This window comes from Tachypleus tridentatus, chromosome 13, assembly GCF_004210375.1.
Source record: "Tachypleus tridentatus isolate NWPU-2018 chromosome 13, ASM421037v1, whole genome shotgun sequence".
In the NCBI taxonomy this organism is placed as follows: Eukaryota; Metazoa; Arthropoda; class Merostomata; order Xiphosura; family Limulidae; genus Tachypleus; species Tachypleus tridentatus.
The window spans coordinates 240,256,537-240,544,894 of NC_134837.1; the positions used below are offsets into that span (position 1 = coordinate 240,256,537).

A 288,358-nucleotide genomic window follows, 5' to 3' on the forward strand; every position below is an offset into this window, starting at 1 on the left:
GATTTTCTTTACAAGAAATAATAAAAATTTGCTAAATTATGTTGCGTGACCTCTTTAGAATTTTTGATGGCCAAAAAGTTCGTAACTAGTATTAAAATATCTCTCGCAACCCCAAGTGAACTCTATTATTTCATATGTATACTTTGCAGTCTCAACATTAATACTACAGAGTTACTGATAAAACCAGTTTTACGCGAATGTTCTGGTACTAAAATTAAATCTTAGCTATTATTATTTTGAAGCATACAGTTTCATTTGGTTATTTCACGAAGAACCTCCCTTTAATAAAAAAATGATTTTGAAAAACAAAACGAAACTATACAAATATATTTTATAAGTAGTAACTTTAAGCATGAGTCTACTTCACCTGTTGTAATTTAAAATGCGTTTTTTGTATTTATTTTAATTCCTTTTAATCACAAAATCATCTCTATCGCACCGAACATGCTCGCCCTTTCAGCCATGAGGGCTTATAATGTGACGGTTAATCCCACTATTCGTTGGTAAAAGAGTAGCTCAAGAGTTGGCGGTGGATGGTGATGACTAGCTGCCTTTTCTCTAGTCTTACACTGCTAAATTAGGGACGGCTAGAGCAGATAGCCCTCGTGTAGCTTTGCGATAAATTAAAAAAAACAAAGAAACACAAAATCAACTAAAACTTTAATTAAGTAATAATTCCTTAGTAGTTTTCAGACAGTTAATAAATATTTTTATACAGGTTAAAAATAAAATCACAACTAATAATAAAAACATATATGAAAAGGTGTGAAATATATAAATAAAAGCGATAAATATGTTAATTAATTATGATACATGTACAGTTACAATGACTCATATATCATTATAAAATATCAAGATTAGATATCCCAAAGTTGAGACATAATCTTTCCTAATTTAGAGTTGTTTACTGAAGAGAAGATAACACATATGTAGTACTTGTCGTCTATATGACAATTATTTACTGAATGGAGAAAATTACTGTAAATTTTACAATGTACTTACTTCTAAAACTGAAGGGAAAGAGATTCAATGTATATTACTGATATTATGGACCAAGCATGGATCACTGTTTAAAGCTCTAGGCTATGTATGGAATGTCCATATATGAATTTCTAGAGATCGTTAAGGATGTGAGTTCAGAAGTAAACTGTGATATAATTTTAAAGCTTTAACATTTTATACATATAGTTATCAGAAATTTCATTTTGCACGAAGTAAACATAAACCACAGTATACTAACAAATTCTTATGCCTTTCCGATACACACGAAACCTATCAGGGTTTCATGTATACATATATCATTACCTGTTAGTTAATACTTAGTAGTTACAACATTTTGCGGAATAACATAAAGTAAAATATATTTAACGAACTAGAAATGACTCAATCAACAGCACAACACAATAAATATTGCGATAAATCCGTTAAACAAGAGGTATTGCATACATATAACAAGCAAATAAAACAAGGTAAAATTTAACGTTCACGCATTAAAATGTGTTATGATTAGCATATACCAGTGAAAACTGGATTTCTCTTTTATTAAAAGAAATAATGTGCCCACATTCGTCTTCATTCAATTTAAATGTACAACACCGAAGCGTAGAACACTCGTACATGAACCTAGGTTTAATTCTATCCCATATTCCAGTATTGAGGAAAGACGTAAAATCACAGCTGTCTCAATTATACTTTTATAGAAACCCTTTTCTTGAAGATGAATTTCACTGTTCAGCACTTGTGGTTCACGCCATATTAACTTATTTCTGTATAAATATACGCATAGATACATACATTCATACATTCAAATATTGATTTTTATTTGTGTCGAGTCGTTGGCTTACATTAAGATAAGCATTTATTCACTACAAACACACACACACTCACTATAAACAATGTCATCTTGAAATTATTCCTAATGTTAATTTCAACATTAATAATTATTGACAAAGAAAATTTACTTTGTAATTAAGCACAAAGCTATAAAATGAGCTATCTGTGCTCTGTCCACCACAAGTATCGAAACCCAGGTTCTAATGGTGTGAGTCCGCAGACATTCCGCTGTGACACTGGAGTAGGCGGCAACAAAGACATTGTAGGTTTTATTTTCGTACAGGAAGGTGACTATTATTACGGCTAGCTGTGTTAAGTTGTTTCGTGCTAATAACGAGTTACATTTTTAATTCAGTTTTTCTGGTGGGTTTAATCCTGTAATAAAGTTATGGATTCCAGAGCGAGTGTCACAAAATATGCAATGTATTTTAAGCTCTAGGTGTATTAAAAGTGTGACAATCAAAACTAACCATGAATGGTGGGTGGTAAGGTACTTCTGACTGACTCTCTTCCCTCTGTTCAGTAAATCATAATAGGGGATTGCTGCACAATATAAAACACAAGTATCATTTCCTTTAATATTTCCATCGGTTGAACAAACAAAAACACCTTATTTTGAAATTTGAATACTTAAACATAAACAACAGAATTTAAAGATAATTTTTTGCATAACAAGAACTTACTTTATTTTTGTGTCAGTCGTTTAGTAAATAATCTGAAAAAGAGATTTCAACATGCGCAAGTGAGTTGAATATCCAGATCCAATACTCCTAGCGCTCAGGCAAAAATATTCCTAATTTTAAACTACTGACCGGAAATAAAACAGCCAGAGAGGGATTTATTCAATTTCATCTATAGTCTGTCCAACGTGGGTTATCGAACACCAGGTTTTAGTGTAGTAAGTCCGTAAATGTATCACTGATCTGTTGGGGATTTGCGAGAAAGAAATACAGTTACGAATAGTAACTTATATTTTTCGCTGGCTCTGAATTTTTGCTTGTTGTTGTTGTCTTTGTTTTAAGTACAAGTTGACCGATTTCAAATACAATTGCAATTTTGGAATGAGGATATAAACCCTTTCCTCTGATGTATTTGACCACGCCCAAGGTCTTATAGATTAATTTACTTAAATCCTTCCTAAAAGAATTTCAAGTATTGTTCTTGAAAGAAAATATTGATAATATTTAGAAATATGTGATATAAAATAACAAGAACGAGCTGACGTTTAGCACACACACATGTGTCATTTATATAAAGTTTAACTTAAAAATTAGATGCTTTAGTGCATATTTATCTATTTCTGTAGTTAATAAGTTTTAGCAATTGACAGGAATATGTTTATAATGAATTGCCAGACTTTCAGGTTGAAGTTACTTTCGTAAAAATAGCATTAGAGTATTGGATTAAGGTAAAATACATTTTCAGTGCTATTTGTTATTATTCTTATGCTCTAATGCTATTTTTTACGAAATTAACTTCAAACTCAAAGCCTGGCAATTCATTATTGACTTACTCCTATCGGCCCGGCATGACCAAGCGTGTTTAGGCGTGCGACTCGTAATCTGAGGGTCGCGGGTTCGCATCCCCGTCCCGCCAAACATGCTCGCCCTTTCAGCCGTGGGGGCGTCATAAAGTTATGGTCAATCCCACTATTCGTTGGTAAAAGAGTAGCCCAAGAGTTGGCGGTGGGTGGTGATGACTAGCTGCCTTCCCTCTAGTCTTACACTCTAAATTAGGGACAGCTAGCACAGATAGCCCTCGAGTAGCTTTGTGCGAAATTCAAAAAACAAACAAACAAAACAAACTTACTCCTATCACGTTGAACGCTAATATATGCATAGAAAGGCAGTAAGTGAAAGTCTTTGATTCGCTAGTCATGGTTACTTAGTAGTTTCCTTTTTTTTTTTCCTTTTTACGTTTCCTTTAATGTTTAAGATACACTAAGGAAAATGAAATCAGAAAGATAAGCATTTTTTATCAAAGAAAGCCTTACCGTTATGTGCCGCGATGAAAGTCTAGTATAGATATTTCAGCCAGTATTTACTCCAACTTATCAGTTTTTGTTCGTATTCTCCAGTTATGTTACCTTTCTTTAAAAGTAGGTTTACTCGCAGTTTCGCTTTTCATGCAATAATATATCACAAAAATATTAAAAGATGTTTGAAACATTACTACTAATACGTAAGATAGACAAAAAACAAAAAGAAAAAGAAAAAAAATATCCCTAATAATCGTTTGTATGATAAACATTTAATTCGCTTCTCTCAGAACTCAGAATCATAATTAATTTCTGCATGATCGTGTAATATATATGTTTGCGTAAAATATAAATTCAAATCGTTTGAAATATGTTAATAGGTTAAAAAATATTTTATTCGTTAAGTGGATATGAAACTGTAAAATTGAGTAGTGTGCTCGCCTCGTAATCTAAAGTTGCGGGTTCGAATCCCTATCACACCAAACTTTATAGCCCCTTCAACCATGTGACGGTCAATCCAACTAATCGCTGGTGAAAGAGTAGCCCAACAGTTGGCGGTGGGTGGTGATGTCTAGCTGCCTTCCCTTTAGTCTTACACTGGTAAATTCGGGACGGTTAGCGCAGATAGCCTTCGTGGAGCTTTTTATATAACTTGGTTGTTTTTTTTCCTTTTATATCTCATCTTTCTTTATAAAATGTATCCCTTTATTATATCTTGGCTGATTTTGTAGGTAAAAATGTTTTCATCAAAAACATGTACCTAAATAAGTTCGGTGTATTATATTTTTATTATCTCAAAGAAAAATTAAAAAATGCATCTATGCTCGTGATGCTTTAAATAAAAATATACGCATAAGATGGGTTCGGTTTAGCGCAAAGCTACACAATAAATTGTCGGCACTCTATATTTCTTGGTTGTTTTTACAGAGCTTAAACCACATTAAGTTATCTGCTGTCTCTATAGTCTGGACAGTGGATTTTAGCATTGTAAGTTTGTAATCTTACCACTGGTCCATCGGGGAATGGTGCTCTGTCCAAAACGTGGAATCAAACTACCATTATAGGATAGTGTGATATAAGTAAGGGTGCAAAGTCTGTTCTGAGACGATCAGTTTTGTAACGGAAAATCTATGTACATACATTAGAATCACAAATAACACTTTTTTTTTAAATTTCTAGTGTGATCAGACTACGGATGAATACAAGTTAATTATTCTGGCGAATAAAAGACTCACAAGGCCTTTGCTTAAGCCTCTGTTTCTTATGGTATAATTTGGTGAGAGGATTAATATAATCTCACGTGCTTGAGTACCTATTTGTTACAGGTTACCCCTCACAGCCACCTGCTTGTATTCATTTTATAGGTAGATAGACTAAACCAAATTGAGTAAATATATGTCAGAATGAAGTATCCTTCACGGATTAGCAGTTATGTATGAGTGCTGATAACAATAACGTTGGTTTTACAGTATTGAAATATTCTTTCAACTGAATTAATCATTTTGCTATATTAACATGATTTAAAGTTATTGAACATAATCTGCGTTATATTAGTGTCATCATAATTCAAATATGTTGTTATTTAAAATATTTTCGTAGTTAAAACTCATAGAAAGAAAAACGAAAGGCATGGTAAATGTCAAAATGCTTTGAAAAATAAACAAAGATTACAATAACAATACTGTTCAGTTATAAACTATGATTCCGACTCTTTGATCATACCAACAAGTTCCAAAAGCACATAGAAAAGAGAATTGTATTAGTATTACAAAATCACTTTATGGTATACAAATAGGCATTTCATGTCTCTAGGGTAACACTTATTTCACGAAACACTAACACCCAGTTTTCAATAGAATTTACCTGATTTAAAAATACCATTTTAATCTCTCATAGGGACAATAGACAAAAATAAAATGAAGTAAATAGAAGATGTATAGACTATAAGATTTATATGTATATCGTATATTGCTTAGTTTGAGTGCAGTAACGAGAGTTATAGTTCTAATGTCTTACAAAAGTTAATAGGAAAATTTTCATGACTTTTTCTACTCACATACATAAATGGTAGCTATAAGATGGACAACATTACATAACTTGTTTTTCACAACCGATTTGACGATATTATTCTTTGCTTGTTTCGGAAATATGGTACAACTATTCAACTGAAGGTTGTCCGTGCTAGCTGTCCCTAATTTGTAACTGATAGACGAAATAAATAAACGAACCACTATTTTGATCATTCAACTTAGTATATTAATTAGTAGTAGTTCTTGTTTAATATTAGTTCTAGCAAGGATTTTAAATTGCCTCATGTTTAAATGTTCTTTACATTCATACATAACTTGTTTTTAATTTTCATTTTTAATATTCTATCTTACAAAAGATGCAAAAACGGTAAATGTTTTTCTGCCTAAATATAAACTCGAGAACTCATATTGGTATCAGATTAAATATTAATAAATTAAATATTTAATTAAGAAGCGTAGAAACTTAATGTTTTTAATTGTTTGTTCGTATATTTAAAAATATAAACATCGAAAACCTGTGCCAAAGTCAGTGTCAGTTGGACATCTTGCATTTAAAAACAAAAATTGTGAACGTTTCGAGTAAATACGATAATGAAGATAAAGGTAATTTTCCTCTCTTCCACACACATTCTTTCATTTTCTGTTAAATCATGTTGAGGTTGTATTGGTTGATTAAAAATGTAAACTCCGTTTTTATGTTACTTTGCACAAAGAACTATAAAATAATACATAAAATTGGAATGTATATGTACGTTATCTGAGAATATTTCATATTTAGTGAATACCAATGTAAGAGGCCTTCGGCTTAAAATATACCATTGTTTTGTTGTTAATATATTTATGTAAAATTCAAAATAAAAATAGTTTCCTTGGAATAGCAAAAGAAATCAAATTCAAATGAATACAAAGTTATGCGTGTGCTTCTCTTGTGTAAAACTGTAGAACAAAGACTTAGAAAAGGAAACTTTTATATTGATATTATCAATATTTTATAATACAAGTGACTAATAGAATGAATAAAATGTCATTGTCATATCATGCACCCATTTCAATAATAAATCATGATTTAACTTAATACCTATTTAACTTTAACACATTGCAACACGTTAAATTATACATGCCGTTTTCCATGACAGTGTTCCACTGAATATTCCTTAACAGATATTCAACACTGTTGATTCTGTAGAAAAAATAACTCATACTGCTTAATTAATTCTTCAAACAATTAAATAGCAGATAGTATACTTTATATGATACAAAACGAAATAAATTTGAATAAACGTACATACAGAAACATATTTATATAAGATAAATACATGCATAACAAAGACATTTAGTTGATAGAACACGTTTTCTGGAGTTAATGTGTTTAACACTACAGATACTTAATTGTCTATTTGTTTTGAATTTCGCGGAAAGATAAAAAAGGGCTATCTGCGCTAGCTGTCCCTAATTTAGCAATGACAAACTAATGAAAAAACAACTAGTCATCACCATCTACCGCTATCTATTGGGCTACTATTTTACCAAAGGAGTAGTGGGGTTGACCGTCATATTATAACGTCCTCACCTCACGGATGAAAGGGCAAGTATGTTTGGTGTGACGGAGATTCGAACCAGCAGCCCTCGGATTGGGAGCCAAACACCATAACCGGCTAGCTATGCCGGGCCACTTAACTGTCTTGTTGCATAGGAAAATGTACTACATTTTTAAGCTTCTATTATTTCATTGTTTGTCTTATATCATGAAGCTGACGATATAATAATTAATATATTATTTTCAATACCAGATCACTACTCGTGAAATTGCAACTAAGGATTAGCTTTATGGACTTACAACGTTAACATTTAGGGCTCAATTACCTGCGGTGAACAGAGCACAGACAACCCATTGTGTAGCTTTACACTAAGAAAGCATCTACCCAACCAAAGGACAACAGGTAGCTACCCACACTTTTACCTGCCTATGAGATAATGTCAAACTAAATATTGTGATTCCTTAACTGGATCTTAATTTGGAGAACATATTTTAATCAAAGTATATTAAATATGTCGTTCAAAGCTTTCAATCCTTGTTAGCTATAATTACCTTTATCATATGGAAATCACATAATAAATGCATTGCGAATAATTTAGATAATTATAAAGAAGCATCGGTTTATATCACATAAAAAAGCAATTCTTCATTAAAAATTCAAAATAGTCTTAGTTAATTTCTTTAAACTTCACACTTAAGTAAACATATAAACTGTAAACTTTGGGATATGAAATGTAAAAATCAATGATTTCGGTCGGTTTTCGTCTCTTTCTCTCAACTCTTACACACATTATAGTGATTAAAACACAATATTTCAAACTTGTATGAGCGAAAAAAACAACAACAACAAAGCTGATGTACAGATAATAAAAGAAATATTTCGTTTAAATTAGCGGAAGGTGCAAACATTATAGACAGATAAATAGGTGTGAGCCGATAGGAACATTACTACAGTAATGCAGGCTAAATAAATGTGCGAAAGGAGTGTCATTTTAGCATATTTAAAATAAACTTGAAACGAATTCAATATCATACAATTCATTTCCTATCACTAAACCATTACTTGACTTACTAAATCTCTGCTACTTTAGACATTAATTGTTCCTGGTTTATATTCTTTCCAAAACTTTCTAGTAATCAAACCTTATGTCAATGAAAAAAAAGTACTCACCAATGATGACTTTCTCTTGTATTCATACTTCACGTTAGGTCACGAGCTACGACTCTTGAGAGACTTTTCTTATCTTTTGGTCAGATTATTTTAATGGTTTGTTTGTTTGTCTTGGAATTTCGCGCAAAGCTACACGAGAGCTATATGCGCCAGCCGTCCCTAATCTAGCAGTGTAAGACTAGACGGAAGGCAGTCATCACCACCCACCGCGTACTCTTGGGCTAATATTTTACGAATGAGTAGTGAGATTGACCGTCACATTATACGCTCCCACGGTTGAAAGGGCGAGCTTGTTTGGTGCGACTGGGATTCAAACTCGCGACCCTAAGATTATTAGTCGAACGCCTTAATCTATCTGGCTTGTTTTAATAGATACATCACGGGTTACTTATGTTTTGTGTTTGTTTGTTTTCAATGTGGTTAAATACAGAAAACGTCGTGCTTAAAAATTTATTTGTTGGAGCTATTTGAAAAACATTACATGAACAGCTACATAGATCTCTTATGACATATTTATTAACAATTTCTAATCTATACAATTCACAATCGACGTTAAAAAATCATAAATCGATGTCTTTACTTAAGAACTCGAATTATTCTCTAAAGAAAAATAGATTAACAGTGCCTCTAGACGAAGTTGAGAAAAAAGAAAAAAATGTTCAGTTATGGAAATAGAACAGTAAATAACTCATATGTTTGTTGTATAAACACACGACAGATTCTAATGGTTCTGCGATCTTGTTACGTAGTTATGTTGCGTAAGCATCTCATACGATTCACAAGAACGTTGATTGTTCTCAGAACATGCACGCGTATGTTTAATACTTTACAAACCAAACCTTGTAGCGAGACTGCCGAAAGAGCATGAGATTTACGTGTTAATAAAACTGCTCTTATATTAAACCTTTTACTTAAAAATAAAGATATGCACTACTTTTGGGTGAATGTGTATTAGAAGTTCCTGTAATACAGTTTTAGTTATAAAAAAAGTTATTTTCAATTCCCCTGGCGCATATTTTATGCATGCAAAATCGATGGATGAGAATAATTCTCTGATTAAATACACCAACCTTTCGGTATTTGAGTGAGTATCAAATACTTTGGAATTATGTAAAGTGGGCTTTATTAATTATTGGGAGATAATCTTCCAATGGTTACGTAAGTCACCATGATTTGTTATTGTGAATAAATTTATGTTAAACCTCACTTTACTACATTCCAGCTTTTTTAATGTAAGCTATTTAATATATTTCTTTTATCTGAAAGAATTACATGTTAGAAGCGAAAATCTAAAGGTAAATTAAATAATTATTAATTCCTGCTTCATGAGTGGTTCTGTCACATGTATACATTGCTGAACAGTTAAACGTCACTCACATGTTTCATGTAATTTGATTACGATACATGTGAAACCGGACGTATAATTCGATATCAACAAATATTTAGTATGTTAACATGATGGTTGAGCTTTTTAGAAAGTAATATGTTGTATTAAACAATTAAAATAAAACAATGTAATAGATCTCAGTCTGCAATAAATTGGAGAAATATGGTAGACAATTAAATTTATATTAATAATCACTATTGTTCTGACTTAGTAAACTTCCACGTTTATAAATGCAGTAAATATTAAAAAATAAATTGTTTTAAATCTTACAATCAAGAAAATAAGTCCAAAATACGTCAATACACATTAAGAAACGTGCATCACAAGAACAACAACACAACCAAAAGTGCGAGTAGCACAGTAAATTTTACAGCTCTCCTTTTCTGTAATAAGTTGTGTTCTGTTGTTTAGCAACTGCATATGTTAAAGAAATACTTTATAAACAACTGACTGATATTCTATGAAATAAAATTTAATAGTTGCAGCAAATATATTTAACTATCATAAACATAGTTACACTTTGACATTTTAATAGATAAAGCTTGGAGTTTCGAAACATCTACAACAACGATGAAAAACGTTGGATGTTCGATTTTCTTTATAAGTTAACCGTTAAATACAACAGTAATTTTCCATAAAAAAAACATAAATTGTAAGAAAATTACTGAATACAATAAAATCGCGAATTGCAGTGTATCGTGGTTTTCGAAAATCACAATTAGAAAGGTTTATTGCTGCAGTTAGTATATTGAAATTCCTGTGATTTTCAATTTTAGTAAGTAACAGATATTTATATACGTGTCTACTAACCCACGAAATCCTACCCAGTTTCATGGTAATACTTTCTCAAACACATTCGTTATTACTGTGATTAGGTACATTTTGAAAGTGCTGGGGTAAAAGGTGCATTTTATAGTATTTATTATATATATATATATATACTTAATGAAATATCATTTGTGCTCTACATATCAGGGGTTCAGAAACTGAGGGCTCAGAAGACTTGTAAGGGGCTGTAGCAAATACATAATACTGTTATGGTACTGAGTATTAGTAAATTTACTGGATGGGGGCTCAGTCAGGATGTTGAATGTACTAAGAAAATTCCTCTTAATAAAGTTTAGAATAGTTTCTTTATTTCAAAGCCACAAGTGATGTAAGCAAAGAGTTAAATGTTGAAATTCATGGAAGGAAAAGGTAATGTCTGTTCTTTCTAATGTCAAATTCGAAAAAAAGATTAAAAGTTGTTTTTTTCATTATTGCACTAATATATTGAAATCGATGAGAAGTTATATTAAGAGCATTTTGTAGTATATTTATAGGTGTTTTATACGCGCCAGGTTTGAGATAATATCGAAAATACGTCAAGGAAGAAAAATAAATTAATTATCATATGTGTGGTAACTTTTATTAACAACATTTTAGATTTTAATATGTGAGCAGATGTTAATTTGAGATTGAAAGTCGCCGATTACAAAGTTCCCCCAGTGGCACAGCGGTAAGTCTGTGAGCTTCTACAGCTATAAATCAGGTTTCGATACCCACGCTGGGCAGAGCATAGATAGTCCACTGTATTGCTTTCTGCTTAACTACAAACAAACATGTCCATTTTCAAGATCTTATTGTTCAAGCTACTAGTAAACGAAAATTTTTGTAAACTATGCACTAGTTGAAATTATTTTGTAAAAACAAGAAAACATGGAACTAATTTAAGTATTACATTTTTATGGAGTAAGTTCATTTGCAAATATATTTTGAATCTTAAAAAATTTGTCCATGACTTTCATTATACGTCACATTTAATTATTTCTAGTTAATGATTTTAGAAGAACTCTTTATATGTAAAATTTTTATCTCAAATTGCACAAAGATTTAAATTTTTATTTGATACGGAATGAAACAGTTTCTTTTAATGTGCCATATGCATTGATAGTTTGTTTTTACCATATACATGTTTAAATAAACCTGCTCTAATGTTAACAATAGTATATTCATAATAGTTTATGCGTATAGTTACCAGTATTTTACCATAACATTTACAGTTAAATATTTTAGAGTGCAGTTATATTTATTCTATACAAATTATAATTTCTGAGCTACATTAGTTACAACTGTTATCCACTCTCACAGGCACAATCCTCGTTTAACATAAACAAATGTGAAGAAAATGATGCTATTCTCGCATGAGACTGAAGGCTGGTGTAATTTTTAAAACTGATAGAACAAAACGGACATATGACTTCAAATGAAATAAAATAAATTAGGCATTTCAATATATGTTTCTCCAAAACACTCAAGAACATCTGAACTTTACTTTTCTATTTACTAAAATCAATAAATGCTTTCAGAATCATATACATAACAAATCTATATTTAAGGGTTCTTAAGGATCTTGAGTGCTTCAACCCACTCAGTGATGTTATGTCAAATGATTTTGAGCAGGCAAAGTGCAATATATAATGCTCCACTCAACAGATTAGTTTGAATGCTTATGAAACAAGAATAATTTAAGCGTGATTAGAAAAAAGTAACCAAGTAAAATTAAACAAAGCTAGAAAATTAGAAACGTTAAAACTCTCTTGTTGAAGAATAAAGGTTATCTAATGTATATCATCAGTTAATGTACAACACACGAAAAAAGTAGGTACTCAAGATAAAAAGTTGCTAACAGTAAATTAATAACTGTAGAATTTTCAATATATTTTTATCTGTTTTAAGACACTCGCTAAATTTTTATTCTTGTTGAGTTTACATTACTGAATTTTACAATCGATTTGATTGAAATTGATAAATAATTATAATTACGTTTATGTATTTTTCTTTATTTTTCGGCAGGAATGTATAAACAATTTATTTTAGTTCATAATCTAATAGAATACGAGATATTGGCATATAAATTGGAAAATTAATTGACTCTTCATAGTTATGAAGTTGTTTTACACATTGTATGACTTAACTGCAAAGTTATTTCAAATGGATTAACTAATAGTTGTTAAATGGAAATATTCCGTGCTTTAAGATATTTTTATATTCATAATAATGGTTATTATTGATTATTAGCTATGTATACAAAAGCCTTACAAACTTACAAACAATATCTTGTCTTCTATCTGACTCGGAACTTCCTTGGTGTTCTATCGAGGGTTCACGATGAGTGAATTAATTTCAGGTTGATACCAGTACATTTCACTTAACGGGGAACTAGCTGGCCATTCGCTGATCAGAAGTAAATTTTACATTGCTGAAGTTATATAGTGTCTTCGTAATATTAATGTCCGATGTTAATCAGCTGAAGTTAAAGGGTTTGTAATGTTAAAAAAATCTATAAATATTTGTGGTCAAATATCTAAAGCTTCTAATTAATAAGCGTTAATGATAATTATAGATTCTGAGTTTTCTAGTATACCAACAGAAGAAAACCAACAATATTTACTGTCTCTTGGCACGTCGCATTGGTTTATAAACGTGAGGCGAATTTCTAGAAATATCAACCTTTGCAACAATGTTAACGATACGCTAATGCATTCGTACACAAAATATTGTCGATTCTTACACTCTTTACTTTTCTACAATTTTAGTGATAGGAGGGAATTTCACAATATATATTTAACTATATAAGTTACAGACATTTATAAATATAAATTTAACTTACATATTAAAATATGTAAGATATATGTAAAATATGTCGATATTAAAATAAATATATAACAGTAAATCAGTCACACATACTACCAAGTATTGATACATTTTTTTTTTACCATTAGCTAATTGTGAGATTGTGGCCTGGCATGGCCAAGCGCGTAAGGCGTGCGACTTGTAATCCGAGGGTCGCGGGTTCGTGCCCGCGTCGCGCCAAACATGCTCGCCCTCCCAGCCGTGGGGGCGTTATAATGTGACAGTCAATCCCACTTTTCGTTGGTAAAAGAGTAGCCCAAGAGTTGGCGGTGGGTGGTGATGACTACTGCCTTCCATCTACTCTTACACTGCTAAATTAGGGACGGCTCGGTGCAGTGGGCTAACAACCTACTCACTTAAATACCTGTTGAAGTATTCGCAAGCGATTGCTGTCCTATATTTCTTGATGCAATCTAATGGTGAATGATGATGATGATGATGAGGTTACATTATGTGAAATATCTGGCTTTTCCAATGCAATTATCAATTCTTGAAATAGGATAGAATCTGTCTTTGTTAGAGTATTTACTTTGTGAAAGTCTATACAGAAACTAATCAAAACATCAGATTTGGGAACCAGTACACAACGTGAAGACCATTCACTTTTACTGGGCTTTAAAATACTGTTTTACAGCCCATAAAATATTTCTTTACGCCTTTACGCATTTTATAGGCCTTGATTTTACTCACATGATAGGGATGTTGGGTCACACGACAAGCACCACCTGTATCTATATCGTGGGCAGTGATGTTAGTTTGATTAGGAACGTCCAAAAATATACAGTCGTGATCAAACAATAAACTAGCAAGATTATTTTTTCTTCAGGAGACAAATTATTGAGTTTTGAATCAAGATTGCCAGAATGTGAAATTACTCTGTTTGGTGTCGCATCAATCTCCGTTACTTTCAAATTTACGGGTGCCTGAGTCAAAATGACTGTCAACAGTATCAGAAGAACGCTCAATTGCCAAAATATTTTCGGATGTATCTCAGATATGATAAGACTTCAACACATTGATATGACATAGCAGGGTATCCTTTCAATGATCAGGTGTTTTAACAACACAGTTAATATCATCATCTTTCCGAATAATCTCATAGGGATCATGAAATTTACATATGAGCTGATGTCCCATAGTGGGTAACAATTCTCTGACCATGTCATCAGGACAGAACTTACGCACTTCAGTCTTGAAGTCATGAGATAACTTTAAGTTTTCTTGAGTCAAATCACAAGTATATAAAACTCTAAACCGAAACCTGGAAACATAATCGAATAAGTACATTTCTTTCAGGTAACCTTCTATCCATTATTTCTTCAGCAACTTCAATAAACCACACACTGAATGGCTAAACATCAACAGAAACGGGCTAATCCCTAACTACTCTTGAACCAACTCATGAACAGCAATAATAATAAATTAGCTTCATCATTCAAATCCTTTTCGTCATCAAGACAGAAAGTACACATTATATTTTTCAAAATAGAATGGAATGTTTCAAGAGTTCCTCGTGATTGTGCTTGTTATGCACTACATTTGATCAATTTAGTACTGAGCTAATAAACAACTCATAGAAACAACCCAATATGAAATTTGATTCCTGAATTTCCTTGAGAAAGCAAACGAAAGTAAATAAATTAATCAAAGACTTAGTGTTTGTTCAGTCTGAAATGTTTCTTAAAAGAACCGCTTCAAGGAATCGAGTGGATGTGTGCATGGTAGTCAACAAGAACTGATTAACTGATAAAGTTTTTGGAAAACGACCAAAACAATCAACAGTCACACGATTGAATGATTCTTAAAAAACTGGGTTGGGTTTCAATGGAGCAACAGGAATTTTATAATTAGGTTTTCCAACCAATTGCCCTGTAGGACAAGTTTTACTAAACTGAGAAATGTCTTATCTAATTTTTGGCCATAATAAATGTATCATAATTTTGGCATATGTCTTATTGACATCTAAATGACCTCCTATGTGGAGTTCATAGGCAACTCTCAATATTTCATAGCAATATGTTTTGGGAACAGTAATTTCATGAATTATAGCTTAGTCCTATGAAGATGGCACATATGATGGTCTCCATTTCTTCATACGCAAACCATTTTTGAAAAGTAACCATTTGGAGCTTTCTCTAGTTCAATTTTTGTGGATGCACATTTAAATAGTGATGATATCAGATCATTTTCTTACTAGGTGATAAGATTACATCTAGCAAATGGAATTTCAACAGATTAATCAGATCTCTCACTTCCATCATCGTCCCTCACCAAAGAATCGTCAGTAGAGCAGTTAGCCACAATATCACCTTTGAATCTAAAAATATCTGAGACAAATTTACAATATCATCAACTGAATGCATGCCTATCATTTGTTTTTGGGTTAAATACTTTGGCTGAGCTCGATCCACTGCACACAAGAAAAATAAAACGGGATTCTCCCCAACAACAACATCATCCTTAGATGAAACAGAGATCAGCTCGCTAATCATTTTGGGTTCAGCAACAACCCTTCCTTAGCCAATGTTCTCCAAACAATAATGATACACCCTTAGTTGACAGAAAAGACCTCACTTCAACCAAAATTGGACCTGAAACTAGATTAGATGTTAAATAAAAGTTAGAAAGAACAACATTAATAAAGTGACCCTCAATACCTAGAAGACGCACCATAATTTTAGAAAAATAATTCGAAAAAAAAATATTTTGACTCAGTAACCATCACCTTGATGCAGCCTTGACTTTTTCAACCTACTGAGTAAATACAGTCAAATATATCATATTCTTCACAGTATATCGACCATATTACTTAAATTGAATGTTTCATGCTATTGAAAATACTTGTAATTGGTAAGTAATGAGATTACGATCTGTATGAGAGACCATTTTAGTAAAGTCTAAGCTAATATCTTGTCTTAACCCATCGCTTTTGTCTTCGAAGACGCATGGGGATTTTTCAAGGTATTTTTAAAGAAAAAGTGCGTCTTACAAGGTGTAAAATATGGTACCTTATATCAACAATAACTGAGTAGCTCCAATATCACGTAAAATACATATGGGATTGACAGTGTAATTTGTCAACGGCACAGAACCAACAGACATAAAAGGTCTGAATTCCTCCCTAACTACATCGTTCACTATATCAGTGGCCAAATCAACACAATTGGATGATGTAGTGAAAGTACGTCTCTATGTGGACGCGAAAGCACTGGGTGTGGCCTCCTTTTCTGTTTCAAACACCAACATCCAGACACAATATGACCAGGAAAAGAATCCTCAACTTTAATGGACTGGACGGATACAAACTTTTTCTGAGATGGCAGGAGTTTCTTTTTAAGAAAACTCTTTTTATGTGTTAAAGTGTAATCATAGGAAAAGCTGATGCTTCCTGTAGTGTTTGAATTTTTTTTTTTCCAAATACGTTTTGAGATCGTCACTTGTACAGCATTTAATGTCGTCAATTACACATAACTCACTTAGTTTGTAGAAACTGTTGTCAATATGCATAGAATTACATCTTCGATCAAAATAAACCTCTTTTACGTTGGTGAATTCTATAGTTTGGCTATTTTGTTTGTGAAAACCTCAAACTTTTGGCAATAAGCCTCCGTTTCTGACTTCTATGATATGAGAATATGTTTTAACTTTATTATACAATATTCTCGAGTAAGAAATAGGCATAAGCTCCTTGTGCTTTACCAGTTTAAACACTTTGTAATAATAACAACCATATTTGGTAATCTATTTCATCGTTTGGGAAACTTTTCTGAAAATGTTGAATATACTTATCAACTTTATTTTCATTAAATGCTGCTATTTCAACATATCCATAAAGTTTAAAGTTTTCGTTTTGCCTTGGTCGATAAGTAATCTAGGTTATATTTCTTTGTGTCTGATATTTTTTGGCTTCAATGCGATCTTGTTCAGTCACAAGACGCTTATTTGTCCCTTTTAGATCCTATAGGAGTTTGTTCTTTCTCGATTTCAATACGAGTTTGCTCATGCTAGATTTGTCTGAGTTTTAGCTAGATCTCTAACTTATCTTTATCATTCAACCCCTAATGCTTCCTCAGAGAACAAACCATCGTCGATTAGTATCTCAATAATATGTCCTTAGTTCAATTTTTCCCTTTCGCTTCTGAAGTTCTAGTTCTAAAACTTTGGCAGTTTCAAGTAATTTACTTTTGTTATATATTTCTAGTTGTTTGAAGGAGAGCGATTTAAGAAAATGTTGACAATAAGAACCGATCAAATATTGTGGTCATTGATAAATATAAATTTAATTTTGATTGAATTCTGATTTACATCTAATTTATTATGTTACGTATTACAATTTCAAATAAAAGAAACTCTGTTAAATTAGAATATAGATTTAGAAGTTAAATAAATGTTATAATGTATCCAATTTATGATATTTGCCAACAAGGTTGATATACATACTTTTCTTTTCAATACAAATATATTTTAATATACAAACAATAATACAATCTATAATAACGATTATTACAAATAACGATCTATATACAAAAGTTTTACAAACTTACGGACAATATTGAGGCTTCTTTCTATTTTGATATCTTATCTAGGTTCACGATAAGTGAATTACCTTTGAATTGATTTAAAAACAATTGACTTAACAGGAAGCTAACTAGTTTTGTATACGTTTTATTTGCTGGCCACCATTAAATTTTTATATTTTTTGTAGAAATATTAATGTCCTATGTCAATCTGATGAAGTTTGCTGGTCTGCAATGTTCGAAATTTATAAATATTCGTGGTCAACTATCTGTAATTCCCGGTTAATAAGAGTTAGTCAGAGCTATAGCTTCCGAGGTTTATAGTATAACTGTAGCAAACTAATAATATATACTGTTTCCTGTCATGCCGCATTTGTTACATTTATAGACATGAGGAGAGCTTCTAGAAATTTCAGCCTCCACACCAGTATAGATGATACACTAATGTTTACGTACACACATATATTGTTGATTCTCGCACTCGAGAATCTTCGACAACATTAATGAATAGGCAGGAATTTTCACAATACACTGTAAGTTATCTACGTTTCTAAATATAAACGTAACTTAAACAGACATCGATTTAAAATTGGTATATGATAGTAAATTATCTCGATGTGTATATGCTTCAAATGTGCTATATACTGTGCAGTGGTCAGGATGACTGTATTAAGAGGTATCATTCAAAGTAGTGGCAGTAGGAGATGATTTCTCTTACCCTCTTTTAATACCCCACTCCTAATGTCTTTCCACAGTGTTTCACATGATTAAGTAAAAGACGGTCAGTGTTCGGTTCGAAGATGAAAGATCAGGATTCAAAGTAGGAAGTGGGTATAACTCAAGAAATAGCTCTTGTATTAGCTTTATGGTTTGGTATTGCAGTAGAAACTTCAGGTGAGCTTATGTATTGTTAGTAGCGGCCTCTTTTATCTATTCTCTGAGATTTATAAAAAGTTTGTGCGCTCTCATTTCACACTTCGAGCACGCTGTGTTATAAAAAATTCTTAACAATTCTTGTGTGGGAACGTTACGCCATCTATGAATATAGTTAATGTAAACTTATATAAAATATAATACACGTTCAATAACAGTAACATATTTCTCATTCTAAACTATCATTCCACAAAGTGCTATTGAAACTGGACAAACAAAGAGACACAGATATTTTTGTGCGTTATATATAACTGGACTAGCGTGTAGCCTCACAAATGGCGGAGAAAGCTCTACCGCTCCCATCCTATAGTATGCCTTACACTTACATTTCATACCTACCTAAAATAAATAAATTTTGTGTAATTAAGCTTGAACAGCAACGAGACAGAAAAGTGCTGTCAAGGTAGTGAAACATCGATAAATTCTTTTGTAAACCAATCATAATATTAAAATCATTCATGAAATGATCTCATGGCTTATTCATAAAATGATTAGTGGTAAAAATTAAGTTATATCAATACCTTTAATATATAGTAAAGCCAAATATTTTGGCTAATACCATGTTCCAACCAAGGCGTTTATGTAATGTCACTTAGTAATAAAAGAATAATATAATATTCTTATTAGTTTTATACTTTTAAAAATGAAATGTTTAGACAGCAAAGCGTAAAATATTTGTTTAGTTCTTAACTTAGTTTCCTTTGCTTAAAGAAGTTGTATTTTATTACAAATGTTGGTGATACAACGAACAACAGCTTAATTCAAAAACAATTTAAGTTTATAACTGAATCGATATTTATGCTTTCGTGATAGATTTCATGCATTAAGCACTACATTAGGTGTTCCCATACTACGTTTTTTCTTTGGGCTTGTAATACCAACACTCACCATACTTATAAGATTTCACAGCTCTCTTTCCTCACAGCCCCCCTTGCAATCCCTTCACTAAAATCGTAATGGGCAGACAGTAATTGAACTATTCTATCTGGAAAAATGAATCTTATCTTTCATGACTCCTCCTATTTTAAGAAATGAAGCGTGGCGTGTTACATAGTAGCTTTTATATAGATTAGATAGCTTCTGTTTCTTTATTTTGGGTTAAATTGCATCGTCTACTACTTTATTATGTGAATACTACTACCTGAAGAGTGTATGTTAGAGACAAGGTTATAGAGTTAATTAAAATCTTTATTTCATTGTTCAATCGACTACATCATGAAAGAAATAGCTGCAAGATTTTTATCGGTTGCAAAGGGACTAGCTGTAATATTCTTTGTTATTTTGCTTTGTTCGCTTATTCTTGACATACACTTGTATGCAGACGTATTATAATTTTCTTCTTTTGATTTTATTATTTTTGGAATACATAGTTCTTTAACTACACTTTGACATCAAATATCAACGGAATTATAAATGTCAACTTTTAATCTAGAAATTCGAAATTTCAACCAATATTTAAATCAAATTATTTTCTTTCATTAAACGTAAAGTTGAATAAAGAAAAGACCATGCATGTATAGACCCAATTTATTCATTTTTTGACAGCCTCGCTTCATTAGAGTTGTTTTGCCAAATTCACGGCTCATGAGTGTTGCTTGGAGGAAAGAAGCAAACAGATAAAATAAGGTTCATACAGTGGTGGTTAATTAATTGTAATAACATGTTACATGCTATTCAAACACTTGAAGTATTTTAGATTGTTAGTAGTACCATATACCAAAGCCCAACAAAACGTTTATGTTGCACCACAATGTGACTTCTCTATTTATTTGCTTCTGCCCTGAAAGCAACACTGATGAACCGCAATTTGCCGAAACTCGTCCGTTACAGTGGGAGTTACAGTGCGAATAAAAAAAAAAAACCATTGTGTCTCTATATAATTGTTTCTATATTACAAAAGTAATAAAATATTACCAGTTAATCCACTGAATAATAATGGATAATTGTGAAGGTATTTCACATCTTATCCAAATATCCAAAGAATATTACGTTATTAGTGGTGAGTGGATTACTTTAAATCTAAACAAAACGTATAAAGAATGGTAAATTGTTTGTTTGTTGAGAATTAAGCACAAAGCTACGGAGTAGGATATCTGTGCTCTATCCACCACGGGTATCGAAACTCAGTTTCTAGCAGGACCTGCATGGCCAGGTGTGTTAAGGCGTTCAACTAGTAATCCGAGCGTCGCGGGTTCAACTCCCCGTCGCGCTAAACATGCTTGCCCTTTCAGCCGTTGGGACATTATAATGTTACAGTCAATCCCGTTGTTCGTTGGTAAAAGGGTAGCTCAAAAGTTAGCAGCGCATGGTGATGACTAGACTAGCTGCCTTTCCTCCAGTTTTACATTGCAAAATTAGGGACAGCTAGCGAAGATAACCATCGTGTAGCTTTGCGCGAATTTCAAAAATAGTTTCTAGCTGTATGAGTCCGCAGACATACTACTCTGCCACCTGGTGCACAAAAATAATGATAAAACTAAATGTCTTTACAGGACAGATGTTTTTTTTTAAAAAAACAAAGGTTGACAAGTTTATATGAAACAGATCATAATGATAATAAAATAATATTTACTTAAATTAAAAATGATACTGATGTTTTTCTTAGATATACCACTTGTTATTCTAAGCAGTGATACTAATAGATAAATTTCAGCGACTTTCGAAATAAATAAATGTGTGGTGTGATAGAAATTTACAAGAGTTCACATTTCTTAAGCTGAAATATAATGAGTGCAGATGCTTTGTATAGAAACAAATATGAGTTTGCACAAAGTTAAATAACTCAGTAAGATAAGAAAAAAAGAATTAATTATTAACTCGCAATTTTGGAGAAGTAACTCAAAGCATTGCAACAGGCCTTCAAACTTTTTTCTAGACATTACAAAGTTAATATGTAATAGCATTTTTAACGAAATATTGCGGTTAAATAAAAACATTTTTCATCCATGTTAAATTAAGTTATATATTTCTAAACGAAAAACTTTATTAAAATTATTCTCTGTCACATATGCTTAATAAAGTAAAAAATAAATATGGAAATTATTCTTAAAAGTCAGAATCTGATTTATTTGTCCCGAAAATTTAGACGTAGAACTTTAACACCTATTATTATTAAAATGTTGTAAAAAAGTACAAAATTTATTTGTTTACTATTAAATATAAAGCTGCATATAAGGGCTATTTGTGCTATGCCTAGTGTAAATGTCGATATCTTATTTCTAGCGTTATATGTTCCCAGACTTATAGCTGAGCCTCAGTGAAGATTAATATATAAAGAGGAAAATGTAAATATTTGTGTTTGTATTACTGATTAATTCTCAGTTTTTCTACTTAGGCTTGACCCTGACATGACTTAAGTATATTTTTGCATTAGTGAATTTTTCAGTTCATATACCATCACTGAAATTTATATTATAATTTCCAATGTATATTAATTTTTGTATTGTTGTTTAAAACGGATAAATAGTCCAATCCACTAACGTCTGTCTTCCGCTGGGACAGCGATAAGTCTTCAAATTTACAACGCTAAAATCAAGAGCTCAATTCCCCTCGGTGAACACAGCAGATAGCCCGATGTGGCTTTGCTATAAGAATTTAAAAAAACACACACACTGACATCTGTTGCAAGAAGAAAAGAGAAAGATAAAGGAAAATGAAGAAACAAAATTGTTATCGTAGGGTTAGGTTCACGATTTTCTTCAGGAAATTGACAAAAGAAAAAACATCCATAAGAGACAATAGTATATCTCTATAAGGTCTTGATTGTATAACCTCTCGACATTATCAATTCTAAAATACTTTTGAGCATTTTCTGTAGGATAATAACTGTATTTCGGTATGCATTTTTAACATAATGTCTAAATTATGAAGTCAAAACTCAGAACACGTGTAAATTACTTACTTACATGTTTTCTTAAGCCACTTGCCCCATGTGAAGTATGAGCTATCGAAGAATCTTCAGCAGCTAACTCGACTATAGACTGTCCTTCCTACATCTCTTCAGTTGTATTCCTCATTCTTTAATTCTACCTCTATGGCTCTTCGTCAGATGTTCTTTGATCTGCTTCACTTTTGTTTACCTTATGAATTCACTGTCAAAGATTAGTTTTAAATATTGGATGCGGTTTTCTTTGTATTTGTCCTACACGATCCTACTTTCTGAGGTGTATATTTCATTTAATAGTCTCTTGGTGAGTCCTATCCCATAAGTCTTCATTCCATACCTTTATAATGCTATCGGGTATTTAGAAGCTTAAGCAGACAAGTGTCCACAAATCTTTTCATTTTGAGGGCCATTGATTTTGTCATCCTCCATGTTTTTGATCCATACAAGAGCACAGATCCAACAGAGGAATTGAAAATCCTCATTTTGTGGTAGTTTTTATTTCGTTGAATTCGGGTAGGCTAAGGTCGCTTTGCTTATTCTGACCTTCATTTATATTTCTATGCCATCTATTCTGTTGATGACACTGCCTTTCTAAAGGTGCTGATTTTCTCCAAATGCTCCCTTCTCATGATGATCTTATCGCTGTTGGTAGTGCCGTTTTATACCAGCATGTTTTTGCCTTTGTTGATAAGCAGGGTTATTTCACAGGGCTAGTTTGTAGAACAGTGATTTGATCCTGCAATTGGCTATGTGAGAGAAGTGTCAGGCAATCAGCAAACTGTATCCAATTTCTTTTCCCTTCTGTTTTTATCTTCATGATCAAGTATACTCATCTCGAACTAACGCCAGGTTTTTTCTTCATGTACAACTTAGCACCCTGATACGTATCTTTTATCATAAATATATATATCTTGGTCCTAGTAGTTTCCAAAGAGTCTCTCGATATATATCATCGTATTCCTTTTCGTAGTTAATTAAGTTGACATCAACGTTATTTGATGGACTGCTGTACTATGAAACACGAAGCAACAATATTACTCGTGCATGCTCTATAATGACGAAAAAACTGGTTATTCAGCTCAAAGCTTATTATTGAGCGCTTCTTTCAAACACATATTCTATACATATTTATATCACCGGAAAGCGAGAGAAACATCAATACACACAATGACTGAGACAGCAAAACATAAATACATATGAAAATTGTTTTTATATACTGCAAGAACAGTTGTACAGCCCTTAAATATATAAGAAAAATACTTGTGGGTATAAATATCTTCATTCCAAGTAATTAGAAGTATAAGAGCTATTTACCTGACCAACAATAACTCTTAAATGCTTCGGAGATGTAAGCTATTCATTAAAAAAAAATAATGCTACGAAATGTACAAAGAACAATAACAAACTAACCCGACAAACCAAATAAATTGAAAAATGAATGGATAAATGTGACGGTAGTTGACAAACAGTTAAAGTATATTAGGTTATTGATGGTGAGCGAATGACCAGAGGGTAGGTACTCCAACTGTTATAATTTATAAATTTATTGTTTTGATGTAATAAACATTAAAATACAATTATAGATATTATGTAGAGAGGTAAAAATAAGGGAAGTTTAATTAATTTAAGTACCACAGAGGGCGCTTTGATGGTTTCTACTGTAACAATGTGTACAGATAAGAGAATCATAGCAGAATATCTTCCGATGGCTGAATTTCTGACAGTTAGAACGTATGTGTATGCTTATATATTTCAATGAAATTATCACCTGTTTTATGTTTCTTAACTATTAGGGGAGATGTATAAAGTATCTCTAAACTCGTTTATATAAAGTAAGGTTGCTTTTGTCAAGAATTAAATTTACTTAAAATAAACGTGTGTTTTCTTATAGCAAAGCCACATCGGGCTAAGTACTGTGTCCACCGAGGGGAATCGAATTCCTGCTTTTAGCGTTATAAATCCGAAGACTTACGGCTGTCCTAGCGGGGAACATTGAAATACGTAATTTATAATAATAATATATAAATAGTCTCATTAACATTTATAATAATAATATATAAATAGTCTCATTAGCATTCTACGAACTATTTCAAATACTGGTTGATGTCTCTAAGTTCTGCCTTTCTTGCTGTTGTTGTTTATTGGTTTATTTGAAGTCTCTTCTGAATTAATATGGAAATACCTTTATTTATTTTAATTAAAGAATAACCAACCCTAGAATAACATTACCCAAACTTATCCCTTTGTACAACTTCTTCCCGAACTGTCTTCCACAGGTGGAATAATAAATTTACATAAATCTTAAGAAATAGGTATTTGTTTGTCTTTATTAGTAATTACGTCAGTTAATAGCCATTAAATCAAATTAACGAGAAAAAGTTGTCAAACAACTAAATAAAACAAAATAAATATCGCTTCTGGCAGACACTCTATGTAGGAATAAACTATTTGATATAACTGTCGAAGAATATTAGCTAATATAGATTTATTGGATTAAGTTTATTTATTTATATTTCCGTTTACCATATTTTGAGCATTCAATACAAAAGAAACCAAATAAATGCTGTATTTAAGTAAATAATAACTGGTATTGCATATATTCTGTGAAAACTTTATGAATGTACAGTTTAATTTACGAGTAACGAAAAAAAATATAATGATACTTTAATTAACTTACATACGTATTTCTAGTAAAAGTAGCTTTCGAACAAAAACTCTGAACTTAAGAATATATTTGTATTTTTGAATTAAGTTTGAAAATAAAAAAAATGTAAAATTCTGTATGGCTGGTATATTAATCATATCATCTAAAGATTGTACATTCATTGAGTATTCATTCGTTTTCTTAAGAAGATTATTAACATTTGGTTTACGATTTATTCAATGACAGAATATATTTTTGTTCCCTGTTAGTAAAAAATCGTTAACAAGAAGTCATTTCAAATGAAAGTAGACTTACTCTGGAGATTTCTGATATGAATGTAACAAGGCATCAGGATTATTTCTGGTCCAGCATGGCATTCGATTAGCAATCTGAAAGTCGCAAGTTCTAATCTCCGTCGCAAAAACATGCTCCCCTGTCAGCCGTGGGGGTGTGGGGTGTACAATGTCACTGTTAATCCCACTAATCGTTAATAACAGAGTAGCCCAAGAGTTGGCGGCAGGTAATGATGATTAACTGCCTTACCTCTAGTTTTACACTGCTAAATTAGGGTCAGTTAGAACAGAGCCATTTTGCTCATACAGTTAAGCAAAAAAAACAAACAAACTAAACACCAACAATAGTGAAGTAACAGTCGGTCTTAAACGGCCACTTAACGACTAGTACAGAAAAATAGTATACATGCTTCGATATATATATCTGTTTATAGTGTTATGAAAAAAACAAGATATATTTTTTCTAGGTTTGAAAATGTAATAATAGAATAGGACACTGACACATTGTGGGGTTAGACCTCAATGAACCTGGAAATAGTTTCTAACATGCGTCTGAGTATTATGTAAGTGCATAAAATATCTTTAGCTCTCTATCTATGAAACTGCCTTTGGCTTGTAGTAGTAAAAACACAGAGCAGAATTCTGGAAGAATTTCATGAAAATTATGAACCGCACAGTACATTACGTGCATATGTGCACTAGTTCAGCAACACGAATCAATACTATACACACACACTACATACAGTTACTGCGTAACTATGTATTACACAAATACACACAAGCTGCGTTTACAGAATATCATACAAGATGATCTATTATGTGTGAGTGTTGGCATCCACCACTTACCGTAAAGATTTGTCCGGTAATTGGAAACTGTCCTATGGTATACAGAAGCATTTTATTTTTGAATAAAACATATTCCCACTTTTTATAGGTTTTTCGCTTTTATTTTTTCCCACAGTTAGCTAGTTCGATTTCAGTACTCGTATTTCCATTGATAACTGGAAACTGTCCGATGGCGTATTTAGGCTATTTTATTTTTGGGTTTTTACCCGAAGAAGGGGATAAAACCATCTTGAATTGGAACACATTTTCACTTTTTCATAGACGTTGAGCTTTAAATGTACATTATCAGTTAAATGGATCAAGTATTACTCTGTAACAATCTAGGTATTAAACTAGTATCTAAAGAGGTGATGAGGGATTTAATAGCAAAAGAAATATGATAGAGGAACATTATTTAAACTGTCCTTAAATTTTTACTTAATAAACGGCTATCGTCATCTAGTAAAAATCAACCGCAAAAAGAAAACAATGTTGAAATATGGTATATAATAAAGTAGATTTCACACATATGTTGAAACGAACAATACTTTGATTGTTATTATATCTGTGCTCCAACTTACGTTGAACATCCATGAACTCCTAGCACAGTTAAAACGTATCATGTTTGTGTTCAAAGAGGATTTCATAAATTTTTCTTTAAAAGTTTGGATTTTTATTTAATAACAGACTGGTAATGATAATTATATACCGTCTATCATATAGATGGTTACTTCGGTGTAGCTATAAAAGCATAATATATTTGTAACTGTATAAAACTTATTTGAGTTTAATAACACGAAATCATGTCGATTTAAATATATGAACAATTCTTCAGCATAAGTGTACAGAAATGCTTCGATATCCTGCATAAGTATCATTTTGGTGTAAAAATATGAATATTACCTTGATGTAACCACATGGCTGTAATCTGGATACAACTAATTAAATGTTGCATGATGATTATTTAGGTGTATAACGTAAGCACGTATTCCTTTTATCTGTCTTGGTATAGCTATATTAATACAGGGTGTTCGAAAAGTCACTATGCAGTTTTGTAATCAGCATTCATTCAGTCTATTTCAAGCCAGCAACTGATAGCGGTGTTTATAAACAAAATAAGAAGGATCCAACCCTGTATTGATGCCAACGGGGGTCACTTTCAACATTGTTTATAATTGTCATTTATATTTACCTCCTGTATTCTATATTGAAACATGTCTGTTAATAAATGTATAAGTGCACAGTGACTTTTGGAACATCCTGTATAATCTGTATGTAGCTATTATAAACCAGTATAACATCAAAATAAGTAATACAGCTACATCACAATTAGCTGTAACATACAGTACGATCAATACCATTTCTCTTCGGCCATAATAAGTCGATGTATAAATATTCAGAAAACATACTGGAATATTCTCAAATTTCATTCTCAGCAAGTTAGTTTTAACTGAGAGCAAGTGAGCTTATAAAGAAGCAGTATATTCAAAGTTGAATAAATATATTGTCACAATTTTTACCTTTAAACTTATAAGTCTTCACAAAGAGCAGGCCAGACATGACTAGACGTTAAGAGCACTCGACTTTCAATCTGAGGGTCGCTTTTTCAGCCGTGGCGGCTTTGCAAGTGCTGCCAATCTCCCTATTGGTTGGTACAAGAGTAGCCCAAAAGTAGATGATGATGATTAGCTGCCTCTCCTCTAGTCTTACACTGCTAAATTAACAACTGCTAGCGCAGATAGCCCTCGTGCAGCTTTGCACTAAATTCAAAACAAACAGACAAAGAGCAGTTACGATTTTGATCTAATGACTTTTTTTATTGGTATATTCGGGCAAAGTTTTACAAGCTCTATCTGCTATCACCTACATTAATTTTGACCTGATAGACTAGAAGGAAGGCAGTTAATCAACACAACCCAACACAAACTCTTGGGTTACTCTAAACAACTGGTGAGGATTTGACCGTCACATTCATGACGCACGTATAGCCCGAAATGCAGAACGCGATTCTTTTTTTAACAGCTGAATGTAAACTATGAGTCTCTTGAGCCAAGTAAATATGACTGCTGCAAATCCGCTCTCGGATACTAAAACGAATCATATATTATTTTGTTTTACCTGAAAACATACAACAGTGTGAATTTACATACATCAATAAAAATGTATACGGTAATACTATCTTAATATCGATCAGCCTGGATGTTTATTTTTTATTTTAATGTTATATCTAATTAACTGTTTCACAGTTATGTATGTTAACAGTATCTTGTTTATATGAGTACTATTCTTATACATGATAATAATACCATGTTACTTCGAGTCTTAGTGTTATGTAACGACCAGGAGGTTTGGGCGCTCGACTCGCAATCTGAGAATCGCCCTTTCAACCAGGTGACGTTATAAAGTAACAGTCAATTCCACTATTCGAGTCCAGTGCCTTAAACACTTGGCCATGCCGGGTCGGGGGTGATGATGACTAGCTTCCTTCCCTCTAGTCTTTCATTGCTAAGTTAAGGACAGTTAGCTTTGCGCAAAATAAAAAAAAAACAACAACAAATTTTAATGTAATAATACATTTTGGCCCGGCATGGCCAGGTGGTTAAGGCACTCGACTCGTAATATAAGGGTCGCGGGTTCGAATGTCCGTCGCACCAAACATGCTCGCCATTTCAGCTGTGGGGGCCTTATAGTGTGACGGTCAATCTCACTATTAGTTGGTAAAAGAGTAGCTCAAGAGTTGGCGGTGGGTAGTGATGACTAGCTGCCTTGTCTGTAGTCTTACACTGCTATAATAGGGACGGCTAGCGCAGATAGCCTCCGAGTAGCTTTGCATGAAATTAAAAACAAATCAATCCAATAACACATTTATTAACAATTTTCGTTTTACAAAATGATAGTCTTTTCATATCAATCAAAATATATAATTAAATAGTCAAATTGGAGTGTTTGTTATGTAATACTTTTTTTTTCTACTTCTGTTTATTATCTGTGACAAACTTTGGAAGCATGCTGTATATGTCTATGGGTTGTACGTTTAAACTATGCAGAAAAATGTATGTTACGACGTCAAACAGTTATAAAACATTTTACAAAATGCCACTAAATCTCAGAAAGAGTCCAAAGAAAACAAAAAACACGATAACGTTGAAGTTTGTTCGGTCTACTGATTAAATAAACGAGATGTTCCAGATTGTAGATTAAGTCTAACATATTGCTTCTGGTTATATATGGTTTTGTGTGATTCATCACAGAAATGGACTAATATAAAGTTATGAAAGTGAACTAGTTTGTATATGCTTGCTATTATTTGTATGATTCCTTTAGGTAAAATATGTAATTAAGCCAAATACGTATATATATATGGATATAAAATGTCAGTTATCCTAGATAACTTACAGTAATATGTATTATATTATATAATATATAATATAAATTAGTGTAAGGTAATTAGGATAATTCATATTTTACACCAAACAGGTACACAAGTTAACTAAAACAATCCTTATTCGCCTCGCATTATTCTTACTTTATTTATATTATATCTTAAAGTTGACCACAATATTCATAATGTTTTCTTATTTAGCCCCCCGCTAGTACAGCGGTAAGTCTACGGATATGCAACGCTAAATCAGAGGTTCCATTCCCCTCGGTGAGCTCAGCAGATAGCCCGATGTGGCTTTGCTAAAATCAAACACAAACACTTTCTTATTTATCTGTATAGCACAGTACGTTTATCCATGTTCAATATAAATTAATATATATGTTTACTTTGTGAGCCTATATTTCATATTTATGCATTTTCACAATGAAACAGTTATTTAAATCACTGAATATGGATGTACCCAAAATACATACATACCCACTCATACCTTAAATATTTTTTTGTATTTAATAAACTCATATTCCGCAGGAACTTTATGTTAGGTTTCAGTTTTCAATCTTCGTCGTCATCCGTTAACAAAAGTTATCTGCGCTAGCCTTCCCTAATTTGGCAATGTAAGACTAGAGAGAAGACAACAAGTCATCACCACTCACCGCTAACTCTTGGGATACTCTTATACCAACAAATAGTGGGACTGATCATCACATTATAACGTCCCCACAGCTGAAAGAGCGAGCATGTTTAGTGTGTTGGGGGGTTATTATTTTTGATCACGATAAATACGCAAATGTAATTTCCAACAGAGAAGGGAGTTATTATTTGGAATTCTATTATGTAGTATAAGTAGGAGAAACTTGGAAAAAATACTTTACACTGAAACAGTGCGTAATAAAAATAATTTGTTTAACATAATATTTATATCAATTCACGATCTAAGTCTAGATATGACATTTTATATACAGAACACTTTCTATCATTTGGCGACACATATATTTTGAATAATAAGGATATTAGCAGTCACTCGTGATGAGGTAAATCATATCAAACAAAACATCTAAACTTTTGGTTTATGTTCTCAAATAACAACAGTAAAATATGTTCTTGATATACGACTTTCGAATATCTCCTGGGTCCAGTTATACTTTGCGCCATAAGGTTATTTGAAACTCTTAAGTTTATTTTTCAAGAAATATAAATTTCTCAATGTATTAAATATTTTAATAATTTGATAATGTTTTAGTCCTATAGTAACAAAAAAAAACACTCTAAAGTGAACCTTTGATTTTATAGTGTGACGACTTGAATTTCCATGTTTACACAGTTTAGACACAATAAATGTAGTTGAATGTCTCGAAATAGAAAGGGCATCTTATAAATTAAAAATAATTCATTCAACTTAGCCCAAACTATGGAGTTTATTCTTTTGAAGAATGCTGTATAATGATTCTATTTTCCTTATCACCGATTTTCAAAATGCTACAGTGTCTGCTTGAAGACAGCTACGTTATGGAATATGGAAAATACAGAAGTATTACCAGCTTTTAAGCATATATGTTGTCGACAGAAGAAAAACGTAGCATAATATAATCAAGTTATTTCCAAGCACAAAGAACAACACAGGTGTCATTACAGAGATATCGGACAGAACAACTTAAATTAAATGACATATGGCAGCGCTTTGGTTAAACTTGGATCAAATTATGGTAAGTTCTGTAAGTGCTATTTCTTTTCTTTTTTGTATGTTGTATAGTTACTTTTACGTAGATATCTGTTTCAACGTGAATGCGTTACTGCTTTAGAGACATCTGGCTAATTTAAATATAAGATTTTCAATGACATGCATGAACAAGTTACTACAGAAACGTATACGTTCTGACTGCAAAGCAAACATAAATAATAGATATTAAATTCATAACGAAGAATAGAACACAGCGAATGGTGAGTGAATCTTTAGGTAAAAGTTTGTAACTGAAAGTAACGTAAGTGGATACATGTATGTAAACGTTATAATGTTAAAAACACAGTATTATTTTTAATATTAAAGTATTTTGAACCCTAATGGGGTAAATTTTATAAAACTATCCATTTCTAGAAACTTTCAATGTTTTAAAAGAAGGGAACTTTCTTATTTGTCTTCATAATATTAACGAGTACTTTAGTTTCGCTCTCCTAACACTACTTTGAAACTACTCGGTAGAGAAATGTGAAAAATATCGTTGATACTGTTCATTTCATTTCATACAATTCTTAGTAATAAATATTTACTGTGTAATTAATACATTTGTTCTCGTGTGTCACCAGAAAAGAGTATTCGAAATGAATATAAGAGCTGCTGGAAAAAAATAAAGTAGGTCTAAGTCTACTAATTCTTGTGTGCATTTGAACTTCAAACGGTATTAATTGTTAGCTTATAATCTGTAAAGCTATATATGGTGTAATGTTGCTGTGTAACACATATACAATATAATTTCGTCCGAAACAGACAGCCCATTGGACAGCTTTGCGCTTAACTACAAACAAAGTAACCTAAATTATCATAGCGTCGACCACTAGTCTAAATAATTGTATAATTGCATTATTATAATAATATTGCCAAGCATAAAGTACTATATTATCCTTCAGAAAAGATTTATGTTTAGCAATATTACACAAAGCCCTCTTTCGTACATAATAATTGTATAGGTTAATACCATAACATAATAATTATGTATGATGGCACTTGTTGTGTTGACAAGCCATGTTGAATACATCATCTGTAAATGTTAATTATAGTAACTAACATGTATCTTTTCATTTATTAAAGCAAACGTGATTGTATTCTTATAGTACAACACGACCTTCATTAATAATGCTATTTACATACATCCAAAACAGTATTAATAAATAAATCGAAAATATATTTGATAAAGCTTCGGGTTTATGGAAAAATGTCGGCAAACTATTATGATGTCAGAATAGAAGCATTTGATAAAGCTTAGTTTTCTGTCAGAAACTGTAAAACGTTTAAAATATTAGAATAGTGTGATCAAAACAGTGGAAACATTTTACTTGTAAGATTACAGTATCTTTCAATATATGTGACTCAATAACACTATTAGGAGAAGATAGGTTACATATTTGAAATTAGACATCAGAGCTTTTATCATGAATATTGATACGTACAGAATCTTTAGTAAAAGCAATATCCAATTCTTGTTAATAACTAATAAAAGTAAGATTATTATTATATTTTATTTCAAGTTTCTCTGAATAAATAGACAGAATATGTTATACGAGTTCAGTATTGTTAAAACAAACCATGGTAATATCAAAATTTGTAATTATATCATCCAGGTTGGTATATCCAGAGACATATAATTTATTAGTGGAAATGAAATAGATCATATTTTCTTACAATAAAGTAGAGTCGTAAATATAATGAAATAACTTCAAGTACACGTATATTCAGCCTTTCGCCTCTTGCAAGCTCAGCAAGGCTCTGCCTACTGAGTTGAGGTGCTAACCCTATGAACCACTTCTTTAACAACTCAACCATAAAGAGTCCAGGCGTCACAAGACACTTCTTCGATTCGCTTGTGACCAAGTCGAATAAAGAGAAATGCGCGCTTTATGCCAGTTCTTGAAGGTAGTATCTGGCCATGAGCCAGAGGGCGTTAGAATTAGTCAAGAGCCTACCAGGCCAATGAAGTATACTGGTAATGCTCCTAAACTGTAGTTTGTGACCAAGAGCATGGTGATACATGGTGGTATATGTCATCATCACGGTGACAAGGATGGTGGCGAGACTGTAACTATACTCCAAAGACGTTTCATTCTTCATAATGTGAAGTCTTTAGTGGCTAAGAACACTATAAGGGGTAATAACAAATTGCTGAACGTCTTGTTGTGCTTTTGCGACAGAGAATGCTACTGAGCACTAAGTTATCCCAGTATGGTCGTAGCTCACAGATACCTCATTTGAAATGATGATTATTCAGACTTTCAAATTCAAGAACATTTATTTAAGTCAAGAATACTGTGAGATGTCATGATAGTGTTTTACCACGTTGTATCGCTACAATGGCATGCCCTGTCGTGTGCCTAGTTATCCAACTGTGATCTTATCACAGGGATCTTGTTCACAAAGAATTATACAATCTCCAAACCGAACGTGTTTGTTTATGAATTTCTCGCAAAGCCACACGAAACCTATCTTCACTAGCCGTCTCTAATTTAGCAGTTGTAAGACCAGAGGGAAGGTAGCTAATCAGCACCACCCACCACCAACTCTTGGGCTACTATTTTACTAACAAATAGTGCAATTGATTGTAACATTATAACGCCCCCACCGCAGAAAGGGCAGCCATGTTTGATGCGACAGGGATTTGAACCAGTGACCTGCAAATTATGAATCGAGCGCCCTAACCACCTGGCCATGCCAGGCCCCAAATCGAACGTAGTCAGCATTATAGTAGCTTACAGAAGGTGCGTGTTCACGCAATTATTTAATTATAATGGTGTTATGAAAGAGATAATTACGTCAGCGTTTAAAGGGATTGTAAAGAACAGGTAAAACGAACGCAGTTGAAGCAATTACTTGATTACCAAACCATTGACTGAAAGAAAGTGACATTCCTTGCTTATCAAACAGTTAAATGGTGTTACACGATAAGATGTCTTATGATCAACATTTGTTGTTTTACACTTAGGATAATTAGTTGGTTGAAAATCCGATAACTATCAGGGTGATGTAACTCTCACTGCTCAAGATATCGAACGATACTAATTAGCTAGACTTTGTTAAGTACTTTGTTATAACAGCTGGAATGATTTTTTCAGACATTTTGCGCAGAAAGCTTCACGAAACTCACTATAAATGTAGCTGGGATAGTTAGAATAAAATTCCTAAGGAGAGTCATACTTGGAATCAACTACTAATTAGGATCATGGAATCTAAGAAATAACCTGAAATAACTATAGAATATTTGCTTTCTGGTGAATGTTTGTGGTCGTTTGTTGATAGATTTTAGATCCTATGCGTAAGTTGGCGTAACTCTGTTCGATGTTTCCATGCTATATTGGATCTAATAATTCGGTTGGTATACTGTATGCTTCCTGCAGTGTATTAAGGGACTTATACTGTAAGGCAATATGAGAGATTAATTTGGATTATGCAAATCACGTGAAATGAATATCGTTTTGGTAAATTTTAGTCTGTATGATTCCTATCTGATTCAACAGGTTATACGCGATACATAAATAAAAATACGGCAGTACAACTGGAAAATGCACAGATAGCCTGAATGCTTTGCGCCAAACAACGCCAAACCAACCAACAACTCGAAAACTCGTGATGACTTTGGCGAGCTAAAAGCGTGACTTAGGTGACATTGGTTGCCCTGAAAACCAGTTTAGCTGCTGAATGATATGCGCTGATTAATTAACTAATATATTATGATAGATTGATAATAAACAATACAACAGATATGTTTTCGTTACATTTTTTATTTTTAACCACTTTTGACTTTTATATTAAAAAAAGCGATATAGTTATTATATTAAGGTTGTTATAAATAATAGTATATGATTGGTGCTAAAATATTACGATAACAATTAAAACTAATTTAATTATTGTTTGTATCAGAGTAATAGTTAGAAATTAAACTATGTTCTAAATGAAACAACTGTGGATCACTTTCTCCGCAAGAGCATGTGATGGTACAATAAAAAAAATGTGAAGCAAAATATTACAACCCTAGAACGATATATCATAGTTTCCTTTGAAAATAATAACTAATATTTAGCCTAAGAAACTGCATAAAAGTTTGCATAGTATTTATTGAGATGAAGTGTATTGCCATATTAAGTTCTGGTAGTTTGCTTTAAAATCTAGATTGTCGACAAAATCGCCGTATTTCGTGTACAAAATATATTTATAAAGCTAGACGGTCAGTCGACAGAAAATTGTAGTAATTTGTACTTTACAGTAAATCAACTACAAATATGGTGTTTTATCGTTTTACTGTAATGTAGACTTACCTTTCTATCACATCTAAATATCTATATTTCAGAATAATTTGCTAGATGTTAGAAAAAGACATCCTAACATTTTTTTTTCATTTTTTGTTAATTAAATAAACGGAAATAATATAAATAAAAGGAAATTTATAAATAATTAACACACTATAATTTTTGTTTGATTGTTTAATTATGGACGATGTGTGATAACTTCACACGAGTATCAAAACGCGACTTTTGCTGAGGTTAGTCTGAATTTTATTACTGAAGCAGTCTTATGCGTGGGACTAACATTATTATTTGTTTTGTGAATTAATATGATAAAACTATTGGTCAAATATAAAAACATGAAATAATGTTGTCAATAAACACTTTATTTGAAGGAAACCGAAACTAATGTACAAAAGCATTCACTAGTAAGATCAATAAATACAAAAACTTGTAATTATAGAAAAACTTCTAGTTGTTTCTTAAGCAATGTTTGATTAACAAATGAATTGAAATGCCATTCTGTATGAAGTTGTTGTTTTGTTACACAGGTATTACGTTTATGTCAATTTGAATAAGCTTTTATAATAAGAGAACGTGAATATTGAACTATTAAGCTTTTCTCTCTCTCTGTTTATAACATCTTATTGTGATTTTGTTGTTGTTGTTCTAAAACCAAAAGTTACAGAATCGGCTATCTCTGATGATTCCACAATGAGAACTGAAATTATTCTTAGCAGTTTGAGCCCTCAGACTTATCGTTGAACTACTAACGTAATACTAGTCGAGTGAAAAAACGAATACAAATACGAATTTCAAAAATAAATATAATTAACATATTTATTCGATCTCGAAAGCTTTATTTTAAGCAATTTCAATTAAATTGACAGGAGATGAATTGAGAGTGCATAAGGCCAATTACTTGAAATCTGCTTGTTTATTACAAATAGATGGAAGAATATAATTACCGTATGTATCTTTAAAAGAAACTAGCTTCGTATTCTGTAGAAATTTGTGTTCATACTATGTATTTGATGAGTGAAATTTGAAATATTTTGTTGTTGTTTTTTTACAAAATAAATTTGATGACTAAGACTTTATTGTATAACATGACCTTTACATTTATAGGTTGTGTGATAACATTCTTTCGACACCAACTTTCAATGCAGAAATATATATTACAAAGCATTTTCGTCAAGCAAAATTTGTCTTTAAAATAGGTCAACATCTATATTCTCCTTGCTGTTTGAACTAGCAAGGATGAGAAAAATTTTCTTACGAAATGTCACTTGTTTTTGGTTTTTTTTAAAGTATGGTATTACGCATTTTGGACACCGAGTGTTTCTCCTTTAGATTGTAAAAACTTATTGATATTTATATTCAGCACCATCAAGAATATTGAATATTTCCAGATTCTTTATGAGAATACCACAAAACAGGTTTTTGTACTCCTTCTGCACTTCGCCTTATAAAGTGTTAGAAATAAGAAAAGTATTTATATTTGAATACAGGCCCTTTGGAAACTTTGATATAGGGAAAGTATTTGTGATATAAAAAATAACACAAAAAGTATTTATACGTCTTTTATTTTTGACCTTTCATAAAGATCGAAATAAAGAAAAAAATATATATACTTGTAATTGACTTATTTGAAAACATTTATGTTTAAAGTTTAATAATGATGCATCGAAATATGGAAGTTACAATCATGGAATATTTGCAAGTTTGTTTTTCCTTTTTATGTTTCAACCTTATTTAGGTTGTACTTATTTCTATATGCCATTAATTCGTTCTAATGTAAGCATAACAGACTGTTAATTGCTGATAAACAACAGCATGTAATTTGCTGTTGTTTTCTTTCTTCTTCCACTTTTCTCGGTTTACTCTTTCTCTCTCTGAATCTTCTCTGTTCTCTTCTCTATTTAATTCCCGTCTTTTATATTCCTTACCAAATCCCACGTCTTACTTGTCTCTTTCTTTTTTATTTACACATGTTTTCCATTTATTAGACTAGCAGAACATTTTCTTTTATTTTTTTTTTCTGGGAAGTACTGCATGTGAAAAATGTTCGGATTGTACCCATTAGTCGAAACTCATTAAATCGAAATGGTTCAATTCACAAAGCATTACTAAATGTTTTACTGATATAAAGTGTAATATATTATATGTACTGAAAGTGGCACCATTTAAAGAAAATATATATATCATTTTTTCAAATAACTATTTTCTCAGTGCTGCAATTACAAATTATATCAATGAAAATATAATCAAACCCTCACGTACACTACTTGTTGTGAGAAGATTTTCTTTATTTAAAATTATGTTCTGTTATAAAGACTTGGTTGTTGATACACATTTCACAGTTACTTTTCTAATTGTCTGAACCTTGAATATGCAGTGTGAATTTTCTATTGTGGTGTCATTCAATAGATGGCGCAGAAATTCTGATTACATACATAGATAATGAGATACACGCTACGTCCATTATAGTTAGGTTATAGCGTTTCATAATCATAAGTGGTCTAGTAGTTTCTGTGTTGTTTGAACATAAATAGGCGACTGCAAGTTTGTTCATTCCAATAATTTTCTGACGATGTAAACCATTCCAATTTCTTACTTCCTTAGAAATTGACCTCAGGCTGGTGGTCACTTTCTTACCTCTGTGAACTTCAGCTGATGTTCCTTTAAAAAATCGAAAGCTTTTGTATAGTTTATTTGCTACAAATTTATTAAATGTATGAAAAAAAAACATAATATTATGCCCTACTATTTTACCTTTAAAAGTGTTTGAGAACACAAGAGATACTTATATTTGAAATCATCTCTATTAAAAGCATTGTTACACAAATTTAGATTGCGATATGTCGGCCCGGCATGACCAAACGTGTTAAGGCGTGCGACTCGTAATCTGAGGGTCGTGGGTTCGCATCCCCGTCGCGCCAAACATGTTCGCCCTTTCTGCCGTGGGGGCGTTATAAAGTGACGACCAATCCCACTATTCGTTGATAAAATATTAGCCCAAGAGTTGGCGATGGGTGGTGATGACTACTTGCCTTCCCTCTAGTCTTACACTGTTAATTAGGGATGGCTAGCACAGATAGCCTTCGAGTAGCTTTGTGCGAAATTCAAAAACAAACAAACAAACAGATTGTGATATATTCGAAAGTACCTCAAAATGCATTTTTGCAGTCACTATATTTGGCTATTTAGTGGAGTCAAAATAAAAAAAAATGTTATTTATAACTGAAATTAACGTGTTCAAAAGCAATTTCGCTTATAGCTTAAGTAGATTAGTCGGGGTATGAAATAATTCTTTGAATGACATTAATGCTAGAAATTGAAACATTGAATCCTTTTTACAATAGTTTGTTTTAAGTTAAGCAATTCTACTTAATGAGATATCTGTACTCTGCTAATTACAAGTATCGAAACCCGGTTTCTAATTTGGGAAGTCCGCAGACATATCACTGTGTCAAGGGGAAGGAGGTGCGCTTGAAAATAGAATATTTCAAGTGTGTTATGCTACTTTGCTTTTCATAGCGCAAGACTTCATTCTATTAGGTTGAGGAATAATTCGTGAGCGTTTTTAAATAATTTCATTTAAGCATTACATGCAAGACTATACATTACTTCAATGCATGAACACATTACACCCAAAACATTTATTATGATACTTTATTTCATGTAATACCTAGGTATATAGTATGCATTGTTTTAAACAAAATTGCAAGAAATTAAATGCGAAAAGCAGATGGTGTCGAAAATGCTCGATTTTTTCCACTTGACATTCCATTTAATGAGCTGAACATGAAAGCAAAAATTAAAGACATATGAAAATCAAACACACCATCTATTAGAGCAAAAAATTATCTACAAAATGACATGAAATATTTTGCGAAAGCGTTTCATTTATGAATATATTTTTTTAACTAGAAAAAACGCTCACGAATTATTCCTCAACCCAATAAATCACGTACATGCAGAAAGAGATAACCATCTGTAAATTGGAAACCTCTTACGTGTTTTGTATTTACCTACATATTATCTTGAGTTAAGTAAGAAAAACCGTAGTTACCTGGAAGAATTTTTGTTTTGTTTGTTTTGAATTTTGCACAAAGCTACTCGAGGGCTATTTGTGCTAGCTATCCATAATTTATCAGTGTAAGACTAGAGGGAAGGCATCTAGTCATCACCACCCACCGCCAACTCTTGGGCTACTCTTTTACCAACGAATAGTGGGATTAACCGTAATATTATAACGCCCCCACGGCTGAAAGGGCGAGCATGTTTGGTGCGAAGGGGATACAAACCCGCGACCCTCAGATTACGAGTCGCACGCCTTAGCACGCTTGGCCATGTCGGGCCTACCTGGAAGAAATCTATAAAGTTTTCGCAAAAAATGAATTTAACTTCACGTTATATGAATATTTTCTGAACATAAAATGCTACAAATCATCTGTCATTAACAAAATTATATAATATTTCAATAAAACCTAAGATATATTTCTTTGTCCATCATAAAAACTGTCAAATTATATAGATATTGAAAAATCGAGTTTTATGCCATATTTGTTTGTGTTTGATTTACGCATGTCTTACCATCGACTTCCAAGTGATAATAATATTTATAATAGAAAATTTGGTTTTGCTAAAAATAACTGACTGATGCTACTATTAAGTACATTAAAACATAAATTAAATAAAAAACGTAACAATACCACCTAAAAGTATGGGAACTTATGTTTGCGCGCACACATTGTTTCTAGGATGCTAGTTATAACAGAGTGAAACGTCTAATTAATTAAACTGACGTCTGTATTATTACAGTTAATATAGGTATTGTGTGAATTAACCAATATAAGCTATTACTCCACCCAACCTTAACACCACTGACTGGGTTTCTCTTATGGGAAGATAGTAATATTCTTTGTTCATGGCGTATTATCTATAGCTCGAATCATTACTTCTGATGACGAGAAACTCACTTGAAGTAGAAACGTATCTCAAAACGTCTCGTATGGGTATTAACACTTACTAATAAAGCAGAGAACAACGTTTTGACCTTTTTAGGTCACATGAAGAAGGTCGTGCAGTACACGAATAATTACTTAGTGGTATATCAGTTGTTTAAGTTCTCGTTCCAATACTTGGGTTTGTATTGTTATTTTTATGTTTATTAATCGTATGTTACGTTATACTAGGAATAACCTATTAATGACTGGAATCTTACGACATATGATTTTAACTTAGAAATATTTGCTGAGATTAAATTAATGCACAAAGTTTTACAACTGCTCATTGTAGTGATACGAGGAAGACGGAATAGTGCATTCATAAAAATCAGTTCCACACTGTAAACATAAGTTTATAGTGTTTTTATTGTACGAAGTGTATTAATGTCTTCGCCTTTTACATTTAACTTATTAATATAAATGAACAAAATAATATAATCCTGATTACCTCAAGCAGATGTAGTGGTTAAACTTGACCATTAGAATTGAGAGTTTCTAATATATTTTTATATGTGATATTTTAGGACAGTCTAACAGTGTAATCGTGTATACATACTACTGCTGTAATATAATGAAATATTAATTAGGCTTAAAGCATAGTTACACTATAATCAGTAATTGTGCTTCATTCTGTAAAAATAAAGTGACAACAGTCTCCAATATTATATTATATCTTATTTCTTTTAGCAGTATAAAACAACTTCGAAAAGCTTTCTGACAATCATACATTATGACCGATATGATTACAATTGTATTACGAACCAGAAAAAAACAACATATATATTTAAAAATACCTCTCATATATACGTTTTAAATTTAAAAAAGAAGTTTTATTTGCTTCCTCTAGAATGAACAGATTTACAAATTCCTACATATATTTAAATTAACACCTGCGGGTTCAAATCACCGTCACATCAAACATGCTTGCCCTTTCAGCCGTGGGGTCGTTGTAATGTGACGGTCAACCCCACTATTCGATGGTAAAAGAGTTGGCGGTGGATGGTGATGACTATCTGCCTTTCCTCTAGTATTAAACTACAAAATTAGAGAAGGATAGCGCAGACAGTCCTCGTGTAGCTTTGCGCGGAATTCAAAACAAACCAAACCAATTAATGCATATAAATATAAATGCAATTTATTGGAACACCACATGCTGCATGTAAATCAAGTGTATAGTTAAACCATTCAAAGATGTAATATGTTGATTTTCATTTGAGTTGATTATAATTAGAATGTATTTGGATTACAGAATTAAACATTTGCGTGTGTGTGAAAATCTTAAAGAGTAGTACTTAATAGGCTATCCTAGAGTTTACTTAGGTTTCGCTTGAAAACTGATGCACAGGGTTCTTTACTTTTTATTTCTTACCTTTTATTTAACGTTTTGTAGTATTTTTTTGAAAAAGAGAACTGTTGTGAACATGTGTGTGAAATAAAAGAAGGTGTTGTTTAATTATTGTCTTTAGTTTTTTCCCAACTGATTAATGAAAAGCTCTCCACATTTGTTTGGTAGGTAATTCGACATGCAAACCACACTCGGAGAATTTCTTTAAATAACTAGTTCTATCTCCTTTTGTAACTCAGTGTTTATCTTTCTTCATAAAATTACGCGTTTCTTCAGAAATTAAATACTGTTTTTAGCCCGCTGATGCCATGGGGAGCTATGATGTTTTGTTCACAGCTTTCACAAATTCTAGTCGTGGCGTCAGTAAACGTGGCTCTATATATTAATTGCGGTGATAATTCTAAGTGTCACGTGAAATTATACGGCTTCTTACAAATTTTGAAATATGCTATTGTTTATATTAACCGTCCATTTCATATTCGTGAAACGGATGATGCCAAAGTGAATGCTGACAATTTTATTACAATGAGAATTATGAAGATATGTTGAACTTTTGGAGAGTGTGCATTCTAACATGTCTTTAGCTAAGAAAAGTAAAATTAACGTCAAATGATGTTCTAATTTTAAGAAATGATGATGGTGGGTTTGACGTACTGTTAATATCTGATTTGGAATGAAGTGGCAGCGGACCAACAAAATGGTGTTAATACCGTGTTTCTCCGATAATAAGTCCTAGTGTGATTTTTGGGGATAGTTTTAATATAAGCCCTACCCTTAAAATAAGCCCTAGTTAAGAGTGGCAGGAAGAGGAAAGAAATAGAAAAAAAATTAATTTATTAATTAGTTTAATAGTTAGTTAATTAGTTTGTTTAAGTATTAATCAGTTAGTTTAATTGTTTAATAATAGTTTATTTTAAATGATTAGTTTAATAGTTTTACTTTATAACTTCATTTTTTTAATATATCAAAATAAGACATCCCCCGAAAACAAGCCCTAGTGTCATATTTTGGAGTGAAAATTAATATAAGCCCTGTCTTATTTTCGGAGAAACACGGTAGCAGTAAACCTTTAAACAATGCTAAAACTATCTGTAGAGATGAATATAATAACCTTAGGTTTAATATCTATGATAAAAATACTTCACTCATCAAACTCGATGTCTATTCATACTCAATTCCCAGTGAGACAGTTGACGAATTTTTAATTTGAAGAAAAGAAAAAATTTGAAATCTCGAAAATACATATAATTTTTGTTGTATGTTCTTTATTCTGGGATTGTCTATTTCAGTTGTTTGTTTTGAATTTCGCGCAAAGCTACTCGAGGGCTATCTGCTCTAGTCGTCCCTAATTTTGCAGTATAAGACTAGAGAAACGGCAGCTAGTCATCACCACCCACCGCCAACTCTCGGACTACTCTTTTACCAACGAATAGTGGGATTGACCGTCACATTATAAGGCCCCTCTCGGCTGAAAGGGCGAGCATGTTTGGTGCGACCGGGATTCGAATCCACGACCTTCAGATTACGAGTCGAACGCCTTAACCCATCTAGCCATTCCGGGCCGTTTGTTTCAGTTAAGAGAAGGTGGAGTTCTGTCATAGCAAATTTCTATATTAAAACGAATTCTAATTTTAGTTCAATTCCGAGTAGACGCTTGTCGTTGGTTATCTTAGGGGGTATGTGCTTAAAACATTAAAATACTATTTCAAACTGTTAATTTTAAAAGGGGAATATTGATCTGCAAAAGCATACAGAAACAAGAAAATTGTCTTAAAACGAAAATGCAATTACCAAAAAATAAGCATCTCAATGGGATTAAGATCTGAACTTTGACTCGGCCATTCCAGGACTCTCCATTTCAAGATTTCAGCCAGTCCTTGGTAGATTTATTGGTATGTTTTGGGTCATTGTCGTGTTGCATGGTCCAGTAACGCTTCAGCTTTAATTTTCGTACAGATGGTCTCACATGATCCTCAAGCACCCTCTGATACATAGTAGAATTCATGGTGGATTCTATGACTGTGAGCCGTCCAGGTCCTGCTGCAGCAAAGCAGCCCCAAACCACGACACTTCCACCTTCATGCTTCACAGTTGGTATGGAGTTCTTTTCCTGGAATGCTGTATTTGGTTTACGCCAAACATGTTCTCTGTTCTGGTGTCCAAATAATTTAATGTTGGACTCATCTGTCCAAAGAACATTATTCCAGAAGTCCTGGTTTTTTCTACATTCTCTCTGGCAAATTTCAGTCTGGCCTTGATGTTTCTTTTAGAGAGCAAAGGTTTCCTGCTTGCACACCTCCCATGCAAGTTAACCTTCTGCAGTCTCTTTCTGATTGTAGAGGTATGCACTTTCACATCAACAGTAGCCAGAGCCTGCTGTAGGACCCGTGATGATATGTTAGGATGTTTGGAGACCTCATTTAGCATCTTGAGGTCTGCTCTCGGGGTGAACTTGCTTGGACGACCAGACCAGTTGTTTTGTAAGTTCTCCACTTGTTGACTATTTTCCGGACAGTGGAATGGCTGATTTCAAAATCTTTTGGGATCTTTTTAAATCCCTTAGCAGACTCATAAGCTGCTACAATTTTCATTCTGAAGGCCTCAGACAGCTCTTTTGTTCTCACCATGGTGCTCACTCTCACTTCAACAGTCAGGAGTACACCAAACTAAATGTCTGCGGTATAAATAGGGCAAGCCTCATTTAAAATGCTGAGTAACGATCTTCTAATATGTGCACCTCGTGTGATACACCTGTGTGTGAGTTGAGCTATTTTAAGTGGGAATAAATGTGGGGGTGTCCTAGCTTTTTCCTCAGTTAGAATATGCATTTTTGTAGAATTACATTTACATAAGATCTTGAAAAGTCTTTTCTTCAGTTTTAATTGTTTCGTTATATTCCTATAATCTCACAGTGTTGTTAAAATTGAGATTTAATATCCAAAAATGTTACAAAAATACACAGGCTTTCACAGGGTGTCCTAACCTTTTTACATGACTGTATATCCTTGTACAATATATGTAACTACTATATTATTCCTTGTAGCTATACGGGAAGTCTGTTTTCACTGGATTGGAGGAACTATTGCACTATATAGGAATGAACTTCATAGACTGGATTTTGTAAGCTCATGTACATGCACGTGTAATGCATGTATGATGGTATCTATATATATAGACCCCAGTGGTACAGCGGTATGTCTGCGGTCTCAAACCGCTAAAAAACCCGTGGTGAGTAGAACACAGATAGTCCATTGTAAAACTTTGTGCTTAATTCTAAACAAACAAACATATCTATATGTGTGTATATAGATACCATATATATATATATATATATATATATATATACACACACACATATTGCGCTCTTCTAATTTTTATTTATTTAATTATTCTTCATTTGAGACTGTTGAACGAAGGTCAAGACTGATAGACGATGTATCCCCTTCTCAATGTAGCACCTCCAGAACCTGAAGTACATTTTATATAAAACATTACAGCTTTGATTGATGAAGCGTTTCTAACTTTTGTTTGGGCTTGTTTATAACAAATTTTACATATACATGTAAACCTTTCAGTTATAAATCCATATATGCAGATAACTATAAGAATATTTCAAGCTAAAAACACATATGCATATATATTCAATACAATTATACAACAATGAGTCATATTATAATAGAATATATATAAAAATAAGTGTTTTAAAATATTTATTATAGTTGTTATGTTTCCCACTTTCTCTTACATCTCTCTATTGGCCATAGTAATGCTGGTCACTGTTCTGGTGCACTCTCTACAAGGTTAAAAACGTATTAATTAACAATAATGAATTGATTATAATATCCCACCATCCATTTCTGAGGAGTTTGAATCGTGACTTCTCTACGACTTGTCACACCGTGATGACTCTAAACTCTGGGGTTGACCTCCATTACTGCATACTTTATTTGAAAATAAATATTTTTAAATAAAAATATAATTACAAAATTATGATCCACTTTCACTAAGTATTGCCATCTCCTGCACGCACGATGTTTGGCAATGCTTATAGTGAGCTTCAAATATGGCTACTTTATCTGCATTACCTATAAATTTCGCAACACGCACTGTTGGCTTTGACTAGATATTTAACATCAGCCATCACCGTAGGTGGCGACTCGAAGCTCAAACGTGAGCTTGGTGCTATATTTTAAATTACTGTCTAAAGATTCCTGTTGTAGAAGGAAGTCTAGACGTTTGTATAACGTTTCAGATGTTCGAGTAACATGGCCGATATCGATCGTGCAGTGTGCGTCGTATCCGACAGGGAAGAAACACGATACATAAAACAATGATACACGACATCAATGCAGTTTCAACCATAAGTTAATAACTGCTATGGTAAGTATGTTAGGTCTGTTATATGAATATTAAACCGTATCCACGGTTTGCTTGCACCTATATGCGTATGAAGTAGTTCATTATGAAGTGTAATGTAAACCACAGATTGCAATAAAATGATTGTGTAGTCAACGGTTAAACAGTCGCTATTATTTGCTGGATAGTCAAATAAAGTAAAAATCTACACTACACAATGCACGATGGTTGCCAAGGTATTATTGTAACACTTACAGCTATTTTTTTATGTAGGCTGGCAAGTAGCCCGGCATGGCCGAGTGTGTTAAGGCATTCGCCTCGTAATCCGAGGGGCGCGAGTATGAATCCCCATCGCACCAAACATGATAGTCCTTTCAGCCTTAGCGGCGTTATAATGTGACGGTCAACCCACTATTCGTTGGTAAAAGAGTAGTCCAACAGTTGGCGATGGTTGGTAATGACTAGCTGCCTTCCCTCTAGTCTTACACTGCTAAATTAGGAACGGCTAGCGCAGTTAGCCTTCGAGTAGCTTTGCGCGAAATTAAAAAAAAATAACCAAAACGAAAATAAACATAGGCTGGCAGAATTATATCTAATTATAATAAGAAAAAACAAAAGGATTATCTCTATTATAAACCATTACTGTAGTTCGTGATATACAGCTAAGATATAACGATCAACATGAAATTTTAGTTTTGAAATTTGTAACGCAGTACAAGGTTCATGGTACACATGATTATTAGTAGTTTCTGTTCTCTCTTTACATTATTTCTGTAAAATAGTTTAATGTGCAGATATGCACCATATATATCGTGTTATAGAGGCTTACGGTTTGTTATCGGTGATTTCTTTTAAAAAAATTAACTCAGAGGCTGGTACTTCGAGGCACGCGTGCCATCCTATAGCGCTCGACTAGATTTTGTTTGTCAATTAAATTGAAATATAGGTCAAATCAACATTATATTAATTTTTTTTATAATATATAACATTTTTAATTTACGATTATAATTTTATTACAGTGTTTATATACTATATTTCCGTACTATTAGTAATTAGTAACTGCGTAGTCGTACTACGAGCTTCATAAAATTATAATATTGCAGCCTAATATATATATATATATATAAACAATGGCGATATGCGTGTTTACTTTGTTGTAGAAAACTGACCTTCAGAATTGGCAATATAAGTTCGAATATGCGTAATGTCGCACAATATGAATGATGGATGATATGCTACTGCTGTTTTATTCTTTGTCTATAATTTATCTTTAGGAGCAAATACATAAATAAAAATACGAATTCTTTTAGGTGACAATCCCTTTACAACAGTGCAAATATTTTACACTTGAATGTTCATTTCTGTTATTCTAAGTTATGTCATTCGCCCTCATTGTACATTGTGATCTGATTTTATACATTGTATCTCTGTTGTAACATTTTGTCACTGCTGAACCTTGAATCACCAAAAGAAAACTAACAATTGTTTGTTTGTTTGTTTTCTTGAATTTCGCGCAAAGCTACATGAGGGCTATCTGCGCTAGCCGTCCATAATTTAGCAATGTAAGACTAAAGAGAAGGTAGCTAGTCATCACCACCCACCGCCAACTCTTGGGCTACTCTCTTACCAACGAATAATGGGATTGCTCGTCGCACTATAAAGCCCCATGGCTGAAAGGACAAGCATATTTGGTGTGACGGGGATTTGATCCTGCGACCCTCAGATTGCGAGTCGAGGTCCCCAACCATCTGACCATGCTGGACCAAGCTAACAATTGACACAGGGTTTTGGATACAACACACATTCTCTTCACGCTGTGACACTCTTTGAATGCTCAACACTGAATCACATGAGAAAGCTATCGTCAATCTTTTCTTCTTTCAAAGAAGGAGAAAACATTTTATGTATTAATTTAAACATATATCATTCTTATGTCTTTCTCAACCACCGTAGCTATGCTCGTGCCTTATGAAACATAAAATGTCTCATGCAAAAACAGTATTGATACCTCTCTGTTTCGTTATTATTCTTGTTGAAACTGACAATTTATACACAATGGAATATGTACACACACTCCAGTATTACGGTCATTATCGATGCTCATTTAATTCAAGTTCTTGAATACCTTTATTTAAAGCATTAGTTTTACATCACTTGTGAAGTGTCTTTGTCATTAGTCAAATACATCTAGTCCCTTGTGTTTTACGTCATCCAACCAATATTTTATCCGTCTTTTTCGCTCACTTCACACTGTAATACCACTAGATCCTTGATTCTCAAGTGATACTGGTACGTCTTGTTTTACACATAGCTATATGACTCTCTGTAGCTTGTATTCATCAAGAGGATAGAATATTGCAAAGAGGAACAAAACAGATAATGTATAATGCATTAAGTGGACGCTTGTCATTTCATCCTGTTACTTACAGTAAAATAAACGAAATCTCGACTTTTTTCGTCAAAGACCAATATTTAATTATTTTGTTTTCTTTAGAACAATTCATCCGTACATGGTAACGAAGAAAAGGCACTTCCCACGATAGCTGCATTACGAACAACCAGAGATATTATGACACAGCATGTTTTTATCTTCAAACCAGATGTGGTGAAGTATCCTATGAAATAAAATTATGTTCTGTTAACGAAGACACCTGTCACTAATGAGAGCTTAATAAACTCTGACAGTGATGAACAAGCGAATTAAAGTTTCATATGATAATTACTGACATGTAAAATACTTTCATAAGAATAATACCTTTTTACTCTAATTCCTACCACCTAGAAGCATACTGACAATCAAAACTGCCACAAATTCGATTAAATGCGTCCACAGTGTGAAAAGTAGTTTATGTTTTTAAAAGTTGTTCTCCGACCTGTATTCGTATGCGAAGAAATAATAACTTTAAACTGTAACAGATTAATCTTATGTAGTTAAATTAGTCATTTTCTAAAACATAAAAAAAATGTTTATGCATATAATAATTATGATTTAGAAGAAAACGAACTAACAAGTAAAGACAACATAAAATTGTATAAAGAGGAGTAGTAAGTAGCCGTCAAAGTAAAGTAAATGAAAACTAATCAGTTCATTCAAATCTATTTTTAAGTTCATTAATTATAGCTTTTGTCTATATAGTAATCAATGGCATTCAACAAATAATTTTAATCAAATAAATTTATTCTATCTGAAAGCAAATTGAAACTAAAAACTCATTTTGTGATAATATTTAAAGTGATTAATAGCATTCGAAAAATAGTTTACGTTGAGATGCCTTTAAACTATATATTACCATCATATGTATTTGAATTTGTATCAATTTCAAAATGGTAAAACAAACGTGTTTAGTTGTAAAAAAATGCAGTTTTATGGAGAAATATCACTCATGTCACAATAGCAAAAAAAAACTTTTAAAAACGTCAAAAAGAACATAAACACGTATGCAGCATTTCAAAAAACACAACTGAGTTTATATTACACGCCCAAATATAGATATAGAACACACGACAGTTCACATACTATCTTATTAAAGGCTCGGCATAACCAAGTGGTTCGGGCGCTCATTTCGTAATCTGAGAGTCACAGGTTCGAATCCAAGGCACACCAAACGTGCTCGCTCTTTCAGCCGTGGGTGCATTATAAAGTAACAGTCAATCCCACTATTCTTTGGCAAAAGAGTAGATCAAGAGTTGGCAATGTAATGTGATGACTAGCTGTCTTTCCGTAAGTCTTATACTGCTAAATTAGGGACAGCTAGTGCAGATAGCCATCGTATATCTGTAAAGATAAAAATTCAAAAACAAACACTTGTCTTATTAAAAGAGCGAGTACTTTTATATTTTTTCTCATTGATCCTCACTTTTTAAGCATGGTCAATGTTTATTGTTATAAGAGAGATAAACATCACTGACAATAACATACTCCTACACTTGCCGTTGACATACTCGTTTTTTTTCCACAGCAGGACTGACTGGTAAACTAAACTGCACAGATAAAGGTCAACAGAAGACTTGTAATTTTCGCCTAACATTTCTCGACACGTTTTACTGTGATCTCATAATTTCCTTTTAACGTGTACACTAGGGCACAAAAAAGTGTGAAAATGCAAAATTGTCTCATTAGCTTTCGTCCTTCTTCATATAATGTAAATTTTGTTATAAGAGGAACAGTTTGGTCCAGAACATTCTAAACATTATTAGTGATGAGCTAATTTCATAAGGAGCTATAGAAATAACAAGATTGTATCTTATCAACATTTAAGAGCTGTTACAGCGAGCTTCTTATTATTTTACAAAATACAACTTGTAAGTAGTAATTTGTTTTTGTTCTTTAAGTAGTAAGATGAATTAAAATAAAGTTGTAGAATTTCACTCATTTAAGAAACAAAAGAAGAGAAAGCAAAACTCTTTTTATATTCAAAGTTTTATTTTTGTTACTATAGTATGTAAGTGTTTAACGTCAGCTACATTACGTCCACTCACGTCCGAGATATTAAAAATTCATATAATCTTACTCGTTATTTATATCAGCACAGTGTATATGCCATTATTTGAATATGTCTTCTTAATAACCGGCACCTTGTTAAACATGTTCCGTATATTGTTATTATAGCTGAATTCCTTTATTAGTTAGTAAAAGAATAGTCCAACAGGTAGCAGTAGATGCTTCAGGTCATTTTTCCCTCTCTGATCGACAATTTAAAATTATGGACAGCAATAACCTCAATAGTCAGGTCTACTATAAACGAAGTAAGAAAACAAACGTATTCATGATTTTCAAATTAGTGGATTATAATATTTTTAGAGGCCCATTGTCGATAAAGAGTGCACACCAAATGACAGTTAGAAGAGAATATTTTATTTTTATCAAATATTTACTATTTTTCGTCGCAATTTCAGGTATATTAGTTTTAGATAACAAACTATAAATATTAAACATACTGCCATACATTTTGTACTTGACAAGGACCCAAATCAAAAATAGTTTCGGTCTTTGTATTTTAAAACACTCAGAGCTAACCTGAGAAGACGTCATCTTTCATTAGAACATCTCGTGATTGTTATTGGCCACCGCTGGTACAGCCGTATGTCTTCGGATTTATAATACTAAAATCAGCTTTTCGATTCCCCCTCGGTGGGCTCAGCAGATAGCCCGATGTGGCTGTGCTCTAAGAAAATACACATACACAAGTGATTGTTATTATTTTCATATGAATATCGGATGTATCTATTGAGTGTATAAATTTTACCCATATTATTGTTTTATTACTTTTTTGGTATTGTTTTCATTTTTATACAAACTGTGACTTTTTATACGTTTCTCATCATTCTTTTACTGCTTATTATGACTTCAAGAAAGTGTAATTAAGACAAACCTTTTTCTGTCGTGTCATAAATCCCAACTGTAGCTACATTATATTATAGTTAACTGGTCCAACGCAAGGTATTATCATTGGTTTACTTTTATTGACAGTATAGTTTACGCCATGAAATTTTATTGATGTTGGATGGCATTGTCTGGTAGTTAAAGCGCTCTAATTGAAATCTGAAAGTCGCGGGTACAACCGTAAGTGGTTGTAATGTCACGATCAATCCAACTATTTGTTAGTAAGAGAGTAACTCAAGAGTTCGCGGTGGGTGGAGTTGGCTAGCTGCCTCTAGTCTAACACTACTAGATTAGGCCCCCCTTCTTTGTGGCACAGCGGTATATCTACAGTTTACAACGATAGAAACCGAGAGTCTATGATATAGTTTTGTTAGTGTAGAATAGCAAAAGTAATCTTCGTGTAGCTTTGCGCAAAATTCAAAATCAACAAACTATATCAATGGTATTTTAGACATAAGAAAATAAGATACAGGAGAGTGAGAATTATCTTTCAACAACTAGAGAAAATGTAAGAGTTAACAGTCGTCATGTATCAGTTAAATATATACAAAAATATTAAAAATCAAACCCTGTTTGACAATGATCAAAATGATACTTGAATAGCTCAAGTCTAAGATAAAGCAAGATTCTATATATGTAAAAACGGCTCGTTTCTGCTGAGAAAATATTTTACTAATTATTATTTGATCACGGCGATTATACGAGAAGTGTAAGTCTTTGTGTTTTCTTTGTGTATTTATACTTATCTGCTACCATTATGTCTGAACTGGCATACCTTACAACACTATCAACAGTACACGCTCATACGGTCGTTAAGAAACTAAGAAATTTAAACCAAAGAATTATCATTAAAAGAAATGACATCTATTTCATTCAACAATGTAGAAAGGAACAACTAACCCCTAATTTTGTAAAGGTAAAACTATCAAAATTTTTTAATAAAGACACAAACATTATCCAAAATTTACAGAAAAAACTACTTAAAACCATGTTGAACACGAAATACAAAGAACTACATGACTTACAAAAACAAAAAATGAACCTAGACCATCAACTGGCATGCTGTATTAAACCAGATATTTACGGACTTATACAACGAAACATCAACTAAATCAACACTAGGAATGACAGGAACGAAAAATCTGTCATAACAAAAAACTAGAGAAACTAAGATGCAAACAACAGAAAAGACACTAACACAACAAACTGTTACCTGACCTCATAATTAAACCGACAATTAAACACAGACAAGATACATCTACTTAACAAAGGACTCAACTTCGCAATACTACCAAGATACATTCCAACCTTAGAAATCAAAACATGTTTAGAAGATCTAGCCAGAAGACTTGTGATACTTTCCACAGAAAACAAAAACAACCAACAGAAAGAAGACAACTTAGACAATTTTATTGACATCCAACAACTAAACTTCCCAGGAAAAATTAAAAATTTATATTTTCCAGAAACACCTAAAAACAACATCTTAAACGATTTTTTCAAAGAATTTTCTCACAAAACATCAACATAATTTCACAAAGATTATACGCACACACCGAGACAGAGAGCAAAATCAACCAACAAAAGTAAATATGTCTCACGAATCAAAAAATCACGAAACCATATACTGCTGCATACCACATATTCCCAACATCAGCAGAAAAATAACCAACATTTGGTAAAAAACTAGTAATAAAATATGACATTCCAGTTAAAACCAAATTTATTCAAAAACCAGGCACAAAACTGAGGTCTATACTATGTAAAAACTACACTGACAAACATCACACCATTATACATAAAATACATTGTGATAACTGCCACGACTTCTATATTGGAAAAACAAGTAGAAAATGAAAACGAGATTCAAATAACATAAAAAAGTTACCTTCACACGTTTTCGAACACTGCAAGTCAAATAAACACAACATAACCATAGGAAACACTCAAATACTAAATAAAGAAACGAACAAACAAACGCAAAATGAAAGAAGCCTTACTTATACAACAACTTAAACCCAAAATAAACCAATAGAAAAGAACACCTTTATACCTATATTAAAAATAATATAATAAATAATACAATAAATAGTATAAAATTATATATTCAAACATCTAAGCTCGCCCTCTACATTCCGACACTCAGTTACACAACCTCTTTCAAACATGTGGTCAGCTTCCGGTCAGTGACCTCTTTCTTTCTTTGTGAACCTGACGATGACCGTAGAAGGTCGAAACGTTGTTTGCTCCTCTACGTAAAAAAAAATCTTAACCCAAACGAACCGTTTTTACATATATATTTTCTCTCCAAGTGGGATTCTCGACATCACTGAAAGCAAGGTTCTACGCTTCAAGGTAACTTATAGTCATAGGGCATAGGTAAACTTAAGAACACTTAAATCCAAATTACAGTTAGTGTGTAATTGAGTAACATTCTATTTTCACATTCAGTTAGCAATGATGAAGGTGAACTCTGGCTGAGTCATTTAAGCCATTCTCTGCCGAACGTATATTCGCCAAATTACCACTGGTGTTATACAAACAATTATGGAGTTGTCACTTGATCTACTAAGGCAGTGGAAAAAAAAAGCTATATTACATATATATCATAATTTTATATAAATCGGATTGAAATAGGCCTATTGCTTTCAATAGCGTCTATACTCATAAGTAAATTTAAAATATCATTTACAGATGTACACAGATCTCACACATAAACTAAAAATCAAAGTCATAATATGCTAGGCCCGGCATGGCCAGGTGGTTAAAGCACTCGCCTCATAATCTGAGTGTCGCGAGTTTGAATCGTCATCGCACCAAACATGCTCGCTCTTACAGCCGTAGAGGCGCTATATGTGACGGTCAATCCCACCATTTGTTGGTAAAAGAGTAGCAAAAGAGTTGGTGGTGGGTGGTGATGACTATCTGTCTTTCCTCTAGACTTACATTACTAAATCAGGGATGGCTAGCGCAGATAGCCCTGGTGTAGCTTTGCGCAAAATAAAAAAACAAACAAAACCATAATATGCTGTTTTACCAAACAGTCAAATATGTTTCATGTTCATTGTCAACGATTAGATAATTGTTGTATAACTGGCTATGGTTTTGATGCTTTTTAACAGTTTTTCCATGCTGGAAGTCCCTCATGCACTATGCAACAGTTGCATAGTAACAACAAAATTAGATGTATTATAATAGAGTCTTATTATGGAACATAATTTCCGGAAGAAAGTAAAAAAACATTTTTAGCGTTTTCGAGAACAGCTAAAATCCCGCACAAAGTTTTGTGTATTTGATTTACCTGCTTGGTCAAGATCAAATGTACTTTGTTGTGTTTTGGGCTATTTGATCACATTATTGTTCTTTGTTTTCTGAGTAGATACGAAGGCATTGACCTTGGCATCAGTGGAATAATTCTCATCATCTTGATCAATGGTACTCTACCGCTTTCAATGCAGTTCGCTTAGAGTAATGCTGGACAGATGATATTGTAGGTTCTACCTGAAACCCAGACTTCAATCGACGAAAGTGCCATCTGGCTGTTTCAGAAAAACTTGTTCTGTAATCTTCAATCTCTCTTTTGCTTCTTTGAATTCATCAACTAACATAACATTACAACTTTTCTATGAAGACATTTCTTTAGCAGAATCTGTTTCACATTGTTGACAGGTGAGAAGAGTTTTGTATCATCAAATTTCTGACAAATGTCTTTTCCAGTCACGTTCATAATGCCATCCAGATCTCCTGAGAGCAAGATGGTGCATAGAATCTTTAATATAGTTATGCAGGACACAAACAATCGATTGTTCTTGTCAAGAGCACAGAAACTTGATGCCTTCCGTCGAGTTTCTTCATTTGGAAAGTTTGGTATCGGATGTGGATGTGTATTCGATACTAAAGAACTGCCAAATTGAATAGACATTTGTTGGAGTCTAAAACAACGCCTTGAACGCCTCGTTTTCACACATGAATTCTTGGATGATCTGTGTCGTTTCTTCGGTGTAAAGATATCTAAGAGATCCTAAGAAGTATCGTCAGATATTTCAACTTCATCTCTCTTCAGTGATATGTCATAATCAATCTTTCATTTTTTCTATCTTCGTGCCATTTCGACCTCTGAGTCTACACTAACATAGATTGCATTTTCTACAAGTATCGCACATACCCACTTTATAGTCATAAGTCATTTTATTATTTTCATGTACTAACTTTGCTTTATCAGTACACTTACTCACTGAACGTCGATAGTATGTCGACATGTTTGTGGTCAGCCGTGGATCTGGTTTTCACAAAGTGGTACAATAATTGTGTGTTCTTGTCCAATCCGTTTTGGTAAAAGTGTTAGCCAATAAACAAACAATCAGGAATAATTTGAAAAATTACGATTTGCAAATAAATCCTTCGTGCCCGGCCCATGGAAGTACCGTTAAAAATCAGACTTTTTCTAACTTTTGTTTGAATTATTCTGAAATTGGTTCTCTATACCAAATGTTTATTTTTCGTGAATAAATTTCCGAAATTAACTACTTGTTTGTGTTTAATAAATATTTGATAAGTATAAAATAAATAAAATAAAAATGTTGATTATTTCAGTGGGCGTTTATAAATCGAAAATACATAGTGCAGTCGAGATAAAAAGTACCACAGATGTTTACACTAATACTGCAAGCATAAATCGTCATGAATCCTTTAAAATATTTTCTGCTAAAATAAACGCACCTAAAAACTAACGTTATGTTTGAACATTAAGGTTTTTATCTATTTACCTTTAAAATTATTACACTTTTTGTTTAAGTTGATTTTAAATAACGAAATTAGAATATTGATTAAAAACTATAGTTTATTCACTGTGGCATGTAACGTGCAGTTGGTTAAGTAATACAAAATATTATAAATCATAAATACATTTCAGTGAAAATTTAAATACTTAAAATATGGGACACCACTTTGAGACTTAAAAAATATATGCTGCTTAAGATCACGTCAATACATTGTGGCCTCGGCATTTTCACAAAGTATTCTGTTTCGTACAAAGTTTGCTTTCATTTGTTGTTTGTTTTGAATTTCGCGCAAAGCTACACAATGGTTATCTGCACTAGCCGTCCTAATTTTGTAGTGTGAAACTAGAGGGAAAGCAACTAGTTATCACCATCTTCCGCATACTCTTGGGCTACTCTTTTACCAACGGATAGAAGAAATGACCGTAACATTATAACATTTTCTGAATCTATAGCCACCGTTATAGAATAAGTACAGACTTTTTTCTATCATAAACAAGGAAACTGCTCATTTTTTAGATTAAAAACACATCTCAAATGTGTTGCCTTGTTAGTATAGACTGTCTACACACATATTCGTGATGACGAGAAACCAACTTGAAGTAAAAATGTTAACCTGAACTCTTTGTTAATCTTAAGATGACTTAAGAAGGTCGAAACGTTGTTTTGTACTCTATTTTAATTAAAGTTTTAATACCCACACCAGCCGTCTTGAGAATACGTTCAAACACTTATGTATACGCGCTTACACAACAATGAAGTGTTATAATACCACTGTCGCAAAGTAATGAATGGAGATCAATTTTCCTTCATTTATTAACATTTTCAAATATACATCGCCTATAACAGTACATGATATATTTTATTTCTAATTTTTGAGTAGAAATTGTTTTTTTTTCACAGTCTTCATTTATAAACTGTTTTAAACTCGTAAGCATTCTTGAGAACAATACCCAGTAAAGCTAACATTCAAATTTATAAGTAACTTTTCTACAGCATTAACATTTTATATAAAAAGAATGCATGAATATCATTTATTTTTTATAATTTATTGTATTGTTTTGTGTTAACAATAATCTAGACTACCATAGTTTGCTTGATTAGAAAAATATGTTGGATTATTTTCTCTATACAAATAACTGATACAAACTTGGTCTATCTGTTTGTTTTGTTTTGGAATTTCGCACAAAGCAACTCGAGGGCTATCTGTGCTAGCCGTCCCTAATTTAGCAGTGTAAGACTAGAGGGAAGGCAGCTAGTCATCACCACCCACCGCCAACTCTTGGGCTACTCTTTTACCAACGAATAGTGGGATTGACCGTCACATTATAACGCCCCCACGGCTGGGAGGGCGAGCATGTTTGGCGCGACTCGGGCGCGAACCCGCGATCCTAAGATTACGAAGCGCACGCCTTAACGCGCTAGGCCATGCCAGGCCTTGGTCTATCTGTGATAGAAGTAATGACTGAGGTTTTCAGGTTTGTGTGGCCCGGCATGGCCAAGCGTGTTAAGGCGTGCGACTCGTAATCTGAGGGTTGCGGGTTCGCATCCCCATCGCGCCAAACATGCTCGCACTTTCAGCCGTAGAGGTGTTATAATGTGACGGTCAATCCCACTATTCGTTGGTAAAAGAGTAGCTCAAGAGTTGGAAACATATCTATTAAATAACATCTTACAAATTGTCAGTTTACAAATATATGTACAGTTATTTATTGGCAGCAGAATACGTATTACAATTATTCCTTACAGTCTACAATGGCGTATGTGCAAATATTTAATGATTATTTAAATTCATACTAGAATACAAACGCTAAGGTTCACAGTAAAATATCGACTTAAAATTTACCAAATTTTAAAATCGTTTTTGGATTCCTTTTAACAACCATAAACTTTACTGCAAAAGTCAAGTGTCTTAAAAATAGATAGTTAAATAATTAATATACTATGTTATTGAAAACAACTAAATTCATGATCTAGAGAAGGTATAGATGCGCTAAAGAATTAGATCTTCAGTATATAGAACGTCAGTTGTAGAAAGCCATTATATTCGCAATTTAATGAATATACCAAAAATTACATTAAATCAAAGCAATTTCCCCGAGAAATTGCGTTTTTATTCATTAAATTAAATATTGTGACGAATCTATGTGCACTTTTATCAACAAGCATAGCTTTCACTAAAATCGTCTGGGAGGGTTGCCATGGATAGGTGGTTAAAGTAGTCGACTCGTGCTCCGCGGGTGGCCGGTTCGAATCCCTCTCCCACCAAATATGCTTGCCCTTTCAACCGTATGGGCGTTATAAAGTGACGGTCAATTTTACTCTTTGTTGGTAAAAGAGTAGCTCAAGCGTTGGTGGTGGGTGGTGATGGCTGGCGCAGATAGCCCACGTGCAGCTGTACTCAAAATTCAAAACAAACCGAACCTTCTGGAAAATATATTAATTTTGGCTTGATATATAACCTACGATGCTAAAGTCTTTGTAAGTTAAATTTTTGAGACAGTAATTTAATGAAAATAGTTGATCGCTTCTTAAAATGTTTTGATATCCGATCAAAAACAAACATGTTTTATAATGTGATTTCAGAACAGCGTACTATGTTCGAAATAATTACGGAATCAGTGTATCAAACAGAAATGTTATAGAACCAACTACTCACCTACTACTGTATAAAATTGAATAAAGCAAAGTACAACCACGTTCTAATAGTTAACAGTTTTAATGGTTGTCATTCAGCCTCTGATTCTGCCTGACCAGGTGGCTGGGGCGCTTGACTTGTAACCTAAGGGTCACGGGTTCGAATCTCCCTCACACCAAATTTGCTCGCCCTTTCAGCCGTGGGGAGAAATAATGTTACGGCCAATCCCACTATTCGTTAGTAAAAGAGTAGCCCAAGAGTTGGCGGTTGTTGGTGGTGATTAGTTGCCTTGCCTCTAGTCTTGCACTGCTTAATTAGGGACGGCTAACACAGATTGCTCTCGCGTAGCTTTGCGCGAAAAACAACAACAAAACATCCAGTCAACTATACACTGCTAAGCACTGCTGTGTAACGAAACAAGTTCAGTTTCTATACTTTGATCTCCATGAAACCTTCAGGCATTCTTGGCTATTCCTCAAAGTTATTTAAAGTTCCTTAATTAATTCATTTATCTTTTTATTTTATTTTTATCTTTTCTCATCCCTGATATTACTTTAATACATTGTTCTCAAACTCCAACCACGATATGTATCGGCAGTGACCTAGCGGTTTGATCGAAACTCTCAATTCATACAAGTATCGTCAAAAGACACTCTTCGCTTTGTTAAAATCATTTATTCTTTGTTACGGCCTTACTGTTTGTCTATATAAAATTTGAGAATTATTCTTATGGGATACTTAAAACACTTTAGAATAAAAAAATATTGAAATTTGTAAGATGTTAAAACGTATGAGGAATTATATTGAATCAAAAATTAGGCTAATGTTTGTAGATATTTCAAACTGAAGTGAAAATGAATGCTACCTATGACACGAGCGGCTTATCTACTGCATGTAAAGTACCTAAATTCGTTTTTATTTATATTTTTCTGTGATAGAGTATTTTAGTAATGATATATTGACTATAAGTTGCAAATACTTATTGTTTGTGACTTGTATTACTACTATCCTTTCTTTTTGAACAGTTGAATATGTTTGGAATTGGAAGATAAAATTCAGATATCCATTCAGAAACCATTCACTTATGCATAGATGGTTACTGATCTAAACTGCTGAGGAATCATTTTTATTTTGACATGATACAAATAGCATTTATCGGTTCTATCATAACAGTTAATTTTATCGATTTAGTTAATAACATTGTTACTTTGGTTTCTTTATTTTATATCCAAATAAGAAATTGTTCAGTACAACTTTCATAAGCCTACCGAACGCAAGCAGTTTATTTCTGTCATCATATAGATTCGGTCTGCATGTTTAACATTTTGGGTTGTTGTTAGCCTACGCCTTTGTTTCTCAAATTTATACTGTTAGCCTTCACTGATTTTTGTTTTTTTTTTCTCTTCAGTTAATAGTTTTCACTCACAGCATGTCTGCCACTTGTTGCAAGGGTCTTCCAAGATCTTGGTATACGACATCAATACCAAAACGCATTGTTATGGTTGAAACATAAACAAACCTGCGTTTGGACATTTTCTTCCATTTTAAACTTAAAATAATTCTGCATAAAGCTATTTAGGTATGCTATTATTGGAATTACATTCATTCTTTCTTCTGGAACAAATTCCTTACACAGCTCGATTTGTTAATTAAAGAAATTAAAAATTCAGAAACACAATAGTTTGTATTATAGTTGTACGTAATTATAATATAGTTTTAATAAAAGATTAAACCATATACAGGTATTATTCGTAGGACAAAATGTACACATTAGAACAGTTCTCTCCTGTCGCGTGTGGCTGGTTTTTGGTAAGTTTTCAGAAATTAGGTGTTTGATATATCGTTAGGCGAATGAGGCCGAAAAGAAACATTTGTCGGCTCAAACATTAGGATATTCGGAAATTACATTCTGGTCAATTACATTGGCAATTACTGCTATCTAAACAAGTTATAAATTTTGACTTGTTGCTATAATAGTGTAGGAGCCTCCTCATGATGTCTCTGCAGGCTGTAATGAGTGTTGCTTAGTCTTTTTCTGGGAACACAGAAAGACAGATAACGACGAAGACAACGATACTTATACCATGCGCTGTCTGATTAGAAGCTTATCCATCCAACACTCAAATTTCATCTTGATCAAAAATGTGCCATAGTGACTAGATTCATTTTCTGCTGAATCCACACAATGAAGGTATGAACTTCATCATTGCTCAGTAATCTCTAGAATTATACTTATAACTACGCGGGCAAACATTGCCAATTATCTTGTGGTTGTAAGTCTCTGCAGCTGTTGTTGATTTTCGATATATTTTGTGACATTACTTGGTCATTACAAGGGTATCTGGCAAAACCATGCTGCACAGGTTTAGTGAAAAATGTACTAACAGCTAAATCTAAATACCAAAAACATGAGCACCTATGTACTCTGTTAAATCATGGAACACTAAGTTCAAATGTTAAAACATACAAACATTTGATTAGTGGTAAATCTAGTTGAAGACTAAATAACAGAGAATGAAGACCACTTAGATACACAGCATGTGCATAGTTAAAATTTTGCAAAATAATCATATGTAATGTAATTGAAAATGTAGCACTTCAAAATTTATCGTTTCTTAATCTTTCAGTTTGTGACGGATTTGTCATTATATATGCAGATATTCTGCAATATCGATGTTTGTTTAAGTTGAATTTATGTTTAGAAATGTACATAGCGTATATTATTAAATATGTACTGTGGAAGTGTGGCCTATTCACTAAAATTGCAAAATATTCTCGAGTTTAAGAATCAACAATATATGTGTGTACTTAAGCACTGGTATGTTGTCATTATTGTTGTGGAGGCTAAAATTTCTAAAAACTCTTCTAACGCCTATAAATATAACCAATGCAACACGCCAACAGACAGTACATATTATTGGTTTGCTATTGTAGGTATACTATAAACTTCGGAAAATATAACTGTGATTAACGCTTATTAATCGGGAAACTACAGATATTTAACTAGGAACGTTTAACTTCAGTAGATTCACATTGCACAGTAATATTTTTACAAAAACATTACATAATTTTATCAGTAGAGAAACTCAACGTGAGATCGACGAAAAAAGAAGAATAAATAACTAGCAAGCTCCCAGTTAAGTGAACTGTGCCAATATCAACTCGAAATTAATTTGCTCATCATGAACCTTCGATAAGATATCAAAGAAGTTCCGAATCGAATAGAAGACTTGATATAATATCAAAGTTTGTAAAATTTTTGTACATAGATCATTATATGTGATAGCCATTATTGTAAATTGTGTTATTATATGCATATTAAAATATAATTGTGTTATAAAAGAAAGAAACTATATGTATCAATCTTGTTAGCAAGTATCACAAATTAGATACATATCAATATTTATTTAATTTCTAAATTCAGTTATAATGTAACTCAGTTTTAGGTTATTTGAAATTGTAATGTGTAACAAGTTAAATACATTATTTATACGTAACAGAAAAATTGCAGCAGACGTATTTCAACAGGAATCTGCTAGTATATATATAAAGTTTTGTATCTGCGGAACAGTTGAACACTACACACACCGTTCGTCATATTAAACCCACATTATAGTTTTGCACGTGACAAACTTAAATTATATTTACGTGAACATAAACAATCAAAAACATTATTGTTATCAAAATTTAATTGTTTTCAATATAAAGTGGATATAACTGAAAAAAAAAATTCCAGTAATTGAGTAACCAGCTCAAATACTTATATATTATGTTCATTAAAGTGCTACATCATTTTACAGATTTATGTAAACTTTCTAATTAAGTATTTAATTCATTACAATTAAAACAAGATACCTTACTTTGAAACAAATAAACTTTACAAAAGTAAACATGAAACATGTTATACACTTAATATTTTAGTGTGAAATGAGAAAGCTTATATATATGAGTTGACACATGTATCTTATATACCTACTTAGAAAATGAATGGTATTGAGAGAAAAACTGGTAAAATGAACATTATCTATTGAACAGCACTTTTGCTGATTTTGGTAAGGCTGTAACTGCTTACTGCACATCTCCATGAAGAAAAACAATCTAACTGGTAGGCAGGCTTTTAAATTTAATATCCATATACTATCACTATTTATGTTTATATAGATCAAGAAAAGATCTTTGTAAACAAGGATTTCAACTTTATTCGAGCTTTCACGTGTTATAGGTAACTTATTTTGTAACTAATGGATTTTTAATAATCACGAAGTGCGTTTACCATGGAATCCCATTCTACGGTATAAAGATTAAGAGAGTCTCAAAGCAATTTGAACTGTTATTTGTTTTCTAAGGTACTGCTAATTAAAAAGTTGCGAATTAGTTATGCAAGTATATACAGTGATAACGTGTGCTGGGCTGAGATCAATGTCCATTTTCCCTTCAACTTTGCTTACATGAAATTCTTGAGAAAAAACACCTTGACGACAGTTATTGTTTTGAAGAAAAATGATGGGACAATTAGATTAGATTCAATGATAGGACAATTAGATTAAATTCACCGCGTAACACAGAGTTCTGGGAAATCATATCCTTGGTATCTAATGTTTCGATGAAGAATGGTTTGTCATAAAGAACCAGTAGGAATAAAATAAAAGATTTGTCCTAGTCTGACACAATAGGATATATATATATATATATTTTCTTGCTTAAGGAATATTTTTGAGAAAGTTGAATCTGAGTCATTGTAACACATATAACTTAGTTTGAAGGTGAAAAGAAAGTAACTTCAAGGTAAGAGAAGAACTGTCATTTTGTATAAAACCTGACTCTCCAGCCTGACAAAAATAATCAAAAATAGCTACGTGTCATCACTCCATTAAACATTTAGTGTTATACATTAGTGTACAGACCATTAGTGTACTATAAAATTAATCATTCTGGTTTACAGAACAAACAATAAAAGAGCTACATATAAACACTCAGTTGTTTTTTTAACACTTTCATCACTAGAACAAAATATGTTTTTGTTTGTTTGTTTGGGAATTTCGCACAAAGCTACTCGAGGGCTATCTGTGCTAGCCGTCCCTAATTTAGCAGTGTAAGACTAGAGGGAAGGCAGCTAGTCATCACCACCCACCGCCAACTCTTGGGCTACTCTTTTACCAACGAATAGTGGGATTGACCGTCACATTATACGCCCCCACGGCTGGGAGGGCGAGCATGTTTAGCGCGACACGGGCGCGAACCCGCGACCCTCGGATTACGAGTCGCACGCCTTACGCGCTAGGCCATGCCGGGCCAACAAAATATGAATATCTTGTAACGAATTTACTTATTCATATTTATTTCAATATCGATGTTCGTTTTAATTAAATATAATTTTAGAAATGCATGTAACTTATACTGTTAAAAGTGTATTACGAAATTCCAGCCTATTATCCAAGTTTATTGAAAATTCTCGAATGTGAAAACCAACAAAATATGTTTTACGAAAGCACTAACGTTTCTTCAAGTGCCCCCCGCTAGTACAGCGGTATGTCTCCGGATTTACAACGCTAAAATCAGGGGTTCGATTCCCCTCGGTGGGCTGAGCAGATAGCCCGCTGTGGCTTTGCTATAAGAAAAACAAAACACAATTCTTCAAGTATTGTTGCCAACTAAAATATCGAGAACCTTGGCTTAAATTTATAAAACGATGCATCAAGAGACAGTTTACAGAATATTTGTTGTTGATTTTTTTACAGTTTGCATATGATAAACCTCGAAAGATATAAATGTGATTAACGCTTATTAATCGGGAGAATACATATACGTTATCAGGAACGTTCATAGATTTCGAACATTATAAACGTTTAACTTCAGTGAATTAAGTTTGGACACTAGTATTTCTACAAAGCCATAAGGTATCTTCGTCGAAGAAAAGTCAGCTTGTAAGAGATGTCATATTAGCCAATAATAGAGTGCTAACTATCTAGCCATTAAGCAAACAGTACTGATATAAGATGAAAATCCACTTGCTCATCCTAAAAAATCGATAAAATATTCACTTCCAGGTCTGATAGAAGACTAAAATATTCACTTCTAGGTCTGATAAAAGACTGACTATTGTTTATAAATTTATAAAACCTTTGAATATAAATCATTATTTGTAATAACCGGTATATAAATTGGCAGGTTAAAATATATTTGTATTAGAAAGAAAAGTGTGTGTATCAGTTTTGTTGGTAAATAACACAAATTTAACACAAATCCAAATTAAGATCTATCTCAGTTTCAGGCTGTTCCAAATTGCAATACATAACATAATTAATTGGAAATTCAGCCGAGATAAATTATGCCACGTAACGATGTTTATTATTGTATGCTTTGGATTGTTTACAAAATGTACAGACTTACTAATTAGCCCTACAAATTTCGAACATATTAATGTCCTTATAGTAGAGATAAATAGTTCTAAGTATGATTTAATCCTCGTTTCTGGTTGAGTGATCGTTCAAGATATCCTGTTATCATTTGACAAAACCTTAGTATTGTTTTACTCCAGAAGAGTTGACTATGTCTGGCTGAAACAGTAATGCAGTATTTTATTAAGTTGGTATAAAGTAGGAGACGATCTTCCCTTAAATATTTATGATAAAAATGAGCAATGTCATAGAATTGGGAAACACTACACTTGAATTTTGGTATAACATGAAAGTTTGGTCAAAGAGACCATCTTCTCTTTCTGTTATTTCTGGAGTGCTGCAACGGCCAAATAATCATTATGTTTTACTTAGAAGGCCAACTTTATGATTAAACGTAAAAGTGGTTTTTATAAACAAAATATATATTGCTAATACTGAACTTCTGTAAAGATTTTTCTGTTTGAAGACTGAAACCAAACATTGATCATACTATTCACCATGAAAGCTACAAGCATACTAAAAAAGAAATACTACAAGAGAAAATGGTACAAGCGTATAAAATACAGATATAGTCTTTCCTAACATCGATCAATCACCATAAAGTATGAAAACAAAACTGTAACCCAATAGCCAAGCGAAGCTCACACCTTCCACAAAGTTTATTTCCAGTAGACGTCAACTACACATTATTATAAGAAAACGAAGATAACCTAAAAATGGTTTCGTCACTATATAAACTAGGTCACGAAGGAGGTTATGAAACTAAAAAAAAAAATTTAGTATACAAAAGTATTCAGCTGTGATACCTTCAGATATTATATTACAGTTATAGAAACGAGAATGTCGACCTTATAAAGTAAATATTACTTATCACCGTTAGTGGTCTGAATTTAAATCTATGTTGTTTTTCGTTTCTTAGTTTAATATTCTGTTAGAATTAATTACCTTTCAACATCTGACTGTAAGCATGAAGTATAGTTTTAGGTATGAAAAGTTCAGTCTATTACTTAAGTCCGAATTCTATTTTACACGTAAGTCTTGTTAATAGAAATATCAATCTAATAGACAGTGTATTTTCACTTTTGCGTATCTTCTGCAGAAAAAATATCTCTTTTCATAATGTACATTTTAACATCACAATAAATTATGTTCCCCGCTGGTACAGCAGTAGTCTACAGATTTACAACGCTAAAATAAAGGGGCTCGATTTCCCTCGGTGGATACAACAGATAGCCTGATGTGACTTTCTTAAAACTAATACACTCACAATAAATGATAGTTTGTATCCTAGATTCATTTGCTTGTCCTTTTCGTATGTAAAAATATTTGGCTGCAAAATGATTAGCTAAAATTGCAATAAATCGACTAAAACGAAGCGATGCTACATTTTATAACACTCAAAATAAATGTACTTAATGGCTAGACTATATATACATATGTATAAGAAAAAATGAAAGAAACACCTCCTTGCTTTAGCTTTATTATAAAATAACAAAAATACAACGGTGTTTGGTTGTGTTTTTGCTGTATCAAAAAAATAGGTCTTTAGGGTGAAAATTTGTAAAGACAGAATTTGTCCGAATAAAGGAATAAGTAACGCTAAAAGTTATTAATTTATTAAAAGACAACTAAAAATGCTATTAATAAGCTTAACAGATATTAGGTTGAATTTCGCGTAAAGCTACTCGAGCGTTATTTGCGCTAGCCGTCCCTAATTTACTAGAGTAAGACTAAAGAGATGCAGCTGGTCATCATCCATCACCGCCAACTCTTGGTCTACTTTTTTTTACGAAATAATAGTGGGACTCAGTGCACATTATAACTCCCCACAGCTGCAAGGACGAGCATGTGCAGTGAGATTTGAATTGGAAGCCTCGCGCTCAGCTTGTGAGTCGAGCACCTAACCACTTGGCCCAGATTTTAGGAATATTTTTGAAGAATGTATTATAAACTTCAGAACAATAGCTTTACTTAACGAGTCGTATCAACAAACTACTATTGAAAGTAATACAGCAAAGAATATCAATCAGGATAGAACAAGGAATGATCACCTTACAGATGAAGCAGAAGAGAAGGTATTTTTAATTTGAGAACAATTTGTGAACGTCTCATAGAGGTCCAACAAAATGTATCTATGTGCTTCATAGATTACACTAAAGCATTTGAAATAGTAATATGAAATAATGGTTATGGAAGATAGGAACTGGCGAAAACGTTGTCCAGGTCATCAGAAAGATGTGTTTGGAACAAACAGCAGTAGTATGAACAGAATAGGGAGTAACACTAAAGATTGAGATCAAGAAAAATGTAAGACATGGACGTGTATTATGGTCTAGTTTGTTCAACCTATACGCAATGAAAATAATTAGAGAAATGAAACATATAAAGGAAGCAGAGACAGTTAGAATTAGCATCAACGAACTAAGACATGTAAGTGACACAACACTACTAAGTGTATCAAATTTACAGGTTAGTAAATAAAGTAAATGAGATGGGAGAAGCTAGGAAATGGAGATTAGTGCTAACAAGACGAAACAAATAGAAGTAACTAAGAACCAAGATGTATTTAGAATCAATCTAACTATAGAGAAACATCAACTGAACATATAAAAAAATATTATATATCTAGGATACATGAGTACTCAAAATGGTAAGAGTAAAGTGGAAACTCAAAGACGAATTGGCAAAAGCCAGGAGTGCTTAAACAAGATGTCAGAAACAGTAACATCAGTAAAGATTAACAAAATACAGAGAATACTAGTCAAATGCTATGTGTGGTAAACAACTACATGGAGCTGAATCATGGATAATATCTAAATAGATTGCTGAAAGATTGAGGCATCTAAAATAAAAATCCATAGGATAGTACTAAAAATATATTGGACAGGAAATAAGACAAATGAATAAGTAATGATGAAAACTAAAGGAACATTATTATCAGTTGTAAATGTTAAGTATTATAATTTATTTTGGACTATTTTTAACATTTGTTATGTTAAATTTATGTTATTTGTCAACAAGGTTGATACACACAATTTTCTTTTTAACACAAATATATTTTTATATATAATAACAACGAAGAAAACAATTTATAGTAACGGTTTTTACTATTAGTCATTATAAATGATGGACTATATACAAGAATTCACAGACTTACAGACAATACTGATTCTTGTAGCAGGTTTAGAACTGAATATTTTATCAGTAGTTCGGATGCACCACAAGCAAATTAATTCCGAGTAGATTTGTTGCATCTTGCTTAAGCTAGTTAGTCCTACGCTGTTACAGCGGTCAGTCTACGGAGTTACAACGCCAAAAAAATCAGGGTTCTATTCCCCTCAGTAGACTCAACAGATAGCCCAATGTGGCTTTGCTGTAACAAAACACACACACACGAGCCAGCTAAGCCTCCTACAAGTTCACTTCTTACCGATATAGACATTGTATGTGTCCTCGTAGAAATAAACACGTCCTACGTTGTTCACTGAAGTTGAACGGTGTGTAATGTTCATAATGTATAAACGGTCCAGTTCCGTAGTTTCCCGATTAATAGACGCTAATAACAACGAGAGGTTCCAATGAATAGAGGTCACTGAATATAAATAATACATTTCTATTTCTGAACTTATTTGCTAGAAAAATATTTAGAAGTATCAAGCGCTTTACGTTTTATATGCATGTGGAGGGTGTTTTCTTATAGCAAAGTCACATCAGGTTATTTACTGAGTCCACCGAGAGGAATCGAACCCCTGATTTTAGCGTTGTAAATCCATAGACTTACCGCTATACCAGCGGGAAGATAGTTGAGATGATATCAAGCTCAGTATACTAGTATTAAGCAAATAAAATTATTTCTTTGTAAGTTTAGTTTTATATATAAAATAATTATAGAATAATTAAGCGTTAGCTTGGGATTTCAGTTTAATATTGTTTAATTATTTTAATAAATTAGTCATTAATTTAAGAAATTAAATTTAAAAAAAATATTCCTTAGCAGTTATTTCAATTGAAACTATATCTTACTATATCAAAACACATTTTTTCTTTCCCTAAAAAATAACACATTTTAAATAAAAAAATATTCTCTTATAAGGTATGGGAAATGGAGTAACTGAAACAAAACAATCAGCATATATTGTCATTCTTATGTTCTATAAACCGTTACAAGAATTTAGAAAATTATAAAGTCACGCTAATAAAACAAGTGTCCCTTGTTAGCCGTAAAATGTTAAAATAATTCTTAGTAATTATTTTAATAGAAACTATGTCTTACGCGTAAAAAAAATAAATGTTTTACCAGCTATTTAGTGGCTTGTCTGACTGGTTAATCTGTAATCTTCACTTTTCAAGTGTGGTATTGCTTACGTCCCTTTTACAAGCGTTTTATTGGTCACTTCAGCTAACATATCTGTGTGTATATATATATATAAGTTACTTTTTAATGATACGTTTAGTGTGAGAGAAAACAAAGATAGCTTAAAATTAAAATACATGTAATGTTAATTTGATGATACAAATTTTATTGTTCAATTATCCTTTGAACAATTAAATTAGTATGAACTCGTAAATTAAACGAAGATAAAAGGAAATGTATGCGAAACGATGTTATTTTCTGTATGAATATTTGTTTAGAAATATTTTAACTGTAAATATTTTAAATTAACACGAACATTTTATTATGAGTGTGAATGATATATTTTATTAGAATACCTTTGCTTGATATATTAAATAAAAAATTTACAAACAGCACTCAAAATGAGTATGGAAACGTTGAGAAAAAGAAAATAAAAGGCAAATAGTACAGAACTGTCAGCTCTATATCGTACGAAAATAAGCTACTAAAGGGTATATTTAAGTATTGGAAATTTACACTTAGATTTCCTATGATTTAGCCTACGAGAAAATGTTCCGTTAGAATAAAGCTTATTAAAATACAGGCTGTCATATTATGCCCATCTGTAATTTAAATTTTCTCACGGCTCCCAGAACTGAAATAACATATAAAGCGTAAAAAAAACCTTTGACTACTTAAGGGTATAGCATGATAAAGTAAGAGTTGTATATAACACTCTATAGAAAGTACGTGAAACTGGTACTATTAAAAATATAAGCGAATGAGATAAAAACCGAAACGATGTCGAATATAGTTATAGTTACTGATATATCAGAAATATTATGTCAAGTACAGATCTTGCTGCAAACATGAGCGTGAATGCCATCTCTGTAACAGTGAGATACACATCATAATACGAAGTGACCTCAGTTGACATCTAGTTACTCGATAACCATTGCTAAGAAGAGATAGCCAAACAAATAACTAAATTGGAAATCAGACTACAAAAATGGAATGAATAAGGATTGAGAAGTGCAATCTCCACAGATTGATCCAAATTCGAATTATTCGGCAACATTAAACGGCATATTTATACTAGAAATAAACGACCTTATAACACCAAAATATTGTTTTTATTAAAATAGACAATCAACATTTCGCTTTACAGCTTCTTTCGGAGCGTTCACTGAAACACAAACAAGGATCAAACGATTTATATTTTCGATCAATTAGGTAACCCGGTATTCCCTAACTTAAGTGGTTTAATGCTAGTTTACTCTACATTTTTATTTTTTTATTAGAAGAAACAATTATACCTATATGTTAACCTAAATTTATGTCATACAAAATGAGGTACCCGTCCTTTGTCCAAATTATGAACTTAAAGAAATGTGGGGTAGGATGCTATGATAAATAACACAAACATCCCAATTTTCACAACATTTATTTATAACATAACATATTATTACTTCATCAGAAGTTTTTGTAAGCTTTAAGAACTCAATATCAGGGCAACTTTATAGGAAAAGTTAACGGTAGAGGTGCTTTCAATATCACACTTTCGAAATACAGCTCTTAATTTCTTTTCATAGTAGTTCACGAAACAAATTTATTGACTGTAATTGGCTGCAGAAATGTTTTACTGGCTGAAGTGGAAAAAATCATGGGTAAACGCAGAAAGTGAGTATTGTTCAAGAAAAATATTTTTTTCAATAAAGTTTGGATAACGGTTGGTGTAGAAACTTCATCTACGTTTATGTAATAGCGCATTTTTCATTTCCTCCATAGAAAGTGCTAGCGCATTCCCTGAGATATACAAAACTTTTGTGTGCCTTCACCTACACTTTGTGTATGTTTTGTTACAGACAATTTAATTATTTCTTTGTTATTTATGGATGTATTTAGTTGACATTAATTTATGTCATCAAATAATACATATTCAATAACTGCCATAATGAGGGAAGAACGGATAAGGTGACTACTCACATTAACATACCTCTTGTTCCAACTTATTATCCCATAAAGTTTGGTTGAGGTTGGCTCAGCGAACTAGGAGTAGTTAAATAAAGGACAAACAGAGAGACAGACACATATATTTTGTATTTTATATAGATATATTTGCATACTGTACCTACGTATTTCTGAAAAAATTAAATGAAGGTTTTGGGATTATTTTCAAACTATTTTACTGACACACCTACAGAATTATCTAATTATATAACCACTGAACGACGGAAATTTAAAATCTTATTAGATTTTGCATGAATATTAGTATAACTGTTTTAAATCATGAAACTAATGAATACTTTGCAGGCAAGTTCTGTTGGATTGAACTATTTTCCTGTTTTAAATGCTTTTATTTATATTTATATGTACATTTGTATATTAAAACAAAAACTCTCAACTCATGTTTATTTACCTTAACTAATACATATTTTGATCGCCTAATGAGGCAAAAGAACTACAATATTACTAACTAGATTAACGACAAAATTGCTATTGAGTTAGAGATAAAAAGAACCAAACTATTAACACTATACATTTCAATATATCTGTATAATAAGATTCAATCTCTGTGTGTATATCTCGAACCTATCCTGAAAAGTTGGCCACACCAACTTCCTAATGGAATCAAACGAATCGTTTCGGTCACTTGGTGTACACATAGATAACAATATTCATCCCACCACTTTAAGAATCCAGTGATTTCTTTAGAACATGTGTACTGGGACTCTCTGAAAGAGAACTCAACAAGCGGAAGTGATTTACATTAGAGCACATAAATAAATAGATCTACTAATTACTATTAGCAACTTAGATAATGAGCTTTAGCTTGTATTATAGCAGCAATGTTTACTAAACTGAGAAAGTGTAAAATAGTCACTCAAGCAAAACATTTACATTATAGCGATCATTAGTAATTTCACACAAAAAATATTATATAAATTCATCGGTGAAAAATTCGACGAGGAACGCATAGTTAGCTAGCTTCTTATAATGTGAATTCTACTTATATCAACTCAGAATTAATTTGCTCTTTATGATCCCTCGATAAAATATCCAGTTCCAGACAACACAAAAGACTCAATATTTTTGAATGTTTGAAAAGAATTTTTTTTACACATAAAAATAATTATTTGTAACAACAATGATTATAAATTGTATTGTTGCTTGGATATTAAAATATATTTGTATAAAGAAAAAAACTGTGTGTATCAATCTTTTTGATAAATATCATAAATTGGATACGCATCGACATTCATTTCACTTCTAAACCTAAATTACAGTTAAACTCAGTTTTAGCCTGTTTGAAATTATACTTGCTGTATTTCTTTTTCTTGATTTCATTGTTTGTTTTTGCGATAGCAGTCCCTACTTTAGCAGTGTAATACGAGAAAGAAGGCAGCTAGTCATCACCACTCACCGCCAACTCTTGGGCTACTCTTTTATCAACGAATAGTAGGATTAAACGTCACATTATAAAGATTCCACGGCTGAAAGAGCGAGCATGTTTGGTGCAACGGAGATTCAAACCCACGCCCCTCAAATTACGAGTCAAGCGCCTTAACCACCTGACCATGCCGGGGCCTGATTTCAGTTTTATTGGTTTATTGATATTCACGATCAATTGTTTATTCATATTCGCGTGAAGTCGTGGCCAGAAATCTGTACTTTAACTATGAGGAACTTATTTCTAAGTGTTTTTATTGTCAATAAATTGTCTTTTCGTTGTTTATCTATGATTGTAGCTGTATGTTTACTTCAGAACATTACAATACACTACATTATCAAGAATTCTCTCTCTGGAAAATCAACATGAGTGGTATATGAAAAAGCCGCTTTCACGACATATCGTTATATCGAAAATGAAGAGGAGAGGCACAAACTGTAACGAAATTGTGCGGCTCCAAAACTGTTTTAATATAGAGTAGTCAACTTCTTTAGTTTTTATCAGGAACTATAAAAGGTGCTCCACAATGTCATGATTAAAAAACAGTGCTCTAAACGTTAACATAAGCCTCACAAACTAACAGTTCATTTGATCCAAAGTGTTACTAGTTGGTACTTAAACGCTAGTTTCCCTCGTGCAGTTGAACCATTCTTCAAGGTATTAAGTTGTAAATTTTAAATGGCTGCAATTGCTCTGAGTTCTAAGTACGACGTTAGACTTACATTCTCTTGAACTTTTCGTGTCGTGAACTTCAGCTTGAATTATATCACCCAACATGATAAGCAATGCCACTATTTGTTGATAAATAAAGTGTTTGGTATGAGTTATTTTGATTAGTTACCGTCTTTATAGTCTGTTGATTATAAATTAGGGACAAAAAGCAGAGATATTCCCAAACAGTCTAACGTGAAATTCAACAAAACAAGGAGACAAACAATCGTTTGATTTCTATTATCTTATAGTATTTTTTCTCCTTTACACTAGTAAGTCCACTAAATTACATCAAAGTTAATTCAGCCAGTTACATCCAACAAATGTAACATCAAAATGTTTAAAGTTTAACTCTGTGTTTTATATACGCGCGCATACGTGTGTGTATGTGTATATTCACTGCTGGCCAAAATCTTAAGGCCTATGAACATAAAGGAAAAATATGCATTTTTGCGTTGTAAGACTCAACCACTTATTTGAGTAGAGCTTCGAAACATGAAAATAAGAAAATAAAAAATAAAAATAAAAAACATTTTAGCATTTAATGGAGAAAATGTGAACACAATGAAATTAGCCTAAATACTAGCTGGTCAAAAATTTAAGACCATACCAAAAAGAATTCCTACACAGAGTAGGAAATGCCCAACAAAACAATCGCTTTGGCATGGTCGATATAAGCGTTTACAGAAGGCTGGTTGGAAACTTATTCCAAGTGGTGAAGATCATGCAATGTTTGGAATGACGCCTATTTCTATAGACTTCCCTTGCCATCCATCCCCAAATATTTTTAATGGGGTTCAGTACGGGTGAACACGCTGGATGGTCCAAAAGAATCATGTTATTCGCCATGAAACAGTCCTTTGTCCTGCGGGCATTGTGGATTGCAGCGTTGTCCTGCTGAAAGAACCAATAATTTCCACACAAGCGAGGACCTTCAGCCAATAAGGATGCTCTCTCTAACATGCCAATATAGCCAGCCGCTGTTTGACGCCCTTGTATAACCTGAAGCTCCATTGTTTCATGGAAAGAGAAAGCACCACAGATAGTGATGGAACCTCCTCCGCTGTGTCCTTTAGAAAATGTCTCCGGTGGGATATCCTTATTGTGCCAGTAACTTTAAAAGCCATCTGGACCATCCAGGTTAAATTTTTTCTCATCAGAAAACAAAACCTTTTGACACTTTTCTACGTCCCATGTTTTGTTTGTTTGTTTTGAATTTCGCGCAAAGCTACTCGAGGGCTATCTGTGCTAGCCGTCCCTAATTTAGCAGTGTAAGGCTAGAGGGAAGGCAGCTAGCCATCATCCACCCACAGCCAACTCTTGGGCTACTCTTTAACCAACGAATAGATGGATTGACCGTCACATTATAACGCCCCCACGGCTGAAAGAACGAGCATGTTTGGTGCGACCGGGATTCGAACCCGCAACCCTCGGATTATGAGTCGAACGCCTTAACACACTTAGTCATGCCGGGCTACGTCCCATGCTTGGTGTTTCTCACCAAAGTTTAACTGAGCTGTTTCTTGGTTGGAAGGAGGCGTGATCTTTGAAGACGTTTACGGTTTTTAATGCCTTTCTCTTGTGGATGCCGTCTTATCATTCTTGAGCTGCATTCTGCCTACGTAAGAGCCTTAATCTGGCTCGACGATCGGCTAGTGTCTTGCCGGATAACCGTCGAATCCTCCTGCTCAACGCTGACAAAATGTTCTTGGGCCGACCACTTGAAATTCTCGTTTCGTATCCTTCAGGGTCTTTTAGGAAATTTGCAACAGCAGTTTTACTGTGCTGAATCTCACTAGCGATGGTATATTGAAAGAGACCTTTCTTTTGCAGCTCGACAATTCTGCCACGTTCAAACTCTGTCAACTTTGTAGCCTTTGCCATGTTTCTACTCAATGTAACACAGGAGATGTCAGTGGGAGATGTTGACAACGCTAATGTTTGAACACAAATGACTAAATTTCGTTACGTGTTTACCGATTAACGCTTCGTTTCAATATGGTCTTAATCTTTTGACCAGCTAGTATTTAGGCTAATTTCATAGTGTTCACATTTTCCCTATTAAATGCTAAAAAAGTGTTTTATTTTTATTTTTCCTATTCTTACTTTCATCTTTCAAAGCTCTACTCAAATAAGTGGTTGAGTCTATCAACGCAAAATAAGATCATACTTTCTTGCAAAGGTATAATAAATTTGACATCATAATATGATAAAACAGAAACAAGTTTATTTGTTTTTTGAATTTCGCACAAAGCTACTCGAGGGTGATCTGTGCTAGCCGTCCCTAATTTAGCTGTGTAAGACCAGAGGGAAGGCAGCCAGTCATCACCACTTACCGCTAACTCTTGGGCTACTCTTTTACCAACAAATAGTGGGATTTACTGTCACATTATAACGCCCCCACGGCTGAAAGGGCGAGCATGTTTGGTGCGACCGGGATTCGAGCCCGTGACCTTCAGATTACGAGTCGAACGCCTTAACCCACCTGGCCTTGCCGGGCCAAAACAGAAACAACAATAGACTGTTAAATCATGATATAAACATGAGTGTCCAATTTCTGTTTATTTTTGAAAGAAAATTGAACATCTCATTCTTATAAGAAATCATAGTATTTACAAAGTAACTTATATGTGTGTTCATGTGATTTAATAAAATATGAGTTACATGCACGAACCAATCCATCAAAACTCATTTCGACCAGCTTTGACTGTAAGTCATGGATGATAATGCGAATTTCACGCTGTATCACTGACATTTTTATAGCCACACCCTACGACTACTGAAAAATACGATAGCCATTAATTCTCAGTGACAAAAAATCCCTTATCTCAGCTAACACTGACGTATTCCTGGAAAAAGTATAAGAAGAAATCTAAATCAAAGTAAGTTTTCTATTAAAACTCATAAAAGGAGTTACATATGTATATGTTAATTTACTAAAGCTGACCACACGATTCACAGAAGCTTAAATGTTGTGTCAACTTTGTTGCAGTGTTTCTATGTGACGCATAAAAAAATCATGCATTATTACAGGATTGCTGAACCCTCATGTGCATTAATAAAAATTTCTAATATATTTCAAGTATGACAAAATAACACACTAAATTAAGAAAAATATCACACTGTTAACTTTATTACAATTTTCAATCCTTTAATTGCTTTAGCGTAGTTTAATGTTAATTTGCTAGTGGTTTGAATTTCGCCCAAAGCTACACGAGGGCTATCTGCGCCAGCCGCCCCTAATTTAGCAGTGTAAAAATTGAGGTAAGGCAGCTAGTCATCACCACCCACCTCCAACTCTTGGCCTATTCTTTTACCAACGAATAGTGGGATTGATCGTCACATTATAACTCACCCACGGCTGAAAGGGCGAGCATCTTTGGTTTGACGGGGATTCGAACCCGCAACTCTCGGAGTACGAGTCGAGTGCTTAACCACCTGGCCATGCCGGGCCTTATCTGCCAGTGAACTATCAAACTGAAGGTCAATCGTTCGTGTTAAGTTATTTCAAGAAAGTGCTTCTCGTTTTGAGGTTGTGAGTGCGTTATAAGTGTGACCATTAAATCCCACTTTACGATTGCAGCAGCTCAAAAGTTGACAGTGGGTGCTGTTTACCAGCTTTGTCCTAAATAGTCTACTAGTGTCGCATTGACCATTGCAGATGACCCTTTTGTATCTATAAATGAATTTCCAAAACTAACAAATGGATAAAAATTCCAAAGAGAAACTAAATATTGCACTTTTATTTAAGTTAATCAAAATCCGTAATCTGGTAACGTTGTTGTGGAAGTATATAGATTAATTTGATAAAGTTGAAGATCAAGATTGCAATAACATCGATAGCTTTCATTCCAACGAATGTAAATAATTGTTGATTCCAAGCTGAAGTGATCCTCTTCCGTTAAAATATTAATTAATCATTCTTCTATATAAAACATCAAATAAAATTGTTTTTCAACTAAAGTTATCGAACTAAGCGTCATCCAATGGTAAATGTATTGAACTGTAAATCAGAAGTTCCGTTACCGTGAAAATAAACAATACAAAATCGTGCTTTGCAATTTTGGTTCATTGTTTGTTTCTTTGTAACTAAGCACAGACCTGCACAATGAGCTATCTGTGCTCTGTACACCACGGGTATCAAAATACGGTTTCTAGCGGCACGAGTTCGCAGACATTCCGCTGTGTCACTGTTGGGCCATTGTAGGAGGTATCTTTAAATACTACTATCCGATTAGAATAACCCAAGTGTTGTCGTTAGTTGTCTTCCAGTGGCTGATTTCCCTGTAATATATTACAATAATATATTAAAAATTGGGGTTTTCTAGAGCAGATGATCATCGAAATTAAACAAATACAAATAAAACAAAATACTAAAGTGTATTCTAATGTTTACCCTTAAAGAACGCATTAAAAATATATATTTTCGCATAAAAACGTTACTCAATTTTTAAAATAAAATAAAATTTGAAACAATAGAGTATTTATTATAAAATACCAGCTAATAGCTGCGTGATTCTTACCTTCAAGCAATGATGTTTTTTCCTGGAAAAATCGACCATCCTTACATCTCGAAAATCATCTTGCAACTCACTATTTTCAACTTAGTTTGAATTTTTACACAAAACTACACGAGGGTTATCTGCACTAGATATCGCTAACTTAGCAATGAAAGACTAGAGAGAGGAAAGCTAGACAATACTGTCAACGTTTGGATTACTCTTTTTATCAACAACTGAACAACAACAACATAATAATAACTCCAAAACGTCTGAAAGAATTATTCACTGTAGTACGTTGTCTAATATCTGGCTTCACTGAAAGAGCTAGCAATTCGTTATTTTGAGTTAAACAGTACCCAATCCTTCCGTTCATTAAAATCATAAGTAATTGACTTATTTCCATTTAAAAACGTATTTATTCATGCTTTTGTAAAACCATTAGGCAGTGACTAAATTAACATTTTTACAAACTGTCTGACCGTTTCTTTAAAGTAATATATTACTCAAGTTAAACTCAGGCTTACCCTTATTTTTGGTAAGGTATAAAGAAATAAATTAATTCAGGTTCAAAATGGATGATTTTTGTTTTAACTCATGCAGTAAGCAATATATTATTTTGCAGATAAAGAATATAATTTTCATGTTTACAAAAGAATATAAATCGATATTATAATTTCCAGTTTAATAAAAGTAAAAATGGTATAACTTCATATTTTTCTGAAAGCAACAAAATGATATTGAATGAAATCTAATAATATATTTCATGATTTTCCTAAAATAAACTATATAGCAGTTATCTTCTTTCCAGTAAAGCATCAATTAATAATTGCTTATTCTGCAATATATTATTTTCAATAAAAGGTTTTTTTTTTTCCTTTATAAATCTCACAACTACTGAACGAATTTCTTCAGTGAATAATTTGGTAATGTGCATCAGTAAAACATATTTATATGTAAAAATTTTGCAGCAAATAACATTACAATGACCATATAACGTTGATGAATGTATATTTGTTTTTACCTCTACGTAATATACCTTTGAGGTACTTTGATAAGTATCACTCCCTTTTACAGAATAAAAAACAGCAAGAGCACGTTCATTAAAAATTACGAAGATTTCGTAACAGAAATACATGGTGTTGATGACCTTGATGTTGAAGTTTTATTACGACGATATTAATTGGCTGTTAAAACCTGCTATACGTTTTTCAGTTACAGAAATTATGTAAAATGTTGTATTAAACAGCTCTTATTAAAAAGTCTTGTTTTAAAATGTTATTAATTCGATGTTATACATATCACGATATTTCTGTAACCATTTTTCCACAATAATAATCTCAGATAGAGATGTAAAGATTCAGTGTCATTATTATTATGATAAACTAGTTTAATAATCCAACTCTCAACATAACAGATGCGTTATAACCTAAAATCACATTAACTGAGGTGCGTTCTGCACGTCACATTATTCTATATCGTGGTTACATTATCTTTGTTACTCACAGATCGATTTATTTTGTATTAAGAATAAAACTTTACCACATAATGAAAAATGTACAAAAATAAATTATAGCCGTTTTTCTAAACATATAACAAAAAACAACGTCGAAATTCTAGTTAAAATTTATCCATTAAAATGTTTTATTTGTTTGATTTCATATATATGTTTTTTGGTGATAATTTTGATTTTGGGTTGATTTTGGCATGCTCCAAACAAAGTACTAGTGTGTATGAACTTCTTGATTTTTGTACATAATATTTCTAAAGTGAAAAAGTTGTAATGGTTGTAAATAAACTTTCTCTAATTCTAACTTGTATATTGAATACAAGTGTAGTTTTGTCGGTTTTTAGCCAATCACAGTTTCTTAGCCTCGGTTGTCATGGCATGAGGTATTTCTTATTTTCTCAGTTTCGAAATGTTAGAAACTAGTGATATAAACACATAATGAAAGTTCTTTTTTGTTATTTTTAACTGTATAAGTCAATGTGGCTTAAATATAAACAGATTCTCGGGTAGAAGTCGAAGTTTAAGGATAAAAGCTTAGTAATGTGATATATTGCCAGAAAAAAAACTATTGTTTTTAACAAACTAAGCCACAATTATAATCCTTATAGTTCTTTTTATAAAGTTCGCAAACAGCTTGCTTTATCATTGTATACTTAATATGAATTATGTTGTTGCAATATAATAGGACAAGATGAGATAGGTTTAAATAAATAATTTTGCAATCGACCGTATCAATGTTTATTTCGCTAATGTGGCCACTGTGTTAGGCCTTGTTTACTTGATGTTCTTACCAACATAAGCAACTGCTTGATTGGAGAAAGAAAATTAACGATAATAAGTCTATTATATATATATATATATATATATGAATACAGAATGGGTTTAAAACTCTTCGTATCCTTTAATTTAATTTTTTTCTGAATACAAACTTATAAAATAACGGGTTACTTATAATTTCTGGTATTATGTATTATAATTTATTATAATATGTTATAATAATGTATTATGTTACCTAATACGAATGAATTCAAATAGCCTGAAACTATGTTAAATTTTAATTTAGATTTAGAAATTAAGCAATATCGATTTGTATGAAAGTTATGGTATTTACGAACAAGATTGTTACAAACAGTATTATTTTCACTCAAATACATTTAACATACTGACAATAACACAGTTTATAACACTGTTTGATACAAATAATGATAGGTTTGGAATGGTCAGTTGGTTAAGGCACTCGACTTAACCTGAGGTTCGCGGGTTCGCATCCCCGAGGCGCCAAACATGCTTGCCCTTTCAGTCGTGTGGGCATTATAATGTTACGGTAAATCCCACTATTCATTACTAAAAGAGTAGCCCAATAGTGGGCGGTTGGTGATGATGACTAGCTGCCTTCCCTCTAATCTTACACTGCTAAATTAGGGACGGCTAGCGCAGATAGTCCTCGAGTAGCTTTGGGCGAAATTCAAAGCAAACCAAACCTAACAAATAGTGATTTACATACAAAAACTTTACAAACAATATTGAAACTTTAATTGATTTGGAATTGAGTGGATTTCGAGTTGATATCAGTACAGTTCACGTAACATTTAGCTCGCTTTTACATTGAGCACACATAAATTTTTCACCGACGAAGATATGTAATATCCTTATAGAAATACTAACGTCCAAAGATAATTCACTAAAGTTAAACGGTTTGTAATATTTGAAGTCTATAAACGTTCCTGGTAAGGTATCTGTAGTTTTCCTATTGACAAACGTTAATAACCGTTATAGCTCTCGATGTTTATAATATACCAACTTTGAATATGTGTATTTTGGGTATTTTCTTATAGCAAAGCCACATCGGGCTATCTGATGAACCCACCAAGGGGAATCGAACCCCTGATTTTAGCGTTATAAATTCGTAGACTTACCACTGTACTAGCAAGATGCTAGTACAGTACTAACTGTGGGAAATCAACAACAATATAATATATTGTCTCTTGGCGCGTCGGGTTATAAACGTTAAGGCGAGGTTATAGAAACTCCAATTGACAACAATACGTTAGTGCTTTCGATAAACACGTATTGTTAATTTTTACACTTAAGAATTTTCTGCAAATTTAAAGAATAGACGGAAATTTCGCAATAAACTTTTAACAGTATAAGTTACATGCCTTTCTAAATATAATTTACTAAAAAGAACATAGATATTGAAATAAACATGTAATAGTAAATCCTTTACACAGGATGGTAAACAAGCAATTTTATTGTACCTTTTTTGTTGTTGTTGTTCTTGTTAAATACATAGTTACATAATGAGCTATTTCTGTTCTGTTCGCCAAAAATATTGAAACCTGATTTCTTTTTAACGTTATAACATTTATTCAACACCAGTGATCGCAGACGCAATGAAATTAGGGAGTGATTGTCGAATCAAAACGAAGAAGAAATTTACAGTTTCATAAAAGGAAAATATTGTTACAAAGTTTGAAAAGAATTTAAAAAGCCATAAATATGGGTAATAACAATTTACAACAAATGTAAGTGTCGTAATTTTGCTTAAAATTCATATCACAGTGAAGTATTTTAGAAGTTTTAAAGCTTCTAATTCATATAAATTTAACATATAAAAAGCTCTTTTATTTGCAGAAACTACATGATTTGTCAAATGTTATTTCATATAGTAGTTGCTTTAGCATTGCATTAAAACAAATCATACAGCAGATACGTCAAGTCGGCTTACCCAGGTCTGATACAGACTATATATATATATATATATATATATCAAAGGGAATCTAAAAACCGGTAAATATGGATCATAAATAAAGTAAGCACAAGGGCTGGAAAGACTGTAGATATTACTTACTTTAACTACACACCTTTAATTTGATTTCATGCTGTTACTTAAAATTATATTTGATGGAATCAAAGTGTGGTTTTGTAATTTGAGGAAATAATGCCTAAGGTACCCCATTTTAGTTTCCTTACTTTTACGATCTTATTTGTTTTTAAATTCCCATTTTTTTATTTTTTTGTTTGCTGATTTTTTATGTTTAACTATGGGCAAAATATTATTTCATAGACAAGATAACTTTATACATTGTAATGATGATAAACATAGATAGCAGCTTGACTGTTTGATTACATTAGTTCGAAATGAAAAATTCTCAACTATAGCTGAAGATTGTCATGGAGATTTGTTTAAGAATATAGTGAACATTTATAGTTTCTGTGCAACTAAATTATATACACATATAATACATAGTAACTGGCAAATATATGCCTGAACCTAATACAGCCCCATTAAATGGGCATAAGATTTTACCAATTAAAAAAACAGCTTTGTCAAATAAAACTTATAGGTCTAAAATATTGTTTTAAATAGATCTTGTTTTTTAAAGGAAACGTTCTACGAATGTGTTAATAAAATTTAACTATATGTGTATTGATTTTTCACTCCTTTACTTCGTACGTAATAATAGAGGTTGGCTACTTAAAGACACCAAGTGTACAAGGCATTGAGTAACTATAAGTTACATTCACCTAATATTCTTCTATTATTAACTGGTATTTCCTTTTTTACCATATACTTAAGAGTTTTAAAGTAGAACTACATATTTGTAAGAGAGATAACTTCAAGGGGTAATAATAGCATCGTTTACACTAGAAGTATGATGTTTTTAGCGACTTTTATTTTCCTTGTAAATCTAACATGCGTGCTTTTATGTGCAATTTAATATGCGCACAACCTTAGTAATCAATTTCAAAAGTTTCAAGGTTTTCAGGATAGATTCGAGATATACACACAGAGATTGAATCTTATTATGCAGATACATTATTATTGCGGTGTTAATAGTTTGGTTCTTTTTATCTCTAACTCAATAGCAATTTTGTCATTAATCTAGGTAGTAATACTGTAGTTCTTTTGCCTTATTAGGCGATCAAAATATCTATTAGTTAAGGTAAGTAAACATGAATTGAGAGTTTTTGTTTTAATGTACAAATGATCATATAAATATAAATAAAAACATTTAAAACAGGAAAATAGTTCAATCCAACAGAACTTGCCTACAAAGTATTCATAAGTTTCATGATTTAAAACAGTTATACTAATATTCATGCAAAATCTAATAAGATTTTAAATTTCCGTTGTTCAGTGGTTATATAATTAGATAATTCTGTCGGTGTGTCAGTAAAATAGTTTGAAAATAATCCCAAAACCTTCATTTAATTTTTCAGAAATACGTAGGTAGAGTGTGCAAATATATCTATATATTTATAGAAAGCACCTCTACCGTTAACTTTTCCTATAAAGTTGCCCTGATCATTGCACAGCGTATACAATGTTTAAAGTATATGCATATTGAGTTCTTAAAGCTTACAAAAACTTCTGATGAAGTAATAATATGTTATGTTATAAATAAATGGTGTGAAAATTGGGATGTTTGTGTTATTTATCATAGCATCCTACCCCACACTTCTTTAAGTTCATAATTTGGACAAAGGACGGGTACCTCATTTTGTATGACATAAATTTAGATTAACATATACATTTAATTGTTTTTTCTAATAAAAAAATAAAAATGTAGAGTAAACTAGCATTAAACCACTTAAGTTAGGGAATACCGGGTTACCTAATTGATCGAAAATATAAATCGTTTGATCCTTGTTTGTGTTTCAGTGAACGCTCCGAAAGAAACTGTAAAGCGAAATTTTGATTGTCTATTTTAATAAAAACAATATTTTGGTGTTATAAGGTCGTTTATTTCTAGTATAAATATGCCGTTTAATGTTGCCGAATAATTCGAATTTGGATTAATCTGTGGAGATTGCACTTCTCAATCCTTATTCATTCCATTTTTGTAGTCTGATTTCCAATTTAGTTATTTGTTTGGCTATCTCTTCTTAGCAATGGTTATCGAGTAACTAGATGTCAACTGAGGTCACTTCGTATTATGATGTGTATCTCACTGTTACAGAGATGGCATTCACGCTCATGTTTGCAACAAGATCTGTACTCGACATAATATTTCTGATATATCAGTAACTATAACTATATTCGACATCGTTTCGGTTTTTATCTCATTCGCTTATATTTTTAATAGTACCAGTTTCACGTACTTTCTATAGAGTGTTATATACAACTCTTACTTTATCATGCTATACCCTTAAGTAGTCAAAGGTTTTTTTTACGCTTTATATGTTATTTTAGTTCTGGGAACCGTGAGAAAATTTAAATTACAGATGGGCATAATATGACAGCCTGTATTTTAATAAGCTTTATTCTAACGGAACATTTTCTCGTAGGCTAAATCATAGGAAATCTAAGTGTAAATTTCCAATACTTAAATATACCCTTTAGTAGCTTATTTTCGTACGATATAGAGCTGACAGTTCTGTACTATTTGCCTTTTATTTTCTTTTTCTCAACGTTTCCATACTCATTTTGAGTGCTGTTTGTAAATTTTTTATTTAATATATCAAGCAAGGGTATTCTGATAAAATATATCATTCACACCCATAATAAAATGTTCGTGTTAATTTAAAATATTTACAGTTAAAATAAACATGAAACACTTTAAACTGACTCTAGCCCCCAGTGGCCTAGCAGTATGTCTGCGGACTTACAACGCTAAAATTCGTGTTTCGATGCCTGTGGTGGGCAGAGCACAGATAGCCCTTTGTGTAGCTTTGTGCTTAATTCACGACAACAACAACAACCTCTGACTCTGTAAGTTATCTATCATACACCTATTGTTCTTAAGCATTTTAGGTTTTTCAAGTAATGTGAAATAGGCCTAATGTTTCATCATCTAAACTAAATTACTTGATCCAAGGCTTAAGGCAGAATATTATTAACAATTGTGATGGACAGCACGATAATTATATATTAATGTAGAAAAATTAATCAATCAATCCAACAAAATATACAGACATTATTATGAATATTTATAAATCTCTTTCTAAACAAATATTCATACAGAAAATGACATCGTTTCGCATACATTTCCTTTTATCTTCGTTTAATTCACGAGTTCATACTAATTTAATTGTTCAAAGGATAATCGAACAATAAAATTTGTATTATCAAACTAACATTCCATGTATTTTAATTTTAAGCTATCTTTGTTTTCTCTCACACTAAACGTATCATTAAATAAGTAACTTATATATATATATACATACATATATATTAGCTGAAGTGACCAATAAAACGTTTGTAAGAGGAACGCAAGCAATACCAAAGTTAATCTGAGGCTTGTAATCTGAGGGTCGAGGATCCCCGTAGCACCAAACATGCTCGTGATTTAAGCCGTGCAGGCGTTATAATGTGACGGTTTTTACTCGTTGGTAAAAGAGTAGCCCAAGAGTTGGCGGTGGATGGTGATGACTAGCTGCCTTCCCTCTAGTCTTACACTGCTAAATTACGGACGGCTAGTGCAGATAGTCCTCGTGTTGCTTTGCGCGAAATTCTAAAAATAAATTTTATGTCTTTTTTAGACAAGTAAATAAATGTTTTTTAGAGTGAGAGAATATAATCAGAACAACCTTATCGGATACACTTTTATCAAAAAACGTAAAACAGAACATTTATATATATATATGAAACCATTTAGAAAGTTCATACATTTTGCAATAAATGTCATCATTAAAATTTTTTTCTCTCAAAAACGGCTCACAGAATAACATAATTTCTTTAATTTAGTAGCTAAAAGCACAGATGAAAAGTTTTGTTTTATGACATAAATAAAATATTTCATATTATATCCAACAATGTAATAAAACACAACTGTCATGAAAACGGAATCATTTTTTTTGACATATGTAACTTCTTTAATGTTTTAGGAGAGTACGGATCTCTTTCGTTGTAGAATGAAAAAAGCTAAGTTGATTGATTGACAACATAGGAATTGCCTGTTGAAAGGTTGGTAGTAGCTAAAGCGATATTTAGATTCGTTTTGACAATGAAGACATTCTCTCTGGTTTGTCAGCAACAGTTGTACCAACGGAGAAGTAGCTACAATTTTCTGTGTGCGTCTATATGTATGTGTACCTACAGCTGTCGGCAACACCCTTTTCCCATAACTTACTATTTTCTATCTATCTGTAAGAAAACAATATATATATACACACACACATGCACATATATACATGCACCTTGCCATTGTTTAAATAAACATATGGTTTCGAGAAAAGAACTCATAACTTATCTGATAAGAAATACAGAAAATCGTAAGTTATTGTAAACATATAAGCAGGGTCAATTAAATTGCATGAGATAAAATTCACGTACATTAGTTTTGTGACTTCTAGTTCTTTTGTCATAACTTTGAAATATATTAATGTAAGTTAAGAATAACAATGTTTCAACATTATTCTGTTTACAGTTGAGTAGTGTTAGTTACAGTATTCTTAATACTCTACAATAATGATCACTAAGATATGTTGTTTATTGAGAGTTCTCCGTTTTAACTAGAACGTTTTTGAGACAAAAATTGTTTAATGATGGCATTTATTGCAAAATGTATGAACTTTCTATATGGTTTCATATATATATATAAATGTTCTGTTTTACGTTTTTTGATAAAAGTGTATCCGATAAGGTTGTTCTGATTATATTTTCTCACTCTAAGAAACATTTATTTACTTGTCTAAAAAAGACATAAGGTTTATTTTTAGAATTTCGCGCAAAGCAACACGAGGGCTATCTGCACTAGCCGTCCGTAATTTAGCAGTGTGAGACTAGAGGGAAGGCAGCTAGTCATCACCACCCACCGCCAACTCTTGGGCTACTCTTTTACCAACGAATAGTGGGATTGACCGTCACATTATAACGCCCCCACGGTTGAAAGGGCGGGCATGTTTGGTGTGACGGGGATTCGAACCCACGACCGTCGGATTACGAGTCGAGTGCCTTACCACCTGACCATGCCAGGCCTATGGGGTCTTTCTATTATCAAACATGGGTAAACAGTAGTGAGAATCTTATAAGACACTATTTATTTTGAGAATCACCATTAAGGTTACTACATTTCTTTACACCCAAATTGACCAGATTAATTTTACGATAACCAACGTGTGTGATTTTTTAATATCTATTATTAATAGTCCATTCAACTTTATCGATATTATGATAGTTTTCCCAAAGTTACAATTGTCTGGAAGGAAACCAATATTAGCCTCGAATTACGAGTCGAGCTCCCTAACCACCTGGCCATGCCCAGCCCCAAAATATAAGACTCGATTACGTTAACCACCTGACCATGCTCAGTACAATCACAAATGACAGGAAAATTATTACTAACTCTATGATCTCAAATTCACAAACTGTATCTTTCAAGTTGTGTTACAATCTATTTGGCTTAGATCATATTATAAACCAAATAAGCTGACATTGTATTCCAACTAAATAAATATGATAACCTCTTGTTCCGAACTTAGTAAATTTCACGTTAATTAGTTAAAAGGTTAACATCTTATTTAACCATAGCAACTGGTATTACTCGCATGACTAGCCATTTCCTATGAACAGAGGTCACCACATCGCCACTGGAAAGAAATCCGTCTGAATTCACATTCTACAGGAGGCCTTATAGCTGTCGTAACTGCAAGAAGACAAAAGGTGATACTCTTTAGGTGATGATGCTATACAATTAGTATCTAGAGTGAAAGAAATTTAATGACATTTTACAAATTTATATATCAATACAGTAAGATAGAAATCAAGGATTATGTTTGTATATGACAATTCCAAGACTAGAAGAATGAAACTAATCTCGTAATGTGTATACGTCAAACTTAGGTGTTCATGTAATAAAAACATAAGTTTTTTTAGAACTGTATACTTTTATTTTGTTTATAATTCAGGAATGATCACTAAAACTACTTGAAAAGCTCTCACTGATTTAATCTCTGAATTGTTAAACGTAAATTAACCTGAAGCCAACCGTTTTGTGATGTCTTTCCATATAGTTTTAGATATTCGTTTGAGAAATTATTTAAGTTTAAAAACCTAGAAATAATCAATTAATCGTGACAAAATACAAGACTTGTGCATTTTTGTATTCTGAAAGTGGTAACTTGTAAACACTGAACTCTTCAATTTTTAGTTTCTTTTCAGCATGCGCAGTACAAATTAATATATTAGGTTTGTAATTTATAAATTTGTTCTAGACTATTAGAAGACGTTGCGTTGTTGCAAAGCATATTTTAATATGGAAATAAATCAGTACTATTCATTGTAAAGTTTCCTAAAATTATTCTATCACGCAGCTGGTGTGGTAACTTTACTCGTTATAAAATAATAAACAGGTTACTTAAACAGGTAATTTCATTTTAATCATATCCCAAACCCAATACTCATAAAATGCTACATTGAAGCTTATAAACAAACCAATAAACGCTTGAATAGAATTGTTGCGTATATATATATATATAAAATAAAAATGTGTAATATGTAAAATGAGTAGTTTATTCACTGAAGGCATTAAACATCTAACATAGTTAGTTTTTCGTTACTAGGTTGAAAATGTTTACTTTTTATATGCTTTATTTCCTTATAACTTATCAAATTTTAAGGATTCCTGAAAGTGAAATACAAACATAACTTATGTTCATCAACAAAAAAGTAAAACCACTACGCTAACAAATTTATGTCGTTTCTGAATTATAAGTTGTTTTTTTTCCTTTTATAATAATAATAATTTTATTTTGCAAATTTAAAAGAACACGAACGAATGACGAGGAAAATTGTAATGAAAGGACGACAAAACTTGTCTCACTACTTTTTACCACAAGTTTACTGTTTTCATTTACATTTCTTGGTGGGAAAAGACCAGTTCCAAGATCGATAAACCATTATATCTTCCCGATACTATGTTTTATTTCAAAATATAAGATCATCCACATTTACTCTATGTTGTTTATAAGCCAGGTTTCTTATAAAACGAATTATCTATTATTAATATCTTATTTTGTGTGTGTGTATATACGATTCATGAAATGCTTTGGAAGAACAAGAAGCAGTTCTGTTACATTATTGACTACATATACTGGTAATAGTTCAAGACAATATTTAAATAAAGAAGGAAAGACAGCTTTAAGGGTACACAAACTTAGTTCATAATTTCTATATTATTAAGCATTCAGAACAAAATATAAAATGAACTTATATGCATGCGTCGTTTCAAATTAAATTTATAAATTATGGCAAACATTTCTTATTTTATATTCTAGAATGAAAACCCAATAATATTTTACAAGGTTCGGCCAGCTTAGAAAAATATTTATGTTAGTCCTAATTACAAATTCTAAGGAAACGATGCTAATAACTTTTATAATAAAATAGCAATAATTAAAAACAAATGAAAATAAAATGTTACTACATTTTACTAGCTCGTACAACCAATATAATTAATAAAAGCAATTGTAAGTAGTTTTTCTCTTGCGCCGCAGTCATTGCTGCGTGGTTGTTTAGTATCGTGCTATCTCTTTCTGAGATCACACTTTACCAACGAAAACTCATTATAGCCCCCCAACTATAAAAGATCAGATACCATCTTAACTGTGACGATTAAACCCATATGTTTTACTTTAAGTCGAGTCGAGTCGATAGCATTAAGTTCCTCATAGCACAAATAAAAACTATTGTTTATGAAGATACAAAATAATGAGCACAAAAATAACAGCTGACATGACCGTGATATAATGAATACTAAACCAACTATGACTATTCTATAACGAACACATTCCTTTACGGGAAGTGCATGAACACATATGTAAGGATTCTCTTTATGATTTTTCTTTTCGCATGACAATTACTTCTTATTATACTGATTTATTTTATAAACTTTAATTGTCGGTTTATAATTAATTTAATTACATTATTTCTATACATTAAAATTTCAAATTAATTTGATTATCGTATATATTCTTGTTTAAGATAAAGATTCATGCAGGAGTTTTAGAGGGTAAAAAAGGCCTCCGTTCGTGTGAAAATTTATGTTTATAATAACAATTAATCTAGAGTACTTGCGATTAAGGTTAAGCCACGCCTTCAGAATTTTATAAAGCATTTAAGTCTAAATTCTATGAATAACATAACAAACCCCATTAAATTTAACCAAACAACGATACTTTTATGTATCGTTTACACATAATTTGTATGTATAATTGTTATTGTTTTAAAAATAAATTTTCATTATTATAAGTAAATTTCTTCCTCTTGCTCAGACTAGCTTTTCGAACTTACGAGGTACTTTAATCATAACGTTAATTTTAATCAAAATGTGAGTAGCATTAAATAAAAGCATATTAATAAACACGTGATATATATATATATATATTTCCCATATATATGTTTTTTTATTTGACGTAACACTCTGGTGTTGAGTAAAATACTTTCACGTTAAGTATGTTTTTTTTCGTATAGCAAAGCCACCTCGAGCTATCTGCTGAGTCAACCGGAGGGAATCGAACCCCTGATTTTAGCGTTGTAAATTCTTAGACTTACCGCTGTACAAAGGGAAGACTTCAGGTTAAGACTCAGCAAACTTTATTTTTAACGGTATTTATTTTCCAGATATATAAACAAATAAAATAGTTTATGTGTATTTTTAATCCACAAGTATAATCACGTGGCAAAAATCGTGATTTACTGTAGATATTTTCAATGCTATGTACATATTCTCAAAGGATGAAGAGTACAATTCATGTAAGGAGGAGAGAGAGACATGAAGTTTACATCACGTGACAAGTGGAATTGACTAGCGCAGAACGCGCTGGGGAGTTGGTAGTTCGCAGTCCGGCACCAAGGAAACAGCACCAGAGTTAATCTATAGTTTATACATCGATTCTTGCAAAAGAACGTGCTTGAGCACATCATAAGGCAGAGAATTCGCTAGAAAGACCATCATTTGAGGGGACTACTTGTGCAGTTGATACGCAATTATCATTGTTGAATTGCGTTATTATTTGACAAAGCGAACTGAATTGCTGCAAAAGAGTCGACTGTGTGTTTATCCCAACAAAACCAAGTCATCCTATACGCGCGGTGTGTCTGTAATTACTAAATACATCTATTAATTGATAAACAGTCTTAAATGATGTAAGCAAAACGAATTGAACACTAAAAGCAACTGACTGTATTATATTAAACTTGTATAACATTTTACTAACTTATTTAAGAAGATCATAGTTCGAGTAACATGAACTGTCTGAGAAGCTATTGTGAGACTTGGTTCCTTCTAATAATCAGTGGAAGTACTGTTTTCTTGCTAAACACTGGTAAGTCTAATCAGAGAAAAATCTAAACTTAGTGTATATCTTAGTGGTATGTTTATGAACAATGTAATATTCCTGAACTGTTGTCGTGTGCAAGCTGTAAAGTTTTTGCATTTAAATGACTTTTTTGGAGGATGAAAGAAACATGTGTTTATTAACTACTGTACTGTATTACCATATGATACTTATAAATCTTTATTTATTTTTCTTTTTGTTACTAATATATTTATTTATGCACATTTCAGCCTGTCGCTAAATAAATGTATTAATCGATGTTGTAAACGCATTACCCGTTGGACATTTTTAGACGGATTTTTTAATCCTTTTCTTTTGTAGAGTATGTAACTTTTCTTTTGATAGGTTAGAAATATATATATGTGTATGTGTGTATTTGTTTATATATACCTACTTTTCACACTACCATAATCTTATCCTTAAGACATAGATATTTTGAAGATGATATTTATTGCTGTATAATCCATGAGACTCATCCCTAAACTTTTAGTTTATCGATGCAAATTATGATTAAATCCAAACGCTGCTGGCTAGATCTTTATTGGATTTTATTTGCTACATCATCGAAAAAAGTTTATACTTTCTCAAAAACACACATCTCTCGACCAACAATTATACTACTACGCGTTAGAGTGTTTTTAACTTTTTCTCTTCTTCTTATAGAACATATAACAAGTTATTACAGCCTTTCATTATTTTTATGGGTTAACCATCAAGGAACATTTTTTGCTTCCTTCTAGGCACTGTCATTCATATACAAACTGTATGATTGCCAATAGAAATTGAGGAGGCTTATATACTTGTCACTAGTAGACATCATTTGTCTATACTTTTTTCATTACAGAGATTAACTTCATTCGTTCTATTTCACATGCCTGTCACTAAAATATGTCATGTAACTGTAAACCTTATGCTTAACCAGAATAATTTTAGAACATTTACTAAATTAATGTAATATAAAGTATTTCATCATCAAATCCTCTCATTATTCAGAATATTTTAGAAGTTTCAATGTGAATATTTGTTGTTGTTCGTTGTTATGCACAAAATTACACAATGTGCTCTCTGTGCTGTGTCCACAGTGAGTGTCGAAATCTAGTTTCTGGACGATGTAAGTCTTACACTTATTGCTAAACCACTGAGAGGAGGTTGGAGCTTTGGAAAACACATTATTTTCAGACTATCATAGATTAAGATGGTTTTATTTACTCATTGTCAATATATAACCTCATATAACTTAATACTTCTAAAAATAATCATACTTATTTGTGGTTAGGTCAAGAAATAATTTATTTTTGTTATTGAGCAGGAAAACTCATCCAATGTTTCTCGTTGTCATTGTCATTAGACATTGTTGCCGTTTCATATACTATTTCACTACTTAGTTGATCATTACAACGTTTTTACCGTTGTATCAAGACAATGTAATTTATGTTTTAACCCTTCCTTTCACTATTAGAAAGGTTAGTAATGATAATACTTATAGCCAAATGATTTATGAATAAATCCCAGAAGAGATATTTCAGTCACATTTCAAATAGACATATTTGTAAATCTGTCACTGAAAGAACCGAAAATAATTATTAATATTGTCATTTGCGAGATGTCCATGTAAAGTAAAACTGTATAATATAGTATAAATCGTATGATTCTCCAGGGGCCACTTAGTTTTAATATAACTAATGAGCGAGACATCAAGAAAGACATTGAATATCGTACTTGGTGGATAAATTAGTTTAGTTTATTATGAAGTTGAAATTTCCTTTCAGTCTGAGGATAAAGGTAGCATTCAAACAGGGAAAATTGGTGTGTTTATAAATACCTTTTAAGTTTCCTGCACACGAACGTGTATGGGTTTCCATGCACATATTAAATTTATGAGTTTTGAGACTATTTAAAAAAAATTGTTCAGTAATTTCACTCCTAATTATCTGTACTTAGAATAATTCTATTGTTTTTAATAATGAAAGTAAAATTTCAACTGTGATTTATTGCACGCGAACTGTTTGATGAGGTTTGTAATATTTGTTATACTCATAGTAATTTTGATCTACTTTTATTCTAAGTTTGATTGGTAATATTTGTTAAGAAATTAAGTTCACTGTGAAATTTAACTGTCACTCAAATAAAAATTCAGGTAAGAATAGATTAGAGATTATCAGATTGTCAGATTTATGATGATTTATGTTAATAACTGTTTTTGTGTAATTGCCACTGTCCATCTTTTTTTTCACCAAAATATACTGTTGATATGTCTTTCAAGCAAAATAAACCAACAAATGAAGATTTACGTTGTAGAGATATCTACAATAAAAAGTAGCAATCTATTGTTCCTTGGCATTTAAAGATTTGAGTAGTAGAGAGCAGGAATCTACATTTCAATGAAATCTCCACATCTTCAAATGTGTGTGGTGTAACAAATCGGAAATCAGCTTGTGTAAAAGTTATATGTAGAGATCTTTTGAAATGCCTTTTGGGCAGTTTATAAACATTATTTATATTAAAACTTGATACATTTACAAGGACTTGCATACCTTAATGAGTGTATTACTTGGAACCCTATTATATATGACTAACGTAACCTATACAACAAAGGAAATAGTGAACGTAACACCATGCTAAGGGACAACAAGTGATCTATTGGTCCGTCTCGGCTATCCCATTATCTAAAAGAAGCTAAAACTATTAAAATATTAAAGCCATCTTTTATAATTCATAGATCTATCAAGCTTTCTTTTAAACGCAGTCAAATTTACTGCCTCCACAACAACCGCCCCCGCATAGCCAGGTGGGTTAAGGCGTTCGACTCGTAATCTGACTAGCTGCCTTTCCTCTAGTCTTACACTGCTAGCAAAATAGCCCTGGATTAGCTTTGTGCGAAATCCAAAAACAATCAAACAAACCACAACAACCGAATGTAACCCATTCTATGGGCCAACCATTCCTATTTTAAAAATAAAATTGTCTCAGCTAGAGACGGCTTCTACCTTGTTTAAATCTATATTTGTGTCTTCCAATTCTGGCTGTAAACGAAGATACTTACATGTAACAAACATATAATTTTCTAATTTGATGTTAAGAAATTGGAAATCCAAATAGGCCAATTATAATTTTAATACGTCAACTTCAAAAACTTATAAAGAAATGATTAAGCACATAGATAAACCAGATTTTCTGGCCCATTACGTCTTAAGCAAAATAAAACATCCGCTTTTTGATAAGAGTTTTCATTACTGCTTTCTCAGTGCACTAACTACTATATATAGTTGCTCTAAAAATCAAAACTGCAAATGACATTCCCTTCTAGACCAGTTTTCAGCATCAGTTAACTTTCCATTTCATTTTCTGGAGTAACATAACAGAAAATATATGTTACCATCATACTATAGTCTTCTATACGAGCATATTACTATATATTTCCCAAATGAAAATCCTAAACATATTTTCGGTCAAATAATGGAACATAGATTAAAAGGTCTACACAAAAGTTTTAATTTTATTACTGACAATCACTATTTCATTTATTCTCATATCACTGCTTTATTTAACCTTAAGATTTTTTATTATAAAAAATCAGTTCTCTTAAAGGGCTTCGTTAAGATGTCTCGGAATGACTTATATATATTTTTGCAACACGTGAATTAATATTTTTTTACATTGTAAATAGAACAAAGTAGAAAAAAATATTTGCTAATAATTCGAAGTTCTAAATTTATAGCTATTTTTGATTCTCACTAAATTGTGTAGTGTTTAGCCCAAATTTCCCGATTATTCAATAGCATATTACTATAAAAATCACTTACCTATGTGTAACAAATATTCCGTAAGAAAAGAGACAAAATCACTTACGTAACATGCATATTCTCACAATTGTCTTTTCAATACGGTATACTAAAACCTACATACTGTGGCATATCATGTAATATATGGAGCAAAAAAACTGCTTTTAACATTTTTGAAACTATAATCGTATGTCAATTAAAGAGAACTTTATAAGATTTTTAAGATCATTTAGATGCTAAACCCATTAACCCTCTGTGTTGTATTACAGGATTACTCCTAAACATTTCAGGTCTACTGATCCTTGTGGCCATTAATAACAGTTTACTGGTGTTATACAGTAGTATGTCATGTTTTTAATAGCTAAATATTTTATAGGATTTAGCACATATTGAGTTGTTTCTCTAATGTGAACATTCATCAGATTTTTCTCTTTGACAGGTGAAGTTTTAGCCAAATATTTTTTAAAGTAAAAATGACAGGAAACTTTCAACTGTGCAGGAGAAAATGCGTCAGGATTGTTTTTGTTTAAATTTTGCGCAGAGCTACTCGAAAGCTATCTGCGCTAGCCGTCCCTAATTTAGCAGTGTTAGATTAGAGGGAAGGCAACTAGTTATCATTACCCTCTTCCAACTTTTTGGCTACTCTTTTACCACCGAATAGTGGGATTGACCTTCACATTATAACGCCCCCACGGCTTAAAAGTCGAGCATGATTGGTGTGACGAGGATTCGAACCCGCTACCCTCAAATTGCGAATCGAGTGCTTTAACCAGCTGGCCATGCCTGGATTCGAACAAGTTTTCTGTAGATTGTAAGTCAAAAATCTTAATAACCAAGCTGTAAAATTTGTAACTTTTCGAATCTACTAAGTTGTTAAAATAGTTTATTTGTGTTTTATTATAGGGAAGCCGCATAGGGCAATCTGCTGAGTCGACTGAGGGGAATCGAACCTCTGATTTTAGCTGTAAATCCTGGACTTACCGCGGTACTAGCAGGGGATAGGTTAAAATAGAAAAAAAAATGTCTCTGACCTTATAATATTTATTGCTTAAATATACTTTATCAAATGTACAGCTGATGAAAATAATACTTATTGTTGATAATGAAACAATGAACTAATTCTCTTTATTTTTAATTCTTCTTGTGACTTTAAGGGTAAAATATACCCTTCGCATTTTAATTTAATATCCTAAGGACTTTATATGATGGACGTAAAAATCTATTCAATGCGTTTATTGTTACGTATATTGCCTTTTTTTTTGGTTAGTGGATTTTAATAATTTTTGTACACTTTACAACAATATATTTTAATGGATAGCTGTAATAAATCTTCTATTAAATCTTAATACTTTTGGGTAAAACAGTTATATTAACTGCACGTAAACACATTTCACTTTCTGTAAACCGATACAGAAGAGTTGTTTCGCTCAGTACCAGAACTCATTTTGCTTACATTTCAATAGTTAATACATTACAGCAACTGAGTGAGAGACATTAGGTTTATATAGTGAATTGCAGATAGAGTGTAGGAGGGCTGTAAATCCAGTGTAATTAAATATGATTACTCTTCTTATTACCATGCTTTGCCACAATTTCTATCTTACAAGTTTTAAAATGTAACCAAATTAAACGTTTACCCTGACGTTATACATCAGTAAAATATTTAAATAGGCGAATAACGTTGGGACAAACGCTTAATCGTAGCTAATCTTGCGATTTTAATCCTTGAGAAAGACTTAGTGATAATTACAAGAACAAGTTAAGACTATACTATATCGGATTTATTTAGTCAAAATAATTATTATGCCGATGAAACTTTGTAGAATGGACGGCAATTGCCTGTTGCGGAGACACAAGTGTGGAAGACGACGTTTCGAAATACTTCCTCCTTTCATTTTCAAGTCAGTGTGTGTGCAAACGCAAACGAATTTCGCAGGGGTTTAGTTTAGAGAGAGAGAGAAGTATGAGAAATTCTCTCCCCAACACGGGTGGTTCCTCTTTGTCCCCGCTCATAAAAGATTATTTAATTTTACGTGGAAGTTTTCTTGTAATTTTATTTGACTTGTTTAAGATGGTGAAGTGAGATGGGGCATTATGAAAATGACGGGTGAGAAATCTGTTGAGTTTTAAATGTGATGTTCAGTGTTTCCTTAACAGATATCACAGAACAACTCAGAAAGTTACACATCAAATTCCAAGATATTATGGTCAGTTTTGACGTCACAGATCTATTTACCAATGTTCCAACCTCAGAAATCCTTCACATCAGCAGACAACGACTGCTGAATGACATTTCTACCATACAAAACAAATATGAAAATAGACGCCATAATGGAACTAGCAACCATTTGTCTACAGTCAACCTATTTCCAATACAACGAGAAATTCCACGAACAAACAGATGGGCTACTCATGGTATCACCACTCTCTCCAATCCTAGCAGACATTTTCATGGAAGACTTTGAAGAAAGAACCCTTTGATTCACACTGATAAAACCGAGTTTCTACAGACGTTATGTGGACGACATCTTCGTTATTTGGCCACACAGTTATGAACACTTACCAGTTTTCATAGAACATCTCAATTCCGTAGACAAAAGAATCCACTTTACTATGGAAATAGAGGAACAAAACTGTCTATCTTTTATTGACATACACATCAGCAAACAAGCAAGACAAATAACCACAACTGTATACAGAAAACCCACCCACACGGACAGATACCTACACCTCCAGTCCTATCATCCAACCTCGATAAACCGTTGTATAATTCAATGCCTAAACAAGAGAGCAGAAAACATTTGCAATAAGACATCTATCGAAGCAGAACGCCAAGAGATCGTAGAAAGTTTTAATCAGAATGGTTACACCTCCTCCTTCATCAAAAACTCCTTAAGGAGACCACGACAGAAAGAAAAGATCAGAAAATTACCACCACTACCACCATTTACCTACCATACCAACAATATTTCAGTGAAAAACTCAAACGCATAGTCAAAAAATCCAACATAGAAGTCCAGTGAAAATCCTACAGTACCTTAAGGTTCATTCTGGTAAAAAACAAACAGCGACCTACCAAAGATAATCTCAAAAACGTCATCAGTGAAATTCCGTTGTTCCTACAGCGATACATACATTGGAGAAACGGGAAGAAAACTAGCAACAAGAAAAAAAGAACTTAAAGACAGTACAAAACTCATGAAAACACAAAATTCAGCCATTGTAGAGCATGCCACGTCAACTGGATACAGAATAAACTGGGATAAAACTAGAATCACCAACACAGACAAATTCTGGGAGACAAGAAAAATCAAAGAAACATTTTATATAAACACTATTAAACTTTCACTTAACAGAGATTCCAGATTAGAAGTGAGTAGCCTGTGGCTGCCATTGGTTGAATTTACAGGAAATCTCTCCTCTAATCAGAAACAGTGGTAATCCAGCCAATCACAACACGCTCTTGACAATTCACCAGGACAAGGGACAGTTAGCACCTAAACACACACTGAATCTCAAATCCAGGCCAAGGTACATGCTGTACATCGAATTTTTTTCAGAAACACCAATCTATCTACGTATTTCATGAAGATATTACAATGTCGAAGTAAAGTGCTGACTGTATTTTACATGACGGATGTTACTACCATATATTTCACTTTAGAGCCGAACGTCCGCATCGCCAAACGTTTCAACTCATGGTCAAACAAAATGCTCAGATAGTATAGACGACAAACGAACAACTTTCAAGAAGAAACTACGGAAATACCGCCGAGTCCAGAACCAGCTAGAAAGAACACGAAAGCAGATACAGACAACTCAATCCAGAAGACGACAACTCCCACTGGTAACAACACGCCAAGATTTAGCAATCCAAGGAAGAAAAGTGACAGATCATGCCAGACTTCAGTTCCAGTTTCACGGAATTCAACTACCAGCCAGACTCAGACCATTAACAAGATAACTATCTAATCGTCAGCTCAAACAGAAAAACAGACTACCATCACTCAGAAAACACAAACCAAAATTACAAGAGGAAACAAAGCATCCCAGACCAGCGAAGACCAACTCACCGAAGAAGAACAGCCAGTTGTTTCACTACCAAGACCACGTTTTTCTCTATCACCAATGGGCTTCAGGTGTGAACACAAGTTCAACACGAAGTTCCTACCTGATCTACAAGACCACAACTAGCAGTTTCCTAGTCAGTCACCTAACATCCAGCCACATGTATACCACTGGCATAATCTATCAGTTTTTCTCTTTATTCTTGTGTTTCTTCCTAGCTACTTCCGGGCACGGTCTGGGTAGATTTTTCGGCGCCCAGGCCGTGAATATTGGTTTTCTCGGGGTATTCCCGTTTTCCCCCACAGCTAAAACTCTGGCATTGGATCTGTAGATCCCAGCCAAGGCAACATTCTTGCCTAGTTCTGAAAAGAGCCGTTTTAGTCAGGTGTAGTTAATTCTAAATCAACTCGTCAGCCGCCAGGGTATTCTAACCATCAGCCAAGGTCTGGCTCACTTCGCTTATGCCGTCCTCGTCCGGTTTTCCCTTCTTTCGTGATACTCTTACATACTTCACATCACTTCTTCACTTTAATAAAGTCAAAATAAATTCAAGAAAAAACCATGTAAATTTCAATAATTATTCACGTAAGGGGACGAAGAGGAACCACAACGTTCCCGACCACCCCACTTGGTGTTCTTTTACACAGTTAAGTGTGTTTTCACTTAACACACATTATAAGTCTTTCTAAACTAAACCCTGCCACGTTCGTTTGCGTTTACGTTTACACACCCTGACAATATTCTTGCCTGGTCCTGAAAGGAGCCGTTTACGTCAGTCTTAATTCAATGTTTAGTAATTGCCAGCCGTCAGGTTATTCTGACCACGGGCTCTTACGTGGCTTACTTCCCTTATACCACCCTTGTCCAGGTCTCCCTTCTCACGCGGCTTTTTAATATCCTCCACCTCACTTTTTTACCTTAAATAAGTTGAAATACAATAAAGGCAAACTTCCATGTAAACGTTCCTGACCACCCCTGTTGGAGAGAAAATTCTTCAGGCTTCTCTCTCTCTAAACTTAACCCCTGCCAAGTTCGTTTGCGTTTTGCGTTTTAACACACACTGACTTGAAGACGAAAGGTGGAAGACTTTCGAAACGTCTTCCGCCTTTTATCTTCAAGTCACATCGTCCTCTACACTTGTGTCTCCATAACACGCAGTTGCCGTCCATTCTACAAAGTTTCATCATGAATACTCTGTCTAAACAATCTATCAAAGAATTACTGTGCTGTTATAATAGAAATTTAAAACAAAAAAGATTTAATATGAAGTTGTTGTTTTTTTTTAACCTAAAAGTTATCTTTATTACATGGAAATTATTATTTTCACCATAATGAAAAATATGTCCACAGGGCATTTTTTAGCTAATGTGTTTTTTGTCAGCGCCAAAAAAGTGTCAGTTAGATGTTCGACTTAATAGTATACAAACTGCCTTACACAGTTCATGCATGTTTTATGAACTTTGAGCTTCAGAAACGATGGTGGACGTATACATCTACAATTTTTTTTATATTAATATATGTTTTTCGTATCATAGTTAAACATTAATTAATAGGTTATCACATATCTTCTATAAAAGCCATAGATTTTCTAAAACAACAGAACTTTATAACACACTTTCTCTGAAGAAAACTACACATTAATTTTAAATTAAGAGCTATTAATAATTATTTTTCCCTGTAAAATTCACCTTGCAATTTCGTGACACTTTGTTAATAATAACTTTAAAAAACTAATCGAGGGCCGGAATGGCCAGGCGGGTTAAGGCGTGCGACTAGTAATCTGAGGGTCGCGGGTTCAGATCCCCGTTACACCAAACATGCTCGCCTTTTCAGCCATGGGGGCGTTATAATGTACGGTCAATCACACCATTCAGTAGTAAAAAAGTAACCCAAGAGTTTGCAGTGGGTGGTGATGACTAGCTGCCTTCCCTCTAGCCTTACACTACTAAATTAGGAACGGCTAGCGCAGATAGCCCTCTAGTGGCTTTGTGCGAAATTCAAAAACAAAAAACTAATCACAAATAAAAAAATTACTGAGAATGTATGATATATTTTTTTAAAATATTCACTACTACGTATTTTGACCTTTAAATATATATATTTCAAACATAACTAAGGATTTTTCAAAACAAATTCTTTATAGACATTGAACTTTTTGGAAAAAAATCTTAATTATATATTTTATAAAGAAATATAACAGAAACTAAGCGGACACTAGGCACCTGGTAGCCACATATTTTCTTTCTTAACCAAAGAAACAAATTACCTGCATAGTTTCTAAAAACCGCAATCTCTGCTTGGAGGTAACAAGATTTTAAGCCTTTCATTTTTCTTATATTTCCTGTAATTTCCTATAAGCAATACTATTAAATATACGTTTTGTAAAATGACATTTGCAGGTACAATGAAAACACGTTTTACAAAGAATGTTTTCACTAACACGTTTTCCACATTTTATGTAACGCAGGCGTAAATCAGTTCAATAGTAAAAATAAGAATTACAGTAACAAATATTCCATTCGAGTAAGGAAGAAATCTTGGTGTTTTTGAATTCCAAGAACATGGGTGTGAACACATCGTACATACCCATTTATATGTAAATATACTGCTTCTTTTTAAACCGAAAACGTGGTTTTAAAACGCTAACAAATGGAATAAATGTGGACGTTGAGATGCACAATTTATGCTTTATGTGTTGGTCCACGTACAGGTTAACGTAAAGTAAAGATTGTAAGAAAATTCGTATGCAACTACATTAACTGCAGTAGAATTGTACACATCACACTTATTTATTTAAGAAGCACATAAATTAGAGCTAGAGTAGAGCCATTACGGTAGAGTGAATTTTGATTAATAAAATATATAATTATATTGGTCGTGAACACATCGTGTTTCACTCTCTTTCTCTATAGCCAAAGTAAACGTTTCTGGCTTTAAAAGAACGAAGCTTTTCTTGCAATGCAATATTAAAAAAATCTGTAAGTTATTCTAAATTCAATAATATCAAAATTGGCAAAATACAATGTGTGTACGTTTAAGTTTTATTCAACTCAAAAATTACAGATGGGTTGATATAGCTTGTTGATTGCAAAGATAAGTCAAAAAATATTTGAAAAATGAACCCTATTTATTCACGTATAACATATATATATATAATACATCAGTTCATATCAAAATGTCTTTTTCTTTAACTGTATTGCTTACTTACACTGCTAAAATATAATACTGAATTAATATATTTTAGTTAACCTGCTCGAGATAATCAATATCCGATTACGATTAAAAGAAGGTTATCACTTTTTGGAAATGCTAATTTTGTGGAAGCGATTTGTGGAAGTTTTACGATCCTTGCTTTACATGATTTTTTTCTAGCGAAAAAAAGAAAAATATTCAATTAATGACTGCTATTTTACAAGGAAAGATGAGAAATACTGGTTGTATCATGTTTTTTATAGTTTGTGATTATGGTACAATATAAATTAATAAATGTAAAATTAAACCTCGTCTTTTAGAATGTTATGTTTTCTTTCTGTTATTCCTTTTTTAATGTGTTCTATCTATTATGACTAAACTAAACAACAGTTTATACATGCCTAGTAATGTAAATGTCATCTTTTGTAGAAATAATTAGAAGTATATAAATCACTACTTTATATTGATTCGATGGATACATTTATATTCCTTAAAAATCAAGTTTATTTTTCCTATCTTTCAGTCTCTCTCATATGTACATATAACAAAGCAATATTTTTACTTTTCTAAAGTTAAATATAGATAATGATCTAAAAATTAAAAAAAGTTTGCAACGACAAGTTTCACAAGTAACGTATAAATGCAAGAGCTACTAAACCTAGTCATATGCTTAATTATAATGCCCATTGTGATTTTGCTCCTGTCGCTGAAACTGTTTGGTTCTTTATTCATAAACCAATTTTTCCGCAACAAAGAAAAATGATCTTCTTAATGTGTAGAATAAAAAACATGTTTAAAGCCTCCAACTGAGATATTGGTCTAAATTATGAGCTTCATTAAGTTCCATGTGTACCTAAACTTTTAATTTTCATTATTCAGTAAGAAAGTTCATGTATAACATTCAAATTCAATATACATATATATATCTTCAAGTATCTGAGCATTAAAATATTGTAAAAAATTATGAAATTTAATTTTGCAATGTGATATTTCTTCCAGTTCTAGTGTTTCCTTTAAACATTTCTAAGAAAATATTTTGTAACAGAAGAAATTACAACTAAATCAGCAAAACAAGTGATTTAGAATACTCGGTACTCGTCTAGATACTATGTTAACTAGCTATTCATTCTATGCTTCGGGCATCCATGATAATTAATCATAATTTTATCAATGTTACCAATTTCCGTTACTTCTCTCACGTAAATATCAAAGAGAAATAATTCCTTAACGTCAACTGCAGTAAAACTAAATGAAAACACTTTTATTTAAGCATTATAGAACTGCATTTCACAGCCAACCTGCCATAAGGGCTAATGAAGATGGAACAACCAATATCGATTTGAAGCTTTTATAACCATCACCACCAGGTGCTTTTCAAAAGTCTCTATTGACTGATGCCATGTCGTAGGTTATTCTAGTTCTCCCAAACTGTCAACTACATGGCACTGGCCTCCACTGTGTGAATTACTCTTCTCTACAGGAGCAATGATCCGAAGTGTAAAAGAAATATTGCTTTTGCTCCAATAACTAGAATGTTTTGGACAGCAGATGTCACCACCAATGAATGAAGTGTTGTAAAAACCTATTGTTGTTTTCAAAAAAGGTTTCAAATTGTTGTATTTTTTAGCCTATTATATTAAAACAATGCATCGTGGGTACTGAAATTTATCTAAATTTTATTTTTAGAAACGAACGTGTAGCCATATAGGAAGCTAAAATAAACCTTCACATTCTCGCAAATATATGAAAATAACAGCAGTAATTAGGCATATGTAAAGTCACGAGTCAACTATGTTCATATGACACGTCTTTTGATTAATGCTAATTAATACATTATTAGTAATCAAATCCATTACTCATGATACGTGATACAATGTTTTGATTTTTTTTAATAAATCATTAGAAGTGGACTTAACTGGTTTGATTAGTTTTGATCTGCCACATTCTTTTCTTTCGTTTTTAGAATGATTTAAGTTATAACGTAGTTTTGTACGTAGCATATGTTTTTCAAATTCATTTGTTTTTGATTTTTAAGGAATACAGAAAATCTAGAATGACAAGCATTTTCGAGCGAAAGTGCAATTATATTATTGTTGATTTTCCTTTTTAAATATTTAGTAAATAAGAAAATTTTAGTACAAATGAGTACAATCTATTTTCGGACAGTCTTTTATATTCAACCGTATTTTCATAATATAAAATAATTTTGTTTAATGCTTGTTTGTTTGTTTTTGAATTTCGTGCAAGCTACACGAGGACTATCTGCGCTTGCCGTCCTTAATTTAGCAGTGTAAGACTAAAGGAAAGGCAGCTAGTCATCATTATCCACCTCTAACTCTTGGACTAATGTCTTTTACCAAGTAATAGTGGGATTGACCGTTACATTATAATGCCTTCATGGATGAAAAGGCGAGCATGATTGGTGTGACATGTGTTTCGAACCAGCGACTCTTCGATTATGAGTCGAATGCGTTAACCACCAGGCTATGCCGGGCCTCGTATGTTAATGCATTATGGTTTTACGATCTCCGCAAACTATTATTGTAAATAAGATTTATTTTCTTCTAACAAGAACATTAAAAAGCTGGTAAACAACAAGAAATGTATTATTAAATAACACGTTTCCAATCTACATTTCTTTAAACCATTGTGTGCTTTGTTTGTTTAGAAATAAGTACAAAACTACACCATGGGCTATCTGTACTCTACCAACTACGGGTACGAAACCAGTTTTCTAGCGTTTTAAGCCAGCTCTCATACCCCTCTGCCATTGGGGGAAGGATTTACTAATGTTATCACGTGTACACGCGAATGTTTTATTTTCTTCTGAACTTTACGAGATTTCATATAGGCACAGCCGCAGTCTACAAAACAAACAATTACGTCCTGTATACATGGTAGAGCACTGAATGGGTTAAGTGATTTCGAACAGTAAATTAAGATAAATACATATTTCACAAGCTCCAAGCTCAACAATGATGAAATAATGAAAACATACAGCAATACTGTTTTAAAACTCTATTGGTCATAAATTATTTGATCTGGTCTTGGTCAATATAGCACCACTTGTTACTAAATTAAAAATAATCACCTATGTGTAACAGCCAAAGAAGGCAAGCCGTATGTTGCCAACTATTCACTCAGATAAATAAAGAAATGGAAGAAGTTATAAGAATAAATCAACAATGTAAAGAGCTCAAACATATGGAAATCATTGATCTTATAAACACATATAAATATTGATCTAATGAAGATTGGGTAATAACTATCAATAATTAATATAAAACACCTATGCTCTTTTGCGGAATTCTATGATCCTCTCATAATTTACCGAGGCCTCAATGTACCAGTCACCTTCTCTATTATCTTAAATACCTCATATGTGTACCTCAATATGACAGTTTTTTAACTGATTTATTTATTGCCATTTTCCAAACTTAATTTAATTTAACTCTTTTGTAAAATTAAATAATTTCAATTAACTCTTCAGATTCGACTTTTTGTTTTGCTTCCCGTGTTTTTATTTCAATTATTTTCATTCTTCAAATACTCCAACATTCTCTGATTCACATTTTTATTCCCGTTGTCTTTTGTCATTTCCTAAACTTAGTGCATTTCAACTTTAATTAGTTTTCAGATTTGTATTTTTCTTTCCATGTTTGTGTTGAATAGGAGTACTTGGCAGATAACTCCTCACGTTCTTAATTCAGTAAGTGAGAATTAGAAAAAAAACAACTTTTCTCTAGACCTTCAGAATAATGGGGCTTATGGCCTATCGGACCAAACTATAGAGCAAAAGTCAAATCTAAAAACTAATACCTAAACGCATATTCCAAAATTGCCTTAGTGTGCGTGCAAATTTCTAAGTTTATGGACTCTTTTCTCTTGGAACTATGGTGTTCACACACACACTCAGTCTCTTTTATTATTGTACTACCAAAAGTACCCGACTTCGCTCAGTTTATTAGGTTGATATAATCTACATGATTATTGTCAGTGTGTATTTTCTGAACCTAGTTTAGCATAGATGAAGAGTGAAAAATATTTTATCATATTTTTATTTTCAAGAAGCATAAAGAGTCGCAAAAATACGATAGTAACAATTTTTTATACATAATTATAGATGGCACTATAAGTCACGTTATCTAGCCTAGATGAAAGTTATTTTGTGTGTCGCGTCACGTTACACTTTATTTACCGAAATAAGAGGGATCATTATACAGATATAATGGTTTTTTTAATCTCTGCCCTTTACGATTTTAGTAACAAGGTGCAATAGGGCCGTAAAGGGGTTTCCGTGAAACCTTGTAAGTGTATCGAAGGTTGGTTTTATTTTTAAAAATAACAAATAAGCTTAAAGTAAATACATAGTGAGAGATAACCTAACCTAGAGCCAAGTACATAAAATTTATTGTGCAAGTAAAAATATTAATCCAATTTTATATTTAAATCGTTTCTTAACTTAATAAATGAAGACGGTGAATTAAGAAATGAACTTTTTAAAAAATTATGTAGTTTATACATTTCATTTCACACTTTCAGGACATACACTAAGAAGAACATACGTTTATGATTTTGATGCTAAGCAATATGACATAAACGTCATTGCTTGGACACATTGTTCCAAAACACACTGGCTTTTCTATATGTTAGCAGTCGTTACATAAGGAACCATTTCTTTCTTATGTAGTTTTTCGCTAGCTTGACTTATCAAAAAGATGGACACGCGCATCCATGTGAATACGATAGGTGTTAACATACAAAAGCGAACCGTCAGGTTTCACTTAGTATGGATGCAAACCTTCAGGTTTTTAGGTGCTTTCTACTTGAAGTTATGTCACACTTCTTTCGTATGTTTTTTTCGCTATTTTTCCTCGTTAAAAGATAGATACACACTCGCATGCGTGTAGACACATGGAAAAGTAATAATACTCACGTGCATACCATAAGAGTATCATAAGTATGAGAGAAAATTTTCAGTTCTCTAGGTTCTTTCTTCTTGGGGATTTGCCGTCACATACATAAACAAAGACACATTTTTTATTATTATATATGATAAAATCTACATCGCTTTTTGATGGAGATTTATTCCAATAGTAAATCTAACCACATGTGACTAATCCGTAAGTTATCTTGTGTTTCTGATTTTTCCTTTAGTGTTTATAAAACATTTATGATAAAAATATTAAAATTATTAATTGTTAATTACATTTAATAAGAGGCATTCCTAACATAGGTGTTAATTATTTCTATATTCGCAATTACAGCACATGAGACACACAAAAGTAACAACATCTGAGAAATGATGATAAGGAACAATGATCACCTGGAGGGCCATTAATAGCATATAATCAATATAAACGATTTATTCTGAAATTCACATAAAATAACACAACGGATATTTGTGCTAGCCCTCTCCAACTTTAAACTGATCGACTAGTGGAATGTTAAGAAAATTCACCGTTCCCACGTAAGATCTTTGGCTATTCTCATGGAATAGTGTGATTTTAACAAAACATTTATAACACACCTACGACGTCAGAGTATGAAGTGCATTTTTATGAAAACGGGCCGCGACCCGTGTGTATCACTCGATACACACCGAGTGCATATAAAGTGCACGAGTGAAGCTGTCAGTCGTCAGTTTTAATAATGACTACCTGTATTATAACATTATTAAGGGAAGACATGTGACTAGCCTCAATCTTACTAACAGTGTAAAGAATATTGGTACGACACATTGATTGTCTGGATTGTCAATGGAAGCGTACAACCACTAAGAAAGGTTCTAAAACATTAAAACTTTAACGTGTGAAGTATAGATACGACACATCGATTGTCTAAATTGTCAATGAATGTTTACAGCCACTAAGAACGTTACTGAGATATTCATCTTTTAATTATATTTCAAAGGGTGTTCGTTTTATTAATGCATACTGAGTAACGATATATTTAGAGTGCACATTTACTTATATTAATGTGTTACTTCTCTAAGGTAATTCTTTTTAATGAAATGATTAGGATACTGCTGAGTAAAATTAAAAAGACCTTTTCAGCAAAAGGTTAAGGTTCTCTTAGTTATTAAAAGTCAGGTTACGGTACCTTTTTGTCCTTTAATCCGACTCATACTGTTAGAAATTAAATTAATAGAGATAGAGAAATAAATGTATTTGAATTTATAAAACTTGACTCTCCATTAACACATAACATTAATTTTCTATGAGTGAAACCTTCCCACCTCGTAGATTTAGTGGTAATCCAACATGTTTATGATATTAAAATTTGGTTTGAATACCCATGATAGACAGTGCAAAGATAATCCATTTAGACATTTTGTGCTTCACTACAGACCGAAGTTTGAATGATTTCATTTTACAGTTTCTAAACTTAACCAGAAAAAAAACACATTGTATATAAATAAAATATTGTATTTTTTTATTAAAACATAGCTCATCATTTCGAAAAACCAAAGCAGCAGGAAAGAGAAGAAACTAAAATAACAAAAAAACATATATCGGAAATACCACTAACGTCTAGAACCACATTACTTCTGTGTTATAACGTTGCCTGGCCTTCTTGTGCATTCTTCTGCTATCGTTTGATGTTATTAGTAACTATGTGACATGGATTTTTTTGCCAACAAATCTAAACCACAGTAAACATCCTATCATGAATACAGCCTAACATTTTCTCCATTAAATCAGATACATGCTTTGTGTGGTATACGAAACATGCGTCGGCAGAAAAGAGTAGATACCAAACGACGTGCGTAGCTGTTTGAACTTTGACCTCTCTATGTCACCACGAAATTGAATACTCTGCTTTCTACAATGTTTTTAGAGTAAAACAAAGTATAATATAACTGTAAGAATTGCATGACATGTTAACATGAATAAAGTACAATGATAAGGAATGTTCAACATGGTTGCTAAAGTACACTAGAATTAAACATATTTTAATTTATAAATCATTAAACATGTTAGTTAAGCCTAAGTTATGATTCTTTTTTGATTAACAAGTATGTCTTGAAATCAATATTTAAGTGGCTGTAAAATCGTTTAAAATATCACATGTAAAAACGAACACAACTTTGTCTGCTCTGTCAAGCAATAATGATGAGTTGTGTAGAGGAAGTAGCGAAACGAAAAATAAATACATTAGGCCTCTATATCATTCGTAGTTGCTATCTTTTCTTCATTAAGTTACGCACTTTTCAGCGGAGGTAAGAAAAATCCAGGACTAAGAAATGTATAAGTTTACCTTACGACGTGTGTTCTGAATCTCAATTCACTTCTTGTTTACTATCTCTAATCAGGGTGTCTTTAAATTTTTATCTGCATGTTCGCTCATTCAATCAAAACAACTAAGTGTTCAAGGCTTTGTAAATGTTAAATGTCGTTCAAATTCCTTTCACTTTTTATTCACCCTACCTAGCTCTTAAGCAAGTTTAAAAGTGTGGCTTTGTTTTCTTAAGTACTGTCATCGTTGACATATATATAATAAACTTTTTTTTTTACTAGTCTAAAGATACGGTAGTGAGAAGAAAGAAAGCTTTCAAATCAACGTCATTACATAGAACACCTTAAAATATGTTTTTCATAAAAAAGAAAGATTTGGTATAAAAATTTTACTGAACTAAAAAAGAATCGTGTGATGTATTTTTAGTGAGAGTTAAATATTTCTGTATATGTTTCATATTTTTCGTTCATCGAGCACTTTTCAATGGAAAAAAATGTCAAACTCCAAGTTAGTATTAGACATGTTTGAATTGCTGAAGTTTATTATATTATGCTCAATGAGTTTAATATTGTAAATTTTAGTATGTTTATTTTTATCTGGCATAGCTAGATCATTACTGCATTTGGTTCGCAATCTCAGAGCCGCATGTTCGAATCCCCGTCACACCAAACATGAGCGTCCCTTTTTCCGTCGAGGCGTTTTAAAGTGACGGTTAATCCCATTATTCTTTGTTAAAAAGTAGCCCAATAGTTGGCAAGAGATGACCCTAATGACTAGCTGCCTTCCCACTACTAAATTATGGACAGCTAGCGCACATGGCCCTAGTGTAACTTTGAGCGAAATTCGAAAACTAAACAATTAATTTTTTTGCAGTACCAGAGTTGATTAAACACCTTCTATTCGTTACATTCTGTTAAGTTACTTCTTCATTAGTCCTTGTGGAAAGAGGATCCAACCTGCAATATACAGGTTGCGGGATCCATTTCCGCCACTGAACATACTTGTCCAATCAGCCGTAAAAAGTTATATAATGTTACAGTCAATCCCATTATTCGTTAGTAAATAGTAACTCAAGAACTGTCGGTAGGTGGTGTTGACTAGCTGCCTTTCCTCTAGTCTGTTGGAGATCAAGGATAGCCAGCACAGATAGCTCTCAAGTATGTTTGCACAAAATTCAACAAAAAAGCCTTCTCCCACAGCTCAGCGGCAAGTGTGAAAACTTATAATGCTTAAAATTCGGTTTTGATACCCGTGGTGGGCACAGCACAAATACCCAATTGTGAACTTTTCGCTTGACAACAAACAAAAACCAAAAAAGCAAATAACACAATAAACAACTTGCATACCCGCCAGAAAAGACAGAGAGAGATTATTGTTATTACTTTGTTTGTTCTACTGATCTGTCTACAATCGGATGTCATTAAACTAAGTTCAAAAACTTTTAATTTCTGGTTTTCCATATTTAATTTTTCTTCTCACTGAAGCATATTCCATAAATAACTTTACTACCTTTATTACTCCAGTATTTTCTTCAGAATATGTCAATATTTAAAATTTCAAATGTGAAATAACCTTTTTCACTGACCGTGCGTGGCCTAGAAGTTAGAATTCCTGTCTGCAAATCCAAAGGTCTAAGATTCAAGCCATGGTAATACAGATGAATACGTACTAAACATTCAGGTGTATGGATATTATAATTGTATTAATGTGTATCCCTTTTCAGCTCCTAATAGCTATGTAGAAAACAGATGCTGATAACCTGTCGTCCTCCTAGTCAGAAGCTCTAGATTACAGATGTCTTTGTGTGAAACTTTGTCGTATAACACGTCTGTCGTACAAGTTCAATATAAAAAGATTGATAGAATACCACACCACAAAAAGAACCAGAGATTTAATTAATGAAAATATGTCCTTTGAGTATTTTTAATACAATAACCAACACTTCTTTACTTCTTTTCATAAAATGTTCCAAATTTAAGGCATTAATTAGTGCAGAATGTGTTGTTTGAACTAATTTGCCTAAAATCGAGGAAAAGGACGACGTTTCAGTCTGTGTGATAAGATCAAAACAGTCCAAGCGTACATTACAGCCAGAAGCAGTCTAGAAGAATATTAATTCTAATACAATCCGTTCTACATAAAGTTCTTCTAAAACATCTAACGAATATGATTATTCTAGGCTGTATATCGTAGTCACATAGAACATCCGAAAGTGTGTTTTTTTTAAACTCAAACATTCTTGGAATTGTTTGTTTTACCATGTTCATAAACATTTAGTGCATATTATGTAGTCTTAAGAATTTACGAGTAAAAATGGTTCTAACATCAGATTGATATGCAGTCTTCTCACCAACTTGTTCAAGGGATTTGTTTTAACCTGTTTTGCTACACCAGTATCAGAATGATTAATAGCTAGAGTCTTAAATAATTAAACACCGTGTCAGATAAAATAAATCAGACGGGACCAGATATAAAGTTCATATTAACTAACTATTTTTATCTTTTCACTCTATTTTTCTACATTTATTCTAACAATTTGTAAAGTGCAGTCCTTGCCTAGATATTTCATATCTTGTTGTTTACTTTGTATTAAAGAGAAATGGCTAACAAATATAAAACTATAGCAGGGTTTCAAATTTCTCAGTTCCTAATATAATATGCATGATAAAGTAAATTATATCATACGTGTAGCCAATTCGTAACTATATAATAAATAATACCTATCATTATCAAGCATATTATAGTTGGGAACTTATATTTGTTATCTTTAATCTAAGCATTACGTGAATAATATATTATTTACGAGAATAATATCAGTAATCTAATGCTTTTCAAATATGATAGTATTTAATAGTATATTGAAATTAAGCAGAGCTATGTCAATCTTAATGAGAAATGTCCTAAATCATTTGGCCCATGGTTCATTCTAATGAGTATTTGTTTTATTTATGCTATCGAGTTAAACATCACAGACGTAGATACATTCCAACCACAACTGAAAAAGGAAAAGTAGCCGACATTACTGTGAAATCCATTACTTGGAAAAGAGTTCATATTGCTTCATCACTGAATATATCTAAATTGTATAAAAGCTAGTGTGTGTCACGTCACGTCACGCTCGTTTTCTCGAAATAAGAGAAGTCATAAAAAACCAATATGCATTTAACTTGATAGAATAGTTTGATAACTGTCTGCTCATTACGATTTTAGTGACGGTGATGCATAGGGGCTGTGAGGAAGAGGGAAGGGATGCGCTAAAACCTTAGAAGTGTGGTGAATATTGGTATAATATTGCTAAGAAACGTAACGTAAAAGCCATTGTTGGGAGGTAGTGTTACCAAAACGCACTGACATTTCTCTATATATATTAAGTTATTATGTAAATGACGTTATCAATAATTATTACATGAATACGTCACTAATTCATTACATGTATGGTGTTAATTTTTATTGTCTCACAAACGAAGTTACCGACGTTTGACCTTCCTTAACTACGCTTTTCTCCCTCTTTATTGGTGTAACTTAGTTTCTTAAAATTTATTCATTTTAGTTAGATATGAACCTTGAGGTTACGGTACACTATGAGGTGGTGTGATGGTAGTACTTGTTCCGTTAATTTCCACGGAAATGTGTATAATTATTCATACATATACGAGGGCTGTTCAAAAAATACGCGGACTGACGTCATAAAACAAAATGTACTTTATTTAGAAGTTACAGGTCTGGGACCCCTTCAAAGTACTCTCCTCCCCAACGCACACACTTATCCCAACGGTGTTTCCACTTGTTGAAACAGTCCTGGTACGCTTCTTTTGTAATGTCCTACAGCTCCTTCGTCGCATTTGCCTTAATCTCGGGAATCGTCTCAAATCTTCTTCCTTTCAAGGGTCTTTTGAGTTTGGGGAACAAGGAAATATCTCAATGAGCAAGGTCAGGTGAGTAGGGGGGGTGGGGAAGAACAGTGATCGAGTGTTTGGCCAAAAACTCACGAGTTCTGAGGCACAAATTTCGCAGCAACGCGGTGCATCTTCAATTTTTCGGCCAAAATCTCGTAACAAGATCCAACTGATATCCCACACTCTTCAGCAAGCTCCCTGACAGTCAGACGTCGATTTGCCCGCACCAGGGTGTTGATTTTGTCGACGTGTGGATCGTCAGTTGACGTGAAAGGACGTCCAGGACGCTCATCATCTTCAATGGACTGTCGACCATCTTTAAAACGTTCATGCCACTTGAAACATGCCGTACGCTTCATAGCAACATCACCGTAAGCCGTGTTAGGCATAGCAAAAGTTTCAGTCGCAGCGTTTCCAAGTTTAACACAAACTTTCACAGTGAGTCGTTGCTCCTTCAGGTCATTCATTCTGAAATCCGCCAAACGAAAAAATCGCACTTCACTTAAAACCGTGTAGCTAATATACAAATGAAGATATCTGCAATCGGGAAATGGCGTCGTAATCAGCTGATCTGTGCGAACCTAGCGACACCAAGCGGATTTCCCTTGAACCAACTGGAGCCGCGCATTTCAAACAGTCCGCGTATTTTTTGAACAGCCCTCGTATACATATTTATATATGAGTATCCCAATTTTTCCCTTATAAACAAGTGTTTTTATGTGAATATTTGCTTATGGATGGAGCACACTTATTCAAGAAAAACGTGAAGAAATGTGATAATGTTGAAGTTGTGATTTAAAATTAATTTATTACACTACACATATTTCTCAGTTACAGAAAAATGGTACATCTGTTATTCTGTTTTTCAAAATTACAGTTGATTTTATCTTTCTTTAACACTTAGAAATGTTTTGTTTGCATTCTGAGAACGTCCCTTTTAAATTTAGTATCAGTATATATATATATATATACATTCATCATTAGCATGAGTTAAGCAAAAAAGAATTTATGTTTTCTACATTTTCGAATGAACATAAAAAAATTAAAAGTTGATGAATAGACACTACTGAGTAAAGAAACACCGTTTATAGTAAATTCTCACAGCTTTCGACTGAAATAAAAAATATCGATTATTCTTGTTTTATTATTGATTTATCATTTTCAAAATATGGATTGCCAATTTTGTTGCGGCTAACCCTACTTGATACACCGTTCCACTACATATAAGAAATAATGTACTATATTTAATATATTTCCGTATTTCACGATTCAAATTTATTCCCGTTTACACGATTTCAATAACTGCTAGATCTTCCTTCATAAAAAACGGCACTGATGGAGCTACAGACGTAAATGTTAGTGAACAGTGTAAAGTAGTACTGTATAGTCTTATGTTTCTAAATAAATTACCCATTTATTAGTTTTTTTCTGCTCAAATTTGTTACAAGTAATGCTGATTATGTTTAAATCATTTCAAAGGGAAATTTCACTCAAACATTTCATATACCGCTGAACAAACGAGTTATTATTATTTTTCTATACATTTATAAAGCTAGAAAACTACAAGCACGAACTTTCTGGATTGAAATTCAATAACATTTCATTTCAAAAAATATATCCATCGCCACTATCTATTATCATACATCTCAGTACTACATTATAAGGAAGTGGATTTATTTCTCTCCTTTCAGTTTTCATATACAAAAATATTTTATTCAATTTTACAAAGTCAGTTTTTCATCTTATTCACTTTTTTTAAAGAAATTCTTCAAGATTCAATTTTGCACACACAAACACACACACAAAAAGGATTTTTCGAAACACCAGTTCATGTGTCAAAGAAGCTTATGAAACATTACTTTCGGATCACGAAGTTGATTGAATTTGAAACACATGTAAAATATATTGATCTGATTTTAAGATAACATTATTTACTTGACATTTTAAGCTTGTGTTCATCAAGTCTCTTGTTTGAGAATAAATTGGAACACATTTTCATGTTAACTCTTCCATTACTAATAGCAACTTTAGGAACTGTGCCTATTAAATTGAAGAATACATTATCTTCGAAAGATAGACTTAGTTTTGTTTTGTTTTGAATTTCGCGCAAAGCTACACGAGGACTATCTGCGCTAGCCGTCCCTAATTTAGCAGTGTAAGACTAGAGGGAAGCAACTAGTCATCACCACTCGCTGCCAACTCTTGGGCTACTCTTTTACCAACGAATAGTGGGATTGTCCGTAACATTATAACGCCCCAACGGCTGAATGGGCGAGCATGTTTGGTGTAACGGGGATTGGAACCCGCGACCTTCGAATTGCAAAATAAATGTCTTGACCACTTACCCATGACGGGGCAAGTTAGACTTATAAGTCAAATGATTTTAACATCGTAGACATACCGCTGTGCCACTGGGTAGCTTAAGGAATAAAGGATAACATTATATAACACTGCTCTACATACAATGTTTACTTCCTTATCGGTTATCCTGATCTAATATGTTAAAAATGTTCTATTAGGCTAAAATATGGCTAAAAGAATTATTTTCTGAAACATTACATGAGTATATAATTGTTAATAAACACGTTTTCGACCTTGTACAGAGTGCAGAATGCTACTCTAAGAGGAAATATGGTCAGGTGGAGAAAAAACCTGACCAGCCTTGGTATGACCGGTAGAGAGGAGAAGAGAGGGGAAAACATGACAGCTACTAAAACATTAAAAGCGCTTTTTGTGTAGATATTCTATTATATTATGACACATTGTCTTATACTCCACTGAATATGTGTGCATGCATCTATACAACTTGAAAAATCTGTATGGCTATATATATATATACAGCTTCACAACATAAAAAAGTATGAAACCTGCATGTATGTATATATATATATATATAAACACTAGCCAACATGTATTACAAGTGTGTCATGTATAAAACTTCCTCAGTCGATGCACCGTTTTCAGTATAGTCCTTCCAACCCAGTGTTTACAGACTCCCCATATGGTTGTATGGTATAAAAATAATAGATATATACATATTTTAGAAGGATATACAACATGTGATATGTTGCTCACCGTGCATGTTAGTGATTATACGTGCTGTATCACTATCAATTATGACACTGTGGCAGTATTATCAAGAGTTATAGTGATCAAATCTGCATGAAAACGATCTACTTATTCCATTAAATTAAACTCTTTTAAATAGGACATTGTTGCTATTATACAGATTTACGTCCATGAAAGACATAAACATCTAAAAAATTAGATTATTACAAACTGTTCATTTAAAAATTGGAATACGATTCTTAAGCCACAAATCTCTATTTTGATTCCAAGTCTAAAATCTGTAATGTTTAAGAAAGTCAAAATTATATTTGTATCTTCAGGAAATATTGTCAACGCTATGCCTCGAGCCTTAAACTTGTTTGCTTACATTTTTCTGATTGCATTTTCACTTTAAGCTACCTATGCTTTTCTCTGTTTTTAAAAGCAATGTCTCCCCTTTTTAAAATAACAATCTTATATATATTTATATATATGTTTGTATCAGCATAAAGTTCTATACATATCTCATTGCAACAGGGAGATCTTTCAATATACCCTAGCTACTACTGTTTCAGATTTGTCGAAGAAGTTTTTTAAATCAGATTCTTTTGGTCTGCATTTTAACATTTGTTCCGTATCTCCTTGTTCATTATTTAATATCAGTAGTGTCAATAATTTAGAAGCTAATAATGTTCTATTTCTCGTGACATTGTCATTCTGTCCTGTGGTATAAAGCAGTTAACTATGACAATCTGAGCTTGAGTAATATTTCGCAGTTGCAAGTATCTAATTTTTTTATGTATGTTTCTAAGGACAAGTAAAGTTTCAATGATATTTATTTAATTTCTTCCAATATTTTACTGATGTATAAATGTCCCTGACGTGTGGTACTTTCCACCTACTTAAATGTTAGATGAATATTGTTTTTATTTGTTTTATAAAATAAGTTTTTTAATTTGTTTTTGAATTTCGCAAGAAGCTCCTCGAGGGTTATCTGCACTAGCTCCCCCCTAATTTTCAAATGACATACAATAATGAAGGCAACTAGTCATCATCACCACAACCACTACTGTTTTGCCAATGAAATGTAGAATCGACCGTAATATTATAACACACCACTAGCTGAAAGGACGAACATGTAAACAGGATTCAACCTGCAAATTGCGATTCGAGCGCCTCCTCAGCCGGCCGATGTCAGGCTGTGACCAGATAGTATTAAAGAATATTTTATCCTTCTTTATTTTTTGCAGCAATCATTCTTACTTCATGATCCCACTACGACCTCTAGCATTTCATAGGAACGTTATCTTTAAAAATACAGATGAATTCGTTACATCGGCTTTTTCAGTATGTATTTGTGAACTATTTACACCAGGACATTGTTAGTTACAAAGTTATATATATTAGTCACAGAAAAAAACAAAACGAAAATAGTATTATTATCAATTACTGACACTAATTACTGTTGGTGTGGCCTATAAATATTACATAGATAATTGAATTTGTTTACAACAAATTTTGCTATTTTTTTGTTACGTTCCTTGGACTAAAACGCATGGCCAAGCGTGTTAAGGCGTTTGACTCGTAATCCGAGGGTCGCGGGTTCGCGCCCGCGTCGCGCTAAACATGCTCGCCCTCCCAGCCGTGGGGGTGTATAATGTGACGGTCAATCCCACTATTCGTTGGTAAAAGAGTAGCCCAAGAGTTGGCGGTGGGTGGTGATGACTAGCTGCCTTCCCTCTAGTCTTACACTGCTAAATTAGGGACGGCTAGCACAGATAGCCCTTGAGTAGCTTTGTGCGAAATTCCCAAACAAACAAACAAAACAACATTCGAAATGTGATAAAACATTTGTACATGTGATACATTAGGACTCGAAATAGAATAAGTTACCCTCACCAAAGAGAAAAGCAACAAAATATTCCGATGTTTCCTTTGCTGCGTAGTTTTGTCGTGTAAAACGCAAGTATTCGATAATATACATTTACATATATAAGGGAAAGTTAAAATACACAGTATTACTCATGTTTACCTTTTGAATTATGAAATAATAATGTTACTGACTATTTTTTTTTAGACAAAGCTCACTAACGCTCATCCAAAAATTTATTCACCCCTGGGAGAAAGGAAGTCAAGCATTTATTATTCTAAACCATCATTTCTTCTTACTTCACAATTTAGGATAAAATAAATAATAGTAAAAGTAGATGGTAATAATTGTCAGGAAAATGTTGTATGTCGTAAAATCAGTCAAGTTCAGCCTATCAATGATAATACACTTGGATTTAAGTTTTAATGTATGAATTAATATCTTTATTGCAATAATACTTCTTTAAACACAGGATGGTTAGAATAGTACAAAATAATTATAATTATAGATACCGACATCCGTACGTCTACTTGTTTCAGGCCTAACATTAATTAACCCTTGATTAAAATACTAGCTTGTGTACGTTTTATGCTTCAGTTTACTTAGGACTAAACATTACCGGAGATAAACTTACAATGGTATTCTACGACCTTCTTTAAAAACTTTGATAAGCTTTTAATATGATGCTGTACAAAATGTTTACTGAGGTGTATTTACATTCGTTTTTTTTTGCAATTAGTGAAATGACGAGTGCATGCATTATCGGGACAGACAAAAACTGAGTATTATTATAACACATTAACTAGCAGCTCGAATTGTTTTCTCAAGTTATAAAAGCTTAAACACTCTGGCAAATTTATAATATTTGTAATGTATATAATTCAGTTACAACAGAATTTTAGAAAAAGTTGTGATGATAGATATTTACAATGTAGCATTGTTCTGACTAACCAAACCATCTGCCACGTCTGTCACATTTCAGTGCTACTAATTACAGTTGCGAAATGCTTACCATATCCTTTTCTATTTCTTTTCAAACGATTTGGTCACTTTAAATATTAGTTTTGTGAATACCAATAAATTATGGTTCTCAGTGCTTCCTTTTGCAGAGAAAACACATTTTAAACACATCAAAACCGTAATGTAAAACATCTGTGTTTATTTTAAGCAGTCTTTATTTTCATATTGGGATAACGTTTGTAACTGTGACTTGTTGATAAAGAGTATTAACGCTCAAAATGATGGAACGGGTAATAAATATACAAATGTCATGACATGTCCTGTATTTTCACTCATTTTCAACGATGAATATGCCTTGGTAGTTATTAGTCAGAGCTTCACACACTTATGTTTCTTTTCAGCAAGACCATAAAAATTACTTGTTGTCTGAAAAATCCTCTAAACAACACGATATATATTTCTTTTTGTATACTTATCACTGAGCTTGGGCATGACAGTCTGAAATACATCCAAAGTAAGTTTATAACGTTCGCAACATAGTTTTCAACATCATAAAAATCAATTGATAAAAAAAGACAAATCGGTTACTATTACATTAATACTGCTTCAAACATGCATACCAGATTATGTTAAGAGCAGTAACTCTTGGTAACGGGTTAAGAGATGTAGGTAGTAAGGTAAATAAATGAAATATTTGGTGTCTGCAGTTTTTATTGGAGAATAAACTGGGCCAAGATATCGATCTAAAGTCATCACCCATTTTGTCAAAATACAAATATTACATTTAATAGGTAGACATAGTTGATCGACGTTTTTGCTATTTTCCTAATTTTTGATACTCTTACTGTTGAAATGTATAAATTCTCTCCTAATTTATAAATTAATAAAACTATTAAAAATATGTTGTGCATTGTTAAAGTTACCACATTTACATTTACACTTTTTATCATAAACGGTGAGAGCATATAATACAAAAAATAACTAATAAGAACAAAACAGAGCTTTGTTATAATGAAAGGTAAATTATTATTTTGATTTCACATTTACATCGGAACAAGTAGCACTGTAGTTGATGATGTTACTTTCTGAATTAAATTTTAAAATAAGTCTTTTGTCTTGAATTTCTCATTGTCGTCACTAACTTATATGATGGTTAAATATGAAGTTATAGGCCTTTTTAAACACTATCCACAGCCTTTAATAAGCTTCACACGATAAATTAGAGAAATTTTCATTCCCTTTCAAAGTTGGCGATACTATTTGTTTAAAAGGCACTTTTGTATCTTTATTTTTTATGATAGGTTCGAAACTCTTAATCTGAGGGTCGCGGGTTGGAATCCTCGAACCCTTTCAGCCGTGGGGGCGTTATATGTTACGGTCAATCCCACCATTCGTTAGTAAAAAGGTAGCCCAAGAGTTAACAGTGGGTGGTGATGACTAGCTGCCTTCCCTCTAGTCTTACACTACTAAATTGTGAACGGCTAGAGCAGATAATCCTCGTGTAGCTTTGCGCGAAATTCCAAAACGAACAAACAAACAAGGTTTTGAAATAGCGCTAAACCAAACACTTGATTTCTATAAATAAAAACGAAGTCGGTCTTAATTCACGGTGTTTCAGCAGTTTCGATCTTTCTCATTTTGTTCACTTGTATGTTTTTTTTACATCATATGTTACTCGAAACTTGCAAGCTACAAAAAATACCTTCTGTCACAACAGATATTTTATCATGTATATTATTGACGTGTTCTGCACAAAAAACCAGTTGGTTAAAATTCTACATTTTCGTGATGTCTTATTATCTTTTTTTTTGTTTCAAAGGAAAGTACACACACTAATCCTAAACGTTCGCAAGCCTTTTCTTTCTTTCTTAATATTTTCAAATAATGAAAGTACTAGTATATGTATCGAAAGGATAAAGATGCTTTCGTTACTGCAAGAATACCCATGACGTTACATTAGAATCGGTATTTACTAAGTTTTATCAGCCTTATAAATACTTCTTTTAAGCTCATCTGAAGCGTTAGGCTTGCGCAATGAATGCTTTATACATACCCTGGGTATAACATTTTTAAAATAGTATAGATTAAATAGCTTTAGGGACTGCAGAAGTGTAAAAACTACTGCGAAAAGTTTCCTAATGCGAGAACAATTTAAACTATATCTTTTAGTTTTCTTATTATTAAAAGTTCTTTTTAAATATAATGTATCCACGCCAATAAATTAGACCATTCTGCGAAAATTAGAATGTTTCTTCATATAATTTTCTTTTAATATGTTTTATAAGCAATAGACTATGAAGGAAATTTATTTACCTCTGGTGGCTGTTCGTATAATAGTATGGTATGGCAATGTATATAAATAAATATACAGAACTTGACAATGCTTGGAAATCGAAGTAAAGGTTTTTTATTACTGCTACATGACCAAATGTTTCTTTGAGTTTTCTTAATACTGTAGATCTGGACACTTTTCAGTCGTTTGGTACATGGTTGTTTATCTCATCCTTAAAACCACTGGCTTCCTTCTGTTCTTAAGGCTGCATAAATGAAGATACTTAACATCAGTGTTATTAAGTTTAGGTGTTCTGCCTCTTTCTTGCATAACTTAATATTTTCTTGTCTCGGTCTCAAGAGGGTGTACTTGACAGTGTTTGGAGAGCATTTAAAAGTTAGTTGCGATTTGTGGGAGAGTCCAACCAGAATCACGTAAGCTTTTATATGAACAATGTGTTCAACTGATAATTCTATACAATTATGAAACCATAATGTGACAGTAAAACGTAGTATATAGTTTTAAACACTGTTTTTATCAAGGTTTATTTGTGGAGCGCTATTACATTGACTTTGTCTAGTGTATACCGGTACCAAATGCTAGTTCCTTGCTATATTCTTTCTATAGAACTAAAACACTTCATATGGTATCATGACAGTTATTTCAGACCCTAAATTTGATCTGTGTGTTCATTCAAGCAGAACCTTTATGACGGCATATACTATATATGTTTAGGCTTGATATCATAGAACCATGAAAACAGTGTTCTTCATTCGTGATGACGAAAAACCCATTTGTAAAGAGAAATATATATGTAAAAACGGCTGTTATGAGTAGAGAAAGCTCTATGTAAAGGAGCGAACTCACACAGAGCTTTCTCTACCCATACCAGCTGTTTTTACATATATAGTGTTTCTCATTTTTCATGTGACAATATACGTATGATGTAAACAAGTAAAAACCGAGAGAATAATTTTTTTTATTTATAATTATTAGGTTATAAATCAATATTTCAAAATCATCTAAAACAAAACCTAGATAGTGAGAATAAAATATATGTTGTACTAATTATTTAATTTAGCCTTTAGTGTAACTTTTATCACCTAGGGACGACAAACACAGTTTTAATATGCTTAAATTTTGATTTTCAAATTTAAAATTATTGTCATTATGTACTTTAAAGCAAAATGAAAAAAATTAACAACTGTATTTAATCTTGCGATACAATAATAAACGTCAGTAGATATACGTTTAAATTAATTATGTAGTCTGGATATTTTTACATGAATATTTCTAAATTGTATTAAGACACAGTTACATGAAAATATTACGTTTTCGGATTTATGAATCCTAAAACAAATAGAACACCACCTAGGTAAATATTTCATTATTAATTTGTTGCTTTCTTCTGGGATTGTAAAACATCATAATGGAGTACATCCTAAGCATAGCTAAAATTACAAATGTTAGAATAGCTTGGTGTTCTTGAATAAAATAAGTTTCAAGGAAGATATTTCATTGAAACACAATCAGAAATAAATTAGTATTTAACTATACACTTAGAGATATTTTTATATTCGATTGTTTGGAACGCATTTATAGAGAATTGTAAAGTCCAAATGTCTATAGTTCAGTAAATATTTATGAAAGGTCTAAAATTGAAGCAAGGTAATCCATTTTGTTGACGTACAGTTGCGGTATTATCTGCGATATAAAAATATAAAAACATGGCCTCTGGTTTCTAACTTACGAAATGTAATTGCAAAATTCTCTGAATTGATCATGGCAAAATGTTTCTTTCATTAGATTATACTAAATGCTGTTTCATAATATTTTGACGCAAAGTTCTTTAATGTCTTCATTGTTTTGTTTCTTGAATTGATGTATTGTTCTTTATAAATTATAAACATGAAATACTCAAGATTTAAAGGTATATTTTTTCTTTAAAATGCTGTAATAACTTTCTTCTGAAGAATAATACCTATATGTATTAGACATTTCGTACTTACGTTTACTGTTGAAAGCTCAATATAAACATATACAGTTATGTGAAAAAATTAATACACCCTATGAAAGCCTATGTATGTTTGTAACAATTTTGGATAAATGGATATTTAACCTCAATTGTAACAATACTGAGAGATTAAAGTAATATAACTAAACAATTAAAACTGAAGAACATACTCCTCGCTCGGATTTGACTTTTTTGTTTCACTGTGATGGAGAGGCTGTTTACATCACTCGCTATGTATGACTATTAAATACAGAGTAAGAGCAGAGTTACATATTGCTTTCGTCTAGCGTAAGCTTCACTTAATGAAAATTGAAATGACTGTCAAACTAGAACTATTCATATAGTCACATATTCCTATAACTTCGATGTTATAAAGATTAAACTGAGTTATCCTACCAAGTTTCATGGAAATTGACTGAGCTAATTCTTCTTCAAAACAAGATGTGTTTATATATATCGTATGTATATTTCACATCAAAGCCTTTATTCTGATATATAGTCACTTTAATACATCTTATAAGAAACCAAGACTTGGGTCACTTTCTTTTGAGCTAACACTCTAGCCTTTGTCAGTAAAATTAATAAAAAAGTGAATTTGTAAAAGGTTTTAGTAATGTTATTGCTTTGCTTTATGCAATCAATATTTAACTAATCTTCTTAACAACGAATATTTGAGTCAACCAAGCCATGTATGGTGTTTCACTTCCAGGATGCAAACATTCGTTATTTCCTCGACTCTCTCACAAATTTTACAGAACATACACTATCTAATGATAAAAACAAGTGTGGTGCAAATTTCACGAAATGCGCACTGTCTAATGAGAAGTACAATTATGTTCATCAAACCAAAAACTGAAAAGATCCAGAGAAGATACGATAATTTTCTTCTTCCTTTTCATTAATAAACATTTGTTAAATCCAAATTTTCCTGAGATCATTGTGACATTGTAGTAAAATATCTATAGATGTTTTTTCAAAGCCGTTAATCCTCAGCAACTCTAACGTCAAACTTCGTATTTTCTTTCAAAATCGAACATATTTCAAAAAAACTGATGTCAGAGCATCATATTGAAACCCTACGTGCAAATGTAGAGAACAAATGTTGGACGGACTACAAGTACAACAGATGTGGGAGTGATCATGACCAGATATCGGCTGCAGAGAAAACAAAACGTAAATGTTACCGGAGAAGAATTTTCTTTAGTGCTAATAAAAATGCCAAACGTCTAAAGAAATGTAATTTTCTCTACAGACCGGATATGTCCAGAGAATTGTTGGAAGACACGAACAGTCATGATCAAAGTAGTGAAAATGTTTTTGTTTTTTCATTTGGGGAGAAAACGATAGAAAACCATTACGATCACTATAACCATTAAAAAAAAAAGCCACATACTTCTAAGATCAAGACCCACATATTTCTTTTAAACTTTCTAGGTTTTTCTTTCTCGCATAATCCTTACTTTGAAACCACAAAATATACACTCGGTCCAAATGACTTAGAGATTTGTTATTAGCATTTAACTTAAGTACTTTTCAAACATATTTGTCCATAAAAGTGCAAAACGGTGTCTCATAGCCTGATATTATGTTAAATCATTCATAGAATTGTCTGTGTTTGTTATTTTTAATGAATAATTTTGATTTATATTAAAACATTTCACAGAATACTTTATGTATAACCCTTTATATTAGACCACAGAAGATATTAAGGCTAAGTGAAATGCTTATTACGTATCAAAAGTGAAAACGACAACATACAAGACACAACGTGTTATAATTATCATGCTGTACAGATAAATTATGTGTTTCGTATGAACTGATCCTTCAAAAGAACATTGGAAAAATTCTTCACTGTTAATATTCACCTGTTATCAGCAATATACATTTGCTAAATGTATTTTATATTAAATATTAATGATGCGATATACAGAAGAAATACATTACGACACGTTTAAAAAAATGTGTTAAATTTACCCTAAAATTCGTGTTAAAATATCTTGGATTTGTAGCTACTAACTCAAGACTGTTAGAAACTGTTGAAAGAAGAGCAATCTATGACCTTAGAATAAAACGGTAGTCACAAGAGTATGACTTCACAGATAAAGGTGATGGTCAATATATGTGTCTTGGAGTATCAAAAAAAGTAGTTGTGATATAAGTGTATCATTTTATTAATGACTTACGAAATATTCCAAAAATATCTATTTTTCTTCATACTTGTATATGCGTGAAATAATTTCGTAAAAATAAAATTTAGATAAATACTTCTCTTCTTCTTAGCAGAGTAACAGAGCTATACATTACTAAATGGAATTAACTGTCCCTCTTATAACGCACAGAGGACTATAAAGTTCGGAACGCATTCTTTTTTTTTATAACACGGATATATGAATAGTAGACCAATTGGTCTACAGTCCGGTACGCTTATCACTAACCAACACTAGTCTCTATTAATTAAAGATATATTTGTTTGAATTTGCACTTCTTCTAAAAAATAATTTATTAATACAAACTAATATAGAAATAACTTTGGCAGTAGTTTAATTGTTATTGATTTTGTTTGAAAAGTGATTATATTCTTGACTGAGTGGATATCTACAGTGGAGTTAACGTTCACATAAACATAAAATCGAAAAGATTTGCTTTTCCACTGACAGATCTATGCCCCGTTATCCCTCAATCTATTGGTTGTTACTTTTCAATTTATCTTCCTTTCGTAGATATATAAAAAGACCGTAAAACGCTAACGAAGGCCTCATATAAGCATTTACTTATCATCAGAGGTTTTGGAAAGCACAGAACATCAGTGTTGCAAGGAAAGTTTTATAGTCTGAATGAGAGTGACTGAAGAAGCCATAACCAGTTGAGAGAGACTCAAGAAACAATAACTAGTTCTTTTATATTTTATGCACTGTTTGATTATAAGTTATCACTTCTGTTAAGCTATATCTTATCAATAACAATCTGTGTAAACGAGAGTTCGATTGAAAACATTGTTTCTTAGAAACTTTCAGACATCGTTGTATTTGTGTGTGGGTGTGCTTTTCATAAATATCCAAACTACCTGGTAAAATATTTATTCTTATAACAAGGAAATAGCTAGAGATTTGTACAAACAATTCGAACATTATTACAGACGTTATTGTTATTGTTTCATATCATACAAACAACATGAGAGCATGTGGCTATCTATATGCACCTAACTCATAAGAAAAATAAAAATCAAACACAAACCAACCCTCTCGCTTATAAAGTGCAAGTCTCCTACTCTGTTTGATTCTTATATTCGCGTACACCTACATAAAAGTTGTTTGCGCTAGCCCTATGCCATCTTAAACCGATACTCTGGATGTACAGCAGCTAGTCAATATCATCCACTGCCCAATTTCTGATTACTATAATCGAACGGTGTGACTTAAATGTCAGGTATAGCCCTTAGTGCAAAGCGTAATTCTCCAACAAAAAAACGTGAATCCAGGTCTCTCTAATCAATAATTTGGTTCATTAACCACTAACCTACGCCCAGTTATTTCCAGTCGCGACCATTGCTGTTCCGTTGCTACTAGTTTTAATAGCTGCTGAAATTATTTATAAGAAAACATGGATAAACTTCATTCAATAACAATAACAAAAAATATTCATAATGTAAGTTGAGAGCACTTGTGTTGAATAGCAGAATCCGGAACGTGGTTTAACTATTCCTTATATTAAGAATTTATACGAATTAAAAAACAATACGTAGCCGAAAGTGATGAAAACAAAATCGATGGTTGAAAAAAATGCCACAAAAGAACAATCCGTTTTCAATCAAATTTCTTTTGGAAATAACCAGAAGCATCAGACATTTTCTTTCTTTTTTTAACTCAACAGCTACCTCTTTTTGGTTATTATTTTTCTGTGAGTTTATTTATTGGTAACCACAAAGCTGCACAATATACTAGCTGTAAGGTGCCAATAGCAGAGATGAATTAGTTTGTCTTAAATTTCGCGCAAAATTACACGACGGCTATCTGCGCTAGCCGTCCATAACTTAGCAGTGTAAGAGTAAAGGGAAGCCGGGGATGGCCCGGCATGGCCAAGCGTGTTAAGGCTTTTGACTCGTAATCTGAGGGTCGCAGATTTGCATCCCCCATCGCACCAAACATGCTTGCCCTTTCAGTCGTGGAGGCGTTATAATGTGACGTTCAATCCCACTATTCGTTGGTAAAAGAGTAACCCAAGAGTTGGCGGTGGGTGGTGATGACTAGCTGCCTTCCCTCTAGTCTTACACTGCTATATTAGGGACGGCTAGCACAGATAGCCCTCCAGTAGCTTTGTGCAAAATTCAAAACAAAAACAAAACAAACAAAATTGGTGTGACGGGGATTCAAAACCGCGACCCTCTGATTACGAGTCGAGTGCCTTAACCACGTGGCCATGGTGGGCCAGCGGAAATGGAAAACTGAGTTTTAGCATTATACAATGTTATGTATTTAAAAAATAATAATAATATCAGAAAACAAACGCTAACCCTTCTACCTAATTTACCCTCTTCAACAATAGATTATTTATTTTAAGAAAATGTTTTTTTTTTTCTGTTTTCTGATTTAATTAACTAATATTTACTTCTAATTAAATTCAGTTACCTATACAGATTAGTTGCATTAACTGATGTATCCTCATTAGGTTATTTTATAAGTAATATGATGAGAGTTATTTCCGTAGTTCCTGATACCAAAAACGAGGACTGAAAAGAGATGTAGTGAAATGGTCTTTATGCTTGAACAAAATCTTACTGCATGTACTAAACTACCAACGTTCTGTTAGTAATATGTACAGTTGTCTCCTCCACGTATGTGCCTAAAGTGAAATGCATATATACAATCTTTTTTTAATAAAACTTTCTCACAACTTCTAATTCTTTAGTAGATGCAGTGTTAGACGATTTCTGTATGAAGAAATTGAAGAAGTTGTTTGTACGGACTGCCTGCAAACAAAGTCATTGATGTGTGTCAAAATAAACAAGAATTAATAATATCGCAACTCTATATAGAAATCTGATGTTAAAGGAACGCGTCACTCATGTGTGGATTGAAGAGATATGATTAAATAACATACAAAACAAATAATAACTTATTTTTATCACTGCATAATATTTTGCCACTGAGATTTGTAATCTATACCGATTAAGTATATTTAAAACACGTTTTGTGAAACATGGTTTTTATGTGAAGTCTAAGTTCGTGTACACATTTACGACATATCTAAGCAATATGCTTTTTTTTTCATGAAACGTATATTTATATTAATTCCACATACCCTGAATTAATACATTGATATTATTTAAGTAATGCGCATCTATCTAACATCTGATTTCATTCTGTAGCAAGAGTTACGTTCAAGTAAAATATTTAGAGTAAGTAATAGTTGTGGAATGAATTTTATATGTTATTTCAATTTATTAAACACTGCACAGATTTTCAAAATAAAACATAATCAGTTAGCCTCAAAATAACCTAGAAATATGTATAGTTTCTGGAATAAAGAGTTCCAGAATTGGTGTAAAATATAGACATTCAACCTTCTACGTTCAATCCTATTAACGGGTCTAGCGATTTTAACTGTAATTTTATTTTATTATTTAGTCTACACTTTATATAATACGCTCGTACAGTAACTTTCCAGTTGCCAATTTCAACTAACTTACAAAGGTTGAAGTTTGCTCGAAACTGCTTATAAACCATGACTATTACATCTGAAAGAAATAGTTTTAATGCTTCACTGATATGGAAAGCCGTAAGTTGAAGACAAGAGCACCAGTCATAGCAATTGGTTAGATGATGTAAAATATCTTTTGCAAAACGTCAGGAACTTTAGTAACAAACAAACCTCTACCTAAAACATAAGTAGACTGCAGTCTGTTGAGTCTGGCACATTGTAATCTACATTGTCTACTCAGAAACTGAGCTAGATATTTAATTATTCGGTTTTGTATCAATATATAGACAGTTGGGGACACACTAGTCGCTTGGCCAACATGTATGCCAAGCCGCTAGTGATGTGCACTTCAGTTGCAGCAAGGCTTAAAGTAGCTCTTGTCCACTGGTGCTAACATAGTGAATGAACTAATACCATGTAGCTAGGTACACGTTCGCATATGAATGACGCTTCATCTTATAGCCAGTTAAGAGACTTATTTACTGAAAATCTAATACCAGTTTAAATCATTTACTTGCAGGAGTGTAACATATACAATGGTAATGTATGCAAGGTATTGGCAGGAAGGAATAGCACTGGTGGACCTTTAAATACTGCGGAACAGTGTAATCCATTCAATACGTTATGGGAACCATATCGTACATAGCTTAACTACGTGATATATATCAGTTGTAACTTAGGGTCAGATCAGACTTTTCCCTGGATTTCAAAACGAAAACGAAACTCAATACTGTAATAATACAACTAATTAAATATTCCTCTTTTGTTTAAAAGGATTAAATCCAGACACGGTGTATCTTGACACATCTTAAAGGAATAAAAATTTCATAAAAATCACTTTTAAGTTCGTAGCTTTAAGTATCAGAGCTCGTAGTAGGTATAGATTCGAAACCACCTTAATTTTTAGTCCCTTATTATTATTATTATATTGCAATTTATATCTAGCTTGTGAAATACGTTGCAGAAAATAAATATAATAGATTTGGCTATTAATAAATTTAAAAGGCTATAGATATGGATCACAACATTACACAAACTTTATTTTATGACGTTTTATTACATACTCTATTTAATATCATCTGCATCAGAAATCGATTCTTAAAATAAAATTGCCAAAAACGTGTGATGTATGTCGCACACCATTATAATAGCATTAAAATCAATAGACGACTCAGATATCTTGCTTATGTTTTCTTTGAAGTGATTATTTACTTTTCCAACAACGTTTCTTCGATTTAAGTGTCTTTATTATCTTAATAAGATAACCTTATTTCATTATACAGAATAGCTTTTATTCGATTTGAATGCACTTGGTTTATTATTGTACTATAAACTCTTTAACGTTTTTATATTTAAAATAATTGTTCATTCAGCTGAGTAAAATTAGTCAATTTTCCCGTGTTCTGCAGCTGAATAAACTCTAAATTTACAGATTCACAACTCTAACATCTAGTAGTCGATCAACAGAATGTATATAAATATAATTCTTTGTGTGATATTTCATTACACTTTTTTACGTGCACATATATATATGTGTGTTGTTTACGATCTGCAAAAATATTTGTAGGAATTTTCATTTGAAGTTTCCTTATTCTATAATTTTCACGCATCTTTTTCAAGCTACAATTTCTTTCAGACATAGTGGGCCCGGCATGGCCAAGTGCGTTAAGGCGTTCGACTCGTAATCCGAGGGTCGCGGGTTCGAATGTCGGTCGCACCAAACATGCTCGCCCTTTTAGCCGTGGGGGCGTTATAATGTGACGGTAAATCCCACTATTCGTTGGTAAAAGAGTAACCCAAGAGTTGGCGGTGGGTGGTGATGACTAGCTGCCTTTCCTCTAATCTTACACTGCTAAATTAGGGACGGCTAGCGCAGATAGCCCTCGAGTAGCTTTGCACGAAATTCAAAACAAACAATTCAGACATAATGTGTTAGATCGGTAAATCCTGATCTATTTGAAAAAATACAGATAAACAAACTTGCACAGATGTACCTTTAATTAGTAAAGCTAAACGTATATTAAACAATAAACTGAAGTAATGGTAGTTGTAATAGTGTGCAGAATAGAAAACAAGTATGAACATACAGTGTATTGCACAGTGTTATGAGTTGAAATAAACACATAAATAGAAGAATAAAACCGTAATTAAGAAAACAATAGCTAAAAGGAGTTTGCAGCAGTTTATAAAACCAACCGAAGTCAAGTAATTGCAATGTAAAGTAAATATGAAGTTGTAATGAAGGTAAATATAGATAATGTGCAGAAATATCTGAATGTGTGTTAGTGTTAAGCATATGGCTTTCAACGAACTGCGCTTTCGTAGTTTAGACCTAAATAAAACAAAAAGAGCATATAAATTGTATTTAGTGCACTTTTCATTTTTATTATACATCTGAATTAAGTGTTGTGTGTGCGAAATACTTTAAAATAAATAAATAAAAGTTGAATTTGAATCCAGTGGAAGCCAGTCGTCACGTAATGACAACAACATTGCGTCAACGTATATCACACTCATTGCATTGAAAATTTTGAGTAAAAGGTAAAGTGATATTAAACTGAAGATCGAATATGCACTCTGGACTCCTCGACGCAGGGCTTTCCATCGATACGAGATTTGTAGCATTTGATTGAAAAATGTTTGAAAAAGTTTCGAACAAACAAACGCAAGAATGTTATTTTCGAAGGTAGAAAGAATGCAAACCTTCTTTACCAACAAATTAAGAAATAGAATATATTTATCGTGAATTTTTTCTAATATAACAATGCCTAAGTGCAAAATAAATAAGAAGGCATATGCAAAGACAGCATGGATAAATATCATTGCACTGCTATTACATTACTTAAATAATGTATACTGAATAAAGAAATATCAGTTTGTATTTAGAAAGTTCGATAAAAATAAGTTTATATTGAAAAATTTAACGAGAAAAATTTAGATTTATGCTTACAAGTTTATTAAATTTTTTTGATTATACAGAAAATAACATACATTTGATAATTCTCAACAATTATTTTTAAAAGGGCGCACATATAATCCTAAGTTTCTTTATTAATTCCCAGGAATGTTTGATTGTTTATTTTTACTTATTTTGTCTCAGCAGCATGTCTGCAAGTTATAACGCTGAGAATCAGGTTTCTATACCCGCGGTGGACATGGCACAGACGGCCTGTTGTGTAGGTGGTTGTTTAACAACTTAGCAATGAAGGAATTGAAGAAAGGTAGCTATTATTCATCACCCATTGCTAACTCTTAAGCTCCACTTTTACCAACGAACAATGGGATTGACCTTAACGTATAACGTCTCCATGATTGTTTTGGTTAAACATATATTTAGAAATGCGTGTAACTTATACTGTTAAAAGTATATTTTGAAATTCTCGCCTATTCAGCAATGTATTTCTGTGTGCATGTAAAATATTAATGATTGCTGGTATATTTCTGCCAACTGAACTTTTAAAAACCTCACCAAAGCTTATAAATCAAAGCACAAAGAGACAGTTTTTTAGAATATTGTTAGTAAAATATAAATCTCGGTAGTTGTAATTAAAATAAACGTCTATTGATCAGAAAACTACAGATAGTTGACCAGAAACGTTTATAGATTTGTAACATTACAAACCAATTACCTTCAGTAAATTCATTTCGGACGTTAATATTTCGACCAGGACACTGTATATTTTTGTCAGAGAAAGGGCAGCTTGTAAACGTTAGGAGAATAGCCATGAAGCGAACTGTAACAAAATCAACTGAGAATTAATTCTCTTATCGTGAGCTGGCGATAAAATATTCAGTTCCACACCAGATAGAAGACTTATTATTGTTTATAACTTTGTAAAACTTTCTGTATATAAATCGTTATTTCTAATAATTGGTATTATATACCGTATTATTGTTTGTAAATTAAAACATATTTATGTTAAGAATGAAAACTTTTTATGTTAATCTTGTTGGCAAATATAAACTTGATATGTATTAACATTCAGTTAACTTCTAAATTAAAGCTGAAATTTCCAGCTATTTGAAATCGTAATACGTAACGCAATAAGTCGGAGACTCGTCTGAGATAAATTATAATATGTAACATAATAAACTGGGAGCTAATCCGGGATCTGAGTCAGATTGTTTACCAACTTATAACATTTTATTTTAGACAAGCTTCAACAAACAGTTAACTTAAGTAATCGGGAAAAAAGTATTACCAGGTTCCTTCAGCTTATTTGTCAGAATATCTGATTCTCATTAAAAATAATCCTTAGGATTTTCATCTAACAATTTCTGCTGTTCTAGTTGTGCATCTAATGAGATTTTCAAGTGGTCTGTTCATATATATTCTGCTACAATTCATCATATAGATTGGGCAAGAGCAACTAAACATTTGAACAATACCTTACAACTATTAATTGCTCAATGACTTAAAATGCAAGGGTCTCACTTTCCTTTGATTTGCCCATTTTTCAACCATCTAACCATCCTGCATGTAAATTAATCAAGAGGCTTTCGCAAGACACTGCACATACATCTTTCTGTGAAACATCATTTTATATCTTAGAAATAAAGTAGCAGTCTTACCTCCTAATGAGGATGTTATGATCCGCTCTTCAACCAACTATCAGTGAAGTTAAAGTTGTCCTCTACTGTTATTTTCTTATCTTATTCTTCACAAGCAGTCAAATATACCGAGATTATATGACGTACTACTCTCATCATCAGATTAAAGTTTCTGATCCACTTTAATCTATTAAGTATTCAAATTTTAAGAGGTTCAACAGTTATGTACAGGTCTGATGTGTTGACGTATTTGTTTCATCTACTCAAGTTGCACAACTGCTGTTACTTGATCAGTACAGCGAAAACCAGGCTGTTTCTGCATTACAAGCACATACTACAAACATGACCCATTCAGCAGGTTTGAATTTTCATTACACCAATGTTTCATGACAGCATATCCTATGACATACAAGTGTTCTACCCATTTATTACTGACTGTACTTCTGCACGTTGGCTATTGCAGAATACACCTAGTCTTGTGAAAACTGCAATATACTATTGCACGAAGTTATAAAACATACATCAGATTCACAGTAAGTTGTACTTCTCACCAAAACATTAGGAGATATGTAGATAGGTCAGTCAACTACTTTTCAACCACAGGTATGTCAACATAATATATGTTAGGTGCTCGAATGAACTAGATAAATCAAAGTTAACAAACGCAGCAAACATGTGCTTGATGTCACACATCACCCCATCATCAAAATCATCAAACTGAAGATGAAGTAGGGAAGTGTACGTTATCCTAATGCCTATCACTTGACGAACAAACTGCAAAACGGTTAAATTTAGCCCCTTTATCTACGTTGATTTCTAAAGATACATAAAAACGCGTGAAATGCATTATCTACCTAAAACATATTGTAATAATGTGTTGGCCAGTGAATTGGCTTCAGGCTACTTGGTGAAGTAATCAATAATGACTGGTACATACCAATTATCTCTTTCAGTTTTAGGCAAAAGGCAGATGTATCTAAGCTGATTCTTTCGTGAAGAGAATCTATATTTTGTTGGTAGATATTTCTCTTTTGTGGTCAATTCTTCCACTGGATAGTTCACTTATACAATATATACGTTATCGGTCAACGTATTGGTATATACGGAACCAAATAAATTTTAGCACATTTGCAAAAGTATCCGATACTTACTGGTTGCCTCTGGTTCTTGCGTTATACAAAAGTTGAAGTATTTCTAACCTTTAATCTCTGAAGACCATGAGCTGCAGAAATGTTGGTCATAGCATATTAATGGGCTATAATGATGGTACAGCTTACTATTAAAAATTTATAACTACTTATGTAATCGCAAGACATTACATGCATCATTTCCATGTTTGATGGTCAGTGAAGGGTGTACACTACTTTGGTGCATGAATAGTAGCGCATAATTTTACACCTCAATCCTTCAGTTGCTCTTTCAACATTTCCTGTGTGATTACTTGTGGTGTCCATTTAAATATCGAATTTTTATAGCTTGTACGACCCACGACCACTATTATTGCAATGACTTCAAGATCTTGTCATATTAAAATTGATTTTAATTGATCATGTTTGGCATTTCCAGGTAGTATTTCTGTACAAAGTGAAATGCCTCTAGGCTTTGGAAGTTGATTACGTGTTTCAGTAATGCGGATCTACCCTAATAAAAATTTCCAACTATATAAGTAGTGGCAATATTTTTTTTTTTCTCACATACAACAATTACACAAAAAATAATTTTTCTTTGTCGTACAGTATCAGCATTTAGAAGTGCTCATCAAACGTATTGAAATTCAATACTTCCCTGTAAAAACGATAAAACTGCACCAAATTTACTAGTACTGATATTTGTATATCGGACGGATTTAAAATCTTCACAAGAATAAGCCAATTTTGATGCTTTGACCAAATTCCCAGGTCTATTCAAAGCATATACCATTATTAATCTGTCCAGAGAATGATTTGAGAAAAATTATCGATGAGGTGTTGATGAGAATACACGAAACATATAAAACTACATTTTTAAAAATGCAGTCACTCATAGATATAAAATAAATTAAAGGACACGCAGTATGTGAGCTACAAAAAGGAAATATATTTTAAATTGGAATTTCTGGAGTTATGAAAGTATGAAAAATTATAAAGCGCTAAGTTGAACATCTTAATCAGATTCTGTGCGAAAAAAGTTTTATGAGAATGGGTGATTAATTTTAAACATTTTTAATAATCATACAAACTTTTATCTGTCATGAAAAGTAATATACTGATTTTTTATCATCCGTGGGGTTCAATAAACGAAGAGAAAACAGTATTACCAAAGGATAAAATCATTTAAGCTGAGATAGCTAGCTTATGAGGAACAGCTTTAGTGAGTGAACACAACAATGACTTGCTTACTGATGCATATGACACCATACTTTAGATTAAATATTTTCTTACCTTAATAGAAAAGAGATAGGGCATAACAAAATAATTACCATTAATAAAAGAAATAGCTAAACTCTGCTATTGTCCATTATAGCCCAAGATTATTCTGCTTTGACCTTATACAACATATTACAATTTTATGTATGTAATTAATTATCCGGATTTCATATTTCGATTAATATTTTGGAGACTCCCAAGTGAAATTCTCTTATGATCCATTCGGTATAGTCAAAAAAGAACTCTTCAGCATATTTAATTTCAGAAATAAACATTCGTGTTTGCTGTTATTAATGCTACTTGCATAAAAACTTCGAAGGTTATAAGAACTTCATAACAGTTCGTTTATTTTTGTGTTTATTTTCTGCTAGAGTTGGAATTATTATATATCTACGGTGTCCTTTCATCTTATTAACACAGGTTATTTTTATAGCTGTAAAGCTAAAATTTAAAATAGCAAACCTTTGTTCATTTGTGTGTATGTGAATGCTTGTGTTATGGCTTGAGAATCCAATGAAGCGGCATTACATTGTTTTCTTACGTAATAGAAATATGTTTATACTGAGAGTGAAAGTTTCAGTATGAACATGGCAGTAAGTGCTAATTTCATATAACATGATATTACCACAGTCTTCACCCATTATAATTAAGATACCTGTAAATCTCAAAGAGTTACTGTTTTTAATTCGTAATACCTTACTTTGGGAAGATAGTAAGGTAAAATCTTTTTCCTTCAGTCGATATATTTGTATAAAAAGAAGAGAAATAATGAATTGGTAGTCTTGTATGATTGGTGAAGGATATCACATGTTATTATAAATTACAGCTCGAACTTTTTAGTTCACTTTTCTGGCTGATATCAAAACATAATTAAAAAAACGTAAGAATTGCCCTTCAGGTAAGAAATAGATTTCGAATTTGTCTACAATTTAAACACCCTAAAGCAAGTAAGTGCAAAATTATTGTTTTGTTGTTAAATATATATGTGTATGTAAAGTATTTAGAGAAGAAATGTGCGAATCGCTTATTTCTTTCTTGAAATCTATGACGAACATTTCTATAGCATAGAAATGAAAGAAAAAAGCTCAAATAAGTTTTATGCTAGTTTTTATTACAGTAAAAGAAATAATATGCGCTAAGTTACAAAAAGTTGCCCGTAGTCTACAAACTTTTATAAGACTGGCTGAAATTTATATAGATCAATGTAATATTGCAAACGAAAAGTTTATATCAATTAGTAACTCTTTTCTAAAGCGAAATGTCTCAAGAAGAGAATAACGAACTTAACTGTACGAATAAAACTAGATTTCTCGAAAAGAAGTAAATTATTGTGATTTTTTTATATACATACAGCATTATTTCAGCTCTCTCCCTAGTGACACAGGGCTATGTCTATGGAACGCGAAAAATCGGGTTTCGAATGCCCATAATCAGCGGAGCAAACATTTCCCAATATGTAATTTTGTGCTAAACTATCAACAAACAAACACGTGTCACTTAAAACGATACTCAAATATTGTTTTTTTCTTAAATATAATTTCATATTATCCTCCACGAAGATCAGTGCAAATTAAGAATTAGAATAAATACCAATCTGACATGTCCTAGTTGTGCCTGCGTTCATTCTAGAGGTGACTGTGTGTGCGTGTGTGCGTTTTCTTATATCAAAGCCACATCGGGCTGTCATCTGTGTCCACCGATGGTTCTAGAGGTGAAAACACACGCTTTAAATTTTATAAATCATTACGTCGTTTATACACAGTTAGTGGCATGTCAGGATACGTTCTCAGATGCTGAACTACTTCATTTTGGCCTTATTTATAACTTGTAGAGTTCTCAGAAGTGGTTAAAAATAAATCCACAAAAACGTCAAAAATAGCTCTTCTTGGTCATATTAAGCTAATAAGCTTATTTTTGACCTACAACAATAGAGATAAATTGATGATTTATTATAATTTATTCAGATATATACAGAAGCTGTTAATCTGAGGGTCGCGGGTTCGCATCCCCGTCGCGCCAAACATGCTCGCCCTTTCAGCCGTGGGGACGTTATAATGTAACGGCCAATCCCACTATTCGTTGGTAAAAGAGTAGCCCAAGAGTTGGCGGTGGGTGGTGATGACTAGCTGCCTTCCCTCTAGTCTTACCCTACTAAATTAGTGACGCCTAGCACAGATAGCCTTCGAGTAGCTTTGTGCGAAATTCAAACAAAACGTTTAAACTCTGGCGTTACTATATCCCAAAATGGAAAATTAATCATTTTAAAGATTTTGTATTTTAACAGCTTAATGAGACGAAAGCGTTAATAAATTCGTATGTTCGGCAACTGCAGTTTGTTTGTTTGTTTAGAATTAAGCATAACGCTACACAATGGGCTGTCCGTGCTCTGCCCACCGTAAGTATCGAAACCCAGTTTTTAGCGGTGTGATCCGCAGACATACCGCTGTGCCACTGAGGGGGAGCAACTACAATGGTATCTTTAATTTTGCGAAAATTTATCAATAAAGAAAAATAAATAATTTGCATTTATATATTGTATCAACTCATTGTAGTTTGTTGATTTTTAAATGAACACATAATTCATGAAAATACATTATCAACTCTCTGTAAGATACTATGCATTCATTTGAAAAAGCCTCAATTTAAACAGAAGTTCAAAAATATTACAACAAAGAATTAAGACACAAAATGGTGTCTTATATACAATAAAACACATAGAAGCACTATCCACCACCTTAAAATATTAGATGCATGTATATACCTGTATATTCTTGTAGCTTAGTCTTTTTGATGGAAATGTTAATGTTCAAACATTTTCTTACTTCCAATAAATATTTTACATCATTTGGAAAGTGTTCATAATGAAGAATAATGCTTCCCAGTGGTTCAGCGGTATTTCCGCGGACTTACAACGCTATAAATCTGGTTTCGGTACCTGTGGTTAGCAAAACACAAATGATTCGGTATGGCCAGGTGGTTAGGCCACTCAACTCGCAATCTAAGGGTCGCGGGTTCGAATACCTATCACATTACACATGCTAGCCTTTCCAGTCTTGAGGATCTGATAGTGTGACCGTCATTCCAACTGTTCGTTAGTAAAAGAGTAGCCCAAGAACTGGCAGGGGGTGATGAAGACTGGCTGCCTTCCCTCTAGCCTGTCACTGCTCAATTAGAGACGGCTAGCGCAACGGTTCTCTGGTAACTTTGCGAGAAAAGTCAAACAAACAAACGAGAATAATTTGAAGTATTATGTTTATTAACAATGCGAATGGTATATAAGCGTATACAACAGACGTTGAGAAGTTTTTACAAAGCGTATGCTGTCAGATTATTAATTGTAGAGGTCAGACGAGAGTCATTTTAGTACGTGTTTCACCTTTTATATTGCTGCAAAAAGGTTTGTTCATTGAAAAAATGTCCACTAATCTGGAATTTTAAATCAACTGATGTGAATTTTCGTTTCTATTTAAAGAATGACACTAAATTTGAATTAACCAATCTGACTCAGCATTTTTTTTCTAACTTACCGAAACTTTTCTTTACTTTCGTGTAAAAACTCTTTATATGAAAATATAGTTAAAATGTTTGTGAATATTTCTCTAAATGATGTGTGCTTAAGAACTAGAGAAGACCTAACTGTGGGTAATTGCAGTTTTCCCATGAGTGCTTTGTTCTCTCATTCATCATTAATGTGCTCATTGTTCAGTAATCTTAAAGATTTTCATAAGTGCTGCTCGGTACTGCTCCTGATGGCACATTAACATACAAGAGAATAATATATATTTTCTTAATCCAACAAATTAAGAACTTACATAAATTTAATAAACGTTTTATTTTTATTGTTATAACAAAATATGAGAAAACAAAAAGGTTTCACAAGATTACAAAGGTAATAGTGAAAAATAAGTTTATAATTATCAATTCATACAATGTTTCTTGCAGCATTTTAGAGTCATTTTTCTCAGTATAACGCAGGTTGACTACCTTGTATAAAAAACTATTATGAAGCCTCATAACGTTCTTACAGCTCAGTTTTTCACGTTATATTTGCGCGAAATTTGAAAAACAAACAAACATTTCGTCACGTCTATCATGCTCTATGTTACGACAGTGCTCTTTATGTTTCAAAGTAATTACACAACGTATACAAAACCGTAAGTTGTTAAATGTATGTATTTATTACCATACAATTAATAGAAAATCATATTAAAATACAAAATGAAGTCATTAGAAATAAAAACGCAGTTAAGATACTTTTTACTTCACTTATAATATTATGCTAGATGTCTTATTGCTTTGATATATGTGTAAGGGACAATAAGTATGAAACACATAAAACAAATGCTTTGTGTTATCGGCAGTCAATATTAAAAGTTTAAAGATATTTATAGCAATGTTATATTTTAGAATTTCTCTTTCGAACACCAGGCTTCCTGCCCCCCGCTAGAACAGCTGTATGTCTCCGGATTTACAACGCAAAAATCAGGGATTCAATTCCCCTCGGTGGGCTCGGCAAATTAGCTCGATGTGGCTTTGCTATAAGATAAAACACAAACACAAAACACAACCCGGGCCTCCTATTGCGTAAAGAATTTTCAACCACTTTAAGATTTAATATGGGTTTCGAATATTTTATTCAGGAAATATATATATCAATCCTAACTTCAGAATATCGCCTCAAGAAACTATTTATAATTAAATAATAAGTTTCAAATATTTTGTAAGGTAAACACGTATGATCATTAAATTACACAGGTTTTGCTTTTGAATTATTCCTTGATGAAGGTTGAGTAATATGTAATTTTCTGTAACTCGTATATTCTTTTTTTTTTTGTATGTACGAATATAGAACCCAAATGTACCTCAGGACGGATGGTATAGGTATTAACACTTTTACCAAAATAAAGCAGAGAAAACTTTTCGATCTTCATTGTTAACCTGACGATGATCCAGGTAGGTCGAAACGTTGTTTTCTGCTTTATTTTGGTAAAAGTGTTAATACCCATACCAGCCATCCTGAGATACATTTTTCTTCAAGTGGGTTTCTTGTCATCACGTATAATACGCAAATAATTTTAATCGTAAAACTATGTTCGTTATGTTTGTTTGTCTGTTAAGCACAAAGCAACACAAAGGACTGTCTGTACTATCTGTATCGTAACTTACTTTGTCGCGTTAAAAATGCTGTAAACATACACCTGTGTCATTGGGGATGGGGGCGATATTTTATGCATTTATAGCGGGGACTGTTAAGAAACCAGTCAAGAAAACTTGCGTGTTTACCATTGTATTTCTTATGTCTCGTAGGACGTCGAGATCATGTTCTACCATAAGTACGTTCAGCGACCTTAACCCACGAACATTTAAAAACTGATTTGTTGACAGACACGTACATCGAATTATATAAAGGTACTTATATTACAAACATTAACACACACACACAATAATTGTAATTAATAACACTAAATATCACAATGTATATGAAAAATTACATCTTAGTAAAGTGGAACGTTCTCGATACGCTTAAAAATGTAAATCTATCAGCGAATATGAAAATATAAAAATGTGTTTAGAAGAAGGTTGTGGTAAATACTTAAATCCACGAATACAGAGATAATTTCTACAGGTAGTTGCCGTCCATTCTACAAAGTTTCATCACGTGTTCGCTGTTTTTAGTTTGTAGTTCTTTGAAAACAAGCTTTTCTTCAGTAGCAGTAAGAAGTAAACAAAATCTATATTCTTATTTTTTGCATTATGAAATTTCTATTATTTGATATTTTGAAAATATATTGCAATATTTACTGGCTAAAATATTTATCGTTTTGGCTTTCGTTAGTTACGTGTCAACATCAACAGTACTTTCGGGTTCGACCTCAGGACAAGGAGGTGATACAAGGAGCAACTGCTGAGATGCAGTGTCACATTGCTTATGCTGCAGGAGCTGTTCAATGGAGTAGGGACGGTTTTGTGTTAGGTAAGTCTATCTTAAATACACTTATTTGCAAAATACAACTGTATTCATATACTGATGCTTCGTGGAAAGACATATTTAAAATACCTGTATATGCTCATTTTGTAAGAAGTTCTCTCATTTTTGTTACCTATTTGAGAATATTGGTTTAAACACGAAGTGATTTCAACACATCGGCCCGGCATGGCCAGGTGGGTTAAGGCGTGCGACTCGTAATCTGAGGGTCGCGGGTTCGCATCTCCGTCGCACCAAACATATTCGCCTTTTCAGCCTTGGGGGTGTTATAATGTGACGGTCAATCCCACTATTGTGATGACTAGCCGCTTTCCCTCTAGTATTACACTGCTAAATTAGGGACAGCTAGCGCAGATGGCCCTCGAGTAGCTTTGCGCGAAATTCTAAAACAAAATAATTTCAACACTGTTCTCTATTATCATATTTAAAACAATGCAAACTCATTATACGGTAAAAATTATGTTTTATTACTGATTATTTATATTATATTACAAGTTACAGCCTTTACAGTAAGTTAGATCTGTCTTTTGAACACGTGCGACGTTTTGATCACTGGTGCAATCATCTCAAGTGTGCTAAAATAAATACTATTTAGTCTAAACGCTGTAAGTTATAACATAAAACAATTATATTTTGTTTAAATGGGCTTTGTTTAGGCAGCATTCAAATGGCAAACACATTCAGTTTCTGAAGCATACTACGTCCGTGTTCATCAGTATTGGGTAAAACGTTTTATTATTCAGTAATTACCAAATTTTAGGCAGTACTGAATCCTTTTAATTCTGGTAGTTTTCATTTAAAAACGTATTATAAACTTTGATATTTGTTGAATGATCTGTAACTCATCTTTAATACACATATTTGATTATTACAGTGCAATATAACACACGTATGAGGTATTGACATGAACACACCCATATGCTTTTATCATAATATATGTTATTCAAAATAGCAGCTTCTATAAAAATGAAATCTACATGAAAGAAACACGACTGCAAAATGAGCGTAAAAAATATACTTTTTATAATGAATAACATTTTGTACACATTATAAAATGGAAGTAATATAAACTGCAACATCCTTCACTTTCTTCAAAGCTAAAATTAAATATTAATACCGTGTTAGATATACCAAGAAATTTCTGGAACGTTCAAGAAAATCAGAGGACTGTTTTATTCACTCAGTATAAAAACAACTGTCTTAAAGTTGCATTTCAGTGGTAAGATAACTAATCATCAAACATATGTTGTACTTAAATAAGTAGAACATTTTTGCTTTTTAATATTTTAAATGATCACAAATATCCTGTAATTACTCTATATAACAACGCGTGGTAGCTTTATAAAAAAAAATTACATTTAGTATATAAACGTATTACATTTACATCTGTTTGTATATTAGTTCCGTTTACGTTTCTCGACATTTAAATAGTATAATCAGTGTCTAAAAGCTATAATGACAACGCGGAAAAATTATTGATAACAGATTTCTTTTCATTTCGGTACCAACTGCCCATAGTATTAACGTCCTAGATTGCAGTAAAAAAGGTGTTAGTTTCATTTCATGTTTCATATAATTTAGCTTCAAAACACACGTTTTTGATTGTACATCTATTACAATCAATATTTGCTGAAATAGAATTAATAATATGTAATATTTAAGCACGTGTGCTATTGCTCATCTTTACGTGGCATTTCTACAAAATAATTCTTATAACTGTTATTATTTCTACATATTATTAAACATTGTGTTATCCGCAACTTTAAAACTGTGTGTACAATGTTTAAGTGTTATCAACAACGATATTAAATTTATTAATATAGTACAACTACGCTTTCTTGATGTTAATAGTTTGCTGCGTTATATACATCATAATTTTTACAAATACACGTAAGTTTCAATAAGTTCCATTAACCCAAAGATTCCACTTTTAAAACAGTGAACAAACAGTTAACAAACTCGAGAGACAAATATCGGAAAGAACTACAGAAACAATAATAATAAAACATAGCTACTTTTGTTCACAAATTAACTATCGAAACGCATTTTTAAGTTCTGAATTTTACTTCTTAATTAATATAAAACAAAAGAGAATTAAACTTCGAATCATAAATCATGGTTCTTGATGAAAATAAAAAAGGAGCTACTTTGGCTGCACTTGTGGTACGACTTACGCAGTTATGAATCTCTTAGTAAAACACATAAAATCGCTGTTTGATTTAAACAGTATAGCAAATTTTATAAACAAATAATTATTCTTCCATCGTTTTCTACAACTGTTACACAGCTAGATTTAATAATGCAATAAATATAATTATATTATTTAAAATGAATAAGTAGTGCTTTCTAAACTGAATCGAATTGCTAAGAAAACAAATGGAAACATATATATATAATGGGTTATAACAAAATTTCATAACTTATCCAGTCATACTATTTACCCACAGAATTATGTAATCGTTGTACTTCAATGCTGTTGCTGTTGTTTTTGAATTAAGCACAAAGCTACACAATGGGCTATCTGTGCTCTGCCCACCACGGGCATCGAAACACGGATTTTAGCGTTTAAGCCCGCAGACATACCGCTGAGCCACTGGGGCGAGGGTTCGCTTCAATGCTATAAATCGATAGAAATCTTAAAATTCATATTCACTGCGCTATGTGTCTTACGTAATTAACGTACTAACATAAACAACTTCGGAAATGTTGCTGTGATTCTCAAGAGAGAATTATAAAAATAATAAGGTCGGTAAAACACAGCATAATATGAAATTGTGTTTAAGTGTCTTCTAAAAAAAGTCTCATCTGGTTCTAATTCTTATGCTGAATCAACTAATTTGTGGAACGTTTCTTCAAAACGGAATTCGTTTCATGAAACTCTGCCATTAATCTCAGGCAAAAAAAGTAACATCATATATTTGTTAATTGCATTATTGTTAGGGAAAACTGCTTGGCAATATTAAACAATACGGTAGTTTCGTAGCCATAATTAAAAAAAAAAAAAGGGAAAAGAAGAAATGAGACTACATAGCTTCTTATTACACAAAAAGTGTGAATCTTTATTACTTTTCCACCGAATAAAAAATGAGAAACGTTTTACTTTATTCTAAACACTATGCATCTGCTGTAAAGACGGCATAAGACTGGAAAATTTTATTTAGCAGCTTTGCCTATATTTCATTCCCAAATGAAGTTTTCTAGAAAATATTCAATATTCAATTTTCGTTCAGCAATGATGCAAATTTTTTTTTTAATGATAAGAAAGTGAAAACGAAATTTCAGTGTATAATTTTTTCTGAATACTATTTATCAACAATTTTAAAACTGCTTTAAAATGGTTCTATGTTTCACTATTGTTCGTCGTCAAGGAAAGCATCTCATGCCTTTAACACGTTAAGCGTAATAATAGTAAACGCTGGACTGAACACTTTCAATGCAAGCAACTAGTGTCTACGGCCTGTGGAACATTGCTTTGTATTTCGTGAAGTTAACGATACGGTTCAGCATGGCCAGGTGGTTAAGGCGTTCGACTCGTCATCTGAGGGTCGCGGGTTCGAATTCCCGTCGCACAAAACATGCTCGCCCTTTCAGCCGTAGTGGCGTTATAATGTTACGATCAATCTCACTATTCGTTGATAAAAGAGTAGCCCAAGAGTTGGCGGTGGATGGTGATGACTAGCTGCCTTCCCTCTAGTCTTACACTGTTAAATTAGGGACGGCTAGCGCAGATAGCCCTTGTGTAGCATTGTGCGAAATTAAAAAAAAAAAAAACGAACAAAGTTATCGATACGTACTAATCCTAGCATTAGTAGTACGAAGCAATTGTCGTCTAGTTAAATAAAGCAATTATCTAGTTACTTGTAATTGCATATAAATGTTTATTCTTGAATTAATACCACATCATCGGTGAATGAAGAAAAAAAGGGTTAATAAATGTAAAATATTCCTGCAACCACCAAACATCTGGTCACTCCTATTTCCATAATTCAATTCATATCACTCACCTCAGAACAAGAGTGTCAGTGGGTGCCATCCTACTTCAGAGTATTTCTAGTAAGTTGTCGTCGTTAAACATAGAACGTTATGCAATCCCATGTAATCCACATGATATACTTCACGTAACATTAGCTAAAGTACCTAGAATTTTATTGTTTAATAAAAATTTATCTTAAAACATGAGAAGTTGCTTTTTTATACTTAATTATAAAAACATGCAAAAACACAACATAAACTGCGAAACACAAGATGTGAATCTACAAGTTTGTATGCATCTCTCCATGGACCCATCAAACCTTCTTATCAAATCCAGTAAAGATCCATCAAAACGGAACAAAGTCGCGTTAAAAACGCGAAAAACGTCCACAAAAACGGAAAAACGCAAAATGCAAAACTGAAAATATGTATGTACGCCCTGCACGTGCCTAGTGAACCTCCATACTAACATTCTTGAAAATCTATACCCTACGCAGTAGCTCCATGGATATGCAACAGATAACAGACAGTACTCTCATATTTATATAGATAAGCAATGTCCTAATCTGTATTACACTCCTGTGTGAGTTTCTTCACTGAAAATCATAGTTAAACAATAATGAATGCATTTTAAGCGTGTTTTATTGATTTAACTCACATAAATAAATGAAATTCATCCAAAATCACTTGAGAGGAAGAATAAAAAAAACATATCTTTGTTTTAGCTCAATACGTAGATGATACCTCATAAACACAGTAAAATAAAACAATTTGATATTATTCATATTACATCAATTTATTTGTGTGCTGTAAAACTGAACTTACGTTCAAATAATTTTTAATTCCCAAATCTGAACCATCATAGAATTATGTTACGTATTATAATTTACCTCGGACGAGTCTCCGACTTGTTTTGCGATGTATTACGATTTTAAATAGCCAGAAATTTTAATTTTAATTTAGAAGTTAACTGAATGTCAATATGTATCAACTGTATAATATTTACCAAAAAGATTGACACCAACAATTTCTTTCTCAACACAAATATGTTTTATTATGCAAACAACAATATAATTTATAAACACGATTATTACAAATGATGATTTATGTACACAAGTTTAACAAACTTACAAGCAATTCTGAGTCTTCATTATTATTCATTCTGGAACTGAATATTTTATCGACAGTTCATGGTGAACGAATAAATTCTATGTTGATACATAGGTACAATTAACTTGAGGGAAAGCAAGCTAGCATTATTCTTGGTCGGCGTCACGCAGTTTACAAGCTAAAGTTTCGTCGAAGAACATATCTGTTTACGCTCGTATGAATACTAATATCCAAAGTTAATTCTGTGAAGTCGAACGGTTTGTAATGTCCGAAATATACAAACGTTCCCGGTCAAATATCTGTAGTTTTTCAACAAATAAATATTTATCACAGTTATAGCTTCCGAGGTATAAATTATACAAACTGTAGCAAACCAACAATAAAAAACTATCTCTTTGCATTGCACTGGTTACCTTTTATAAGAATTAAGATGAGGTTCTCGAAAGTTTAGTTTGAAACCATATTTGAAGATACGCTAATCCTTCGTAAAACATATATTGTTGATTCTTACACTCTAGAATCTATGTTTTTTCGTGTTTTCCTTAGAGCAAAGCCACATCAGGCTATCTGCTAAGTTTACTGATGAGAATTGAATCCCTGATTTTAGCATTATAAATCCTTACACTTAACGCTGTACCGGCGGGGGCTCTCGAAAATCTGTAACTAATTTTGAGAAGAGGCGGGACTTTTGCAATATACATTTAACAGCATAAGTTACATGCATTTCTAAATATATATTGAACTGAAACAAACATATATTATTAAAATAGATATATAACATTATATCCGTTACAGGTACAATGATAAAAATACAATGAATTGGAATTCTCTTTTTCTCTTTTTTTTTTACTTTTCAAGATATTTTGGCTGGATATTTAAATATGTTTTAACATGAATTAAATGACATACACAACAACTTGTACGCAGCAGTTTGATAAAATTCGATTTTACACGCTTCATGTAATTATTATATTTTAATGTAGTTAAAATTTGAAAAACAAAGTTATAAAAATAGATTAACAGTTGGAAATATACGAATAACCTCTACATCACTCACAAAGAAAGCAAGGTTATTTAACGGAAAGAACATTAGCTTTTGTAAATAATGGTGCCTTTATTTACTTCTCGTGATTAGTTGCAGAAACTGAATTAATGCATATTCCATTACATAATGTCTCTTAAGTAGTATTATTTAATCATAAACAAGCATATGTTACATATATGTTGAAGAATCCTTTAACAAAACTGTTGTACTGATTCTTATACAACTAAATATAGTCGTATCAGCATATGATTACTTTGAAATTGGTGACTTAAGTAGTTCAGTGGGTTAAGGAAATTTAAAGACAAAGTATCAAATGGGCGTGTGCTAAATCAGCCAGCCATATCCTAGTTTTTAGAGTACTGTACTGTGTTTTCAAAAATGTATGATTCGCTTCTCGTTACCACTCAAACGATCTCCGGATTTTGGGAATGTGGGTGCGTTATGAGAATGAGAAACAATCCTTTATAATTAGAGATATCCTAGGAGTTTGTAAACAATATTGTCGACTAGCTAGCTGCCTTCCTTATAGTCTGTTAGTTCAAGATTAGGGACGGCTAATACTAGTAGCTCTTTTGTTATTCCGCATGGGTGCCTAAAACAAAATAAATCGAATCAACCATTAGCCTAGAGTGCACTCAAGCAAACTGATTTACAGAGAAAAACTTTTAAGTGTGCCAGAAAAAGAAGCATTATGGAGATTCTTTCCTTATTGTCTTATCTAAGTTATATCAGTGAAACATTCAGTGTGATTTAATGATCGTTTTGCATCATATCACAGGGACTTTTTGATGTTTATTTGTTTTGTTATTGTTTTTTTTATTTTGCGCAAAACTACACGAAAGCTATCTGCGCTAGCATTTCCTAATTTAGCCGTCTAAAACTAAAGGGAAGGCGACTAGTTATCACTACCCACCGCCAACTCTAGTAGAGCTACTCCTTAACTAATGAAATGTGGGGTTGACCGTAACTTTCTAACTCCTACACTACTTAAATGGCAAGCATCTTTGGTGTGGCGGGGATTCAAACCTGCAACCTTCCTGTTACGAGTCGAGCACCCTAACCAGCTGGCCATGCCAAGCTTTTTTGATGTTATTAATATCTGAAGTCTATGTACTGCTATAAATAATAAACCTCTTGCTGTAAAAAATGATGCTTATTGCGAAGTCCTCATATTTTTCATTTTCTTAAGATGAATTTAGACTTTTTCTGCATTCAGGAACCATTTGTAAATAAGAGAGAATACCTAGCATGGAATATATGTATATATATTCAATTGTCGTTTAACATATCTTACAATGTACCAATAATATTTTTGTTCTGTGCGATTTCTGTCAATGTTGTTTTATCACCATTGGAACCATGACCGATATATTTCAAAAAATGAAATTAACACATTCACACTCTTCAATGCGTATTTTATCATATGCAAACCTACTTGAAGAATTTTGGTCATATTAATAAGATTTTTTTTTCTAATTTGCAGTATATCCTTCATGTAAGCAATCTGTTTAAACAAGTTAAGTATTCGGTATGTTGATTAAGATTGTGAGTAAAATAAAGTTAGAGTATGATAGTATATATTTAAAAACGGCTGTTATGGATTGAGAAAATTCTATGTAGAGGAGCGAACAACGTTTCGACCTTTTTCGGTCATCGTCAGACTCACAAAGAAAGTTTCTTTGTTTTTGGAATGTCGCACAAAGCTACTCGAAGGCTATCTGTGCTAGCCGTCCCTAATTTAGCAGTGTAAGACTAGAGGGAAGGCAGCTAGTCATCACCACCCACCGCCAACTCTTGGGCTACTCTTTTACCAACGAATAGTGGGATTGACCGTCACATTATAACGCCCCCACGGCTGGGAGGGCGAGCATGTTTGGCGCGACTCGGGCGCGAACCCGCGACACTCAGATTACGAAGCGCACGCCTTAACGCGGTAGGCCATGCCGGGCCCCACAAAGAAAGAAAGAGGTAACTGACCGATGGCTGACCACGTGTTTGAAGAGGGTTGTGTAATTGAGTGTAGGAATGTAGAGGGCGAGCTTAGATGTTTGAATATATAATTTTATATTATTTATTGTATTATTTATTATATTATTTTTAATATAGGTATAAAGGTATTCTTTTGTATTGGTTTATTCTTGGCTTGGTTTGTTGTATAAGTAAGGCTACTTTAATTATGCGTTTCTTTATGTTTATTTCTTTATTTAGTATTTGGGTGTTTTCTATGGTTGAATTATGTTTATTTGATTTGCAGTGTTCTAAAACGTTCTTTGTGTTCTTTGAATCTGGTTTCCATTTTTCTACTTGTTTCTCCAATAAAAAAGTCCTGGCAGTTATCACATTGTATTTTATAAATAATGTTGGTGTGGTGTTTGTCAGTGTAGTTTTTACATGGTATGGACCTTAGTTTTGTGCTGGTTTTTGAATAAATTTGGTATTAACTGGAATGTCATATTGTGTTGCTAGTTTTTACCAAATGTTGGTTATTTGTTTGCTGATGTCAGGAATATATGGTATACAGCAGTATATGGTTTCGTGATTTTTTGATTCGTGAGATATATTTACTTTTGTTGGTTGATTTTGCTTTCTGTCTAGGTGTGTGCATATAATATTTTCTGCGGTTTGTGTAGGAATCTTATTGATGTTGATGAAGTATTGTTTTATTTTGTCTAATTCGTCGTTAATTTTATCTTGTGAGCAGAGTTTCATGGCTGTGTTTATTTGGTTTCTTAGTATGTTGAGTTTTTGTTTTGTTTTAAGAGCTGAGTCCCAAGGAATGTATAGTCCAGTATGGGTAATTTTCGGTGGATTTGTGTTTTAAATTGTGTGTCGGTTCTTGCAATTTTGAGGTTAAGAAATGATATTTGATTGCTTTTTTCCTGTTTGTGAAGCTAATGTTGGGATGAATAGAGTTAATGTGATTAAAAAATTAAGGGTGTGTTACGGAGATATGAATCCCGCTATCGTGTCGTATGATATTTTTTAAATATAGCGCTAGCGTGCTGTATTGTCATTGTTTTGTTTGATTTGTTTTGAATTTTTCGCAAACCTACACGAGTGGTATCTACGCTAGCCGTCTCTAATTTAAAAGTGTAAAACTTGAGGGAAGGCAGCTAGTCATCACGACCCCCAGCCAACTCTTGGACTACTCTTTTACCAACGAATAGTGGGATTCACCGTCACATTATAACGCTCCCACGGCTGAAAGGGTGAGCATGTTTGGTGTGACGGGGATTCAAACCCTCGACCCTCGGATTAAGAGTCGAATGCCTTAACCACCTGTCCATAGTCCAGTCTTATATTGGACGTTGTTCTCCGTTGGTACAGCGGTAAGTCTAAGGATTTGCAACGCTAAAATCAGGGTTTCGATTCCCCTCGGTGGACTCAGCAGATAGCGCAATGTGGCTTTGCTATAAGAAAAACACAACACACATCTTGGACGTTTAAGAGCTATAGTTTTGAGCTTTCTTTTATTTTTAGTTTTACAAATCTATCAAATAAATATCTTATCTTTCTACACAGTTGAAAAACTATAAAAAGTAATCTATAAATGTAGTCACAATTAAAAGTGTGCATTTTTAAAGTCGCTAGACTTTTTTCAGATTCAAGTTATTTTCGTTTTAACTGACTACTCTGTCACGTGTCATGCCTATGTCATTATAGTTCTAAATAACTATTACCTAATCTTCCAGTTTTACGTGACTTTGCAAGTTCTAATATTTTGATATGGGGTTATTAAATAATAAGATACAATATTTTCCATAAAAATTAAATAAAAATGTATCTTGCCGCTCTTAAATGGTCCGGCATGGCCAGGTGGTTAAGGCATTCGATTCGTAAACCGAGAGTCGTGGGTTCGAATCCCCGTCACAGCAAACATGCTCGCCTTTTCAACCGTGGGGTCGTTATGTAACGTTCAATCCCACTATTAGTTGTTAAAAAGTAGCCCAAGAGATGGCGGTGGGTGGTGATAATTAGCTGCTGTCCCCATAGTCTTAAAGTGCTAAATTAGGGACGGTTAGTGCAGATAGCCCTCGTGTAGCTTAGCGCGAAATTCGAAAACAAACTAACTCATTTTTTCTCTTCCATTATTTTAAATATTTTTGTTATCAAAATTAACTACATTATGGTAAAAGCTGAGTAGTAAAAATATCTTACTGTTAACTGTCAAGAAAAACCAATCACAAGAACCTTTTTGTACTTCATGGTACAAGTTTATAAATCACAGTATAAGATATTATCAGACCCTCTTCAGCTCATGCTCTTCACTCGTTAATAAATAGAGCAAGATAGGCTTTTTTGGCTTACCGCTTTTCTAATGATACGAAGATAATAAACAAGTATAGATAAAGTAGTTATTAAACATATCAGGTCATTATAATACCATCGACGAAAATTGTCTGCTTGCAAAGGCATGGTGATAGAAGATATCACGTGACATCGTAGTTTCAGTTTTACTTAATAGACAGCGTATTGCTAGAAGTAATAATTCCACGAAGTGCGGCTGTCTCAGGAAAGATTGTGATATCGTATTCGATCTGCTAATATATATGGACAGTATGGTGTTACCAAGATTCTATAGACGATTGTGATACTATGAATCTATAGGCAGATGGCGTTACTAGGGGTAGTAATTATATAGGCGGATCATAGTACTAGGCTTACAATATGCGTGTTTTGAAAAAGCAGCCAGTGTTTCTATAGGTAGAATGCGTTACACTACTTCTATAAGACTGTATACAGATTTCAGCTTGTCTTAAATCGTGTTTATAGTTTTTATTCAAATATTTGAATTCATGAGTTTTACAAAGGCGAATAATGTCACTAAGGTTCTATAGGCAGATGGTATTGGTTTGCAAGTTGTGTTACTAAGTTATTGCTACAAAGGCTAGTGATATTTCTATATGCGGATGGCTCAATAGAATAATGAGACCATAGTAGGGTGCCTCATCATATGATGACTTCAACATTATAGTCGAGATTTAATTATATGTCCTGAAATGTTACTAATAAAAACATTATTCTAAGGAGATGACTATTATAGCACTGTTATATAAGTGAGTATAGCACTGTTACATAAGTTAGTATAGCACTGTTACATAAGTTAGTTTAGCACTGTTACATAAGTTAGTGTAGCACAGTTACATAAGTTAATATAGCACTGTTACATAAGTTAGTCTTATAACATGCACTATCTTAGTTCATTCATTATTTTGAATGAAGCAGACATCACACCATAGCCAGTTATTTACGTCACATACATTTACAATTCTGTCTGTTGTGAGACAGAGTACAAGTACAACTGACTATGTTTACAAGAATCAACTTAATATTCATTTAACATACAAACTTTGTTTTTATATTTAATTTGTATGACATACGTCTTTTACAATTCAAGTATTTTTGTAACTATCACTAGGCTTACCTTCTCGTAAACAGTTTCGCAAATGTTTGTCTTGAGCTTGTTTCTTCCTGGTTTCAAACTGTATGTATTTTAGGTCGATAAGTAATATCCTTACCATTTCGAAAAATGAAAGTTTAGTACTGATAAATCACTCTTTCAATCATATTGTTGATGTATCAGGAAATCCAAAATGTATATAATAAAATCTTCATATGGAAGCAAAATCATAATTTATATGCTAGCTCTGAATTAAATAGATACTTAAAACACAATCAGTTGTACTAACTGTCAAATTGAATGTTTATGAAAACAATATTCTCCTTCAGTTGCACAGTGGTATGTTTGCGGACTTACAATGCTAGAAACCGGGTTTCAGTATCTGTGATGAGCAGAGCAATAATATTCCAGTGTGTAGCCTTGTGCTTAATTTTAAACAAACAAATTATACAAAAAGAACAATACGTTATTTATGATAACATCCTATCAAGGCAGATAATTGTAAAAATATGTAAATTATTAGATATGTTATAATGTTCTCCTCATTCAAATAATGGACAAATTAAGATAACGCACATGATAAAATCAGAGCTATAATTGTTGTCTCATTAAAAATAATTATTTTTCTTATAACTTTTAGGACATGTGATTAAACCTAGACTTCAATATTGATGATGTAATCAAATGTTGGATCATCTTAAGATGAATAAATCATCCTACTGAACTATCTACTTATAGAAACACCATCAACCCTAGCGTAAGGAACCTTAAGAACGCAACTTACCAAGCAATACCATCGCCTATAGAATCTTAGTAACACAGTCTACGTAGTAATATGATCAGCCTATAGAGCTTGGTAACACAGTCTACCTAGTAATATGATCTGCCTATAGAGCTTGGTAACACAGTCTACCTAGTAATATGATCTGCCTATAGAGCTTGGTAACACAGTCTACCTAGTAATATGATCTGCCTTAGTGAAATGTATGCAATTAAATACGTAAATGAAAACAATAAACATAAGTTTGTTGTCTCTATGATATAACTAGGATGTCGTTTGACATTTCACAATAACTTCTCTTTTGTAGCAGACAACTCTCATCTTCAAGTTGTATGGTAGCATAGCAATGTATCCACAGTAGTTTGCCCTCTTCTTCCACTTTGTTGAACTGTGACATTGTCATGTTTGTCACCCCTCTAGTACTTAATGCGTAACAGTTATGTACCTCTCAAGTGTCGACATAATTTGATATAATGCAACAGCTAAGTAACCCTCAGGCGAAATCCTTTGGTTTCCACTTAGTTGGCGAATCCAGACTGAAGCGGCATATTCTGGATGCTTTGTTACTAGGGTAGCAACTTTCGTAGGAGCTTTGGTTTTAGTAATTTGCTTTATTAATTTTACATATATGGACCTGATACATACAGAGGCATATCTTTTATAATGATATGTGTTGTATTTCTTCCGCTAAATAATAAATATATATAATATGGTACCTTCGTGATGACGAGAAACCCACTTGAAGTAAAAATGTATGCTCAAGACGGCTGGTATGGGTATTAGCACTTTAATTGAAATAAAGTACAGAAAAACGTTTCGACCTTCTTACGTTTATTAACCTGAAAATGATTTAGGAAAGTCGAAACAATGTTCTGTACTTAATTAAAATACCAATACCCATACCAACCGTCTTGAGAATACAATATGGTACCTTGTTTCCTTCCATAGTCATTTACTTAATGAGATTGCACTAAGAAACAGAGAACAAAAACTAGATGTCGAAACATCATTTATAAAAACATACCGTATTAAAAGTCATAAAATATGAAACAAGGTTGTTAATTTCTTTGTTGCTCTTCTTTGTTTGCATATTTTCATTTGTTAAGTTAAAGTTAATATCATTTATAAGTGTACCCTCAGCATGAATTATTTGTTGGAACTTATTTGATACGAAGATTTTCAACGGAAGTTTAAAAGCTGGAAAGTTCATTTAAGCGTACTTAAAAATTATTTGTTCAAACTCTATAATATAAATATGGACATAGCTCATAGCGGAAGATTTCAGTTACTCAGAAAAGAATTATTACAAAGTCATTTAGGAGCACAATTTTACAGACGACAATCTTTTGCAGTACAGAAAAAAATACGTTGATTCGTTTAAACCTAATTTATATGTTTGTTTTTAGTTAAACACAAAGCTACACAATGGACTAATTGTGCTCTGCCTACTACGGATAACGAAAAGTATGCAGAGCCACTTGTGCAACTTGGAAGGAGGGAGCACGATTTATAAAGAACGTCAAAAATATCTCCGGTATTCAAGTAGCATTTTTGCTGAAGGTAGACAGTACATGTTTTATGAGTTCACTAGTAACATCATAGACTGTTACATTTTGGAAATTAAACAATTTTTATATATTATCAATTCTTGAAGTGGTCTCGGAAAAAAATAAATCACTCTCACTTGGCAATAAAATGATATCTTGACCTGGTAATAATAATTATTCATTATTGACACACACACACACACATATATACACTACATAAAATATATGTTTATATATATCAACTAAATAAAGCAAATAAAAATACATACAAACAATATTCTTGTTTACAACTAGTATAAAGTTAAGCATCTAGCAAATAAGAAAATATTAACCACTTCAATGACCCGAAATAACCTTATTTTAATGTCGTTTAATTCTTATTTTATAATCTAAAACGACCAATATCACTATAAACAAAACCTATCTGTGTTAACATTATGCTTTGTTTGTTTGTTTGTTTTGGAATTTCGCACAAAGCTACTCGAGGGCTATCTGTGCTAGCCGTCCCTAATTTAGCAGTGTAAGACTAGAGGAAAGGCAGCTAGTCATCACCACCCACCGCCAACTCTTGGGCTACTTTTTTACCAACGAATAGTGGGATTGACCGTCACTTTATAACGCCCCCACGGCTGGGAGAGCGAGCATGTTTGGCGCGACCGGGATGCGAACCCGCGACCCTCAGATTACGAGTCGCACGCCTTAACACGCTTGACCATGCCGGGCCCTAACATTATGCATTAGCTTATGTTGTGTTCGGAACCAAGAATATTAACATAAACCAACTATTTAGATTTCAAAATTATCGAATAAAAGTTTATCTCAAAATTTTTGCACAAATCCATTGCACAAGGTCTACCTCATTTTCATCTCATTGACAAAAGGAAAAGCACATAGTTAAAATCACCCACTACTTACTCTCTGACTATGTTTGTGTAATAGAATAGTGAAGTTTAACAGCTACTTTTACAGTGCACACTTACGACCATAAAATGTGAAATCTACATTTTTTGTGGCATCGATTCGCGTATCATAAATCCTCGCTTTCGTTGTCTTGGCACGCTAACTACTAGATCATGCTCAACTCTATACATGGTGTTGCTAGGACTTATCGTGTAAGACTGTTGAATAGTTTTACTTACACACTTTAATTGTGTCACCGCAATGGTTTAAAGGAATTTATCATGGCTTTTGTATTAAATCCTTAAACGCACAGAAACATTTTAACTGATTTTATTTTAATTTAGGATGTGATATTAATGATCAAAACTGCACATCTGGTGGATAGAAAGGGAAACATTGGAACACTAACAGCGGGTAAACCATAAATCAATGATCTAATATCCGTACCACTGTCACATTTAAAACGTATACCAGTATCACATAGTGACGAGAGGCTCAAATAACTAGTTGCCTTGAGGTTAAAAATAAATAGGTTCTAACCGAAACAGCAGATTTACGAGACTTCTTTTTGTGTATGATTGTTTTTTCTAAACTTTTAAACAGCGGGAATGTTGTAGGTATCAGCATCAATTGATCATGGCCGCTGTTTAAGGGTTAAACCCATCAACAAAAGTCACACATAGAAAACCATCAACGCACAGTCTGACGTTTCTCCACAGAGAAGTTAAAAGAGTAGGATTTAGTATGTTTGGGTATAAAACAAGAAAAATAACGCAGTGATTCATAAGAATATTCAGTGAGTAGAAAATACAAGCATCTAATCTTAGTACAAACTATTTATTAGAAAAACAATTTCATGATCAAATTGTGCTTTAAATTTTATTTTTAAATCTAGTAATGTTAAGTTGTACGGTACTAGTTTCCCACTCTTAAAACTGAATTGTTTTAACTGTTGTCTGTTACTTTGAAAAGACGAAAAAAGATTTCCTTTTTCCCCGTTAAGAAGATCATATTAAAGAAATAGAATGTTAAGTCATCTAATTATAGCGATCTCTGTGTTCACTAAATTTTCCACATGAAGTCTTGTATACCACAACAAATAATAACACATTTAGTTTCATCGATAGTACTAATTCTGGCTGAAGCAGAATATCAACTCTGTTATTAGACAGTCTGGCAAATATGTAAACATTCTCATTCAGACTTTTAGAAAAAATCTAAACAGCTTGTAGTGATATTATCACTATTTTTGCTTAAATACAATGAAATATTTGAATTGTGTTATTTAATTCTTTATATTTTCTTAGCAAGATGAAAGCACTTAGATTACCATTCATAGTTCCTAGACTTACGTTTGTTTGGTTTGTTTCGTGAATTTCGCGCAAAGCTACACGAGGGCTATTTTAGCAGTTTAAGACTAGAGGGAAGGAAACTAGTCATCACCACCTACTGCCAACTATTTTACCAACGAACAGTGGGATTGACTGTAACATTATAAGCCCTCACGGCTGAAAGGGCGAGCATTTTTGGTGTGACAGGGATTCGAACCCACGACCCTCAGATTACACAAAATATCAGCCACATTCTACTGAAACTTAAATGGATACACTTGAGACAGTTCTTGTAGGTTTCTTGTTATTTTTCTCACTCAGTAAAAGTAATCTCAATTAAAGTAAGAGATAAAATCTTCCCATGCTACAAGAAAAACAGACGATACTAAATTAGCTTTATTTAGCTATACTGTACTTCTTTCTTCTTCTAAAGGCCCGGCATAGCCAGGTGGGTTAAGGCGCTCGACACGTAATCCGAGGATCACAGGTTCGAATCCCCGTCGCACCAAATATGCTCGCCCTTTTAGCCGTGGGGGCGTTATAATGTGACGGTTAATCCCACTTTTCGTTGGTAAAAGAGCAGCCCAAGAGTTGGCGGTGGATGGTGATGACTAGTTGCCTTCCCTCTAGCCTTACACTGCAAAATTAGGGACGGCTAGCGCAGATAGCCCTCGTGTAGTTTTGCGCGGAATTAAAAAAATAAAAACAAACAAAATTCCCTTCTGAAGAATAAACGCAAGCAGGAGTACCAGGCATCAGTGTGGCTTCTTTAAACTAATGACCTAGTTTAGCTACTGAAGTCTCAAAAGAAACAAATCCAATCCAGCGAATGTTTTCTAAAATTCCTGCTATGAGCTTGTCTTGATGCAATATAAAATGAGGCATATAAAAATATAAATAACTGGGCAATAACAGATACTACTGGCCTTACTTGGATGATGCGTGAGAACAAGTGTATAGAAATTATACAAAAAGTAATTACGACTCTCAAATATTGCGTATTTTAATAACGATAATTATATTTATAGAATCCAAGCAAAGTACCGATGAACTCTGTTTAAATAGTTGTTCATAATTCCTAGTTTGTTTACAACTGAACCTAACCTCGTCATAACGTTTTCCTTGAAATATCATTAATATATAAAGAAAACAGTTACAAACCTTGGCCCTGATACAATGTCAAATACATTATCAATGTCCAATATATTTGGATAACGGTTTTAAGTAGATTTATTCAACGAAGAGCTTAACTACACAGAAATATAATTACAATGCACTGCACAGGAAAATAGGTTTCAGGTTAAGGGAGATTTAATTTCCTTCTGTTAAAGGAAGAAAGTTTCAAGCAATGATACGCCAAGTGTACAAGTGGTAGATTTTATTACAGTAACTTCTATTGACTTCCTATAAATATTTTGTGACAGTTCGAGATCGTATAAATGACGACATGACTGTACACCTGACATATTCTAAACCACACGAATGCCCGTGCATTGTAAACACTCTCTCAGTACGCTAGCAAATTGTTTAAAAATTTTAAGGCATATCAATGCATTGATATAAATGTCAAAAAAATGCAAAATGTCTAAATATTTTAAGGCACATCAATGCATTGATATAAATACGTAATCATTTTGTATTTATACAAAGTTTTTTATTCTAAATTATGACTTTTTTCAGTTCTTTTTTCGTGTTTTTTTCTACCATGCTTCTTGACTATTTAGTCTGCAATATTATCTTCTTCAGTAGTATCTTATTCATTATTTAATAGTGTATTTTGTAATTTATCACCAATATCTCAAATTGAAATGTAACTTGTAAACAAGTATTAGCAGTTTTTAAGGGAAAGTCAACGATATATTGTTTAAAAAAATGTTAAGTAAATTCTAATATGTTTTATTATCTGATATCGAGCGCAATAAAAGTAATTTTTCATGCATGCCTCTAAGTTAAATTTTGTGAAAAGCAATAATTTGTTTTCAAAATCAAAATAGTTTTCACTCAACAGATCTATACGTTACAAGATATGCATACAGTTTTATAATTGAAATTATTAGCTTACGTAGTATATTTAACATTAATTTCAAGTTAATCATCAAACCTATGCTATTCCTTCATAAGCCACACAAAAAAGCAGTAGTTTCGAACGATATCAACTTTAACCAAACCACCTAGATCAATAAGAAGGGCCCGGCATAGCCAGGTGGTTAAGGGTTGCGAGTTCAAATCCCCGTCATACCAGACATGCTCGCACTTTCAGCCATGGGGGCGTTATAATGTTACGATTAATCCCACTATCCGTTGGTAAAAATTAGCTCAAGAGTTGGAGGTGGGTAGTGATGATTAGCTGTCTTCCCTCTAGTCTAACACTGCTAAATTAGGGACGGCTAGCGCAGATAGCCTTCGTGTAGCTTTGCGCGAAATTCAAAACAAACCAAATCAATTGATGAGAAGAAATAAGAGCTAGTATACTTGTGCTTCAACTACACAATTAACATTACCTCATATTAACATATAATTTTTACTATGTGTAACAACTTAAGACTTCCTAAGAATAGGTTTATATACTCTTCAAAAAAAGAAACGCAAAAGGCAAAATATGAGACACATTGTTAACAAGTTTATTCCGGGTAATTCTGTATGACATGTGTGACTCTTTGCACATTCACTGCTGAACATCAAAAGTCTGCAAAGGCGAAGTCCACGCTCACTAGGTGAAGTTTAACGTCACTCAACGTCAATAACGAGTATGCCCCCCCGTGGGCATCAATAACTGCTTGGCATCTCCTGTCCATGAAAGCGATGAGATGACGAATCACATCCTGTGGAATGGCTGTCCACTCAGCTTGCAAAGCTGCTGCAAGCTGAGGTAGAGTCTGCGGTTGAGGTTGTCGCGGTCACAGACGTCGGTCCAACTCGTCCCAAAAAATGTTCGATGGGGTTTGAATCTGGTAATCTGGAGGGCCAGGGAAGAACGTTGATGTTGTGGTGTCTCAAGAAGACAGTGGTGAGTCGGGCTGTGTGAGGACGGGCGTTGTCATGTTGAAAAACGTCGTTGACGTTCACCATGATGGGTTTCACATGGGGCCTAAGAATCTCGTCGACGGTTGCGTACGGTCTCATCGGAAATCCTACGCAGCCCTGGTATGGTTGAGGCAGTAGACGTCGCAGTGGTGGTCCTATCCCGAAGGTGACGTAACCGGAGGTTGCGACCTTGTGCGGGCGTGGTCAAACGAGGTCTGCCAGATCGTGGACGGTCACGAGTTGCTCCATGTTGTTGGTGACGATTCCATAGCCTTGTAATTGTGCTTGGGTGGACATTCACAGCTCTGGCAACATCTGATCGAGATTCGCCTGCTTTCAAGCGACCAATGGCGTTGTTGCGTTGTGCTTCAGTCAGTCTTGGCGTAACTGTAATGCGTGTCGGTGGCTTAACACTGAGCTATGGAAACCGAGAACCCGTCACTTTTATAGGGACTTCGCACATGTTGCATTTGCAGAACATGCAGATCTCTCAAACAAATTTATTGGACAAGCATGCGTTTTGGCGAAAAATCAGATGTTTTCCTCCGTTTTCAAAGTGCACAACTTTTATTGTCATTTTGGTCTGACAATCAGTGCCTTAACACGTGTAACATCACATACTCTGAGCTTGTAACATTATTACATATATTTCTCTTTAAAATAACAAAAATATCTCTTTTGCGTTTCTTTTTTTGAAGAGTATAGGATATAATTTTCACTATAATATCTTTTCAGATACATTGGTACTACACTAATGGTAAAAAGTATTGAAACCGACGTTGTTGTTTGTTGTTGTTGTTAACTCAGTTAAAGGTGAGATCTGTATTATTAACGACATACAACTAGTTTCGGTAACATGTATCCTGATTCAACAAAATAATGCACACGCGAGACTTAATCCATTTTTTATGAGTCTCAACGTTTCTAAAAGCACCTAAGCTTCAGCTGAATAATCTATTTACATCTATAAAATAGAAACCTGTGTAGTCTGAATACATCATTACAGCCCTGAGAGGCTATTATATTTAGTATAACATAATTCATAGCGGACTTATTCATATTCTGTTACACGAAATATTCTTACACCGAATTGTTTCTGGCATTATGAAGGAAATGTATGACACATTATAACCTCAGAACATACATAAAGTTTGTATTTCTTCATATACGATTTAAAATTTTATGTAAACTTTAGTAAAAGCTGGCGCAAACTACCTATATTTACTGTTTATGAAAATCAACATTCGCTTTTTAACTTCACTGAAGGTCATCCAACATATTATAACACTTATTAATCCGTCATCCAATTTTTATTAATGCACGTTTATAAAACACAAAATTGTCACTTCAGTCCGACTGATTCAACAAAGTAAAGCACACACGAGACTTAATCCATTTTTATGATTCTCTAATAATTTTGCTTATTTGTATTAACAGATACATATACTCAGACCGCTTTATTTATACTATTGAACATGTCCTTTACTAACAATTTAATCTTTCTACCACTGGATCAACTCCAGGCTTCACACTTACCATTGTTTATTTAGGCAGATCATGGGACTGGTACGGAGATCTTTCAGAGCGTGTATACAAAGATATTTATTCACTTTAACATGGATTAAAGTAAAATTTCCAACTTCAAAATAAACCTAAACTATAATATATTAAGGGTAAAAAATTCTGAAACCGACATTGTTGTTTGTTGTTAGTTCAGTTAAACGTAAAATATCAACTATTAGCTACATCCAACTAGATTGTAATACAATTACCGTCATTAGTGATAGCCGAGCGTTACCAAAACTTGTTGATTATAATTAATTGTGCCAAAAGAAAAAACTAATTTTTTAATGTAAACCTAAACTATGTGCCCAGAAAAATATTACCAAATTCAAGAGACAAGTATTTATTATATACTGGTCTTCACATAGTCCCACTAATCTTCACTTTCTGAATTCGATCTAAAAATAACCTGTCAAAATCTTTGAGAAAAAAAAAGAAAATACATCTGTAAGCTACAGAGAGTTACAAGTGAACGTAACATTTAAAATAACGAAGCTAGTGTTAAGTATTCGTGATGACGAGAAAAGCACTTGAAGTAAAAATGTATCTCAGAACGGCTGTTATGGGTATTAACAATGTTACTGATAAAGCAGAGAACAACATTATGACCTTCTCAGGTCGTCTTCTTTTTGTAAACCTAGAGATGACCTAAGAAGGTCGAAACGTTGTTTTCTCATCTATTAGTAACAGTTTTAATACCCATACGAGCCGTCCTGAGGTACGGTGTTAAGGATTACTTTTATTTCACTATAATTTCGTGTTTATAAAATGTACTTGCATTTTTATACCATAGCAAACACTAAGCTATACTTAGAAGCTGTATTTGTACACCAGATTTCCAGAATCGTGTTTAGGTATGATAATTCATGCACGGAATGCTACATTGTCTCAGTTTTTATCCCATGCCTTGCTCGTTTCCTTATGTTTAATGAAATTTAATCAATCAAAGCTCTGATTTCACATGCATAACCGTAGGAGGCATCACGTTTAGGAAGTTGTTGATGAAATTGATAAATCGTACGCAGATTTGGCGTTAATGTATTTCATTATAACTTAAATAACGAACATGAAATAAAAAAAAACAGTGTTGAAAGTGGTTAACGTTTATTTCTTCCAGTATATAAAATTATCTAAGCAGAGAATATTTATTGGATAAGAGAAACATGGCTTTAATGAACTTCAACTGAGATCTTGTTCCGTGTTGGTAATTTTATTTAAAATAACCTATTGCATAATGTACTTCTCTTGCAGTCGTGTGTGTTTAATAATAATAAGTTCTATTGTGAATGTCTAAATTAATTATACTTGTTTTGTGTTATTGTTGTTATTGTTTTGTTGTTGTTTGTTTTTTTCAATGAGGACGACACAGAAATAGCAAAATAAAATCTGAAGATGTTATAGTTCTTTTTTACAAACAGTCAGCGAAACAGTGACAGTTTTCTTAAACGCGTTAACACATTCCATCTCTTAATTAGCATATTTTGTTTACAGTACCTCACACCTGGTTTGATTGTATTTTCTGGGCGACTACTATGTTTATAACCAAGTATTCCATACGCTGAGTGAATGATATTGAAAACTTAAGCTGATACGTAACGATACTTAAACACATTCATTCTCTTTCTACGAACATTATTGATTAATAGTGTAAGTGATGTTTATAAAACTGTTGGAACAGATAACTTCCAAATAGATTTGATTATGAAATGTAAATTGCGTGAGAGTAATCGATAACTAAAATTCATTATGAGTTAACTATGTGAAATATGTTTTGCAACTGCTCAAATACATGCGTGAATGGAGAACTTCAGTACTAATACAATGACGATTATTTGTTACTAAACATGAAGCGACACAATAGTCCATCCACTGTACTCATGGCCAGTAACGAAATGTAAAATTTAGTGTTATAAGCCACGCGACTAGCTGATCAGCCAATGGGGAGCGCATAACAACTAGAGAAAAAAAAATGCAAATACGTTTAACTTTTTTTAGCAAAACGCAAAACTCTATTAACTTGCTTTATGCCTCGTTTGCATGAAATTCCCGTATTATGCAACTCACGATAAGAAAAAAATATCATGTTAGGTTTTGACAAAGGATATCAAGTAAAATTTGTTTCAACTTATTATATCATCACATTGATGTTATCCAATCACACCATTCATTTTACTTAGCATGTTTTGAGTAAAATGAAAAAAAAAAAACTTTCAAATTAAAGAGAAATGTATTAAATGTTGTATTTAATACTAAGAAACATTTTTAACTATAAAAATAGAAGTATGATAGGTTAAATAAACACAAACGAAAATAACACATGCTTCATTCATCCTGGCCACACGTCACCACGCTGTACCCATGTCATGAGTTTGTAAATGTGATTAACCTTAGATTAAATGCTTCTGCTAAGCCTAAGATTTATGTATGTAATAAGACTAACTGAATATCATATGACGAAAAACGCTGATTAGTTTTTCTTCTGAATACTAAATCCGAATAAATCTCTTACGACCATGTTTTCTGAAAATATAATTAAACTAACAGTATTTCTATAATGGATCTTTGTTTTTTTTATGATATTTACAGAGTTAGTTTGATAACTGCTATCATGTTTAACAAGTTGCAGTTTTACAGTCTTTATAAAGTGAGTTAAGGGAAAGTGATGCGAGTTGATGATTTTAGTAGCAACTTTCATTTTTTTCTTCAAAATGGAAGAAAATGGTTCAGTACTATATTTCTACTAATTCATTTTTAAATTATATGATATAAAGGGTCACAAAGAGAAAATATTGCACTACTTTGCTTTTCTTTATTAATACTTTCTTATTAATAACAGATGATATGAAAGTCAATAGGAAGTTAGATGGGGTCTTTGTTTGTTTTGTTTTGAATAGGGGCTATATGCGCTAGCCGTCCCTAATTTAGCAGTTCTTGGGCTATTTTTTTACCAACGAATAGTGGGATTGACCGTCACATTATAACGCTCCCACGGCTGAAAAGGCGAGCATGTTTGGTGTAACGGGGATTCGAACCCGAGTCGAGTGCCTTAACCACTTGTCCATGCCAGGCCGATGGGGTATTTCTATTATCAAACATGGGTAAACAGTGGTGAGAATCTTATGAGACACTATTTATTTTGAGAATCACCATTAAGGTTACTAAATTTCTTTACACCTAAATTGACCAGATTTATTTTATGACAACCAACGTGTGTGATTTTTCAACATTTATTATTAATAGTCCTTTCAACTTTAGCGATATTATGATAGTTTTCACAAAGTTACAATAGTCTGGAAGGGAACCAATATTAGCTCTCCTAAATATCGTGTTTGGCCATAAAGAGATTGATTATAAGGTCTGTATCAGCATTTACTGATTGAGGTCACTTTCATATGATACTATATTTCTTCTATAATTATATTTATATCTCAAAATACACCAAGTATGATAAAAATGTATGCTTAACAAGCCAAAACGATCACCACTAACCTCTTCCACTTAACTGTTTTAATTGATTTATTTTGCACCTTTTGTGTTGCAGTATACTTACCACAAATGTTATGATTTAAAGTGTGTGATAAACAATGACTTACACATGAAGTTTGATGGGTTAATCTGCTGATGGATTACAGCTTATTTCAGTGACTCAGTGACAGATGGATGTAAAATAAAACTACTTATTGTAAGTGTCCATATTATTTTCAGCAAAAGGAGGAAATCATTTCTAGTCAAGAACAAGCGAGACCCATGCATGCTTACTGAAGAAATGGACACTGTTGAGATGATACAAAGTAAAACGTTGGCATACTTTCAAAGCTGCAAAAAGCCACTCGTACACAATGAGATGGAATTGTCCCAAGAATATAATACATTTTTGAAGTCAAAGATATTAAGTGAAAAGTAGCAGTGGCAGTCGTGTTTAATCAAAATGATTAAGTATTAGCTGAAGCCTTAAAGTGACATTATAAAATTATATCATATATGAGGTATAACAAAATATTAAATACATTTACACATCTACTTGTCATAGCCCTATAAAATTGTTCTTGCAATTGTCAGATCTTAAAGTAAAGTTGGTTCAGGGATAACCATCTCTGATATAATTACTAACCAGAGAAACGGCAACCAGTGAGTAGTATCCATCATCGCAATGGCCTTGCCCAGGTCTTTCAACCATCTAAAAATGGCAGAAATCAGTAAAAGAGAACTTCTAAAAATTACTGTTTTGTAATTTTATGAATACTACTGGAATACGTTTTTTTGTGGGTTTTTTTTCGGTATATGGGATGTCGTTAAATTGATAGATTTTATTTTCAAAATTACACGATATTCAAAAACCAATGATTAGATGATCATCGTTCAGCTGATCAATACGTTAAATAATAATATAAATTGGTCTGGCATAAACTCGTAGTTTATGTCAAATAGAATTTTGCTAAATTGATGCTCATTCTGGGATATTCAAAACCAGCCATTACGTACTCACCATTCAGCACATTCATACATTAAATCTTATCAAAATCGGCCTAGCAGGAGCTGGTGATTAGGATTCTCTACTCGTAATTTGCGAATCACAAGTTTGAGTCTCTCTATCGAACATACTAGTACTTTATGCCATTGGGTTATTATAATATAATGGTCAGTCCCATGTTGGTAAAGAGTAATCCAAAGACTGGTGCTGACTAGCTAGCTGCCTTCTTCCTACTCAATCACATATAAAGCAGGTACGGCTAACACAGATAGCTCTAGTATACGTTTGCGCGAAATGTTAACAAACATAAATACTAAGAATTAATAAAGATTTTTAAAAGATTAAAATTGTATTATATTTTTTGTGCTTTAATAACCATATTAGGTTATCTTAGGGAAATAATTTTTGGTATCTTAGCACAGATGGTAAAAATCTAATTTCCCACACCTAATTCAAAAGCTGTATTATACAGGATGTAAAATTGGAACCCTTCAATAAGTGTGTTAGAGTGTGTGTGTTTTCTCTTATAGCAAAACCACACCAGGCGATCTGCTATGTCCCCCTAGGAGAATAGAACCCCTGATTTTAAATCCGTAGACTTACCACTGTACCAGTGAGGAGCTTCTTTATAGGAAGAGAGGTACTCTATGGCCCACTATACATGTTGCACAAAAACGCTGTATATTTTGTTATCATGTTGTTTCATGTTCTACAGTTGTCTGGAAACGCACAAAGAAATTACACATAATTCTTAATGATACCTCTCGCATTACATTTCTATTTGAATTTCCTGTGGAGTTCTCTATTATTAACTTTCGGCACATGGAACAATAATTCGTCTCCAGTTTCTTCAATCTTGAAATAACCAACTCTTGTCATGTGCTTCAATGTTATATACGAGTTAATACTTCTGCAGGTTGGCTTCAAACCTTCTCATATTAATTTATATTTACATCTGAGTCTTCAAAGTATGGGATCCTAACTGAAACTATACTGTAAATTATATATGAAAACTACACAGATATCTTGAACGTTTCGTTAGGTCGAACACACGAGTTACGTAAAAGTTAAGCAAATAGCCAGAGTCAGTTATTCACTTGTTGGTACCAAAACTCAAAAACAGTAAAAATTTTCGTCACTGTGAAGTAAATAGTTTACCGTGAAGTAATGTGAGTTTAGAAATTTGTCAAAAAATATGAAGTAATTTAAGATACATCTGCTATATCTTGCTTTTGACCTCTTTTACACCATTTTCCTTGTCTTCTTAAAGCAGTTTACACTCCACAAAACTGTTTTGATAAAGCAACAATGGTAAACTGGCCTCTAAATAATAAAATAGTTGTGGTTTTTTTGTTATATTGGTAGCTAGAGATAGTAATAAACTAAGTTAGTTCTATAAAACCTAAAAGAATTGTAGTATTTAATCGGAAGGAAGTGTATATAACTGAAAAAAACACGAATTTTCGTCTTGAGGCTATTCAGTTGAAAGTACTGGACCCAACAGAAAATGTACAAGCTAATATAAACGTTTGTGAAAAATCAAACACTCTTCTTTCCTGTACTCTTGTTACTGATAGATAATACACATACACCACATATTTCATGTGTGGATACCTAATTCTTATTAACGAAAGACACTGAGATAACAGTGTAACATTTGTACAACATTATACGACTCTTTAGACTCCTAGATGGAAAGAAATCTTATTCGAACTTAGTTGCATAAAAACTGGCATTGGACTGATATTAAATCTGAGTGTAGTTAAAACTAAAGTCAGGATGAACACCGTCAAAAATATGAAGATGTAAACAGAAAGCAAGCTTTCAGTAATCGTGTGAAAGCAATTATAAATATAATTAATCTCTATTCCCATGATACAGTCGTTCAAAAATTGCTACTTCCAAGTAAATCAATCAGACTGTAGATATAGTGTAAACTCTATAGTTACTAGAACAAATTTATCTTCTTGAGGTACTGGCTTAAAGCTTTCAAAATGGAGTTTTATTTATGAGTCTTGAAATATTAATAAACTTCGAATAGCATAGAAATAACTATATCAAAGGATATGTTAGATGCACAGAATATTCTTGAATTATATAATTCACAACATTTCTGCACTGAAGAAAATAGTTTAGATAAACCGTTCATTTAGTACACCTATTTAATACCGTTTTATTATTTGTTTCTGTAAAAACAAATAATGAAAATATATTCCAGCATTAATTTGGAATCACAATAAAACAGTATACAGGACAACGCATGTGAAAAATTACTGAAAACAGCGATCACAACAATATAAATAAACACCTTTTAAGCCAACATAACAACGGCACGAACGACACCTATATATTGTTTAATGATTTGTTTTGAAAGATTGTGAAGCTTTCCCATTTTTTAGTTATTCTGTTTTATTGTTTATCATAAACTTGGTTGTACTGTTAAGTCTGACGAATAACTACAGTTGTTGCTATTTGCTACTGATGTGAATTGTGGAAAAACAAGTCACCATCTGTGAATGAGAGATGTGAACCCAATTCCGAGTTACTAGTAAAGACCCAACAAATATTTGGATAGTTTCCTCTCATGATTAAATGTTCTGTATCAAAGATTATGTTGCCCGATTCTCAATAAGATTTTTTTTTATTTGCTATAGATTGTAATCGATGTCGTTGCAAATAAAGCTGCACTGGTAGAATGATGTAGGATTGACAGTTCCCGCTATGCTACAGTACAAGAAACTCTCTCCAAAAAGATTAGAGTTCGTATTTTTTTTCTTTAATCTAGCAAAATACATTCGATCTGGAAAACAACTTTTATAAATCCTTTTTCACCTTTTGTTTGTTACTATAGATCTTGCAATAAGTATTTCATGTTATTCTGTTTGAATTGTTTGCACTAGTTACAGAAATACTTTGTATTCAGACATTAACAGAAGCAAAACATTAATCAGACAGACAAAACGAAACTTCAACTACGAACAGTTAATGATAAAACCCAAATAGGGATGTCTTAGGTAAAAGTAATCGATTATATTCAAACTGAGGCTCAGTAAGTCTAAGAAAAGAAGGTAAATATAAATAAAGAGGTTTATTTAAAATGATGGTAGAGAAGAGAACCTGTATATTTCTGTTTCATATGGTTTCAAGTATAATGACAATAACATATTTTTTGTAACTTACAGCTTCCTAACCAGTGTGGATACTCGTATCAACTTTCCGGAATATAACAAAACTAAACAAGAGTTTTCAGGAAAATAGCTTCAAAAACCTAAGGCATTTTTCATTTAAATTTACATTTGATATTAGTTTATAATAAAAACTGCAAATGAACAAAAGTGTTGTTTCATTTCCTCAACTAATTATATAATATTAACACCCTATGATATCATCTATTCGATTTATCAAAATTGCGCTTAGTTATTCTTTATCTGAGGGTCGCGAGTTTGCATCCGAGTCGCGCTAAACATGCTCGCCCTCCCAGCCGTGGGGGCGTTATAATGTGACGGTCAATCCTACTTTTCGTTGGTAAAAGAGTAGCCCAAGAGTTGGCGGTGGGTGGTGATGACTAGCTGCCTTCCCTCTAGTCTTGCACTGCAAAATTAGGGACGGCTAGCACAGATAGTCCTCGAGTAGCTTTGTGCGAAAATTCAAAAACAAACAAGAAAACTACATCTCTAATTAGATCAGTCTATTTCGTGTTGTATTGTCGTTTTATACTTTCAGCTAACGACGGACCTTCTAGTCCGAAACGTCGTTTAGAATATAATAAAGAGAGATATGTATTTTGTTGTTTTTTAATTAGTAATTATTTTCGTATTGTATTTTCAGTTCTATGTCCCCATTGGCATTATATCCACTTTCAGATACTTTTAGCATTTCTTTTGCATATCGTCTGATGTACGTTAACAATAAGTATGTGCAAACCCAGTGTTGTAGAAACGTTGTAAGGGGCAAAACGAAAGTGCCAGTTCTTATGCCTTAGCCATTTCGGTTTATTTCCTTACAAATACTTATCTCCTCAGTATAGAAGCTATGTTAATGAGTTTATTGGTCTGAATATCCCTTATTCTCAGTTTCCGAAGCTTCCAGTCTCAGGAAAGCAGAATTTTCTCTCTTTCCTTTTACTTTAAACTCAGAAATAAAGCTTAATGTGCTGAAGGGTGAAAAATGTTACTTCGTAATGAGATACCAGCGTAAGAGAAATTCCTTGTGTGAATGTTTTTGCCCTAAGATAAACTACGCCTTGTTTTTGTTAGTTTTTTTTCTGTAAATCTACGACATCTGCTACCACTTCGCGGTATACAAGGTAAAAGTGTGCTTGTATAAGATGATTTTTTTGTAGACCTGCCGTTTTGCATAACTTATTCAGTGGTATACTCGGATATTTATTTTTATGTTATGCTGCAATGGCAGATTTTTATTTGCTTATTTGCAGCAGCTGAGCCGCATCAGATGAAGAGGTTAAAAGTTTCGACTTGCCAACATTATATCAAAGTAAAGAGAAAAGCTTAGCATCTTTTATTTTTATTTTCGGAATAAAAATTTGCAGAACTAAGCAGTCAGTTTTAGTACTTGAAGATCTGAAAGAAAAAAGAATTTTTGTATTACTAAATACGACATTCAAAAGTGTATTTTTGTAACTTATTGTAGTTAAATTTTCGTTGTTCTTTTCTCCTTGGTCAATAATTATTTGTGCAAAATGTTAAAAATGTAACCCATTCTGAAGGACATTTTTATTTTTGTTTGTCACTCGTTTGGTTTACTCGCTGTTTATGACACTTAAAACGAAAAATAAAACTGATCATTGATTAATAATGAATAGAAACAAAAACCATTGATATTTCTACAAATATTAATACATACTTTTGTGCATTTATATATGTGTAAAATTGCTCAATTTTAACTTGGTACTATCATATCGTACTTTTTTTAGTTTATCTCACATATCTGTAACTACTGGTAATAACAGTTTATGTCGTAACCAGTTATGAAGGACATTTATAAAAAAAAATATTCTGGTTAGTAACGTTAGTCTAGTATTTAATCATGTTTTAAAGTATAGACGCGAAATACGACATGAAAAGGGCACTAAAAGCTATTTCAACAGTACCTAAGTATTATAAGCTATTATCCCTGATACGGTTTATCTATTATGACTTGTCACAACCAGGCTGGGTGAAATTTTCTGTTGTGATTTTTTACTGTGTAGTAAGCTATTTTATTAAGGACTGTTGAATAACAACAGATGTCGTCTTCGAGTGATAGTTTGCATCAAAAATTTACCTCTCTTTATTACTCAAACAAGTACACATTTATAAGCAATTGTATTATATTACCTTCAGAAATATAACGTAATTCACTATAATTTACAATGTTAACTTACATTGCACAGTGTTATTTAGAAGACTCGCGTTAGAACGAACAAGATTTATTCTGCATTTGTTTTTGATAAGCAGAAATCTATAAAAAGGTCCTAACTATAATCTGCCTACCTCTATTTGAAGCCCGATTTTTAGTGTTATAAATCCACAAACTTACAGTTGAGACTTAGGGCTGTTTTAATGAGTGAGAGCTAACTAAAATATTTTCTTTACCTATCCATCCAACTTTTGTATATTTTTTCATTCTATAGTGATTATAACATTTCCTTAAGCAGTTGCAATCGATTAGAAATCAAGCATTCGGAATATAAAATATACCTAGCAAAGACCGAAATATATATCTTTTGTTGCTTACAGCTTTCTCTCTTGTCTTAGTTATGATTAAATTATTACGATTTTCTGGTTATAACTATCTCAATATTTCACCACACATTTGTACGAACTTAATCAAAATTCACCATTTTGATACTTACTACATATAAAGATGTGAAACTAATAAACCACATATTACTCGGCTAATTTGGCGTAAGTATAGAGCAATGAATAAAAGCGATCTACGAACAGCTTTCTAGCTAATCACAATATATAATGCGAAACAGGAGGTAGCAGGCGGGCATATACTTTCACGCCTCTAAGGATGAAACGATGCTTTATAAGCAGGCCGTTGCATTACTGTTTCGTTTACCCCCTTCCTTTACATATGATTGCTCTAAACAATAGAATACCCATTGGAGAAGGTAAGGTTTCAGAAACTTTGTGATCTCGTGTTAATTAAGAGAAGTGTAACTCTATTCTCTTACTCTCAAGAAAGCTTCTAAAATACTCTAGCTGCTAGGATAACTTACAAATCTGACATATTAGAGATACACTGGAGTTTCTACCTTTGTAACAAATCCCAGACACAGTGCTTTGTATTATAAACCTACCAGAGCGTACAGATAAACAATAAACCAACCTATTTGGATGTAGTTTGTATTTCACGTTAGAAGTCTGACTCCTATTTCGTTTGTTACAAATTGAAGGTGATTCATTTGAAAAAATCAACAGAACGGAATAAATACATATATGATACATTGAAATAAATCAGAGGATACCTTAACTATTTTAAAATAAAATTAGAGTTCCATCTCTTTTTCAAATAACATGTTTTTATCTGCTATATCTCCACACAGCCCGTATTACTCTTATCAAAAATATCTTTAACTTGTTAAACAGTGAAAAAAGAATTGTGGTGTATGTAGCTTATAAGATAACAGGCGCTGTTTCACCCAGAAAAGGAGACATCATTCGCTCAGTTGTACATGTTCAATATCAAAGTTTATGCAGTTTAAATTTGGTTTGAAAATAATTATATCATATTTCAAAGAAGAGTTGAATAGCATTCTATGCTTACATCAGCAAAACGGACAGGTCAAAGACATCTTGGTTTCAGGTATAGTTGTCACTAATTTTTAACTATTGACCACAAGGAAAGTAATCACTGAGCCAGTAATATATTTGCGGTACAGAAAACTTCGTCTAGTCCTTTGACCGAATAACGGTATTGCCTGTCACATTTATAACGCTCCTATAGCCTGAAGCATAGAGCGTGTCAGTAGCGTCATATCACGAAACTTGATATGATCCGTGACCTAGCATGCTATCACTGGACCACACTTGGCCTAGATTAAATACAATATTTAGATATTACCTTAACAATGAAAATGTTACTTTGTTATACAATCAAATGTAGAAAGAAGTAATTGTCATAAAACCATAACATATTAAATACAAACCTGACACCCAGGAAAATCCAAAAATATTTATGATATAAATTTTGTCTACTGATTTCACAACGTCGAATCGAACCTCAGATTTTAGAGCTATAAGTTCGTAAATCTACTGCTATCCCACCAGGAGACTTTCATGGTACGTACATAGTTTTCAGGTAACACTTTAGCAAAAAAGGTTTGTTTAGAATTAAATTAATAATATATTAATACTAAACATATTTCTCGTTTGAGTTAATTTTGAAGCTGGCTTGCTTCAGTGGCTTGACAGTCATCAACTCCAGCTTCAAAAGTTTCTAACAGAATATTCTATAAAATTACAGCTAACAAATCATCAGCACAACATTCAGAAACTTCAGTAACCAGTCCTAAGATTTAAACATGCTTAGTTTTAGAAATGTCTTCTTCTATGTATTTTAATCAATGTGTTTTTAGTAACTAAACTGGCCCAGCATGGCCAAGCGTGTTTAGGCGTGCGACTCGTAATCTGAGGGTCGCGGGTTCGCATCCCCGTCGGGCCAAAGATGCTCGCCCTTTCAGCCGTGGGGGCGTTATTATGTGACGGTCAATCCCACTATTCGTTGGTAAAAGAGTAGCCCAAGAGTTGGCGGTGAGTGGTGATGACTAGCTGCCTTCCCTCTAGTCTTACACTGCTAAATTAGGGACGGCTAGCACAGATAACCCTCGAGTAGCTTGGTGTGAAATTTAAAAAAACAGTAACTATACGCCAGATGAATAGCTGGAAAATTTGGGCCTTAAAACAAAACGTCGGAAACGATCCCTTTCCATCAAAAAACATGCATATCAGAATAAGCACATACTTGTCTCTAAAAAGTTATTTTAACTTATTCTCAGTCGAAGTCGTGTTTACGGGTATTCAACTGTACAAAATCATCGTTTACACTAGCTGCTTTTATCGTCTTAGCGCTTGCGGCTCCAGTACGCAGCTACCCAAGTCCTTTTAGTATTTTTTGGCTCATTGAATATCTCATGTAGGCGTTCATTATTTTTGACTTCGGAAAGAGTTCTTTTACACTCGCAAAGATAGCAGGCAGTATTAGAAACTGTAACAAAGCAGTGCACGCATCGGCAGAACTTGAAATACATGGCAAGTTCTCGACTGTGAATAAATAAGTATGACCCGTAACTAAAGTTGCTTTCTAAAGTTTCTTAGTAAATCTCATTCAAACTATACTACCTACATTGGAAGTAGCGATAATACATTATTTTAGTATTTGTATTATAATACGTTTTCGGCCATTTCTACTCCTTCGTCGCTAGTACTGCTTAAAATGGTTCACGAATATATGAGAAACTGAATTCAATCTTGAAAATATTGACTGAAGTTGTACAAGTATTATTATATTAAATATAGCGATAATTGCCCTCAAGTACTACGCTTTTAAACATTTTCTTGGTTCCCCAGAAGATCAACGATAAATTTACGGACTTATACCGTTAAAATCCAGAGTTTTATTCCCCATCGCGAAAACAGCAGATAGACAAATGTTGTTTTCTTTTAAAAGAAACAATAACCTTCTTTGTTCAAAAATGGTATTTTACTTTAGACTTTGCTTCAATATCCAAGTTATGGGAGGGATAAGGACATTATATTTCTTAACTTCGAGGAACTGGTGGTTATATTTAACGTCCCTGATAGATTTTAAAGCTGACTTTCGTGCAGTGTTCGTCAGTACATGGTAGATATGTCTTAGAAACCAAATTCACCAAGCAGATATCTTAGACAGAATCACAAATAAAATTATACCCGAAAATTTATCTAGTTTTTATTTTTCTGATAACGAATCTTTTCGTTATGTCTTCTTAACTTCAATTTAGCCAAGGTATCCAAGATTTCGACTTAATGTAAATTCACACTGACTATAGAAATGAGTCGACCAACAGATCATGTGGTATTTGGCTTCCTTATACTGACATCTCATTTGTTTTAAGCAATAAAAACAAATCCCGTTGATTAACGCTTTGGCCGAAGAAGAAATATAGTTCTTCAAGCACACTAAAAAAAAAAAAAGGAAAATGCTTTGATAATGCCTTTACGGCATCATTAGCTACAAGGCCAAAACTATGTGTAGCATGTTGTACGTAGCACATAAGGTTGTTTGTCATTAATCTTTTTTTGTACAATGCGGTACACTTCACTCATGTAAAGATTGCCGTCATATTCACACATATCTTTAGTCACGGCATTTTGTTACTAACAAATTTCATTTTTGTTTTTAAGAGGGTTTTGGATTTCAGTCTCATTGTTATGCGCTAATATTTAGTTTCTTGAGAAAAATAATAATTTATTAGTGTTTTTCACTTACTTAGGTCTGCTATTCTCATTTGTAATGACTTCAGTTTACCAGGGCCCGGCATGGTCAGGTGGTTAAGGCACTCGAGTTGCAATCTGAGAGTCGTTGGTTCGAATCCCCGTCACACTAAATAAGCTAGCCCTTTCAGCCGTGGAGGCATTATAATGTGATGGTCAATCACTCTAGTCTTACAGTGCTAAATTAGGAACGACTAGCGCAGATAGCCCTGGTGTAGCTTTGCGCGAAATAAAAAAAACAAACAAATCAACTTACCAGAACACTAAAACTCGATCGATTTTCGAATTGTTTTGTATATGTAATGATGAAAAGAACGATGTGCTTCAAATATTTTATTCAATAACATATTATTTTTAACAGCAAGACTTTAGAATTTTTCACGTTTCTTCAGATATGTCAACGATTGCTTCAAATTAAAATATATTTTCCTCTTTACACAAGTTGCCGTTTCTCGCTAACATTTTCCGGGCGTTTTAGAAATCCAAAAGGAGCTAGTTTGAAGCGTCATTCTTCTTTAAATAAAAATTAAAGAAAATAAAAATAATATATTTTATTTATTTCCCAAGTTAAAGCAAATCCTTTTTAAATATCCCCTTGAAGTTATAAAGCCAGGATTAAATTCGTAAGCCGCGTTTTTACACGTTCTTAAATTAGCAGTAAGCCACGATAATCCTCGCTCTCAAGACTTGCTACAGCGGCTTAAGCGATTTCGCGGTTTACTGGTCCGCGTTTTAATGGCGCTCCACTGTACTGATAAAACCTGAAGTAAGTAACTTATCTCGAGAAGCTTCCTACAAATTTGACACTTGGTGAATATGTTAATTTGAAAGCCACACAACAAGTACAGTGAAATCTATTTAGTTACTTTAAGTAAAATTTTGTTTCAATGGAATATATGTTAAAATAATCAACAACTAGTACCTTTCTGTAGTCCATTGTAAAACTGAGTCAACAACTGTTGACCATAACATCAAATGTAAAATTAAAAGTAGGAATAAGTAACACCTTATTTTAGTCAACACCAGTCCCATGTGATTGTGGGGCTAAGCATGGGCTAGTGGTTTGGATGCTTGAATCGCAACCTAAGAGTCACGAATTTGAATCCCTGTCACCGACAGTGTTCGGTCTATATGTGTGTCGTCTGGACTGGGCACCTGAGTGTAGAAAATTTTTACTTACAAAGAGTATCAGCCAATCCAGAACATGTTGAGGCTAAGGTCGTTACGAAAAAGTCCATGGCGTAGTGATCATTTACCTGTTTATACAATCAGAACCTTTGTTTCTTCACTTTTGAATAACAGTTTCTGGTTGAAAATGTCAATATTATGACACCTTATAACAATATATATATATGAAACTTTGAACACTGCTTCTCTTACTGCAATATACTGAAAAGCCATTTTATGAGTGTTCTTAACCATATCCTCTCATACATTCTTGTAAACCATTTTATTTCTTGAGACGAATAAAAGGTACTGATCGCTTTGTGTTTTAAGTAGGCGCTGCATCTTATAAAAGCGGTTTTATTTTATGACAATTTGCATTTTTGTTTGTTTCTTGAGAATTAGGCACAAAGTTACACAATGGGCTGTCTTTGCTCTGCCCCTAATGGGTATCGAAACTCGGTTTATTGTGGCGTTAGTTCGCAGATATTCTTCTGTGCCACTGGAGGGGGGGTATTTGCGTTATGTATTATGTTTCTTTGATTGTTTTCAGCGCAAAGCTAGAAAATTGGTTGTCTGTGCTCTGTCCGCCTCTAGAAGCGTATCTACATTCTGTGTTGGAAGAGTCTTTTTAAAAAAATATTTGTGTTATGGTTTATAGGGTGGGAGTTCAAAACGTACAATCCTCACTCAGAAAGTGAAGTAAAAGTTTTAAAAGTGCAAGCTTCTCTTTGACTTTCAAAGGTGCCTTCTGAAGATGATAATACAGCAATTCTTAGAAGTTGTATTCTTTGAATTTGATCATAGAATACACTACTGGTTTCAGAAGTTTTCCTTGACCAGTCAAACTACTATTTCTCAATTTAAATAAGCCTCATGAGGGTGAATTTGAAATTCTATTCGTTTCTGTTACATTCTACTCACGCCTGTTAAACTAACTGCGCTTTATACTTCCTAAAATGTGGAATCTATGGAACCGTGATTATATCCTTGTAACATAACAAAGTTATTTAAAACTGATATTAGGTAGAAGTCCTAATACATGATCCCTCAGTGTATCTTATATTGCTATAAAATGCACGGTATCTTCAATTAGATGTTTTAATATAATTTAATTTAATTTGCTAATATTTCACATGACGTCTTGAATATAAAATAGAAACCTAATCGTCATGCTTATGGGAAAAAGCTAGGCCTAAAGATAGTCAAATAGACGTAAAATGCGGAAACACTCTCTATTCTTCCACCAGTATATCAAACATAATTTGTACAACTCAAATTATTTGCTTCTTTGTCCGATTTATATTTTTTCATGCAGTAATTTTTTAACAAAATTCTAGCCAATGTTTCCTGTTAAGCACCTGCTTCAAGCTCAATCTTCCCATATTCTTAGATAACTGTTACAAAAACTTTCTCATCACAACATGATCAAAGTCTGCAGGAGGCCATCTTCCCTGTTTTTGTTTTTGTGTTTGCCTTACCTTTAAAAAACACACAAGTACTAGAAGTCACTTATTTTCGAAATAATTTATATTTCTCCTTTTTGTTTTGGTATGTTTTTATTGTATCTTAACAGTAAGTCTTTGGATTTGCAACGCTAAAATCCGGGGCTCGATTTCCCTTGGTGGGCACAGCAGATAGCCCGATGTGTCTTTGCTATGAGAAAAAAACACACACAAGCACACTTATTAAAGGGTTCCAATGTTCTATCATGAATAATGCAATTTTTTGTTTTCTGTCCTCAGGGTCTTTTAAGAAATTTGCAACAGCAGTTTTACTGTGCCCAATCTCACCAGCAATGGCACGTTGAGAGAGACCTTTCTTTTGCAGCTCGACAATTCTGCCACGTTTTTTACTCAATGTGAAATAGGAGATGTCAGTGGGAGATGTTGACAACGCTAATGCTTGAATACAAATGACTAAATTTCGTTACGTGTTTATCGATTAACGCTTCGTTTGAATGTGGTCGTTTCTGAGACCTCTTGTTGGGCAGTTCCTACCCTGTTTTATTTTTATTTTCCCTTTTCTTATTTTCATCTTTCGAAGTTCTACTCAAATAAATGGTTGAATCTAACAACACAACATGCATATTTTTTCTTTATGTTCATTGACCTTAAAATTTTGCCTAGCATTGTATATATACCAAAAGTTGTACAGCAGTAAATCTACGGACTCACAACGCTAAAATCCTGACTTAGACACAGCAGCTAACCTAATGTAGCTTTGCGTTAAAGCAAACAAACTCTTAAATATTTCAAAAAGGGTTATGTTATCATGTTATACTAATATATTTTGTAAGAATTAAAATATCATTCTTATGCCAAACAGCATATGTGATTTGCTGTAACAACGATAAGTCATTTGATTTACAACCCTAAACTTAGGGGTTCAAGTAGCATAAAGTGCAAACAAGTATTTTGTACTTTGTCAATTGTAGTCTTGAGAACGAGTATTGAAAATATTTTCAGAATTACAGAAGTCATGTTCAGTGCGATACAAATAAAGTAATTGTCAGCTTTTAGCGATCAAAACTTCAAACTCTCTAAACAGCTGTGACACTGAATGTTTTGTTTTGAATTAAGCACATAGCTACACAATAAGCTATGCTGTGCTCTGCCCACCAGGGGTATTGAAACCGATTTTTGGTGTGCCAGTCCGCAGACATACCACTGTGCCGCTGGGGGGCACTGAATGTTTAAAAATCAAGATAAGAAACAAAACATGTGGATAAAAGTATAGAAGTATCTGTGTCGGAACAAAAAAAATATCTATATATATCGTTTTGTATTAAACCAGCTGTATAAACAAGTTTTTCCTTATCATAGCTTGTTGATTACTTAGTGGTAATAAGTGTTAAAACTTACTTGAAATATTTTTCTTATTTGCTGCTTAACAACATTAATTCCAAACCGATTAGCCATCATCATGTTACTAAGCTACAAGAGAGAGAGAGAACTTTGTGAAAAAATCTCTTACAAATATGCAGCTTTGAACAAGCTTGTCTTTCTTCATTCACATAACTAATCCGAAAAATCCCGTGTTCCGTAAAGCACAAACGTTGTACGGTGTATTTGAAATAGCTTTGATTTGGAGCAAAATTAACAATAATAAAACATTGTCAGTAGTCGTTTAGTTTCACCGATTAGAGTAGAGGTTTGGTTTGATTTGTTTCGAATTTCGCGCAAAGTTACACAAGGTCTGTTTACTCTAGTCGTGCCTAACTTAGCAGTGTAAGGCTGGAGGGAAGGCAGCTAGTCATCATCACCTACCACCAGCTCTTGGGCTACTCTTTAACCAACGAATAGTAAGATTGACCGTCACGTTATTGCACACCAATAGCTGAAAGGGCGAGCATGTTTGGTGTGACGAGGTTTCAAACCCCCCAACCCTCGGATTACGAGTCGAGTGCCTTAACCACCTGGCCATGCCAGAACCCTATAGTACAGGAAAACTAATTAAATAATTTGCTTCGTGTAGTTGTAACTGCAGCGCAGTTGAATTTAAAAAAAACATTTAATTTCGTAACGGATTGTTACATCCTGTGTCAATTAAAGATAAGTCCGTGTCTGTTCTGTAATGAACGTACCCAGTCATTGCACTGTAATGTTTCTATAAAATTCAAAAACTGAAAAAAACCTAGATAGATGTTGCGCATACAATGTGTAAGAAAAAACTAAGATTTATCCAGACACAATATACATAAATAAAATTGTTAAATATTTCTTAATTTACAAAGATAATACCTATAATTATTCTTACAGATTTTATTTGTCTTGTTTTTGTTTGTTTCTTAAACACTGAGATTCATTTGATTTATCTGTGTTGTGCTTACCACTGGTATCGAAACCCAATTTTAATTTTGTGGGACGTACTGTTCAACAGTACTCCATTATCAGGAGTAGTTATGACTAATGCGCTATGCTATTTATTTTTCAATTCATGGCTGCTTTACCTATTTATCAAAGTGGCCCGGCATGGCCAGATGGTTAAGGCACTCGACTCGCAATCTGAGAGTCTCTGGTTTGAATTCCCGTCACACTAAATATGCTCGCCCTTTAAGCCGTGGAGGCATTATAATGTGACGGTTTATCCCACTATTCGTTGGTAAAAGAGTAGGCCAAGAGTTGGCGGTTAGTTGTGATGACTAGCTAGCTGCCTTCCCTCTAGTCTTACATTACAAAATTATGGACGGCTAACGCAGATAATCTTCGAGTAGCTTTGAGCGAAATTCAAAACAAATTATTTTAACAAAGTTAATTACGTGTTTTTGCTAACGTACGAAGTTAACAATTTTGTTTCTGAAAACGATCTTGGATGATATCTGAGCACTAAACGAAATAACGAAAGCTTACTAACATCAATATAGTTTAATATGTGAATAAAGACAAGAACACAAATGAAAATGAGCTTTAAAATTAATTATATATAATTGTATAACTGGATTGGTCCTAAGACTCTTCGTTTGCACTTCAATTTTTAATCCGTTACACTTCTTGGAGATCTTTAGAAATATGTTTATATAACATCTGTTCCACAAAAGAAATGTTATGAAAATAGCTCCTGTTTACCATTTGCCATTATTCCTTAAATCATATATAAATCTATTTCCCAGCCATTTCTAAGCTAAATAATTTCTAACCGTCTGAAAATAAAAATATGCGATCTTGTAATAATCTTGTCGCTTTATAAATCCTTAACAATGTCTAGTCTCAATTTAAGAAAACCTTTCCTCTTGCTTCAAACAAATCGTGAAATAACCAAAAACAACTGTCAACAAAGACTACAGTGAGACGCTCAAAAATGTGTGGTGGCTTTAAAGAAATGAAGCAAGTGTATAAGTAATGTCTTTAGAGCAAAAAAGACCAAAACAAAAAAAACACTCCTTATCATATAGTTACAATCAGTTCAAAATACCATGCATAATCCATAATCTATGGAGTTTAAGTCATATGTAAAATGCATTCAAACCAAACATTTTCCAAGATACGCCAATTATTAACGCGTTAAGATCAAATCAAATTAATGGTTAAAGTAGGGTTATATAGCATAAAATGATTTAATAAATTAATTATTTCTCTTCCGTTGTTACGTTGGGAGGTTCTTCTTAATATTTAACCACGGGGAATTTAAATGAAACGTTGAATGTATATAAGAAGTTATATGCATATCCATATATATCCATATAACATTCTTTACACACAACTGTGATAACCCCATGAATGTGTCCCTACATCTATTTCACACAACTGTGAAAGCCCCATGAATGTGTCCCTGCACCTCTTTCGCACACTTGTGGAAGCTCCATGAATGTACCCTTTCATCTGTTTCCTACAACTGTGCAAGCTCCATGATGTATCTTTTCACTAGTTTCACACAGTTGTGCAAGCCTCACTCAAAACTAGAACTATTTAGTATCAGTTCTGCTTATGGTGGCATTAATAAAATATTTGCCTTTCAGTGGCATAACAGTATGGCTGCGGACTTATAACGCATTAAATCGGGTTTCAATACCCGTAATAGGCAGAGCACTGATGGCCCTTTGTTTAGCTTTATGCTTAATAATAAACAAGAACAACAACAGCTTAGAATTTTCAAATTTAACAACAAAAACAATAAAATGTATTCAATTATGCCTGTGATATTCTAGCGGCAAAAATGTCGTGCCTTAAATAATCCAATTAATTAACGAAGCTATATATACATATATATAGTTGTGTGTGTGTAGCTATAATTTTTAATATGTAAATAAAATGTGAAAGTTGTCTATTTTACTACTATACCTCTACTTTAGCTTTCGTATCTGACCTTATTAAAATTTCACTATCTCTATATCAAAAATAAATCATCAAGCTAGATCTCTGGGATTTAGCTTCTTGCAGTTGGTTATTTGTAACCCAAGATACATCATGATATCATAAAATACAGAAGAAAATATTTATAGCTGGTATTTTATATTACATGGAGGGGCTGATTTAATTTCTAATGTCTAATGGTGTTCAACAATTATACAACATTTAAGACAGTTGAAAAATTAAGAAGTCATGGTATTGAAACGGAATGAAAACATACAAAATAATTAATCTGTAATGGAATTTAGAAACGATGAAAACATACAAAATAATTAATCTGTAATGGAATTTAGAAACGATGAAAACATACAAAATACTTAATATGTAATGGAATTTAGAAACGATGAAAACATGATAGGTAATTAAACTGCAATAGCTTTGAAAGACGATGAAAACATGAGAAATAATTAACCTGTAATAACATTCAAAGATGATGAAAACATGGGAAGTATTTTATCTGTAATGGTATTTGAAGACTATGAAAACATGAAAAATAATGAACCTGCAATGGCATTTAAAGACAATGAAAATATAAGTAATTAAGCTTCACAGATGCTAACATGATAATATAAATAATTAAGCGTCCATATAATTAAAATGAGAAGCAATAACGCTGAGAACAAGAGATGAATAGATTATCAAAACTATTATAACTACTAGAGACAAATTATGTAAACGCCGTAAGCAACGCAAATCATTATTACTTACTAGTTCATTTCCTCTTGTTATTATGGCATTTACGACTTAAAACAAAAAAGACTATTTTTATGGGAAAAAATGTTTTTTTTGTTATAAAAATAATCGGGTAGAAACGGTCAGTCATTAGTTGCAGGAGCTTTTACTTATTTATTTACAAGAACGCAGAATGGCTTTTCCATTGGCGTCAGAGTGACGCCACGTGCTTTTCAAATGAAACCAATTTATTTATTTAAAACGTGAAAGGCTTTGAGAGATTTGTGTCTGCACAAGGGTAGACTTCTCCCTCTGGGCTGTTTGATACCTTCATTCTCTGTCACTTTTCTAAAACTAATGCTCACTCTTTGTAAACATGAACACGCTTTTTATCTAACGTCTAAGAAGCTACACAAAACTAATGCATGTGAAAAAAACAGGATAATTTAAGAAAAACAACAACAGGATAGTTTTCTCGCTGTGTAAAAAATAAGAATAAAATAAATGGTTTGAATTTTATTTTTTTCTCTCTAAATCAAAATCTTAACATTCAATCTTGTGAAGTAGCTGCATTAATTCATGAATTTTTCAAACAAATGTAAACAAAAAAGTGTTTTTCTCGATTTATGTATCTCAGGAATTCTAACTCAAGTATTTAATATTGGTGTGAGCGTAAAGATATTTTTTCATCAAATCGAACACTATTAAACGTTAATTATAGTTGTCATAAAACATTTGTATTAACATTTATTATATATTTAATATTAAACTCTTCTATATCATTCCTTAAGCTAATTTAAGAAGAGCATATAATAGTATTTCAGTCGAACTATTTTCTTCATATCTATTGTTGGCATATCTTCTGATACATTATTCCTTTTAAAAACTCTAAAGGGCTGAATAAAAAATGCAGTTTTGAAAATATAAAAGGCCTGACACGAGTATCTTATGATAAGTATAATTATTTATAATCATGTTTTGCCAGTTAGAAAAAACCATTTACACGAAACATAACAAGTCTTAATACTACATTTTAATTTAAAAAAATCAAAGAGCAATCAGTCTCTACAACATTGACGGAAACCGTTGAGGAAATGTTTCGTTTTTCACTCACAATGTAAATTACCAACAAGTTTGTCCCAACAAGGTAACAGGTAAGTAACTTGAAGCATAGATACTACGTTAGGATATTAGCAAATACATACTACTTTTTACGGATAAAGTTTTCTCTCTTTATGTTAAAACTATATCTTACATCACCAACAATATTCCCTTGAGTAAATGGCAAGTTTACATACTTACAACTTGAAATAAAAAGTTCGATTCCCTACAGTAGACAAAACGCAGAGAACCCATTGTTTTGCTTTACAGAATAACAACGTTTTTTGTATAATTAAACTCGAAATTTATATAAACTGTTTATATTTATGCATTTGTTTGTTTTTGAATTTCACGCAATGGTATATCAGGGGTATCTGAGCTAGCTATTCCTAATTTTGCAGTGTAAGACTAGAGGGAAGGCAGCTAGTCATCATCACCCACCGCCAACTTTTAGGCTCCTCTTTCACCAATGAATAGTTGGATTGGCCGTCATATTGGAACACCCCCACGGCTGAAAGGGCGAGTACGTTTGATGTGATGGGGATTCGAACCCGCAACCCTCAGATTACGAGTCGAGTGCTTTAACCGCCTAGCCATGCTGGGCCATTATGCATTTGTATGAACCAAATAAAAACGTACCTTTATTAGTCATCACTTAAATTAAACAGAAAAAAATATTATTCTTGTTTTATATCTCTGTTAATCAACGCTACGTTTTCGAACTTAAAACATTAAAATCTGTAGCTTGACTTGGCCCACTGTGTGTGCAGCTTCGAGCTAAAAAATACAAAACAAATGAACAGCGCTATTCATTTTCCAGTAACCTCAGAGCTTATGACGCTAAAATCTGGGCTCAGTCCCTGCTGATAACACAGCGCAGATAGCGCTATTGTACAGCAAGTGATAAAAGTAACTTGAGTAAACTATGATAATATGATAAAAAAATTACCAAGTACGAGACTCTTCATGTAATGTGTGAAAAGCTTAAAGGAATATTTTTTTACTTCTGTTTTTTTTCTTATTTTATTACTTGTAGCAAATAAAACCACGATAATAAAAAATACCTTTATTATCTTACAGCATCGTGTTAGATCGCTTTTCGAATGAATAATTACAACATAAACCAATTATTTGCACACAAGTTATTTTGTTTGTTTCATAATTTTAGCGCAAACTTACACATAGATGTCTCCCTAATTTCAAAGTGATTAGCTTCAAAAAAGAAAGTAGGTAGTCAACAGCCCCCACTGCTAGTTCTTAGGACGCACTTACTTGACCAAATAATGAGATTTAGTCCTCAATCTTATAATGCACGAACATCTCCACAGTACGGACATACTTACTGCAGCAACGTGCCCTGCATGGTTAGGAAGTCACGGTGCTTGACTCTCAATCTGAGATTCGCGGATTTATATCATGCTCGCCCTTTCAGCCGTAGAGGCGTTTTAATGTAACAGTTAATACAACTATTCGTTGGTAAATAGTAGTCCAAGAGTTGAAGATGGTTAGTGATGACTAGCTGCTTTCTCTTTAGTCTGTCAGTGATAAATTAGGGACGGCTAGCGCATATAACCCTCCTGTAGCCTTGCGCGAAATTTAAAAACAAACAATTTTTAGCAACGAGTCAAAAATGTGAGATGCTAGGTTCACGCGTTAGCCATTTGACAACGTAAGTTCCAAAATAAGTGAAAAAAAGAAAGAAAAATTTAATCAATAGTCAAGTATTAATTAATGGTTAATCGGAATGAAAGAAATTATGAAATTTATATTTCTAATTTTATCACAAATTATTTCCTCATTAGTGATGTTCTAATTAAGTTTAGATTATCATCATAAACAACGTTATTCGCTGTTTTTGTTTTGTAATCCAACTATTTTAATTACTTGCAGATATATTAATGAGTTATTAAGAATAATTAGTTTAATAAAAAAGTGAAATGTAATAATAATAAAATTATTTTAGTGTTGTATTGCATAATATAACTGGATAACTAAATATTATTACAGGAATTTATTTTTTTATAGTTTCAATGAAACAAAAACAGATAAAATTAAAGTTGTAGAATAATTCTTCGTGTAAAGAATTTGTGACGTGTTTAACAAAACGATAGATACGTATTAGCGACAACAAAAATTACACGTTTAATTCTCTTGGCAGAATACTATATTTGGACAAAAATATTTTCTGATAAAAAATAATAAAATATATAATTTTTATTTTATTTAATTGTATATTAAATGTATTTTCAAATTTCATTATGAAAACACAAAAATGAAAATTATAATCGAGTTATTATTTCTCACCTCATCAAGAGACAGGATACGGACATTCAAAGTGTCACTCCTAAAACAAGTTCTAATGGATTATTACACATTATTCGCCTTTTTTAACCTTGAAAATGATGTATAATACTTTCACTACCATTTTAAACAAAATTTGTCTTATGTTGATTTTTCTATCATTTTAAGTAAAACAGCAAGTTGTGTCCATCAAATCATTAGAATTACAGATGCATTGTACTTCCAGGATACGATCCTGAAATTCCAGGATACCCCAGGTATGGCATGGTAGTAGATAGATTGCGAGGAGTGTATAACTTAAGGATAACAAACGTCCAGCTTCAAGATGAGGGTGAATATGAATGTCAGGTAAAGCAGTCGTAGCAATATTGTACCTGGTTTTTCTGATAACGTTATTTATTTTTGTAAGTTGTGTATTATTATATTTATATTTCTCACACTGGAGAAGTGTAAGCTGTTTTAATGTTTTTAGTACTGTGATAATAATGTACGGATGGCTTTTAAACAGATAAAATTATTTCCCTACGCAAAGTTATTTGATTTAATATAAAACGTGCAATAGAATAGTAAGTAAACTTTTTTATTATTATCAGTGTTATATTTTATATATGATTGAAGTACCGCTTCATATATTCGATTCCTTAAATATGAAGTCAAAAATTTGGCTCATTTGTTTTACAGGTTGGACCAGCATTGAACAATAGAAGGATATGGGAAAAGGCAAACCTCACTGTTTTAGGTTAGTTTTATTTGTTGGTTTTTTGTCAAGATATTATTTACGTTGATATTTCAAGCTGTTATCCTTTATGATAAACAGTTATCGTTGTAAAATCAAAACCGAAAGCGACTGCTTAATTAATTACCAGTTGAAAAATGAATTACAGTCTTGTCGTCAATTAGGTTATTTCCTACTTTAGAATTCGCCTTAATTATGGTGAACGTTCACAATTTTTGCTAGCAATGAATATTAATAGTATGCTAGTATTCACAATTGTCACGTTAAGTATTGAGTGTTAACTCTAATAATTATATTAGTGTCTTAGTTTTACCATTTTCAGTCTTCAATTTGTTCAAATACGTTTAGTCTAATACTGTATACATTCCTGTAGACAGCAGTTCTTTCACTTACAACGATTTGGTTATATTTTAATAATCTTTATATGTAGAAATAATACTGCTGAATCAGCGGTATAGACGTTTCTTTTTGCTGTTTTACACTAATATAAACAAAAAAGAGACATTAAATGAAATATAGAAACATACTTTCTGACAAGTTCTTCATAGTCCGTAATTTCTTATAATTACGCTTTATTGAATGTAACATTATCCCATATTTGCTTAGTTCTACGCATTCTTAAGCCTACCGTTCTCCCAGGAATTATATTTTCATTAAAGTACATAATTCATTGACACATAAGAATATTTATACAAAGATCTAATGTATTATATTGATGTACTGTATTTTTATTTCTACAGTTCCACCACAGAAAGTAGAAATTCAGCACAGAACAAATGCGAATATTCTTGAGGTTCGAGAAGGTGAACGAGTCCCTCTCACGTGTTTTGCACGACTGAGTAAACCGCAAACAAAACTAAAATGGTTTAAGAATGGGGTCGAACTGAAAGGTAACAATAAGTGAAAAACATTTTGGTTTATTGGTTTATACTAAGAATGATTTTAACAGCAACAGTTTTTTCTATATGAAAAATGTTCATTATAGTTAATACTTAAACTTTATCCATAACACATATACATGAATATGTTTTGCCGGCCAGTAGTTTATAATGTTACCAGATAATTGCTTTGCAAAATTAAGTTACAAAAGTTCCTTAAGATAATACACATAAAACTTGAGTACAACGACTGATGTTAATACGTATTATTCAAAATCCCAAACTGACAATAAAGATCACTCCCAAGTCTTTCCACGTTAGCGGTTTATTGAATATCTAATTTTGTAAATCAAAGAAAATAGGTTGTGCGATTTACCTGAATTTCTTGTAATGAATAGTTCCAATTCATGAAATATTCGTTGTTATTGTACATCATAATTAAGTCTATTAATGGAAATATGGAAAAGTGATTGACGAAAATAGTGATAAATAGTAAGTCTAGAGTTTCGGGAAGATACAAATATCGGAAAAGGAAATCGCTATAGTGCTAGCGTTGTGGTCTGTCTGAAATTTTCTAAATAAATATGTTAGTTAATATAGAAATTAGAGAACATATTTTTAGAAATCAACACAAAGCTACTCAAAGTACGTAACCACACTTTTGGTCTTGACGTGATACAAAAAGCGTATTAGGTCAAACGTTAGACTATGATAAACATAGGGATAACGAGTTCTATTGAAAAAAGGAACTACAGTGTTTCTATATTTTTTATAATAGACTTGTTGACAATGGTCTGCAATTTGTAAGGTAAAACATAAAAGTTCTAAAGTCTTGATACATTGATATAAAATGTAAATAGCTTTCCTAGCGGTTATTAATTTAAAAATCCTAACAAAAATATAAGTATGTGAAGAAAAGAATGCCAGAAACTCTTATACATATTAAAGGAACGAAGTGTGTTTCCTTATTTCATAACCTTATTATGTGAACAAACAAAAATAACAATTCACGATCATACCCTCTGGAACGTTTATTCATTTCTGGTTTTGAAGAGCATATTTCATATACTTTTGTCCTTTAAAATTATCACATTAGAAAAATAATCGTCAATTATTTCTTCCCGAAATGAATATCTCTTTGTTTCAGAAGCTAAGTAAATTGGTATCTGCAAGTAAATATAAGAGTGTGTGTATTTATGGTTTTTGATCAAACGGTTTGATGTACTCAAGCAGCTTCACTGTTATATTACTACGTACGATAAAACGATTTATTATCACATTATTCCACTTAGAGAACGTAATGTTTAAGACAAAGGATATAGAGAACAGCTTATTCACAACCTCAATAACAACAACGCTCTACCCAAAGTTAGACGATAACAACGCCACTTACAAATGCCAGGCAATCCATCCTGCATTAAAGCAACCAAAGTCATCATCCGTAACTGTCATAGTTTTGTGTAAGTTTAAATAATTTTGTTTACTTATTTATAGAAACCAAATAAGCAATTTTAACTTAAGAATTTGTACTGACTCTTGATATTATTATTATTATTATTATTGTGTGGCTAATGTTACAAAGACATTAATTTTAAGATTTATGTTTCATTACCATAAACTTGAGCACTGACGTAAATAGAAACATATAGTTAAATTATAATTATGAGTGCACTCAAGTTCGGTATCGATACTAATTTTACTTCTAAATCATAGTCTTACTTTCTTTGTTTCAGAACTATAAATGTACAGTTGGTAATGTAATTAGAGTTAAATACACTATCTAAAAATTTTAGGCAATATAAAGACTTATAATTTTATTTGTACTAGTTAAAAAAGTCTGTATAAACGTTAGCAAGAACATGTAAAGTGACACATAAATTAATAAAAGGCGTTCCTTCTTTTTGTTTCTGTTTTTTTAATTTTGTGTAAAATTACATGAGGAGTTTCTGTGCTAGTCGTCCATAATTTAGCAGTGTAAGAATAGAGGGAAGACAGCTGGTCATCACCACCCACTGCCAACTTCTGGGCTAATCTTTTACCAACAAATAATTGGATTGGGCACACATTATAACTCCTCCAGAGCTGAAAGGGAGAAGATGTTTGATGTGAGGGGGTATTCGAACCTTCTACCCTCGGATTAAGAGTCGATCGCCATGCCGGACCTAATAAAATAGGACTTGTTATATATCCAGATCATGTTGAGTGTTTAATATCCGATCTTGTTTTGCATGTTATCGTTGGTTTAAGTTATTAAGGCAGTGATCAAAAACGTTTTTGTAGTAAATATTTATTTTTAGACACTGATTAGTATTTGATTTTCTTCAATAAATTGCATCATTATGTTCAGCTTTCCTAGTCATAACCAAACCAATGTATTTGTTATTATTATTTTTAATAATGAGTTTTTGTTGTTGTTGTATTCTTTCTAGTTCCTCCTGAACCACCAAAAATCGAAGGCTACCGAGAAGACGATGTCGTTCAAGTGGGAGATACGTTAACACTGGCTTGTATATCTCGAGGTGGAAATCCACCACCGAAATTACTCTGGTTTCGAAATGGTGTGTTGGTTGATTCGACGTATTCAGGATCGGGCAGAGAAACTACCAATCCCTACACATTTCATGTTGATTCATCGGACAACAACGCCGAGTATCGCTGCGAGGCTTCTAATACTATAACATTAAAACCTACCAGCGCTACTGTTAAATTAAAAGTTTACTGCAAGTATAACTGCCTTTATAAAGCTATTAACATTACTGGGATATTGTTGAGGCGCGTGATGTGATACCAATAACTACATATGAATGCTAATAACTAACACCGATTTTGGTATGTAGTTATCGCTACATACAGTTTTAAATGCTATATTTTCAACATTTTACAAACATTTACTGGACCAATTAGGTACTTTATTTTCTCTTCTTCCAAAAACACGTTAAGCACTTTATTGAAAGTGGATCTGTCTCGTGTGTTTCTCACGGACTAATTAGACGTGTTACTACACTTTAGTATTATACCGTAACTAAGAGTCTAGCAGCATGTATATACACAACGTCTAATCTTTCAAAAATATTGATAATGAGAAGATAGTCCTGTAAATCGAACTGTTTTCAATCTTCTCCAAAACATCACAAAAACTGAGTAATACATAGAGAATTATATGCAGTAGAGAATATTTCTTTCAAAAGATTTTATTAAATGTATTTAATGTAAAACTTAAAGTGATTAATAATGGCGAGTCTGTATTTGTTGCTCACTGTAAATGAAATAACTGTTCTAGTTCCACCAACACAAGTTACGATAAAAGGACCAAAAGAGGGTAAACGTGGTGACAATGTGACCATGAGTTGTGTGGCAGGACCCAGCAATCCGGCAGCTAAGTTGTCATGGATTGTCGATGGAAGACCTGTAATTTCTCCCGAAGATTCTACTGAGACTTCAGACAAAGGCTGGATAACCACTTCTAGGATAACTATTAGGTTGGCGTGGCAGGTAAGATAAATACAGTCTAGGCATATTAAGAATATATATGTAAGGAACATCTATTGCTTTTGTACTTTTTAACATAAGATATAGAATAACCAAATAGGACAATTGTATTATACAACTATCATATATAGCCTTTTGGTAGTTAACGCAACTTTAAATATTTAATTCTTATTTGAATATAATTATGTATCAAATAATATAGTATCCTAATATATATATTTCGTATACATATATATATATATATATATATATATTCACGTGTGTATAATCATATAGAACATTTTTGTTCAAGTAGGCACTGTTACGTTGTTATGACTAGTTGCCGATGTTGAATCTATTGTTCCAGGACTTTTGGCTGCGTAACTGCAGAAAACAAAATTTCTGAGCCTTAAATTTTCTTTTATGTCATATTTCAAATTAGTCCTTGCTACTTTAATCATATATTCCTTGGCATAAAGCTGAACAATGTTCCTTTCGATTGGAAGCAACTGGATAAGGTTATTCTCACCATATTAGTCAATGTTTATATTCACCTATCGTTAACTGGCAAAATAAATAACATAGAAGCATTGTGTACGTATATCTCATAGAATTTCAGCCATTCTTTCCTGGTGTTTACAATGCTTAGATTAGGCTAAAACATAGTTGTGATAAGGTTCAGATAATTCTTAAAGGTTGAAACCCAAACGTTAATACATAATTTTCCTGTTTGTTTTCTTTGTTGTTTTCTGTTGTACAAATTTGGCAACAGAATGTTTCGTTTCTCTGTAAACATTTTAAGTTGGCTTAACTACAGCAAAATTAAAGTTAATTGTATTACCATGTATAATAATCAGACGATGGTTGAAGTATTGCAGAAACATATATGGAACATATATACGATCTGTAGTTTGCCCTAGATCTCCGTAGTAAAAAATTAGTTTCGATGGTTTTTATAATTAGTCTAGAGCTCCGAAATTAAAGCGCAACATTTTCATACAACTGAAGGTTGATAAAGGTCTACTGTGAATAAATCGTTTAAAAATATGTGATTTCTGCTATAATAGTTACCCACACGCAAATTTCGACAAGTTAAATTCATCATTTAAGGAAATTATTGATTCGGAACATGAACGGTATGGTTTTCGTTAGTTTTTATTAAATTATAAAGCCTTAGTTATTCAAAAGCTGTACTTGCTTACGTCATAGCACTTACTAGATTTATCGACTATGAAGAGAGATATAAGTAAACAGTCTTAGATATTACATGTATAAAGTGTGCGCACACGTACTCATTGAGAATGTAATAATAAGCCCTTCTGTAAAAGAGCGAACGACATACAAACTATTGACATTTTTACTACCAATTCATTTCATGACTGTAAAATATATTTATTTGAATCTTGTTTAATTAACAGTAATGTTTGTCACTTAAATGACACTAAAACTTGTATCAAGATTTAAAAATCATCTAATCCTGCTTTATTGAACAAATGTATGTTTATACAATCTGTGAATTTGTGTTATTTTTTATCCGCGAAAGAAGGCTTAACGCTCTCCAGCTGACTATAGCTCTGACTCTTTTCCCTTTCCTTTAATTTCGCAGGCTGTGTTACATTTATTAGATCCATACTTATAGCAGATTTTGCACACATACAGACAATTTAAGATCGGTTTCCTTAAGTCTTCTCCTTCTTAACGACACTAATCACAAATAGTTTGGGTTCGACCGATATTTTTGTACGCCAAGAATTTTACATCTCGTTAGTTGGCCCAAAAGGCAACCATCTAGGACAAGCATTTTCAGTGACAAGCATTTCGAATTCACAATCCTATAATTATGAGTGGAACGTTCTTAACGGTCATGCCATTTCACGCCTGTAGGGTTTATTAAGTAATGACAGATAATGTTATTATAAATATAGCTCTTGGAGGTATTCCACACCGTATACAATTTTAAAACTTCAGAAAACACCTAAAATGAATAGAAAAAAATATGTCAATAAAAATCAATGTTGGCATATGTGATGGCACATTAACAGTGACGAAGCGTTGTTTTTAATTAAAATATTTTTCCTATTAAATTTTACCTGTTTTTCTTTAACTGTCATCATTATCATAAAACATTCAATTTACAAGGTTGAGAAACAGAAGAAATATATTTGGAGAAAAATATAAAACAAGTTTTATTTTAAAAAGTAATTTTTTCTTCTTTACAATCAAATAAATAATTCTACGTAACGTTTTATGTATAACCTGTATAGATGCAGAAAATGAAGTCAACTACATTTTATATACATATGTATAATTTTCTTTAGGAGGTTAAAAAGATAACGTTGTCCTGTTACGCCATCAATGAAGCTATTGGAGACAGTGTTTCACAGACAACTTTGCTCAGTATAATATGTATGTAAGATATTATTCATATAACCTATTTTGTTTGCATTAAATAAGTTATTACAACCACGAAGGGAAAGTTTTACTGAATTTCTCTGTTCCATTAATATATATATATATTTAGTTTTGGCCAAAAGTTTTGAACTTATAAAGCTCAATATTTATTTTATATGCTACATTATGCATTTGTTTTTTTTAATATCATCTAAGATATATTAACGCAGTTACTATGCTTTACTTTATTTAATAATTCCAAAAATTAATATAATTATAACGAATATATACATATATATATATATATATTTTAAATATGATACTTTATTTCTCTTAATTTAAATATTATTGTATATTCAGGATTATTCTTAACTTTCTTCAATGCAGAGGATATGAACAAACATGTTTTAACCAATGTAATAAGTATTCACGTTAAAATAAACCCATGAATATTTTATGTTAGTTTTTGGTAGCTCAATTCCATCAAGGATTTTTCCTTTGAAGTTGATTTATTGACATGTGTCACGCTTGGTTAATGTGACTGGTTAAGCACAGGGGCAGCTTTTTATAAACCTGGATGATGATTTTAATTTCTTAACTACGAGTAATCGACTTGCGTTGGTGTGTACACTATTTTGATGGTTGACAAGCAAATTCATTTTTTCTTTTAATTTGTTTGCTGTTCAAAACATTCTTCCTTATATAGTCGTTTGGTTCGTTTGGTCTTCATTATATTTTTAATAAATATAAATCACTAAATTTGAAAGATTTTCCACTCACTAAACTCAAGATGTTTTGATTCTTTGTACTCATATGGTAAATAAGTGGTATCCTTAAATCACAAAATAACAACAAAAAATCGGCTTTTGGAAAATCTTGTGAATTATTATTTGTTTTCATGGCACGCGAGTTTTCCCTCTTCTTCCTACACACATAAAATACACATATATATGCGTTCGTGTGTGTGTTGTTTTTGTGGCTATTATACAATACAACTTATTTAGATGTCAAAGATACCAAAAGGATCACAACGCTTCATTTTATTCATAAAATATATTTGTGGCATTCTTAAATATATTTAACTCTTACTTTATCGGTTATTTTATAGCTTACAGTATTTCCTATAAGCTTTCAAATGTTGTTAGTTTATGTAATCGTGTAAATATTTTATGCTGTATTAATAACAAACAAGTTTAAGTTCAAGCTTGTGTGTTTATGCTCTTCACCATGCAATCGGATGTAATATTTCATGACTAAGCAATGGTCAAAACTGAAATTATTCCTACTCAAGAAACCGAACTTTTCAGATACCTCGAATAATGTTTCAAATAACTATGGCTTTCACGCTACAAAATAATTCACGTCAAGTAATCTAAGCATTAAACGACACATAAAACTAAAGTATATTTTTATCTTTCAAACAATCGTTGGATGCGTGTATTAATATAAATATAAAATCAGACTAAACTTGTATCTTGTATCTTTGCCCATTATGAAGTGCTTAGAACTGTTATTAAGTTGGCCCACAATGTGCTTATCTAACTGAATTTAATATTATGTTACTATAATTATAAAATGCTACTTAAGATAGAATATAATGAAATAACGCGGTGAAATAGCTAATGTAGCATGTTACAAAACACTTCTTGTACTATATGTAATTAACAAATAATTTGTCTCAAATTCTTACAAATTTCGTGGACAAGATATCAAATATATATTCATATTCTTTTGTAATTTCTCATCTGTTCAGTTATATGTTTAAAATATGTAACCATAATCTTGTTTTTTGTGAAAATAATTTAACTATAGCTGATCATTATGTATGTTATACTTGTAATAGTCACGTCTAATTATAAAATTTGTGTCGTCAGAAGCTGGCGTGAAATTCAATAACTATGTTTAAATATTACCGCTTGTTTCCAAAACAATTATAAAATTCTAGCTATGAAATAAATACTATGATATGGAAATAAAACAAATATATGTTTCACCCTGGAGACAACTCCATTATATTTTACTAAAACAGTCGCTCTTTCAGTTATGGCTTTCATCCACGTAGTGTAATCACACTAGATGCTTCACAAACTTACTTTCGTTGATTGTTCATTTTGTTGTTTTCAGATCCGCCGGGCCAGCCATCGATTCAAAACTTTCAAAACAAGCCAATAAAAGCGGGGGATTTTCAGAGGTTTACCTGTGTTTCCTATGGAGGAAATCCTGTAGCAACTCTTCGATGGTTCAAAGGAGAAGCAGAGGTAGGATAGTGTGGTCAGCAGTTTTTTTCAAAACTAGCTGTTTATCATGAGTTTATTTTGTAACAGTCCAAACTTTTTCTTCCAAAGAATAGAATATAAATTTTCCTTTAGTTAGAACTAAGGTATTCTGTTTTATTTTAGTTACTTTTTTTTTTTACGTAACAAATGCAAATTTTATATCATATATAAATATATATATATATATAATAACCATAACATTTTCAAGCCATAAACAAAACATATTAACATGAAATAAAATACGCTGCATATTTTTAAAAAAAGGATAGTAGGGAACAAGCTACAACGTAGGATTATACACTGCTGGCCAAATTTTTAAGGCCAATGAACATAAAGAAAAAATATGCCTTTTGCGTTGATAGACTCAACCACTTATTTGAGTGGAACTTCGAAAGATGAAATTAAGAAGAGGAAAACTAAAAATAAAAAACTACTTTAGCATTTAATAGGGAAAATGTGAACACTATGAAATTAGCCTAAATACTAGCTGGTCAAAAATTTAAGACCATACTGAAACGAAGTCCTAAACAGGGTAGGAAATGAATAACAAGAGGTCTCAGTAGGGAGTTGCACGGCCGTCACTGTGAATAACTTCAAATATTCGATTTGGCATGGTCGATATAAGCGTTTGAAGGAAGCTGGCTGGAATTTTATTCCGAGTGGTGAAGATGGCTTCACAAAGATCATGCACTGTTTGAAATTGACGTCCATTTCTATAGACTTCCCTTGCCATCTACCCTCAAATATTTCAATGGGTTTCAGTTCGGGCAAACATGCTGAATGGTCTAAAAAATTCATGTTATTCGCCATGAAAAAGTCCTTTGTCCTGCGGGCATTGTGGATTGCAGCTTTGTCCTGCTAAAAGATCCAGTAACTTCCACACAAACAAGGGCTTTTAGTCAATAAGGATGCTCTTTCCAATACGCCAATGTAGCCAGCTGCTGTTTGACGCCCCTGTATAACCTGAAGCTACATTGTTCCATGAAAGGAGAAAGCACCACAGATCATGATGGAACCTCCTCCACTGTGTCGTATAGAAAATGTCTTCAGTGGGATATTCTTATCGTTCCAGTAACGTTGGAAGCTATTTGGACCATCCAGGTAAATTTTTTTTTTCATCAGAGAACAAAACCTTCGTCCACTTTTCTACGTTCCGTGTTTGGTGCTTCTCAGCAAAGTTTAACCGAGCTGTTTCGTGGTGTGAAGGAGGCGAGGCCTTTGAAGACGTTTACGGTTTTTAAAGCCTTTCTCTCGTAAATACCGTCTTATTGTTCTTGAGCTTCATTCTGCGTCCGTGAGAGCCTTTATCTGGTTCGACGATCGGCTGGTGTCTTGCTGGACAACCCATCGAATCCTCCTGCTCAACGCCGGCGAAATTTTCTTAGGGCAACCACTTGGAATTCTCGTTCCGTATTTCTCAGGGTCTTTTAAGAAACTTGCAACAGCAGTTTTACTACGCCCAATCTCACCAACGATGGAACGTTTGCCATATTTTGGTCCAATGTAACAGAGGAGATGTCAGTGGGAGATGATGATAATGCTAATGCTTGAACACAAGTAAGTCAATTTTGTTACGTGTTTACCAATTAACGCTTTGTTTCAATATGGTCTTAAACTTTTGACCAGCCAGTATTTAGGCTAATTTCATAGTGTTCATATTTTACCTATTAAATGCTGAAAAAGGTTTTTTATTTTTATTTTACCTTTTCTTATTTTCATCTTTCGAAGCTCTACTCAAATAAGTGGTTGAGTTTAACAACGCAAAATGCATATTTTTTTCTTTATGTTCATTAGCCTTAAGATTTTAGCTAGCAGTGTATTATAACCATAACTTTTCAAGCCATAAACAAAACACATTAACATGAAATAAAATATGCATCGTATTTTATTTTCGTGTTAATGTGTTTTGCTTATGGCTTGAAAATTTATGGTTATAATATAATTAATCAGAAAATGGGATTTGGTGTTTGAACGTAGTCCTTCCTCGTGATTCTGCTTATTCATTTAGCTTCATTTGAATGTAATTATTCAATTTCACTAATATATACATATGCATTCAACTTGTTATAAAATCTTACACATCTCGATGTTATGATCTAAACAAAGAAAAAAGTTTTATATACATGCCACTTTAAGAAACAACTTCATAATGACTACAGTTACAAACATTTTGGTACCCTTTCGCAATAGCGAGTGCTTTGGGTTGTATCATCTTTACTGAATTTTTCAAAAATGTAATAACATTTCTGTTGATGAAGAGCAAAAGGGGTAGTTTATCTAAAGTGTAGTTTTTATTACATCAAAGTGATGAAAATACAACATAATGAGCTGTTGATAAATATTTTAAGAGAAGACTGACAACTTAAGAGTAAGTTTTGTGTGAATGTAATGTTTATATGTATATAAATAACAAACTAATATATATATATATATAGAAATGTAGATTTTAAGTACAATACTACACAACTGGTCATCGGTGTATGGAAACCCGCTTCTTAGAACTATAAACCGTCAATGACACTTACCACAGATCCACCGTAAGGCTAATTAAAAAAAAAAAAAACGAAAAGGAAAATGACGTGGGTTACTATCACAAACTTTTCTGCAAAATCATTTACATGTTCAACTTCATGATTATTGCTACATATCTGGATGATCAGCTATTTTCTCTTGACACACTTCACACGTTAAAAAGTGACAGGTTGTGATTAAGTACTTGAAATGGAGGGAAAAAAATCATTTTTTGAAGAGTTATATGCTACTTTTAATATGCAAGTCTTTTATTCGTGTATCTGTTTGCGTGCCTGATTATGAATTGCTAAGAATAATGTCGTTCTGATTAGATGTTTTCCTCAGATTCTAAGTAAATTAACCGGAAAAAGTTTATGATTCATAACTCGACAGATTAACGTCATACCAAGAGATTTTAGAGGAAATATCTCGTTTTCATTTTTACCTTTCTGAAAAGGTTAGAAGCAGCAAGTTCATTTTTGTAATTTTTTTGCTGTACATTAGTCGAAACTGTTTAAAAGGGCCAATATATCCATTTTTTAGTTTGATTTAATGCTCTATCTTTCACAGAACGAAAAAGATCATTAGCCAAATCTCTCTTAACTTACACATGAAATAAACGCTATTTGTGGTTTAGTTATAATTTCTACAATTCAGTTTTTCACATTCTTTGTTAAACAGGTTAGTGGTACCGCTCAAGGTATACCAAAAGGGATTTCTAATATTTTGGATATCCGTGCTGGCCCGAGCGATAATGGTGCAGTTTACAGGTGTGAGGCTTCAAACCCAGCAACACTGCGCCCTCTTGCGGCGTATGTGACTCCAACAGTTTTTTGTAAGATATTTTTGTGTCTATCACTCTGTATATTTGTCAGGTGTGTGTAAAAATGGTATAATAAAACAATATGTGTTATAACCTAAGCCAGTTTAGTGTGAAGTTGTTTTTAAGCATAAATAAGCGACAGTTGCAAAATGTCATACGTGTTAATCATGAGTAGTGGGATTTCCATGTTACTAACCTTGTTTATCATCTGGAAAGGACATTTCTTTTCGAATATGAAAATTAAGTATGTTTGCATTATATGTAAATATCGATCGTAGCAATAGAAGTAAAAGAAAAGTATTATTCTGTTGAAATCAACCTTTCGTGTCAATTGAAGAAGCCTTTGTTTCGTAAAAACATGTGTATTGTGTCACATACCTGAAGAAAAATTGTAACTTTCAAACTAAACTATTAAATATAAATAAAACATTATATTCTTTACAATTTTTGTATAAAACTCATAATCGTGTTTGGAACTATATTCTATTACATCGATAATGGTTTATGGATATAATACTTTTCAATACTGATAAGCATTAAGAAACTATGATTTTGTGAATAAGCTTTATCCTATTAAATATGAAACAAAAATATTTTAATATTTCTACCTTTGTCTACCAATAGTTAAACTGAATTTCGAAAAATACTTTCGATCCTCTTTTGTAATTTATATTTTCAAATAATTATGTTTATATATGTTTTGTTTGGTCGTTTATTAACAGTTGCGCCCTCTTCTGTTAAAATTGAAGTGCAACCAAAATACATAAAAGCTGGGCAAACGGTGAGTTTTGTTTGTTATTCTTTTTTTTACAGTTGAAAGTGCATGATAAACAAAATATCATGTCACGCAAAATATATTTAAAACATCTTCTTAATAAATGTAATAATTATATACTTTATTTCAGTTATAAAGAAATAGTTGTTGTTTCTAAACAACAATGCTGCAATTATCGACAAAGCACGTGAAAAAATAACAATAAGGTGTAATTATCAGCCTGTAATATATTTCATTTAAATGGTTATAAATCTATTCCTTATTGATATAGTTAGTTCATTTTACTCTAATACTAAATATATTTAAACTGTTTCAAGTCAAATTTACTATTATGTTAGACAAGAGTTGCGAAAGAGTTGACGGTAGGTGGTGTGAATTAACTTTCTTTTCTCTGATCGATCAGTTTTAAATCATGAACTGTTACAGACAAGTAACCATTGAGTTGTTTTGCAAAAATTATAAAAAAACAAATTAAAATCAACAGTAAATTGAAGCCAGTTTTTTCTTACAAATAAATAAGAGAAATAGTGTAAAATTTATATTCTGTTTGGAGTTAAGCACAAAAACTTTACAATGGGCCATCTGTGCTTTTCCCATCACTAATTTCGAATATCTAGTTCTACCGTTGAAAGTCCGTAGACACACTACTATGCCACTGGAATTATTTCTATCTTAAAAACACCAACAACTGAATATTCTTCCGCAGTGAAAAAAAACATTATTTTGTTCATTGTTTTCATAGGCAACTATTTAATGTTACGCCTTAATTTCAGAAATTTGTTTAATAATATGGAAATTTAGTGTGTTTATTTTCTTTGTAATTAGGTGGTCTTGACCTGTGAATCCACAAGCAGCAATCCTGAAGCCAGTGTAAAATGGTGGAAAAATGGCAACCCAATCACGGGTAGTTATGATGGAGTCATTGATGGCCAGTATGGAGGAAAAATTACGAGGAGTCGATTAAGATTTAATGTTAGCTCATCTGAGGACAAAGCGAAATTCAAGTGTCAGGCTATTAACTTAGACCTTCAACTAAGTGTTCATGATACGTTTACATTACAAGTGCTTTGTAAGTATACACACTGTGTAGCAGCATTATAAATAATTCCAAGTAGATACACTAAAGGATTTTAGATAGGAAAATTAATAGTTTTTTTTACATTATGGTAGAGTCGTCATCTAGGTACGAAAAGCATGTTTGATTGTTTGTTTTACAAGAAAGCCACTTTGGGCTATCTGTTGTATTCACTGTGTGGAAACGAACCCTGGATTTTAGTGTTACAATTCCTTGGACTTACTGCTGTCAAACCGGAGAATATAAAAACGATGCAATAAATTATAGTTTTATGGTGATATGTTAGCAATAAAAGTTCTCACTAAATGCTGTTCAAATATGAACATTGATTCTGAATTGAGACTATATACGACAAACTTTGTTGGTAACGTGAATCAAAAACTTATCTAAGATAATCCCATATAAAACATCATATCTCTCCTAAAGCTCAATTGTAAACAATTGGAAACCACATAAGAAAAACCAATTGGTAATATGAACCGTGACGAAACTGTTTTTCCTACTTTTAAAATCGACAGTTATAAAATTTTTAAAGCTCTGAACTACATAATAAGAAAATAGTAGAATGCATTAATACACTAAGTTCGTAACCTCTCAGCTATTGGAACATGATGTTGCTGGGAAATTTAGCTGAGCCACTTAAAGAAGGATTGATCGATGTAACTGGCAAGAGTTGATTCGATAACAACATGTCTCTAAACCATAGGGTGGTAATATCTATGTAATTTATCTTAGAATGATGCAGTTACTTTTATAGAATTGCATCTTACGCCAAGGAAGTGTATGCATGTCTAAGGGAGTAATCTAAAGTAATCCAAAGTGTTATGTAAAACAAACAGCTCATTTAAGTTTGTTTCAGACACCTCATTATTTAATTAATAATATTTCATCAAAATGTATTATTGTATATTTTTCATGGTGCAATGTTAGGAGTTTAATTTTGATCAGAATAAATACAGGATCCGTTTTATTTTAATATGGACTAAAATGTAATTCTTGTACAGAAACATATGTTTTAAGCATATATTTATTTTCATTTCACAAACATTTTGTACATTTTATTTTCACTAGAAAGCGTATTGTACATGTTTGTAGAAATTTTTCGGGGTGTCGTGAACTCATGATGAAAACATACCATCTACAATTTATATGTTCGATCATTTCAGGTGACTTTACTCTGTTCTCTTTATAGTAATTTCATTTACGCAAAGTTAATATACTTTTTCATGCTCAATAAAACAATGCTTTTGTCATATTTCGTTTGTTGACGTAATTTGAAGACGTTGAAGCGTGTTGAAAATATATGTCAAAAAAAGATGTGGTTTTAGCTACACAAATACGTTTTTTCGCGCTTAATTAAAGTATAGAAGTTCATATAAGGTTAGTAAAATTTCACCCATCTTAGTTCAAAAGCTTTCTACATTCATTACGGTCTAAATGTTTATACGCTGTTTTTGCTTTATTTGAACATCAAAATTGTTCATCTCTGAATCTATAGAAATATATATTCAGTTGTTGTATGCCATGATAACTATATATAAATAGGGGAAGAGGAAAATGGTTAAATTTATAAAAAGGTTTTAATATCTCAACTCTTTTAAAATAGTTTCTTATTACACAGTTTGTTTTTTATTTGAGAAGAAAATCATTCCTTTATTTTCCTTCTGGTGTTGATCTATCGCTAAGTGAAATATTCAGTATGGCGTGTGTGGTTTATAGATTTTAGATATCTAAATGAATAGTAAATTAATTAGATGTAAGCATCATATAAAACGCTATTGTTCAGTAAGATTATTTTTATACTTTTTTCTATTAAAAGTTTTAACAAGTAATGCAATTATCAACAGTTTCTTTAAACTTTTAGCAGAACGCAAAAGAAATCGCACACTTCACTCAAGTCAACTCAAAGTCTAATTATATGATCTGTTTCCAACCTAATTATGGAACTGAAATTCTGTTTCCTTTGTTAGTTGGTGTCTCAAAACATAATAAAGCAGACACACACACACACACACACACACACACACACACATATATATATATATTTATAAATTGACAGAAGCTAGCTGTGGTAAACTATTATTAGTTCCTTTCATGATTTCTTTTTGTGTTGTGACTGTTCTGTAATCAACCATTATTATCTTTTAACATGCTTAATAACTTTTCTAATTGATAGTTGGTTTGGCTTTAAGGCCTTTTACTAAGATATATAAAATAAATACACAAAAATTAAATGTATAGCTATCTCTTTGTCGGTCCACCAATCCATTTTTCCAGCCATGTGAAGTTCAACATCAAAATTCATTTGCAGTACTATTAAGACCAAGGTATTAATATGTTAAGTCAATATATTTTTAAAGCGTAAGGCCCCGGTATGGCCAAGTGATTAAGGCACTCGAGTCGTAATCGGAGGGTGGCGGGTTCGAATCCCGTCAACCAAACATGCTCGCCCTTTTAGCCTTGGGGACGTTATAATGTGATGGTCAATCCCACTATTCGTTGGTAAAATAGTAGCCCAAGAGTTGGCGGTGAGTGGTGATGACTACTTGCCTTACCTCTAGTCTTACACTGCTAAATTAGGGACGGCTAGCACTGATATCCCTCGAGTAGCTTTGCGCGAAAATTCAAAACAAGCAATAGACACTAATGTTCTTCCTAGACAACAAAATTAGAACTTTATATAGGAACAGAAAAACATTGTCAAAGTATGACTGGTTTATTGACGTGTTTAAAAGTTATTCTTAAATTATAAGCAAAATTAATCAACGAGCAGTCAATTCCCTGTTTTTAACTGCAAATCACAGCGACGACTTTTTAAAATATAATATCATTTTCATCAGATGTATTAAAGACAGATAGGAAAGGAAAACTGAACTATGATATAAACTACAACTTATGAAAGAAAATCGTATCTGTAATAAGAAAGATACCTGCATTGAAAAGGGCTCCTATAGCGAGAGATATGAGCCTTCTATTCAAATCTATTGGCAGACCTCACATGTGAAGTTAGCCCAGTAAATAATGTAGCTAAGTTATTTTACCAGTTTAATGAGGGGAAACTCGCAGTGTGTTAATGGTAAAATCGCACGGTTGCAACACTAAAATCACAGGCTCAAATCCCTCCAGCAAACAGGTTCGCTATTTGAAATTGTTTGTTTGTTTTTTGTTTATAATTTTAGCGAAAAGCAACACAAAGGCTATCTGCGCTATCAATCCCTAATTTAGTAGTGTAAGACTAGAGGTAAGGCAACTAGTCGTCACTACTCACCGCCGACTTTAGGCTACTCTTTTATCAACAAATAGTGGGATTGGCCGTCACATTATAACGCTCCCTGGTTGTAAAGGCAAGCATGTTTGGTATGACAAAGATTCGATATTGCGATCCTCAGATTGCCAAGCGAGTGCTCTAACTCTTGGCCATGTGAGGTCATAAAACGAAGAGAAGAATAATTAACTAGAATAAGTAATAATCAGACACTTGAGTGAAAAGCACAGTGAGACATAAGATGTCTACATTAATAAATACTACTATAAAAATATTGAAAAATGGAATTTACCTTTCTAAATTGCTCATCCCATTATTTGATAAGTACTCTACTGAATTAAAAAAAAAACACTCATCTGCACTGGGGACTTTACGTAAACACTCTTTTCATATCACGAAAGCAAACATGTATGATGCAAACAATGTAATCGATAATAAGAAAATGTAATTATTGCAACATATTTTTGCTATTTTTATTCAGCTTACGTATATTATTTGTTTTTGAAATAATATTACCATTATGTAAAGAAAGTCTATGGTTTCAATATCGTGTTGATATCCGGTCCGAACTGTTGTTTGTGTTTCTAAAAATCTCAATATACCTACTTGAGAATGAGAATTTTAAATTTCCAATCTCTAATTAAGAAGGCTATATATAATTCTTATGTAATTTGAAACATTTCCTTAACAACATACACACATATCTTAAAGTATAAAAAGTCTATGTGAAGGATGTTCCCTTCACTATTTCATTCGCAAAGTTTCTTATTATCTTCTATAGAATGGAAAAAATGTTTTAAATGGCTGCAACTTGCTTTAAAAAAAACAACGTTTGGACTGTTTTTAATGCATAGAACTTACATTTTAGATAAACCAGAATTTTTGGTTCCGGAAATGGAAAGGTTTGACGCTGTAGAAGGAGAGTCAGAAGCGTTTAATGTCACTGCAAAGGGAAATCCACCAGTAACTGACTACACTTGGATTAGGGATGGCGAACCTGTTCTAGATGTTTCTGACAGTTACGTCTGGAAAACAAAGGACATTATTAGACACAGAATAGTTTCTAGAGGGCCCGTCTTAGAAATTGCTAAGATGTCAAGAAATTTTGGTGGTCAGTATGTCTGTGAAGCCTCCAATTCTCAAGGTACCACCAGGAAGGTGATTCTTATCAATGTGTTATGTAAGTCCCTTCAAGTGCTTAGAACAATACTTGTTCATAACTCAATAACTTGAAACAATTAGCTGATAATAAGATGATTACACTTTTAACAATTTTTTTAATTTTTTCTTGTTCCTGGGCAGAAAGTGTTATTTCCCAATTGCTTATGTCTAAACTAAAAGAAACAGACCTATTTCTCTTTTCAAACTTTGCTTTGTGATCTGGGTAATGAAATTTTCAAACTTACCTGTTTTCCAGAACATTCCAGGTAGATTCAGTGCTGAGTAGCTGATAGAGAATTTTCTCGAACTTACAAGAATTTTCAAGAACTTTCTAGAATGTTGTAGAACTTTCCAGAATTTTCTAGAATGTTGTAGAACTTATGAGAATTTTCAAAAACTTTTTAGAATTTTCTGAATCTTTCCATAGTAATATATATATAAGGGCTCACTACTCATCACTTCAATTTAGTTCTAACTGCCTAATTGAACACTTAGAGCTATCTGATTTTATCAGAGATGGCATCAAGAAGCTGCAAGCATTCTTCAGACGCATTCTGCTATGTGTGTGACCAATTTATCAAGACAAGAGCGAAGAAGTATCTGTGACAACATTTGCTAAAATGTGTGAAGCCTATGAGGCATATTTTGGCATGCCTGGCGGGGATAAAGACAAACCCTGGGCACCTCATTTTACCTGCGAGCACTGCAAACAAACTATAGAAGGTAAGACGCACAATTTTTGCTTGCTTGAATAGTAAGATTTTATATTATACAAATTTTAGACCTTTTAAAATTTAAATATATTTTAATTTACTTTCTTACGTTCCAATAGTATAAAAAAAATCTCACGTATAAAATATTTTGCATGAATCTCTTACACATTAGTTGTGGATGAGATAAATGTATTCTTCATAATAACAATTTTATTTTGTTCTTTTGCAGAATGGTACAGGAAGAAAAGTGAGCCATGAAGTTCGCTATTTTAAGAAGTTGGTGTGATCCCACTTACCACTCAAGCAATTGCTACTTCTGCATGGTGGACCCTCCCAAACGTCGGGCTGGCAAGAATGCATTTGCTATCACGTATCCGGACCTTCCATCATCCATTGCCCCAGTGCCACACTGCCCTGAACCCCCTGTACCCACTCTGCCAGAGAGAAAGCAGCCATCCTCAGAAGAGAAGGTAGACGTTGAAGATCCAGATTACAATTTCAGAGGTGCAGCTGGTGAGAGAAACCCATAGTATCCCACCCAAAGAGGCCTCAATGACTTGATCAGAGATCTTGGTCTAACAAAGTCAAATGCCGAGCTTTTGACATCTATGCTCAAGGAATGGGATTTGTTAGATGAAAGTGTGCAAGTCAGAGGAAGCGTCACCGACATTGTTCAAGCTGCTTCACTCGTCAAGATGGGCTCTGCTTCTCCCACAATGTATCCGGTCTGTGCAAAGCAATTGGAATTGCCTGTAACCCGAACGAGTGGCGCCTCTTCATAAATAGCTCATCTAAAAGCCTCAAAGTTGTGCTGCTCCATAATGGGAGTAAGTATCCGTCTCTTTCTCTGACTCATTCATTGCACCTCAAAGAGAAATACAACAGCGTCAAGACCTTGCTAGAAACCTTGGAGTATAATGAGTACGGCTGGGAGGTTATCGGAGACTTCAAAATGGTGGCATTCCTGATGGGTCTCCAAGGAGGCTTTACCAATTTTCCCTATTATCTTTGCCTTTGGGACAGCAGGGACATCGCAGCGCACTACAACAGGAAGCACTGGCCACAACGGACCGAATTCTCTGTGGAGTTGCACAATGTCAAAAGGACCTCCAAAAGGTGTTGTTTCCACAATTGCACATAAAATTGGGTCTTATGAAACAGTTTGTCACAGCTCTTGATAAGGAGTCTGCAGCCTTCAAGTACCTTCGAGACTTCTTCCCTAAGCTGTCTGAGGCAAACGTCAAAGCTGGTATTTTTGTTGGACCACAAATAAAAAAGACCCTGGAGTGCACAGAATTCCCCAAGAAGCTCAGTAGAAAGGGAGAAAAAGCTTGGAGCAGCTTTGCTGCAGTGGGTCGGGGCTTCTTGGGTAATCACAAGGCCGAAAATTATGTGGAACTGGTTGAGGATCTGGTGAAGAACTACGGCAAAATGGGATACAGGATGTCCCTGAAAGTCCATATCCTTGACGCTCATCTTGATAAATTCAAGAAGAACATGGGAGAATACTCAGAGAAATAAGGCGAGCTCTTCCACCAATATATACTGGACTTTGAACGCCGCTACCAAAGAGCGTATAACGAAAACATGATGAAAGACTACATTTGGGGGCTGATACGTGAAAATGATTTACATTACAGTCGCAAATCTCGAAAAACTACTCACTTCAATATTTTTTTTCATTGTTGTATAACTTTAATATAAATGCATGTAAAACTTGATTCGTATGTTGTTTTATTCAGACCTTATGTAAATGAAAATGTGCAAATTTGCCCATTTTTACGTAGAAAGTAGGTTAGTTTATTTCATTATCCAAGTCCGAAAAGCAAAGTTTGAAAAGAATAATGGCTATTTTATGTACTTTTACAGCATAATCAATTAAGAAATAACACATACTATCCAGGAACACAATATGTGTTACATAGTGTTATCTCGCTGGATTGAAAAGTAACGTATTAAACATGAAGTGTACAATGTTTATACAAAAGCCAAATGATTGGTTTAAATGATGATTCAATTGATTTTCTTCTTCAAAGTAAATAACCTTATTACAGTATCCTAGGCAATGTACATCATTATACACTTATAATTGCACTTTTAATCTAGTCACAAGACTTATTTCATACGGTGCATTCACATAGATGTAAATAACTAATTGTGATTGTATAAGCAACTTGATCACGTATTATTGCTCTCAGTATTTTATTTTTGATCCAGTTTTAAACACGAGCCATAGAACATGTTCACGCACCATATAAATAGAATTATTGTTTTATTGTATTTAGATGAAAGGAATTAAGATGTATTGTATTTCTGTATCAAATTCATACGCGACCATTTTGATTTAAATATCATTACATAATAATGTGACAATAAATATCTAATTACATGTATTCAAGCAATTATATGTAAAAGGGTTGTGTATGTACTTGCTTACATGTGAAACAACTACCTCGTTCATGGTCTTTTTCTGAATAATGGGCTGGCACTTTTTTATTTTAATATTCTTTGTTTAGAAGTGAGTATAAAGCTACACAATGAACTATCTGTGCTCTGCCCACCACGAGTATCAAAACTCTGTTTCTAGCGTTGTAACTCCGCAGACATAACGCTGTACCACCGAAGATGTTTATTTCAATAAAAATTAATTCCTTGGGTGTGTTTTCTTATAACAAAGCCACATTGGGCTATCTGCTGAGTCCACAAAGGTGAATCGAACTCCTGATTTTAGTGTTGTAAATCCGTAGACTTACCACTATACTAGCAGGGGACACTTCCTTGGGAATGTCGTTTATTAAACTACATGTGACAAAAGAGCTCACGTTGTTTTGCCAGTGTGTGCAGCAAATCACAGTACACTAGATATTATTAAGTTTACATTTAAAAAAAATTAATGTTGTGTAAATGTTTAACGTAATTACCGCAATCGTTATGATAATGAAAGGTTGGAAAAATATATGCTAATAATTGAAAATTGCGAGACATCGTGAATAAAACAAAAGTGAGAATAATATTTTCTATATAGTATTTACATTTTTATTCAAATTTTTATATAGATTTTAGGAATATCTCATGTTTTTAATAATTAAAAATACGTTATTATAAACTCAAGCTCCACACAAATTCATTAATTATTTCTTTAAATAAACAGCACATTTGTTTTTCACCAGATCAAGCGTCTATCACGAAAATAAGTCAATCAACATACGCAAAAGAAGGAGATGATGCCCAGTTTCTGTGTGAAGTAACAGGGAATCCGTTGACGCAAGATATCATTCGTTGGAATCGACCAGGATCTAAAATGAGAAATACGCAAATCATATCCGAGAGGGGCCGCTCCTTTCTTACAGTATTGAATGTGTCTAAAGAAGACGCTGGTAATTTCGAATGTGTGGCTTACAATGGAATTGGAGAAGAATCAATAGCACAAGTTCAGCTTGTTGTCAAGTGTGAGTCGTGAGTGCATTTAGGACCGTTGGAATATAAGTCTGGCAAATTAATAATGTAATACCCATCCATTGGCCTTTTATTATGTACACTTTCTAACAAAAAACAAATACTTATTACCACATTTTAAGTGTTCTAGTTTAAAATACTATCATTTGAGGTAAAAAAAATCTATACACAAAGTTTCCATTTTTTTTTCAAATAATTCATTTTACCGCTGTTAAAATATATATGTTTTTAGTAATCCTAAACTGCATCAGTTGAAACTCTGACGCATTACAGGTGACATTATTATTGTGCAATGTAAATACAAATTTGATATGAAAGGTTAGTAATATCAAATGCATTGTCTGGCATAGGCTTTTCTGCGGCCCGGCATGGCCAAGCGAGTTAAGGCGTGCGACTCGTAATCTGAGGGTTGCGGGTTCGCATCCCCGTTGCGCCAAACATGCTCGCCCTTTTAGCCATCTGGGTGTTATAATGTGACGGTCAATCCCACTATTCGTTGGTAAAAGAGTAGCCCAAGAGTTGGCGGTGGGTGGTGATGACTAGCTGCCTTCCCTCTAGTCTTACACTGCTAAATTAGGGACGGCTAGCACAGATAGCCCTCGAGTAGCTTTGTGCGAAATTCAAAAACAAACAAACAAGCAGGCTTTTCTGATAGATAGCTAAACAAGTGTTCTTATAATATAGTTGTTCCTGGCCAAGCAGCGAAAATAAATTTCAAATTACAAAAGTTATGACTTTATAAGCTCTGAATGTTTCATTCTTTCAGGTATTATGTTATATTAATAGCGTAGAAAAACTAACTACATTTTGCTTTGGCACATTGACAAGATAATTAGATAATATACGAATAATCCTTAGTGTAATTTATTGTGAAAATCACAATATCACGTCATTTGCATTATCGCATAAAAGATGAGAATGGTTTGTTTTTGTAAAACAAAGAATTTCACTATCATATAACAAAAAAAATCTTTAATATAACTATTTTGTTATTCGTTGACTTATTTCAGTTCCACCAGTTATCCAAAAGTCACAGCACAACTTGAATATAGCTGGAGAAGAGGGTAGTACGGTACGTTTAAAATGCAGAGCTGAAGCCGCACCGAACGTAAGTTTCACTTGGTCGAAAGACGGCGACTCCTTGTCAAGAGAAGAATTCGTCAAAATGAGATTATCCCAGCAAGACTTGAGCCTGGGAGAGACGTCATGGGAGAGTACCTTGTTTGTGAATAACTTGAGTGTAAAAAACTTTGGAATTTATGAATGTAATGCAGAAAATGAAATGGGGAGGAATAGGATAAAGATGAATTTAAGGAAAAGAGGTTAGTAAAATGTATTAACAAAACACGCTGAGGTTAGTAATATGTATTAACAAAACACACTATAATATGAATAGATTATTGTAAGTACATGTATTGTGAGGTCATTGTGAGATGTGTTTTTTTTATCAAAATGTATTCAACCTGTTGTTAAATTTGCTATTGACAGATATCAAGGATATTCGAACGGTTATGAAAATGGTACTGTAAACGTATATATAAATCTTATTGGGCCGGAATAGCTTAATAAATGGTATTAATATTCTTTGTAATCCTATGTCAATTTCTATTTCTTTGTGGTAATATAAAAAGATACGAAGATAAAAGTAAGCAAAAATATTTTGAATTTCATCTAAGTGGTGTCAACGGTTAACAACGCGCGAAAAGGCTTCCTGCACCATACATGGGTTATGATTTACGCACTTTTCAACACTAGAAGATATCAGTTGTTGAACATCTTTAGGTTAAAGAAAAAGAGCGAAATATTTCATCGCAAAATTTCAGACTTAGTATCTTTTATATTGGTATTCGACTTAAATAAGTGAGTGTATCTCGCTGGCTGTGCAATATATCTCAAGGCTTATAATGATAAAAATTGGGTTTCATTACTAGCTGTGAGCAGAACACAAATAGCTTGTTAGTTTGTTTTGAATTTCGCACGAAGCTACTCGAGGGCTATCTGTACTAGCCGTCCCTAATTTAGGAGTGTAAGACTAGAGGGAAGGCAGCTAGTCGTCACCACCCACCGCCAATTCTTGGCCTACTATTTTACCAACAAATAGTGTGATTGACCGTCACATTATAGAGCTCCCATGGCTGAAATGACGAGCATGTTTGGTGCGAGCGGGATTCGAACCCGCTACCCTCGGGTTACGAGTCGAACGCCTTAACACACTTGGCCATGCCGGGCCTAGCTTGTTAGTAGTGTCTTATACTAAAATGTGTGTCATATACTATTCATCATTAGCCTATAGACTTAAGAATTATGACAGAGTGAGTTGTATGATATTTTGTATTTATTTACTTTAACATAAAAGGTGTATATTGCTACTGGTTATAATAAACGGGTATTATTTATATGCATGGTGCAAGTAAATTGTGAATCGTAACTTCAAATTGTACTTAATTTATTTCATAGGGAAACCTGATCCACCGAACGATCTCTCCGTTCAAAATGTCACTTATAACTCAGTGTCACTGTTTTGGGCACCAGGGTTTGATGGTGGTTATCAACAGCAGTTCAGAATACGATTCAGAATAGTGTCGTCTGGTGAATATGAATACACTAGTTATCTACCTGGAAATGCTTCAAAGGCCGTCATCACCGAACTGAATCCTGAAACAGATTACATCTTTGAAATTATGTCTCAAAATATTATAGGAAAAAGTGGCTACGGTGAACAAATAGCACACGCCCGGACATTAGGTAATTATTGTATCATTATTATTAATGAACTGTTGTTTAACAACCTGTATAATTATTAATCATCACCTGTTGTTTAACAACCTGTATAATTATTAATCATCATCTGTTGTTTAACAACCTGTATAATTATTATTCATCACCTGTTGTTTAACAACCTGTATAATTATTAATCATCAATTGCTGTTTATAACCTGTACAATTAGTATTAATCAGCTATTGTTTACCATCCTGTTTTACTATTATAAATCACGTAAAATTACGTGAAGTATAAAACATTATTTTGTTTACTGCATAACGTAACAAATAGCATTGTTTTTATTTGCTTAGAGAAAATGAAAATGAACTGTCTCTTTGAACTGTAATTAACAGAAAATTAAATTATTTTCTTTACTCTTGATACCAATTACTGCAAAGAATCACTTAACGAAAACAACGTGTTTTGTTTATTTTCAAACTCACTCCCATATCGATTTTATGTATATAGATATAGTTAATGTCTAAACCACAAAATGAGAAAGCGATTTATTTTCAGTTTTTGTTCTATACACAGCTTATCATACAAATGTTACGTGCCATTCTTGTATTATAACGTATACATTCTTAATACGATATCGATTTAAAAAAGAACAACACAAAAAAACACGTAACATTCGCTCATTTCTAGGATGTACAACAATTCGTATAAAATCATGTGCGATTAATCGAAAATGTGAAAAGAAAATACGTGATAAGTATACGGATGTTAAATTTGGCCCTTTCGTTACTGTTGAATACAAGACAACAGTGTTTGGACAAGTGTAATTCATTAGATTATTTCTATACATTAAGATGTACAACCCTATTCATTTGAACAGTTCAATTTAATGTGTAACTCACATTTATTACTTAATTGAAACGACTAGAAAATTCAATAACTGTTTCTTTCTATAATTTATCGATAATACAGACTAAATTGTAATTCAATACATATTTTAGTAAACCTACATTTGTTGTACTACGTTTGTCATATTATTTCAACTGGATAGCACTACTGCACCTGAATGAAGTGTCATTTTCAGTCCAGAGGCATGATACATCAACATAAGTTTAATTAATTAACACTCGCTGTTGTGAAGCGACACACAATATTACCAGATCCACAACGCTGTTGACATTGGTACAAGTTCATTTAAATCCACACATCCTGACATACATCATGTTAAGTACAGGCACATTTATACTATTTTACGTATTTTAGTGATTCCACTTACACGTCAGCATTCTAGAACATGGTGTTTTGTCTTCACAGATGGTGCCCTTGTTGATTCCATGGATGCCATTATCGATTCATCACTGGGAAACAAAGGCGAAATACCCAGACTGTTACTGGTTGTCGGCTCCGTTGTCGGCGCTCTTCTCGTATTCATGAATGCGATCCTTGTCATCTGCTTCATCCGTAAGCGGAAACGTAACCAGCAGCAACAGCAAGGTATGTTTCACTTTTAACGATACAATTGTCATCCCATTTCTAGCTCTTGAATTAGTCCTACTTTCGCTCCATGTGGAATATTTATTTCGTTCTGTTTTAGGAATTAAAGATCGAAATAGGCTGTGTGCGAATAAAACACAAGACCTGTTTGAAAGGCAAAGCAGGTTACTCATGAAAACTGACAGTCATCTGGCGTTCAGATGATGTTTCGACCCTCTTCTGGGTAAAACACGAGACGACGAATTGAACCAAAACGTCATCTGATCTCTAGTTTAATCAAACAAGTTCCTCATTTCAACATGACACTTCTACCTTTGCGTGACAATATTTGTTGTCAAAGGATATGACGTAGAATATTTATGTTGCCAATGGTTCAACAGTAAGCTTAGGAGCTTATAGTGAGCTCGATTCCATTGTAAAACTATAAAATTAATAACGAAAACAAATGTAAAACATCTGTACTTTTTAAAGTAGCGAGATATTATTTTCACACAATACTTTTGTCGTCCCCTGTAAAAATCATTCCTCGAATCTTTTATTGCCCGTAAGTTTTGTAAGAGAATAGGTAATAACATTTATATCATTTTAAAATATCTTTGTTTAGTTACTTTAGTACTGTTTGCCCCCAGTGGCTTAGCAGTATGTCTGCAGACTTACAACGCTAAAAACCGGGTTTCGATACCCATGGTGGGCAGAGCACAGATAGCCTATTGTGTAGCTTTGTGCTTAATTCAAAAAAACATAAACATAAAAAATATAGTACAGTTTATTTATTTAAATAGCTTTAATGCATCAATTTCGTTCTGTTAATAATTATGGAATTTAAAAAAAAATTATCATGGTTTAGTGTTAAATTTAAATTTATTATGAGTTTTATAAAAGATTTTGAGTGAATTGAATACTATTAAACATTAATCTTCGTAAATAATAGTTTCGATCTACACAGATATTACGCAAGTTACGGCATCTTCGAATTCACTATAATGGTTTATCAGTTTTTGAATTTTGTGCAAAGCTACATGAGGGCTATCTGCTCCAGCTGTCTTGAATTTAACACTGCCATCTCTTGGACTACTTTTTTATCAATAAATAGTAGGATTAACCATAACATTATAACAACCCCACGATTGAAAGGGCAAATCTGTTTGGTGTGACGGGGGATTCGAACCCGCGATCCTCAAAAATTATGAGCCGAGTGCTTTATCCACCTGAACCTGTCGGGTCTGCGAGTTTTAAAAATGGTTACATTATATTTATTACGAAAGACATTTGAGTCGAAATCAACCTACATAATTAAAATAAATATTTTTTTAACAGTGCTTTGATCTTGTATTTTTTGTATTCAATTGTTTGGAATTTCCATCAGTTTTATGTGACTTATCACTGCTCAGACTAAAACAGAAATTCATTATTTTCAGAAAACTCTATTAAGGAAAGAAGGCCTGAAAGTCCTGATAACAAAATCTACACACCTAGTACATATAAAGACAAAATCAATGGAGAGGTTCTGTGTCATGTTGATGATAAAAGAAAGAGTTGTCACGATATAATGATGAAGGAACTTCAAGGAAGAAAAAAGGTGTTTTCATTATTTCTTATCTCTCTCATATAATTAGATAAAAGTAATAAGACAATTGGGTCTAAAAAGACGAAAAATATGTTTCTGTCATTTTTTCATAATTTTCAAAATTCCCTCTTGCGAATGTTGAAGTTACGTATTGACTGTCAAGCTGTTTAAACATTTGCTATTATATTAAATGTTTATATATTTGCTAAAATCTAAAATCTAATCAATTGACCAAGGCATTTTCTTAAACCATAACATCCTTAATTACAATACTAAACTAGGCTCTAAAATACAAATGTCTACTCTTTCATACCGAGCATTATTTTAATACTTTGCAACACTTAGCATTTTAGCAATCTGAATTTAAAATATACAGATTATAGAGTCTATTATTTGTTTGTAAAGTGAACACGGATTTTATTTCTTGCGAAAAGGAAGTTTAACGGTTATTTTAACGTTATAAACTATTAATACTCTCTATTATTAATAAAATAAAATACATAACCACTAACCTATTGTAAAATAAGCATCTGAGGCAACGAAAGATTATTCATCCACAAGGTGAAAGTCTTTCTATATTAATTTGTAAGAAATTAAATGATGTATAACACAACGGTTTTCACTCTAAACGTCTTTTGTTATGTGTGCTTTGAGATAACATCCTGGTACTTCATTAATGCATAAGAATGTTTGTAATAGCAAAACTTTTGTTTATTCATTCGTTCTTTTTTATATGTGTGACATGAATAAAACACAACTAAAAGAAATACCTTTGATTTTATAGACAAATGACAATGGGGATATGAAACCTCAGCACAAGATGAGGCAACCAGAGTGTCACTTAACACAAGGTCTGTAGTAGAAAATAACCAATGTTGTGAATGTTTATACATTTATCTCGAATTATTATCTACACTATAAAACTATGATTACCTTATAATATCTCCGCTCTTGAGGCTGAAGTGTGGTCAAGGTTAGGATGTGCAAAAACAAACCCATTATTCAATTATTTGCCCACTATTAATCAGTAATCAAGTCAGAAATATGTAAACATGATATATTTTTACCATTCCACTTACCAGCTTGTGTTAAAACAGCATATAATTATCAATCAATATTTCAACTATAAACCTATCTTCAGGCCATTCTCTCGTTAACGATTAGGGTCAATGACTCCAGAAAACGTTATTTATTTTGTCATAAAAATGAGTTGACAATTTAAAAACGTTACTATTTTTGATATTGACTTCTTTTATAAATTAATTTCATTCTTAGGTCAACAACTAAACATGCTCATGTTTTTTACTTATAAAGCAAATGAGATAAAAGTGAAGTAGTTTTAATAATAAATTATTTAAAGTTATTAATGAAAATAATGGATATCAAAATTTAGTACTGGGTGCTTATCAGCTCCCAAAACCAGTGTCTTTCTGTTTAAATAGTATGGTTGTTTATAGCTTGCTCAATAGCCTGTTGTTTAAAAGGTGTGAAACAATTTTCTCAACTGAAAGCTTATTAATATAAATTATTTACTATTAAAATAAACAACCTGTGTTTTCACAGACATTTTATTAATTCTTATTTACTTGTAGATTACACCATAAGGACAACAACCAGCAATGGAGACGAGTGCCCAGACATTCTTAAAACTCGAAAGACTCATACAATTGTATGTAATTGACGTTCGTTCAATAATTTTTACATGCAATGAGCTTCAACTTGAAATAAAATAGCATTTTACGTTTAAGTTGAATTCATTTAATACTGCACAATGCTAGAAATCCCAAAGAATAAGTTAATTTCTAAAATTAAGTATTAAGGTGTAGTTATTTAAAAAATCATTGTCAGTTACGTATTACTAAAAAAAATAGCATCATTCTTCAAGCTCTATTATTGATTACCTGAATGAAATTCTGTATAGATAAGGCATGCGTACGTGCCATCATATTGGGTTTTCAGCTTTGGCTGAGAGTACTTCTTTAATATACTTTGCGAATGCTGATTCGGATACTAGAATATTGCAAACGTTTTCATTTTAACTTAATGATTAGGGTACAACGTCAAAAACTAGCGTTCTCTTCATATTGATATGTAGGATAATTAACTGTCCACAATATTTTGTTTGTTTGTTTTTCATCAATTTTTATTTGAGATTTTTAATGAATGTGTAAATGATTTAAGGAATGGCCAAGAAGTTCTTTCGACGAAACATTCGTCGCCGACGAGGATCTTGTTGTAATTCCCCCTGATTTCCACTACGCATCCTATCCTGTGACCTCGGTCGATGTACGAAGACATCACGTTCGGATTACAGAAACACCCCCGGTTGTTGATTACCGAACACGGCACATTCACGCACAATCTCCACAGTTACCATCACGACGTTTTGTGGCGACTGATGTGGTGTGACGTTCTGGAATCAAGAAACAATTCTGAGATCTTGTTCTTCCGCTTTGTGTGTCTCTCCTGTTGCGAAAAGTGTACCGAAGTGGTAAAGGTGAACAACTGACTGTTAGCTGCTGAAAAACAACATTAAAAGATTTATCGAATATCTGCTTAACTCACAAATTTTACTGCTGTTCGATAATAGTAAATTACTGAAATTTCAATGAAATCACACGGAGTACTAACATTTGTGACATGTATTTTTTCATAATAATATTTTAACACTATAAATGTACATACATTACGCTTACTTTAAACGCCCCAAACACCTTGCTACAGTTTTCATTCAAAAAATCACTCATTTTTAATTTTAAATTGGTTTCAGATTTTCTCTAAAGTTTCGATATATTGTAGTCTCTGCTACATATGTTAACAGCATCCTTACTAAAATATACGAACATTTATTTAACGAAAGACAAAAAACCTAAATCATAGTCATGTAAAGGTACTCTAAAGGAACATCGCGTGATGGTATACTTTCCCCTGAATATTATGTTCACGTACAAGTGTCATTTGGAAAGTGTAAAACTGATAATTTGGCACTATTTAAAATATAATTTTATATTGAAATCAGTGCTGATAAAATGTATTGTCACTTAATTCACTGGTCATTACTTTCTTGACATATAACTATGTATAGTGTTGTTGTATTTTACGTTTGATAAAATTTAACTGTTCGTGCCTTTATTTTCCTTTAAGCTTAAAATAAAATGCTACACCATTATAATTGTCTAAAGCATCCAAATATTTGTATTAAAATGATGAAATTTAAAAACTTTATTGTACATATTAGTTAAATAAATAGGTGTTTTACGTTTAGTGTTTTATACGGCTGTTTGTATGTTCATTTATAAAAATAAATGAAATCAAACATCCATGTTTAGATATACATCAATAAATATATCTTTATCTTGCTACATCAGCTGTTTTCAAAGTTCACTTGAAACATTCGATGTTAATTGTTATTAATTATAAATTGCGTGAAATATAATTTCTTAAAGCTACATCAATTTTTTTAAACAAAACTTTATTAAATCATTAATAACGAAAGGATTATATCAGCACCTCTTTCCTAAGATAATAATGTGATATGACTGCCAATCCGTTCAGAGTACATTTTTCTGGTCTAGAGAATCGACTCACGACCCCCTGAGCACGCTAATCACTGAATCACGCTCGAACATTAATGAATGATTGATATATTTTGTTTCTAACATCTTGTTTGTTTATTTCCTTATATTTTAAGCTCATGTTGTTGTTTTCTTATTTTCCGTCTTCCTTATTTATAATTTGCGAAGTTCTTTGACGTTTGAAACTCAGAAAAGTGGAAAAGAATTATAGCCAATAATAACTTTAATATTAATAAATCAGAGTATATTTTGCACATTTCTAAACAAATTTATTACTTTCAATTCTAATGTAAATTTAGGAGTTTTACTTATGATATCAATATAATTTCATCCAAACTAGACTTATTAAGTTCATCTTTTAAAATCCTTCTTTAAAAAAAAAAAGTCATTTTTGTATAATATGGAGGGAAATATTCTGGTTTAAATTTTTTTTAATAACTAAATAACAAGATGAATTTTTTACTTCAAACACACTTCATATGGCTAAAAGTGTTTTTTTTTCTTGTGGTGAACAAGTTTAAAGAAACGTCACAACACAAAATACGTTTACGTATTTAGTTATAAATGCATCTTCGTAACGTCTGAAAAATAAATTGCATTCAATTTACACATTGTCTTTGTTTTTTAAATAATTATTTGTCTGTTTCGTATACTGAAACAAGGCTCAGAGTTGTCTGCATTAGCCATCCCTAATCTTTAATTGATGAATTATAAAAAAGGCAGCTAGACAACAGCACTCACAGCTATCTCTTTGACTATTGTAGTCACAAAGTGTGGTTTGCTCTCACATTTATAATAACACTGCAGCTTAAAGTGATGATCACCGGTCTGCAACAACGAAACACGAATCCAGTACGCTAATAACTAGGCTAAACATGGTTGAGTTTATAACAATACATAATTCATCATACTTTTTATACAGTTTACTGCTTTGCCAAAGTAACACTCATTAAATTTAAACTTATCAAGTTTTGTTAGAAAATCAGAGAAAGTTCTTTAAAATTTGTAATGTCCTAATTTCCCTTTTCTTTGAGAAATTTTGTGTCGTTATGTTATTTTTTACTTCCTACAACCTGTTACTTTAGTATGTGTATACTAGGGCTTGTTTCGGATTTCGTGAAAGCTAGCCGTCACTAATTAAGCAGTGTGAGACCAGAGAGAAGGCAGTTAATCATCACTACCCACCGCCAACTCGTAGACTACTCTTTCACCAAAGAATAGTAGGATTGACCGTCACGTTGTAACGCTTCCACGGCTGAAAGAGCGAGCATGTTTGGTGTGGCAGGGTTCGAACCCCCTACCCTCGGATTTCGAGTTGAGTGCCTTAACCACCTGGTCATGCCGGCCAAACTGCTGAGGACAGAATATTAATGGCAGACATACCTTATAGGTTATCTATAGTATACACTGCCTGAGCAAGTAAGGGTGGAAGAAACATAAGTTCTTACTCTGAGAAAATATACAACAGCATTTTTTAAAATACTTCATGCAATAGCACTGTATTTAAAACTGAATTTTTAAAAGGTCAAACACAGATATTAGATCAAAAATATTTTACTATAAGTCAGTTGTAAGTTAAAAGACACTCAATATGAAATAAACAAGAACAGTGTTGTGAATATTTTATTTTTGTTATATCCGTTTATTTTCTATTTATGTTAATATATTTGTTAAGATTTAGGTCTCAACCACTTATTTGAGTCGAACTTCGAAAGATGAAGTTAAGAAAAGGAAACTAAAAATGAAAAAAAAAACTCTTTTAGCATTTAATAAGGAAAATGTGAACACTATGAAATTAGCCTAAATACTAGCTGGTCAAAAGTTTAAGACCATACTGAAACGAAGTCCTAAACAGGGTAGGAAATGCCTAACAAGAGGTCTCAGAAGTGAGTTGCACAGCCGTCATTGCGAATAACAGCAAACACTCGCTTTGGCATGGTCGATATAAGCGTTTGAAGAAAGCTGGCTAGAATTTTATTACAAGTGGTGAAGATGGCTTCACGAAGATCATGCACTGTTTGGAATTGACGTCCATTTCTACAGACTTCCCTTGCCATCTACCCTCAAACATTTCAATGGGTTTCAGTTTGGACGAACACGCTGAATGGTCAAAACAAAATTCATGTTATTCGCCATGAAAAAGTCCTTTATCCTGTGGGCATTGTGGATTACAGCTTTGTTCTGCTAAAAGATCCAGTCACTTCCACACAAACAAGGGCTTTTAGTCAATAAGGATGCTCTTTCCAACACGCCAATGTAGCAACAGCAGTTTTACTACGCTCAATCTCACCAGCTTTTTTACTCAATGTAACACAGGAGATGTCAGTGGGAGATGTTGACAACACTAATGTTTGAACACAAATGACTAAATTTCGTTACGTGTTTACCGATTAACACTTCGTTTCAGCATGGTCTTAAACTTTTGACTAGCTAATATCTAGGCTAATTTCATAGTGTTCACATTTTCCCTATTAAATGCTTAAAGAGGTTTTTATTTTCTCTTTTCTTATTTTTATTTTTCGAAGCTCTACTCAAATAAGTGGTTGAGTTTAACAACGCAAAATGCATATTTTTTCTTTATGTTCACTGACCTTAAGATTTTGGTCAGTAGTGTATGTAATTAGAGTGCTCAAAGGGCAAATTTGAAATAGAACACTCAGTCAACATATTAGATTTTTTGCTTTGTTTCTTTTAAAAATTAGATGCTCAATTTATTATATTTTTCTGCTTTTACTTATTTATGATATGTTTATAAACACTAAAGGAAAAGATTATAAAGACCTTAGCTATTTATATTTCATTGGTTTTTATATTTCTTTTGAGAGTATTTGTATGCTACATTTCTGTTAAGGTGATAGAAATGGATAATGGATCTCATATGGCTATTCGGATTGTTGAAATAACTAGGTATCCTCTTTGTATCAAATGATTAACACCGCTATATCAAATCTGCCAATACACGAGCGAAGATATGAAGTTAATATCATCAATCGTTTACGAAACACAAGTTTATACAGAAAAACATTTCAAGATTTTCACGTGTTCTCTTCACTCCAGCCTTTGTTTGTGAAAGAATTACAAACACAAGTTATTTTACAATGAAAGTTCCAAGCTGCTTAAAGGCACAAGACTTCTGAAAGGAGTTCAACTTAAACGACTTTCAGAATTGTTAAAATCTGACAATCTTTGGATTACTACAATTCTTCCTTTCACACGCTTTCTACTTTTCTTGATTATTTTGACTGACGTACGGGTTATTTGAAGTAAAATATCATTACTTGTTCACCATTTTAATAATCTCTTTTATATTCAATGTATCTTGCATTTAAATTTTTTCACGTTTCAACAACACAGACTTGACAAGATTCTATAAAAACCACTATGCTTTTACATATAGAAGTGGGTCTGTTCGATGGTAAAACATCTTTGATGGTGTTGGGACTCTGTAAAGTAATTTGTAATTGTTATTTGTTAGATATTTATTTAAATGTATCAATACTAGGATTATAGTTTATACTGAGTATTTTTTTCACGTATTGATAAAAACTCTATGATCCTGTAGCCGCTTGGAAATTAAATAACTAGTTTATTTTTTCATCGATGACCTTGTGGTTACATATTCTATAAGTTTTTAAAAACATCGAAGTTGTAGTTAATGTTTTAACATTTTTAATTACATAACAAAAAGGTGAAGCTAGAAGGATTTGTTGGTTTCCTATAGATATATGGACAGGTCTTATTTTTGCTCTAGCCAACCAAATTTCCAAAAATGAGAGTGAAATTGTAGTTTTACACTTACTTTAAACTGAATAGTAATTGACACTTAAGCTTCAGAATAAAGGCTTGAAAACCATTACTATTATTTGATCAACCAAAATTAAGTTATCTACGTAAAGGAACCAGCGTATATTTTTGCATTCAGAATCTTTAAAGACAGGAGCTCAATTTTAAAAACATTCCATAAAGATGTTAAATATAATTAACGATACGAGATTGTTCATAGCTATTCTATATTTTTCTCTGCAATACTGTTTCGTGTATTTAAATACAAAGTTTTCCACACGTACTTTCACTGTGGAGATAAAACTATAGGCAAGAACGAAAAGTAAAAAGCTAAATTTACGTAATTCTTATTTTAGGAAGTCTATGAATGTGTCATTTGGTTGCATTTGTAAACAGATATTCAACTTTTATTATTTAGTCACATTTATAAACAGAAATTCAAAGTCAATTTGACCATCATTTCTTCATTTACATTAAAGTTATTATACTTTATTGGCAAAATTTATGTTATTTTGAATATGTGCTATGGTAGCCATTTTAATAATCGAAAGCTTAACTGGTCCTAGGTAGGAATTGATAGGTCTAAGATGAAATGGCTTTTTGCGCTTGACTAACAATCTGAGGGTCGCGAACTCATATTTATGACCCTTCAACGTGCTTACTCTGGGGCCGTTATAATATATGGTCAATTCCACTATTTGTTGATAAAGAGTAGTCCAAATGTTGGAAGTAGATGGTAATGACCAGTCTTTCGCAGTCAAATTAGGAAAGGCTAGAACAAGTAGCCTTTGTGTACGTTTGCGCGAAATCCAAAGAAAACCAAACTAAGATAAACTAGCCATCCTTATGCGTTTTAACCAACCCGTACATATAAAAAAAAGACAAATTAATATGGTTAAGTAGCTTCAAGTGTTCAGGATAATAAACTAGATTTTTTTGAGGAAATTTGTTAAAATTCGATTCTATTTTTTGAAAGTGGATTTTACTTCAATATATTGTAAGTAGTTTCCTTCTTCAACATATATTTTACCTTTTGTTTTTAAGTGTATATATCCTGGATGACAATTTTGTTTATTTTGTCAGACTTAGTTATTACATTATCCCTATATATTTTTTTAATTTTCTTAGCGTATGAAACAATGTGAAATATTTGTGTCTCTTTTATGGAAACACGGTTTATAGCGTAGTAAGACTGCAGATATACCACTGTGACAACAGGAGACTTTTCCAAAGCTACTTATAGAAATAAATATACAGTGCTTGATGGGCCAGTGATATTCAAACAATCACTGGATAAGCATTTCTTTCTTCCTCTAACTCATCCCGGTAGAGTCACGTGGTTAGGGCGCTCGACTCGTAATCTGAGGGTTGCGGGTTCGAATTCCCGTCACACCAAACATGCTTACCCTTTCAGTTGTTATAACGTGACGGTCAATTCCACTATTCGTTGGTAAAAAAGTAGCCCAAGAGTTGGTGGTGTGTAGTGATGACTAGCTGCCTTTCGTCTAATCTTACATTGCTAAATTAGGAACGGCTAGCTTAGATAGCCCTCGTGAAGCTTTGCGCAAAAATTCTAAATAATCAAACAAAACCTCTTATGGGCTCACATGGAATCTTAATCAGACGACTGCGGATTCGAGTTCTATCTCCAAAGTTTTTCGTTCTTTTAGCTTGTAGGACGTTATAATATTTCGATGAATCCCACCATTAGTAAGTAAAGAGTAATCTAAAATTCGACTGCGAGTATTAATGACTGTTTGCATTTCCTCTAGTCTACAATTTCAAAACGGAAAAAGAAACAAACAATTCAATAGGATATCTTCTCTGGCTTGTGAAACAACTAGTAACGAATCAATGTTTTTACAATTTGTTTTTTTATTCAATACAAGTAGAATTTGTATGTCGTTTGTTTGTTTTTTTTGTCTTCGTTAGTTCTCATTAACACAGATATTTTCCCTGAATTTACAATCCATCTTACTAATTAAACATTAAATTATCACTTGTTACTTTTATGGTACATAAACGCTACACTTAGTTCAAGTATCGCTTATATTTTTTAAACATTATTTAAAACAGTTTGTGTGTCTCAGAGTATGACACAAAACTACTAACTACATAAAACTGTTTCTAGTTTTGGAAGGATACACTAGCTTGTAACCAGAAGCACTAACCACCAGTTCTTCTACGGTTGAATAATGTGAAATAATAGTCACACTTATAGCTCATATACTAACCAAATACAAGACAGTTTTGAAGTACAGGTCGCGAACGGTAAGCCTTTAAATTCACAACCACAGCATGCTAACTAATAAGCCATGCCCGTCTCACTTAACTACTATATTTTTCACCTTGTACTAAAACAACTTTTAATATGAAATAAAAATGAACATTTCAAGATGGCTTGGCTGCATAATGAAGAAAACTTTATTATAAATGTACGACGGTTCGACAAAATTATTTGGTCTCCAGCATTATATCAAACTTATAATATGAGTTCTTCAATTATTAAATAGTGAAAATATTTTCTTACCTGAGTCCATGTGACTGAAACCCGTGCCATACAAGAAATCTATCACGAAATACACTCTAACATTATAACCTACTCTTCATTGTTATTTATTTATCATCTGTCCTATGCAGAGTGATTTTAAGATCGTGTCTCATTCGATTTGGATTTAGACGAGAACACAAAAATCTTAATTGAAGATTCTCTGGTGGCTCAGTATTTTTTAAGTCTCATCCATCATAGATTTATGTCCTCCGACCTTATGAGTAAGTAACAACCAATCGATAGCTTTGAATTTTTTTCTTCTCCCTACTGCGTAGGTTATTCTTTTCTTTTACGTTTTTCATGCTATCTCATCTTATAACAATCCGTATCGATGTTTTAGTTCAGCTTTCTAAAAACTGAATTTACTATTTATATTACAGGGTTGGGTTACTCATTTATTGATTCTAGAACGCGTCGTGAATTAAACAGAATACTATAGTACATTTTATTTCAATTCACCCGATCGAATAAAACTCAGATGTGAGCTTAATAACTGAATTTCTCTAAAAAGGTTTGTGACCAGAATTTCCTATTTGGTTTTACTTATCTACTTCAGGTTATTCACTTTAATACTCTATCAACTTTCTATAAGTTTTGGATACGAAAGTAAAACTTTGAATTTATATTCAAAAATGAGCAAAAATATCTTTCATTATATTTATTTTACGCAGTTATTCATTGCACCAATATATTCGTTATTATATTGGTGCTGTTTTACTTTAAAATTTGAGGATGGAGGTAAATTTATTTTCGCTTTCGCTACTGTATTTTTTTCTTGGAACATGTTAGTTCTGTTCTATAAACTACTGCAATTATGTTGTTCATTAACGCCATGCATGTTAGTAATTGCATAGAATCTGGTGCGTTCTAGTGTTAGCGTTTCAGGCTGATGATTGTAAGGCCTGAGACTCAAGAAGCAATATCCCGTTAAACTCGCTCTTATAGGCGGATGTTATTCACTGGTTGTCAACCTTTAGCCAACATTTCAAAGTTAGATACTTTTATTTCTATACCGTCTAGTCTGTGTGCCATGTGGCATGCCACTGAGATTGAGAATATAACATGGCAAATAAATTGTATAACAAAAAACGTAAAGTTTGAGATTATTTATTTTGTAAACACTCAGAAAACTAAGTTTTGATCTCGTATTTAAATTTTAAGAAACTTGAAAATTATCTTAAATATTCGGAAAGAAGTCGCCAGTAATAAGCTGCTGCAGAGCCAGTAATATCTTCACATCATTTCTGTTTATCCTCTATTTTGGTCACTGCACGTGTTGTGTCATTTACAGTGACATTAATGAAACATCTTCTGATAAAGAGAGAAAAAATTAATGCTCCAACAGCGTATTAAAACAAGAATAATTCAATTACAAGAAAAACAGATGATTAAGTTTCTATTCAGAGGACTAACCTACTTTGGTCTTCCTTTTTCAAACTGAGTGAGTACCGAAAATACACTTGTCATGCCAAAAGATATAATTTTATATAACCCTTGCAGTAAGTTAAACGTAAATTTAGTTTAGCTTATCAATATTAATAGAGAAGAGTTCGACAAGGTCTTGAATAAAAAAATAACTCAAATTGTATTCTTTTTATTTTTGATAAGCTGCTTACTTTTAGCTTTAAAATTCTTATTCTATAAAAGAAAATAAATATTTTTTTAAATTAACTAGAGATGATTGTGTCTTTAGATGTCCTTATTTTTATTGCCTTTTGAAACAATAATTCAAAACTAAGATACTCATTTTGAAGTTTGTTCTGATTGAAAATAAAATGTTTAAGGATTCATAAAATATCCTGGTTTGATTTTGAGACATGAAAAATTTAGTACTACACAGGTTAAGTTTCAGGGATAATAATTTATCCTCCTCTTATGTTTACTATACATTGGTTTAAAGACAGATTTAGTACACAATCGAATTTAAAATATTCTCTTGCAAAAACCCATAGCAAACTCCAAAAAACATTTTATGATCATGTTTTTTTTTTTAAATGGACACTACAATCCAAATGTTTTAACTTAATAACAGAAAACAGGCCAGTGTGTCAACAACAGATATTATACATTAATAGTCTAATCTGTAACTTCCTTTTATCAAATCACCATAATTTAGACATTCATTTATAACGCAGATTAACAATTTCTCTCTTAATTAAATTCTACCATATTCTAGTTATTTCTAGATTAAATTTCAAATACACCCACGGCCTGATAACACTTATCTACATTTTACAGTAATATATCTTCATAATCCGTATGAAGCAATTAATTATTTGATAATCTATTCATCATGTTTATCATTTCAATAGCCTAGTAATCTGCTTTTATCATTTCAATAGCCTAGTAATCTGCTTACTACAAAGGATTATAAAGTGAAATTACTTCTCTCTTTTTGTTTAATACTCATATATACGGTCTCACTGTAGCATGTAGAAAATGTCATTGTTTCAATAGTACATATCAATGAAACTGGTAAATGTGTTTGCCCTTCCTAATTTTGCAGTGTAAGACTAGGAAGCTAGTCATCACCACCCACTGCCAAAACTTGGGCTACTCTTTTACCAACTGATAATGGGATTGATCGTCACATTATGACGCTCCCAAGGCTGAAAGGGCGAGCATGTTTGGTGTGAAGAAGATTTGAACCCGCAACCCTCAGGTTACGAGTCGAGTACCTTAACCACCTGGCCATGCCGGGCCGTAATTCATAAGGTGAAGTTTGTTTTGAAATCAAGCACAAACCTTCACAATGAGCTGTGTTCTGCTCACCACAGCTATCGAAAATCGATTTTAAGTTTTGTAAATCAGCAGGTACAATTGTGCCACTTGTAAGACCATACTATAAAGTGTACTATATTTTCTAAGTACTAAAATTTTAGAAGATTAATAGCTAATGCCAAACTTCATGCGATATTGCACACTGTTAGATAAACGTGTAAGATATCTTTCTCTTTAAACATTTTTCTAAGATTATACGTGCTCTTCTCATACAGGGCTGAGTCTGACCTATTAATTTCTGTCACTGTTATTGACCTCTCTGTGTCGTGTATTTCGTATATCATTTAATCTTCTTCTATAGGCATTTAAGTCTTGGGATTATGCTATTGCAGTAATAATTTATTTTGCACATCTCTGAGTTATACCTAGTATCTTTCACACGGCAAGTAAGCGCTCTAATATCTCACCTAGATAGTTAGCTCACTATCGCATTACTAACTTTTTTTCTGTTTTTTCAAAAGGGGAAAAACAATTTTATTTCATTTCTAACGAAAAGAGAACCCCCCGCTCGTACAGCGGTATGTCTACGGATTTACAACGCTAAAATCAGGGGTTCGATTCCCCTCGCTGGGTTAAGCAGATAGCCCGATGTGGCTTTGCTATAAGAAAACACAAAAACAAAAACACAAACAAACGAAAAGTAAAATATCCTGGACTTGCAATACTTCTGTTACCGAAGTAAATGGTTAAAGAAAACTATTCTTCACCAGTAAATCTAGAGTGCAAAACCAGATTTCATATTTCTCTCATGAAGAATGTTTCAAACAGTTTCGGATCAGCAGTGTGTTGTAGTTCTATTAGATGAGCATAGTGTATAAGTTTCTTAAGGCTGTCATAGTTAAGTAATGCATAATACATCTCATTAATGAATATACATATATATATATATATTACCAATATTTATTGAGACATATTCGTGTTTTAGATTCAAGTTGAATAATTTAATAAACTAAGGATGTATGTCATTTTAAAAACATGGAATAAATTATCAATAATTAACATTTTAGTGATGTTAAATTATGCGTCGGCGACATCTTGATGTGCAGTATAGTATACAGTGAGGCATGTTGGTGGCACGGCTAATTTTAATAAAGCATTATTAAATTAAACTCTTAAGCAAAACAACTTTTACTATAAGATTAAAACGCCATAGTGCTGTTCCTGTTGGCTATATTGATTCACTCCTACTGTGTATTTTTAGTGTTTTTAGTGCTACGAGGTGTTTGGACACTTTTCGGGATTTTATTGCATACCTTATCATTTGGACATACTGGACAACAAAATATTTGTTACTGGAGAAAGATCAAATGATTCGGGGTAATTTGATAAAACATTCAAAAAGTCCCTTAAATGAGCTTAAAAGGGATTTTAAAGAAATTACTTATTTCTTATGTGCCTCTCACTCACTCAGTTGGCCACCTGGCCACGTCCCACGCACATTAAAATAAAGTCCAATCTTCTTACTCGTATTATACCTACGAAATAATAAAATAAAACAGACTTTGTGTATTTCAGACCTTTTAAGCTCTAGTTCAGTAAACATAAGTCATTTTATATTTTTGGAAAACCACTTCAAATGCATACTACCTCCAGATCGAGTAAAGTTTAAATGTGCAAAAATCACCCGACATTTTCTGCTACATTTCTGAAAAATATATTATAGTTTCACAAAAAATAAACATCACAAACAATGTAAAGGAAACTTACTATCAATATTTTGGATGAAAATGGGTGCCTTCTCAAAAACAAAATTAAGCTTCACATGTGTGTTGTACATTTTGCGTATCTGACAAGTATGACATTTACAGATCCCATGATATGACGTAGGTCCAAAAGTCATCTAATTTACTGTGTGTTCGCATGACTAATGTTTCTGGATATTCAGGCAAAACTAAAGAAAACACTAAATATCCCTATATTGCATCTGCAATGAAACCAATAACTCATGTGAATCATCTTCTAGTACCACATCCAGCAGCGAGTTGGGAAGCAGAAGAGTTATTCTGCTGAAGAAGACAAAGAATCATTTTCATTCTCTTCATTAATAATTCTATTTCCGTGGCATCTCAACCCAAACTGCTTCATGTTATCACACGAGAAGAATTACATAATCTGATTCATGGCTTGTCTCTATCGACGTTCAGAAACTTCTTGACTCTCATTTAGACTAATGGAATTTAATAGATCCAGGAACAAATTTTCAGTTTAGCAAAGCTGCCATCAAAGTCTTGCTTGTTACTACAGAATTTAAGATAGCCTTTGTTTCTGTACAAATATTAATACATTAAGGAAAGAATGTAGATTTTAGCAACTTACATAAAGCTAGTTTAAAAGCTGTACTTTTGCACAACTGAAACACTGAGACATTGATTCCCGTTGCTCATGCTATGAACATGAAATAAATTGATTAAAGCATGCAAATTATACTTGAGGCCATCAAATATGGACCCACAGTTACAGTTATTGCACTCCTACTAGACCAGCCTAGGGGGTCTACAACATAATTGCTATTTTTTTGTTTTTGATAAAAATAATTTCAAAAAGAAAGAATGGCCAGTGAAAGAGAATTACAAACTAGGGAAACAGAACATCGCGTATCAACCTTTAGTGAATCCCCAAATGTATTTTTAAACTGATGTCATATTAAACTGGGATTCATAAAGAATTTGTTTAAAGAAATGAACAAATATTATAATAGTTTCAGATATCTGCCTGGTGTATTTCCAGAAATCAGTGAGGCAAAAACAAGGAGATATTTTTTGTTGAGCCACAGAGTTGGAAAGTGCAGATGAATAATGATTATGAATCAGCACTCACTGAGAAAGAGCTTTCTGTCTGGTTTTGAAATTTATTTTTAGAAATCAACAATTGAAAACTGTGTTGTGATGATTGATTATATGCACGAGAACTACATGAGGTCTAGAATGTCATTAAAGATGCACTTCTTACACTTTTATTTAAACTTCTTTCCAAGTGATATAGGTGCAGTGAGAAATTAATATGATGTGTGCTTCCACCAGGATATTTCTACAATGGAATAGTGATATCAAAGATGATGGAATCTTGCAATGATGGGAGATTGCTGTTGGTTCTTACAGTGTGAAACTGAGAACTTATACAACACACCCAACAAATCAAGCAGATATTTTGTAATTATTGTAAAGGGTTTACTATTATAGAGTTATTTTAATACCTACATTTGTTTTGGTTTGATGCATATGACTTACATTGTTGGATGTGTATTGCGCAAGTTTCGCCTGTTCTCTAAATTTGTAGAAGATCCTCAAGAGTAAGAATCCATAATATGTGTTTTATGAAAACATTAACATACCTTTGAATACTGTTGGACGATTAAGAATCTTACTTATTTGGTAAAAAAACTTGCCCATAGGCAGTAAAAGAATGTTATTGGTCAGCTACAGTCAGTATACTATAAACATCGGAAGCTATAATTGTGATTAATATTTAATTAATCGAAAAAAAACTACAGAATTTGACAAGGAAATTATGTATATTTTGAATATTATGAACAGTTCAACTTCAGAAAACTAAGTTCGGATTTTAGTAATTCTATCTTTCTCTGTGAAAAGTAAGCTAGTAAACCGAGAAACAAGAATAGAACTAGTTAGCATTCCTGTAAAGTGAAGTATATTTGTGAATCAACATAAAAGTAACTTGCACCTCGTGGACCTGATAAAATATTAAGTTCCAGAGCAAGACAGAATATTGTTTGTGAGTTTGTAATAATAGGGATGATGTAATAACTAAATATGACAAAATAAACACAATTTTCATCCACGATATACATATACTTAAAAACAAAAGTAAAATATATTTTTAAGATTGGCTTGGTTTGAATTTCACGCTAAGGTACACGAGAGCTATCTGCGTTCGCCCTCCCTAATTTAGCAGCGTAAGACTAGAGGGAAGGCAGCTATTTTCTCACTATCCACAGCAAACTCTTGGGTTACTCTTTTGCCAACGAATAGTGGGATTGAACGTTACATTATAATGCGCCCACGGATGAAAAGGCGAATATGTTTGATGTGGCGGGGATTATGAGTCGAGTGCCTTAAATACCTGGCCATGCCATGCTGAGTTTTATTACCTACTGAAAACAGTTAAATTTGATATTACAAATCCTACCCTTTCTCTGCAAAGCAATTGAAAGATATGCTTGTCTAAGGGCAAAAGAAGACAATATTATGAAAATACTAACGGCTGTTAGCAAACCATACTGCAAAATGTTATACCTTTTTAAGTATTGTGAGTTATGTATCTCATTGTAACAAGAAGTAGATTGTTATTTTTCATTTAAAATTTATCACAATTAATATGAAGTACACATCGCAGCTCTTGAATTAAAATGACAACACAGTATATTGCATTTAGAATTTAATTATTTCATTTGTTTTCTTTTGGAACGATAAAACTCATGTTGACTTGAAATTGATTGGAAATCGAACGTGGAGGTAACAGCGAAAGTTTATCCATCAACTAAACTTCTTTCAAGGCTAATAGAAAAACTAGCGAGAAAGAAAAACTATTAACTCAAAGAATTGTGGCAGTCAAATCTATTGGATGTCGTAAATAATATAATCAGGAAAATCATCCAATTAAAAACAAACACTTGGCTCGAAAGTATTGGCTTCATCTTAAATTATATTTAAGAGAGAAAAATGGATTTAGCAAAGATATTTTACAAATAAGACTATGCAGTTGGGAAAAAAACACTTCATTTATTATGTATCTCACAGCTTACATTTAACGAGTATTAATAAAAATTAAGAATTATTTGCTTAATTAAAATTGCCTAATCATAATTATTTTCAAAGCACATTATACTGGTGCATTAAAAGTACATCCGCACAAACCAACAGCCCGGCATGGCCAGGTAGGTTAAGGCGTTTGACTAGTAATCTGAGGGTCGCAAGTTCACATCCCCCGTCGCACCAAACATGCTCGCCCTTTCAGTCATGGTGGCGTTATAATGTTACGGTCAATCTCACTGTTCGTTGGTAAAAGAGTAGCCTGAGAGTTGGTGGTGGGTGGTGATGACTAGCTGCCTTCCCTCTAGTCTTACACTGCTAAATTAAAGACGGCTAGCGTAGAAAGCCATCGTATAGCTTTGCGTGATATTCAAAACAAGCAAAAAGTAAACATTTTTTGCAGTTGTTAATCTTAATTTCCTTATCAGTAATCATTTAGGATTTTTATACTTAATAGGTATGATCCAGTATATATAACACCACTTTTTCATTATAATTTTAGCTAATTTATGTGTGTTCAATATTTTTAGTATTAATTGTATAATCTAGATAGGAATGATTGTTATATTTGTTAATAACTACTTTATTGATGTTTCATCACTTTTTATAATACATTAAGTTATTTGTTAATATGCTTGTAGCTGGGTTTTTCAGTATTCAAAAAGAAGTCAAACACTCCAGTATACTCAATATAGACATATTGTTTTAAGGTTTGTTTAAATGCTGAAAATATAGACTCCATATTTGATATTCTATCTAAAGTATATTTTTTCGTGATGCCGAGAAACCTACTTAAAGGAAAAATATATCTCAGGATAGCTGGTATGGGTATTAACACTTCTTCTAATAAAACAAATAACAACGTTTCGACCTTCTTAGGTCATATTCAGGTTATTCTCTGCTTTATTAGTAAAAGTGTTAAAGGTGAATTTTACAGAAAAAAGAAAACTTTACAGTCAAAAGAACCACTCATACTAATTACTTTTGCAGGTACACATTTTTTTATGAAAAATATGTGTTAATAAATGAAACATAGAACTTGGTGCAGAAAGAGCCCTTTAGGAGCTGCAATCCGAACGTTTTAGTTTTTACGTTTGCCGCTAGGAAAAGTACTGTGACGTAATAGTTGCCAAACAAACTGCCAACGCCAGCGCGTTGAATGTAAATAAACATAGCCAGTGCATACGGAGAAACAGAGGCAGAGTCTGTTTTGACTTCGCTTTCTGAACAGTGTCGAACGAACCTAGAACAGTTACATTTGACACAGGTCTGACAAGTTCTAGTGATGAGCACAGTTCCACGAACGAGAGTAGCGGAACTGTGAGTGATACTGACAAACCATAACAGTGGAAGAATGGTAAGCGTAAGTCATGACAACAAATCTGGTCTGTATTATTTCACGTGCAATTTTAAGCATCTCGAAATCTGTCTAGTGTTTATAAATTATTGGTATCACAGACTGGGTTTTATTTGTTTATACTTTGCCGACTTTGGTAACTAATATTCGGCCCTTTCACAATCATTGTACCGGGTATTTATGACTCGTAACAAAATGAATTTCGATTATACATCATAATTCTGTCTATAAAATCAAACTAGATGTAGCAGTCTGAATAGTTAATTTAATATTTACCATAAATGTATAATTTATATGACATATTCCGTACGTGTATATCTAGTTACATTCTTCAAAAACTTTTTAAATTATTATATTATACCAGTTATTGTTTATCGCTTTATACTGCACACATACCTTTAACTTTGTTCTTTTCGTGATGGTAAGAGATGGCTTCAGAGGGGTGGAACCTGTACGCTGTAAGCTGAGATCAGTCCTCAACTCTACACGAGGAAAGGTGGTGGTGACGATCCTGTCTACTGCCGATGGTTTTTTTAGTCTCAACCTGCCTGGTTTGAAACCCACGGAATCCAAAACAGTGGAATCCGACACAAAAAATGAGCGTTCAAAGTGATCATGACAAAGCTTTGCATGGTGTGAAGGAGTCCAGCTCTTCCTGTTGATCATCCGCACCCACTGTCGCCACCTTGCCGGTTCCTTCTTCCACGGAAACGAAAAAAAGCTTTTGCTCGATGCCGAACCGTTTTTACAGCCATAAGCAACGCAGTAAACCATGTTATCATAAAACAAACATAAAGCAGCAATATCAAGACAAAAAACAGTCTCACAAAGTATGTAATCCGAAAAAAGCAGTGATAGATTTACATAAAACACCAGCACTGAAAGGAACAAAATGGTCGGCGCGCAACGAAGCGTGTTTGGCAATTATTACGTCATAGCTGTAAAACGTCACGGAAACAGGCGAACGACCGAGAGGAACTTGAGTTCGAGGATCCGCATATTTTGTTTCATTTTTTACTCAAAATCTAAAGTGTTTAAAAATATGGCAACCACACAGGAATTATACCTGACCAAAGTACAGTTTCTAAGGCAATTATTAATACCCATACCATCTGTCCAGAGATACATATTCACGCATTTTGTTTTACTCTAATAAACACAATCCATGTATCTCCTTAAATTTTGGGTAAAGCTTTATTTATGGTCATTCATTTTAGGTCCTATTACTTTCTATCAACACAAATTATTAATCATACTGAAGTTAGCAAGATTAACACAAACTTTTGCATGAAACTACAATAACACATGACATAAAGAGGAATCCAGTGGGAAAGCGACATGTTACGTACACACACACTATTCAAGATATATTTGAGATACTAGTTTATACGCTCTCGTGTATGTTGTGTTTATTGTACTCCTACATAAAAACCTGAAGATAAGACTAATTACCAACAATATAAGTAACTTAGTTAGTAGTGGTCACAATGTTAGGTGGTGAACTCTGACATAAATTGAGTTGTATTACTCTTTACCCAGCAATAGAGAGAATATTAATAAAAAATGATGATTTCGTTTCATACAACTTCGTTTTATTGTACCTATTAATGTCTTAAAGTTAATAATAACTGTCATCTTGTGCACTAAGTGGCATCAGCAGAAGGCCAACAGTTGGTCTGTTGTATAGCACTCTCCAATAGCACATTCACGATGCACATTCTAAAAACTAAAAACGTAGCCATATTGTCATTTCTAAATAACTTTGGCAAAACGATTTAAATAAATAAATAAATTCATATTTATCTTCGTTACTATACATAATACTTTGTATAAAGCTTTTGACAACTGCAGTTTTAATGTATTTCTTCCCCATAAACTGAATGTTTGCATTTAAAAAATATATTTAAAAGACATACGCGCTATAATATACGAAACTGTAATTATAAGGCGTTGCACGGCTGCTAGGTTGGTTTAAAAGGTATTATTCTCAAATATAGTTGTTGGTATCCAGTGGGTGATTAAAAATGTCTACATAGAATTATGAAAACATATTTTATAAAAGTGAAATGTACATATATATAGATATTCAATTATACGACCATTAGATAACTACGTACAATATATAGATCAAATTACTAATTGTTTGCATTTTACAACTGATTTACTTACGTTACAAAATAATAATGGTGTTGTTAGCCTTCTTATGTTTTCAAAATAGCAAAATTTATATGAAACTTTTAAACTAGATAAACATATTACTGACTGCTACATTTTTACTATTTTAAGAAAAACGTCCAGCTATGCTATTATACTAACTGTGAATATATTTTTAAATGACATTTGAGATGCTGGTTGGAACGTTCAAGCCTTCTATTTGTTGAATAACAAAGAAATATCTTTACATGATCTAGGATCTTAACATAAAGCATGTAATGTTATTTCGGTACAAAGTTTTGATTTCACAATTATATACAAAAATTCGTTTGAATTATTCTATTTATTTTAAATCTACTGGTCGATACCAACACAGATTTATAAATTTAATATTTTGAATCACAAATATGCTATTGGTCGTCATGTTTATCACTATCTTATTGCATTTAAACATGTAGTGTAGAAAGAGACTTTCTTACTGATATGGATGCTAAGTATTCTTTTCATACTGCTAACTTTATCTTATAAAAAATGCCTTAATCTTAAAGTTAATAATGTTTTGGCAATATAACAATAAAAATATAACATATAACAATATTTAATAATAAATATCAAATATTAAAGAAATTAGAAATTAACATTTGAAAAAGGGCTATATAAAAACGTAAAACTATGTTTGAGTAATAAATAAAAAATATTTGCATAATATATATTTCTTTTTCATTTATTTTATATTAACGTAACTTACGTCAGTTACTAAATGCTTGTTTTATTCCGAATCCTGTATGCGAGTTATCTTAACACTTAGAAATGCTTGTTAAATAACATTCATGCTCTTTAAGTTCTTAAATCTCATCAAAGCGCATTTAAATGAATGTTTAGGAATATTTTTTATTACTGTTATTTAAAATTTTGATGAAAATTTTGATTTTTCATTTTTATAGTGGGAGTAATTTTGGCTAAACACCTTAAGTTTCATTATATTGTTTACGTAAATCACGCTATTGTTTTATTTATATAATTAACTTATTTCTGTGTCATTAAGAGCCACTATTCTAAGATACAAATGAGGCTTACATGTAGCAGTTAAATCTAATGGACATTATATTATTATTTTTTATGAATCCTAACCCTACTTTTGTGAATATCTCTTTTGCTGTATTTTACGCTTTTTCCCTGGCAATTTGTTTTACATTAATTTGATACCTTCGTCTTATATGAAACATCTTTTTTCGATGTTGTTGCTGTGTATGGCCTTCTTAACTGAAAAAAATAATTTTCATTTATATAAATATTCACTAATGTCTGTTTACGATAGACTGAAACGTGCTTTATGTAACTGTATTAGCTGAAGCAAACAGGCTTAACGAACATCTACATTAGTTACTATTTTTAAACTCTAAGTAATGTTATATACATTAAGTGTTTTGTACACTGCTTGCAAAACCGTATAGCAAAAAAAAATAGTAGACCGTTAGTATTTGCACAACTAACTGTCCAGTAAATAATACACATTTTTCTAGTGGGATTTTTTGAGCAGCTTAAAATATTTCTTAACGGAAGCAAATTGTTCATTAAAGGAATATGAACATACTTAAGGATAAAGAAAGGTTACTTGCTTAACAAAATCTCCCTGTTTTAAATAATAAGTCAGTTTCTTTAGAGTTTATCTTATTTTTAATTCACATCCTTTAGTTACATAGATGTTGTTGTTTTTATTTAGTAAGGATCTATCTTGAAGCTCATTTATTGTTTGTTTGTTTTGGAATTTCGCACAAAGCTACTCGAGGGCTATCTGTGTTAGCCCTCCCTAATTTAGCAGTGTAAGACTAGAGGGAAGGCAGCTAGTCATCACCAACCACCGCCAACTCTTGGGCTACTCTTTTACCAACGAATAGTGTGATTGACCGTCACTTATACGCCCCCACTGCTGGGAGGGCGAGCATGTTTAGCGCGACGCGGGCGTGAACCCGCGACCCTCGGATTACGAGTCGCACGCCTTACGCGTTTGGCCATGCCAGGCCCAGTTCATTTATTGGATTTTATAATCTGCTCCGTCATTGAGTTTCAAAGTTGCAATTATAAATGTCTATTTTACTACATGTGCTTTCAATTAACATTTAGATTCTTATTTCTAATTGTAGTTTTCTGTTCACTGCAGAAATTTGCTGATTATAAAAAAAAACACAAAAAAAACAGTATTCCGGACGTTCTGTTTCTTGTAGAAACTTACTGTTTACAAAAAAGAAATTTACATTTCGGAACGTTCATCAAATATTTTGTTATTCGTCACTTTTACGGTTGTATTTTTCATAACTTCACTTTTAAACTATGAGAGTTTTTATTATTTTTTTCATTTTCTAATTTTCTAAGTTTATTTTGAATGCATCTCACTGGCTCCTTCTTATAAAATTAAATGCTTTATAAAACACAAAAACTTCTGACCCATTATTCTACAAAGACGTTCTTTTCTTATTTTTCTTTTAAAATATAAATTTTATTATAAGCCAAAATTTTTAGAATGCTTTGTGTAAGTCAAAATTTCTTTACAATGCAGTGTATTGATGTATTGGTAATAACATAACAATTATATTAATTTACACTTTTTGTTTTACTGGGTGGACTCAGGAACAATGGTTGATGTTGTGGACTATGAAGGTCTGACGATTAAAGCACTCGATTTGCAATCTTCGGGTCGTGGGTTCGAATCCCCTTCGTCCAACATATCCTTTCACTGGTTACTGTTACTATTCGCTGATAACTAATAGTTGGCGGTGGATGATGTTGGCTCGCCGTCTTCCTTCTAGGCATAAACACCGCCACCAGTACTTCATAACCTGAATTCCATGTATAATACACAGTTCATGAGCTCTACAACACAGAAACCCCAAGACAGAACTATACAGAAAAGAAAATAAGTCTGTACAATAAAAACGGCAGAAATTAGATAAAGTGCATCACCAGAGCCCTGAGAAGGAGAAAAATAATAAATAAGCAAACTACAAAGAAATTACAAAATTCAATAGTTAGTACATCAAATCAGTGAGGGGAATATGAGTTACAATACGAACCTGACCCTGTCAGCTCTAGAAAGCTCACAACCCAACACCTGGAACAGAAAACCTTGGGATCGCGTTCGCTCCCCTTTGTCGTAAAATTACGCTCCTGATAACTATTTAACGACAATTGAATTGAATTTACCTTATGTTTGTTTATTAACATTTTACTACACTGCGCCTGCGCTATTACATAGGGATGATGGAAATGCCATCTCTACTATCTTGTTTATTTTGTTTTTAAATACTTGTATTAGCCATCCTGTTCCCCGTTGGTACAGGGGTGAGTCTACGGATTTACAATACTATAATCAGGCGGTTCGATTCCCTTAGGTGGACTCAGCAGATAGCCCAATGTGGTTTTGATGAAAAAAAAACCTCTCACACACACGATATCCATCCTACATTTATACTTCAATTTTTAGAAACATACATAGGATATATTAAATTAAATTGTCATCGAATAGTTTTACATATATTACCTGGCCCGGCATGGCCAAGCGTGTTAAGGCGTTCGACTCGTAATCCTGGGGTCGCAGGTTCGAATCCCGCTCGCACCAAACATGCTCGCTCTTTGAACCCTGGGGGCGTTATAATGTGACGGTCAATCCCACTATTCGTTGGTAAAAGAGTAACCCAAGAGTTGGCAATGGGTGGTAATGACTAGCTGCCTTCCCTCTAGTCTTACACTGCTAAATTAGGGACGGCTAGCGCAGATATCCCTCGAGTAGCTTTTCGCAAAATTCAAAACAAACAAACAAACATATATTGCCAGGTGTTAATTACAAATGCTATCTCTGCTATTTAATTCACCTTCTTTTTGAAGTATTGTTATTCACTATCTCGATATTTATACTTTCTTTTTTGAAAAGTGTTTTTGATTACCTGTATAATGAAGATAGTTATTCATTAATAACACTTTTTTATAGCTTATCTTACAAGTTTGATACGCATCTCATCAAGGATGAATGGATCCGTAATTACTAACATTATTGTATCAATGTTGTATTAATATAATTCGTGCATGTACGTTATCACCCTTACGTTTCATTTTTTCGTCTACAGAAGCTTGAGTACATTGCTTCGTCTGACATTTTCCATCTGTTTCACTATTGTAGAATATGACTTAGAAAGAAGCTCGAATATGTTTTAAAGACTGAAAATAATGCGTTTCTCAAGAAGTGCCATCATAAAATCGACTATTCTTTGAAAAGGAAATATCTATATTATTCAGAAGCGTATCTTAACGAGAAAAAAAAAAGACAATTGGATTTACTGCTTAGATATTGATCCTGTGATCTTATCAGGCAATAACTTAATAGCAAACGGCTTTGGTCATCGATTTTGTGACTGAAAAAGTGCGAATTCTCATTTCCTCTGGTGTATGAACCAGATCGACCTCTGAGTTTTTTTTGTTTTTTTTTTGTATTTTCACGGTTATTTATTACTTGCCTTAGCAAACAAAAAAAAAACGCAAAACAAAAGCACTCTCTCAGTTTCTTTTCTGATATGTGAAGCCAGGCTAACTTAGTTAATGGTACACTGAAACAGATTGAAAACAATGGTTTTTTTATTGTTGTCATTTATTAGTTTCAAAGGCGATAACAATTAACCAAAAGTTCCATACTATTACAAATAAAATACACAGATATTATTATGCGCATGTATCTACGGGTATATTTCCTTTTCCTAAAAGAAGAATGATAGCAAATATTCTATTCATTCTAAACTAACTATTCATAGGTAAAATGAAGATTGTTAATGCACGAGATAAGCAACGAATAACATATTACATATATTATCAATCTCAAATATTAATGGCATACTTCGGATTTACTAGAAAATTTAACTGAAACGAAGAAATATTTTAATTAAAATCTTGGCTTTAAATGGAAAATCGGTTTTATGCTAAAGATTTACGTAAACTAAAAAAACAAAAACAGTTTTAATCACAAACGAGCTGTCGTAAGTGTAAATTGTAGAGGTATATATATTCCACTATCTGTAAAACATTCGCCTTTTAACTGCTTGGTTTCCTTAACTTTTATGGAACACATTAAAAGTAGGTTTATTAATGTGCTCTATAAAACGAGTAGCCATAAGTACCCGACTGAAAAAATATTACTTTAAGTTGTTTTATTATAACACGTTATGCTTCTTACCAAATATATGAACTAATTAATGACCAGCATAGATGACGAAGATGAAGCCAAAGCATCCAAACGAAAACTTCTTTGTGTGTTTTAACATATTATTTCCAGAATGGTTTCTCATGTAAATTTCACACTCAGGCGACTGATTGTCATGAATACCCTTTCCATTTTAATACAGTTTGCAATAAATAGCTTTAGAATGGAGCAGCAACTTTAAGTAAACGACTGTATAATGTAAGAAGGGTACAAAAAATCTACGTTAAAAACGAACGCAACATACTGTTTATTCTATAAATTCGATAAATATGAAATATTTTAAATATTTTCGTACTTTAAATTTAAATGTTTGATTCTTTAAGTTAAACTTAAGAGCTTTGATATCGCAATAAAAAAAGAGTTAAATGCTTACAATGCTAAAATTTGGAATTCGATTACCCGCTATGAACACAATGCAAACAGACCATTGTGTAAATCTGAGTCAAGCAACGATCAACCTAGAGAAGAAATGTACTATATACTGTAAGTGACTTAGAGGGAAAAAGTGTGCTTTATATTATAAAGTTCTGAGAGAGGAGAAATGTGCTATATCTTATCAATGTCTAAGAGAAGAAAAATGTGTTATATATATTAGGGATGTCTAGGAGAGGAGAATTGTGCTATATGTTATGGATGTCTAAGAGAAGAAAAATGTGTGTGTATTAAGTGTGTCTAAGAAATGAGAAAAGTGAAATATATTCGGAATGTCTACTATAGTAAAAATGTACTATATATTACGAGAGCCTAAGAGAGGAGGAATATGCTATAAATAATGAATGAAAGTCTAAGAGAATAGAAATGTGCTACATATTACGAGTATTTGAGAAGGGAGAAATATGCTATATATTATGAGTGTCAGAGAGTACAAATGTGCTATATATTATAAGTGCCTGAGACAGAACAAATATAAAATATTTTATATTTGCAATATAAAATGAGTGTCTGAGAGACAAAAAATGTGCTATATGTTATCATTGCCTTCGAGATGGGAAATGTGCTATATATCATGAATATTTGAGAGAAGAGAAATGTACTATATATTACGAGTGTCTGAAAAAAGAGAAATTTCCCAGATATTTTAAGAGTCTGCTATATATAATGATTTTCTAGGAGAAGAGCAATATGCTATATATTATGAGGGTCTAAGAGAAGAGAAATGTGCTATATATTATGAGGGTTTAAGACAAGAAAATGTGCTACATATTGTGTGTGTCTAACAGAAGAGAAATATGCTATATATTACGAGTGTCTAAGAGAAGAGAAATGTTCTTTTTATTATGAGTGTATAAGAGAAAAGAAATGTGCTAGATGATATGAATGTCTTAGAGAAGAGAAATGTGCTTTATATTAGAGGGGTTTAAGAGAGAAGAAATGTGCTATTTGTTACAAATGTCTGAGAGAATAGAAATGTGCTATGTAATACGAGTGTTTGACAGAAGAGAAATGTGCTAAATATTATGAGTCTGAGATAGGAGAAATGTAGTCTACATTATGCATGCCTACGAAAAAACAATTGTGCTCTTTATGAGTGTCTGAAAGAGGAGAATTGTGCTATATATTGTAAAGATTTGAGAGAGAAGAAATGTGCTATATGTTATGAATTTTTAAAAGAGGAGAAATGTGCTATACACTATAAATGTCTAAGAGAAGAAAAATATCCTCCATATTATCAGTGTCTAAAAAAAGAGTAATGAGGTATGTATTACTAGGGTCGGATAGTGTAGAAATGTGCTATATATTGTAAGAGTCATAGAGAGAAAAAATATGCTATATCTTATGAAGGTCTGATATAGGAGAAATATGTTATATATTAAGGGTGTATAAAAGAAGAGAAATGTTCACTAAATTATGAGTGTCTGAGAGAAGAAAAATGTTCAATATATTTTGAAAGTTTGAGAGAGCAGAAATGTGCTATGCATATGGGGTGTCTAAGCGAGTAGAAATATGCTGTATATTATGAGAGTCTGAGAGGAAAGATATGTGCTACATATTATGAGTGTCTGAAAGAGGACAATGGAGCTATATATTATTAGTGTCTTAGAAAGAAAAAATGTGCTACATATATGATCAAGGTCTGAGGAAAAAGAAATGCCCTATATATTATGAGTGTCTAAGTTAAGAGAAATGTGCTATATATTTCTAGGATCTGAGGGAAGAGAAATGTACTGTCAATTATGAGTAGTTAAGAGTAGATAAAAATGCAATATATTGTGAATGACTGAGAGAAGAGAAATGTGCTATATAATGGTGTCTGAGAGAGGAGAAATATGGTATATATTATCAGTGCCTGAGAGAGGAGAAATGTGCTGTATGTTATGAGAGTCTGAGCGATAAAAAATGTGCTATTTATTATGGCTATCAAAGAGAGGAGAAATGTGCGATATATTATCAGTGTCTGAAAGAAGAAAAATGTGTTGTTTTTAATGGGTGTCTAAGAAACGAGAAATGTGCAATATATTAGGAGTTTCTAGCATATATATATTGTAATATATATTACAAGAGCCTAAGAGAGGAGAAATATGCTATATATAGTGAGTGTTTAAGAGAAGAGAAATGTGCTACATGTTGCGAGTACCTGAAAGAGGAGAAATATACTATATATTATGGGTGTCACATAGAGTAGAAATGTGATATATTTTATAAGTACTTGAAAGAGAACAAATATATTACATATTATAAGTGTCTGAGGGAAAAAAATGTGCTATATGACATCAATGCCTGAGAAAGGGGAAATGTGTTATATGCATGAAAGTCTGGGTGAAGAGAAACATGCTCTATTTTGTTAGTTTCTAACAGACGAGAAACATGCTATATATTATGAGCGTTTAAGAGAAGGAAAATGTTCTACATATTACGTGTGTCTGAGAGAAGAGAAATGTACTTTATATTATCAGTGTTTTAGAAAAGATAAATTTGATATATTTTGTGGGTGTCTAAGAGAGGAGAAATGTGGTATATATCATAAATATCTCATAGAAGAGAAGTGTGCTATACATTATGAAGGTCTAAGAAAAGAGAAATGTTCTACATATTATGTGTGTTTAAAAGAAGGGAAATGTTCCACACATTATAAAAGTATAAGAGAAGAGCAATCTACTATACAATATCACAGTCCAAGCGAGGAGAAATATGATGTATATTATAAGGGAAGAGAAATGTACTCTTTATTATGAGTATGTAAGACAAGAAAAATGTGCTATATATTCTGAGAGAGAAAAATATCCTATACAGTGGGAGTTAAAGAAATGACAAATCTGCTATACGTTATGAGTGTTTGAGAAAAAAGAAAATATGATACATATTATCAACGATTAAAAAAAGTGAAATGTACTGTATATTATGAGAGTTTAACAGAATAGAAATGTGCTATATATTATGGGCGTCTCAGAGAGTAGAAATATGCTGTGTTATTCGAACTTCAGAGAAAAGACAAAGGTACTGTATATTATGGGTGTCAAAGAAAAGAGAAATATGCTGTATATTATGGGTGTCTAAGAGAAGAGCATTGTGGTATATATAATGAATGATTAAGGGAAGAAAATGTGCTATATATTATGGGTGTATACGAGAGGAGAAAGATGCAGTATATTATAGGTTGTCTCAGAGAGGAGAAATGTGCTAGATATTATGAATGTGTGAGAGTGGAGAAATGTTGTACATATTACCAATATCTGAGAAAAGAGAAATGTACTGTATATTACGAGTGTTTAAGAGATGAGAAGTGTGCTATATATTATAAATATCTATGAGAATAGAAGTGTCCTACATATTATACGTGTCTATGAGAGGAGAACTGTGCTATATATTATGAGTATCTAAGACATGAGAAATATGCTATATATGATCGGTCTCTGAGAGAGGATAAATGTGCTACATATTATGAATGTCTAAGAAAAAGAAATGTGCTACATATTATGAATGTCTAAGAAAAAGAAATGTGCTATATATTGGGAGTGACTGAGAGAAGAGAATTTTGCTGTACATAATAAGATTTTAAGAGAGGAGAAATGTGCTATATATTATCAATGTCTAAATGTTCTATATATTATATGTATTTAGGAGAAGGGATATGTGCTGCATATTATAAAAGTATAAGAGAAGAGTAATTTACTATATATTATCGGTGTCCAAGAGCACAGAAATATGATGTATATTATAAGGGTCTGAGGTAGGAGATATATGCTAAATATTACAGGTGTCCGAGAGAGGTAAAATGTGCTATATATTTCAAGTTACTGAGATAACAGAAATGTTCAATATATTATGTGTGTTTGAGAGAATATAAAAGTGCTGCATATATAATATGGGTGTTTCATAGAGTTGATATGTTTTATATATTGTGGGTGTCTAAGAAAGAAAACGTGTGGTATATAAATATAATCAACATGTGAGAGAGGAGATATGGCTATATATTATGAGTGTCAGAGGGAGGAGAAATGTGCTATATATTCTGGGTGTGTAAAAGAGACTAATTTGCTGTGTATTTTCAAAGTTTAAGAGATAAGAAATGCACTATATATTTTCAATATCTAAGAGAAGAAAAATATACTATATATGATGAATGTCTGAGGGACAAAAATGTCCTTTTTATTATGAATGCCTGAGAGAGTAGAAATGTCTAAGAGAACAGAAACCTGCTATATATTATCAGTGTCGTACAGAAGAGAAATATCCTACATAATAGGAGGTCTCAGAGAAGATACATGTGCATTATTAGTGTTTATGAGAAGAGAAATGTGCTATATTTATTATCAATGTCTAACAGAAGAGAAATGTTCTATATCTTATAGGAGTCTAAGAGAGAAGAAATGTGCTATATTTATTATCAATGTCTAACAGAAGAGAAATGTTCTATATCTTATAGGAGTCTAAGAGAGAAGAAATGTGCTATATATTATTAGCGTCAAGAGAATAGAAATGTGCTATATATTATTAGCGTCAAGAGAATAGATATGTGCTATTTACTCTGAGTGTCTGAGAGAGAAGAAATGTGCCATATATTATGAGTGTCAGAGTCAAGAAAATGTTCTATATATTATGAAGGTCTGAGAGAGGAGAAATGTGCTATATATTATAGGAGTATAACAGTGGAAAATGTAATATGTATTATCGGTGTCTTTTAGGGGAGGAATGTGCTACACATTATCAATGTCTAAGAGAGGAGAAATTTGCTATATGTTATGATTTTCTGAGAGAAATATAATATGCTATATATTATGGGTCTTTGAGAGATGTGAAAGGTGCTATAAAACATGGATGTCTAAAAGAGGTGATATAAATTGTGTATTATGAGTATTTAAGAGAAGAGAAATGTTCAAATATTGTGTGAATATTTTATAAAGAGAAATGTGCTATTTACTACGCGTGTCTCAGAGAGGAGAAATGTGCTGTATATTACGAACATCTGAGAGAGGAGACATGTGCTATATAGGAATAAAGATGTTCCTTTGCATTGGTTTATTTTGGGCTTGAGTTGCTGTATAAGTAAGGCTTCTTTAATTTTGCGGTTTTATGATTTTTTGACTTGTGAGATATATTTACTCCCAAGGAATGCATAGTCCAGTATGGGTTATTTTTCGGTGGATTTCTGTTTTAAATTGTGTATCATTTCTTGTGATTTTGAGGTTAAGAAATGATATTTGATTGCTTTCTCCTTGTTCACATGTGAAGTTAATGTTGGGATGTATAGATTTAATGTGATTGAAGAAAATAAGTGTGTGTTCTGTAGATGTGAATCCCGCAACGTGTCATCTACATATCTGTACCAGTATAGTGGTGGATGTGATGCTGTGTTAATTGCTTGTGTTTCAAATTGTGTCATAAAAATATTGGTTAGAACTGGTGATACTGGATTGCCCATACTTAGGCCATTTGTTTGTATAGAGTTGTGGTTGTTGAACATGAAGTTTGTTTTCATCGTAGCGAATTCTATGAGGGTTGCTAATTGGTTGCTGGGAATGTCTACAAATGGGTTAGGGTCTGGGATATAGAGTTCTAAGGCTATTTTGCAGGCTTCAGCGGTTGTAAAGAGGGATATAACTTCGAAACTGGCCATTAAGGCTTTACGATTAAGTTAATTATAATTAGACTTGAAATTAAAAGAGTCTTTGATAAATGAGCTGGCTGATGTTACATATTAGGAGAATGCCCATGCTATGCATTTACCAATATTTTAATTAAACGATTTATATATGGACATTATTGGTCGTAATGGACACCCTCGTTTATGGGGTTTGGGGATGCCGTACATTTGTGGTGGGCGTGAGTCGGTTTTACGTAGGTAGGAATAAAGTGTTTGTGAAATTGTGTTAGCTTTTTTCATTTTTAGTTGTATTTTCTTTAGTTGAGTTTCGTGTGTCTTTGTTAGATTTGTGTGTATTGGTTTGAATTTGTTAGTGTTTGATAGGATGTTCTTCATTTTCTGGATGTATTCATTCGTGTTCATTATGACTACAGCGTTTCCTTTGTCGGCTTTTAGAATTTTTATGTTTTTGTCTTGTTTTAGGTTTATGAAATTAAAGTCTCTTTTTGTAAAAAAAACTTATCTTACAAATAAACCAAATAACACAGCCATAAAACTATGCTCACCAGATAAAATTAACGACGAATTAGACAAAATAAAACAATACTTCATCAACATCAATAAGTTTCCTCGGCAAACCGTAGAAAACATTATTCACACACACCTAGACAAAAAGCAAAATCAACTAACTAAAGTAAATATATCTCACGAATCAAAAAATCACGAAACCATAAACTGCTGCATACCAATATATTTCTGACATCAGCAGAAAAATAACCAACATTTGGCAAAAACTAGTATCAAAATATGACATTCCAGTTAATACCAAATTTATTCAAAAACCAGGCACGAAACTAAGGTCTACACTATGTAAAAACTACACTGACAAACACCACATCAACATTATTTATAAAATACAATGTGATGACTGCCACGACTTCTATATTGGAGAAACAAGTGTTAAAATGGAAACCAGATTCAAAGAACATTAAAAGTCACCTTCACACGTTTTCGAACACTGCAAGTCAAATAAACACAACATAACCATAGAAAACACTCAAATAATAAATAAAGAAACAAACATAAACAAACACTAAATTAAAGCCATAATTATACAGCAATTCAAGCCTAAAATAAACCAATACAAAGGAACACCTTTATACCTCTATTGAAAAATAATATAATAAATAATAATAAAAAATAAATAATATAAAATCATAAAATCAGTCAAGCACGCCCTCTACATTTCGACTCTCAATTACACAACCCCTTTCAAACATGTGGTCAGCTCCCGGTCAATTACCTCTTTCTTTCTTTGTGAACCTGGCGATGACCGAAAAAGATCGTAACGTTGTTCGCTCATCTACGTAAAAAAATTTTCTCAACCGAAATAAGCCGTTTTTACATATATAGAAGAGAAATGTTCTATATATTGAGGGTGTCTGAGTGAGGAAAATGTGCTGTATGTTATGAGCGTCTAATAGAGAAGAAATATGCTATATAATATCAATGTCTCAGAGAGAAGAAATGTGTTAAATATTACCAATGTTTAATAGAAGAAAAATGTACCGTATATTATGAGTGTTTAAGAGAAGAGAAATGTACTGTATATTATCGGCGTCTGAGTGAGGAGAAATATGCTCCATATTATGAATGTCTAAGATAAGAAAACGTGCTATATCTTACGAGTGTCTGAGAGAAGAAAAATGTGCTATATACTATAAGTGGCTATGTGAAGTGAAATATAATATATATTAAAAGTATCTAAGAGAAGAGAAATATTCTATATATTATGAGAGGGTAAGAGAAGTGAAGTGTGCAACACGTCACGAGTGTCTGAGAGAAGAGAAATGTACTATATATTATAAGTGTCTAAGGGAAGAGAAATATGCTATATAATATGGCAATCTAAGAGAGAACAAATGCACTCTATGTTACAATTGTTTTAGAGATGAGAAATATGCTGTAGATTATCAGGGTCAGAGGGAAAAAATTTGCTACATTGTAGCAAGATATCAGAGAGAAAATATGTGCAGTATATTATGAAAATCTAAGATATGAGAAATGTGCTACATATTATGGATGTGTAAGAAAGAGAAGTATGCTATATATTATGGGTGTTTAAGAAAGAGAAGTGTGCAATATATTATTAATGTCTAAGAGAAGAGAAATCTGCTATATGTCATGGGTATCTAAAAGAGGAGAAATATGATGTATATTATGTGTATCTGAGAGAGAACGAATGTTCTGTATATTATGTGTCTTTAAGAGAGAAAAATGTGCTACATATACATGATGAAAGAACGAGAGAGGAGATATGTACTACATATAATGAATGTCTCAGAGAGGAGAATTGTGCAACATATATCAGTGTTTTAGAGAGAGAAAATGTCCTATAAAGATGATAAAGATCTGAGAGAAGAAAAGTGTATTGTATGTTATGAGTGTTAAAAAAAGAGAAATTTGTTATATATTATTGGCGTCTTAGGGAAAAGAAATGTGCTGTATGTTATCAAATTTTGAGAGCGGAGAAATGTTCGATATATTATAAATGGCTATGAGAAGATAAATGTGCTATATATTATTACAATCAAAGAGATGAGATATATGCTATATATTATGAGCGTTTGACAGAGGAGAAATGTACTGTTTATTATTGGTGTCAAGAGAGAAGAAATGTGCAGTTTATTACGTATGTCTAAAAGAAGGTGTCCCATATGTTATTGGTGTCGAAGAGAAGTGTGCAATATATTATTAATGTCTAAGAGAAGAGAAATCTGCTATATGTCATGGGTATCTAAGAGAGACGAAATATGCTCTATATTAAAAATGTGTAAGAGAAGAGAAATGTGCTCTATATTATAAATGTGTAAAAGAAGAGAAATGTGCTATATATGAAGAGTAAGTGAGAGAAGAGAAATATGCTATATATTATGTGGGTTTAAGAGAAGGGAAATGTTCTGCATATTATGAAATTCTAAGAGAAGAATAATCTACTGTATATTACCGGTGTCTAAAGGAGGATAAATATGCTATACGTCATATTTGTCTAAGAAAGCGAAATCTGCTATATATAAAATATGTGTGTGATAGAGAAAAATGGTTATAAAAATGATGAAAATCTGAGAGAAGAAAAATGTGCTATACATTATGAATGTCTAAGATAAGAAAATGTGCTATGTATTATGGATGTCTAAGAAGAGAGATATGTGCTATATGTAATGAGTGTCTGACAGACGACAAATGTGCTCTATATTATTAGTGGCTGAGGGAGGAGATATGTAATATATATTAAACTTCTCTAAGAGAAGAGAAATATGCTATACATTATGAATGTATAAGAGAAGTGAAATGTGCTACACATCACGAGTGTCTGAGAGAAGAGAAATGTTCCATACATTATGAGTGTCTAACGTAAGAGAAATGTGACATATTTTATGAATGTTAATGAGAAGAGAAATGCGCTATATATTATGGAAGTCTATGAGAGGACAAATGTGCTATATATTATGACTGTCTGAGAGATGAGAATGTGCTATAGATTATCAATGAAGAGAGAAATGTGTGCAGTATATTATGAAGATTTCAGAATGGAAAAATGTGCTATATATTATTCGTATCTCAGAAGGAGAAATGTGCTATATATTATGAGTGTCATTACTATATATTATGAGTGTCATTACTATACATTATGAGTGTCATTAAGAGAGAGAATTGTGTTACATATTATGAATGTCTAAGAGAAGAGAAGTGTTCTATATATTATGAGTGCTTGAGAGAAGGGAAAAGTGCTGCATATTAAAAATGCCTAAAAGAAAATAAATTTGCTATATATTCTGTGAGTCTAAGAGAGTGAAAGTATGCTGTAAGTAATGAGTGTCTGAGAAAGGAGGTATATGCTATACATTAAGAGTATCTGAGAGAGTTGATATGTGATATTTTATGTGGGTGTCTAAGAGAGGAAAAATGTGCTATATATTATAAATGTCTATTAGAAGAGAAATGCGCTATATATTATTCGAGTCTAAGAGAGGAGAAATATGCTACATAGACAGAGTAGACATGCGCTATATCTTATGGGTATCGTAAGGAAGAAAAATGTGTATATTTTATAAATGTATGAGAAATGGAGAAATGTGGTACATATTACCAATGTCTGAGAGACGAGAAATATACTATATGTTATGAGTGTTTAAGAGAAGAGTAATGTGCTATATATAATGAACGTCTAAGAAAAGAGAATGTGCTATGTATTATGGGTGTTTCAGAAGAGACAAAATTGTTATATGTTACGAGTGTCTGAGAGAAAACAAATGTACTATATATTATGAGTGGCTAATGGAGGAGAAATGTAACTTATATTAAAAGTTTCTAAGAGTAGAGAAATATGATATATATTACATGTGTGTAAGAGAAGAGAAATGTGCCACATATCGTGAGTGTCTGGGAGGAGAGAGATGTGCTATATATTATGAGTGTGTAAGAAAAGAGAAATGTGCTGTATATTAAGAATGTCAATGAGAAGAGAAATATGTTATATATTATGGGTGTCTGAGAGAAGAGAAATGTGCTGTATATTAAGAATGTCAATGAGAAGAGAAATGTGTTATATATTATTGGTGTCTCAGAGAAGAAAAATGTACTATATATTTTTGGTGTCCAAGAGAGGAGTAATGTAGTATATATTATGAGTGTCAATAAGAGAGCGAAATGTGCTATATATTATGAGTGTCATTGAAACAGAGAACTGTGTTGCATATTATAAATCCATAAGAGAAGAGAAATCTACTGCATTTTATGGGAGTCTAAGAGAGTAGAAATATGAGTGTCTGAGAGAGTTGATATGTGCTATATATTATTAGTGTCTGAGAGAGAAAACGGTGCTAAAAAGATTATAAAGGTCTGAGAGAGGAGAAAAGTATTTAAGGAAGAAAAATTTGCTGTATATTATAAAACTCTATGAGAAGAGAAACGTGCTATATATTATTGGAGTCTAGGAGAGGAGAAATGTTGTATGTATTATCAGCGTCTGAGAGAGGAGAAATATGCTATATATTATGATTATCTATGAGAAGAGAAGTGTTCTATATATTATGAGTGACTGAGAGAAGAGAAATGTGCTATATACTATAAGTGTTTAAGCGAAGGGAAATGTGTTGCATATTATGAAAGTCTAAGAGAAAAGTAATCTACCATATATTATCGGTGTCCCAGAGAGGATAAATATGATGTATATTATAAGGTTCTGTAGGAGGAGATACACTACAGGCCAAAATCTTAAGGGCAATTAACATAAAGAAAAAATATGCCTTTTGCGTTGTTAGACTCAACTACTTATTGGAGTACAGCTTTGAAAAATGAAAATAAGAAAAGGGAAAATTAAAAACATTTTTAGCATTTAATAGGAAAATGTGAACACTATGAAATTATGCTTAATACTAGCTGGTCAAAAGTTTAAGACCATACCAATAAAAGTCCTAAACAGGGTAGGAAATGCCTAACAAGAGGTCTCAGTAGTGAGTTGCACTGCCATTATTGCAAATAACTGCAAACATTCGCTTTAACATGGTCGATATAAGCGTCTGAAGAAGACTGTCTGGAATGTTATTCCAAGTGGTGAAGTTGGCTTCACGAAGATCATGCGCTTTTCGAATTGACGTCTATTTTATGGTGTTCACATTTTCTTTATTAAATGCTAAAAAGGTTTTATTTTTATTTTTCCTTTTCTTATTTTCATCTTTGGAAACTCTACTCAAATGGTTGAGTCTAACAACGCAAAATGAATTTTGTCTTCATGTTCATTGGCCTTAAGATTTTGGCCAGCAGTGTATAAGCTATGTATTATAGGTGTCTGAGAGAGGTGAAATGTGCTATATATTATTGGTGTCTGAGAGAGGTGAAATGTGCTATATATTATTGGTGTCTGAAAGAAAAAATGTCTATATAAATGATGAAGGTTTGAGAGAGGACAAATGTGTTATACATTATTAATGTCTAAGATAAGAAAATGTACTACGTATTATGGGTGTCTAAGAAAAGAGAAATGTGCTATATGTTTCGAGTGTCTGAGAGAAGACAAATGTGGTCTACATTATAAGTGGCTGAGGGAGGAGATAAGTAATATATGTTAAAAGTTTCTAAGAAAAGAGGAATATGCTATTTATTATAAGTGTAAAAGAGAAGTGAACTTGCTACATATCGTGAGTGTCTGAGAGAAGAAAAATGTGTTGTATACTCTGAGTGTCTAAGGGAAGAGAAATGTGCGATATTGAATGTCAATGGAAGAAAAATGTGCTGTATATTTGTTTGTTTGTTTAGAATTAAGCACAAAGCTACTCCATGGGCTATCCGTGCTCTGACAACCACAGGTATCGAAACCCAATTTAGTGTGTAAGTCCGCAGACATACCACTGTGCCACTGGAGGGTGTGCTGTATATTATGGGAAATGTGCTATATACTATGACTGTCTGAGAGATGAAAAATATGCTATAGATTATCAGTGTCTGAGAGAGAAAAATGTTCTATATAGTAGTAAGATCTCACAGAGTAAAAATGTGCAATATATTATGAGTTCCTTTAAGAGAGAAAAATGTGCTATATATTATGAATGTCTAAGATAAGAGAAATGTGTTCTATATTATGTGTGTTTAAAAAGTATGGAAAAGTTCTGCAATTTATAAATGCCTAAGAGAAAAGAAATCTGCTATACATTATTGGTGTTTAAGAGAGTAAAAATATGATGTATATCATGAGTGTCTGAGAAAGGAGATATATGCTATATTTAATGAATGTCTGAGAGAGGAGAACTGTGCTATATATTATTAATGTCTGAGAGAGGAGAACTGTGCTATATATTATTAATGTCTGAGAGAAAAAAATGAGCTATATTATGAAGGTCTGAGAGAGGAGAAATATGCTATATATTATGGGGGTCCTACAGAGGAAAAATGTGCTACATATTATTGGTGTCTAAGAGAGGAGAATTGTGGTATCAGTGATGTCGAGAAACCCACTTTTGAGAAATTTATATGCAAAAACGGCTCGTTTGGGTTGAGAAAATATTTTACATAGAAGAGCGAACAACGTTTCGACCTTCTTCGGTCATCGTCAGGTTCACAAAGAAAGAGGTAACTGACCGGAAGCTGACCACATGTTTGAAAGGGGTGTAACACAACCGAAGAAGGTCGAAACGTTGTTCGCTCTTCTATGTAAAATATTTTCTCAACCCAAACGAGCCGTTTTTGCATATAAAAAGAATTGTGTTATATATTATGAATGTCTGAGAGAGAGAAATGTGCTATATATTATGGGCATCTGAGAGAGGAAAAATGTTCTGTATATTATTAAGTTTTTAGAGAGGAGAAATGTGCTATATATCATCAATGTCTAAGATAAGAAATTGTGCTATGTATTATGGGTGACTAAGAAGAGATAAAATTGCCAAATGTTACGAGTGTCTATGTATCATGAGTGGCTAAGGGAGGAGAAATGTAATATATGTTAAAAGTTTCTAAAAGTAGAGAAATATTCTATATATTATGAGTGTGTAATAGAAGTGAAATTTGCTACATATCACGAGTGTATGAGAAAAATGTGCTATGTATTATGTATGTCAATGAGAAGAGAAATTTGCTTTATATTATGACTGTCTGAGAGATGAGTTATATGCTAAAGATTTTCAGTGTCTGAGAGATAAAATGTGCTATATAGTAGGAAGATCTCTGAGAGTAAAAATGTGTGGTATATTATGAGTGTCATTAAGAGAGAGAAATGTGCTTCATATTATAAATCCCTAAGAGAAGAGAAATCTGCTATATATTATGGGTGTCTTAGAGAGTTGATGTGTACTATATGTTGTGGGTGCCTAAGAGAGAAAAACTGTACTATATATATATGATTAACATATAAGAGATGAGAAGTGTGCTATATATTATGAATGTCTGAGAAAGGAGAACTGTGCTATATATCATAAGTGTTTAAGAGAAGAAAAATGTGCTATATATTATTGGTGTCTAAGAGAGGAGAGATGTGGTATGTATTATCAGTGTCTGAGAGGGGAGAAATGCAGTATATATTATGTGTGTCTGAGAGAGAAGAAATGTACTGTATATTATAAGTGTTTAAGAGAAGAGAAATAGACTATATATTATGTATGTCTAAGAGAAGCGAAATTTTCTATATTTTATGTGCTACATATTATGAATGTCTAAGAAAATAGAAATCTGCTATACATTATCGGTGTCTAAGAGAGGAGAAATTTAATGTATATTATAAGTGTCTGAGAGAGTAGAAATGTGCTATATATTATGTTTGTCTAAGAGAGAAAAGATGTGCTATATATATAATGAATGTGTGAGAGAGGAGATATGTTCTATATATTATTAGAGTCTGAGAGAGAAAAAATGTGTCATAAAGATGATGATGCCCTAAGACAGAAGAAATGTGCTGTATATTATGATTGTCAGAGAGAAGAAAAATGTTCTGTATATTAGGAAGTTCTGAGAGAGGAGAAATGTGATATATATTCTGTATGTCTGAGAGAGGAAATATGTGCTGTATATTATTGATGTCTAAAAGAGGAGAAATGTGCTATATATATTATAATTCTTTAAGAGAAGAGTAATGTGCTATATATTATGGATGTCTGAGAAAGGAGAAATGTGCTATATATTATGAGTGTCTGAGAGAGAAAATAAATGTTTTGGTTCCAAGTAAAAGCCTTGTAAGTTGTGTACATAGAAATTGAAATATGCAAAGAAACGAAATAACAGGGATATACACTGGAGATTTTATCATGAACTTTAAAGCTATTCTTTTTCACCATATTTTGGTACTTGAAATTTTCCAAGTACATCAGATAAGCACACACAGTGGCTGCTTTATTAGATAATAATCATTCCATTATGTTGAATACTTTATCATATTCTCATACTTTCGGCAGACATGGCACTAAAAGTAAGAAATGTTCACACAAACGCCATGTTTCTGGAAAATTAATTTTTGTCCCAGTTCCATTGTGGTGGGAAACTTTAATTTTATTCTGTGTACATCACTAAAAAGCATACATTTGGATGTATATGACTTTTTATGTTATGATGATCAATCAACCTTTGTTTTTGGACTCTGATAACGCAAACCTGCGATGGTTTTATTGTTTTGATATTTATACATGTTCTGCAGTAATTCTTGTACGTTGAACCTGTAAATAATATCCATTTTCTACTCCACGTGCATATTTCTCACTAAACATAATATATAGTTCTACATAAATGAGTAAGTTTCACTGAAATTGGGTCTCGTTTCGTAACGCTTAAAATGTTTTTAACGACTAGCTGTAGATTTCTCTAGAGCAATTGCAACATGAGTACCTAATCTATCGTTCTAGAACACAAGCATAACAAACATAATAATTATAAAAAAATCATTGTTCTTTACGAAATAATTATTTGATCTAAGTAAAAGTGTTTTTGTTTCCGATTTTAAAATAATCCTTACGTAATAAACAAGATGAATATTATTTTCGTGTCTGTATAGCTGAATTATGGAGAATTCGTTATTGAAGCCAAAACAGCTTTTATGAACTTTAAATTCGCAGACCCATGTAAGTTAACATTAGATGGGTTTATAACAAGGATGTAGCTTACTTGCTTCCAACTCATATTTAGTGATATTTCTATTTATAGATCCGTTTTAAGATGCCAGTGGTTGATTCCACGTCAGATACAATGAATACATAATCAAGAAACATCACTAATAGAAGATGTAGTCTCAAGATCGCATACCCTATTTGGACTTCAGATGGCTAATGAAAGTTTCTTTTGCTCACTTTTGTAACTAAAAAGGTTCTTCCTGTGCCATGGTTTATGAGACTTCTGTAAAGATGTCTGCTGCTCCACCTTATTGTAAAACTGCTCTTCTAGAAAATTTCTTGATCGTGTTAGGTCTTTTCATATTCACATTACCGATAGAGTTCATTAATTTGGTTGTTTGTTCTTTAAAGTCCCACAAATACCATTCTCTTTGGTAATAAGACATCTAGGCAAGCCATCACTCTGGTATTCAGGTCTGATGGTTATTCTTTCTATGAGCTGGAAGAAGCCATGGAAAGATTAATCAGCTTAACAACTTAAATAGTCCATGTCACTGTCTCTCAACCCCCTGAATCATCAATGAATAGCCTAGTAAACATTTAAAATATAATATCAGTCTCACTTCAGGTGCGGTTTCTTCTCTCAAACATAAGCCCTTTATTTACCATTATAGAAAATATTTAATAGATAGCTTTTCACCTGAAAAACAAATGTGTACAGAATACACATTTGGAAAAGGGAGAAGAACGTTTGACGCAAATACTACAAAATCAACGCATAGGTCATAGAAAAAGTCAACGCATTGATAATACAAATAAAATAACTTAATAACTTTGTCTAAACCATTCTTCAGTAACAAAAAGGTTGAGTTTACGAAAACTAGGTAAATTTTGGATTTGTATGAATAAACTAAACTTGGTGAGAAGAAATGAGACTTATCCTGTTTCCCTCTTATAAAAAATAATTTATTTATTTCAATAGGAAAAAAAACATAGTACGGGATGTTTTCAAAGTCTGGTTAAAAATTCTCAAATTTTCTATATATACAGCAATTCAAAACATATCTCACAATTACTCCTGACCATCACGAGGGTAGATCCGACTGAGAGTATAAAAGTAGTGATTTTGACCAAGCATTACCTTCACTTGGAACTATATTCGAGTTTAAAATTTGTCGGAATTTCCCAGATTGTCAATCTGGATTTGTATGAATAAACTAAACTTGGTTTTTTCTCACTGATGTGAGAAGAAAAGGTCTCGTTATGAAAATAGAAACTCTAGAACTTCAACTGTTTCTATGTCAGCACACATTCAACACACTATACACCCTAAAATGTACTTAACACCTAGTAAACTAGCCACGAACAGAGATACACATCTACGTGATAATTTAATAGAAGGATTCAGGGCTTATCATAATTCGAGATGAGTAAATTTTCTTTGTGTATAACGCATTCTAATAGCATAGAATCTACAGTACGGTTTCAAAATACTTTCTGGATGATATATATTAATTTTCTAAGCTATGAAGAGATTATAGTCATAAAATATATTTATGTATTACATATTAATATAAAACAATAGAGTGAAATTTTACAACTAAATTAACCACAAAAAGTCTTTGTTTAGAAAATTATTGGAATATTTTTGTCTCTTTACAGACCTCTGCTTCAACAAAAGTTAATAAAAAACAGTTGGTTGAACAGTATAAGTATTTTTTACTCTACATGTTCAGCTGTATGTCTCCGGATTTACAACGCTAAAATCAGGGGTTCGATTCCCCTCGGTGGGCTGAACAGATAGCCTTTGTGGCTTTGCTAAAAGAAAAACACACACGCTCTACATGTTAATGAATAAAATCATGCACATTGGTTACATTAGATGACTCCTCTAATAAATTACATCATACATACGCGGTGTGTTAAAATGCAGGCCGGGAACACATTAGTTCAAAGATCAGATAATAGGGGAAATAAATTAATCACGTAATATGTATATGATACAATAACAAGGGAACATTGAGTAATTACCGATCACTATCTCTTAATGAAAATAATTATCTTGCTCACAATAATTACACGTAGTAATTAATACCTTGTTGTTTTCATGCAAGTAACATAATATTACGAGACTTCAGTCCATAAAGTTTTGTATATCAAATAATATTCAAATTTTCAGTGTAATTATACTTGCGTTATCCAATCCTTTGTACATATAAATAATTCATATTCTGAAGTTGATGGAAGCTCATTTACGTACGTTACACTACAAGTAATATAATATTCGTGTCAAAGAAATGCTTAATTAATAAGGAAAGTCAATAAGACGAAAAATATCTTGATATAAGAAGCTTTCTTGAACTGCAAAGAGCTGTTTTTCTCAAGTCTTTCTCTTCAGTTTTATTAGTAAATATAAATGTTAAAAAGTTATTATTGTGCTCAGAGTGATATTTAATACAATTGTTGTACATCAATGATAAATATATATACACTTATATAATTCAGTAATGTATTGCTGGTAAGACAATTGTAGGTACAATTACAATGTCACTTTTCGATATTTAAGCGACCTCTGTGTAATTTATTCTTTAGCACTTTCTTCATTTTTATGTATTAAAATTTTAATTATTAACTATTAATAATATTCTTTCAATGTGGTTGTGTGTTCTTCAAAAATAGTTATCAATGGTTTAAAAATAATGTAAAAAGCCATTACATGACTTTTTACAAAAGATTTGCTTTGTTTTGTTGATAAGCAAAAAAATACTAAATGGGCTATCTTTGCTGTACTAACCGCAACTATCGAAATTTGATTTTGTAAGAAATCTTAGACCATCTGATGGGTTACGGAAGGAAGGGTTAATGGTAGATTGGTTCTGGTATAAGTTATTTTTGGCTTTACGTATATGCGTACGTGTCTATGAGTAATTTAAGTATGTATATCTGAATAAAGAATCCTTTATTTTGACGACCACCGACTCAATACCTTTAAAACATTACATATAACACCCTTGATATAAAACTTTGCATATTAACCCTAAAGAAACATAATTGAGTTTCTAACGCTCACCGCAACTATACGGCATCCACAAACCCATTTGTTCACTACGACCCACAACGTTATAAATAATGTTGGTGTTGTGTTTGTCAGTGTAGTTTTCACATAGTATAGACTTCAGTTTTGTGCCTAGTTTTTGAATAAATTTGGTATTAACTGGAATGTCATATTTTGTTACTAGTTTTTACCAAATGTTGGTTATTTTTCTGCTAATGTGGGGAATATATGGTATGCAGCAGAATATGGTGTCGTGATTTTTTGATTCGTGAGATATATTTACTTTTGTTGGTTGATTTTGCTTTCTGTCTAGGTGTGTGCGTATAATGTTTTCTTCGGTTTGTGGAGGAAACTTATTGATGGTGATGAAGTATTGTTTTATTTTATGTAATTCGTCGTTAATTTTATCTGGTGAGCATAGTTTTATGGATGTGTTTATTTGGTTTCTTAGTATGTTGAGTTTTTGTTTTGTTTCATGTGCTGAGTCCCAAGGAATGTATAGTCCAGTGTGGGTGATTTTTCGGTGGATTTCTGTTTTGAATTGTGTGTCGGTTCTTGTAATTTTGAGGTTAAGAAATGATATTTGATTGCTTTCTTCCTGTTCACATGTGAAGTTAATGTTGGGATGTATAGCGTTAATGTGATTGAAAAAATTAAGTGTATGTTCTGTAGATGTGAATCCCGCAATCGTGTCGTCTACATGTCTGTACCAGTATAGTGGTGGATGTAATGCTGTGTTGATTACTTGTATTTCAAATTGTTTCATAAAAATATTGGCTAGAACTGGTAATACTAAGTTGCCCATACTTAGGCCATTTGTTTGTATATAATTGTGGTTATTACATGAAGTTTGTCTTCATCGTGGTGAATTCTATGAGGGTTGCTAATTGGTTGCTGAAAATGTCTATTGATGGGTTAGGGTCACGGATATATAGTTCTAAGGCTATTTTGCAGGCTTCAGCGGTTGTGACTTCTGTAAAGAGGGATATAACATCGGAACTGGCCGATACACAATTTAAAAGAGAAATACACTGAGAAATCACCCATACTGGAATATACATCCCTTGAGACTCAGCACATGAAACAAAACAAAAACTCAACATACTAAGAAACCAAATGAACACAGCCATGAAACTATGCTCACCAGATAAAATTAACGAAGAATTAGACAAAATAAAACAATACTTCATCAACATCAATAAGTTTCCTCCACAAACCGTAGAAAACATTATACGATTATACGCACACACCTAGACAAAAAGCAAAATAAACTAATAAAAGTTAATATATCTCAGGAATTAAATAATCACGAAACCATAAACTGCTGCATACCATATATTTCCAACATCAGCAGAAAAATAACCAACATTTGGTAAAAACTAGTAACAAAATATGGCATTCCAGTTAAAACCAAATTTATTCAAAATCCAGGCAAAAAACTAAGGTCTATACTATGTGAAAACTACTCTGAGAAACACAACACCAACATTATTTATAAAATACAATGTGATAACTGCCACGACTTTTATATTGGAGAAGCAAATAGAAAAATGGAAATCAGATTCAAAGAACACAAAAAGACACCTTCACACGTTTTCGAACACTGTAAATCAAATAAACAGAACATAACCATAGAAAACACCAAAATACTAAATAAAGAAATAAACATAAAGAAACGCATAATTAAAGTAGCCTTACTTATCCAACAAGTCAAGCCCAGATTAAACCAATCCAAAGGAACACTTTTATTCCTATATTAATAAATATGATCCAACATTTAAGCATGCCGTCTACATTTCTACACTCAATTACACAACTGTCTTCAAACACGTGCTCGGTTATCGGTCAGTTACCTCTTCCTTCCTTTATGAAACTGACGATGACCGAAGAAGATCGAAACGTGATTCACTTCTCTACATAGAAGTTTCTCAATCCATACCAGCCATTTTTACATATATATTTTTCTCAAAAAGTGGGTTTTCTCGTCAACACGAAATACAAACAAACGCAATATCAAAGAAGCCCTACTTATACAGCAACTAAAACCAAAATTAAAACAAAATATAAAGGAACATCTGTATACCTGTACTAATTTATAACATCAAACTGCAACCGGCCCAACAATCCCGTACCCATTTGTACTCTCGTCCCTAAGACATGTGTCTAGCAACAGTCAGTTGCAAACTCTCTCTTGGTTAACCTAAAGATGACCTAGGAAGTTCGAATCGTTGTTCTCTGCTTATCAATAAAAGTGTTAATGTCCATCCTAGCCTTTCTGAGATACATTTGAGTTTCGTAAGTTCAGATTGTTTTGTCTCTTCCGTAATTGATTTGACACTTACATGAACAAATTACACTTTATCGTGGCACAGCTACAACATGTGTAATTACGTGATTATCCGAAAGTTGGACTCATTCAAAAACGCCTGAGCAAATAACAAAAAAGTGACAGTTCATGAACAGCTTCGTATTATTTGCATTACATAGGTTTACGTATGTGTTCATAAAATGAATTATTGTTAAAAAACTATTTCAGATCCTTATGTGGTACTAATTAGTCACAACACTTTGAAGCTTATATTTAAAGTACCGTTCAGTACCACTTTGAGAACGATGGCTTCAGATTTAATAGAATAAATCCATCAGTCACGAGGCCACCATCTTTTTCTTTTTTTCCAAATTTCAGTTGAATGATATCATTTGAAAAAAACAAACCCGTTAGTAAGTTCATGAATGCCGAAACATTAGTGAATTATTGTACAAAGTTTTGATATGTCACGCTAAACTGCTTCACGAACTGCGAGATATTTTGTTTTTCCTAAAGCAGTTTCAAGAGTCTACATCAATGAGCCCGTAAAGAGGGTAGATCAGAAACTAAGTTAGAAAACAATGCTCCCTTTCTTGTTAGAAGGTTCGACATTTAGTTGACTCCATAAGCATTTATACGTGCATGTAAATAGGAGTGAATGATGTATGTGACAATTTCTCCCTCGACCTAATAACTAGTAAACATAATATGTTTAATATAAACTTTTTATCACAAAACGCAATTACAGTTTACTATCTACGAGCTGATTCCTCCTTTTTATGTTGTTTTCTTCATTTCTGGAGTGCAGTGCAGATTGACGCAGAAAGTGATGTGAGGGTTATCTTTGTCTGTGACACTAGCTAGTCTATTCACTCGTGCTGAGTCTAAGATTGCCAAAGGATATCAATGGTTTGGTTTGTTTTAAAGTTCGCGCAAAACTAGACACGTACTACCTGTTTTAAAGTTCCCTAATTTAGTACTGAAAGACTAGAGGGAAGGCAACTAGTCACCATCACCCATCGCCAACTCGTGGGCTACTCTTTTTACCAACCAAAATTGTGATTGATTCTTACCTTATAAAAGCTAAAAGGATAAGCATATTTGATGGGAGGGGAATTTGAACTCGCGACCCGTAGATTTGAAGTCGAGTGCCCTAACCACCTGGCCATGTTAGGGCTGTGTAGATAAGGCTTATTTGGTGTTGAATACAGAAAACTGAAGGCCAAAAAGTAAAAAAAGAAACCAATGTTTTTGCAAGGATGTGTGTTTTAGGGAGTCTTTTTCTTATAGCAAAGCCACATTGGGCTATCTGCTAAGTTCGCCGAGGGGAATCGAACCCCTGATTTCAGTGATGTAACTCCATAGACTTACCGCTGTATCAGCAGGTGACATTTTTGCAAGGAACATTGTTTCACGGCTGATGAGAAATAATTCCATTTTTAAAAAGTGAAACAAAATTATAGTGAAAACAATAGTTAAAGTTTCTTGGTAGCAATGAGAAAAACATAAAGATGATATTCACGGGGTTGTTGAGAATATTCTAACTTACCATGTAATAATATAAATTAATCCACGTGTGTGAATAATATTATGGCATTGCGTGTGATTTTTGTAATGTGTTATACAATGGGCCTACAGTTAAGAAGTTATATGACTGATTTTTCTTTTTTCCACTAAGACAAAAATTGAAAATATTATATGACATATACACATCGCCATTATAAGGGATTTTACGGTATATCTTTGTTTTACTGACCTAACTTGTGCTGATAAACCTGGAATAAATTAAAGTGCAGTACATAGCAGAGCATGCGAAAAATCAAAGTGTGCATTCGGTTACTGATTCATTCATAGTTTTACCTCTTGGTCCCCAGTGACTCAGTGGTATGTCTTTTGATTTAAAACACTAGAAACCGGAGTTGGATACCTATGATAGACAGAACACAGATAGCCTTTTGTGTAGCTTTGTCCTTAATTACAAACAAACTTTTTTTTCACCTTTGGTGAAAAGAAATCAAACGTATAACATAATTCTGAAGATGACAGTTACTTTATTGAAGTTTAAAGAGATTTTGCACAGCGACTAAATGATTTGAGATACCTGCTTGTTTTTAAAGATTCACTTCAAGCGAAATATATTAAGTCTCTATACAAAAAAAATTAAAGATAATTTGCTGTAACTTACTATAATATCAATCTTACTAACAGAGAAGTAACTCAGAGGCTATGACTCATATTTACGAGGTGAATGATATCAAAGTTCCTACAGCAAACCTCTCACTTTAACACTTACCTTGACAAATAATGGTATAAATCAGTGTAAGAATATACCACAAATGTTAAAAAAGCATTTGATCATACCAAAGAGTTTTTAAGAAATGGAAAGAGCGAGAAGTGTATTTAAGAGAGGAAGAAGCCACACATTTTAAAAATGAACTTGCAATCGGATCTAAAACGGAGCAATAGCAAATTGTTTCACAGTTTGCTTATTTATTTGTTAAGTGCATAGCTACAGAATGAACCATCAGTGCTGGGTCCAACACGGGTATCGAGACCTGAAGTTATTTTAAAGTGCCCAACAATATATTTTACTTCGAAGAACATCACGCTTTGTAAATGAATACAATAACAATTATCTCAATTCGACGTTTTTGGTGTATTTTGTTTGTGAAAGAACATCTGAGAAGGTTGAAAAAGCATGAGGCTATGAACCATTATTTTTTGGAAGGAGATTAAAAACCAGCTTGTAAAAATTAGTTTGTAAAATAATTTATAGCATTGCCGTAAACTTATGAGTGAAAAAAAACGTATGTTTAAAATATATCAACCATATTATATATATATATAATGACTTGAATTAAAATTTTTAGCCTTATGAAGAATTATTTTGTGATCTGGAAGTCAAGTTTGTTATTGAGAATTTGACTATTTTTCCCTTCCCCCAATTTGTTTATGATTTGATTACTAACAGTAAGTAATACAATAAAGAAAGGAAATACATATTGTTACTAAATATTATTAATGATCTTATTTTGTTAATCTATAACGAATGAAATATTGGTTTTATATATTTATGTACATTCACTAACACCGTAGAAACGAAACCCACGTACAAAAAAAAAAAAAAAATATTTGCATTGCCTAATACAGTGGCGACTTGCTGCGGTTTTCGAACAGCATAGATATTTAATACTGATGTATTTTTTAAAAAGTTGGTGTAACATTACGATTTCATGTTTCACGCAGTAACAATTATTATCGAATGTGTCAAGTAAACTATGAAAACAGCTGATGTAGAAAAATAAAGATACATTTACTGATGTATATCTAAACGTATACGTTTGATATCGTCTATTTTGCTTTCTTTATAAACGAATATGCAAACAACCGTAGAAAACACTAAACGTGAAACACCTATTTATTTAACTAATATGTACAATATATATTTTTTTAAATTTCACCATCGTAATACAAGTAATTGGATGCTTTAGACAATTATAATGGTGTAGCATTTTATTTTAAGCGTGAAGGAAAACAAAAGCACGAACCGGTAATTTTTATCAAACGTAAAATACGACAACACTATACATAGTTATATGTGAAGAAAGTAATAACCAGTGAATTAAGTGACAATACATTTTATCAGCACTGATTTCAATACAAAATTATCAGTTTTACACTTTCCAAATGACACTTGTACGTGAACAAAATATTCAGAGGAAAGTATACCATCACGCGTCCGAATCACCTGGCTATGCCGGGCCGACACACACAATGAAGAAATATATATGTGTGTGTGTGTGTGTATCAGCTTGAGAGAATCTGTATTACTCAATTTGTACCAGTTCTTGTTTTATACACGTAAGATAATTTTTGAGCTTAAAAGAACAATCATAAAGTATCTTACTAGATAGATTATTGCCGTGAATATCCTTCTGATAAGGTGAGTCTAATGCAGTGTAAGGTTTTCCAATGAATTGGACACGTGTGCTAATTTAGTAGCGAATAATTTATCTTTTGCACCGTTTGAATAAAAATGCGGCCAGAGATTCGTATTTTATTGTATTTTTAAGTCTACCTTTTTTCATTCTTGACAAGTAAGATTAAGTTTTAGGCATTAATTAAGCCTGAAGATACTTTCCTCAAGATCGAAGCACCACTGCATTTGGCATAGATTTATATCATTTATTTTTAGTTTAGATCGGTTTCTTCTGGCTCATTAAAACTAAAACATTCATTTTGAAATTTCGATCCAACAGCCTGAGCGTTGTACAGATAAGGATGTATACGTTGTATAACGACAGGTCTTTATTTAAAATGAGCACAATATCTAAATTTGGCAAACAACTTAGATTACATTCGTTTAAGTGCATTTTTCAATACTTGTACTTCTTTTCTGAAAAAAAAATCACTTCTGTTATTGATTGTTTTATTTTTCTTTATGACGTTGGAAACAGTGTGCGTGTAATAATGTTTGTTATGTGAACAAATTATAGTGCAGCTGTTTGAAACTAATACTACTAACTACATTGGTATTTTTGCGTAAGTATAATTTCGAAATGGGCAAACGTTCGAAACGTTTTGATGTTAGAAATACATTATTCTTGAATACTCTATAGAAAATTATGTGACATAACAAAAAAGATTTTTTCAAGTTAACTGGAGCATTACTTAAATTTCTGTTATTCCTTGCAAAGACGAAGTACTTTCAGTTAGTACGATTGTCGTTTATTTATGACGAAAATAATACTAATTAACCCTCATTTACTTCTTTTCATTGTTAAATTAATTCCTTGAATGCTGAAAAAACACTCGCATTTGACATCTTATAATTGCATGATGGAAAAAAGTATGATAATTCATTTATCATTTCAAATTGCCTTTTGGTGACAATTAACTTCTCAAATTATTTATAGTGACAGGAATATTTCTAATATTTATCTTCCAGGAAAATAATTATACTACATTGTCATTACAGTGATAGTATATTTTATTATTGAATTATATTGGAAATTTGACACCTTAATTTTAATGGTGCTGAATTTCTGCGCACGAGAAAGTATCGATTTCTCTATATTTTACAGTTTCTCAGAAAAATTGTTTTTCATTCGCTTGATTATCAAGTCTCTTCCCTAGTGCTAATTAAAATTGTACATGAACTCGTTAACGTAGGGCTTACGCTTAACAATTTCCTGAAATTTATTCCTTCTTAGATTCAATTATATCATTAAAAATTATTTTCATCGACTATATAAGACTTGCATAGTATAAGATAACTATAGCTAATTAAAGTCATATATCACCTAACAAAATATGCTTGGAAAATGTTAACAGTAAAGCAATGAACACCAGGGTACTTTTAATACAAAATATTTTCCCCGTTTCGTTTCACTTCATTTGGGATTTTGTCAGTTAATACATATTAATAACTTGCTTTAATTTACTAAGCGTTGGTTTGACGTTGTCTCATTCAAGTGTTTGCATAAATGTGTGAGATATTTGATTTAGTTAACTTTAAACATTAGAGTTAGAAGATCTAATCCTATATCAAAAGATGAGTTGAAATTATTGTTTGTTGTTCTGTAACAACGCTGTTTAAAATGTATATGATAAAATACGATATGGACCAACATAAAAAAAAAAGGCAGGTAAACTAGAAATATACATAAATAAGGTAAACTGCATTTTGCATTAATCAACTAAAAATATACATAGAACAATTTTTTCATATTCAAAAAATATAGGTCTTAGTACTCAAATCCCATATCTCAGAGTTTGTGAGTTTTTGACGGCTTTTCAGTTTGCTACTTTTATAAGGCCCGGCATGGCCAGGTGGGTTAAGGCGTTCGATTCGTAATCTGAGGGTCGCGAGTTCGAATCCCTGTCACACCAAACATGCTCGCCCTTTCAGCTGAGGGGGCGTTATAAGTGACAGTCAATCTCACTATTCGTTGGTAAAAGAGAAGCCCAAGAGTTGGCGGTGGGTGGTGATGACTAGCTGCCTTCCCTCTAGTCTTACACTGCTAAATTAGGGACGGCTAGCACAGATAGCCCTCGAGTATCTTTGCGCAAAATTAAAAATAAACAAACAAACAAACAAACACACTATTTTTATAACGAAAGAGATATTTTTTCAGTGTGATAATCATAATAATAAAGTTGCTCAAAATCAGATGAGAAAATTCAAAAGTTATTCTGTTAATATACATAAGAATAAAGATAATGCCTACGTCGTTAGGTGCAGATAATTACCAAACACGGTAAATATTTTTCTCATTAGTGTAACAGAAAAAACAGAACTGCTCAAGACCTTGGAAAATATTTTCTAATATAGTCGTTATAAGTTCATTCAGTTAAATAGAACCTTTCTTTTCATCTCAACATATTTTCAAATTGTGGCATTCCTGGTTAAGTAACATTTGCAAGCAGCCGAGCTTTAGTTATCAAAACTAAAGTATTTTGAATGATTTTGTAAATAGAATTGCTTTGGTCATTATGGAGAGAAGAATAGGTATAAAAAGAGTTTTACAGTAAATAAAAAAACAATTTTATCATTTATAAGACAAGGAGTTAATTCTAAAAGCCACCATGTAAAAAAAAAAATCTAGTAAAACTATATTCAAATACAATTCAGTTTTCAAAAACCACAAATGTAAGCTTAAATACTTCAATGAGTCCACAAGCTACAACCAGGACGTATTTATTACTTTAAAGATAAGATGAATTTTTTTTCGAACATTAGAAGCAGGTCACTACTATTACTTTGCCAAATTAGAATGAAACATACTTGACCGTTGCGACAACAGTATCTTACCATGTTTTTGCTGGGTGTTTAACCTCAGTGATGGTGATGGTTGCCCTTGCCCACTTTATAAAATAACAGACAAAGTCTATATTGGTTGGATGAACGGCAAATTTTAGAGTAATTCTTGTAATTAATTCTCATAATGTCCTAACACAAGGACTATCTGCGCTAGCCGTCCCTAATTTAGCAGTGTAAGATTAGAAGGAAAGCAGCTAGTCTTCATCACCCACCGCCAACTCTTGAACTACTCTTTTATCAAAGAATTGTGGGATTGACCGTCACATTATAACGTCCCCACGGCTGAAAGGTTTCGATACCCATTGGGGTAAAGAACATATAGTCCATTGTTTAGCCTTCAGAGGAATACCAGCAAACATGTAAAAAGACACTAAAAGACTAAAGCTCAATGTATTTGTATGAATAAACAATTAAAACACTTTAACGATCATAATTTTTAATTACACAATTAAAAACGTTATTCTTTGAAAGTCTCAATGAGGTTCTTAAGTTGTGTACATTAGAAATTTAAATTTCAGTTATGCTAAATGGTCCATCATATTGATTCCCTTTCTTGGAGAGCCAGCTATTCCAAACCCAGAATTTCACAGACCGGTTCATATATAATTATTTTTTCAAAGAAATTTATACTATGCTGCAAAACAATATAGTAGCTTGTGGACAGACTGTTGGGAATCACAGGTCTGGCATTTACTTGAAGAAAGAAAACAAGAGAAAAATCTGGTTAGATAGCAGTGTATTTAAGTCATTTCCTGAATTTGTAACCAGCCTTTCATAGCAATATGTAGCTATCACTTTTTTCATTCCGCTAAATAAACATGTTTTCACTTGGCAGCCATTGATGTTTAGCCATCTGAGATTCCTCATCTTCACCATCAAGAAATGTTTTTGCTACTATGTTATATGACCATGAGAATATTTTTGGTACATTATTTGTTGTTTTTCTTATGGACATTTCTTCATTCTCCAGAAACAAGCATTTGGATCATTAATAAAAGTTCTAAAAGCTTTATTCATACCAGCATAAATTTCACGTTTTTCGATACTTAACATCACAAATTATACTCGACAACTTAAACCTGTTATAGGTATGGAATTTTACTAAAGTTAAATAATTAACTATAATTTTAATGGTTCTTTATTGTTTTCTGGCAATTCCAATAAAATGTATAACTTCTAGTTATAAAACATAATTTCAGATCTGTAGGATATTTTACTAAACATTTATTTTGTTGATAAACTTTTACCATTTGAAATATCACTATTCACAGGAGCATCTTGTACCAGTGAAACTAACTGCATTTTTCACCAAAGAACGAAATGAAAATTTCATTCAAGTCTTTAATCATCTAAGCCTAGGTTGACTACTTTAGAATAATGTAGCAAAAGTCCGTGAAAAATTAATCTATTCTTTAGTTAGTTGACAGTATACTTCACCTTGGCAAAAGTAAAGTAGTGTAAATATTTTATAACCTGACAAGTATTTTCAATCTTTGTGTTTTTTTCCATAACTAACTAAAAGAATAAAACTTCTGAGATGTGAAATTACAATATCATAAAGCAACCATTGATTACTGAATTTTTTCTGATACTGTTTGCACAATGGAAGAAGTAGTTAAATACTTATTCTCCAATTTTAAGTGAAAAAGGGTCAAGTTTTCTATAAATAAGTTAAAACCAACTTTATTAGTATTAAAACCTTGTTTTCAAAATCTCTGTTACACAACTCACCATAATAAAGCATTTTATTAGTATTAGAGTAAAAGTGTACAGTATATAAAAGTAGATAATATATACTACGTAGCAATTTCACTAGAGATGAATTTCTTGTGGTAACAAGAAAAACTGTGCTTTGAAAGAATATTTTACTTACTACTTCTTTAAGCCTTTTCTAATGGAACACAATTTTCACATTTTCAAACAACCGTTCATGTGGTACCTCTAGTGACTTAAAATTTCAGATAGGGAAGACACTTCCTGATTGCAAAATGAGAGTTCACACTTCAAACATAATAGATAGTTATTACCTCTTCATACATTTTTTCGAGGGGTGACATCTTGTGACATGAATGTTGAGAGCAATTCGTGTTTTAAATTCCTGTTAACATCCTGCTATGTCACATGTGATCATCAGATAATGAACAATTCTATACAAACTATAGTGAGCCACATCGAATTTCATTGATGTGGTACTAAACTAACAGATTACTTATTGATGCATCTCTGGAAAAAAATCTACTTTACTCTAGGTTAGCTATTTTCATTCAAGCATTAACCAATTATAATTAAAACATATGAGTATATCAGAGCGTTGGTTTCCTTGCTGTTGTTATTTAACATCGTCTATATTTCTATAAATGCAATGGAATCCAGAAAATTTTTATTAAATAAGTAATTTTTTGATAGTGTTATCTGTTGTCTGGTTTAACCGTTTTATACAAATTGAGAAACTATCTGTGCCAATGAAACTACTGACAAGACTTTCCTATGATAGTGCTACCAAAAATTATCTATTGAGCATGAGGCTCACACATCTGGGACTATTCTCACGCTCACACATTAGTAAAAAAAATCTGTAACACCTTTTGTTTGATTGACAATCTGGGTCCAAGTAAAATTCATCATCACGTTGCTCCAGGATATTCACCAGATTGATGCATTTCGATTCATTGAATGAAAACCATAGTTATTATGATGAAAATAGTATCATGTAATATGAAAACGTTTATCTAACTAAACGAATTTAATTTGTAGGTACAACCATATTTATTGCAGAAAACGTGTATGCTTCCAAAGTCTCTCATCTTTATCACGCTCTTTTCATTTTTTTTCGTCAAACAAGAGATATAATCAACTTCCTAAATCAGTTTTATTTCTATTTCTCATTTTCTTTACCACGAGTATAACCTGTTTATTGTTCTTATAGTTAGATTTATTATAATGTTGTTTCACAGATGCATCGTTGCCGCATCGATGTAAATTTGTTGTGTTTTTTTGTTACATTCATAGCCATGAATGTCCATGAGTATGTATTTTTTCTTGGAAAACAAAATTATCCGTTAGAATAGTATTATATTACAAATACATTGTTTTCTTTTCCTTCTTTGACTGACTGTACTATGCTTTCAATATGTTCCCTGTCTACAAATATTAGCTAAGCTTAAATTATTTACTTACATAGTCAATGTGCAAGATAACCATACCATAATTGTTTATTGCTAAGAATTTGCCCCCCAGTGGCTCAGCGGTATGTCTGCGGACTAACAACGCTAAAATCTGGGTTTCCATACCCGCGATGGGCAGAGCACAGATAGCCCATTGTGTAGCTTTATGTTTAATTCGAAACAACAACAACAACTAACAATCTATCAAAAGTTTAAAACATAAATCAGAATCATGTTAAATCGTTAAACAAAAAGCTGTATAATATATAAAGTATTTTAATTTATTTTTTACTTAAGATGTGTTTAATGTGTCTGAAATGTGAATCAAAGGGTTCATGGTTTGTGTCCTGTTGCCACGAAAGGCGTTTCTTACTTTGAAAACGCAGATGCGCTTTGAGAGTTAAGGTTAAACCACATTATTCAGTCAGAAAAAGTAGCCTGAATATTCTTTGTAGTTTAACATTTAAAAAGTAGAGAAGACTATGTACAGATTACCCTCGATGCAGCTTTGTGAAAAATTCTGAAATAAGTAAAAAATAACTTAAAATATAAATAAATAAAAAGTTTTTAAATGTTAAACTACAAAGAATATTCAGACTACTTTTTTTTCTGACTGAATAGTGTTGTTTAACCTTAACTCTCAAACTCAAAGCGCATCTGCGTTTCCAAAATAAGAAACGCCTTTCATGGCAACAGGACACAAACCATGAACACATAAATTTGGATGGATTCACATTCCAGACACATTAAACACATCTTATGTTAAATAAACTAATGTTATAGTTTAACAGACTTTAACTATTTCAGATATAACGGATTAACTGTTATACGGTTAGTCAAATACCTGCGTTTCTTTCAGTATAAATGTTTATGCATGTGACGTATACTGCTGGATGTATATTTGCAAATCTTGTCTGTTTTCTAAATTTCTAGAAGATTCTTGAGAGTAAGAATCAACAGTGTTCATTTTACGGATACGCTAGCGTGTTTTCGAACATTGTTCAACATTGTAGAATCTCGCCTTAAACTATATAAATCTACGCGCCAAGAGACAATAGTATTATTATTTATTAGCCACAGTCAGTATACTACAAGCATCGGAAGTTATAATCATGATTAACGCTTATCAATCGAAAAACTGCAAAATTTGACTAGAAACGTTATAGGTTTCGGACATTACAAACTGTTTAACTTCAGTAAATTAGCTTCGGACGCTTTCATTTTAATGAGAACATTAAATATCTTCGTCGGTAAAAAGCAAACTTATAAGCGGTTTAATTAACCAAGCTAGCTAGCTTAAGCGAGTGTAACAATATCAACTTAGAATTAATTAGCTCGTCGTGGACCTTGATCGTCAATAAAATATTGTGTTTCAGACCAGATATAAGACTCGGTATTGTTTGTAAGTATCATTTGTAATAACTATTAGTAAAACCGTTATTATAAATTGTATTATTATTTTTGTATTAAAATATATTCGTGTTAAAAAAGACAATTGTATGTATCAATACATTAAAATTTTTGGCTCTTTGAAGCGGTAAGTCTACAGATTTACAATGTTAAAATTAAGGGTTCGATTCCCCTCTGTAAACTCAGCAGATAGCCGCAAGTGGCTTTGCTATAAGAAAACACACACATACGTAACATACTAAATCTAAAGACTAATTCGAGATTAATTAAAATACGTAACCCAGATATGATATGATTTAAATAATTTTCTTGTGTCAATGGCCTTCGATATATGTCAAGGCAAGTAACTCTAACAACAGTAAGTACAACGGAGACAACCAGTACTGACAGTTGCTTGAATCGCACAACACAACATCCGAAAACATGCAAATAATCCATAATAAAATCATTATTCAACAGGTTGTATTTTGCTAATGTGGACTAATACATCAAACCAATACTAAAAGCATTAAACATGTAAATCATTTTTTTCGAATAGTAGCTACAATAATCACAAAATATATTTGCGTCCAAACTCCTAAAAGTTGCTAAGGGTGAGAACTAATGACAAATTAATGGAATTAATTAAAGTTTTAGATAAAACAAGTCACTGTTTTGGAATATATATCTTTTGTTTGTTTATTGATGTACCGACAAAACTCTACTAGAATTATCTGCGTTAGCCATCCATAATTTTGAAGTAAAACATCAGAGGGAAGGCAGTTAGTCATCATCACTGAGCTATTCTTTTACCAATAAACAGTGGAATTGTTCATAATATCATACCTCCCCGCACACACTTAGAATCAGTTTCGGCAACACAAGGTAGTAACTGAAATTTGTATTATACGAGTTTTGAGCATCACAAGAAAGTGACCAAAGGCTAAACAGAATTATCATTCTTACGAAAATCATTGGTTTAAAACCATCCGAAGATGTCTTTGCAAAACATCTGAAAAACATCATTTCCAACGAAGAGGTAAAACTGGTCGACAACTGTAGTCACTATAAAAGCTGCATTTCCAACAAACATATGAACTTCTAACTATTAACCACTGAGTTTGTTTACTAACTAGGAAAAATAAAGCATGTATCTTGAAACGTGATCTGTTAATTGAATTAAAATTATATCAGCGTTTTGAACGGTGATTCTAATGTTAAAACAGGTAGATTTGACAAAGTTGACCTTTTGTTAAACGGAAAATTTCGGTCGTGTTATGCAGCGACAGTATATCGTACAAGCCTGTGATTCCTTTTTCTCGGGTCAACTTGGACGTTCTCAAATTCCAGTTAGACAGGAAATGATAGTTGATATTGGAAAGTTGTTATAATATTGCTCTTTATTGATGTTTTAATTAACTTCCCCAAAGGTTTTAATCTATTAAATAGATTGAATAGCTTGGTATTCAAAAGCTAATTATATATTTTTTTGTAAAATTTCACACTTTTAAAGCATAACTGAAGTAGCTATATTGAAACTGAAATAAAGTAAAAATCCCTAATGTATAAAATAAAATATGGATTTGTACGAGGACACTCTCGCAGTATTATGATTGAGTATACAATAATTTAGCTTTGACAACTAGTTAATTCGTGATTATTCATGCTTTGAAAAACACTAGTTTTTCTCTTAGTTCCTGGCAAATAATTATTTAACTAGTTAATTCAAATGACAGCAAGTACATATGTATATAATTTTAATTTTCTAATTTATGTGATGTAGCCAGTTTGTTACCTTCCAACTAATTAGTTAGGAGTAATTTCCTGAGCACTTAATTTAAATTATCACATACTATATTTATTCTATGTCAAAAAAATATATTAAAGTGAAAAAGATGTGTCTAGTAAAGTGATACCTTTGATTCTCTCAGTGATTAATTATTCTTCATCAACACCATTCTCATAATTAGCGTTCAGGTATAAGATTATTTAAGGCAATACAGGGTATAATGGATAGTCTTACAAGCTAAAATTTTACATTAATTATTTTGGCTCTACATTGCTCGTAACAAATTATTCAGACGTCTCCTATCTCTCTAATGATCATAACGATATAATTTATCACAAATGTTTGTTAAATTCGTTGCAGTAACTCACATTAAGATAAATTTTTATGGTATAGTGGGTTTTCTCAGGTATGCCTTGTTTGAGCATTAGCAAAGTAATATGTATGTATATATTACAAATATTATAAGTCTAGTAAATAGCATGTGCATTACATGATCAATAAGTCGAGTCCCGTTACATTCCCCCCCAAAAGACACGCTGCTTGCTTTGCAGTTATAGGTGCGTTATAATAGTGAAGGTCAAATACTGCTTTTCGATTGGATAGCCCAAATGTAAAAGAGGGATTTCGTAACTTACTAAACTTCCTCTAGACTATTGGTTCGAAATTAAACGCAATGTGGGTAGTTTGGCGAAACAAAGAATGATTATATTTAACGTTATGAAGTTTTATAAGGCCCGGCATGGCCAAGTGGGTTATGGCGCTCGACTCTTAATCTGAGAGTCGCGGGTTCGAATTCCCGCCGCACCAAATATGCTCGCCCTTTCAGCCATGAGGGCGTTATAAATGACAGTCAATCCCGCTATTGTTGGTAAAAGAGTAGTCCAAGAGTTGGCGATGGATGGTGATGAATAGCTGCCTTTTCTCTAGCCCTTCACTGCTAAATGAGGGACGGCTGGTGCAAATAGCCTTTGTGTAGCTTTGCGCGAAACTCAAACCAAATGGTGCAGCCCTTCAGCTCTACGATGAAATAGCAGTAACTACACAAGCTATATTATCTAAATCTGAAGTTCAATCCCTGCAAAAGACAGAGCACAGATTCCCTATTGTGTTGCTTTTTGTTTAACAATGAAATAAAGCAAATGAACTCTCTATTCGCAGAATCTCGAAAACTTACTATACAAAATTGGATGTCACACAACAAACATTTAAAAAATCAGGCTCTTTAATCGAATTCAAATGTCATAACTACAAATAAGATATACTCTAACATGTTTAAAATGTTTTAAAGTAACTAAAAGTATTGAAATTAATTCAAAATTCTTCAACAAAAATAAATTAGCCACCTGGTTATTCATGGATTATGCATGCATACACGATTTCTGAAAGACACCTCCAGTTAATCAATGATGGCATATTTGTTGAATTTCGCGCAAAACAACTCAACGGTTATCTGCACGAGCCGTTTCTACTTTTTTCAGTGATAAGCTAGATGGAAGACAAAAACACCAGTCACTACCGCCAAATATTTGGTTGCTCTTTACCAACAAATAGTGGAATTGACCATTACATTATTAGAATTCTACACCCATTAATCTGTATGCTGGGAGTCATGCACCATAACCACCAAGCCATCATGGATTATTAATCAATGAATCATTAGTTGCAACTCTCTACACACACTGAAGTCTTATCATCTAGTCCCACAGTGGGACAGTTGTATGTATCTGGACTCGCACGTATAAAAACCGTCGTTGGCAAAGGACATGTGTGACTCTTCTGTAGCTTTCCACTTAATTCAAAATAATAAACAAACAAGATTATCATATAACTTATTTTTACACCACATGCCTAACTCGTAGATTGATTATAGATAACATCAACTAGTTTTTGTGAGTGAACTTTTTGTGCCGCTTGTAGTAACAAAATCAAAAATTGGACAATTTCATTGGTCTTAAAATAGTATCAAATTTACTTTCCTGTATTTATATCATGCGATCAATAGTAAGACTAAATGATAAACACATTAAGATATCAGTGTTATTTATTTTGATTATTAGATTCAAGCCAATTCACTAAGAGTAATTTCAGGTTCTATAGTTACTGTTGTGACATTATAAACTTTGTTAATTATCAAGAACCGGTACAGCTAAATTACATAAGAACGAAAAATATCTGAACAACAAGAATTAATTCAGAGAGAGCTAAATTTCAAATATAATTAAGCGGATAATTCTACAGATACTAAAATACAAGAGAATAATCAAACCAACTTGTCAAAATTATATAATAATAATATGGAATGATATTATTTACACGGCTTACGTGAAAGAGAGTCTTAGAATGAAATAATAAAACAATTAATGTTTAAATAATTTTCAGATTTTATTGTGCATATGTTTGTGTGAAAAGTAGAAAGTTTCTATCTTATTTCTCTCACACTTTGTACAAATGTTTGCTCTCTTACATGGACCATTTTATTAACGTTTGGTGAACCCAACGCATAAGATCAAGGTCAACCACTTTTGTTAAAATAATGGCAAATTGGGATTTTGAAAGTTTTCGAAAATAAATTGAGATAAAAAAATGATCTTGGCATTTAGAAAACTATTCTTGAAGCTGATTAATGTTGTTGTGTGTACAGTGGCAAGAGATAAATTTTCTAATTGGATTTTTAATTTACCAGAAACAAGAAAACAACATTTTCAAAGTTTAGTAGCAAAAACTGAGTTTGCAACAACATAAAGATATTTAACAGGTGCTTTACTGTCAACAGGCATGGATTTATGAGCGAGTGGAAAATGAAGACAGATGACAAGATTTATTATAATATACAAGATTCTATCTTTTAATGAGGCGAAATTGAATCAAAGATGACATTAGGAGCTTCTGTTTTACATCTGATAATAAAAGCTCACTTATTCGGCTGGAGGAAATTGATCCGTTATACGATTATGAAACAAATCAATAACACGGAATATATGTTCTACCTAAATAAAAGCAGAGTAAAGTTGTAACAAGCCAAAATGATTAGATATATTAAATTACAAGAGTACTTATCATAATGCTGGAATCAGAGTTTACAGATTTGTAGGAGAACAACAAGGTTAACGTCATTGAGTTGCTGTGGTCGCTATAATCTAAGAATGTTTAATTTTCAACTCGTCATGATTGACCAATAGTCTTTACAACGTAGTAATTTATCTGCTTCCAGCAATGAAGCCATTCTTTAACACATGAAGATCACATAAGCAGATAAAACTTTGGTTTTTAAAAAGAAGTAATGCACATGGGTTGAATAAAGATACACAAGAAATTCCACACATAGTGATGTAATGAATTTTGTTGGGTATTCATACGAGTATTTTACTAAAGAAAGTTGCCTTAAATGATACAGAGGTTGTTGTTACCTAAACTATAATAAATTTCATTAAACTAAATATTCAAAAATACTATTCTAACAGGATTAGGACGAACCACGTTAGGCTCTGATGATTCGCAACTTCTGAGTGCTGTCTTTCTGAGGAAGTGGGTTTGCAGAAGAGATCCAGTGCAATGGTCACAAAGAAACTCTTGAGTTATCTTTGAACTTTTCATTGTATTACTTAAAACATGCTTTCCACTGCGACTGGTAAGAAACCATAAAAATGTATGAAGGAACATTTTTAGGACTGATTGCAGTCAAATAATATCAGCAATTTTAGAAAGTGCTCAATGGTTATATCTCAAGTGTTCTCAAATGTGTTCGTAAGAGGAAGAAAATTTGAGACACTGATGCAATAAAATTAACGTCTCAATGTGCTCGACTTTTGACTCCTCACGTAATTCTCATAAATCAAATACATTTTCTTTAATCGTGCCTTTAAAGTTAAATCGAGAAAAAAAAGTCTTATAAATAACAATTTCACTGGCCTTTGGTTAATGTTGTATGGCATTCACTTACAACATTAATTTTTAACACCAGTTACTTACAGCATTCGCGGGTTCCAATCTCGTAACCAAACATACTCGTTCTTTTAAAAATGTAGGTGTTATACAGTATCAGTAAATCCCACAATTCGTTGGTAAAAGAGTAATGCAAGACTTGGTGGCAGGTGATATTATACCTCTAAATTTATCTTACAACCCATTCTCAGGAAACAATTGCTTTTACAATGAGATCATTTCCTCTTACGTATGGGCTTACAACCCCCGTATCAATCACCTAATTATATGAGCAACGTAATAAAATCTATGATGACTAGACTAAAATTACTTCTGCTGTGTATGAAATAAAAAATGGATTATTCCTCTCTAAAATATAAACAATTAGCAATAAATTTACTTAACCATTCACCCGGAAAATTATGCTGTTAAATTCCATTCAGTTACATGAAGTACTTTAAATACTAGTGTTTTATAGCCTACACATAGTTGATAGTTTAATATACAAAATGATATTGAAATGTGAATTGCAATCAAAACAAGCAGGCTGTAATTGATACAACTAATGTTAGAAAAGTAGTTTTGAGTGTTCTTATAAAGTTTCTCTAGAATTTTATTTTTGAATGTTTTATAATGTTTATTGTAAAATGTTAAAAATTTATTAAGTAATATTGTTATAGGTAATAACACTTAAATTATATAACAAAAATTTCTTAGCTAATAAAAACATATTGTAGTTTACTGTTGGTGTAAAACCTAAGTAACTGAGAAACTGTCATATTTTTGTATAAAGATGAAAGAACCTTTAACACAACAACTGGCTGGTTGATAACAGTTTTAACTAAAGAAATAGTTAATATGAAATTAACTGAATTTTTAACTGTTTTCGGAGCAACAGGTTTAAGTGATAATTTTTAAAAGAGTTAGTAATCCTGTTTCCCTTTTGATCACATAGACTGTATTGTAACTACTTACGGTACTTATGTATTTACTTTTTAAACTAGCCTCGCATTTTTAACAAATCTCCTTGAAATTTTATAGACTTGTGACTTTAAAGAGGCCTAAAAGAAACTTAAATTAATAAATCAAAAGATTCTACATGAAAAATGATATTAATAAATAATAAGCCATTCAAAATAATAGGGCGGCCTGGCATGGCCAAGCGTGTTAATCTGAGAGTCGCGGGTTTGCATTCCAGTCGCGCCGAACATGCTCGCCAGCCGTGGGGGCGTTATAATGTGACGGTCAATCCCACTATTCGTTGGTAAAAGAGTAGCCCAAGAGTTAGCGGTGGATGGTGATGACTAGCTGCCTTCCCTCTAGTCTTACACTGTTAAATTAGGGACGGCTAACACAGACAGCCCTCGAGTAGCTTTACGCGAAATTCAAAAACAAACAAACAAACAAACAAAATAATAGGGAGTTTTAAAATCGATTCCCAATAGAGATGTTAAAAGGTTTCGGAAGCTCTCAGTGCTATATTCAAGGGTTTACATAAAAATTGGCATAGACATGAAAGAGATTGTTCAAAATGAGTATCTAAGTTTAGATTGTTGAAATTTCAGTAATGGGTACCTCCTAATTGGGAATCATGGTTTCTAGTTGATTCTATGATAAACGATATACGTTGTAGGATAAACTTTAAAATTGGTGAAATAAAATCGAACATTGTCTTAAAAATTATTTTAATGTTCCAAACTTATATCTTCATTCTTATGAAAGTGTGTTTTTGCGAAACACTTCATGTGTTTTTAGTTAAACATAAATATATGCTGATTAATCAGTTTGAATAATCAGGGATTTAATTACATTATTATTATACATCCTTCTGCAAATTAATTGAAACAAGACAGAAAATTACGATTTTTTTCAATTTTTTGCGTTTTATTTCTGATAATCCAAAAATTACTCACAAATTAATACATGATATGACCGCCTTTATTTTTCAGAAGATCATTAATCCGCTTTGACATCGAGTCCACAAGTTGACTGTAATCTTTACTAAATTTTGGATCGCGGTATCACACCTCAATTATGGCCTCAATTAGCTTATTTTTCGTTGTACAATCTTTTCCCCGAAGTCTTTCTTTACAAATCGCCCAAAGATTTTCAATAGGAATTAAGTCCGGAGAGTTTCCAGACCAGTCCAGCACCTTTATTTGCGCTGCAGTCATAAAATTCTTCACAAGTTTCGATGTGTGGCACGGAGCCAGATCTTGCTGAAAAATGCCAGATCCAACTGGAAATCTCTTTTTCAATTCTGGAACGACTCCTCTCTGCAAAACGTCGATGTACTGTGGTCTTCGCATCATACCTTCTACGATATGTAAGCCTCCGACGCCATAGAAGCTGAAAAAGCCCCAAAAGATCTTCTTCAAGGGATGTTTTACGAACTGATTGATGTGAGATTCTCGAAGTTTCTCACCTGGAGATCTGCGAACATGCAGACTTCTTTGACCATGTACGAAGAAATGAGTCTTGTCACTGAATAACACCTTCCTCCGTTGTTCTTGCGTCCAGTTCTTGTATTTCAAATCCCATTGATACCGTTTTTTCTTCATTGAGTTGTTAAAAAGTTGTTTTTGACTGGTCTCCTTGCCCTTCTAACGTAATTTCAAATGACGTAATATTCCTCAAAATTTATCAGTTTAATCAGTTTCTCTTTACCTTCAAAGTCAGGCCAACTGCCTTCAGTGTTTTAGAGACGGTGTTTTAGCTATGATCAAAGAACTTTCTGTAGTGAAGCAATCGTTTGAGGTTTGAAGCTGTGTTTGCTTTTGTATGTTTTCTTATAGCAAAGCCACATCGACTTATCCGCTGAGTCCACCGAGGGGAATCAAAACCCTGATTTACCGCTATACCAGCGGGTGACTTTTAACTTTGTACAGGATTTTCTTAAAAACTAAATATTATCAATAATAGCACGCATTTGTTTATGGACATTGTTTGAAAGTAATGAAATCCAAATGGAATATTTGGAGTTACCGTCACATTATATCGCTCCCACGATTGAAATAAAAAGTTGGTTTGGTGGGGCAGGGATCCGAATCCTCAAGTCGAGTGCCCTAACCACCGGCCATTCCAAGCCATATGTTTGTTGGCCTTACAATAAAGTGATGGGAATTTGTTTGTCATATTAACTCTAACCATTACATAGAGAAAGATAAGTTTGTGAATTAGCTGTTCAAAAGAAAACTGGATGTACGGGTTTTGTTAGTTCATATGGTTATATTTCCGAATAAAAATGTGTTGAAACAAAAAAAACATCATAAATAAAGAAAATGTGAACAAAGTTTGTCTATATTAATTTTAATGAGTTATTTTTAACATTTGGTTTATTCCTATTTTAATAGACTTGGCAGTAACTAAAGTTTAACCTTGTACAAAAGACAGTTTTCGACAAATTGTTTTGTATTGATTGCCTTATTGTAATATAATTTCATTAAAAAAATAGATTCATCCAAAAGTACTTGCTAATGAAAAATTGACATTGTTATTGGTTAGATTTAGTTCAGTTATGTTACTCTCTGAATTCTTTATTAATTTTATGATTTTAAACCCAAAAAGCCAGGTATTATTGTATGTTGCTATTACCCTAATCATAATATTCAGGCCCGGCATGGCCAAGCGTGTTAAGACGTGTGACTCGTAATCTGAGGGTCGCGGGTTCGTATCCCGGTCGCGCTAAACATGCTCGCCCTTTCAGCCGTGGGGGCGTTGTAATGTTTCGGTCAATCCCACTATTCGTTGGTGAAAGAGTAGTCCAAGAGTTGGCGGTGGGTGGTGATGACTAGCTGCCTTCCCTCTAGTCTTACACTGCTAAATTAGGGACGGCTAGCACAGATAGCTCTCGAGTAGCTTTGTGCGAAATTCCAAAAACAAACAAACAAGCATAATATTCATAAAAATAATTTATAAATATAAAGTTTTAAGAACATAAATTTCATTAGACGATAGATATGATATATTTGCTCTGATGTAAAACCACATTCGGCTATCTGCTTATTGTAGGGATTCGAACAACAGATTGTAAGTCCGTAGACTCACCCTTAACCCAATCTATATGATGATGCTATTGTACATAATTATATTTCTCTCTCGAAGCTCTCTTAAACGTTGATGTTTACTGGGATATATATCAACTTTTCTGTTTTACACCTTGTTTATTTTGGAAGTTTCGTTTCTATCTTTTCTTAGTATTTGAAATGTTTCACCCAAGAAAGGAAATAGTAAGAAAAAATGAACGACAAAAGGCAAGTTTCAAATTAAAAACTCTGGAACCATTACGATCATCCAGTCATGCAGTCTTGAAGGAACCTAGTTTATGGTATTATCTCATTTTACTTATTTTTTTTCATATTAACAGAGTAAAATACCTTCCCTGACATGAGAAAGTGAAATATAACTATTCACTTTCATTCATAAGTTTATTTCTATGTTTTATTTTTCATATTTATAATTTATATAACATTTTTAAAAAATAAAAATGAAACCTGTTAAAGTACATATCAAAATCTTCATTACTTTTTTATATAAATATATTAGTATTATGTTGGCTGAAAAACCAACTTTACTTATCAATCCCCTTGATCCACTTGTAGCGACGTCTTATATTTTTCATCCATTACTATTCTTATAAATTAGGTTTCGTTAGGAGCAAACATTCTCAAAACTAGCTGCCCACGGCGCTGAATGGCAATTCTATGTTCCTTATTATCTTTATCTGCTTTTATTCTGCTTTTTCTTCACTTCTTTTCCAATGTAGGCTTACGAATAGTGGTTAAATCTGACAGACGGTTCAACTCTACCACTGTGTAGTTCCTTTATTTTACTTCAAATCTACATAAATGTGCATAGGTTTAAACACGTGCAGTGTAAACTTGTAAGTATGTAATTCTTATTACTATAAACGTGGTTATTTATATGAAGTTAAAGTGCGCATATAAATAATATCTACACTGTCAGTTTTGTGCTGCGCATTTCCACACATTGCTTTTGCTTTTCAGTGAAAGCGGTTAGCCTTATGCGGGAGCCATTACAAGTTCATTACAATTCTTAATGTGTATTTAAGTTAAAGTAAGATAAATGATCACGAACATTACCCGTAATCATACAGTGAACAGTTTCGTTAACTTATGAACAGAATAAATTAACCATAAAAATCGCTTTCCAGTGGATTTCATGTACTGGTTAGACTCATATTATTGTAGCTGTTGTCGTAATTACTTTAAGTTTGCCTAGAAACACGTGAATGCTTTTGAAAGTACACGAAACTTTACATCTATAGAATCTCGAATATTCTCTGTAA

At 32.5% G+C, this 288,358-nt stretch overlaps 1 protein-coding gene across 1 annotated transcript; it reads left to right on the top strand.

Annotated features, from left to right (window-relative positions):
• Positions 1-92,284: 92,284 nt before the first annotated feature.
• Positions 92,285-221,983, top strand: LOC143238542 (nephrin-like). The gene is made up of 22 exons (XM_076478873.1): positions 92,285-92,760; positions 143,603-143,740; positions 189,693-189,814; positions 190,148-190,205; positions 190,943-191,092; positions 192,373-192,540; positions 193,510-193,800; positions 194,361-194,572; positions 196,867-196,954; positions 199,064-199,197; positions 202,408-202,561; positions 203,272-203,330; positions 204,150-204,393; positions 208,533-208,844; positions 212,709-212,987; positions 214,005-214,316; positions 215,452-215,739; positions 217,028-217,207; positions 218,626-218,786; positions 219,559-219,625; positions 220,367-220,443; positions 220,956-221,983. Exons 1-22 carry the CDS (start codon positions 92,682-92,684, stop codon positions 221,181-221,183), a joined length of 3,801 nt encoding a protein of 1,266 aa, XP_076334988.1. The 5' UTR covers positions 92,285-92,681; the 3' UTR covers positions 221,184-221,983.
• Positions 221,984-288,358: the final 66,375 nt, after the last annotated feature.

What these genes read in the sequence shown, in the direction of transcription:
- LOC143238542 (XM_076478873.1), top strand. Translation starts at nt 92,682, where the DNA reads ATGAACTGTCTGAGAAGCTATTGTGAGACTTGGTTCCTTCTAATAATC. An exon ending in TAGGGACGGTTTTGTGTTAG is followed by an intron (nt 143,741 to 189,692) that starts GTAAGTCTATCT and finishes TTGTACTTCCAG; the next exon opens with GATACGATCCTGAAATTCCA. An exon ending in AGCACACGCCCGGACATTAG is followed by an intron (nt 215,740 to 217,027) that starts GTAATTATTGTA and finishes TTGTCTTCACAG; the next exon opens with ATGGTGCCCTTGTTGATTCC.